Source organism: Leucopleurus acutus (assembly GCF_964270905.1).
Source record: "Leucopleurus acutus genome assembly, chromosome: 16".
Lineage (NCBI taxonomy): Eukaryota > Metazoa > Chordata > Mammalia > Artiodactyla > Delphinidae > Leucopleurus > Leucopleurus acutus.
The window spans coordinates 34,910,168-35,174,610 of record NC_139158.1 but is presented as its reverse complement, the minus strand read 5'-3'; the positions used below and the strand labels follow the sequence as shown (position 1 = coordinate 35,174,610).

General features: G+C 51.2%; 11 protein-coding genes across 23 annotated transcripts; 5 read left to right on the top strand and 6 right to left on the bottom strand.

The window, feature by feature from the left end:
* Nucleotides 1-2,312: 2,312 nt before the first annotated feature.
* On the top strand, nt 2,313-29,683 carry HMOX2 (heme oxygenase 2). Of its 5 annotated transcripts, none has more exons than XM_082856721.1 (6): nt 2,313-2,370; nt 24,653-24,779; nt 26,672-26,789; nt 27,157-27,648; nt 28,584-28,710; nt 28,800-29,682. In XM_082856721.1, exons 2-6 carry the CDS (start codon nt 24,694-24,696, stop codon nt 28,925-28,927), a joined length of 951 nt encoding a protein of 316 aa, XP_082712847.1. In that variant the 5' UTR covers nt 2,313-2,370; nt 24,653-24,693; the 3' UTR covers nt 28,928-29,682. The 5 variants fall into 5 exon arrangements, with proteins under 5 accessions (XP_082712847.1, XP_082712848.1, XP_082712845.1 ...); XM_082856722.1 differs by having other exon boundaries at nt 2,315-2,387; XM_082856719.1 differs by lacking the exon at nt 2,313-2,370 and adding an exon at nt 13,067-13,268.
* A 158-nt stretch (nt 29,684-29,841) lies between these two features.
* Nucleotides 29,842-54,018, bottom strand: CDIP1 (cell death inducing p53 target 1). Of its 3 annotated transcripts, XM_082856951.1 has the most exons (6): nt 53,530-53,610; nt 33,855-33,938; nt 33,175-33,280; nt 32,885-33,040; nt 31,876-32,149; nt 29,842-31,754 (listed from the first exon to the last, which is right to left on the bottom strand). In XM_082856951.1, the coding sequence occupies exons 3-6, from the start codon at nt 33,257-33,259 to the stop codon at nt 31,643-31,645; spliced, it is 627 nt and encodes a 208-aa protein (XP_082713077.1). In that variant the 5' UTR covers nt 33,260-33,280; nt 33,855-33,938; nt 53,530-53,610; the 3' UTR covers nt 29,842-31,642. The 3 variants fall into 3 exon arrangements, with proteins under 3 accessions (XP_082713077.1, XP_082713076.1, XP_082713075.1); XM_082856950.1 differs by lacking the exons at nt 33,855-33,938; nt 53,530-53,610 and adding an exon at nt 53,870-54,018; XM_082856949.1 differs by lacking the exon at nt 33,855-33,938 and having other exon boundaries at nt 53,530-53,591.
* Nucleotides 54,019-70,016: 15,998 nt separating this feature from the next.
* Nucleotides 70,017-107,572, top strand: LOC309973483 (uncharacterized protein C16orf96; the record flags this gene model as incomplete). Its single annotated transcript, XM_082857775.1, is given in 21 exon segments — nt 70,017-70,433; nt 80,706-80,810; nt 82,213-82,293; nt 82,504-82,590; nt 82,715-82,844; nt 82,847-82,879; nt 82,882-83,216; nt 83,220-83,868; nt 86,217-86,302; nt 86,666-86,776; nt 90,806-90,880; nt 91,895-92,059; nt 97,025-97,143; nt 97,853-97,915; nt 100,223-100,316; nt 100,318-100,323; nt 101,440-101,613; nt 101,717-101,819; nt 106,451-106,535; nt 107,375-107,403; nt 107,406-107,572. Coding segments are annotated over 21 exon segments (3,114 nt in total).
* A 7,598-nt stretch (nt 107,573-115,170) lies between these two features.
* On the bottom strand, nt 115,171-120,165 carry UBALD1 (UBA like domain containing 1). Its single transcript, XM_082856244.1, has 3 exons — nt 119,986-120,165; nt 116,506-116,568; nt 115,171-116,182 (listed from the first exon to the last, which is right to left on the bottom strand). Exons 1-3 carry the CDS (start codon nt 120,103-120,105, stop codon nt 115,829-115,831), a joined length of 537 nt encoding a protein of 178 aa, XP_082712370.1. The 5' UTR covers nt 120,106-120,165; the 3' UTR covers nt 115,171-115,828.
* Nucleotides 120,166-125,960: 5,795 nt separating this feature from the next.
* MGRN1 (mahogunin ring finger 1) lies at nt 125,961-176,755 on the top strand. 3 transcript variants are annotated; one of them, XM_082858272.1, is made up of 18 exons: nt 125,961-126,168; nt 145,978-146,096; nt 147,687-147,775; nt 148,438-148,584; nt 149,654-149,771; nt 157,383-157,449; nt 158,132-158,181; nt 159,849-159,896; nt 161,143-161,211; nt 162,524-162,683; nt 166,229-166,338; nt 168,701-168,766; nt 170,167-170,393; nt 170,955-171,054; nt 171,365-171,410; nt 172,781-172,879; nt 174,999-175,043; nt 176,532-176,645. In XM_082858272.1, the coding sequence occupies exons 1-17, from the start codon at nt 126,081-126,083 to the stop codon at nt 175,037-175,039; spliced, it is 1,644 nt and encodes a 547-aa protein (XP_082714398.1). In that variant the 5' UTR covers nt 125,961-126,080; the 3' UTR covers nt 175,040-175,043; nt 176,532-176,645. The 3 variants fall into 3 exon arrangements, with proteins under 3 accessions (XP_082714398.1, XP_082714396.1, XP_082714397.1); XM_082858270.1 differs by lacking the exon at nt 174,999-175,043 and having other exon boundaries at nt 176,532-176,755; XM_082858271.1 differs by lacking the exons at nt 168,701-168,766; nt 174,999-175,043 and having other exon boundaries at nt 176,532-176,755.
* A 4,067-nt stretch (nt 176,756-180,822) lies between these two features.
* On the top strand, nt 180,823-183,699 carry NUDT16L1 (nudix hydrolase 16 like 1). Of its 2 annotated transcripts, none has more exons than XM_082857012.1 (4): nt 180,823-181,002; nt 181,083-181,343; nt 182,084-182,306; nt 183,239-183,699. In XM_082857012.1, the coding sequence occupies exons 1-3, from the start codon at nt 180,850-180,852 to the stop codon at nt 182,303-182,305; spliced, it is 636 nt and encodes a 211-aa protein (XP_082713138.1). In that variant the 5' UTR covers nt 180,823-180,849; the 3' UTR covers nt 182,306; nt 183,239-183,699. The 2 variants fall into 2 exon arrangements, with proteins under 2 accessions (XP_082713138.1, XP_082713137.1); XM_082857011.1 differs by having other exon boundaries at nt 180,841-181,002; nt 183,244-183,699.
* Nucleotides 183,700-183,759: 60 nt separating this feature from the next.
* Nucleotides 183,760-214,152, bottom strand: ANKS3 (ankyrin repeat and sterile alpha motif domain containing 3). Of its 4 annotated transcripts, none has more exons than XM_082857008.1 (17): nt 213,981-214,152; nt 208,546-208,756; nt 206,176-206,374; nt 205,860-205,981; nt 204,571-204,652; nt 195,442-195,577; nt 191,676-191,834; nt 189,733-189,948; nt 189,190-189,299; nt 188,747-188,914; nt 186,480-186,604; nt 185,875-186,016; nt 185,335-185,507; nt 184,939-185,024; nt 184,395-184,478; nt 184,199-184,289; nt 183,760-184,124 (listed from the first exon to the last, which is right to left on the bottom strand). In XM_082857008.1, the coding sequence occupies exons 2-16, from the start codon at nt 208,713-208,715 to the stop codon at nt 184,210-184,212; spliced, it is 2,052 nt and encodes a 683-aa protein (XP_082713134.1). In that variant the 5' UTR covers nt 208,716-208,756; nt 213,981-214,152; the 3' UTR covers nt 183,760-184,124; nt 184,199-184,209. The 4 variants fall into 4 exon arrangements, with proteins under 4 accessions (XP_082713134.1, XP_082713135.1, XP_082713133.1 ...); XM_082857009.1 differs by having other exon boundaries at nt 189,811-189,948; XM_082857007.1 differs by having other exon boundaries at nt 184,199-184,478; nt 189,811-189,948.
* Nucleotides 214,153-216,109: 1,957 nt separating this feature from the next.
* Nucleotides 216,110-224,990, top strand: DNAAF8 (dynein axonemal assembly factor 8; the record flags this gene model as incomplete). Its single annotated transcript, XM_082857208.1, is given in 9 exon segments — nt 216,110-216,217; nt 216,694-216,822; nt 219,213-219,719; nt 221,295-221,409; nt 222,812-222,953; nt 223,210-223,338; nt 223,790-223,909; nt 224,707-224,842; nt 224,844-224,990. Coding segments are annotated over 9 exon segments (1,533 nt in total).
* A 2,869-nt stretch (nt 224,991-227,859) lies between these two features.
* On the bottom strand, nt 227,860-236,119 carry ZNF500 (zinc finger protein 500). Its single transcript, XM_082856343.1, has 7 exons — nt 236,061-236,119; nt 234,884-235,381; nt 233,095-233,278; nt 232,820-232,887; nt 231,717-231,828; nt 229,715-229,831; nt 227,860-228,692 (listed from the first exon to the last, which is right to left on the bottom strand). The coding sequence occupies exons 2-7, from the start codon at nt 235,283-235,285 to the stop codon at nt 228,067-228,069; spliced, it is 1,509 nt and encodes a 502-aa protein (XP_082712469.1). The 5' UTR covers nt 235,286-235,381; nt 236,061-236,119; the 3' UTR covers nt 227,860-228,066.
* Nucleotides 236,120-240,001: 3,882 nt separating this feature from the next.
* LOC309973139 (dynein light chain Tctex-type 1-like) lies at nt 240,002-240,354 on the bottom strand (the record flags this gene model as incomplete). The annotated part of the gene is made up of 2 exons (XM_082857126.1): nt 240,002-240,073; nt 240,151-240,354. The coding sequence occupies 2 exons, from the start codon at nt 240,352-240,354 to the stop codon at nt 240,002-240,004; spliced, it is 276 nt and encodes a 91-aa protein (XP_082713252.1).
* Nucleotides 240,355-249,018: 8,664 nt separating this feature from the next.
* SEPTIN12 (septin 12) lies at nt 249,019-259,156 on the bottom strand (the record flags this gene model as incomplete). Its single annotated transcript, XM_082857774.1, has 9 exons — nt 249,019-249,238; nt 249,322-249,373; nt 250,011-250,107; nt 254,107-254,202; nt 254,299-254,416; nt 254,553-254,690; nt 256,277-256,358; nt 256,437-256,562; nt 258,994-259,156. The coding sequence occupies 9 exons, from the start codon at nt 259,154-259,156 to the stop codon at nt 249,019-249,021; spliced, it is 1,092 nt and encodes a 363-aa protein (XP_082713900.1).
* Between the last annotated feature and the right edge of the window lie 5,287 nt (nt 259,157-264,443).

Genomic DNA, 264,443 nt, shown 5'->3' with positions numbered 1-264,443 from the left:
TCGGCGGTGAAAGCGCAGAGTCTAACCACTGGACGGCCAAGGAATTCCCAGAATTTTTCTTGTCTCAAAATGTGAATTTTTACTTCATCAGTATCATATTGAATATATTTTTCCCCCGAATTTTATTATGAAAATTTGTGAACATTAAAAAAAACTTGAAAGAACTCTATAGTAAGCAGCTATATATTAATACCACTTTCATTCTTTTTTTTTTTGTTTTTGGCCATGCCATGTGGCATGTGGGATCTTAATTCCCCGACCTGGGATGGAAATCGCACCCCCTGCAATGGAAGCATGGAGTCTTTTAAAATTTTTTTAATTATTGTTTTAAATAACAACAATTTATTTAGTTTTTAAAATAAATTTATTTATTTATTTTTGGCTGTGCTGAGTCTTTGTAGCTGCGCGAGGGCTTTCTCTAGTTGCGGTGAGCGGTGGCTACCCTTCCTTGCGGTGTGAGGGCTTCTCATTGCGCTGGCTTCTCTTGTGGAGCACGGGCTCTAAGCCTGAGGGCTTCAGTAGTTGTGGCTCTTGGGCTTAGTTGCTCCGTGTCATGTGGGATCTTCCTGGACCAGGGATCAAACCTGTGTCCTCTGCATTGGCAGGCGGATTCTTAACCATTGGACCACCAAGGAAGTCCAAAGGGCAGAGTCTTAACCACCGGACCTTCAGCGAAATCTCACCACTTTCATTCTTAACATTTTGCTATATTTGCTTTATCAGATATCTATCTAGCCATCAACTAATCTTATTTTTTTATGTTTTTTCTAGTGAGTTGCAGACATCAGTACTCTTTTTTTGTTTGCGGTACGCGGGCCTCTCACTGTTGTGGCCTCTCCCGTTGTGGAGCACAGGCTCCAGACGCGCAGGCTCAGCGGCCATGGCTCACGGGCCCAGCCGCTCCGCGGCATGTGGGATCTTCCCGGACCGGGGCACGAACCCGTGTCCCCTGCATCGGCAGGCGGACTCCCAACCACTGCGCCACCAGGGAAGCCCCATCAGTACTCTTTACCCTTTAACACTTCAGCACACACATTGTTTAGAGTTCAATATTTGTTTTTAAGATTAAATTTACATACTATCAAATGTATTTAAAAAATTTTTATTGGAGTATAGTTGATTTACAATGTTGTTAGTTTCAGGTGTACTGTAAAGTGAATCAGTTACACATATACATATAACCACTCTTTTATTAGATTATTTTCCCATATAGGTCATTACAGAGTATTGAGTAGAGTTCCCAGTGCTATACAGTAGGTCCTTATTAGTTACCTATTTTATATATAATAGTGTGTATACGTCAATCTCAATTTCCCAATTTATCCCCCCCCCCCCCAGCCTTTTCCCTCCTGGTAACGGTAAGTTTGTTTTCTACATCTGTGACTCTCTTTTGTAAATCAGTTCATTTGCACCATTTTTTTTTAAATTCCACATGTAAGAGATATCATATATTTGTCTTTCTCTGTCTGACTTACTTCACTCAGTATGACAATCTCTAGGTTCGAATGTATTTTTGTATTTTCCTACAACTTGCTTTTCCCCCTTCTACTTGATGTCCGCCCTTCCTTTTTTTTTTTTTTTTTTTTGCGGAATCCTAGTTCTCCGACCAGGGATGAAAGCGGCCGAGTCCTAACTACTGGACCGCCAGGGAATTCCCTGCCCTTCCTTTTTATTCGGCACAGCTCTGTTGAATAGATGTGCCCCTGTCAACCCCAACCCCATCGTCTTTTGATAGACGTTAAGGTTGTTTCAAGGTTTTCACCGAAATGCTGTTGCAATGACCTTCCTTGTTTGTGTCTCTTGGGGTTCTTGTGTTTCTCTAGAACAGCTACCCAAAAGTGGAAGTACTGGATCAAAGAGAATGCCTATTCTGAATTTTAACAGATATTTTGCCAAACTGTCCCCCCTTTCCCAATAACTCCCGCAAATACCGCTCATTCCCCACACCTTTGCCAGTACCGGACAATACCAGTCTTTTAATCTGCAGCCAGTCGCGTGGTTAAGGAAATGACGGGAAACCAGTGTGGCTGAAACAGAAGGGACAGGTGGAGCCCAGTGTTAGATGAGCCTGAAGCAGATGTGACAAAGGGCAAGAAAAGCGCCTAGCCCCGAGACGTCCTCATAAACACCCCCTCTAATGAATGGATCATTCAGTCGCAAGCACTTTCGACTTCCGCAGCCGACCAGCGTTCTGGGATTGCAGCCTCTTGCCCGCCGCAGGGGTGTGTCCTCCGCAGGCCCCGCCTCCGCTGCGTGCGCACGTCGGGCCGCCTGCTTGGCTGCGGCGGCTGCGGCGGGCGCGGCGCTGAGCTAGACGCTGAGTGACGCGCGGACTCGGCGCTGACGGGCAGCAGACCTGACCCGCGGCCGGTGAGTGTGCGCGGCCGGTGAGTGTCCGCGCCCTGCCGCCCCTCCCTCGGGGCTCCTCCGCGGGCCTGGCCCGCCCGGGCCCTCGGGAGCTGGGCTCGGTCGGCCATGGCCCACTGCGCCCCAGCGCCCGCTTGAGGGAGCCGTGGCGGGCCAGGGGCGGGGGGCGGCCCGGAGGGGGCGAACGCGGCGAGCGGGGTGGGGGCCGAGCGGGGGGACCCCGCTTCCTAGACGGCGTTTCAGAGGCCCGGGGAGGCCTAAGCCGCGAGTTCGCGTAGTTGTGCCCCGGGGGAGGTGACCCCCTGGTCGCTGCGGGCGGACTTGGCGTTCCCGCGGGGCCTGCAGCCTCTGGCCGCCCAGCCCGCACGTCTGTCCACCTTGGGCCGGCGAGGACCCAGACCTGGCCCGGCGGCGGAGAGCCGTGCCTGGGCTGTTGGCGTGGGCCGGGGCTCTGCCCTTCCTGCTCTTGACTCACCTCGGTCCGTAGGGCCCTTTGAGTCACTGTCTTGACTGACGGAGTGACCCGCGGCCGCCAGATTGCGCGGGACCAACGTCAGGGGCAACCGGTTAGTCTGGCAGGGAGTCCTTGTCACCTTATAAGCGCAGTGCCCTAGGTGTATTAATTGTCTCGTAAAAGCTGCCAGGACCGCCTTGCACAGTCTTTGCACAAGGCCTGTGTCATGTCATTTAAATGACTTCTGATGAACTGGTTGTTGTGGTCTGTGGCTGTTCATCCTATTGTCTTGTATTCATGGCTCTGTGAACCACACAAGGTGGAGCATGATTGAAAAAATATAAACATCCTATGGCGCTCTACAGTTCAGGAAGCCCTCTCACTCTCAGCCCCTAACAAAACCCTGTGAGTTGATAGTTTTCCCACAGGTGAAATGGGTTTTAATGATGAATCTTGAGTTAAGAGATTTAACCTGCATCCCACAATCAAGAAGATGGCACAGATGGCCTTGTACCTGGTGGTCTGCTCCCAGATCCCATGCTCTTTCCTAAACAGAGCCATGGAGGTTGGAAATGAATTATGTTATTTAAACTAGACATTTTTCCCTCTCCCCCTAAACTGCCCTCCCAAGCAGAAGGAAACAGGGAGCTTACTGGTTTTATGTATTTGAATTTCTGTTAGGCATTAACCAGGTGTTTTGATTAAAATTTTAACTGTCATATTAAAATTTTTAGGTTTTCTTTTGCGAGGAGGAGGATAAGGAATATAAATGAGTAAATCTGTGCTTTTAAAAAAATTATTATTTTATATTTATTTATTTATTGGCTGCTTTGGGTCTTCGTTGCTGTGCGCGGGCTTTCTCTAGTTGCGGCGATCGGGGGCTACTCTTTGTTGTGGTGCATGGGCTTCTCATTGCAGTGGCTTCTCTTGTTGTGGAGCACGGTCTCTAGGTGTGCAGGCTTCAGTAGTTGTGGCTCGCGCACTCTAGAGTGCAGGCTCAGTAGTTGTGGCGCCCGGGCTCAGTTGCTCCGCGGCATGTGGGATCTTCCTGGGCCACGGCTCGAACCGGGGTCCCCTGCATTGGCAGGCGGATTCTTAACCACTGCACCACCAGGGAAGTCCCTAAATCTGTGCTTTATTCATTATGTTTTTTTCAAGAAACATCACAAGACAAGACATCACAAGCTTACCAAGAGCTAACAGTTCAGTTGGGCATTTCAAGTTTACTTGGTGAAATTGGGAAGTTTTCAAATACAGTACCTAAGCCAAAATACTCTTGGGGGTATGGGAATTCCAGGGAGCTTGGAAACACACTGAGTGACCTTGTCAGACTGGCTATGTGAAGAGGAAAAATCTGTGATTCCCCCATTGTCTGACTTGATTTCCTTTTTTCCTTTGCCTGAGCCAATGAGATGATATGCTGTGAGTCACCAGAGTCAGGAGTATGAGCTACTCCAGAAATGACAATGCCAAGGAGAAGGTGAATTACAGAAAGTAAAGTATTCATTGCCTTTGGCTTACCGTTCCTTGAGTCTGTTGAAAAGCAAAATAGCTGGGACCTTTGGGCTACCTTGGTTTTTTGGTTTCTTTTTAAAAGCTGACTCTCTTCATAGGATAGTTGGGCTCTGTTCATAGGATAGTTGGGCTCTGTATCAGGTTTGCACCAAAAACTGAAATATTACTCCTCTAGGAGGAAGATATTTTTGAAAATTGGAATTGTATATTTCAGTGTAAAATTCAGAATTTAGTTTGTAACTCCTTGGAGAGAAAGATTTGAACAATACATTACCTCCTTGTATATTATTGACCATAGTTAACTAAAAAGTGATAAATAGACATTTAATGCAGTCTCTTTTTCTGATACTAGTTAATGGGAGAATTAAGAGATCTGGGTCACATTTCCTTTTGTGTTGAACACAGTGAAGGTTTTTTGCTTTTTAACTTAATTTATTATATCTGTTAGGTTTGTTTGTGTAAAAGTATAGGACAAAAGCTCTGCCTTTTATTATTTATTTATTTATTTTTTTAAGAAGATGTCGGGGTAGGATCTTATTAATTTAATTTATTTTTGCTGTGTTGGGTCTTCGTTTCTGTGCGAGGGCTTTCTCTCGTTGTGGCAAGTGGGGGCCCCTCTTCATCGCGGTGCACAGGCCTCTCACTATCACGGCCTCTCTTGTTGCAGAGCACAGGCTCCAGATGCGCAGGCTCAGTAGCTGTGGCTCACGGGCCTAGCTGCTCCACGGCATGTGGGATCCTCCCAGACCAGGGCTTGAACCTGTGTCCCCTGCATTAGCAGGCAGATTCTCAACCACTGCACCACCAGGGAAGCCCCTCTTCCTTTTATTGTAATCTGAATAATCTCTCAGGGTATTTTTTCCCTGCTGAGAAGCAGTGCCATTACTGATTAATTCTTGCCAGCAATGAGAGAGAGTGGAGGGGGCATATCTTTAATTGGAACAGTTAATATAACTGCTTATACTGGGGTCTTCCTGTTTTTTATATGGAAGTTATTTCACTCTGGTGACCACTCGGGTGCTCTGTGATAGTTCACTCCAAGGTTTACTTTCCCCTGTTGACTTCATTTATTTACCATAAGATGTCTCCCATTATATTACACATTGTAAAGCCAGCTAATGAAGGCATCTGGCTTTAAATTCTTTTAAACTTTCTAATAAATCTGACACACAGTACTGAAATACAGCAGCCCATAACTGATGGTCTGGTCTAACAGTGTTACATATGTTTACAGGATATGCAGTTACATTTATTCATAAATCCTTTCTGTATGACCAGTGTCTTTCCATTAAGAATAACAATGGTTTTGTAGTTCACTATAGATAATTTAGAGGTGCGTAGCTATTATAAAGGGAATATGTTTACAATCAGCCCATCAGAGGACTGCATCTAAATTGCGATTGTGGCTGACTGCAGTGGAGCCAGGAACTCTTTCTGGGTCGTCATATCAACCACATCTATAGTCAGACCTTACAAGGTAATATTCTAAACCTTAACTAGGCATTTCAAAACAGCAGTTAAATTCATGAGGCTCTTCTCAGTGAGCAGGTTTTAATGTTGCTTTGATGTAATTTTAAAAGGCTTTTAGCAAACGTGCATTTCCCTATGTGATACATTTCTTTTAAGCAAATATTTTAATAGTAATCCAAGGGCTGTTTAGTCTGCTTTTGGAGTAGAAATTGCATCAGATTGCGTGTCTTCTTGCTGTTCAATGATGTGATGTTGAGGAGGGTTCTTTTTTCAAATGTATGCTTAAGTATCTCTCTCTCTGAAAGTCTACATATACACTAACTTTTTGTTTGCACTTCAAAATGATTGGATTAAGTACAAAATTGAGCTGATTAATCAATTTGTAACCATTATTTTCACAAACAGCTATTCAACACTAGACAATGTTGTTTTACATGTGTGTATATATATCCAAATAATACATACTAATTTATATTAGAAAGAGTGAAAAATAAACGGTTTGTTTCTCCCCAAAAAGGAAGCTGTGGTATATTTTTGATCATGAGAAAAACATTAGCCCCTTGAGCTGCAGTTTCTGTGTCTGAAAAATGAGATTAATTCTTGATGAGCCTTCAAGTCTTGAGTGCCTTGAATGCTGCTTTTCAATCTAAGACAGGGGTTTCCAAACTTTTCTGTTTCACTAAGTTTGGGGTTGGGCCTGGGAACCTGTGTTTTTAAAGTTTCCCATGTGATTCTTGTTTGGGGCCTCCTTGTCTAAAGCCCAGGCTGGATGGAAGAGGGAATAGATTGGTAGGAAGGCAGAGAAGTAAGCGACAGGATACATGAGGAAGGAGACAGCAGAGAGGACAGGAAGGGCGGATTGCTGCACACAGTGACTGTGGTCAGCTTTTCTGCCAGAGGCCCAGCAAGTGGATATTCTTTTCTCTCTACTTAGGGGAAAAATTAATTTTTGTCACACGAATAGATTTGTTTCCTTCCCAGGAATATCATAAGCCTAATTATTGTCATAGTTCTCAGTAACTTTAAAAGGGCTTTGTGGAAGAATGGCATAAAGAGACAGGTGTCTAGCACCCCACCAGCCTGACTTTTTCTCAGTACTCCCAGCTTCTTGCCTTTCTCCCAGTGAGCTCTCTCAGTCTTGGAAGCCTCAAGTTTCGCTGTCTTGTATTATATTCAATCCCGCAGTTACCTTAGGGCTATGGGAAGGTGCTAGCATGATTAAAAACAATTTGCCATCATGCTTTTAGCTAATCTAGTTGGCTGACCTGCCTCCTCAGTCACTGGGGTGATCATATTTATTATGCCAAACAGTGGGACCCATAGTCTGAGCATACAGGTATACTGAAGGAGTTGGTGAGACAGGATATTTGAGTCAGAACTGTCCTGGAAAATCTGGAACATAAGGCTCCATCTTTAGCACTGTTGTCTGTACTGCACAATTAGCATTTATACTATAATACACCTGTTACGTCATTTATCTTTCTATTTCTCTCTGTCTCTTTCTCATTTGAAAGCTGCTTGAGGTCCTGAACATCTTAGGCCTCTTTGTAGTCGTAGAGCCCATGAGCATTATAAGTGTTTGTTGATGATAAGATGGCATGTCACATGCCTTCCTTAGTACTGGATCTGCTATTCTCTCTGGCAAGACCACTAGGAGCTGCTGCAGAGGAGATGTTGTCACCTGGAACTATTTCCAGGGCAATTTGGAGGAGGGCAGGCAGATGAAGGGGAACAATCGGTGAGCAAAACTGAGTGTGGGTGGGAGTGGGGGCTAGGTAGTAGTGTTTGAAGGCAGATGAGAAAAGCAGACGTAATGAAGTGGCATTAAACCTTTACTCCCTTGATTTTCTACAGGAAGGCAAGGGGAGAGTCACGCCTCCTCTTTGCTTAGTAGTAGCAGGTATCCCACTAATTAGAAAACAACTTTTAAAACACTCTATTCTGGGACGTCCTTGGCAGTCCAGTGGTTAAGACTTCGCCTTCCAATGCAGGGGGTGTGGGTTCGATCCCTGGTTGGGGAGTTAAGATCCCACATGCCTCGGGGCCAAAAAACCAAAATATTCAAAAACAAAAACAGAAACACTCTATTCCTCTGCCACACTTGGGTTTTTGTCAGCCTCAGCAAAATTTCTAAGTGTCTGTGCTCAGTGTCATGTTTGTCTTGCTTTGTAATACTTTTTGTGTTTGCAAAAAGTCTTACCGGCAGACCCAGAAGGAACAAAGTGGGGTGACTGGCTGCTCTAGGTTATGCTTTCTTCCCTTTGCATGTGGCTTTTCCGGGACTTATGCCCAGATTTTAAAGTCAACACATTCAAGTGCAAATGCCTACAGGTAGAAGGACAAAGAAGCTAACTATCTGCCCATTTGGCACACATGTCTTGCCTCTATGGTGTGCAGACTATTGGCACTGAGGGGATGTACAAAAACAACAGCAAATCCAGCAATCCTTGTTCACAGGGGGTTGGCAGTCACCTTGAGGAGGTGCAAAACAGTAAATTCACTTTGTATGGTTTATGATTGTTGTTTTGACACTCAATATTCTGCGAGGTCAGGGAAGTATGGAGCTGAGAAGTGGAAAAGATGATAATTTGAATGAAACCCACTGGGTTAGGTAAAAGACAGAGTAGGAAGAGAAAAGAAGGAAGGAGGGGAAACCCCTCTTTAATGAATAGGCATTAAGGGGTTTTACTAAAAACATATTACCCACAAAAGGAATGTCTCTCATAAAGTAACTCATCTAGAATAGGGATTCTTAACCTGAATTCTCGGTCCACAGGTGAACTTTAGGGGCCTGTGGTTGCTCTGGAATGGCATAGGTAGCATTTTTTAAATATATAATTGTTCTGGAGAGAGAGTTTGAAGTCTTCATCTGATTTTCAAAGGGATATGCAACTTCAAAAGGCTAATGATTATTATATTCTGACAAATACCCTTGCTACCCATCTTCAGAAGTGCACATCTGTGAATTTGTATATTCAGATGAGGAGGTATTTCCATGGAAGATTAGAGACAGAAACCGTAGGATTCCTTTGTAAACAAGAAGCCTTCTACCAAATATCAAGTGTCATGGGACATACTTGAGTGTTCATGCAAAGGGCAGCATGTTCCCACGTACACAGTGGTCTAATCTGGTTCCCAGGAGTCGGGTAGCTAAAGTGCCTTTACCTGACTGGTGTGAGTAAGGCTCCAGGTCTGCCCTCAGGGACCTTATAGTCAAGTGCAGCCAATAGAGTGTGTACCTGTCTGTGATACAGAGCTAGAGCCAAGCAGGAGTGTTGGGGAGAGGGTGAGTTGGCACAGAAATCACATGCTTTTTGGAAGGTCAGGATGTTTTTCAGAAACTACTAGACTGTTGGAAACAAGGTATGAAAGAGTGGAGGGAGCCCTGGGCAGGTCTGTGAACAGTGCCTAATTCAAGACCAGCTTCCCTCTGCTGCTTTGGACATGCAGACCTAAAAGACTGTCCTAGAGCTGCCGTCACTTAGCACACACGGCGAGAATGGAAACCGTCTGTTTCAGAGTGAGTGCCCTAGCTGCCCCAGACCACAGCCAGCAAAGCATGCTGAGCTCAGGGCTCCTGAGGGCGGAGGAGGAGCTGAGCTCCTGCCTCCCACCCACCCTGACTGCTTTAACTGTGGATGCTCCACTGTACTTGCTCCATGTATTAGCCTTCCGTGTAGGGTTTGGTTTGAGAAAAGGGGTGAGCATACCTCTCAAAGCCCTGGAGCACATGATTCTCTTCCTTTCTTGACATTTGCCCTCCCCATCGTGTCTACCTTTTTTACCCCTAGTTATTCATTCATTATTGCCTAATCAGGTCCTTAGTCAGCAGTAGATGTTCTGGGCTATTTGAGTTTCCTCTCGATAATGATTAGTGGTGACAATGATGTTTGACCAGTTCTGGAGACCTCTTGGGAATTACAGGCACCCATTTCATGTATCTTTTTTTTTTTTTTTAATTTGTTTATTTTACTTTTGGCTGTGTTGGGTCTTTGTTGCTGTGCGCAGGCTTTCTCTAGTTGCGGCGAGCGGGAGCTACTCTTCGTTGCAGTGCATGGGCTTCTCATTGCGGTGGCCTCTCTTCTTGCGGAGCATGGCCCTAGGCACATGGGCTTCAGTAGTTGTGGCACGTGGGCTCAGTAGTTGTGGCGCACGGGCTTAGTCGCTCGCGGCATGTGGGATCCTCCCGGACCAGGGCCCGAACCCGTGTCCCCTGCATCAGCAGGCGGACTCCCAACCTCTGCGCCACCAGGGAAGCCCTCATGTATCTTTAATTTATGTATTTTGTGCAGGCTGCCTCATGGAACAGGAAGTTATTCGTTTTACAGTGGCAAAATGCTGTTTTTTTAATTTTATTTTATTTTTGGTAAATTGCGATCACTGTAGCATTTTGCTTTTCCCCCTTGCAATAATAACCTAATGCCTTGGTGTATTTCCTCCAAAATGTGCTTAAAGACAGGATATGGGCATGTTAAAAGAAGGTTGACACCTTCCCTAGACTAACGAACATGAAGAGAATTCTGCTGTGAAATCCCTTCTCTAAAGCCAACTGGGGGAAAATAAAGGGTTTTCACAGAGGTGGACAGCAGGAAGGGTCAGTGGTTTGTGCATGCATGGAGTGGAGGAGTGCTGGTAAGCGTTTGTTACCTGGACTGTTAAAATTTTGCCTATCCATTTCCTTTTCTTTTTTTTTTTTTTTTGGCCGCGCTGCGCAGCATGTGGGATCTTAGTTTCCTGACCAGGAATCGAACCTGCATCCCCTGCAGTGGAAGTGCAGAGTCTTAACCACTGGACCACCAGCGAAGTCCCACCTATCCATTTCTTTAAAAAAAAAAAAAAAAAAGGTAAGGCAGTATTCTGCTCTTAATCAGGCTTTCAAAGTCCTTAAAATCTAAAAGGTGTGTGGTCAATAGCTGTATCTGTAGAATGTCAGGAAGCCAGTTTAAAACCAATGCAGTGCAACATTTCTCTTTCAGTGAGCTATTTGAGCACAGAGCATCATGTGCTTGGTCCCCCTACAAGGTCTGTGTCACTCCCCACCCTCCATCAGTAGCAATTTCTGCAGTAAAAATACTGCTCAAAGATGCTTACTCACTAGCCAGGCATTTTTCTTATTTCTGGGATTCACTGTTAAATGTTCTCTTTGTCATCTGCTCTTTGAGAATACCTTGATTTTGAGAATACCTTACATTCTGGAAATTGTCTATTCACTCAGCAAACCCTGATTAGGTAGGTACCCTGTGTTGGGCTGTAGGAGACAAAGATAAATGAGCCATAATCCGGAAAAAAGACATGTGTACAAATAAATACTGTAACAGAATACAAGTGCTATAATAGATCATGAAAGGCTTACTTAGGTAGCCCTTAATGTAACATCATGCCTCCAATATCATCCAGCTCATTGTTATCTAGACCTTATTTTTAGAAGCAGTACAACTCCATTTTCAGAGGAATAGGGGAGCTGCTCTGTCTGAAATGGGTGGGGGAAGCCCACAGTCTTTCCTGCTCTGCCTCCTGTTAAATACCATCTTCCCTGCAGCTCACTGAGAAGTGCCTCTTATTTTATAAATGAGGATGTTGGAGTTCAGGGCAGTCGTGTAATACAGCTAGCTAGCGCAGACCTGGTAGTAGAGCTTAGTTCTCATCCTTAGCCTACTTGTCAGTCAGACACCAGACTGATAAACAATAATTAGATTTTCTCCCAGTTTTATGTTCTATTCCTCCAAGAAGTCAGTGAGCACATTTCTGTCAGGGCTTCACCTCTGCCTGGCTTTGTTACTGAGCCTACTTTAAAGGTTTTGCCTCCTAGCAATCTAAATACAAATCAGTCCTATTCCCGGGAAGGTACTGTGACCCTTTTCATTGTCATCTGTGGGCAGTGCCAAGTTGCCCCACCTACAGCCTCTTCTGTTTTCTGGTGGAAATTCAGTTTCCTCAGAAATCTCTGTAAAGGATATTTGATGAAGGTGTGATGGATGGTGTGAAGCTTAGCCTGAAAACAAAGCTCTTCTTGTCTCTGTAAACTGATGAAGGGATGAGAGGTTCGAGCGGGGTTTTTCAGCCTTGGTGCTGTTGACGTTTTGGGCTGGATAATTGTTGTTGTTATTGGGGTGTGTGTGTGTGTGTGTGTGTGTGTGTGTATGCACACTTGTGCTTTCTGTAGGATGTTGAGCAGCATCAGACCGACCTCAGACCCACTAGATACCAGTAGCACAGCCCATCCTCCAGTTGTGACAACCAAACATGTCTCCAGGCATGGCCAAATGTCCCTTGAGGGATAAAACGGCCCCCATCTGAGAACTGCTGGGTTAGGGATTGATCGGCAAGAGACCTAAATGGAAATCAGAATTTTCAAGTACATTTTTCATTTACCTAAACTTTTATTTACAGCGATGAGCTGCTCTAAAGAAACAAAACAGTAACATGTCCCGTCCCCGATCCTGACCCTCTGTGGCATGGAGGGGCTTCACCTAACTCATGTTCAGAGCCTCCTTAAAAGAATTTGAACTCTGGTGATCATCTTCCTTTAGGTCCTTTGCAAATTTTATTTTGCTAGAAATTCCAAGGTTTTTCTGTTCCTTTCTTGGTATCTAGTGTTATCAGAATGAAAACAGAGGTTCTTCACAGTGAGCATTCAGCTCAGTCTGTGATCCCAGTATAGATTTGATGCTACCTGTAGGGCCTTTCATAGAGACAGGGGTTTTTCCATTTCTTAACTAAAAGTATACAGGAACATTTGTAAGATGTTTTTAACTAAAAGTAAACTTAAACTAAAAGTATACAGGAACATTTGTTAACTTTAAGTGACACTTTCTTTAGTTTATTAATCAGCATCATACTATATGGCAGTTTTATAAGTAAATTATCTCATTTTTATACCTACGTTGCAGAGTTGTTATTACTATCCTTACAGATGAAGAAACTGAGACTCAGAGAGGTACCTGGTCGAGGGCCACCCAGCAGGTGTGCAGCAGAACCAGGGTTTTCTCTCTGTCCTGCCTGACTAGAGCCTGTGCCTTGACCACAGCCCTGTGCTGCCTCTCAGCCTGTGTGTGGCAGTGGATTCTCTCTTGGCTGGGCTTAGTTCAGGTCAGGTTTGTTGGGCGCTTACCATAGGCCAGCTCTAGAGATCATCATGCAATTCAGTCATTGCCTCAACTCCTTTGGTGTCCTGTCAGCACATTAGCATTGTGCTGTGCAGATAGGACTTCTGTGCGTATGGCTGCTGTTAGATTTGTTGAGCCCATCTTCCAGAAACTTTGAGGTGGAGGGATTCGGTCTGCATGTCATAGGATGTATACCGAAATACAAATACTTATATTTGTATCTAAGTTAATAGTCACATTTATACAGATGCTGAGCTACTGCTGGTGACTACTGCATGGGGAGGCTGTGTCCTGGGCATTTCGTCCTGGTGAGGAAACTAATGCACATGGCTGTGGAAATTTCATGGATAGACCAGGTAGAGTAATGTGTGATGATCTGTTATCTCTTACCTTGGATCTGAGAAGGCTTCAATGAAGACCTAGAGTATCTAGAAAAAGAGTTTGAGGGCATTTTGCTAAGTAATCACTGTGCCACCTTGATTTTTCTGCCTTTCAAGTATGGTTTTGAGGGGTGTTGCAAGTAAATTGTTACTAACAGTGAAATTTTTGAATATTTTGTCTTTCAAAAAATAAGTTTTATTGAGTTAAAGATTATCCTTATAAGTCAGCTCTCATTCTGAGATGCTTTTTAGAGTGGAAGAGAGGGCTGCTGTTACAACTAACTGCTGATAACTTCACATCACCTACAGTATATTTTTTCTACCCTCTAGCTCCTGGCTACTCCTAGGGGACATTTTCATCCATGTACAAATAGGCCAGATATACTGAGGGAGGAAAACAGTTGCGCACCCCCATTCCTAGGAGCTGCTGCCTCATTTATTAATACAGGGAACCAGAGAGTTGAGTGGCAGCAGGCTGCCTACTCTGTGCTCCTGACTGCTCCTCCAGTGGAGGCAGGGCCTGCTGGGAACGCTGGGAAAGCCGAGCCTCTTACTCTAAGAAAGTCTGGTAGCTATTGCTGCTGGTCCCCTGCCACCATAGACACAAGCCTGTGAGGACAGGGCCAGCCTCTTGGAGTTGCCAGTTCTTGGTCAGGGCTTGTTTCCTTGCCGCCACTTCACCCACCCCTTCCCCTGCTGCCAGAATCTAGGCAGTCGTGAAAAAGCCTGAGAATGACACCTAACTCTGTAGGGCTGTGGAAATATGTCAAGATCCCAAACAGGTCCAAAGTGAGACAGAGGAGCCACCTCATTAGATTATTAGATTGACCAGTGCCTTGGCCTGTGGAGTTGCTAATCTTATAAGAAGTTTATGTTGATGTACTTCCTATCCATCACACTACTGTTTCAAAGGCAGATGTATTTTCAGTAGACAGAAAGGACTGAATAGGTCTTAGACACTTAACACATGGAGGACACGCTTTCAGATTCTTAAAACCAGGTCTTCTGTTTCTCTGTAGTTACTATGGTAATAGGTACTATAGAAATGTGCAGACTCTATTGTGACTTCCTCTTGGTGTTGGGATGCCCCAGAGCCTCTGGCTTCATCGTCCACCAAGACCTGGCAGATCTGGCTGCTTCCTTCCAGGCACTGAGTGGTGGCGGGGGTCGGGGGATGGAGTCCCAATCCTCCCCCTTGGGACCAACCATCTCCAGCCTTGGCCTGCCGTGTTAGTCAACAAAAGTAGGGCTCGCCAGGGGACAACCTTCTCGGGTTGCCCTGTATTCTGAGTGAGCCAAGATGAGAGTTGTGGGGATGGGCAGCAGCAGCTTCTGAATCTTCAAATGGGAGCCTGAGCATTTACTTCTCAGAAATCATAGGACTGAGCTCACTTTTCATACTAAAAAAACAAATCGCACTCAGTGGTTTAGCAAACCCCTCCACTGTTAGCGTAAATGCAGTGTAATATAACCTCAGTTTCCATGTTGCTAGTAGTCTGTCATGACACCCTACTAATTTCACGTTCATGTACCACTGAGGGTTAGCTGGGGACACAGGAGGAATCACCTTGCATTCAGAAGGACTCAGGTTTGGTCCCAGCTCGACTGTTTACTCTGAGTGACCTTGGCCATATTACTTAATTCTCTTGATCTTAGTTCCTTCATAGTCATGGGATTCTGCTCGAAAGTGACTTAGTCTGGTGTGTCCACATCTGTTAGACTTTAGTCTGGTGCTCTTCCTCTGCACCACGCTCTCTTGGGTGAACTTGAGGGCCTTTGGTCCCTGCAAGGATGCTGCTTAGGTTCTGTTGATCCTGTTTGTACAGAGGAAATTACCTGGGAGCCCATAGCACTTCTAGGTTTTCCAAAATGGAAATTCAGCAGAAGCATCCTAATCATCCACTCTCTCCCTCAACTCCCAAATGCTATTTGTAGTCATCATTTATGAGAGAAGCTGAAGTCACAGGTGACAGTTGTTACACCTGAGTGAAAGGAAATGTGGCTGATCACTTAACCCACAGGACACGTGCTTTCAAGATTGTTACAAAGTTGGAATGATTTTTGTTTGATGGAGATGACCCACCAGCATTTACTCTGTTACAACCAGCCCTGTAGATGTCTGGTGCCTAGGCTTTGTTCTTATAAAATCCCAACCTAACCATTTTAGAATTCAGTCAGTACTTCAGCCCCTATCCCTCCAGGTCCTTCTCATGGGACTAAAGAGTCTTGTCTTCTCAGCCCTGAGACCCAGTGGCACTCAGGGAACAAGGGCAGGTCTTGTATTTATTTCATTTGTAGTAGGAAGTGGCGTCTTTGGTGCCAGCAGCAGTAGATTTCTGGCCTCTTCTCTGCTCTTTTCAGTGTTTCAGGTTTCGTCCCAGTGTTTGCTTTTGAATTCTTGCTCAGCTGTATTAGAATGTGCTACAGATGAGCCCACCCCTCCATAGTGAAAAAAGCCTGCCAGAGTAGTCTTGGACTTCCTGAATCACGCCAGTTTTTGAGGTTACTAAGAGACTAGTGCCCTTAGTTGCTTTCTGGTTGCTTGTTGCCCAAATGTGCAGGTGTGTGTTGAGTAAATCTGATGCAAGAGCTTTGTGTCCCTGGACTCCCCACTTTTCCAGGAATCCTTGTTTGAACTTGCTCTTTGTCAAGAGGTTAATAGTCATCCATTCATTCAATGAACTGTGGGATTGAATTCACCCAGTGATCAGAATGAAATGGGTGAAGCTTGTGTGTAAGATTTCCTGAGGTGTGGCAGCACCAGAGTCCAGAGACCTCAGGTCGTTTATTCTAGAAACTCAGAAGGTATTGATCTAGGTGATGTGGTTTCCTCAGGGTTTTGGGAGGCCCCTCTTATCACTGCTTCGTAGGGTAAGAGCTGAGTCAACCCTGTGCACCGCTTCCAACATCCAACTTAGCCAGCATCAAGCAGCATCTGCAGTGTGGATTTTCTAGCTTCAGTGGTCACAGGTCTCACCTCAGAAAGAGCAGGAATTCCCATTTCCTGACACTGTCAGAGGATGAGGGCTGAGTCAGAAGTCCTCAGGTGTGACCTGCCCAGAATTATCTATGGATTCACCAAATTTCACATTCTTCCTCAGTGTTTCAGAATCACCCAGCTGCCCGTTTTCGCCAACAACTTTCTCAAGAGAGCATTTGAGCAGCGTTAAGTTTCATGAAGCACTTGTGCACACATTAGCTCATTTAGTCCTCACAGCACACTCGAGAATGTGGAGCAAAGAGAGTTTTGTTACCCAGTTTTATGGATGATGACACTCAGCCTTCAGAAGGTTATGACTTACCTATAGCCATGGAGCTACTAAGCATTGGAACTCCAACCCAGATCTTTCTAACTCTAAAGACCATACCCTTTGTGCAGGGCCCAGCTACCTTTCCATTCCCGAAGGTGAGCTGGGTCTAGAGCAATAATCAACAGTAAGTGGGAGCCCAAAAGTGGCCCCTGTAAACTGACAGGTCCACTGAGCTCCCCCCTCCCCTGCATCATTCCAGCCCTCCCTGAGGTCTGGGAGCAGTGCAGGGACAGTCAAGGCTGTTTGCTACGGAAAACAGGTTGCACCTCCTCTTCATATCCATATGCCAGCTGGGGTGCAAAACTGGCCCTTGGTGCAGGGTTTACACTTATAAATACTGGATTTTAAACAGTGCTGAGGAGAGCAAGTTTATTTCCACGTTGCATCTGGGAACAGGGCTTCTTCCCCCTGTTGAGAATTTCCTGGTGTCCTAGCACGGTCTGAAAAAAGCTCACCAGGAGTGTCTTCTAGGGTAGACCAGCTAGTAAACAGTTCTGAGTTCATTCTCAATTTTTTTTTTTTTTTTGTGGTACGCGGGCCTCTCACTGTTGTGGCCTCTCCCGTTGTGGAGCATAGGCTCCAGACGCGTAGGCTCAGCGGCCATGGCTCACGGGCCCAGCCACTCCACAGCATGTGGGATCTTCCCAGACCGGGGCACGAACCCGTGTCCCCTGCATCGGCAGGCAGACTCTCAACCACTGCGCCACCAGGGAAGCCCCATTCTCAATTTTTTTTGTAACATTAACATTTGTTATAAAGTGGTTTCATGGTCATTATCCTGTTTGATCCTAGTAATAGTCTTTTGTTGAATGCTGGGCAGGTATTCATTGCATTTTACAGGTGAAAAATGGAGAAAGCTGGAGAGATTTGGAAGCTCTGAAGAGATGCACCTTCCTGCCCCCTGGCTTCCTCTCTCCTTCTCCCTCTCCCTCCACAGTAGCCCTAGCATTGTTTGTTCCCCAGATCATACATAGGGTTAGAAGGAGGATGTTAGAATTTACTCGTTTTGTGTAGACAGATATTCAGAAAAGAACTTGCATGATGGGTAAACAACCCATTTCTTTCTTTTTTTTTTTTTAACATCTTTATTGGAAAAAATATGGAATGCTTCACAAATTTGCATGTCATCCTTACGCAGGGGCCATGCTAATCTTCTCTGTATCGTTCCAATTTTAGTATATGTGCTGCCGAAGCAAGCACAACAACCCATTTCTTTATCTGCTGAGGCTTGCCTGATAGGAGTATGTGGCACCATTAAGAATTGACTTGGCCTGATTATGGAATTGTTCAACAGAAACAGGTATTCTCACTTAAAGGTGAAAAGGGGATGTAGAGAAGGAACAAATCCTATAGTCCAGGAAAGGGGGTGTCTTGGACTCTTGTATTCTGTGTTTATCATCTGAAAACATTTATGGAGCACATATTGTACATGGTTTCTGTGACAGGTGATGCATCGTTTTTAACTATGACCCTCCTGAATGTCACAATATGTGGGTGGGGTGAGATCATAGACAAAGATGTATACAGTTGAAAGGTATTAGTTCAGCCAGAAGAGTGGAAAACACACAAACACATCTCCATGGGCTGTAGGAAGAAGGCTGTACCAATGACCAGAGGCACCTTGGGACAGAAGAAACCAGAGGCCTCATTACCAGCAGTACTGGCTAAGAAAAGGAGTCAGAGCCTGCTGAGGCGCCTGCCCTCACAGGCCCGCGGGTGAGGAGCAGCCTTGCTGGGCAAGGGGAGAGAGGATGTGGGACTGGGCCTGTGTGGTGCTGTCAGAGGGACCCAGGGAGTCAGTGTCCACCTCTGATGTGGGGAGAGCAGCCCGGGGCAGGGACTATGGGGGAGACCCTGGGCTGCTGGAGCCCTGGGAGAGGACTCTGGGGGAGCAGCAGAAAAAACAACACTGGCTCCTAAACGAAAGCAACAGCCCAGCTGGGCCCTGTGAGGTGAGAATGGCCTTGGCCAGCTCAGAGGCATGGGAATTATAAACAAGTCATTAGTTAGAAAAAAACCAGACCACCAGAAAGAGGGGTGGAGGTAGAGAGGAGGGAAGGAGGGAGGGAAGGAGTCAGATTTGAAGAAAAATAAAACCAGATTTCATACCATTTAATTCAGAGAGGTAGTACCCAACTAAATTTTTTATTATTTTACTTGGTATTTTAGAATTTAATCCATATTTTATTGTCACCCCTCACCCGCCCCCTTCATTTAGCTAGCTTTGTCAGTAGGCATTTCATTCATGCATCGGCAACAATTACAGCTCAGGTTGGAGACTCCTCAGGGTGCTGTGCTGTACATGATTTGGAACATGGTATTGGACTCTGAGAAACTCAGAGTATGAGGGAGTCTTGATCTGTCTTGTAGGATGCTTATAGTTTAATGGGGTGGGAAACAGGCTGATGGCACTTGTGGAAGATGAAGAATAATCATCTCTTATAAATGTGACGCCACTTCTAGACCGGAGTGAACTCTGAGCCGCCAACAGCCTTATAGGAGGCAGGCAGGGACTTCTGGTGCCCAGTAGGAAGCCATTCGGTAGGGAGGGAGCAGCCACTCACCCTCCGTCTGGCTGCTTCCTCCTCTGTGTATGTGGGAAAACAGCACTAGCTCATGTTGTGGGCATCCCATGAGTTGCGGTAGCTGATAGCTGGTCACTGTCAATTCCAGTCAGGCAGGAGAACTGTTCTCATTTCAGGGAGCTGGTTGCCTGCCTTTCCTCCCCCTTCCCCGCTCCTTCCTCTCTAGTTCTGGCCAAGCTCAGCAACCTGCCCCCTTCCCTCACTTGTGGTTTTCCAGGGCAAAGAAGAAGAATGGGAATGAAAAAAAGAATTGTTACGGATGAAGTCTCCACTGTGCCTTTTGCGATCACCAGGTGGGGAAGGAGTGGTGATTGTGTTTCCGTCTGGCAGCCGTGTCCCAGGCTGACTGACCTGAGATTTGCTGATGTGAGTCTCTATGGAGGAGGATTTAATGTCTTTGAACATGACTGTTTTTTCAGAAGCCCTAGAGTCTTGATTGAGCCTGTCATTTACCAGGGCAGAGGCTTTGAAATGAGTGTTGTGGATCTGCTGGGCCAGGTCCACAGGAGGGAACATTGGTGATCGGGACGTTGTTGCCGCTTCTCTCAGATCAGGTGTGGGAGTGGGAGTGAAAACCAGTAGTGATTGGGTGAACAGCTAGGAGTACAGGAATTATGGAGTTATGGAAGTAGATTTTACAAACAGAAAGTCACAGTTTTCTGGAAGTAGAAGAGAGAGGGCAGATCGACCTTTCTAGAATTAGTAAGAGCAAAGTAAAGGGCCCAGGGGACTTCCTGGTGACCACTTGGTACAGTACAGGGTCTTAGCTGGTTTCCTTGGTCCAATTGCTCTCTCTCTCCCTCCTCCCATGCCTTTCCTTCCCCCCTTTCAAGAGAATTGAGCCACTTTATATGAAAGAAGGAGCCAGTTAGCTAAAAAGTCCAACAAATAACAAGTATTCATAGTTTTCCAAATTCCCTTCCTGTCACCATCAGTATACTTAGTTGTAGATAGTCGTAGTCAGTGTTTGGGGGCCTTTATTTAACAAAGAAGTTTATGTAGACTTCTTTATGCAGGGGTAGAGGCCGTCAACTTGTTGCTGTGGTGCCAGGATTCCATTGTTTACTGTTGTTTGAGTAGCCCTGCCCTGTATTGTTAGACTGTGTGACTTTTTTCAAATGTCATAGTATGGCTACTTATCATTTTGATTACTATTAATACTTCTTGAAGTGTATTTCCCACAGTGGAATATTTTGGGATCTTTCTGTTTTTGTGTTTTTGTTGGGGGGGTTGGGGCAGCTTCTTGTTGATAATAAGAGGTTGAAGTCTAGAAAGGTTCCACATTTATGATTTGGCCTCTGATTTTCTAGGGATTACAGTGGTTCCTACAAAGAAAAAAGGATTTGAGTGTAGAAGTCAGCCTGACCAAGTTTGGCCATGTAGCTTTTCAGAGAATGAAGTGATTTCTGTTTCTGACGTGCAAGGTGGCTCCTGAATGCTGCACCCCAGGCCACTCCCTTGAGGAACAGTGGCCAGGCCTCAGGAATGGACACAGCCCTCTTCCTGGCACCGAGCCTGTGTGGGTTGAATGTACTAACTGAGCCTTGCTGAGAATGTTCTCCTTCCTTGCCAGATGGAGTTTTTAGCCTGTGTAAAAACTCCAGGACTCAGTATTCTTGCCACTGGGATGGAATAAGCTGGTATCTGTCCTTGTTTCAAAGCAAAATCCTTAAACCGTGTTTTGAGTTTAGAACCTGTTGAAGTAGTGGACCGCAGAGTGCGCTTTGCTGGCCACAGATGCCTGCTGTTGGCGGCACGCATTACACCCACCTTCATTCCTTTGGATTTGTTGTTCAACATGTGTTTATGGAGAGCCTGTTATTTTGGGGGCCCTGGAGCTACAGCAGTGAAGCAGACAGCTGTGGCCATGCCCCTGGGGGCAGAGTCGGGCCTCCTGAGAGCTGGGAGGAAGGAATTAGGGGCTGTTGGGCAGGACCAGGTTGAAGAGGGTGGGCGGAGGGTGTGCCTGAGGGAGGACTGGCACAAATAAAGTGCTGCTGAGAAAAAAAAAGCCAAGACGGGCACTGGAGGAAAACTGGCTTTGCCTTCCTCTGTGTTTTTAAGAGAAGCAGAAGCCTTGTTGCTCAAGTGACTACACCTCCCAGAATGTGCAGTTATCAAGTAAAACAGTTAATGGTCAGATTTAATCGCTCATACAATCACTGCTGTGCAGCATGATGATCAGGTGGAGGAATTTACCTAAGTTACTGCAGTTGGTAACCTAGGCAACCAAATGGCATTTGTTCTTGTCTTTGCCTGATTTTAGTTTTTTCCTGTAAGCAGCATGCGGGCTGCAGTCCTCAGGTGCCTGGGGCGTGTCCTCAGTGTGGCCGTGCACCTGCCTAGAGCCTCTGGGGCCTTTTACTGCAGCTCCCTCCTGTGGGAAGCCTAGAACTCTCATCTCAGCACCCTCTTCTCTCTGCAGTCTGAGTGCCGAGCAGCTGGGGACAAATTGTGGCTCTCAGGGTCCCTAAGGGAGTGGAGCTCAGATGTTCTTTCTTAAAAGTCTGGGGAATTCCCGGGTGGTCCAGTGGTTAGGACGCCACACTTTCACTGCTGAGGGCCCGGGTTCCATCCCTGGTAAGGGAACTAAGATACCATAAGATCCCGCAGGCCGCGCGGTGTGGCCAAAAAAGAAGTCTGTAAAATTGGGTCAGTATGAACAAGCTGGGGGAAGCTATGTGGGGCTTATTCCACAGCTGGCAGAGTCTACCTCGACCCCTCAGAAAGAGGACACATAGCTGGGTAGCCTTTCACCATCTCTGTGGACTGTCCAGTTTCTAGCTTTGTTCATACTGTTGCTTGATCTAGAGGCACTTCCTCTCCCCCACCCCAGATCCCGTCTGTTGTTGATGGTCTGCACCATACTGTCACCAACACTTTGATAGAGAAGAGTGTATCTAATTTGGAGTCAAAAGAAGGTCCCATTTTCTATATTTTGCTGTTTCTTTTTTTTCTTTTTTTTTTTTTTTTGCGGTACGTGGGCCTCTCACCGCCGCGCCCCCTCCTGTTGCGGAGCACAGGCTCCAGACGTGCAGGCCCAGTGGCCATGGCCCACGGACCCAGCTGCTACGAGGCATGTGGGATCCTCCCGGACCAGGGCACGATCCTGTGTCCCCTGCATCGGCAAGCAGACTTAACCACTGCGCCACCAGGGAAGCCCTATTTTGCTGTTTCTTTTCTCTCTTCTTTTCAGCTTTATTGAGTTATAATTGACAAAATTGTAATTGTTTAAAGTGTGCAATGTGATGATTTGGTATATGCATACATTGTGAAAGGATCCCCACAATTAAGTTAACACATCCATCACCTCACATATTTACCTTTTTTAAAAAAATAAATTTATTTATTTTATTTATTTTTGGCTGTGTTAGGTGTTCGTTGCTGCGCGCGGGCTTTCTCTAGTTGTGGTGAGCGGGGGCTACTCTTCGTTGCGGTGCGCGGGCTTCTCATTGTGGTGGCTTCTCTTGTTGCAGAGCACGGGCTCTAGGCGCACGGGCTTCAGTAGTTGTGGCCTGCAGCCTCAGTAGCTGTGGCTTGCAGGCTCTAGAGTGCAGGCTCAGTACGTGTGGCGCGTGGGCTTAGCTGCTTCGTGGCATGTGGGATCTTCCCAGACCAGGGCTCGAACCAATGTCCCCTGCATTGGCAGGCAGATGCTTAACCACTGTGCCACCAGGGAAGCCCCTACCTTTTTTTTTTAAGTGAGAACACTGAAGATCTATTCTCTTAGCAAATTTCAGTTACGCAGTACACTATTATCAGCTATAGTCACCATGCTATTCATTAGCTTCTCAGACCTTATTCAAACTGAAAATTTGTACCCTTTTACCAGGCATTACCCATTGCCCCCACTCCGAGGCAGCCCCCATTCCACTGTGTTCTATGAACTGAACCTTTTTTTTTAAAGATTGTGCATGGAAATGGTACCATGCTTTGTCTGGCTTATTTAACTTTCTGCTATTTTCTAAGTGTTCTTGGGCAAGTACAAACCATTATATCTAATATTTACTGAGTGCTTACCAAATGGCAGGCACTATGCTTCCGTATTTTCACTTAATCCTTCCTGTCATTAATCCGATTGTATAAATACTAAATCTAAAGGTGAGAGAAGGTTCAGAAAGATCCTGCTGAGCAAAACCATGCCTTATAATATCCCCAAAGATAACAAAGAAGATGTTATCTAGAGAAAACTCAGGATATTTAGCAAAATACTAACTGGTTGTATCTGTGGGCTGAGATAGAGGTTGTTTTTTACTCTTTATACCTTTCAGGGACCTTTATGCCTTCTTTATACCTTTCAAAGACCATTTCTTGTACTTCTTTGTTCTGCTTGAACAAAGAAGTACCTATTTCTGGGTAGAGCTCAGTAATGCTCAGTAAGTAGATGCTGCTTGAGGTAGAAAGTTAAGGTCTCTTCTTTTCTTGGCTTGATTTGGCCTGAGTTGGTAGCCCTGGTCTTGCGTTACTTTGTTAGTTGTTGGTGCAGCTGTGCTGCTGTTCATCTGGAAAGTTCCCAGATGGGCTCCCACCCCTTTGCACTGCCGGGGTGGAGGGTGAGCTTGTTGTGTTCTGGGACCGTATCTCCCTGGCTGAGGAAGGCTCAGCCGTGGCAGCAAGCAGCAGGCACCGATTGGCTAACTTGTTATTTCCATCAGCCGGGTAGAGTCTGGAGTGGGCTGGGGACAGTTTGCTTGCGTGGTGACTCAGTGTAGCTGATGCAGGTTTTCAGGGGCCTTTCAAGCAGCTCTGCTTTAAAGCAGAGCTGCTCTGAATGGCCTGGCTTGACGTTCCACTTTGTGTGCTTCTCTGCACAAGGCCACCTGCCTTTAACAGGTAGGCTGGACTGGCTTAGATGAGCTTGCTGCCGCACTGAGAGCTGCTGCACTGCTCTTTTTTTTAAAATGATGTTTTCTTTGTTATTTTATGTTTTGGATAACTTTTAATTTTGCTATAATTTCAGAAATACAGAAAAGTTGTAAGAATAGTACATAGAACTCTTGTGTACGTTTTATCCAGATTTACCATCAGCATTTTGCCTCATGTGCTTTACTTGTGTGTGCTCCCCCCTCCATGTACGTGCCTGTACACACACACACACACGCACACGCGCGCTCTTTTTCTCTGTCTCTGAACCATTTGACAATAAGTTGCAGGTAGTATGCCCCGTTACTTTTGAATACCTCAGTATGTGTTTCCTAAAACAAGGACGTTCTCTTAACTAACCACAGTGCAATTATAAAAAACAGCAAGTTCAGCATCAGTACAATACTGTCACCACTGTCCATGTTTTGTCCATATGCAGATATAGTCCCAGTAACGGCAAAGCTTTATTTTTAACAAAAACATTCCTGAGGCACGTGGGTGACTCTTTGCTTATGTTGCTCAGGGGAGAGCAGAGCCAGCAGGTGTTTGGGGGACGTGATTGTCGTGGGCGCCGCATCACCTACTCCTCATGTCTCTGCAGGACCAGAGTAGTGAGAGCAGCAAGAACCACACCCGGCAACGATGTCAGCGGAACTGGAGACCTCAGAGGGGGTGGATGAGCCAGAGAAAAAGAGCTCTGGGGCCCCAGAAAAAGAAAACCACACCAGGTGAGCGATGGGGGCTGGCCATCTTGAGTCAGGTGGGCCCAGGGCCTGCCATGCCCAGCACACCTGGCTTTAGGTGCTGGAGGCACCAGGTGTGGTCAGAGTCATGCTGCTGTGGTTCCCAGACGCCAGGCTGGCACTGAAGAGACAGCATATGGCACCCTGGGCTGCTCAGCGCTCTGCCCGCTCTTTCTCACCGTCACCTCCATCATACGAGGAGGCAGGACGGGCACTGCTAGGAATGCTGAATAGTGGAACTTGATGATATTCCTGGTCCTTTTTTCTTCTTAAAATTCTAAGCGTTTTGTCATCTGGGGTGAGAAAGGGTAATCAGAGGCAAAGCTGGCACCTTTTCCAGTGTCTCCCACCCCCTCGAATGTGGGAGCAACTCTAACTTCAGGGCTTTCCTTACTGGGGAGGACCAGTTCACTCAAAGCCTCTAGTTACCTGGGCCTGTTCTTCACTGTTCTTAGCCTGTCCTTGTAGCCCTGTCATTGGCAAAGTTCTTTTTTTTTTTTTTCTGAATATTTATTTTTTATCAAAGTATGGTCGATGTATAATATTATATAAGTTACAGGTGTACAGTATAGTGATTCACAATTTTTAAAGGTTATACTCCATTTATAGTTATTACAAAATATTGGCTATATTTCCTGAGTTGTACAATACATCCTTGTAGCTTATTTTATACATAGTAGTTTGTACCTCTTAGTCCCCCACCCTTATATTGCCCTCCCCCTTTCAATCTCCCCACTGGTAACCACTAGCTTGTTCTCTATATCTGTGAGTCTTCTTTTTTGTTATATTCACTAGTTTGTTGTATTTTTTAGATTCCACATGTAAGTGGAATTTAGTATTTGTCTTTCTCTGATTTCACATAGCATAATGCCCTCCAAGTCCATCCATGTTGCTACAAAAGGCGTTATTTCATTATTTTTTGTGGCTAAGTAATATTCCATTCCATATATGTGTATGCATGTATGTATTTTTATATATATATATATATATATCACATATTCTTTTTTTTTAAAATTGGAGTATAGTTGCTTTGCAATGTTGTGTTTCTGCTGTACAGCAAAGTGAATCAGTTATACATATATCCACTCATTTTTAGATTTACTTCCCATTTAGGTCACCACAGAGCAGTGAGTAGAGTTCCAGCAAAGTTCTTTTTTTATATCTTGAAATAATTGCTAATAATAAACTATTGTCAGCACATGAGTGATATGAGCCAGTCTCCTAAAGAAGCCAACAGAGGCTGGGCTTCGAGAGGTCAGGTTTTTCTCGCTCTAGTAGATGATTGTGTGGACGCACGTGAGCCCCTACTCGGTGCGTTCTCCACTTTGTCTGGTACTGGCTACTGGCATCTGTCAGCACCACTCCATCCTGCATAATTTTGTTAAGCAGCACAAACCTAGGTCCTGGCTCTAACCTCCCCGGCCTTGATCTCATTTGCATCCTCCTACTCCTGGACCCAGCCACATGTAATCCTGAAGACACTGTGGGTCCAAGGTGGGAGGAAAGCAGCAGGGCCACCCCAGGAGATGCATGGTCAGTCCTTCTCAGTGGTGTGGATTCCAGGAGAGACATTCCCAAAGGTTGTCTGTTCCCTGAAGCCAGCACACGCTGTGGTGTGTTTGTTCGGGCACTAGGGGGCCACAGAAGCAAAGCGTCATTCATTTGGGTGGTTCAGAGAGACACGGATACTGTGGAGGAGTAGGTCACAGTCATCCAGAGTATCTCCCAAGTCCTTGGAGCAGACTCACGTCTGCCTGCCCTGTGCTTCTTGGTAAGAGGCTGGAATCAAGTTTCTGAGCAGCCTCTGCCTCTAGCTCAGCAAGTGGTCAGCCTAGAGCTGGAAAGGGCTAATACACACATGCATGCTCTCTCCATAGGATGGCGGACCTCTCCGAGCTCCTGAAGGAAGGGACCAAGGAAGCGCATGACCGGGCAGAAAACACCCAGTTTGTCAAGGACTTCTTGAAAGGCAACATCAGGAAGGAGCTGTTTAAGGTTTGTGCCCTAGGTCATGGACTGGGTCGGGCTGGGGGCCTTAGTCCCATGAGGAAGCCCCCCTGGAGAGCCTTTCTCCATACTACATGCTTTCTCAGCGAGGCTGTGGTTTCATGTCTTAAGTGGAATAACATAGTGATGTAAAGGAAATGATCCATGTTCCAAAGAATTCACAGTGTCATTCCTTTAAGAAACAAAAGCTTCCTGCACATGTGAAATAATTCACTGTATAAAAGTAGGCCTTTGGGGAATGGAGGGGGGTGCTACTCGAGCTTTTGTCTACAGCTGCTCAGAAGTGTGGGCAGTGGGCTCGGGAGTTGCTGGCCAAGGTCTCCCTTTCCCATGGTCTCCCCATCGCCCTCGGCAGCTGGCCACCACTGCACTGTACTTCACATACTCGGCACTTGAGGAAGAGATGGACCGGAACAAGGACCACCCGGCCTTTGCCCCCTTGTACTTCCCCTCGGAGCTGCACCGGAAGGCGGCGCTGATCAAGGACATGGAGTATTTCTATGGTGAGGACTGGGAGGAGCAGGTGCAGTGCTCCGAGGCCACCCGAAAGTACGTGGAGCGGATCCACTGCGTGGGGCAGAATGAACCAGAGCTGCTGGTGGCCCACGCCTACACCCGCTACATGGGGGACCTCTCAGGGGGCCAGGTGCTGAAGAAGGTGGCCCAGCGGGCCCTGAAACTCCCCAGCACAGGGGAAGGGACCCAGTTCTACCTGTTTGAGAATGTGGACAATGCACAGCAGTTCAAGCAGTTCTACCGGGCCAGGATGAACGCCCTGGACCTGAACCTGAAGACCAAAGAGAAGATTGTGGAGGAGGCCAACAAGGCCTTCGAGTACAACATGCAGGTACTGCCAGGGGTCAGGCGGGAAAGGGCCTCTGACCGCGGGGGGCCGCTGTGGGTCTGCCTGAATGGACATCAGTGCACTAGGACAGAGGGGCTGCCCAAATGGGCATCAGTGCACTAGGACAGGAGCTACAGCCTGCCCGAGAGAAAGTCAAGGGACCAAACAGGCCAGAAAGCACGAACCCAGTCATAGCTCTGCCTTGTTTGATAGCCTGTGTGTTGTGTTTTGGGAAGGCGAGTCCCCAGCACATTGAGGGGTTGGGAAGGAGAGAGCCATCTCCCTCCCTCTCACCCCAGGATCCTGGTCTTAAGGAATGGGTTTCCCCCTTTTTAGCAAGGATTGCTATGAGAAGCCCTACTTGATAAGTTCAGGGAGAGAACCAAGGAGAGTGAGAATGACTCAGTTTACAAGTAGCTGTTAGATGGGCCCAAGTCTGGGGAGGCTGATTCTGTGTCCAGAGCCCAGGCCCAGCCCTCAGCACCAGAAAGTTGCCACGGGAGGTGGTGAAGCGCCAACCTGACCACAGGCCTGGCAGCCCTCTAGTCTGATCTCAGCAGGCCTCTGAGGGCCACTTAGGCTAGATCAGCCCTGTCAGGGCCTCATTCTCCCATGTTCCTCCTTTTCTGTTGTTTCTTGCTAAAAATACCCAGTGGCTGGAAGTAGGGAAGTACCAGTGCTCACACAGTGTCTTGGGGCAGCGCTTCTGCTTTCTCCTATCTGTCTCCTGGTAGTTTCAGTTGTGGGCTGTCAGTCTGGGCAGCACAGGCGCGGCCACACCTCCCAGAGCTCGGCGGTGGGGCATGGACTGGGGCTGCTGCTCTGCACTCCTGAGCAAGCCTCGCCTGCTCCAGCTCCGTGTCCGGGGGAGAGAGATTTTTCTTTGAAAACAGAGGATACACAGTCCAGTGATGGCTGTCGATCCTCTGCACCTGCAGATATTCAGTGAACTGGACCAGGCTGGCTCCTTGCTGGCCAAAGAGACCCTGGAGGACGGGCTCCCTGTGCACGATGGGAAAGGAGATGTGCGGAAATGCCCCTACTACGCTGCTAAACAAGACAAAGGTAGGTCTCGTGTGTCCTGAGCTCCCCCCAGGGTGGTTGTGTCCGTGTCCCCCGCTGATGCCATGTCCCTTGTTGGTGCTGCCGTGCAGGTGCCCTGGAGGGCAGCAGCTGCCCCTTCCGAACAGTCCTAGCTGTACTGAGCAAGCCCAGCCTCCAGTTCATCCTGGCCGCCAGCGTGGCCCTGGCTGCCGGCCTCTTGGCCTGGTACTACATGTGAAGGACCCACCACCCATGCTGGCGCCCTCCTCCTGACCACTGGCCTGCCCTTACCTCCACCCACGACCAAACTACCACCTCAGGTGACTTTTTTTTAATGCTGGGCTTGAGAAAACAAGCAACCAATAAAAGTCAGATGCTAAAGCCTTTGCCTGTCAGCATCCCATCTGTGGGCCAAATGCTGACCTGGGTGCAGGCCCACCCTCCCTGCAGCCCCCAGGCCACGGCAGCAGGAGCAGCCAGTGCAGCTCAGCGGGCCAGCCTGGGCCGCTGGAACCAGCTCTGCTGCTGGGGCACCCACACCTCTGACCCCAAGGCTCTTTCCCTCTGCTCTTCCTCGTCATGTTGGCATTTAGGTGGGTATCTTTCCCCTGTTGGGAGTGGAGTAGCTAGCAAGTTCAGGCTCCCACAGCCCTGGGGTCAGGGGGGCTCCCTAGATGTGGCTGCTCTTCTGCAGGACCTCTCCTGGGAGCAGGGGCCAGGAAGGGGGCAGAAGCCAGGCTTGCACCCTGCCTCAGAGGCCCTGGGAGCTCTGTCCTGGGTAGCCAGTCCTCATGCCTCTCAAGCAGAAACCTGAGTGGGGTCTGTTTGCCCATGGCCTGTCTTCTCTGACCTGTGGACATGCTACTGCACTCAATAAAATGGACTCTGACAGCTGCCTCGCTCCTTCCTGGTGTGATGTCATCCTTCTCGATGGCCCCTGGCAGCCCCTCATGTGCTCCCAATACTGCTGGTCCCGTTCCAGCAGCGCACCTCTCCAGGGCAGAGTCCCTGTGACCATCTCACAAAGACCCTTAAAGTCCATGTGGTCCCGTGGTTTTCTAATTCTCAGAGTGCTCTGGAGTTTTCCTACTTTTTGAGTTTTTTTTTAATAACTAAGATAAAAGAGCAATAGAAATGAAGTATTTATTTTAATAGGAATTTATTACCGGTTTTATATATTGAGGATCTGTGAAAGTTTTACTCAGAAAAGGGTTCAACGGTGGGGACACTTTTTTCAATAACTGACCGAGCCCACTTGCCTTCACAAGTCAGATGAGGGGCAGGGGCAGAGCCAGCCAGAACCTGTGGGCCCAGCTGCCTGCCCACCCCCAGTAGCCTCAACCCCAGTGGCTCTGTCTTGCTTAAGGGAGTGAGCGTACCTCCCTGCAGGGTGGGATGACCCTGAGCTCTAGCTGGGGGTCTCCAGCTTGCAGACCCTGTGGGTGGATGCATGGTGTGGAGGTGGGTTACATGTTATCAGTAAGGCGGCCTGACAGTCATGAAGCCAACTTCCTGGTACAGTCACAGCTGGAATCCTAGGGCTCATCCACACTGGGCTCTGGCGGGTTTAATTAGGGACTGAGATAGCAGTGTTGTTCCTGGATAGTCGGTTTGGCATAAGCACCGACACCCTGAGGACTCAACCCCCCACCCTCTTTCCCTCGCAAAAGGAAGCCAGGCAAGAGAGCAGAGGCCTCGGGCAGGGGAGTGAAAGGGCCGATTTAATGAGAAACTATAAACTGAGACCAGCCACGATGCACAGTGACAGGAGGCCATGCAGTGGCAGTGCGAGACCAGGAGAGGGGCGGCAGCAGGATACAGTGGTCCACGTGAGCAAGTTCACAGACAAACCATTCAGGAAATAGACAGTGTGGGCTCAGGCCCAGGGCAGGGCTGGTGTCCACCAGGGCACTTGTGCCACTTGTGGCTGCTCCTTTCTCGTCCCCAGCCTGTCCCCCATCCAGTGCTGCAGCTGCTCCTGCTGCAGTGCCCGCTGTTGGAGCGAGCACAGTGACAGGTGACAGCAAGCCAGCCAGGGCAAAGGGCGCAGCGCTTACTGGGAAGAGGATCCGTGGAGAGTGCACTGCAGATCTGAGTGTGCCTGCAAGGAGGCCCCTCCTCTCTGTCACCTCTAGTCCCAGCTGGGACACACCCCACAGAGGTTGTGCCCACATGCAGCAAGGACATGGTATACACTGATGGGCTAGGCTCCTGGGCATTCCTTCTGGCCCTAGCAAAGACCAGGGTTCACAGAGGTGTGGCTGGAAAGGGAGCTGGGCAGGGGCCAGAGGAGAGTCCCTTCTTGGCAAGCTAGGGCCCAATCTCTTACCCCATGGCCTGCAGGTGTGCCAATGTCCACATTATCCCAGGTGGCATCTGGGCACTGTTAAGAGTTCCTGAGTTCTGAGGGCCAGAGTCATTCCTTCTGACCATCATACCTGCCTCTAGCACTCCAAAAACAAACTCAGGCCTGCCTGGGTCCATCCCCCACTCTCAGCCCAGCAGATCAGAAATGACTGTGGCTACAGGCTAGGCCCCAGTGCAGGCCCCAGGTCTAGGGAACCAGCCACTGCTCTGGCTGCTTTTGGTCCCAGGAAGACCCAGGACCGAACCTGTACCTGGTTCAGAAATGCAGGAAGAGACCCCAGCAGGGAGACCATGTGAGATCATTCCCTGCTTATCTTTCTGATCACAAACACCAAGCAAACCAGCAGCACACAAGCTCAGTGCCATCCCCCTGCCACTTGCTGACCCTTGGCCTAAAATCCAACAGAATTTTTGCCAAAAGAGTCAGATGCTCAGGGAAGGGCAAGGTGAAGAGGAGAAGACTTCCAGGGGACGGACTGGTGGAACAGCTTCCACCCCCAAGTGGGAGCATGGAAGCGAGCCACTGAGCGCGGGGAGCAAAGCACAGGGGGCCAGACTGACAGTGGGGGGTCCAGTCCCGGCTCCGTTAGCAGAGGCGCTTGTACGTGTAGATGTAGGCTTTGCAGCTGGGGCACGTGTGCGTCACATCCTTGAAGTCGTTGATGAGGCAGGGGATCAAGCAGCAGCCCAGGTCACACCTGAATCGGAGATGGGGAGAGACAGGGAGGCCTGAAGAAAAGGCACCAAGGGCTGGGGCCTACTCCAGCGTGGTGGTGGGTGGGCTCAGCCTCCCCACCCAGCAAGCGCTATACCACCTACCCCATGAAGCAGCAGAAGAAGCCCAGCACGAAGTTCATCAGGCCAATCTCGTAGGAGATCTTGGTGGTGATGGCCTGCTGGCAGTGGGGACACACCGTCTGCACGGGCGCACCCTCAAAGATCTCTCCCTGCAGCACTGTCACTGTAGTGGCAGCCCCTGAAGGGACCAGGACCGTGGCCGTATGGCCCCCAGGGCCAGGGTAAGGCCCTGGCGGGTAGGGCCCTGGTGGGTAGTAGCCCATGGGTGGATGGGGGCCTGGAGGAGGGTAGAAACCTGGAATGACACAGAAGATGGAGCAAAGACAGATCACTGCCTTGCCACCTGCCCCATGTGAGAGGTGAGCACAAAGCCCTGAGGCCCCCAGCACCCAAGGACATAGGGTGAAGCCTTGGGGACCAGGCCCTGGGCCAAAGTAACCATCGACATTCTCCCAACCTTTCCTGCTCCCTGTCCCATGGGGACCAAGACAGAGAAGCTACTTGGCCCAGCCAGATACGGCAGAGAGCTGGGAACAAGGTCTAACCTCTTCTCAATCTTAGCTTGATGCGTTGGCTCCCTTGCCTCTGACACACAGGGGACTGAGCTGTGCTCAAGGACCTTGACCACAGGAGGGAAAGCCTTGTCTCTCATCAGCCTCTCCTCCCCACCAGCATCAGGTCTTGTACTGTGGTGCCAGGGGCCAGCCCACCTGACCAGGGCCCGATTCTCCAGCCTGTGTAGTCTCTGAAGAGCTGCTGGGTGAGCAGGATCCCAGGCCTCCACCATGGACTCAGGTTCCTGGCAGCACCTCCAGGAGCCAGCCCTCCCCTGGCAGGGCCCGGGACACCTCTGGCCCACAGAACCTGCACCATGTTCTAGGGCACCTTCCCATGTCCACCGTCCAGACCCACGATCAGCCCCCCACCCTTAAACACCCACACAGACAGACTACCCGCCCGCAGCAAAGGCTGGCTTGCAACCCAGGTGACATGCTGAGTGCTGGGCTAAGCGGATTCCTTTCCAGCTTACCTGGAGGCATGTAGGTGCTGTCTGCATTCACATGTGGGGGGATGAAGCTAGGCTGGGGCATTGGGTGACCTGGCGGCTCATAGGGTGGGGGGCCAATGTCTGCAGGGGGCAGTGACATGCCCGGTGGGGGCTGCATCACAGCTGGGGAGGTGCGGCCTGGACAGAGAGTGACACAGAGAGACAGGGAGAGGAAGCTCAGACGGCTCCAGCCATCGGCGGAGGGCTGCTCCAGGCACCAGCTCCTAGCAGCTGGAAAGGGCAGGAGACAGCAATGAAGCGCTGAACCCTACCTGGGGTGGGTGGAGCTCCACTTTTCTCCTCCAGAAGGGGGGCTGTGGGGCCCCCAGGGTAAGGAGGGGGCGGCTCATTCGACATCTTTGCTGCTTCTCCTGGACCCTGGAGGACAAACTGAGATGCAAAGTATGCTCCCAGCCCGCCCCCCTCAGCCCCCCACTGCCAGTCAGGCACTGGTCTGTGATGAGGGGCTGCAGCACAAGGTGTGTGGTCATCCTCAGAGCCGCCCCTGCTGAGCCCAAGCACACAGGGCCTCCTGTGGCTCCTGCAGGTGTCCCCTGCCCCGGGGCTCAGCTCACCTTTCACTCCCCTCCCCATAAATCTCCACACTTGTGATGGGCTGGGACCAATTCCTTCGAGAGAGCAGACTGGGCTCCCTGTAGGCCCTGGAGATGCCCCACCATTGCTTAGGTAACCCAGCCCAGAGCCACCATCCTCCAACCTCCAGAAACTAGCAGCTTCAGGGGTCACCCACACTTCCTTTGTGAAAGCCAGACAGTGGGGTGGCCCTGGGAAGGGGACAGAACCCAGCAGCTTGGGAACCTAATCTAGGGCTTCTCACAGGGCAGTCTGGTCACTGGTCCTCTCCTCCCCTCCAACTTAGGGAGCACCAGGCTGGCCTCCACGCCAGGGCACTGTGGCCTGCTTGTGGGAGGGGGTCTGGGAGAGTTTTTACCTCCAATCCCAGGTACTCAGAGGAGATAGGCAGGTGAGGCTCCTTCTACTGCCAGCCTGGGCAGACACACAGGGTTCTGGGGAGCTGTTTCAGGGGGAGAACAGGTAGCGCCCTCAGCAGCGGCTGCCCTGGGCACCTGGCCCCACGCAGCCACACTCCCTCGGCACTGTATGTCTGGTGTCTCCCTCGCTGCCCAGCTCAGCGCCGTCCTGTGTCCCTACCCACTCCTCAGCCCCCCCTTCCCTTCCCCACGGCTGCTGTCTCCTCAGGGCCACAGCCAGTCCTCTGTCCACTCCCCACCAGGCCCAGAGCAGCCCCCTCATGTCCACATGCCCTGTGGGAAGGAATCAGAACCAAGGGCTTCTCCCCACAGCAGCAGCGCTGTTTTGGTCGGAGAGTGAATGGGGCAAGAAGGAAGGAGGTAGTGTTGGTCATTTCCTTCACAAAGTCCACTGAGCACCTGCTGCCGGGTACTGGGGGAGAAGCAGGGGAAGCAGGCCATCCTCCCGCCCGAGTCTGCATTCTGTGTCCTTTAGTAAGACACTTCCTTCACTCTATTCAGCAGCATAAAAGGCTAAAAATTAGTAGCATTTTAAAGTGAGACTCATTTTTTTAAACTGATATACTATGAACTAGAAAAAAAAAACAGTATAAAAAATATATACAGTGAAAGCAAGTCTCCTAGTATAGCTCCCTCCTAGAGCCCATCAGTGTTAAATTCAGAACGATGTGGGGATGGAGGGCCCCAAACAATCCTGCCAGGGGAGAGGGAGCCTGGAGTCAGTAAGTTTAAATATTAAATTTAACACATTAGTGGCAGGGCCAGAGGAACTGAGTCCAAGCAACAAAAGTGAAAAAAGATACAACTGATTTCATCAAAATTTAAAACTTGTGCTTCTAAGGATACCATCAAGAAAGTGGGAAGACAACCCACACAGTGGAGGAAAATTTTTACAAATAATATATCTTTTCAGGGACCTGTACCATTTAGAATATATAAAGAACTCTTCTAATTCATTAACAAAAAAGATAACCCAATTTTTTTAAATGGGCAAAAGGATCTGAACATACATTTCTCCAAAGATAAACAAATGCCCAATAAGCACATGAAAAGAACCTGAACATTGTTAGCCAAAAGGAAAATGCAAATCCAAACTACAAGGTACCATTTCCTACCCACCAGGATGGCTAAAATGAAAAGGACAATAACAAGTATCATGTAGAGAAACTGGAACCCCCCACATTGCTGGTGTAGCCGCTCTGGAAAACAGTCTGGCAGTTCTTCAAAAGGTTAAAATAGAGTTACCACATGACCCAGCAATTCTGCTCCTAGGTATATACCCAAAAGAATTGAAAACTCATGTCCATACAAAAACTAGTAGAAGAATGTTCATAGCAGAATTATTCATAACAGCTAAAAAGTGTAAACAACTCAAATGTCCATCAACTGACAAATGGATAAACAAACTGGATATAAATATATATATATTTCCATACAGTAGAATATTAATTCAGCCATGAAAAGAGATGAAGTACTGACACAGCTACAACCTGGATGACCCTTGAAAACATTATGCTCAGTGAAAGAAGCCAGACATAAAGGACCACATATTATATGATTCCGTACATAAAATGTCTGGAACAGGTAAATCCATAGGGGCAGAAAGCAGATTCGTGGTTTCCAGGGGTTTGGGGGGCTGGCCATAGAAGCAATTACGGAGTTCCTTTAGGGATGATGAAAATATTGTAAAACTGTAATGATGGTTGCACAATTCTGTGAATATACTAAAAACCACTGAATTGCATACAATTATTTAAAATATTTTAATTTTTTGGCCACGCCCTGCGGCATGCGGAATCTTAGCTCCCTGACCAGGGATTGAACCTGTGCCCCCTGCATTGGAAGCACGAAGTCTTAACCACTGGACCACCAGGGAAGTCCCCGAATTGCACACTTTAAATGGGGAAATCGTATGGTATGTGGATTATTCTATGTCAATAAAACCTATTAAACTGAAAGAAAACAAAATTGCCCAACCTTATCACCCTAATGCAGCCAGTCTCTGCATGTCCCTGCCAGTCTGTATGTATAGGCACCTATATTTTTATATAGTTGCCATTGTGACAAAGTTTTAAATCCTTTTAACATGTGTCACATGTTTTTACTCCGTCTTGCAAGACTCCATGACCATAGATTTTAATATTTCCAAAAATGGGCCCATCACTGTTTACATGACCAATCCCTATTAAAGCATTTAGAATGCTCCTTATTTCATAAAAAACTGGAACACCTTTGGCTAATGCTCTTTCCCTTTCTTGGATTATTTCCTTGGGCTAAACCTGTCAGAAGTGAGATTATTAGGTCAAAGGGTATGGACATTTTATGCCTTCTGTGAAGGATGATGCTGATTTACAGTGCAAACTCTGAATACTACTGTTATTATGATTTGTAATGTTAAGATGACACTTGGTTATGTTTACTTCTTTGATCACTAAGAGGGAGGACATCTTCCCAAATGCTTATCAATTATATGCCAGCTCTTGTGAGTTGCTGCTTATAATTATCCTTTGAAGACATGGAGGCCAAGGAAAGACAGGACCTGTCTGAGGTCCCATGGCTTATTAGAGGCTGAGCCAAGCCTAGGACCCTGGTGTGACTCTTCCACCCCCACCTGCAGGTGACTCCTCATAGCACAGGGTCAAGAACAGTAAACAGCAGAGCCTCTAGAGGACGTCACAGAAGGTCCCTGTCCAGGGGCACTGGCTGTGCATGCTGGGCCTGAGGTCCCTTGCCCAGGCCACTGCCAGTGGCCACAGCCACCCCGATGGGAGAAAAAGGCAGCTTTCCTTAAGGGGCTTGACTCGAGTCTACAGAAAACTCTAATATGCTGAGTCTGTTAGAACCTGGGCAGGCACCTGCTGCAAACTGCCATGCTCCGCCCATCAGGGATGCCTGTGGGGGTGGCTTACCAGGAAACTGGCGGGTCCTGGGTCGCTAAGCAGGCCGGGAAGAGCTGCACTGTGCTTGGCAAGGCACTTGAGCACCTTTGGGTTTAAAAGGCAGGAACTAGCCCCTCCATGTCTGGGGAGCAGGCACACACACACACTTCAGAGGATGCAGGCGTGGCCTGCCTTGTCACCAAAATCTCTGGATCTAATTCCATCATCTCCTAGAGCGCAAGAATTCACTCTGGAATCCCACCATCATAATGATGGCATAAGCCCTGCACACAGGGCAGAGGCCTCCCCTGGTGTCCAGCAGAACCTAGAGCAGGCACTGCTGCAGGACACTCATTACACTCCAGGCCCTGACCACACCACGGCCCAGCTGCTCCTGTCTCCTCCCCTCCCCTCCACACCCACACCCACGATGCAGCTGCCTTCCTGAACTGTGGCAGAGACTGGGGGGCAGGCCCCTCCAATACGAAAGAGAGGTTTCTGAAAAATGGCTCATGAAGATTTCAGGAATTCAAACCCCAGTTCCCCTAGTGCTTCCCAATATAAAATCAAATGTGTGTGTTCCCACAAAACTGCATTGTCCAAGGTGTAATCAAAAACCTCAAGAATGCAATAATCTTAAAAAAAAAAAAAGGCACATGTCCAAAAGAACAGTTTTCCAATAAAAACGCACACTGCTCAAGTTAAGCTACAAGTGCAAGCGTGGAATCTGATATCACAGCCCCGGCAACTTCACTGTTGGGCAGGTGCTGGAGCGTCCGTTAAAAGAGGCTCAGGAAGGGCAGCAAGTTCCCAACAGAGGAGAGGGAGGCCCATGGTCCTGGGAGCTTGATGAAGCCAACGTGCAGCCCCTGAACCCCGAGACAGGCCTCTCAGCCTCCTGTTTAGATATTGTAGCTACAGACTGTGAAGAAACAGAGTTGTCTGAAAGCCGTCACGAGTCTATCATAAACCAAACAGGAGCTCCCAGGGGGGCCAGAGGACGTTACACAGCACACCCCTTTATGCCCTCTGGACTTGGTGGATGCAGAGGTATTACCCAGTCATAGTACTGATAAAATACAGATTCTCTGAGAAGAGAGCTAGAGATCCAGCTGACTGCTTAACAGCTGGTCAGCCAAGGCGCTGACCCCAGCAGCACGTGGGTGTAAGGTGCAGAGCAGGGCACCCAAGACCTGGGAGCTGACTCTACTCTGCCACAAGCTTCATGGATTTCCTATTTAAGGAGCCTTAAATTCCTGCTTACCTGATTTCTGGCAGTTTTGGGGATGCTGGGGAATTTCCACTTCACCCTGGATGAAAGCGAAGTGCCGCTGCCCCAGCCCTGACGGCTCCTACTTTAGAAGCCACCAGCCTTGGGAGACAGAGCACTTTCGAAAAGCTGAAGTCTGGGCTGGAACTAAGCAGGAGCTGGAAATGTGTGCACGGCAGAGGCTGGATTCCTAGGGCACCTGTCACGGGGCCCCGAAGATGGAACTGACAAAGGAGATCAGTGTCCCCTCCACTGCATTTTCAGGTTGAGGCCTAGCCTGAAAGGAATGTCCTGACTATGGCCACAGGGCAGGGAGGCAGCGTGGGGCGCATGGCTGGCAAGCTGAGAAGGCGCTGTTGGGACTCTGATCCACGCCGTGAGCCCACAGCTTCCTCAGGAGCCGAGGACGGACCAAGGGACAAGGGGGTGTCCAGAAGCTCTGGCACCATCATCCCCTACATGGGAGAGAGGAGAGGGAGGGCCTGCCTGCACCCTGTTCCACCAGGGGATGGAATGGGGCCACTTAAAAGCCACATCTGGCCTCTGCCCCCACAACCAACACAGCCTAGCACCCCCTGTGCTCTTATGTAGGAGGGAATTATTCCGGTCACCCTAAAGTGAGATGAAGCCTGTCTCCACGTCTGTCTGTCTGTCTTTGGACCCACTCCCTGCTGCAATCTCATCTCACCTTCTCCAGAGCAGCAGGCACTGGGCCTCTGGGGTAGGACACAGGGCCGGGCACTTTCTGCAAAGCCAGGTCTCCCCATGTCCCCTAGTGGAGTTAAAAGCACAAGACCTCCCGGTCCTGGGAAACGGCTCTGGTGTTCTGCTCTGCTCCCAGCTACTCACTGTGCCCTGTGGAGAGCGCTGCTGTTGATCCAGGGCCAGAGCCTGGCCAACTGGCAGCAGCCTGAGGTGGCCCAGGTGGCTCCCCGGGGGAGCTGGGAGGGCCTGGGCCCGGGCCAGCAGGATACACCCCTCACTGGCTCAGCCGCTGCTGCAAACTCCATTCTGCAGTCAGTCTAAGCTGTCCTGCACACCACCATGGGGGTGCCAACCCTGTCCCCGGTCCCCCCACCCCAGACAGTCTCTGCTGAGGAAACATACCCACACTGCCTTCTGGAGGAGGACTGGGAGGGCAGTGTGGAGCTGAGACGCATCTGTACATGAGTGCAGGTTCCTGGAGGACTGAGGACAGATGTGGGGGACGAGACAGAGATGAAGGGAGAGGACGCACCCAGAAGGAGGACTTTCTGACATCAGTTTTCCCCCAGGGTCTGCTAGAGCAGCGGTTCTCAAACTTTTTGGTCTCACAACCCCTTTACACTCAATTATTGAGGACTCCAAAAAGATTGTGTGAGTTATATATATCAATACTTACCTTACTAGAAATAAAAAATAAGGAATTGTTAAAAGTATTTATTCATTAAAAAGATTAACTTATTACATGTTAACATAAATAAAATTTTAAAATAACTGCTTTCCAAAACAAATTTAATAAGAAGATGGACATTGTTTTACATTTTTGCAAACCCTTTAAAAGTCTGGCTTATCGTTAAAAAGTCTACAAATAACAAATGCTAGAGAGGATGTGGAGAAAAGGGAGCCCTCTTACACTGCTGGTGGGAATGTAAACTGGTGCAGCCACTATGGAAAATAATATGGAGGTTCCTCAAAAAACAAAAAATAGAGCTGCCATATGATCCAGCAATTCCATTCCTGGGTATGTATCTGGACAAAACTATAATTCAAAACAATACATGCACGCCTATGTTCATAGCACTATTCACAACAGCCAAGACATGGAAACAACCTAAATGTCCATCAGCAGATGAATGGATAAAGAAGATGTGGTACATATACACAATGGAATATTACTCAGCCATAAAAAAGAATGAGGGACTTCCCTGGTGGCGCAGTGGTTAAGAACCTGCCTGCCAATGCAGGGTACACAGGTTCGAGCCCTGGTCCGGGAAGATCGCACATGCCACGGAGCAACTAAGCCCGCGTGCCACAACTACTGAGCCTGCACTCTAGAGCCTGCAAGCCACAACTACTGAGCCCACGTGCCACACTACTGAAGCCTGCACACCTAGAGCTTGTGCTCTGCAAGAAGAGAAGCCACCACAATGAGAAGCCCGTGCACCGCAATGAAGAGTAGTCCCCACTCGCCACAACTAGAGAAAGCCTGTGCACAGCAATGAAGTCCCAATGCAGCCAAAAATAAATAAAATTTTTTAAAAAATGAAATAATGCCATTTGCAGCAACATGGAGGGACCTAGAGATTATCATACTAAGTCAAATAGAAAGACAAACACTATATGATATCAATTATATGTGGAACCTAAAATATGACACAAATGAACTTTCCTATGAAACACAGACTCATAGACATAGAGAACACTTGTGGTTGCCAAGCAGGGTGGGGGCGGGGGTGGGGAGGGAAGGACTGAGAGTTTGGGATTAGCAGATGCAAACTATTATATAAAGGATGGATCAACAACAAGGTCCTGCTGTATGGCATGGGGAACTATATTCAATATCCTGTCATAAACCATAATAGAAAAGAATATGAAAAAGAATTAATATATATGTATAACTGAAACTGTTGTATAGCACAAATTAACACAACATTGTAAATCAACTATACTTCAATAAAATAAAAAAGTCTGGCTTAAGAGAAGGCAGCTGGATGCTCATATCTTCTTCTCCATCCAATCTGTTGTGATGTTTTGGTTAAAGTATGAGAAAATCCAGCCTCCCACAGTAAGTAGCTGGAAAAGGGAAAGGTATCTGAATAGTCTTCTCAGCTAATTGTGGATATTCTTCAACACTACACCCAAACCTGACAGGTGGTAGTAGCTTCTTAAAGGTTAGTTGCAATATGGAATCTGAATCTTTAACAACAAATTTTTCCTATTATATTGAAAATCATTGGGCTACCTTGTATTTGGAATGGATCTTTTACACATGCCCTGTTTTATAACAGCATGCATGGGTCATTTGGAAAATAATGGTCCACGATTATGATATGAGCCCTGATTATGTAGATATAGCAATGTTAACACATCTCATTATAAGATATGCCTCCCTCCAAAAAATCACATTGTTACTATCACCACCAACCCCATCAGAAAAGTCTTTAACTACTGGGAAGCTGTCAACCTCGCGGTGGCAGATACAAGTTTTCCAAAGTTCTGACATTTTCTCTTGAAAGCTCGAATTTTATCATTGGAAACAGTAACAAATTTATCATTGGCAACTTATACAAAAATAAAAGGTCAGTTGTTTTCCTTGAATTAGCAGGCTCACTTTGTTCATTTTCAAGAAAATGTCTGCTAAATCCCTAAGTCTGAATAACCATAGTCTGTGTGTCAGTTGTTGTTTTAAATAAATATGGAGCTCCATGAAAACGCGAGTTCAGCTCACAGCTCAAACAGCTGCACACATGCTTCCCCTTGAGGTCTCCAGCATGCTTCACGTGCGTCCTTTCATCACAACACAAAACATTAAAAAAATGTGTACTCAAGGGTCCAGATAATAAACTCAATAATTTTTACTGCTTTTTCTTAAATGAAACTGGCGTGAACACAACCACAACAATGACTAGCACAGCTGGGTGCCACGCCTCGAGCAGAGCTAAGTCCTGCTACTGTTGCACCGCCAATGCTAATGCCAATACAATGAAAAAGGCAATATAACCAATAACGTCTTGGTGTCCTTATAAACATAGTTCTGACCTTCAGCCCCTGGAAGGTCTCAGGAAGCCTCCAGGAGACTGCACGTCACCTTTTGAGAGCTGCCGGGCTAGAGGAACCCCCACGCCGGTAAGAGGGTACCTGCAGGCAGAGCAGGGTCAGGGCCAGAGGGACCAAGAGTCCCAGGACCGAGAGTGGACTGCGCCGGTGAGTCTCTGAGCTGGCTGTTTGTCACACTGAGGCCCCACCCCAGGAACATGCTTGCTGCAACGTGCAAGGCTTTAAGGAGGCATCAGACTAGTTCAGACTCAGCTCCACCACTTTCCAGCTGTGTGACCTCACTGAGCCTCAGTTTCTTGTTTGTAAATGGGGATAATCATGCCTACCTCTCAGGGTTGGAGCTAGTTTTATAATAAACAGCATAATAAGCAAAACACCCAGAGCAGTAGCTTGAGACCGAGCACACAAGAACACTGAATAAATGCACCTGCTATTGTGGTCAATTATTGTGAACAACTTCCAATGGGAAGGAAAACAAAACAGGCACTGATGCCTCTGCTATGGCAGCTTGTGCTCCCACAGGAGCGGGGATCCTGGTGTGCATTCCCCCAGGATCCCGGGGTACTTGTAATCAAGCCCAGCCTGAGCGGCTCAGCCCAGAAGAGGTCACTGCGGCATGGCCAAGTGGCGGCCAACTGCTCTGTGAGCCCCTAAGACAAGTTCTGGAAAGGAAGAGATACCAGCAATCATTCTAAAGGGCCATCGCTCCTTCCAGGCGACTGCCCTGGAGCTCCATGGGCTACAATGCCCCGGGAAGGGCACTCTGCCCAGACCCTGGCATCCACCCGAGACCCTAGTGGCAGCAACTGCAGGGCCGAGTTTCCCACAGCCGGGCTGGCCTGCCCACTGCCTCCGCCAGAGGAACTCACCCCCCACCCTCCGGCAGCCATTGCACCAGGATGCCAGCTGGCCTCAGAGGGGCTCCTCTGTCCCCAGGAGGCAGGTTCCAGGCGTCTGGCCAGAGGGGGCTTTGGGCTTTGCTGGGGAAACTGAAAGGCAGCTTTCCGCCTTGCCCACAGCCTTGCATCTGCTGAACCAAGGAGGCGCCCACTGCTCCGCGAAGGGTGGAGGCCCGGGGTGAAAGCCAAGTGCCCTGGGGGGGTCCCCTAGGGCCCACCCAGAGGATGGTGGAAGGGGAGCACACTCAGCCTCTGCTGAGCAAGGGGGCCTGGCCCACATCGTCCACACCCCGCCTGCCCACTGTAGAGGCTGCGTGGACCATGAAGGACCAGGTAGCATGAGGCGTCCCTGTGGCTGGGGGCTTATTCACCAGGGATGGCCACTGACTCCCTGGGCGACGCCACGTACCGTCCTGTTTTCCCAAGTTCCCAGGGGTGGGCTTAAGGACAGTCTGTTTGGTGGCCACTTAACAGAGGCCCTTGGAGGGGGACGGCACTTCCTCTGGGAATAACCAACCGTCTGTTGGTGCTGATCATTGTGTAGCACCTACTTTGCGCTGGGCACAGGCTGGGAAGTGTCAGGGAGTGAGCGGCTCGGTCCCTGCCTTCCAGAAGCTCACAACTGAGTGGGGGAGACAGGAGTCAAACACACACCAGAAACACCAAACCTAAGTACACAGTGAAACCAGTGGTGTACAAGAAAGTACGGAAAGATCAGACCCGTTCCGGGGGTCAGGGAGCAACTCTCCAAGTAAGCCGGGGGGAGGAGGTGGGGTCAATGAGACTAGCAGGCAAAGGAGAGGACAGGACAGTGGCAGGACAGTGAGTCACAAGGCCTCAGGAAGGAGGCTGCGCCCGGTGTGGGTGGCCAGACAGCAGCCTGGAGCCATCGAGCCTCAGGACTGTTTCAGAGGTACGAGGCGCAGGGGCTGCCCTGCAGCGCACAGACCTCAGATCCCCACAGAGGACCTGGGCCAGTAGGCAGGATAAGGACCTCAGGCCACGCAGCCCACAGCAGCACCCCGGCCCTTCTCCTCTGAGCAGCCACCCCCCACCCCATGCACCACCCCCTCAACTCAGCCTTCAGGAACAAAGACACTGACTTCCTTTCTAGACTGGCAGTAAAATTTGAAGAGCGCCACCGATGGATTGTATGACCCTATATAATCTCTCCACGCCTCAGTTTCCCCACCTGACCACAGAACTCCATTTTTATTCAGGGCAGCAGTATCTTTGCTAAGATGTTCTCAGCCCTTCTTACAGTCATGTGACCATGTGGCTAAGTTCTGGCGAATGAGTCACAGTAGAGTGACATATGTTCTTGTTGGAAGGTGCTAAAAGGGAGCCACCTCGTCAGGGAGATGGAGCCCATGTCCTCAGGCCCTCCTCCTGCCTGCTGCCAGGAAGACGGATGTGACAGCCCTAGCAGCCATGCTTGACCACGAGGTGACCTTGGGAATGGAAGCCATGCTAAGGACAACTGAAGGTGCCCAGGCCCTGGATGACCATGGGGATACCATTCCAGCACTGAATGGACCACTTCTCTCACCTATCTTGTAGTGAGAGAGAAACAAACTAACTTGTTTTCCCTGGGGTTACTGTGAGTTTCCTAGTAAATGCAGCCAGACCTCAATATCAAAGACAAACAGAGAAGCTAGTTTTCCAGTAATTCTCAAATCTAAGGTAGCCAGAATCTACTTGTGATTGGTAAATTTCCAGTTAGTTATTAAGAAGAAAGGAAAACAAGTATCATTAAAAATAAATAGTGCTCCTTGGGCCTGAAGGTATGTAAACAAGTGGTCCATCATTGAAAAGCTCCCATTAGGACTTCCCCATGCCTTGGCTTCCTCTAGCTCACAATGCCTTGCGGAGCAGGCCCATAGGAGGCCAAGTTCAGCCCTGGCAGACTGGAAATCCTGAACTCAGCCCCTTTTCCATTGTCCTTAAAGATGCAGGCAGGACAAGAGAGACAATCCCTCCCTCAGATAGCATCACTGGTGGCTGCAAACCATTTATTTTAACGCTCGAACCTGGGTGTATCTGATGCCTTGGGAATTCTAAACACTTCAAAACAAGCTAAAGACATGGAAAGGACCAGAAAGTAGATCTGGTTCTCCCATCTGGCTGCTCTCCTCCCACCCAGCCCTACACTCTTCTCCCTGATGAGTATCATGGCTCAACAGAGCTGATACATCAGCCTAAGCCAATGGCCCCAAATACCACAGCCTACGCCCTTCCCCAGGGAGGCTTGAGTCCTGATGTCACAGGCCAAGCAGGAAGGGCAGACTCCTCACCTGCTGGCACCCAGGCACTAGGTCCCACCCATCTGGCCACCTAATGTTCCAGAGTCTCAGTTTTCTCATCTGTGAAATGGCAGCAGCCGTCCTTGACCCACCGAGTTGTGATGAGGCGTAAATGAGGTCATGGATGAAGAGCACGCAGCTCAGAGCCTGTCACATAGTGTTCAATAAGCACAAATCATGGTTTGCATAAATACAAATAGCTGTATTTATGGAGACGCAAGCAGAGTGTGGGAAAAGGAAGTATACAATAAAACAGAAAAGAGAATACATTGGTTGCTCTTAATCAGAAGCAAAATCAAAAGGCAGACAGGACTCAAAGAATGGTTCTAAGCTAAAAAGTAGTAAGGCTTCTAGGAACTGTGATGATGATGACAATCATAAATGCACAATTTACATCATGCTGAATTCTGGTCAGAGCCGTGGCAAACCACTCTGACTCCCCGTGACAGAGGCAAGGGCACCTGGGCCACAGCAGAGTGGGTTCATGCAACTTTTCTGGAGGACAATCTCACTCCTGTACATTCTTTTTAACACATTAATTCCATTTCGAGGCATTTGTCCTAGAAATAAACGAACACATGAGCAAAGGTTCACATGTAAAAATGTTTCTGTATATCAACGTTTTGATGTTCAACCAAAGGGACTAGTTACCCATCTGGTTAACCTATACCATGTAACTATATTCACTCCCTCAAAATGATGTGGATCTACCTTTATTGACATAGGAAGATGGACTTGATAGAGCACCACGTAGCATGTACAGTGCGATCCCTTCTCAGAGAGACGTGTGTATTTACATGTAGATTACACACCAAATGTTAAGGGTGGTTTTTTCTGGATAGAGAGATTTTGGATGATTTGTTTACACACACACACATACACACACACACATATAGAGAAACTTTTTATTTCTGTGTAGTTTCTAGTTTTTATAGGGTAGGCAGCTCCTTTGGTTGGTTCCTTCCTCAAAATGCTCACTATAAGTGTGTTATATTTATGTATATTCCTCCTCAGTCCAGAAAAGGTGTCTCTGACCATAATCTAGTTCTGTCTGTAGGTAAAGAAATGCTCCAAGGAGCAAACCCAAGGACTGGGCTGTTCCCCTCTCATGAGTTGGAGTGGTCTTTGCTTCAGTTTTGTAGGAATTTGGTAACACAAGTCAGTTCTCTATACCAAGTCACTTCCCAGTGCTCCAGTAAAACTGAGGGTCTAGACCTGTGAAGCTGGGACATAAACGCCATCCAAGGTAGTTCTAGCCTCAGAGACCCTGCCTGGAGAGCCAGCAGGAAGTCACCTGGCAGAGGAGGCAGGTGAGAAAATCCCAACAGACACATGACAGAACTGAGACTGACAGCATCACAGGGCTTGACCGAGGTCACTAGCTGGAGCTGGCGCTGGGAACACAGGTCTCCTCCTGCCCTCTGAGCTGCCTCCCAGGCAGGACCAAGCTCAGGAGCTTGGATTCTGCATGTTTTACCGTTGACACAGAAGAAGGAAGTACAGACAGGAGGGGGATGAGGAGCAAAGGGCAGAAAACAGATGCAGCTGCAACCACGAGTGGATAAACAAGTCATCTGCACCTGCTGGACAGGCAGGGCTTGGTAACCAGAAGGCTGACTAATTTTAGAAATGCAATGAATCTAAAGAACCATCCCTTAGGCAATCAAAGTGGAACCCTGAAAAGAAAAAGTCCTTAACTCTGCCTTTGTTGAGCTGACACAAAATGGAAGGCAGCTATGCTCACCACTACACCACCTACGCGAGCTGACACAAATGGACAGTCTTTGGATCGACTCTACTTTAACTGGTTATCTGAGATCAAGATACACCATCTTGATCCAGGAAAAAGCTCTAGGGCCTTAAGTGCAGCCAAGCCACGTGGCCACTACAAGGTCCCCATTCAGCTGTAAGAGTCTTAGTTTGGACACAAAGGCCTGCTGGCCTTGCTGGCCCAGGAGAGGAACTCAGCCTGCAGCTGAGCCTTGCCCAAGTCCCCCCATTCCGTTGGGGGTGGGGGAACCGCTATGCTCCCAAGAGAATGGCTTTGCCTTTCTGCCCTCATGAACTCCGAGTCCCGTAGGTACTGCTCATTTTCCGTGAGCACAAGGAGGGAGCGCCTCTGCATCATTTAAGTCCCTCCTGTTGCAGGCAGTGTCTCAATTCTTTTACACTAAGCACTGCTGGGTGAAGAACAGCAGCTGCAGTCAGTCCAGCGTGGCACGCTTCTAGAGGTCACTTGGATGGAATCAGTGAAAAGAAAGAAGCCCAAAGCCAGCAGACACCTAGCAGACCAGTAATTATTCCTGGGGTAGGCCCTCACAATTGCAATGCTTAGATGTGCCGTAAACACCCTGTGAAGGGGCACACGGTAAGAAGCTGCGTACAGAACTGACGAAAAAACCCAAGAACACACAACGGTACAGGGATACTCTCCAGCGGAAACGCCCCTACGTGTAGCAAGGGGCACTCACACGACTGGCACTGACAATCCAGAGGAGCTAGCGTCCAGGACAAGGACACGATGTCCACAAAGGTGAAGGGGAAGAGCCGGAAAAGTGCCCTGGGAAACCTGAGTGGGGAACAAATCTAATCAGCATGTGAAATTACACTCCATGAAACAGTATATGGAAGTTGAACTAAATTCATATCACTCTAAATGGACATCTGACCCAAAGAGCTGGCTTGTGCCATTTGGGACAGAATTATTTTGGATCTTCTCTTTGAGGAAATGAGAGCTCACGCTGTATCTGGGGTTGCCTTATTTTCAGCCATGTGTGTATTTCTCTTTGTTTCGTACATCTAGAGGCCACCTTTCAGGCCACAAGTGTCTCTAGTGATCACCAAGTCCAAGGTCTCAGCTGACATACGTTTGGTCTTCAGACATTACTAAGCTCCCATGAAGGCAGGCCTGGGCACGGTGCTGCATTTAACAGTGGGCAAGATGGCCGCGCCTGCCCTCCGGCTGCTCCCTGACGGGGAGCCTGGCCCAGCTGCTCAGACAAGAGTCGAGTCTCAAACCAGTGCTCCTTCCCACTGCAGCTGGCTCAGCCCCATCTCTTATCTCACACATTTTCCAAAATGTTTCTCAAAATTTTGCTTAAGCAGAATCTTGAACACCCAACAAAGTGCTTCACACAGTGGAATTCCATTGTGTGAGCATACATGGATTTCACTGCACCCAGGACAAAAGGAGAAACAAGTGAAGTGAGCTGACCAGTCCCTCCCTTTCTCCTGGAACAGAAGGAGGGCTCCTGCATGCCTCCCCTGGTGCCACCCAAGGCCTCCACAGGGCACCAGGACCGGAGGCCTCTGCCCTGCTGGCTGACTGCAGTCCTGACCACTGCACATTCACTAGGGAATTCAACTCTACGCAGATCTGTGTTCCCCACTCCAGGGAGGATGGAGCACACACAGACCACGGGCCCTACACCTCAAGGCTTTACCAGCCAGTAGAGAGATGGGACAGCTGAAGGGCAGACACATACATGATTTTATTCAACACACAAACAGCCAGCACGCATCTAGGCCCTGAAGATGGGGGAAACAGTTTTCATGTCACAATCCAGTGGGAGAGGGGCTGTAAAACACAGAAACTAGTCAAATACATTGTATGTCAGCTAGTGAGGCGTACCATGGAGGAAGGAGGAGCAGGGAAGCGAGGGCTTCTCTGAGTGGGGAACCTTCAGGCAAAAATAGGACGGAGGTGAGGCGAGAGCCACGAGCCATGTACACGGCTGGGGAAAGGCCCTGGGGAAGTGCAGTTCCGCGCAGAGGCCTGGAGCATGTCCACACGCCCGTGGCTGGGCAGGCAGCTGGGCAGAGTTGGGGCAGGAGTGAGATGGAGGGCTTCCCGTGCTGTGCCTGGGCACTAACGTGGGTCCCCAAGAGTCCTGAACCCTACAGTGCTTGGCCCCCACCTCCGGCGGGCACAGGTTCTTTTTGGCCAGTGTGACTGGGACCACAGAGAAATGGGCCCCCGTGTGGCCCCCATACTCCCCAGGCAAAGCAGGTAGACAGGTGACCCGAGCTCACCTAAGCTTGCCTCCATGGGGACAGAAACCGAGGCCTGCCCCGAGTGCCAGAGCTGAGAAGTGGTCACGTGAGCAACACAGAATTCCTCTAGCTCTGGGATTAGCCAATTTTATTCAGCAGAGCCATCACTACCCAAGTTTGTTTGCTTATTCTTTCTTTCAAGTGACTACCTGTTCGAAAAGACTTGATTCCTGACTCTTTACTTCAGCCAACATTTCATAGGCCCTCTATAGAGGCCACTCACCTCCCTGGTCCCTGCCCTCAGGCAGCTGCAGATCCAGCTGGAAAGCCAGCTCACACTTGAAAAAATTTTGCAAAAGATACTCAGCAAAACCCAAATGAGAATATGTGACAGCAGGTGCTCCAGGTGAGAGAGGGGGCGGTCTGTGGGTGGGGGCCCTGGGAAGGCTTCAGGGACCAGGTGGGCCCTAGGTAGGCCCTGCAAGGAGGTGGGCAGGGGTTCCAGGACTGGAGCAAGAGTCACTAGGAGAAAGGGGGAAAGAACTGTGGTCAAAGGCCCAGCCTCCCCAGGCAGACTGGCAGCTCCCAGAGGGCAGGGGTGGTGTTTGGGGCCAGTCTCTCCACAGCCCCAGGCAGTACATCAAATATCAGCTGACCAGTTGGATGATAACACAGCCTGGCTGATACTCCCTGGCAGGAGCTCTGTCCCCCAGCCCACAGGCCCTGCTTCAGTTAGCAGTACCCCTGTCCCCAAGATGGACGTCTGAGAGATGTTCCAGAATTGTCTCTGCCCCTTAAAACCTGACCTGTCAGCAAGCCTTGCGAATGCCATGGTTCACAAAGCTCTCAGAACTCATCTACTGGTCAAGGTTCAAGGTCAAGGTTTACTGGTCAAGGTTCAAGGGGAAAAGTCTGGACTTGGCCGTGTGTTCCAGATCTCTCTACCCAAGAGTGTAACTCGCCCTTTCCCAAACAAACCAAATCCCGCCCCAACCAAAGAACCTTTCCACCGACCCTTCCTTCAGCCTCCAAACCCTCTTTCCAGAAGATGGAGCCTCTCCTGTAATTCCCTGTGGTGGGGATCCTCTGTCCCTCACTCTTGTCACCCCACTAGAGAACACTGGGACTCTCCCCCTCATTTTCCTGGGACCCAGCTCAGTCCCTGGCACAGGTGTGTTGAATAAGCAGGTCGGTGAGGGAAGGCTTCCCATGCTGTCCCTAACCCGCAGCCACTGGCCCAGAGCACAGCCTCAGCCGAGCAGCAGTGTGCGGGCTTCCCGATGAGAGTGCCAAAAATCCAGACAAGAAGAGAAACCCTTTCTTGAGTCACTGTCGAGTCCAGGGAGCAGTTTGCACAAGGGGGCCGGGGGAGCCCCCATTTCCCTTCAACCCTGCTGTCTCAGGAGAGCTGGGTTTGGGGCTCTGCTCTGCCATTATTTGGCAACCCTGGACACGTCATTTGGTATTCTGGCTGCTTCCTCAGCCGTGAGACTCAGAGGTGCCTGAGCTGCATCTGCAGAGCTGACACTGCATGCAATGACAAAACACAGGTGAGAGTTCTGTCCGGTGGGAACAAAGCACATACAAAAGGCACACACTGCAGACAAAACTTCATTCCCTGCTGTTTCCCCAACTTGTAAGACTATTGCTCTTAATGTTAATTAGAACTGTGACAACCGTTTCACGTCTTCCTGAAGTAATAACAGGTTAGAATTCTCCTCAAGCTCCACCCAGGGAGACCCTTCCGCCATTCCCTACCTACTTCCACCTTTCCTGGCCTCTGTTTCTCCTTGAAGGAAAAGCACAGACACTGAAACAGATCTGAGTTTAGACTGAATCAACACTTATTGAACACATTATGTATCCAGCACCTTCACAATTTTTACTGGACACCTCCTCGTGGTAAGAATTGATGGTCTGGATCACCCAGCGGACAGACCACGCAGGAGCTCACAGCACCCACAGATCAGGAGTACCAAAAAGGTGATGAGAAATGTTTTCTAGAAAAATGATCAAACATTACCAAAAACACATCACAACTGCTTTCATGGAAAGAATCAGAACATCATTGGCCTTCCTTACCCTGCACTGCATGGTTTCGTGCTGTCTTCCGTCTAATATTAGGGGCCCCTAATCTTCTCAGTGCTTACAGCAGAGACAGACCTTCATCTGGGTGTTGCTCCTCACCTACCACAGATGCAGCAATTGAGGGTCTGGAAGGGCAAATGACTTGTCACACAGCTTGGAAGCGACAAAAAGGCCTCTAGCGTGGTCTGCAGGGCCCTCTCAGGGCGAGAGGATCTGCCTGCCACAGGTCCCAGGCCAGGTGCCCCCTGTCCCCTGCAGCACTAAGTTGCATTGCAGCCTCTACCACCTCCAGGGGAGATGTGTCTGGGAGAGTCCTGACTATGCAGAGAAGAGAGAACGAAGACCTTTGTGGGATCCTAGAAACTGGCACATTTCCATTCTGTGCACTCCACTTCCAAGTCCCTTTGTGGGGCACAATAAGCCTCATGCCACCACTGCCAGCCTGGCTCTCCTCCTCTCTCCTCCCCACTAAGGGCCAAGCTCCCACTGCATGCTGCTTTCTCACTGGCACAACTGCCTTCCTCCTTGTAAGGGTAGAGACATCAATATAAGATGCCATGACTTTAACTGCCACACTTCCCTGACTGTGTCCTATATGAGTACAAATACGTTCGTGCCCTTTGAATAGTGTTTCTTAAAGTGGAGACGAATTTTCACAGGACCTGTCTCTTCGCTCCCTTTCAGACCACTGAAGAGGGTCAGGGTTGGTATCTCTGGCTATGGAATAAAGTACCTGGGCCCAAGGGACTCAGAGCTTGTTCACTGGGCTACGAAGCCCTGTGCCCCTAGGGCTTTAGAAAACACACCAAACCAGCAGATTCAAACCGGGAAAGCTTACAGTGTAAAGAGGAGGAATGGCTTGCAAGCTGACGATTTACATCAGTCCCTGCCAACGCAATATGTGGGGCGACCTGGCCATCGGGACACATCCCATCAGTTCCCCCTCAAAACAATTTTGTTCCCTGAAGTATCATTCTATGTCACACAGTCCATGTTTTTGCTCTTAGGGTGATTCTAGAACCATGGCCTGCTGTTTTCAAATCTTTGCAAGAGCACATATAAAGCTCTTTCTTGGTTCCAGAGGCCCATCCTATAGAAAAACCTCCAAAGTCCTCAGCTCCTCAGGGATGAGAGACAGAGAGAATGACTCTCAAATATGCAGTCAGTTAAAAAACAAGAATTCTAAGACTAATTAATAATATGCATGTTTAACTATTTAGGGGGGGATAGACCGATATCTGCAACTTACTCTGACACACATAAAAACAAAATAATCAGATGGACTGCTGGATGGTTAGATTTGTGATAAAGTACAATAAAATGTTGGACTTTCCAGGTGGCATTCACTGTAGAATTTCTTCAACTTTCCTGTACGTTTGAAACTTTTCATAATTAAACGTTTGGCAGAGGGCAAGGCAGAGCTGGCGTGCCTCTCCCCACCAGACTCTTAGATCAGCCCTGAGGGAAGAAACAAAGCACGGAGGAGCAAGGTCACACTTGCTAGGCACTGTCCTGCCCAGCAGCCCACAGGACACACACGAAACTGGTATAAACGCTATGCTCAAGGTCTTCCATCCTCCTCACACTAAGACCAAGGTTCTCAACCCCAAATGAGCCCGAGAATTATCTGTGGAACTTATTAAGTAAACTCCTGGGGCACATCTCATAACTGCTACATCTGAACCTCTGGGGGTGGGTCCCCGGAATCGGCCCTTTTAACGAGGGCCCCGATGTCTCTGATGCAGAGGATCTTAGGCCCATACTGGAGAAACTTATAGCCTCTTGCTCCTTATCTGACACCTGTTGAAAGGCCTCCTGGGAACATTTAGAGGAAAGCAAAAACACGCATACCCTTAAATAAGTCAAGTGCCCAAACCCGGGCTCGCATTACGCCGTGAGTTCAACTACACCAAAGTCCTCGATGGTATGAGGTTGGGCCCAAAGATAGGCCAGGTCACTGCCTCCACCCCCGGCACCGGCGTGTGCGGTCGAGAGCGGGCGCAGAGATTTACAGATGTAGGCAAACCAGGGCGGGCGGGGGAGGGAGAGCCGCGCGGGGCCCGCCTGGCCTGCCAAGGTCACCACGGAGCTCAGCAGAAGCTTCTTTGTCGCCGGGACCCTCCTCCCGACCCCCCCCCTCCTTGAGGAAACAGCCCCTGCGGAAAACCGGGGATGGTACTTCCCCAACCTTCCCTGCAGAGGATGTGGGAGGCGTGATAGCGGGATCCGAGAAGCGGACCGTTAGCCCTCGGGGCACCGAGCACGCCGCCTGCCGAAGCCTGGCTAAGCTGTCACCGCAGCCCCGCGGGTGGCCGGCCAACCCAGCGACGGTACGACGTCAAAACCCCAAGGCTGCTCTGGATCGCATCAGCATCCTGGGAGGAGGCGACCGGCCCGCTGCGCCGCCCCCGTGGTCCCTTTACCTCGAGAAGCCAGCAGCCCAAGGCCGAGCGAACGCCGAGACAGCCCGGGTCCAAGCGCTCGGAGGACAAGACCCTCAGCCCCGCGGGGCTTTGCGCGCACACCACCCCCCCGTCCGCCCAAACGCCTCTGGGAGATGTAGTCCGTCCGGGTGCCCGAAACGCGCTCCGCGGGCCAGCGGGACCACAGTGCCCGGCGTGCACCGCGCGGGCGCCGCAGGCGGGGGCAGGGAGGGGACTGCGCGGTACGAGGTCTTACCAGTCCCCGCACTGGCCGCGAGTACCCAGCCCTGCTCCCAGGAGTCTCCGCGGGAAGCCGTCTAGAAGGGTCGAGGCGACTCACCGTCGCCGCGGCGGCCGCGGCGGCCGCAGCAGCAAGAACAGCCGCCTCCGCAGCTCGCAGTCGCGCGTCTGTCAGAAGGAGGCGGGTAGACTTTGGAGCAGGGCCGAGGCCCGTGGCGTCACAGCGAGGGGTGGAACCATGCGGTCAGAGGAGGGGCCATGAGGTCAGTGCAGGGGCGGGGCCTCGAGGCGGCACGTGACTAGCCCTGGTGACTTCACCAGAGCAGGAGCCCTTCGGCCCACGCGAGGCACGTGACAGGGCGTGGGGTCTTTGTCAGGTGAGGGAGCAATCAAGGGAGGCCCTGCTAGGTCTCCCTCCCGGCTCGCCAGACCCCGGGTATCCACCAGAGCTAGGCGCACCTTTCTTCCTTTCAGGCGCATTTGTTCGTTTATTCCACAAATATCTATTGGGTTTAGGCGCTGGACATTATGTGGGCATGACCAGGTGGAAAGATTTTAGTTGCCTGATGTGGCGGTTCCAAGCAGAGCTTAAATGAGACAACACTCCGCCTTTTCCTTTCAGCTCTCATACTGTTAACAAGTGTTAGTGGGCATTTTTAATGCCATGTTTTTTGCAGTTTTTTTCCTTTGGTTGGTTTTGCTGTTTAAAATGGCCCCCAAGCATGGTGTTGAAGCGCTGTCCAGTCTTCAGTGAGCATGAGAAAGCTGTGATGTGCCTTACACAGAAAGTACCTGTATTAGATCAACTGTGCCTGTGTGAGTTATAGTGCCCTTGGCCTTGAGTTCAATGTTACTGAACCAATAATATATATTAAATAAGTTGTTTTTAAACAGAAACACTCAAATATGGTTATGTATTAATTAGTTGATACAAATGTTATGACCAGTGGCTGGCAGGAACCTTACCCTGCATTTCCCCTGGAGCAGTTCACTGTTCACTATTTCAGTGTTTGCAGTGACTTTTTTTAAAAAATAATTTTTATTTTATTTTTTCTTAATCAGCCTAGTAAGGGATTTAGTTATAGTTTATTGTTAACCTTTAAGCCTTTGGTCATTTTTTAATTTATCCAAATGATATTCCTCCTTTCCTTTTTTTTTTTTTTTTAGGCCACAACGTGTGGCTCGCAGGATCTTAGTTTCCCGACCAAGGATTGAACCCAGGCCACCACAGTGAAAGCGCTGAATCCTAACCACTGGACCGCCATGGGCCTCTCACTGTTGTGGCCTTTCCCGTTGCGGAGCACAGGCTCTGGACGCGCAGGCTCAGCGGCCATGGCTCACGGGCCCAGCCGCTCCGCGGCATGTGGGATCTTCCCGGACCGGGGCACAAACCCGCGTACCCTGCATCGGCAGGCGGACTCTCAACCGCTGCGCCACCAGGGAAGCCGACAACTTTTTTTTTTTAATTGAAGTGTACTTGATTTATAATCTTGTGTTTGTTTCTGGTGTACGACAAAGTGATTTAGTTATACATATATATTTATTCTTTTTCACATTCTTTCCCATTATGGTTTATTACAAGATATTGAATATAGTTCCCTGTGCTATAGAACCTTGTTATCTGTTTTATTCTATATATATAGTAGTTTTTATATGCTAATCCCAAGCTCCTAATTTATCCTCCCCACTCCTTTACCCTTTAGTAACCATGAGTCTGTGAGTTATCTATGTCTGTAAGTCTGTTTCTGTTTTGTAAGTTCATTTGTGTCATATTTTATTTTTTAACTATTTATTTATTTATTTTTGGCCGTGCCATGCGGCTTGCAGGATCTTAGTTCCCTGGCCAGTGATTGAAACCACGCCCTTGGCAGTGAAAGCACGGAGTCCTAACCCCTGGACCGCCAGGGAGTTCCCGATTTATGTCATAATTTAGATTCCACATATAAGTGATATCATCTATTTGTTTTTCTCTTTCTGACTTACTTCACTTACTATGACAATCTCTAGGTCCATCCATGTTGCTGCAAATGGCAATATTTCATTCTTTTTTATGGCTGAGAAGTTGCAGCGACTTTATAGAACATATATACCACTAATAATGAGACTCAACTGCGTATGATTCGATTTTATGCGGTGCAGGGGCTTCTCACTGCGATGGCTTCTCTTGTTGTGGAGCACAGCCCCCAGGCGTGCGGGCTTCAGCAGTTGTGGCTCGCGGGCTCTAGAGCACAGGCAAAGTAGTTGTGGCACACGGGCTTAGTCGCTCCGTGACATGTGGGATCTTCCTGGACCAGAGCTTGAACCCGTGTCCCATGTATTAGCAGGCGGACTCCCAACCACTGCACCAGCAGGGCAGTCTCTCGATTGACCTTTTTTTTTTTTTTTTTTTTTTTTGCGGTACGCGGGCCTCTCACTGTTGTGGCCTCTCCCGTTGCAGAGCACAGGCTCCGGATGTGCAGGCTCAGTGGCCATGGCTCACGGGCCCAGCCGCTCCGCGGCATGTGGGATCTTCCCAGACCGGAGCACGAACCCATGTCCCCTGCATCGGTAGGCGGACTCTCAACCACTGTGCCACCAGGGAAGCCCTCGATTGACATTTTAAAGAATCATTCTGATTGCTGTGTAGAACGTGGTTTAGACCAAGAGAAGCAATTAGGAAGCTGGGAAACCAGTACACATGCAGTTTTTAAAGTTTCTACTAATCATATTAAAAAAGTAAAAAGAAACAGGTGAGATTAATTTGTACTAATTAACCCAATATATGCAAAATATTATTGTTTCAATATTTAATCAGTATAAAAAATTATCAATGAGATATTTTACATTCTTATTTTTCCCACACCAAGTCTTCAAAATCCAGTGTGTATTTTATACTTACAGCACATCTCAGTTTGGTTCAGCTACATCTCATGGGCTCAAGAGCCACATGTGTCTTGTAGCTATTATATGAGACAGTGCAGATATTGAACATTTATCCATTTACTCATTCAACCAAGCAAGATCTTGTTGTAGGCCTGGAAGTATACAGAATGTAATAAAGCCCAATCTCTGTTCTTGAAGTGCACACTCCAGCTAGGGAGACTAATGTAACAGCTTGTGTTGAAGACCGCAAGACAAAGTGCTTTGAGAGGTCAGGGAGGGAGCACCCAGATAGGGAAAGCTTCAGAGAGGAGATAGACATTGAAATTGGGACTTGAAGGATGTGTAGGAGATCCCCAGGTGGAAGAAGTAGGGAAGGGCACTCCTATCAGTGAGAACTGCTTATGCGAAGTCCCAGAGAAATGATGCCGAGCATCTCTGGGGAAATGCAAGCAGTTCTTTATGGCTGGAGTGTAGGGAATGAAATGTGAGGGTGGTGGGTAAGGAAACAAGAGGGTCTTATAGACCAATATATGGAATGTAGAACTTACCCTGTTAAGTAGTAATGGGGAATGGTGAGAATTTTAAGCTAAGTGATGTGATCAGATGTGTGCTTTAGACAGATCATTCTGGCAACGGGGAAGGGGTGGAAACCGGAGACAGGAAGACCCATTAGGAAGGGAAAGGACCCTAGGATGGATGGAGAAGAAAGCCCCGTGGAGACTGAGAAGGGTCAGAGAGGAGGGAGGGCAAAGGGTGGTCCAGAGTGTTCTGTGCAGTAGAAAAGAACAGGCAAACCGTACTATGCCAGAGGCTGGTGGGGATTTGCTGACCCTCCAGAGTCCATGAAATGGCAGAGGGATTGAGCACCAGTGAGAACCTACAATTTAGTAAGATGGAACTGGGTTCAAGTCTTGGACTATACCACTGTGTGGCCTTATTCAAAGTACTAAGTTTTTCTTTCTTTATTTTTGGCTGTGTTGGGTCTTCGTTGCTGTGCGCGGGCTTTCTCTAGTTGCGGCAAGCGGGGGCTACTCTTCGTTGCAGTGCACGGGCTTCTTATTGCGGTGGCTTCTTTTGTTGCGGAGCATGGACCCTAGGGTGCGCGGGCTTCAGTAGTTGTGGCACACAGGCTCAGTAGTTGTGGCTTACAGGCTCTGGAGCGCAGGCTCAGTTGTGGTGCACAGGCTTAGTTGCTCCACGGCATGTGGGATCTTCCCGGACCAGGGCTTGAACCTGTGTCCTCTGCATTAGCAGGGGGATTCTTAACCACTGCGCCACCAGGGAAGTCCTCAAAGTACTAAGTTTTTCTAACCACAAAATGAGATTAAATATAAAACCAGCTTTGGGAATTCCCTGGCAGTCCAGTGGTTAGGACTTGGCGCTTTCACTGCTGTGGCCCAGGTTCAATCCCTTGTCGGGGAACTAAGATGCTGCAAGCCGTGTGGCATGGCCAAAAAAAAAAAAGACCAGCTTCAGGGGGCTGTTGTGAGGATGGATTGGCTTACTGCAGTTAGGTCACTTTACACGGATCTTGGCAGTTACTGACACTCGATACAAATAGTAGCTGTTACTATTTGCTATCCTTTCAATGCCCTGGGCCTCAGTTCCCTCACTTAACAAAAATGGAATTGCCATCTACCACTTGCTGTTAAAGGAATCAAGGAATAAATGAGATGATTGAGTTGTATTTGCACTTAAAACTAAGGGTAGGACTTCCCTGGTAGTCCAGTGATTAAGAATCCGCCTTCCAATGCAGGGGACACGGGTTCGATCCCTGGTTGGGGAACTAAGATCCCACATGCTGCGGGACAACTAAACCTGTGCGCCACATCTACTGAGCCCGTGTGCCACAACTAGAAAGCCCCCATGCCACAACTAGAGAGAAGCCCTCGTGCTGCAACGAAAAGATCCCGCATGCCACAACTAAGACCCGACGCAGCCAAAAATAAATAAATATTTTAAAAAATAAATAAAAACAGAGGCAAATGTTCATCAAAAGATGAAACATGGGGTCACTAGCAATTCTACTCCTAAGAATACACCCAAGAGAAATGAAAACATATGTCCACACGGAAACACATACACTAATGTCCACAGCATTTGTTCATATTCATAGCATGAATGTTCACATTCACTATAGCCAAGAGAGTGGAAACAACCCATCAACTAATAAGTAGATCAACAGAATGTGTGCTGTTCATACAATGCATTATTATTCGGCCATAAAAAGGACTGAAATTCAGACTACAACATGGATAAACCTTGAAAACATCATGCGAGTTGAAAGAAGTCAATCACACAGGACCCAATATATGCAAAATATTATTGCATAATATCACGTATTTTATGATTCCGTTGATGTAAAATGTTCGGAATAGGCAGATCTGTAGAGACAGAAAGATTAGCAATTGCCTAGGGCTGGGAGAGTTCAGGGGAAGTGGAGGTGACTGCTAATGGGTACAGGTTTTATCTTGGGGGGTGATAAGAACGTTCTAAAATTGTTTGTCATGATGGTTGCGCAACTCTGTGGGTGTACTGAAAGCCATTGAATTGTACACTTAAATGGGTGAATGTGAATTATACCTTAAAGCAGTTACCAGACAGAGAGAGAGAGAGAGAGAAAGACACTACCCAAAGCAACTCAGAAGAATTCAGACACATAATGAAGCAACAAAATAAAGGCAAGCCCCCACCCGCTCTGTGCAGAGAGAGAGATGTTTTCTGTGTTATTTACTATAGAATCCATAGGGGCGTATGTGAGACCAGGAGCCCATGACCAGCCATCCCAGGAGGTGGCAGGAGTCATTGGCCATCCTGCAGGATAACTGCTTGTCTCACCTTTTCCTGGGGAGCATTCACTTTCTGCAGACACCTCCATCCTCATGAACACACACCCACGGCTCCTTCCGTGTCACCTGCCTTCTCCTCTGCCCACCGACCTGTATGGCAAAGCCAGCCGCCCTTTATTTTCAGTGCAGATTTGACCCTAACTGGGCCAGCTGGAGCACCTCAGGCCCAGCACGCCTTTGGTGACGGGTGCCTTTGGGCCCCTGCCATTAGATCATCCTCCTGCCACTGGATGAACACATGTTGGCCTTCAATGGGGCTGGCCCACTGGATTCCCAACAACTTTCATCCAACCGTTTGCCTCCCAGGTTGTGCAGAAAATGGCCCAGAGTGGGAAAAGTCAGAACTCCTCCATCCTCTCTAAACCAGTGCCATCTGCTGGCAAAACGATGGCGCACATGTGGAGGTGGCCTCCCCGCTGGCCTTTCCTTCCTGACTTGGAGCCTGCATTACAGAACATGGGGGCCGGGGTAATATTCAGCCTTCTTTGTTTAGTTCTGTCAGGCCAGAGCTAAAATTGGGCCTGATTCTTACATTGAGACCCAAAGGAAAAGTGCATGTCTTAAGTGCTGAGCTTGATGCATTTGCATGAACCTCACTCGTTAATGCACCAGGTCAAGACACAGAGTGAGACCTCCTCTCCCCAGCAACCTCCTCTGTGCCCCCTTCCACTCACTGTCCCCCCACGAGGAAGCCACTAGCCCGACTTCTACGAATAGATTTGTTTTGCCTGTTTTTGTATCTTCTATTACAAGCTGGAGCCAGTTGGAGCCAGTTGGAGCATAACGTGTATAGCTCTGTAATGCAACACTCCAGGTAACTAAAGGGTTCTGCCCATTGGAGCAGAGCCTGAGCCCCTCTGGGTGCCGCTCTCCTCCCACAGTCCTCTGTGTCCTCCTTAACCCCCTTCCACCCACCAGGCTGATGCGTTACTGGCTTGAAAGCCTCAAACACAGCCTTGTGATCATTTTGGGAGGTGCAGCTAACATCACTGAGCACTTGCTTTGTGCCAGGTGCCATGCTAAGCTCTTTACACTCACCCCTCTCTGCATTCCCACAAGGAGCCTGTGTGCATTTACCTGAAGCTGAGCAGAGAAGTAATGTGCTAGGAGTTGCAGAGCCAGCGGCCGGCAGACCCAGCTCCTGTGACCCTGGACTGATTCCTCACCACCCACACTGCTCTCCAGAGGCGGCGCTAGCCAGCACGAACGAGGTGAGAGAGGAAGCTGTCAGACTCAGGCCCTCACGTTGCACAGGACAGGAGGGGAGCCTGCCACCCCTGCAGAATCCACATGATTGGATGATTGATTTGTTTGAATTGTTGCAGATTCTCAGACCTTTGACACAGAAAAGAGCAGCTACAGCATGATGCATTTTCACAAACCGAACACTCTGTTATACCCACCTCCCAGCAACCTGCCTCACGCTCCCTTCCAAGCATGAGGTCACCCCGGGGTCACCACGCTCCTGACGTCTAGCAACAAAGATTAGTTTTCTCCCTTTTTGTAATTTTTACAGAAATGGAATCATATAGTATGAGTTCTTTTGTATATGACTTCTTTGGCTCAATCTTACACCTACGAAAGTCATCCAGGGACTTCCCTAGCTGTCCAGTGGTTAAGGCTCTGCGCTCCCAATGCAGGGGGCATGGGTTCGATCCCTGGTCAGGGAACTAAGATCCCACATGTTGCGTGGCACAGCCTAAAAAATAAAAAAAAAAATTTTAATTTTAAAAAAGAAAGGAATCCACATTGTTGTATATAGTTGTCAGTGTTCATTCTCATTGTCATGTGATAGTCCATTTTGTGAACAGACCACAGTTTGTCTGTTTTGCTGTTCATGGGCATCTGGGTAATTCCCAGGTAGGAATTTTTAGCTCTTCTGATATTGCTGTCACAGACTTTCTGGTGTATGGCATGAGCATATTTCTGTCAGGTGCCCTCCAAGGGGTGGAGTGGCTGGGTCACAGGGTGCTCCTGTGTTCAGCTTTGTAGACCGTGCCACAAAGTTTCCCAATGTGCTTCTGCCAACTCACACTCCACCAGAGCATATGAGAGTTCTGTAGTCGCATCCTTGCCAACACTTGGTATTACCAAACCTTCAAATCTAAATGCTGAATGATTCTAAATGGAAACATGAACGATTTCAATGTTAACATTTCTCTATCATTAATATGGCCCATGAGAGTTAACAACTCCTTTGCACCTGTCATCCAGTTTAGCAAACATTTACTGAGTCCTTCCTATGTGCTGGGCTGTGTGTTCTGGGGACAGAGACACAGAGAAGGAGGAGAAAGGTCTCTGTCAAAGGAACCCCAGGAACTCCCTCTCTTCAGGTCTCAGCTCAGATGTCACCTCTGCAAACAGGCCTCCCTGAGCACCTACCCCCATTATCTCATTGCCTGCTTCACTTTCTTCATAGCACATACATCATCTGTTACCTTATTTATCTGTTTACTTATTGCTGTCTTCATGAGGGCAGGAATCTTGTCTTTTTGGTGTTCTCCAGCCCTGGGAATAGTTTCTGGCACATAGTTGACTTTCAGTAAATATTATTTATTGAAAGAAATGATTGAATGAATGATTGAATAAGTGATTGGCAGGATGAGAGCTGAGATCTTAGATTCAAGTCCTGGCCCTGCCACTTATTAGCTATGTGTGACCTTTAGTAAATTAAGTTTTCTGATCCTCTTTTCCTCATCTATAAAACAGAAGTGCTTTGAACTGGCAGAAGAAAGAACTAGTGAGCTTGAAGCTAGATCGATAGAGATTTGTATCTATACAATCTGAAAAATAGAAAATAAAATGAAAATTGAACAAAGCCTCAGAGAAATGTGCACCAACATACATGTAATGGAAGTATCAGAAGGAGAGGAGAGAGAGAAAGGAACAGGAAAGATAGTCAAAGAAATAATGCCTGAAAACTTCCTAAATATACTTTAAAAAAAAAAAACATTAGGGACTTCCCTGGTGGCGCAGTGGTTAAGAATCCACCTGCCAGTGCAGGGGATACATGTTTGAGCCCTGGTCCGGGAAGATCCCACATGCTGCGGAGCAACTAAGCCTGTGTGCCACAACTACTGAGCCTGCGTGCTACAACTACTGAAGTCCACGCACCTAGAGCCCGTGCTCCACAACGAAAGAAGCCACCGTAATGAGAAGCCTGTGCACCGCAACGAAGAGTAGCCCGCGCTCGCTGCAACTAGGGAAAGCCCATGCACAGCAACAAAGACCCAATGCAGCTAAAAACAAAATAATAAATAAAAAAAAGAAAAAAGAGGTGAGAAGGTATCCAGCCATGCACCCTGTAGACCACGTCAAGTGCTTTGGTCTTTGTACTAAGCACGGGGCTGCAGGGCTGGCCGTGGACAAGGAGGGAAGTAGATGGAATTTGGAGATATTTAGGAAGAAAAGTCAGTAGGGACTGATGAAGGTTGTGATGTGGATGATTGCTGGGAGTAAGGCATCTAGAAGATCCCTGGGCATCTCTCACGAGTCCCTGGAAATCTGTGGTCTGAGGTCTTTTTAAGGGAGCTGGACAGTGCCTTGTCCGGGTCCCAGTACAAATGTAAACTTATATTTTATCCCTCCCCCTGGGGAAATGTGGGCCCTGCAGCTCCTACTCCCACCTGGACACGCTCTCCTGAGAGGTGGGCATCAAGGAACCCAACAAGTGCAGGCTCTAATTGGCTGTAGCCTCCCCAGAACACCCAGCTGCCCCTTACCACTTGTAAGGGTTCTGTTTGCATTTTCCTTTCGTTTAGCCAGCCTCACAAATGAGCATTTCGGACTGGTTGGAGGTTCTTGGGTGCAAGCAACAGAACCTGACTCAGGTTACCTGAGCAGAAAAAGACTTGATTGGAAGGTCACAGTAGCTCACAGAATTATGTTCCTGGCTGGGAAACCCAGCTTGGATGGGAACCAGGAATCTGGGCCTGGCCAAGATGCCACCCCAGACAGCCTGGCAGGGAAGCTTAGTGCGCCATTACCCAGTGATCTAGTCACTGGACCTTCAACTGCACTGCTCTCATCCTGAAAATTCCCTTCCCTTTCCATCTGCCTTTCATCCTAGTGAGATAAGGATGGGATGAGAAAGCTGAGGCTCAGGGAGGTAAGTAGCCTCCCTAAGATCAGGTATCTTGCCCAACATGGTAAGAAGGGGCTGAGTCACTGCAATTCCACAGACCATCCCAGACTAATGCTTACCCCACAGCCCCACAGCTTCCTGTGGGTTAGTCCAGAGCTGATTTGTATTGAAACAGGTTCTTAAAAATATCGGTCTCGAAATTCAGAACCAGGGACAGCAGTTGCCTTGTTGAATTTTCACATCTAACTACAAACGAGTCCTTGGTGGGGAGGGTGGGATCTTCAGCTTCTTGTTCTTTTTTTTTTTTTTTTTTGGCCATACCGCGTGGCTTGCGGGATCTTCTCAGTTCTCCATCCAGGAATTGAACCTGGGCCATGGCAGTGACAGCCCAAATCCTAACCATTAGCCCACCAAGGAACTCCCAGACCTTCAGCTTCTGAGGAGTGGACAGGTCGCCTGCACCTGCTGTGAGATCCCTCACCTCTACCCCCACCCTGGATGAGCAGAAAGTCCAGATACTGGGCAGCCAGAAAGTGCAGACATTCACCACAAGCTCTAATCCTCCACCAGCTGCCTGAGCCTTCCACCTCTCAGTTCTTCCCAGAGCAAGAGAGGAAAGGTTGCCTGGTTATCATTCTTAGCTACTTATCCAGCGAGAAAAATGGTTTGTCTGGGTGAAGCAGAAGAATGGCACTTTACAGAACTGATTTAATCGTTGACCTCAATTTATTTGGGAGGAAAAAAAATGCTACTGCTTGTTTCCAATCATGTTAATTGGCTTCTGGCTCTGACCAGCCATTCAAAGAAGTTCCCAGTGACAAGTTTGTCCTGAAATTGTCTGAATTAGGGTTCTGCCATCAGAACTGGGTGGTGCCAGCTCACAGCTGCTCTCTGCCGACCTAGGGGCAGGGTCCCTCCCCAGCAACAGCAGGCCCTCCAGGAAGCTGGGAAAACCCTGTGAGGTGACCTCTTCCATACAAGCAGCCAGCTCTTTGGGTCTTTCATTTTTATAACATACATTTTATTTTAAGACCTAAAGTGACACAATTAAAATTTTTTTTGAAGTATAGTTGATTTACAAAGTATAGTTGATTTACAATGTTGTGTTAATTTCTGCTGTACAGCAAAGTGTTCAGTTATACATATATATATAAGTGTTATATATATATATATACATATATATATGTATATATATATACATACATATATATATACATATATACATATATATATGTATACATATATATACATATATATACATATATACATATATACATATATATATATACATACATATATATATATGTATATATATATGTATATATATATGTATATATGTATATATATATGTATATATATATATGTATATATGTATATATGTATATGTATATATGTATATATGTGTATATATATATATATGTATATATGTATATATGTATATATGTATATATGTATATGTATATATATACATATATATACATATATATATAAGTGTTCAGTTATACATATATATATATATATATATATTCTTTTTCACATTCTTTTGCATTATGGATAATCACAGGATATTGAATATAGTTCCCTGTGCTATATATCCTATATATAATAGTTTGCATCTGCTAATCCAAAACTCCCAGTCCTTCCCTCCCCCACCCCCCCTTGGCAACCACGAGTTTGTTCTCTATATCTGTGAGTCTGTTTCTGTTTTGTAGATAAGTTAATTTGTGTCATATTTTACATTCCACATATAAGTGATATCATATAGTATTTGTCTTTCTCTTTCTGACTTATTTCACCTAGTATGATAGTCTCTAGGTCCATCCACGTTGATGCAAATGGCATTATTTCATTCGTATTCCATTGTATATGTAGACTACATCTTCTTTACCCATTCCTCTGTCGATGGACATGTAGGTTGTTTCCATGTCTTGGCTATTGTAAATAGTGCTACTGTGAACACAGGGGTCCATGTATCTTTTCGAATTAGAGTTTTGTCTGGATGTATGCCTAGGAGTGGGATTGCTGGATCATATGGCAACTCTTTTTTTAGTTTTTTGAGGAACCTCCATGCTGGTTTCCATAGTGGCTACACCAATGTACATTCCCACCAGCAGTGTAGGAGAGTTCTCTTTTCTCCACACCCTCTCCAGCATTTATTATTTGTAGACTTTTTGATGATAGCCATTCTGACTGGTGTGAGGTGGTACCTCACTGTAGTTTTGATTTGCATTTCTCTAATAATTAGCAATGTTGAGCATCTTTTCATGTGCCTATTGGCCGTCTGTGTGTTTTCTTTGGAGAAATATCTATTTAGGTCTTCTGCCCATTTTTTGATGGGGTTGTTTGTTTTATGTTCTTGAGTTGTAGGAACTGTTTGTATATTTTGTATAAGCCCTTGTCGGTTGCATCATTTGCAAATATTTTCTCCCAGTCCATAGGCTGTCTTTTTGTTTTGTTTATGGTTTCCTTTGCTTTGTAAAAGCTTGTAAGTTTGATTAGGTTCCATTTGTTTATTTTTCTTATTTCTATTGCCTTGGGAGACTGACCTAAGAAAACATTGCTACAGTTTATGCCAGAGAGCGTTTTGCCTACATTCTCTTCTAGGAGTTTTATGGTGAACGACACAATTTTTAAAGTTTATGGATCCTTTCAAGTCTAACACATTGACTTTTTTTTGCATTTTCATCATCAGTGTTTTGATTTAGCAGCATCAAATCACCTGTAACATACACGGCTTTCCCAGGTCTTGCCATTCTGCAATGTGAAATGAGCAAATGCATGTGTGTACACGATGCAGGCTGGTGGGACCAGGACCAGGTTAGCTGGTACAGTGCTTGGGGAGACCACTGGGTGTGAATCCCAGGGGCTATCTTTGGAGTATATGTTGGAGGCTAGCTACTCCAATAAGTCTACTAATGCCCATCCCCCACTCTCATTTTTCCCTCTTTTATTGTATTTTTATAGATTTAGTTATTTATTTGTTTGTTTATGGCTGCATTGGGTCTTTGTTGTTGGTGCAAGCAGGCTTTCTCTAGTTGCGGTGCTAGCAGGCTCCTAGCAGGCTTTCTCTAGTTGCGGTGAGCGGGGGCTACTCTTCGTTGTGGTGTGTGGGTTTCTCATTGCGGTGGCTTCTCTTGTTGCAGAGCTCGGGCTCTAGGCGCGTGGGCTTCAGTAGTTGTGGCGCGTGGGCTCAGTAGTTGTGGCTCACGGGCTCTAGAGCACAGGCTCAGTAGTTGTGGCGCACAGGCTTAGGTGCTCCGCGGCATGTGGGATCTTCCCGGACCAGGGCTCGAACCCATGTCCCCTGCGTTTGCAGGCGGATTCTCAACCACTGCGCCACCAGGGAAGTCCCTTTTTTTTTTAATTAAAAAAAAATATTTATTTGGCTGTGCTGTGCATCTTGTGGGATCTTAGTTCTCCGACCAGGGATTAAACCCAGGCCATATTAGTGAAAGTGCCAAGTCCTAACCACTGGACCACCAGGGAATTCCCTGCCCTGTTTTATTATGTTTATAACTCTTTTCACTACCTGAAGTTATTTCTTTGTTGTAAAATAAGTGTCCATCTCCCCCACTAACCTGTACGCTCTGTGAGATCGGAGACCTCCTCAGGCCTCACTGAGGTCTCCTCCATGATTAAGAGCAGCATCTGGCACACAGTAGGTGCTCAATAAATATTGGTTGAAGGAGAGAATGAAGAATCAGTGTCAGGTCCAGTGCCGGGTTCTGGGAAGTATATCAGCATCTCTGTGGTGGGCTTGCAGCCCTTATCTTGAAGGTCTGAGACCAGATTGGGCTCTGTGAGGTGAGTTTCTTTGAGATTGCAGGAGCTGCCAGCACCGACTGTGACGTTTCCCTAAATGCTGGTGTCCTAGCCTCAGAGTAAGCTGGGGCCTAGTAACACTCCACTGCCCACCAGGACTCCTACAGTGGAGACTTCCCCAGACACAGGAATGGTTTCATATGCCAGGCATCCCCCCCAAAATGACAAAGAGCCACTTTGTCATTACACCAGCTTGCCCAGCCTGGCCCCCAGTGACTGAGAATTGCTTCAGATTCTGTCTCTCACATTTCTTTGTAAGGCCTGTGGGGCGTGTAGTCTGGCCCTATGCTCTCCCCTCCAGCCTTGCTGCTACACTAAGCAGCCCATTTCACTCACCCCGCCTTACCTTCCCTCACCCACCTGGGCAGGTCTTGCTTCTGGTTCCGTAATAATACAGCGCCACAGTCCCCAGTCTGCTGGTCGGAAGTCCAAAAAGCTCCAACCACTGAAGGTTTTCTCTAAGGTCTTGTCCTTCCAGCCGAGACCACCAGGAACCCAGCTGTAGTTGAGCAAAGTTGGCCTCATGGACTTGTTGCCATAAGGGAGAACATACAGCGTGCCTGTTCTGATCACCTCCTGCTCACCCCTTGGTAGGAAGGGACCCCACCCTCAATAGTACCACACCTGGCACTGGACAGGTGAGATCCACGCATATACTCACAGCTGGGGGAAGAGGACACCGAGGGCCACCTGGTGGAAGCCTCTAGAATCAGGACAGAAGACAGAGTTCTTGGAGTTAGGAAGCAGAGGGAACCAGCAAGGGCTGTGGGTGCAGTCTTTGTAGTAGTGGGGGGTGGGGGTCTCCCCTGGTTCCCACAGGAGGATATGATGGGCTTGCTTGAATAATTTCACAGGCTGGCAGGGAACCGAAGCCCCTCAGGATGAGGACGGGGTAGAGTGCAGCTGGTCTGGCTGGTGGGGGAACTAGCAGGGTGGGGGGCCTTCCCTGCTGGGTGGGGGGCACCTCTGACAAGAGCAGGGGAAACCAAGGGGGCCTATGAGACCCAAAGATGTCAAGGCAGCAGTTGAAATTTTAGTCTATGGGGAGTTCCCTGGTGGTCTAGTGGTTAGAATTCGGTGCTTTCACTGCCAGGGCCTGGGTTTAGTCCCTGGTCAGGGAACTGAGATCCAGTAAGCCACACAGTGCACCAAAAGAAAAAGAAAAAGGAAATTTTAGTCTAACAACACAGTGGGGATCCCAGGGACATCTCACAAGAGGGTTAAGGTAGAAGGACTTGTTCTGGGATTTGGCCCTTGTCCGGCGATGCGGGGAGCATTCTGGGTTGGCGCTGTCAGGAAGCAGGGGTAGTTCTATGGTATTTTAACCAGTCTTACCTCAAAGGCCGGAGGAATGAAGCAAAGCTAACGGTCTAGCTGGTCAAGAAGCAGCAGTCACTCGGCTCAGCCAGGACAGGGACCACATGGTCATATTTGTAGTTTGGATGACGTTCTGTTCTTGTCTGAGTTCAGACATGACTGTTACCAGCCTTGTTTGGTCTTGAGCCCATCACAGGCAGAGCGGCCCTGTCGGTTGGGGCTTCTGGGAAGTCACCTTCACTGAAGTGGACCAAGGCCCCCCCAGCTGGGCCAGTTTCCCGTCCACACTGCCTCTCTCCTCCCCCGTGCCCCTTCTGGCTGAGGGCAGACGAGGTCAGCCCTCAGGCCGCTCATCTCGATACCCAGAACTCTGCCCTTGACAAAGCATGCAGGTCAGGAGGTTTGTAGCTGGACTGTGTGTGATTAGACCTCCCACTTTTGTGCATGTGAGCTGTCCAGCCCTCTCATGGGGCAGTCGCTGCACTTAAGGCTCTGGACAGCAGACATCAGCCACCACAACACAGGCAGATGTCAGAAACAAAACTGGCTGTTGGTTGTGGTACCAGATCCTGAAGACAGAGACCTCGACTGCCAAACCCAGGCCCTGAAAACCGCCCCAGAGTTGGGCTCATCTTTCCCTAGAGACCCCATTGACTTTTTTTTGGAGGCCGGTCATGAGCTGTGTACTTGACCCCATTGACTTCTTTTTGGAGACCAGTTATGAGCTGTGTACTTTACCCGTGGTATTTATGTGGTATTTACACTGATGCTGCAAGAAGTGTCTGTTCCAATACAAATTCCTGTTGGTTAGACAAGGAGAAATTCAGGGCTTTGGGATCCGCTAGCAAATTTACATCCGCCCGGTTCATTGGGCTTCCATTATGGGAAGCTGGGGTTTCCTAACTCCGAGAACTCTGTCTTCTGTCCCGATTCTGGAGGCTTCCAAGGAGCGAGCTGCCTTTCCATCACGCCCCCTGCACGCTTCTTGGAAGGGGTCATTGGTCTTACAAAACTGAAGGGCTTGAATTAAAAGGCGGCCTGTTGGTCTGTTGGAACATTCCTCAACAATTAACTGGGCAGTTGCTCTGCCTACCCCAGGCTCTCAGAAGCCCACGTTCTCTGGTGTCCTAGCAACCGGAAACTCATCTGAGCTCCAGCCGGGACAGAGGCCATTTTCTACCTGACCACTGTGACTTGCAGGCTCCCCGGGCCCCTGAGGACCTGTCCGTACAGCTTTCGCGTCCACTGAAAGCCACCGTTTGTCCCCATGGACTCCCAGATGGCCAGCCCAGCCTGCCCCTAACCCCGGCAGAATGAGCTTCTCGCTCACGTTCTCGGAGCTGGTCAACATTGCCATCCCACAGTGCAGGGTGGTGAACTTCAAGGCCCTGCACCTCCTACTCCAGGGTATCCTGGAGCACATCCACATGGCTGACCTTGAGAAGGTCCTCTCGGCGGATGAGGACTTCCTCCACACCTCGCCAGCCATGTTCATGCCCCGGGAAGGAGACTCCCAGCCCATCCTTAACCCCATGAAGAGGCTCGGCAACGTCTTCGACCACCTGGTGAGCCATGTGGACAAGATGGAGAGCCAGCTGGCCGTGCTGCAGGAACTGCCCTCCACCTCCCAGCTGCTGGAGGGCAGCCAGGGCACTGGCCAGCCCGCCCAGGACTTATGGAACCTGATAAAGCTCCGGATAGTGGAGGGCAACGAGGAAGCCATGGCCAAGGTAAGCCGCCTGGACTCCAGAAGCTGCCGTCCCCCTTGGCTCTCCTGCCAGGCTGTTCACCCCTACCTGGTGCCCCTGATAAAGGGCCCTGCCCTTAACCAGGAGAGGAATTCGGCTTTGGACTCAGGCAGAACCGAAGCTCCGAGTTTCCATCCTTCATCAGTGTAGAGGAAAGAAGGCCATACACTGTGTGAAATGTCCAGAGTGGGCACATTCGTAGAGACAGAAAGCAGATGGGTGGTTGCCAGGGGCTGGAGGGAGAGGAAATGGGGAAGGACTGCTTAGTGGTTACAGGGTTTCCTTTTGGGGTGGTGATGAGGTTTTAGAACTAAATAGAGCACAACACTATGAAAGCAGTAAATGCTACTGAACTATACACTTTCAAATGGTATTTTTTTTTTTTTGCTGTACGTGGGCCTCTCACTGTTGTGGCCTCTCCCGTTGTGGAGCACAGGCTCCGGACGCGCAGGCTCAGCGGCCATGGCTCACGGGCCTAGCCGCTCCACGGCATGTGGGATCTTCCCAGACCGGGGCACGAACCTGTGTCCCCTGCATCAACAGACGGACTCTCAACCACTGCACCACCAAGGAAGCCCTCAAATGGTATGTTATGTGAATCTCACCTCAATGAAAAAAAGATAATTGAGGACCTGTAGGTGAGGAAACTGACACTCAGAAAATAGAACTACCATATGACCCAGCAATACTACTGGGCATATACCCTGAGAAAACCATAATTCAAAAAGGCACATGCACACCAATGTTCACTGCAGCACTATTTACAATAGCCAGGATGTGGAAGCAACCTAAATGTCCATCGACAGGTGAATGGATAAAGAAGATGTTGTACATATATACAAAGGAATATTACTCATCCATAAAAAGGAACGAAATTGGGTCATTTGTAGAGATGTGGATGGACCTAGACTCTGTCATACAGAGTGAAGTAAGAAAGAGAAAAATATCACATCTTACATATATGCGGAATCTAGAAAAATGGTACAGACAAACTTATTTGCAGGGCAGGAATAGAGACGCAGATGTAGAGAACGGACATGTGGACATGGGGGGGAAGGGGAGTGTGGGACGAAGTGGGAGATTAGGATTGACATAAGTACACTACCATGTGTAAAATAGGTAGCTAGTGGGAACCTGCTGTATAGCACAGGGAGCTCAGCTCAGTGCTCTGTGATGACCTAGATGGGTGGGATGGGGGGGGAGGTCCAAGAGGGAGGGGATATATGTATACATATAGCTGATTTACTTTATTGTACAGCAGAAACTAACACAACATTGTAAAGCAAATATACTCCAATTTAAAAAAAATAAAAGAAAAGAAATATCATTGATTTGCTGCGGGTGCAGCAGCCAGTGACAGGGGAACAGGGATGAGCCGAGGCCTTCTGATTCAGGACCCACCTTGGAACCCTTGCTCCCCTGCCTCCCCACCCAGCACACAGTTATCCATCAGGAGCTGTAGCCTTGGGGAAGAGTTGGATTTTGAAGAATAAATACCCCAGCCTCTCTCTCCTCCCTTTCTCCCATTGGCCAAATAAGAGGGCCAGAAGTCAGAGCGCCAGGGGTGTGGAGAGCGCAGTGCCTGTGGGTCAGCCTCTGAGAGCACTGAGTAGGGGCAGAGGATGGATGTGCGGGGGCAACAGAGAACATCCATCACACGGAGGAGTCATTCCAGGATGTCTTAGGTTAACACTCCTCTTATTTAAATTGAGGTGCGAGTCACATAACAAAGTGAACAGCTGGGTGGCATTTGGTACATTGATAGTTAGTGCAAGCACCACCTCTATCCCCTTCTAAACCATTTCCATGGCTCGAAAAGGAAACCCTGTGTCCTCGTCACTGCCCACTCCTCCTCCCTCCACCCCAGCAATGCTAATCTGCTTTCTGGCTCTAAAGATTTACCAATTCTGGGCATTTCATATAAATAGAATCATACAATATATGGCTTTTTGTGTCTGGCTTCTCCCACTGAGCGTCATGTTTCCCAGGTTCATCCACATTGCAGCCTGTGTCTGTGCTTCACTCCCTTTTATGGCTGAATAGTATTCTATTGTAGGGACAGACCACATTGGGTTTAACCATTCACCTGTTGCTGGGCATTTGGCTTGAGACTCTTTTTTTTGGCCTCATCGTGCAGCTTGCAGGATTGTAGTTCCCAAACCAGGGATTGAACCCAGGCTCCCTGCAGTGAAAGCACCCAGTCTTAACCACTGGACCACTAGGGAATTCCTGGGTTGAGACTCTTTTTAAACAAAAGCAGTGTATTATTTGAAGGACGCTGGGGCTTCTCATTGGCACCAAGGAAGAAGTGGGTGGACAGGCCTCAAAGGGAGGAAGTGTTCGTAGATCTCCTGCATCTTAAAAACAGCCCTTAACTTGTCTCAGCTTCCAGCTGCCAGTCTCCGGGTCTTCTGGTTATAATTTTTGGGTAAGAGAATGAGATGGCACACCTGGGGTCAGGTGTCCACTCCTGGCCAGGCAGGCAGGGTCGTGCCTAAGAATTAGAGCTCCTGGGGGCCCATTCCCACTGCCTGGACTGGCAGGCACCCCAAAGCTATCAATACACAGGGACCACCAGGTTTTACGTCCAACCTGGGGGCTGAAGAAGGTGGGAGCCCTGGTGCAGGTGTTTGTAGAGGTGACAGAAACAGACAATGCAAGATCCCTTCCTAGAACTCAGAGACTCTATAGGCCATGAGAAGCACAGAGCAGAGTCCACCAGCCTGACTTTCCTGGGCCTTGTGCCTCTTCTCCTCACTGTCCCCTTCACCCTCACTCCTCCACTGGCTCCCTCCCCAGGGGAATGATCTTGAGAACAAGCGCTCACTGCATGCCAGGTGAGCTGGATGCTCCATCTGTTCACTCCTTTAATCTTCTTAACGACTCTAAGAGGAAAGTGCTGTCATTATCCCGTGCTTACAGATGAGGAAATGGAGGCACAGAGAGGTTAAGTAACCCACTCGAGGTCACAGAGTTAGAAAATGGGGAGCCAGTGCCAACTTGAGCCGAGTGGGTAGTTGGAAGGCATAGGATTGTGGGTGCTGAGATGCCACTTAACCCCCTGGAAGGGGTGAGGGATGGCCACGGCCTCCTCCTCTCAGGATTGTTACAACAATTAAAACCAAACAAGATAAAGCATGGGAACTGCTTAGCACAGAGCTGGACGTCCGTTCTGGCTGAGATGGGCTGATGCAGGCGAGAGGCAAAGCGACACGGTGTGAGCCATAAATCTTCGTGCTCAGTGGAAGCAGCCGGGCACAGAGAACCACATTGCATGATTCTGTTCATAGACAATGCCCAGAATAGGAAAGTCGGTAGCAACAGAAAATGTCAGTTGCCGGGGGCTGGGAGTTGAGTGCTGGTGGGTATGGGTTTTTTTCTGGGGCGATGAAAATGTTCTGGAACTAGATAGTGGTGACGGCTGCACAAACGTGTGAATGTACCAACTGCCACCGAATTGTTCACTTTAGTATTGTTATGTGTGTTTTACCACACGCACAAAAAGCAGAGATCATCTAACTATATGCTGTCTCCAAGAGACACACTGATTCAAAGACAAATAGGTTGGAAGTTAAAGGATAGAAAAAGATATTCCACACAAGCAGTAGCCAGAAGAGAGCTGGAGTTACTGTACTAACATCAGAACAGGATAGACTTTAAGACAAGAAGTGTTACTAGAGACACAGAAGGCTGCAGGGGTGGCTGAGGGCAGGTTACAGGGACCTCAAAGCTGGAGAGGTGGACCCGATGTCTGAGGTGCCAGCCCCTCCGGAGCAGCCTGCTCCCGGCCTGCCTTGATGGATGAAGTCTCCTAGAATGCACGAGGACCCAGAGTGGCCCAGCCAGCTCACACAGGGGGCTGGTGGACAGGTTCGGAACTGGTCATGCCGCCCTCAGAGGACTGTTTGTGCACCTAGGAATGTCCCCACCACCGTTAGAGAATGTCGCCAAGTCCCAGTCTGGCTGAGGTTGCCAGGGTTACCACGCTGACCCATTGTCGGGGTTGCCATGGTAGCTGGTTCTAGGGCGGTACAAGCTGCTTAGCTAAGAATCTACAACCCACTCCCACTGTCCCCCCAACTCCGGCCCACGTCAGCCAGGCTGGCAGACCAAATGCCACCCTTCATGGGGAAAGACAAGCCTCCCAGCCCCAGCACCTACCCCAGATGGGGTGAATGGTGCCCTGGAAACTAGGGCAGGCACCAAGGGGGCTTCTGGAGAGGTTTGGGAGGACCCACAGGTGCAGCACAAGGGGTGGTGCTCTTGGTCAGCACACCGCTGGATTTGGGGACTCGGGTAGGGCAGCAGGTCCTCACTAAGCAAGCTTAGATTGCAGTTTCTAACCCTCAGCATGACTGACGTTTGGGGCCGGATAATTCTTTGTGGTGGAGACTGTCCTGTGCACTGAGGGATGCTGAGCAGCATCCTTGGCCTCTACCCACTAGATGCCAGGAACACCCCATAGTCATGACAACCAGAAATGTCTCCAGACTTGCCAAATGCCCACTGGGGGCCAAATCGCCCCATTGAGAACTGCTTAGAAAACCTGGGCTCCCTGCTTTCTGTGCAACCTCCAGGGGGGCACCCACCCAGGCTCCCGGCGCCAGGGAGCATTTCCAGAATTGCAGGTTCCCAGGCCCTGCCTGCATCTCCCAGGCAGCCCTGGACAGGAGTTTTAGAAAGCTGCTCAGAAGCCCCTGGCTGTCTCTTCGAGGCCTCGGTTATCTCAGGTTATCTCATCTGTTATGATAACCCCTGCTGGCGTCACAGGGGAAAATCAGGGGCCGTGTCCACTGTCTGTTATTAAGATTGTTCTGGCTAACCCCGTTTCCATAAGTAAACTTGTGTGTCCCACTAGGGGATTGTAACAACCTGTTGCTGCATTTTTTTTGAAATTTCAAAACTCCCTCCCCATTTTACTCCCCCAACCAAAATCTCCTGCTGTGTATCCCACAATTAAAATGATTTTAAATTTAAATTGGTTTTTGAGAATTCCAAAGCAAAGCTTAAGGGCACGGAAGACCCTTTGGGGTTTTAGAGAATCAAGGTAAAAGTCATTGCAGTAATAGTAATGAACTTCCTGCGTTGGCAGTGTTCTTCCCAGGGTGCCGGGAAGAGCTATTGCATTCCTCCTTCCCTGGGAAGGAAGTGATGTTAGCATTCCCATTTCCCAAGTTCTGGCTCTGAGGCCTTGTAGACCAGTCTAGCTGATTGTTCAAGGGGATGTTTGTCTTGGACCCCCTTATCAGCCCTTGAAAGCTTCTGGAAGCACTTGGACCCCAGGTCGAACCTACATTCTTGAAGCCATCTTCAGACAGAGAGAAAGAGACAGAAAGACAGAGGGAGAATGAATGTCTGGACATTCTGCTTCCAAGAAGGGCAGCTTTCTAGAATTCGCTTCCCTGAACTTGGCTCCATCCCAACCCTGATTGTGGCCTGAGGGGCCAAGTGGGATCTTCCTGGCTGTTCTCCCACCAACACAGTCCAGAGTTCGGGGCGTGACTCCCCTGGTGAGAAGCAGGCTAGATCTGCTGTGGGAAACCTTTAACTGCATGTCCTAGGAGACCCACGAGAAAAGCGTCTTCCTCCTCTCCTGTGCAGCCCCTACCCATGGAGCAGCCCACCAGGCCATCGTTTCTGGGTTTGCCCTGTAGTTACCCATGGGAGAGGGGTATGATTCCTGCTCAGGTGATTTGGTCCCCTGGTTACACCCAGAGATATAAGGGGAGGGGGAAGCATCCCTGCATACGTGGGGGATCTGGACCTTGTAGATTTCTCTGAAAAGCATTTTTCTATCTACAGCAGATAAGGCCTTGGAAAACTGGTCTCTTAATATTATTATCACTCCTAGAAAAATTAACAGTAACTTGTGAATACCATCCAATAGACAGTGTTGCAGTTTCCCCCAGTTAAAACAAAAATGCTATTGTTTAAAGCTTTATTGAGATATATTCCACATACCAGGAAGTTCATCCATTTAAAGTATACTGGGGGCTTCCCTGGTGGCACAGTGGTTAAGAATCCACCTCCCAATGCAGGGGACGCAGGTTCGATCCCTGATCGGGGAACTAAGATCCCACATGCCACAGGGCAACTAAGCTTGCATGCCGCAACTACTGAGCTTGTGCATCTCAACGAGAGAGCCCACATGCCGCAAACTACAGAGCCCATGCGCCCTGGAGCCTGCAGGCCACAACTACAGAGCCCGTGCACCCTGGAGCCTGGGCTCCACAACTAGAAAGAGAAAATCCATATGCCACAACTAGGGAGAAGCCCGCGCACCACAGTGAAGAGCCCACGCTGCAATGAAAGATCCCGTGTGCCTCAATGGGATCCCTGGACCACCAGGGAAGTCCCTTACCGTAATGTCTTCAGGCTTATCTGTAGCATGTATCAGTACTTTATTTTTTGGCCACATAATATTCCATTGTATGGGTAGACCAGATTTTGTTTATCAGTTGATGGGTATTTGGGTTGTTTCCACCTTTTGGCTATTAGGAATAATGCCACTACGAACATTGCTGTACAAGATTTTCTGTGAACATAGGCTTTCATTTCTATATACCTAAAGGTGGAATTGCTGGACCACATTGTAACTCTGTGTTTCAGTCTTGGGGAACTGTCAGCCTGTTTTCCAAAGAGGTGCACCATTTTATATTCCTGCCAGCAGTGTATAAGGATTCCAATTTCTCCACATCCTCACCAACACTTCTTATTTTCTGTCTTTTTGATGATAACCATCCTAGCATATCTCACTGTGGTTTTGATTTTTATTTTCCTGGTGACTAATGATGTTGAGCACCTTTTCTTGTGCTTATTGCCCATTTGTATATCATCTTTGGAGAAATGTCTGTTCAGATCTTTGCCCATTTTTAAAACTATTTATTTATTTATTTTGGCCACGCTGGGTCTTAGTTGTGGCATGCAGGATCTTCCTTGAGGCACACAGGATCTTTTAGTTGTGACATGTGGACTCTTTAGTTGCGGCATGCGAACTCTTAGTTGTGGCATGCATGCAGGATCTAGTTCCCTGGCCAGGGATCGAACCCAGGCCCCCTGCATTGGGAGTGTGGAGTCTTATCCACTGGACCCCCAGGGAAGTCCTTGCTCATTTTTAATTGGATTATTTTTCTTATATGTAGCTGGATTCAGTTTGGTAGTATTTTGTTGAGGATTTTTGCATCCATATTCTAGTTTTCCTGTGATATCTTTGATTTTTATCAGGGCAATATTGGCCTCATAGAATGAGTTAGGAATTCTTCTGGTTTTTGGAAAAGTTTGTTAAGAATTGGTATTAATTGTCCCTTAAATTTTTGATAAAAGTCATTGGTGAAGCCATCTGGGCTTGGGCCTTTTTTCACGTGTTGTTTTTGTTTTTGTTTTGCTAATTCAGTCATTTTACTTGTTTTAGGTCTATTCAGATTATTTTGTCTTGAGTCAGTCTTGGCAGTTTATGTCTTTCTAGGAATTTGTCCATTTCATCCACCTTATCTGATTTGTTGGCATACAACTGTTCATAGTATTCCTTTATAATTCTTTTTATTTCTGTAGGGTCAATAGCAATGTTCCCTCTTCGATTTCTCATTCTAGTAATTTGAGTCTTCTCTTTTTTTCTTGGTCAATCCAGCTAAAGGTTTGCTAATTTTGTTGATCTTTTCAAAGAACCAGCTTTTAGTTTCATTGATTTCCTCTATTATTTTTCTGTTCTTTATTTCAGTGGTCCCTAACCTTTTTGGCACCAGGGACTGGTTTCGTGGAAGACAATTTTTCCACGAACCAGGGGGTGGGGTGGTTTCAGGATGATTCAAGAGCATTATATTTATCGTGCACTTTATTTCTATTATTATTACATTGTAGTATATAATTAAATAACTGTACAACTCACCATAATGCTGACAGGAGGTGGAGCTCAGGTGGTAATGTGAGCAATGGGGAGCGGCTATAAATACATATGAAGCTTGCTTGCTTGCCCGCTGCTCACCTCCTGCTGTCCGTGGACCAGGGGTTGGGGACCCCTGCTCTATTTCATTAGTTTCCACTCTAATCTTTATTGTTTCAGTTTTTCTACCTTCTTTAGTTTTATTTTGATCTGTCTTTTCCAGTGTCTTCAGGTAGAAGATTAGGCTATTGATTTGAGATCTTTCTTCTTTATTAATATTGTCACTTCCAGCTAAAATTTCTCTCTAAGCACTGCTTTAGCTGCATCCTGTAAGTTTTGGTGTGTTTGTGTTTTCATTTTAATTCATCTCAAAGTGTTTCTAATTTCCTTTGCAATTTCTTCTTTGACCCATTGGTTATTTAGGAGAATGTTGTTTAATTTCCATATATTTGTGAACTTCCAAAAGTTTCTTCTGTTATTGATTTTTTTTAAATAAATTTTATTTATTTATTTTTGGCTGCATTGGGTCTTCATTGCTGCGTGTGGGCTTTCTCTAGTTGCGGTGAGCAGGGGCTACTCTTCATTGCCATGCGTGGGCTTCTCATTGCAGTGGCTTCTCTTGTTGCAGAGCACGGGCTCTAGGAGCCCAGGCTTCAGTAGTTGTGGCTCGCAGGCTCTAGAGCACAGGCTCAGTAGTTGTGGCACACGGGCTTAGTTGCTCAGCGGCATGTGGGATCTTCCCACATGCCGCTGAGCAAGGATTTCAGTCCTTTTTAAATTTTTTTTTTTTGAGGATTTTTTTTTAAATTAATTAATTTATTTTTGGCTGTGTTGGGTCTTCATTTCTGTGCAAGGGCTTTCTCTAGTTGTGGCAAGCGGAGGCCACTCTTCATCGCGGTGCACGGGCCTCTCACTATCGTGGCCTCCCTTGTTGCGGAGCACAGGCTCCAGACGCGCAGGCTCAGTAGTTGTGGCTCACGGGCCTAGTTGCTCCGTGGCATGTGGGATCTTCCCAGACCAGGGCTCGAACCTGTGTCCCCTGCATTGGCAGGCGGACTCTCAACCACTGCGCCACCAGGGAAGCCCAGTCCTTTTTAAATTTATTGAGTCTTGTCTTATGGCCTAACATATGGTCTATCCGGTAGAATGTTCTATTGGGTTGGCCAAGAAATTTGTTCAGTTTTTCCGTAACATCTTATGGAAAAACCCGAACGAACTTCTTGGCCAACCCAATATGTATATTCTGCCATTGTTGAGTGGAGTGTTCTATAGATGTCTGTTATATCCATTTGGTTTATAGTGATCTTCATATCTTCTGTTTCCTTGATGATCTTCTATCTAGTTGTTTTATCCATTATTGAAAATCGGGTATTGAAGTCTTCAACTATTTCTCCTTTCAGTTATTTCAGTTTTTGCTTCATTTAGTTTTGGGACTTCATTGCTAGGTGCATGTTTGTTTATAATTATCATATCTTCCTGATGGATTGACCCTCTTATCATTATAAATGTACCTCTGTGTTTTAGTAACAATTTTTATCTTAAAGTCTATTTTGTCTGATATTAGTGTAGCCACTCTGCTTCTCTGTTGGTTACTGCTTGCATAGTATATCTTTTTCTATCCTTTTGTTTTCATCCTATTTGTATCTTTTAATCTAATATGTGTCTCCTATAGACAGCATGAGGTTGGATCATGTTTTCTTATCTATTCTGCCAATCTCTGCCTTTTAACTGAAATTTCAGCCATTTACATTTAATGTAATTACAGGTAAGAAGGACTTCTGCCATTTCACTATTTGTTATTTTTGTTACCTGAATGCCTAACTATGCACTAGACCCTTTATATAAATTATCACAGTTTTTTCATACCCATTTAGTTACTGAGGAGTCTAAAATCTAGGAAGATGCAGTAACAGCCCCAGTCATTGTTGGAGCTGAGCTATGAGACCAACATTGCACCCATCAGCTCTTGCCTTGAAGTTTCTTCCCTGCTCCTCTGGCTTCCCCCTTACCCTCCAAGGGCCAATCTGCACATGCGGCCAGAATTACCCTTTAAAAATATAAATCCAATAAATTCCTTGTTGATCTTCCAGTGGCTCCTACCAAAGGGCATGAGATGCTTCATGATGAGTGACTCCTGCTTACTGAACACATTCAAACCGAGGGTTGCCTCCTTCCCACTTAGGCCACCTGAGAGCTCAGAGCAGGATTCACTTCAGTGTCATTTTCTGGCCTCTGAATATGTTCCAGCCTAGGCCTTGGAAGAGCCCAAAAGACTTCTTGAACCATGGCCATCACCAGAGAGCTTCCACACTTTACTTGCCTTTTCCCCCAGCTGCACCTAACTTCACACTTTCCTTTCCTTTCTCCCTCTTCAGTCCATGAAGACCCTGCAGGATTTGCTCACCGACATTTATGCACTCAAGGTCACTGTTGAAACCCTCAGGAAGGATGTGGCCATGCTGAAGGACATGTTTGACAAGGTAGACCCTCCCCAGCATCCTTCATACTGGCCATGCTGCTTGGACATCTGGTGGTTGGGGTAACAGGGTAAATCCAAGAAGCCTGTTCTTAGTCAAAGAACACAGCTATGGGGGCAGGAGAAGGGGTCTGACATGGCTGAGCCACTTGGTCCATCCCACTGAACTCTCTGCAGTTTACACAATGATCCTCACCCTGCTGTGTTAAGACATCATTTGTAAGTGACAGAAACCTAGTTCATCCTGGCTTAGGCAAAAGAAGAGAATTTATTGTCTCATTTACTAAAAAGTCAGGAATGCTTTCAGTTACAGCCAGATCAAGATGTTCATACCACATACCAGGGTGCTCAACATCTCTCCCTCAGTGATGCTTTCCTCTGGGTTGGCTTCATTCTCACGCAGGTACTCCCCAAGTCCTGGTAACTCCAGGCTTATAATAGTCCATCAACTTATCAGAAAGAGAATACTTATTCCTTGTCTAGAAAACTTTGTTCACACTGAAAAGTGGAGTAAACCTAGCATAGGCATACATTCTAGCTCCCTCTGTAGCCACAAGAATATCAACCCAGACATGTTCTAACTCCTTACTGTGATGGGAAAGGATATGGAATCCCTGAAGTGTAAGGTCACAGCTGGTGAGTCAGAGCTGGGCTCCAAAGCCAGGCCTTAACACCCCAGGCTGGTGTTATGGCTGAGGTTTTACAACTTGTCCCCAAATAACATGATTTACTGTATCATCCCTAATACACAGGTCAGTGTACGTATTTGATCATGATGGCAACTGTGAGAACTTCAGTCTTGGGCTGTGTAGCTCCCATCTGAGCAGAAAGGGCACTGCCAGGAAACTGTCATGAAACACTAAAACAGACAGTTGGCCAAATCTGTTCGGGAAACAATGCCTTCTCAGCTTACCTCTTGGAGATTCTTAAGGTACTTTGGCCCATTAAAGGCTCTGAGAAGTCCTTCAGTATAGAAACCCATTGAATGTTTTTTGGGGTTTTTTTTTACAGTACGCGGGCCTCTCACTGTTGTGGCCTCTCCCGTTGCGGAGCACAGGCTCCGGACGCGGAGGCTCAGTGGCCATGGCTCACGGGCCCAGCCTCTCCGTGGCATGTGGGATCTTCCTGGACCGGGGCACGAACCCGCATCCGCTGCATCAGCAGGCGGACTCTCAACCACTGCACCACCAGGGAAGCCCTGAATGTTTTTTAAGCCTAGCATTTCCCAAACTTATTTGCCCAGGGAACCCTTTCCCACTCAGTGGGAAACAGTTATTTTGGAATCTGTTCTTCCTTCTCCATCTCTTAGTTACCTAGAGCTAAGGCTTTGCATTTGAGCTGGGGGAGAAGCAGGGCTGGGACCAGAACCTGTACCCACTGGCTCATAGGCTCGGCTCATTTGACAGATGCATCTGGAAAGAATAGATGCTTTCTCTGAAGATTTGAAAGGGCAGAACTGGAAGATGAGTGCACTGCAGTTGGAAGTGGTGAGGGTCTGGGGCCCATCCTACCACGCCAGACCCCCGCCCTCCAGGCCCAGGGGTGCTGGGGGCAAGGAGGGGTAGGAGGAGAACACAATCTGGAAAGGCCCATTTATTTGCAAGTGTGGAGGGCAGCATGGAGGAGGGAGCCACTGAGCGTACCACACCCTCTGGGTTCATGACCCTTATTCCCAATCTCCTTCCCACCCCCCCCAGATTTCTCTCCAGAACAAGATAACTACCATGCCCAAAACTGAGGACATGGTGCTCTGGAGCAGCCTCCATGAGGCCATGTTCACCCCGGTAAGTGAAGGAGGAAGCGGAGAGGCAGCATCTGAGCATCGGGGAAGGCGGAGTGAGGAGTGGGCAGGGTGATCGCTGAGCTGGTCTGGAGCAGCCCTGGCCAGCCCAGCCCCCTCTTCCGCAGGGAACTGCTCCACAACTGCTGGATGATTCCAAGCGGTGGCAGATTGCGGAACATGTTGCAGAGATCGACCTTCCTCAGACGGCTGAGTACCACGAAGAAGTTAGCCACGGCCAGGTCATGGAGGCCATCCAGCGCCCCAGTTCCTGGAGACCATCTGGCATTACCAAGTCCAGGGCAGCTACAGGAGGAGGAGTCTGCCCAAGCAGCTCTGCTTCCCAGGGCCCAGGGGCCGGACCAGGCCCAAGTACTCGAACCTGGGCGTGCACCTGGACCTGGGCCTGCATTTGGACCTGGGCCTGCCCCTGGACTGAGGCCTGCCCCAGGTCCTCAGCCCACACAATCAGGATCCTGGCCTGTACCACCACGAGGCTGGCCTCCTCCCAGAGGCTTGCCCGGGACTAGCTTGGGCTGTTTCCAGCCTGGCCTAGGCCCGTCGGGCTCCCTGTCTGCCCAGCTCCGGGGCTCTAGGACCCTACCCCCAGCCACGGAACTAGGCTCAGCTTAGCCTCATTTACTGCAGTCATGGTCTCGCCAGGGAGACACATCCAAGCTCTCAGCTCTCTCAGAAAAGGAGGAGAAATATTCCTCCGTGGAAGTGGGAGTCCCTCAGGATGGAGCCCCAAGGGCTGAGGCCTCCACGGAAGTACTCCCTAAGGGATCCCCGTCTGCGGTTCAGCAGATAAAATCCAATGCTGCCATTGCAGCTGCTGCCGCAGCCACCTTCACAGCTGCAGCGACATCGGCAGCCCAGGCAGCTAAAGCGGCTGCCAGGCTGGTCAAGGACACCCCGGCCACCAAATTGGCCACCATAGCAACAGCCGTGGCCGCATCCGGGCCCTTAGGGGTCCTTGCAGACATCCTGGGCACAGGGACCTCCCGTGGGGCCTTCACCGAGGACGGCGAGATGGAAGACTTGCAAGAGGTGGACTGTGAGGACGTCCTCTCTCCTTCATTCTCTTCTGCCCGTGTCCCTCCCAACATGGCCCTGTCGCAGGCCATGCTGGCTGCCAAACAGGCCATGACCCCTGAAGACAAGAAGAAGGCCGTCAGGTGTTCCATGAGCCACATAGCCCAGATGCCCATTAGACATGACTCCCTGAAAGAAGAGTTTTCCCAGCTGTCATCCAACCTGCATCAGCGTATGACTTATCTAGGTAGGCCCGGCCTGGCTTCTGGAAGGGTAACAAGGGCTCAGGCCCTCCCTGTGGCCTTTGAAAAGCACCTCCCCTCCTTCATTTAGCTGCCCCAACAAAATGTGCATTCAACCATTAGCCATTCATTCCTTTGGCTTAAGCATTAGCCTCTTACTAGTCTATTATTTTACAATGAATGTACAGTGAGGTCTTATCTTAGGGAAGAAGGGTGGTTAGGGTCTAAAGTTGGTGCTCAAGAAGGAAAATCAAGTCAAAATTACTCTTGGAAATTCCCTTTCAATAGCCCATAAAATAGTACTGCTGTACAGTATTTTGATAAGTCCAGATCAACCAGAGTGTCTAATAGCACTGAATAGACCCCAGATGAAGTGGTCAATTTGGGATTAGGAACAACAGCTGGGCAAACATATGTTTTCTTAAAGACTACAGTCAGGCTTCCCTGGTGGTGCAGTGGTTGAGAGTCCGCCTGCCGATGCAGGGGACATGGGTTCATGCCCCGGTCCGGGAAGATCCCACATGCCGTGGAGTGGCTGGGCCTGTGAGCCATGGCTGCTGAGCCTGCGCATCCAGAGCCTGTGCTCCGCGACGGGAGAGGCCACAACAGTCAGAAGCCCGCATACCGCAAAAAAAAAAAAAAAGACCACAGTCATGTTCTAGGTGGCAGTAGTACCAATAGACTTATGATCCCAGTTCATGCCCATGATGGGCATATGTTCACTGTGGGGAGTGGAGAGGAGAATGGCCTACCCTAGTGGTTCTCAACCTTAAGCTCACCTCAGCATCCCTGGGGCGCTTGGTAAGGCACAGGCTGCTGGGCCCAGCCCCAGATCTGACCTGTTGGTATGAGTGGGGCCCTAGAATTTCTCTTTCTAACCCATTCTGGGGGATGCTGCTTATGCTGCTGTTGGCTCAGGGAACCCACTTTCAGATCCACTGTCCTCCCCTCTTTGAATCATTATCTTGCTTTTTCGCTCTCTGCCAGGTGTAATAGTTGAATTAGCCTAAGTCAAATCCATACATGGTGCCACCCCTGATGGGCAGTGCCATTCCACAGATCTTGAAAAAGAACTTCGAGCAGCTAAAAAGAACCACATCGATCTCTGTGAATTCTGGGGCACAGCTTAGGTCATGATAGTCATGAATTTAAATATAAAACATAATGCCATAATAGCCCAAACTCTACTTCTGACTAGTTGCCATTTTTGTTAAGAAAACTAAAAATAGGTTGTGAATGTGTCTTGGCTACAGTGTTTCCTACCCTCCTAGCTGTGTCATGTACATCACTTTTTGGCCTCTCATCCAAAACTGGATATAGGGCACTTTTTTTTTTCACCCCTCTCCTTTTATGTTAAATCCCCCTTTGCATCTTGTTATGAGATAATACATTTCATAAACTCTCACAATTAAATACTCCATAGTTTTTCTCAGGACCATTTCTGGGAGGGCAATAAATTCCAGAGAGGTTTCCCTAATAGGATAACCACGAGGCTGTCAAACATCTGAAATGGGGCAAGTTCAAGTTCCCATATGGTCCAAGCACAAAGTGCACACCAGATATTGAGGGCTTAATACGAAAACAAGAATGTGAAATATCTTGTTAATCATTTTGTTGATCACATATTAAAATGATGCTTTTTTTTTTTTTTTTGGCTGCGCAGCTTGTGGGATCTTAGTTCCCTGACCAGGGATTGAACCCGGGCCCTCGTCAGTGAAAACGTGGAGTCCCAACCACTGGACTGCCAGGGAATTCCCAAAATGATGCTATTTTGGATTATATTGGGTTATGGACTTCCCTGGCGGTCCAGTGGTTGACTCCAAGCTCCCGATGCAGGGGGCACGGGTTCAGTCCCTGGTTGGGGAACTAAGATACTGCATGCCCCACAGTGTGGCCCCCCCCAAAACCCACATGGATTATATTGGGTTAAACAAAATATTTTCTTAAAATTTATTTCACCTGGGACTTCCCTGGTGGTCCAGTGGTTAAGACTTCACCTTCCAATGCAGGGGGTGTGGGTTTGATCCCTGATCAGGGAGCTAAGCTCCCACCTGCCTCGGGGTCAAAAAACCAAAACATAAAACAGAGGCTATATTGTAACAAATTCAATAAAGACTTTAAAAATGGTCCACATCAAAAAAAATCTTTAAAAAAATTAATTTCACCTGCTTATTTTTAGATTTTTTTTTAAAATTTTCACTAGAAAATTTTAGATGATCTCAAAGGTCCCCAAGCTCACAGCATCTCTCTGTTGGAAAGCACTGCCTTAAATATAACAGAAGCAGGTGGAACTCTAGATGAAGCATCTTCCCCCATCCCTGCCCCCAACAGCCACCCCCTCCTTTGCTTTCAGCTAATATGGGAGCCTCTTCCAAGCTTGGGACAACGGCGGACGTATTGCAAGAAAAGATTGGCAGCCTCCAGAAATCCAGGATGAGGGTCAGTGTCCCGGGCAGAAAAGGCATTTGAGAAGACGATGGCTTGAGGTGATGGCAGACTCCATGGCCAGAGCCAGGTGGAGGCCCTGCCCTTCTGGATGCAGCGTTTGTCCTGGAGCTGAAAGGAGCCCTGGGGAGGGAGTGGGGCTCAGAAGGGAGGTGCAGCCCCACGGAGGCAGGTCTTTCCCGGCTGGTGCAAGGCTCCCAGTGGTGGGCGGCCACATGGTTCCCTCTGACAAGTGTCTAAAGTGGCAGTTGGCTGGCAGGCTGGGGACGCCCTGGTCTGGTACTCTCTTGAAGTCCCTTCCCAGCCGTGGCGACCTCAGAAGCAGAGGCCTCTTGTGTCTATGTCTCCCCCTTGTAGGAGGAGGAACTTGAGAGAATTTGGGGCCACCAGATAGAGATGATAAAGGACCACCACCTCGTGCTGGACAGGGCAGTGGACAAGCTCCAGATTCGCCTGGATGAGTTTAAGGTTCGGAGGTCCGGAAGGGCCCAGAGGAGGGAGGATTCCTCATTGGCACATTCAGATTCTCCCCAAAGATTTCACAGACACCCTGAAGGCAGGGGAACCAGGGACACTTTCCTGGCATTTTACTGTGTGTAAGTTATACTTCCATGAAAAGCAAACAAATCCCGCCACCTGCACCCCCAACACATAAACAAGAGGGCCTGAACAGGATCTGTCTCGTTCACCGCTTGGGTCACCCACGCCAGAAGGGTGCCTGGCACAAAGTGAAGGCTCAGAATGTGCTGAATGAATCGATGAGTGGATAAGAGGATTTCTTGGGCCAGCTGTTCATGTTCATAACCTTTCCCCTAAACTGGCTTGTTCCCGAGTTCTCACACCATGGGGCCTGTCCGGAACAGCAGAGTCTGACATGAGAAATGTGAGGACGATGCAGAGCACCTCCCAGGGGTCATTCAACCAGACACCTTCTCCCTTGGGCTCACTGAGCTGGCCTGATGACCCTGCCCTGATGACCTCGGGACCAGTCCCATCTGTGCCTTGTCCCAGAGGCATCCCAGACCCTTGGGGAAAGGATCAAAGTTATTCCCGGTGGGAGGAGATGACCCCAGGGTATAAAGAGACAAAATCCCAAACAGATCCACCTGAGGTGATTTCCATAGAGGGCTTCTGATTCCAAGTCAGGGGGCTGTTGGTGGGATGCACTAGGGTGTGGGGAGCGAAAGACGAGGGCACAGCTCCCCCTCCCAAGGCAGTCACACAGAGTGACCAGGCTAGCGTGCACAAGGCAACTTGGACGGGAGAGGAGTTCATTGAAGGTGAGCCGATGCCCAGCCCAAGTGGGGAAAGAAGGGAGTGCCTGGGCCGTGTGTGGGCTCCCAATACACGGTTTCAGGCCCAGACTTTTGTGAGCATCAGGATCAGGAACTCCATAGTCTCCTGCCAACTCTGCGCCCTCATTTAGCCACTGCTTTTCAGAGAGACTGGGATGCCATGTCCTAGGGACCTATTGGTGTCCTTCCTGGTTGGAGACTGGGGCCAGTTCTTTCAGCACTTCTGATGTGCGTCCAGCACCATGTCCTGCCCTGCTCGGGGTGGCGGGGGTGGGTGTAGGATCTGCCTCCAAGGAGCTGTCACTCGTCACTCGTTGAGAGAAAGTCAAGAGGAGTTTGGCCAAACAGACCAAATGGATCAAGTCAGCCTTTGTCCAGACTTCCTTCCTGCCCGTTGTGCCAGCAAGAACTAATTGCTTATAAAAGTGAACCCTGGAAGGATCAGGAGCTGGGCTTTGTACCCAGCACGCTTCATTAAATAGTTCTTAAATGAACATGGGCTGCAAGAGATCAGCAGCCTCATGGAGCCCTTCCAGTAGAGGAAGGATGGAGGGCAGACACCTCTGCCCTGGTTCTGTCGCAACATCAGGACTAGAGAGGAAACACCGCTGTTACTGTGTTACCTGGATGCCTGGGAGAAAATGTTCTGGACCTAACAGGTGGCACGAGAAATCCCCATTCATTCCCTGAGTCATTCAGCCAACGTCATTGAGCCTTCACTGTGTGCCAGGTGCCCTTCCAGGGCCCAGCAATACAGCAGTCAACAAGATGGACAGCGCCAAAGCCCTTACGTGTTTTTTGCGGGGGAGCGGTAGTATCTGTTTGCTTTCAATGAAAGTATGCTTTACGCACAGTAAGATGCCCAGGCCTGAAGTGTAAGAGCTAGATTAATTTTTGCCTCTTGGTACACCCATGTCAGCACCACCCAATCAAGATGGACATGTTTCCATCACCTTAGAGTGCTCCTCTTGGAGTGTTTCCCACTAAGAACCCAGCAGGAAAATAAGTGAGGATAGAACTCTTTCTTACTGACCCAAATAATGTGAAAACATTATTTGCCCTTTGCAAGTGGACAGGTGTCTTTTATAAGCCAGAGGCTGCATTCCAAAGCCATTCTTGGAAGAAACTATTATATCCAAGGCTCTGGCTTGGTGCAGGAGGGGACAGATAAGACAGCTGATGTGTATCAAATGCCAACTCTCCTAGGAAAGTGCCATTTCTAGTCCCCTCAGCATCTTTGGGACAGGAGTGGTATTAATGCCACTTGAACTAGGAGGAAACAGATTCAGGCAGAGTAACCAGCCAGTTGGGAGGCAGCCTGCTATTGTGGTTGGATAGGCCTGGGTTTCAATCCCGATTCTGCCATTTAGTGGGTGTACCAGTTTCCTGCGGCTGCTGTAACAGATGACCACAAACTGGATGGCTTAAAACAAGACATGTACTCGTTCACAGTTCTGGAGGCTAAAAGCCCCAAATCAGGGTGCTGGCAGGGCCTTGCTCTGTCTGAAGCCTCTAGGGGAGGATCCGTCCTGGCCTCTCCCAGCTTCTGGTGGCTCCAGGTGTTCCTTGGCTTATAGACGCATCACTCCAATCTCTGCCTCCGTTGTCACGTGGCCTTCTTCTCTGTGTGTATATCTGTGTCTTCACGTGGCCTCCTTATCCATGTGGGCTGCCCTAATCCAGTATGACCTCATCTTAACTAATTGCATCTGCAAAGATCTATTTCCAAATAAGACCATGTCCACAGGTTCTGGGCCGGCATGAATTCTGGGGAGGACATTAGTCAACCCAGTACGCAGGTTACTGTGGCAGTGGAAGTTAGAGGCTCCCGGCTCCTCTTTATTTCTAGATTTTAACTAGGAAGAGCCAAGTGGGGATCTAAGTGTTAATGTTGGGCCTGATGACTCCAAAAGGTCAGCTCCCTGCTAATGTGGTGTTGGAGGAAGCAGCCTGACACGAGGCTGAAGCAGGATCTCCCTTCCATTACCTCTGCCGTCCATCCTAGACCTTGAGACCCATCTGGGGCAAGGTGGATGTGAAGGAGCTTTGCATTAATTAGAATTAGGTTCATCTTGGGACCTCCGTGGTGGTCCAGTGGGTAAAGACTCCACGCTCCCAATGCAGGGGAACTGGGTTCGATCCCTGGTCAGGGAACTAGATCCTGTATGCATGCTGCAACTAAGAAGTCCACATGCCGCAACTGAGACCCTGTGCAGCCAAAATAAATAAATAACTATTTTTAAAAAAAAGAATTAGGTTCATCTTTGAATAACATAAAACTCCCAAATAACTGACTTAAGGCATAAGTGTATCTCTCTTTTACATTCAAGAAACTCAGAGCTGGTATTGAACTCCATGGTGTGTCACTTCCATTCACAAGGTCACCACATGGTCCAAGACAGCTGCTGGCACTCCAGTCATTAACTCTGCTTCCAAGCCAGCAGTGAAGAGGACACTGACCCACTTCCATTTACACCTCAGTGGTCACATCAAGCTATATGGGAGGCTGCGAAATATAGTCATGATTCTGGTCTGCCAGATGCCAGCTAAAAGTTGGGGGTTCTGTTTCTGAGGGTAAAAGGGAGACCAGATATGTAGGGAGAAGTAGAAGCCTGCTGCCAGCTTTGGAGGAGGAGTGACCCTACCCTCTGGGGACATGGCCCATTGGATGTGAGGCTCTTCCCAAGCAGGTTAGCTGGCTGCTGCTGTCATAGGGAGGGCCCAATAAGTGGAGAGAGGGCAGAATTAATGCAGGGAGTTGTTTTTTCATGGAGTCATGGGGATGGGAAATAAGGTTTTCCCCTGACCCTGGGGCACAGCATGTGTGGCATATAAGTGCTTGGTGGATGAATTGACTCTCATTCTCACGGGGATCCCATTACAGATCAGAAGAGATGCACTTGTCTTAAACATCTAGGGACCCAAAGCATCAGCGTTTGTTTATGCTTTCCTTCCTCAGGTCTTCCTTCCTTTCCTGTGTAGCCACCTGTAGTTCTGTGAGGCCACCTCCAAGGGGACTTCTTGTGCCAAGTCCCACGTTCCTTCCCTTCTGATCTGGGCACCTGGAGCCCAAGCCTTCCAATGTGCCACCCGCCTGCTGTCCACCTGGCCCCATTGTCCCTTCCTAGGGTGGACGTGGGAGGTAGAGGCTATCCTCAGGACTTCCGAGGATAGCTGACATGCCCTCTGCTTCTGTTCTTATGTTGTCCATTCTCAGATTAAAAACCTAGAAATGTACAAGGCAGACAAAAGTGCGATGCAGCAGGAGCTGAAAGAGGTGAGTGAGCAGAGATTCCTCTCCCTACCCCCTCCCCTATCCTGAGCCCAGCTTTTCCAGGATGATGGAATCATCCAGCCAAGACAAAGGCAGGCAGACTTCTGGAGTCTCCTTCCACCTTTATCATGTAGAAAGTTTGGGGGAAGTTCTCAAAAGTTGTTCCATCAAGTCCTATTTTCAGTTAACTCAGGATTAGTGACAATTTTTTAAAATTGAAGTATAGTCGATTTACAATGTTATGTTAATTACTGTTGTACAGCAGAGTGATTCAGTTATACATATACATATACATTCTTTTTTTAACATTGTTTTCCATTATAGTTTATCATAGGATATTGAATATAGTTCTCTGTGCTATATAGTAGGACCTTCTTGTTTATCCATCCTATATATAATAGTTATAACCCATTCCATCCGTCCCCCAACCCCCTCCCCCTTCGCAACCACTAGTCTGTTCTCTATGTCCATGATTCTGTTTCTGTTTCATATATAGGTTCATTTGTGTCATATTTTAGATTCCACATATAAGTTATATCATATGGTATTTGTCTTTCTCTTTCTGACTTCACTTAGTATGATAATCTCTAGTTGCGTCCATGTTGCTGCAAATGGCATTATTTTGTTCTTTTTAATGCTGAGTAATATTCCATTGTATGTATGTACCACATCTTCTTTATCCATTCGTCTGTTGATGGACATTTAGGTTGTTTCCATGTCTTGGCTATTGTGAGTAGTGCTGCTATGAACATAGAGTGCATGTATCTTTTTGAATTAGAGTTTGTGACAATTTATGTGAATTTAAAAACCATGCCCCAACTTCTCCATCACAGAAAACCTTTGCTTCAATCTAATGGTTGTGTTTGAGCCAACAGAGACCCCAAGGTTGAATTTAAGCCAAGGCTGGGTATCTAGGGTCCCAAACTAGAAAAACTGACCAAAGTGGTCTGATCTCCCCCAGCCTTTTCCTGCTCCCACCCCAGCAGCCCTGCCTTCCTGAGTCCCATCTCTCTCTAGAAAGCCGACAGGCGCTCCCTGGCAGGCAAGGGAAGCCGGGCTGACCTGGACGCAGTGGCGATGGAGCTGAATGAGACGATTCAGGGCATGCTCTTCAGGGTTATGGCCAATGAGGATGACTGGAAGAAGACTGTGGAGCAGCTGGACAAAGACCTATGCACCAAGGTGAGGACCCCTGTATTAGTCACCACCTTCTGCATAACAAACTACCCTGAAATTTAGTCCCTTAAGACAGCAAACGTTCAGAGTTTCTGAGGGTTAAGAATTTGGGAACAGCTTAGCTGAGTAGCTCAGGGTCTCCCACGAGGCTGTAGTCAGGATGTCATCCAGGGCTGCTGTCATATGAAGGCTTGACTGGAGCTGGAAGAGCTGCTTCCAAGATGGCGCCCTCACATGGCTTTGGGCAAGACTCCTCACTTCCTTATCACACGGATCCTCCTTAGGGCTGCTTGACTGGCCTTACAACATGGCAGCCAGTGGGCCACCCAGAGCACATGGTCCAAGAGAACAAGACAGAAGCTGCAACATCTTTGATGACTTAGCCACAGAAGTCACACTCCATCATTTCTGTAGTATCCTGTTGGTTACACAGGTCAGCCCTGTTCAGTGCGAGAGGGGACCATATGGGGGTGTGAATACCAAGAGTTATAGTTGTGAAGCATCTTGGAGGCTGACCACCATAACGCAAGCAAAGGGACATGGCGGGTAGAGGGGGTGTCCTGCTGGTCATTTGTTTATTCATCATTTAATGATCACCTGTGTTGAGCCAGATCCTGGCGAAATGTTGATAAGAAGTCATAGCCTTAATGTGTACCATCCAATAGAGAGACAGGAACAGTCAGGCCAGCCATTTCAGCGTTGTGTGGTTCCTGCAGCTGGGGTGGCTGGTGAGGACAAAAGAGCTTGGGTTTAGAATCAGGCAGCTCTGGGTCCGAGTTGCAGCCCCACCATGATTGGCAGTATGCCTTGAGTTACAGAACCTCTCCGAGCCTCAGTTTTCTCATCTGTAAAATGAGGATTTATTCACTCATCATCCACCTATTGGGTACCTCTGATGCTGGTTAGCGAGGATATGACGATAAGCAAAACAGATATGGAACACACTTGTCATAGAAATCATACAAATCAATGCAGGATTACAGCCGGGGTAACTCAGTTATCTACAGAACAACTGACCTGTTTTTCTTCCATGATTCAATGGCAGGGTGAAAAAAAGTAGGACAGAGACTGTTCTAGATTAAGAGAGTCTCAAGGGGCACAACAACCAAATGCAACACACGAGGAGACTTACTTTGTTTCCTGGTTGCTCCAACTCTGAAAATGGGCTGGGAATTAGATCAACGTCAAGAATGACTGCTCATTATGTTAGATGGGATAATGGTATTGCAGGCATGTAAGAAAATTAACTAAAATATTTGAGTGAAATGTTATGATTTCTGTAACTTTTTAAAAAAACACTCCATCAATTCCCTGGCGGTCCAGTGGTTAGGAGTCTGTGCTTCCACTGCAGGGGGCATGGGTTCGATCCCTGGTTGGGGAACTAAGATCCCACAAGCTGCATGGCATGGAAAAAAAAAAAGAAAAGAAACAAAGAAAAAAAGGCAAATGTAGCAACATGTTAATAATGATTAAATCTACATGGTGGGTATATCAGGGTTCATGATTCTAGTCTTTTCTCCTCTCTATGTGTCTGAATTTTTTTCCTGATTGAAAGCTTTTTTGTTGTTTGTTGGTTGAAGTGATCCTATCCTCATTGCTCTTCTTTTCTTTGTGTATTTTAATTGTGGTAAAATTCACACGACATAAAATTAACCATTAACTATTATAAAGTGACTAATTCTGTGGCATTTGTTACATTCACAGTGTTGTGTGGGCACCATTTCTATCTAGTTCCAGAGCATTTCCATCCCCCCAAAGGAAACCCCAGGTCCATCAAGCAGTCACTCCTTACTCCCCCCTCCCCCAGCCCCTGGCAACCACTAATCTACTCTCTGTCTCTGGATTACCCTATTTTGGACATTTCATTTAAGTGAATCACAGTATGTGACCTTTTGTGTCTGGCTTCTTGCACTCAGCATCATGTTTTCAAGGTTTATTCATGTTGTAACATGAACCAGAACTTCTTTTCTTTTCTTTTCTTTTTTTAATTTTTTTGGCCACACTGCATGGCGTGTGGGATCTTAGTTCTCCAGTCAGGGATTGAACCTGTGCCCCCTGCATTGGAAGGCAGAGTCTTAACCACTGGACCACCAGGGAAGTCCCAGAACTTCATTTCTTTCTAGGCTGAATAATATTCCGTCAAATGGATAGACCACATTTTGTTTGTTTGTTCTCTGTTGATGGACACTTGGGTTATTTCCACCTTTTGAATAATGCTGCTATGAGCATTCACATACAAATTTCTGTTTGAACACCTGTTTTCAGCTACTTTGGGTAGATACCCAGGAGTGGAATTGCTGGGTCGTATGGTAATTCTGTGTTTAAGTTTTTGTGGGGATGATATATAGTGATGTCTGCAATTAACTCTCAAATGGCTCAGAAAAGAACAAAAACACACATACATATGTATAGAAAAAGAAAACATGACAAAATGTTAAAAATTGGTGAATTTCAGTGGCTATAGGAGTGTCCTTTGGACTATTCTTGCAACTTTTCTGTAGGTTTAAAAGTTTTTGAGGGGGGGCTTCCCTGGTGGCGCAGTAGTTAAGAATCCACCTGCCAATGCAGGGGACACGGGTTTGATCCCTGGTCCAGGAAGATCCCATGTGCTGCGGAGCAACTAAGCCCGTGTGCCACAACTACTAAGCCTGCGCTCTAGAGCCCGCGAGCCACAGCTACGGAAGCCTGCGTGGCTAGAGCCCGTGCTCCACAACAAGAGAAGCCACCGCAATGAGAAGCCCGCGCACCGCACCGAAGGGTAGCCCCCGCTTGCCACAACTAGAGAAAGCCCGTGCGCAGCAACGAAGACCCAATGCAGCCAAAAATAGATAAATAAAATAAATTAATTTAAAAAAAAGTTTTTGAGGGACTTCCCTGGTGGTCCACTGGTTAAGAATCCGCCTTCCAATGCAGGGGACGCGGGTTCAATCCCTGGTCTGGGAACTAAGGTCCCACATGCCGCGGGGCAACTAAACCTGTGTGCCACAAATACTGAGCCTGCATGCCACAACTAGAGAGCTCACGTGCCGCAGCTACAGAGCCCGTGTGCTCTGGAGCCCATATGCCACAACTACAGAGAAGTCCGCATGCCACAACAAAGAGCCTGTGCCCTGCAACGAAAGATCCCTCATGCTGCAACTAAGACCCAACGCAGCCAAAAATAAATAATTTTTTTAAGTTTCTGAGTTTTTTTAAGTTTAGAATGTTGGGGAGAAGAATCTTCTTGGTATGCCATGCACTTCCTGTAGTGTTTGATTAGCAGGTAAGTCGATGCTGGCAGGTGGTCCCTTCCGGAGTGAAGATTCGTCAGGGCCCAGCGGTGCTAGCCCAGCTGATACCACCAGTGTAAACGTATATTCTCCCCTTATAAGCAGCAAGTAATTTGGGGGTAACTCTCTGTCACTCTGGGAATGGCCATTGCCTCGTTGGCCATTCTCCTGGTATTGATAGTTTCCTCCTAAGTTGAGGATTGTTGCCTGAACCCATTATTTCATTAAGGGTTACAAAATGGTGATTTTTCTAATCCTAGCATTGCTTCTATATCAGCTAGAAATCTGTAAAGAAGAGCTTTCCCTCATCAACTTAAGCTGATAACCCTGAAATAGGGTTCTTTCAGGAAAGACAGATAATGGTGAATTATTTCCTTTAATTACCAGTTTTCAGGGTAAAATATTGGTGCGGTAGCCACCTCCGATACATGGCGGCAAATGAGGGTTTCTATTTTTTTTCTTTTTTGTGGGTGTCACTATGAATCATGAGTTTTTAAATATTCACTTTGTTCAATCAGTTAAGTTACTGTTTTGTCGCTCACATGGTCTCATCTCAGGCTTGCAAGCTGGCCCCTGAGCCCCTTGACGTGACCCTCTGTCTTGGATAGCTGTCCTGCTTTCTTATGACAAGATGTTCCAGGCTCATCTTCTACATTCCCTTCCTCAGACCTGAATCAGCCATTTCTCTGTGGAGTCTTGGTGCCTTTAGGGGGAATGATGTTTAGGGACCAAAATCTGGGCACTGGAAGGAACACTTTAAAAATTCAAAATTCCCGCCATGGAAAAGAGTCTGGCAGTTTCTTAAAAGTTAGGCATAGAGTCGCCATACAATCCAGCACTCCCACTCCTAGGTAGATACCCAAGAGAAATGAAAACAGCCCACAAAAAAAACTTGCACACCAATGTTCACAGCAGCATTTTCCACAATAGCTAAAAGGTGGAAACAACCCAAATGTCCATCAACAGATGAACGGATAAACACAATGTGGTATATACATATAATGAACATTATTCAGCCATAAAAAGGAATGAAGTACAGCTACACACTACAACATGGATGAACCTTGAAAACATGATGCTGAGTGAAAGAACCCAGACACAAAAGGACACAGATTGTGTGGTTCCATTTATCTGGAGTGTCCAGAATAGGCAAATCCATAGAGACAGAAAGTAGATTAGTGGTTGCCTACGCCTGGGGGTTTGGGATGAAAAGAAAGGTGACTGCTAAGGGGTATGAGATTTCTTTTGCAATGATGAAAACATTTTAAAACTTATTGTGGTGATAGTTGCACAGCTCTGTGAATGTACTAAAAGCCATTGAATATACACTTCACATTAATTAAATAGGTGTTGAATGCGTGAAGGTCAGGTGTCTTGGAGCCATCAGGAGAATGTTTCTCGGGCCTGCACTCAGAATAGCAGTGGGGTTGGTTTGTCTTTTGGAGGCAGTAACTGACGGTGTTTCCTTGCCTTGGCTGCCGGGAAGCTCACTTTGCAGCTCCCCTCCAGGAAAAGCATGCATTACGGGTCTGAGCCTTAACCCAAGCATTGTCATTTTCCCTTTCCTTCACCACTTCACTTTTCTTGATTAATCTTGTTACACTCTACATAACTTTGCAAGTTGCTGCAAATCCTTTTCTGGAGCAAGGCAGAGTGTGAATTAATTGACTAAAGTCTCTTTTCTTCCTTTGGCTGTTCACAGCTGGTTCCCAGTGATTTGGACGATCTGAAGAAAGACATGGATGAGGTCTGGAAAGTAGTCAGGAAGCTGCTGATTGAAGGCTTCTGGTTTGACCCCAACAGTGCTGCTGGCTTTAGGAAGTGAGCCTCTCCCAGATAGGGGTGCAGCTCCCAGAGGCTAGGAGTCTCTCTTTCCAGAGAGGAAACAAGAGGGGTATCCCAGTGGATTCTGAACTCTGGGAGGAAGGATTTCAGACCTGTGGACCCAGAGAGAGGGGGCGGGGCTTCCCAGCTGCTGGGTTGGGCGATGGGGCTGTGAGCACCCAGGGGCTCAGAGGTGGGCAGGCCTGCCCTTGAGTGCAGAGGGGGCTCCAGGTGCTCATGTGAAGAAACCTAGGCTCAGAGAGGGAAGGGGCTGCCCAGAGGGAGCCTGGGCAGATCTGGGACTAGAGCCAGGCCCCCACCCGCTCCAGACAGAGCCCCAGGCAGAGGGACTTGATGTTCCTGGGGGTGCTCCTATCCTCAGATCACCCCTCATGCTCCCAAATGTCCACTGTGAAGAGTAGCTTTCCCTGGTTTTAAAGACCTCCTTTGTGTTTGGGGCAAGGAGAGAAACTAAACACACTTTTACGCCTGCTGCTGCCCCAAGTGGCCGCACATGGGGGTCAGCAGGGGCCAGTAGAGCTGAGCTGAGCGCAGGGGCTGGGCCAGTGGGAGTAGGATGTGGGGGAAGCCCTGGCCCTGAGGCACAGATGGACCTGCAGCTTCCGCTGCAAGCACTGCCTGGGACAGGTGTGGCCTCGTAGGGCCTGGTTTGGCGCAGCAGCTGACGGAGCTGGGTGTCTTCCAGGAAACTGTTTGAGCGGGTGAAATCTATCTCCGGCCACCGGCCCGTGAACATGATGACCTGCCCGTGAGTACCGCCGGGGATCATCTGTGACGTGTACATCCGTGTACACCGTTCTATACACATCATTTCATTAGCCTCCGACCTGGGCAAGGTGCTAGCATCCCTCCCTTCACCAGCCCTGTCTGGTGCCCGCTGTGTCCAGGGGCAGGGTCAACTCCAAAAGGAAAAGGATGAAAGGAAACTCTGGGGAAAAGCTGAACTTTGTGGGACTTCCTTGCACATATTTTTATAGTCTAATACTTTTGTTTATTTATCAAGGTGAAATTCACTTATAAAATCAACCATTTTAAAGTGAACAGTTCAGTGGGATTTAGTGCACATTCACCTCTAATTCAAAAATATTTCCATCTCCCCCAGGAAATCCTGACCCGTCAGCACTTACTCCCATTCCCCTCCCCCAGCCCCTGACAACCACCAGTCTACTCACTCTCTCTACGGATCGGCCTGTTCTAGACGTTTTGTATAAATGGAATCATACAGTATGTGGCCTTGTGTGTCTGGCTTCTTTCACTGAGCATGATGTTTTCAAGGTTCATTTGCATTGTAGCCTGTGTCAGTGATTCATTCCATTTTATGGCTGAATAATATCCCACTGTGTGGACACACCCTAGGATCTTGTAGTGCCCATGGCCTCTGCGCTGCTAGGCTGTTCCTGGTGACCCGTGAAGCTCACCACCCCACACCTGGCCATGTTGGGAGATACAGCCAGAATTTTTCTTTCAAAATCGCAGCATTATTTATAATATTTTTATTGAAGTGTAGTTGATTTACAATGTTGTGTTAGTTTCAGGTGTACAGCAAAGTGATTCAGATATATATATATATATATATATATATATATATATATATATATATATATATATACACACACACACACACACACACACACACACACACACACCTTTTTCAGATTATTTTCCCTTATAGGTTATTACAAGTTATTGAGTAGAGTTCCCTGTGCTATACAGTAGGTCCTTGTTGGTTATCTGTTTTATATATAGTGGTGTGTATATGTTAATCCCAAACTCCTAATTTATCCCTGCCTGCCCCATATTTTTTTTTTCAAAAAAAGAGGAAAGGAAACAACCTGAAGTGGTGAGTGAGTCACGGTACGTTCACATCAGCCAGTAAGGCAAGTTGTAGAGGAAGGCCTTACGTAGAACCTTCTGAGATGTGGGGGGGTATGTTCCATAGCTGTGCTGTCCAGTGAAGTAGCCACTGGCCACATTTGACTGTGGAGCACTTGAAAGATGGCTAATGAGATAGAGAAACTGAATTTTAAATTTTATTTAAATTTAGTTAATATGGGGAATTCCCTGGTGGTCCATTGGTTAGTACTCTGTGCTTCCACTGCAGGGGTCACGGGTTCTATTCCTGGTTGGGGAACTAAGATCCCACATGCCACACGGTGTGGCCAAAAATAAATAAATTAATTAATTAAAATTAAAATTTAAAATAAATTTAGTTAATTTAAATAGCCACATGTGGCCAGTGGCTGCCATATTGGATGGCACAGTCACAAAAGAATGTTTAATGACCTGGAAAAACGTTTGCAGTAACTTAAATGAGAAAAACAAGTAGGATGTGTGTTATGATCCTATTTTTGTTAAAAAAAAACATAAATATGGAAAAATACTGGGAGGACACATATCAAAATATTTGATTACAGTGGTTACAGTGATTTCTTTGTGTTTTTCTATACTTTCTAAAATGCTGACAATATGCATGACTTTAAATTTTTATTGAGGCTTAACATGCATACAGTAAAGTATGTAAACGTTTGTTTTACAACTTGATGGGTTTTAACATGTGTACACACCTTGGTAACCACCACTCAGATCAAGAAGTAGAACAGTTCCAGCTCCTCAGAAGGCTGATGTTTTTACTATTTTTATTTCTTGTACTGAGGTCAGATACACATAATATAAATTAACCATTTTAAAGTTAACAGTTCAGGGGCATTTAGTACATTGACAATATTGTGCCGCCACCACCTCGGACAATCTACTGCCAGAACCTTTCCACCCACCGGAAGGAAACCCCGTGCCCATAAGCAATCATTCCCCATCCCCCTCCACCCACCCCTGCCAACCTCCAACCTGCATCCCACTTCTAGGACTCACCTGTTCGGGGGTTTTCCTTTTATTATCAGAACAGCTGTTCTTTATGATTTATGAAGAGGGTGGTGGCCCCATGCTGTGGATCTTTCTAGAGGGAAGGCAGTGTTTGAGGGCGAGCTTCCTGGAAGAGGTGGAAGCTGGGCCCTCTGCTGGCCACGTGCGCCTCCCACTTAGCTCTTGTCCTCCACAGGCAACTCATCACCATCCACAGTGCCCGCCTGCTGTCGCGGCTGCGGCCGGCCAGCGCCAACAGCTACGAGTACCTGCAGCGGCAACAGGTGAGGTGAGCAGGTGGGGGTCCAGGCGCCAACAGAGACGCAAACTCCAGTTCCAAGATGCAAAGGCTGCCTGGGGCACTGTAGCCGTCTGCAGGGTAGCCGTCCTGGGTGGTGGGGCTGCAGACGGGCACGTGAGGTGCTCATGGGGAGAGGAACGGACAGGTTATTGGGCATCTGTCATGGGCCAAGAACTGTTAAGGGAGGGAGCTCACACCCCCCATTTAAAGCTCACACCCCCCTGTGAGCTAGGGTTGATGGGCCTGCTTCCCGCTGGAAGAAGTGACTCATGACCCTGGGTCCTCTGTGGGGCTTGCTGCGGCCGGGCAGGCACTGTGCCAACCTCTGTGACAGACCTGACCTCGTTGAATCCTTACACATTATCTCTGAGGTCATTCTGCTATCATCCCATTTCACAGTTGAAACCGAGGCTCAAAGAGCTTGAGCAACCCACCTGAGGTCTCACAGCTAGTGAGTGGCGGGCTCTGGCACCTAAACCTGCAGGTTTCCTCTGCCCACGGCTAGCTCCCTGGGCCCCAGCCCTGCCCCTCATCCCCTGACACCCCACAGCTTCATGGGTGCTTCTGGCTCCCAGGCCCCCAGGCCCGAGGGTATGTCTGGCCAGGTGGGGAGCGATGGCTGAATAGCAGCCACAGCCACATGAAGGGGAGGGACATGGGGGCCTGTGCCCGGTGCCCCCACCCTCACTCGCCTGACTCCTTCTTGGGATGAGAGGTTAAGAGGGACTTCCCTGGCGGTCCAGTGGTTAAGACTCTGCGCTTCCACTGCAGGGGGCGCCGGTTTGATCCCTGGTCAGGAAACTAAGATCCCACATGCCGCTCAGCGTGGCCAAAAAAAAAAAAAAGAGGTTAAGAGCCTGCATTTGGCAAGCCAGACCAGGGCTCCAGGTCTGGGAGAACATGGGTCTCAATTGCCCTCTGCCCCGACGGTGCCTGTCTGTATCCACACACCAGGCCCCAGGCCTGCCCGGCTGCATTACCCAAGCTGAAGCTGGAAGAAATTCCAGTCTTCCCTCGCTACTGGCCAGGCCCTCGGACCCAACCTGAGGCTCCTCTGGGGCGGAGGGGTCTCCAAGTGGCTGCTGACCCCCCTGCCCTGCCCCGGGGAACAGCAGCAGCTGCAGAAGCTCCAGAACCTTGCAGCCCTGGAGGGGAGCCTGGACTCGCTGGGCTCCCAGCAGGACTGGGGTGATGGCCCCGGAAATGATGCCAACCTTGATTTCAAATCATGTAACTTGTCGACAATCTACCCTTACAGGAACCCTGAGTTGTTGGACTATGATTCCATGAGTCAGGCTGCAGCCCCTGGCGGTGGGCAACCCTGGGGTAAGCCAGGCCCTGCTGCCTCTGTGAACACTCCCTTACCCGGGGCCCCGGGCTGCCCAACAGGCCGAGGTGGACATCCTGGGAGTGGACGGGATCCTGTACAAGGGCCGAATGAACAGCAAGGACAGGGCGCGGCCTCTGACCGACACAGAGAAGGAGCTAGCAGGTGAGGAGCATCAGGCCTTCCTGGGCACCCCTGACCCATGCCCTGCCTTTGCTGGGCATTGTGAGGCCCAGTGTGATGCAGGTGGGGCCCAGAGCCGGCAACATCCGAGACTGGGGGTTCCTCACACAGCCACTCGCAAACATGGGATCCTGCTGTATGCCAGTTACTGTACTGGGACAGCTTGTGACAAGGGATGCTGGGGAGGGATACTGGATGGCCTCCCCAAAGAAGAATGCTGGGTGGTGATGGGAGAGTTGTGACAAGGGACACTGGTTCAAGGAGGGGGTCCTAGACTGCTGTCCTGAGGCCTCTGAAAAGGGAATAAGGCTTAGCTGGATAAAGGGATCAGGTGGGAGGAGAGTGATCTGGGGGAAGGGAATAGCAGTGCAAAGGCCCTGTGGTGGGTGGAAGGCAGGCACACTTAGGAACTCGGGAAGGTGAGTCTACCTGGAGTGGGAAGATCGGGCTGGGGTTGAGCATGATGAGGAGGACGCCAGGACAGACTGGAGGCCTGTGTCCTAATTGTCACGGGTTGGGGAGGGTTGGGCCAGAGGGAGACATGGAATGAATTGCTCTGGTTACTGCAGTGTCGAGGCCCTGGCTCCAGCTGGCTCCAACCAGGGACCCTGGGACTCAGCTCCTGCACTGGGCCAGCAATACCTTCTCTGCCTGCCCCTTTGAGGTTACCCTGCTCTGGGAAGAGGGGTTCCACACACTGCCCTACTGGGGCTGGTCCAGGAGCCACAAAGTGGTCAGCGGGTTAAATTCCGCCCATGGTGTCCCTCCTCACCCCACTTTGCCTCCATTGACTTGAGAACAACCACCAGACCCCTAAGCAAAGGAAAGGGTACTCTTTTCCTGGGTGTGCTGGACAGAGAGGACAGCACCCTGCTTTAGTGTCCCGGGGCTGCAACAAATGACCGCAAATTGGGCGGCTTAAGACAATAGAAATTAACTCTCACAGTACAGGAGGCCAGAAATCCAAAATCAAGGTGTTGGCAGGGCCGTGCTCCCTCTGAAGGCCCTAGTGGAGGATCCTTTCTGCCTCTTCCAGCTTCTGGGAGCTCCAGGCATTTCTGGGTTTGTGGCTGCATCACCCCCGTCTCTGCCTCCTTCCTCGTGTGGCTTCTCCCTGTGTCTTCTTCTCTTCTGTCTCTTAACTCAGATGCCCTCATCTGAAGATCCTTCACTTAATTACATCTGCAGAGACCTTTTCTTTAAACAAGGTCACATTCACAGGTTCCAGGGGGACACATCTTTTGGGCAGCTGCCATTCAACCCGCTACAGGCCCCTGCCCTGGTCCAGGGAGCAGGTCACCATCTTGAACCCTGCATTCCCCCTGGGGCACAGATGTGACCCTTACAGTGTTAATGGCTCCACCTGGACGATGCCCCCGGACGCAGATGCTGTCGAGAAGAAACTCAGGCTGGGCCCCTGGGATCACCAGGCAGGATAACAGCAATGGTGGCCAATATTTAATGAGCTCAACTTCTTGCCAGGTCCTGCACTGCCTCCTCTCACCCTGCACCAGCTGGTGAGGCATTACACAAATGAGCAGGTGAGGGTCTCTTGCCAGGAGCCCACCCTTGGTGGAGGGGTCAGGGTCATCTACAGACCCGCCCTTCATCTCCAGTCATCCATCGGATGGCGTCCCCACCCAGCTCCCCAGGGCTTTCATCAAGAGCGAGGGGCTCTTCTCCCCAGGGCTTGTTTGTTCTCCAGACCCATGCAGCAAAGCAGGAGTGGATCAGGATGCCTCAATTGCTTTATCCTGCTTGGGGGCCACAAAGTCTAACTAGAAATTGGAATCAATTCGAAACCCACCTGTGGCTGGATCTTTTGACCAGTTTGTCTTATTGCACATTTTTTACTCAAAAGAAAATTCTAATCCAAAACACACTCAATATCTAAACCTAAACTAGCTGATGTGAGCCCCCCTCCCAGGTCCAGCCTGATCCCAGATGCATCCATCCATCCTTTGCCCACAGGGCCATCAAGGGCCGTCCAGCCAGCCTGTGCTCTCCTGATGCCTGCACAGTGGTCAGGATCTCAGGCCGGGCAGAGGAACCCTTGAGCCCTAGTAAGCAGTGCCCCCAGCATGAGGCTGGACTTCCAGAGAGGTCTCAGTGGAAGGGGGGCTAAGTACAGGCAGGGCTCAGGTAGGCAGAGACAGCAGGGGAGCAGATGGAGGGGGAGATGCCTCACCAGCCTCACCATCCTTACCAGCATTGAGTGAATGCTCTCAAACCTGCTCCTGACCAGGCCCCTCCCCCACTCAGAACCCGGCAGGGTGAGTGTCCTATGGCTGCTGTAACATTACCACAAACAGGGGCTTAAAACTATCCAAGTTTGTTTTATCTTAGTTCTGGAGATTAAGTCAGAAGTGAATCTTACAGGGCTAAGATCGAGGTGTCTGCAGGGCTGGTTCCTTCTGAGGCTCAAGGGGAGACTCCGTGTCCTTCCAGAGGCCTCCCACATTCCTTGGCTCGTGGCCCCTTCTGCCATCTTCAAAGTGCATCTCTCTGACCTCAGTGTCTGTCCTCACATCTCCTTCTCTGACTCTGACCCTCTGGCCTCCCCTCATAAGAATCGTGCAATTACATTGGACCCATCCAGTTAATCCAAGATCATTTCCCCATCTCAAGATCCTTAACTTGATAACATTTACAAAGCCCCCTCTGCTGTGTAAGGTGACATAGTCACAGGTTCTGGGGATTAGGACAGGGATGTCTTGGGGTGCATTGTCCCCAGAGTCCGATCTCCTTGGCTGGTCTGCAGGGCCCCTTGGCCACTCCCCGCCCCAGCCTCGTCTGCTCCCTGCCTCCAGCCTCCCAGAACTGCTTGCTTGGGCTTCCCTGGTGGCGCAGTGGTTGAGAGTCCGCCTGCCGATGCAGGGGACACGGGTTCGTGCTCCGGTCCGGGAGGATCCCACATGCCGCGGAGCGGCTGGGCCCGTGAGCCATGGCCGCTGAGCCTGCGCGTCCGGAGCCTGTGCTCCGCAACGGGAGAGGCCACAGCAGTGAGAGGCCCGCGTACCACAAAAACAAAAAACAAAACAAAACTGCTTGCTTGCTCTCTCAACGATCCAGGCTGTGAGCCCCTGCATGTGTCATGTGCTCTGCCTGGAATCTCTGGGGAACCTTTCTCATCTGCCAGGGCTCAAATGTCCCCTCCCGTCGGGAACCTCCCAGCTGCTTGGCTTTTGGCTCTTGCAGAGGTGGGAAAGCCGTGGAGGAGATCATGGGAGAAGCAGATATTGGGGTCAGGTGGCAAGTTCCGGTTTGGGCCTCTGCATCCAAGGTGTCTGTGGGCCTTCAAGGAGAGTGCAGGCTCAGAGCTGGGTTCCCAGGCCTCAATGGGTCTTGGTTCTGTATCTGTATCCCAGGCTCATGTGCTTCACCTTGGAGGGAAGCAGTATGACAGTCTCACTGGTTGGCTGGTTGGCAGGTCCTACCTCTGGCGCGGGTTCAATCCCTGGTCGGGGAACTAAGATCCCACAAGCCGTGCAGTGTGGCCAAAAAAAAAAAAGATGAAACATGGAAATAAGGGAGAGAATGACTGGGGCCGGGAGGTTGTCCCTGTGGAGCATGTGGTCTGAAGGACTCTCTGAAAATGAAGGTCAGGAGACAGCCAGGGAAGGACACAGTCGTCCAAGCAGAAGGAACCGTCAGGGTCCTGCATGGGAAGGAGCTTCGTGCCCCTGTAATTCGTCCCAGGTGGGAGGCCTGGCCCATCCCCTCCAGACTTGGTGCCCTGCTCAGCCGTCTGCGACCCCCCAACACCACCACCACCCCCATCCTTCCTGCATATTCGCTCTCATGGCCTCTTTTCCCTGCACGTTCCCACCTCGTACAGCGGTCTCTGGTCCGGATGGCCGGTCATGGTGACTCTTGGCTGGACGGGGAGAGGGGGACGCCTTGGGTTCAAAAGTGAAGGATGGAGCCAGACTCCAAAGGCCACATATTGTGTGACCACCCCCCCCCGCCATGATGTGTCCAGAACAGGCAAATTACGGAGACAGAAAACAGATTAGCGGTTGCTGGGTGCTCGGGGGAGGGGTGAATGGGGGTGTGTGTGACTGCCTCATGGGTACAGGTTTCTTTTGGGCATGATGAAGTATTCTGGAACCAGATGGAGACGGCAGTTGCAAAGCCTTGTGAATACACTTAATGCCACTGAATTGTTCACTTTGAATGGTTAATTTTATGTGAAGTTTACCTCAGAAAAATGTGCATGCACAGAAGATGAAGGCCAGGAAGGTGGGGTGGGGCACTGTGGTGGCCTGGTCCTGGTAGGAACAGCTGAAGAACTGTCAGGCTGGCCAGCACGTCACCTGTATCTTTTCATGCTAAAATAATGTCTCTCTCCTCCTTGGCCTTGAGTTACTTTCAAAAAGCCTTTTTCTGACATCTCAGCTTTTAGAAGCGCTAGACTTACGAAGGTGGGGAGGGAGGAAGGGTCTTCCTTGCATGACTGGGTGGGGATTGGGTATGTGAAGAGGCGGCAGCGGGTAGTGGGGCGGGGGGCAGCAGGGCAGGTCCCACCAGAGCGAAAGGGCCTCCAGGGTGGGGCAGAGCCCTGGAAGCACCCCCCACCAGCTCCTGTCTCTTCCCCTTTCTTTTCCACCAAGCTGTTAAGGTTCCGCATCCCCCAGCTCGAAGCCCATATGAGGGTGCGCGCCCGAGTGCCTTATTCGGTGCCATCTACCCCTGTGAGTACCTGCCCCCCAACTCCCTGGCCCAGCTGGGATTCTTGCAGGGTCTCTGGGCCCCCCAGTCCCAGCCTGGGGCTCTCCTACCCCACCTCATCCATATCTCACCTGCCCTGCCCAGACCTGGGCCAGAGAAGATCCCTCGAGTGGCCCCCACCTGGCACCCAGCACCCTGGCCAGGGCCTCCAGCCATCCTGGGCTCCACCTTTACCCTTCAGCCAGGTTTCCTGGCCCAGAAGCCATCCCTGGGGTCCAAGCCAGGTGTCTGTACCCTGGGGTCCAGCCGGCTGCAGAGCTGGGATGAGGGAGCCTGTTCATTCCCTCGGGCCTCTCTGCTGAGGGCCCGTGAGCCAAGTTGGGGGCAACTGAGCTCATGACTCCTCTGGTCACATCACCACGTACCAGGCATCTGAGAGCACTTTACAGCATACAAAGCACTTCCTCCCTTCTCATCTCACCCAGTCCTTATCCCGTTAACCAGGATGCTGAGGTGAGCACAGCTAGCCCATTTTAAAGTGGGGGAGCTGAGGCGCACGACCGTGAACTGGGGAATGCAAGAGCTGGGCCAAAGTCCATATCCTGGACTCCAAGTCCTGTGTCCTCTCGGCTGCCCTGCTCCACTTCTGTGTCCACCTCTGGTTTCATTTATCTTGGGCCGCCCCCCAAACCCAGGAAGTGTCAGGTGCCTGGACTGGGTGAGCAGAGGTGGAGCACTTCCAGTCTTGGGGCTTCTCTTCTCCTTAGTGGAGAAGATGACCCCATCGGGCCAGCCTCTCTCCAGAATATTCCTGGGACACATCATGGGTCTCACCTGCCCCCCAGCAGCCTGCCCCCCCAAACCAGCATGGGCTCAGCCACCTCAGGCCCCCAGCCGACATGCCAGCTCAGCCTCCGTCTCTGCCTCCCCTGCCACTGCTGCCACAGCTGATGCCATCCCTGCAGGATCCCCAGCCGGCCCCAGGGCCTGCCGGGCACCCAAGGCCTCTGCGCCTTGAGTCCCAAGCCGGCATGCAATCCACCAAGGAGCCCACCAAGCTGTGAGCCTGCAGTGCCAGCGTCGCCCCCTCCCCCGAGCAGGTGGAGACCCTGCCCTGAGCCTAGTCTGGGGAAGGTGCAGGGGCCCTGGACTTAGGGGAGGGTCTCCGTAAGGAGCTCATTTTGATCCAGTAGCTGTTTTAACTGTCATATAAATACCTGTAATACAATCCTTCTCATGCTATGTTTCATGGAGAACACAGCTTTCTAGATTGAATTTCCCACTAAACCAATTTAATTCCTTGACCAATTTTCAGTACAACACAAAGTGGTTTTAAAAACAATCACTTTCCTTTTTATTTTGCTGAAATGATTTTATCAGAATCAGTTCCAATTACAGCTAACGCCACTGTCCATTTTCTTTGGGGACCATTATTTCTACCAGGACCAATTTTCTCATGGGAACCAAATTTTATTGCGTGCATGGTTTTTTATTGTCTGTTGATTGTTCCCACCAGTAATTAGTTATGAGTTGGATATTTAAAGAACCTGATTGTTTGTATTTACTTCTGGCTAATCCATGAGGCACTTGGAGCAATGGCCCTGGAATCCTCCAGGACCGCTCTGTCCTGTTTGGCATCTTTCTGCCTCTTTGGTTCCCGCGCTCACTGCCTATGCACTTGATGGAGGGGGCGGGGGTGTCAAAGCGTCCTGATTTGGGGTTCAGAGCCCGGCCTGCTCACGCCTGCCTGGCGGGTCCTGCAGCCTGGCGTGGTTTCTGCCCCTTGGACGGTTTACTGGTCCCTCCTCCGTTTCGCGTTTTCTCCCTTTCCACCCCCTAGGTTGTCCAGTTGCGCCCTCTACCCTTTCTGTGCTTCTGATACTTGTATCACATTCCACAAAAAGACTAAAAAAAAAAAATTTCCCTCTGAATAGTTTTGGGGCATGGCTCCCCCAAACATCCACCAGAGGCTCCTGGAGCGAGTCAGGGAGTGGGGTGGGCAAGCTGCCCGGGGGTCCGCCTGGGGGAGCCAGGGTGCTGGCATGGAGGAGGGTTCTCTGGACGGGCGGCCAAAGGAGTCCTGGATGCTGCGTGCCTGCCCCTCCCCACCAGTTGTCCCCCAGCCCTGCCTCCCCCTCCCCCTGCTCCTCACCTGCAACCACTCCTGACTTCTCTTTTCTTTCTCCAAGGACTGTGTCCAAATGAGGCCGAGCTCTTCCTGACCCAGGTGACCTACACCGCCTTGGGGGATACTGGCCAGTGCATCCCTGGCCCCACCCCCATATCACAGATGAGTGTTTTTGTCAGCTTCTCCCCAGAATAAAATCTTTCACTTTTCTGATTGTGGATAAGGGTGACTGGCCCCATGCCCTCTGCGAGGGGAGGCCTTGCCAGTCCCACATGGGTGGGTGGACCTGCCAGTCCTTCCTCGGGCCATCAGCCCAGGGTCAGCCTCCCAGAACCACTGTCCAGAACCACCATGGCTGAGTCTCAGCAGAGAATCACAACAAACCGCCCCTACCCCGTCACGTTGGTCGCCCCGTGGCAAAGCGCCCCGTGTGGCCCTGGTCCTGTGTGGTGGGCAGATCACGGGCCTGTGGGAGGGGCAGTGGTGTGACTTGCCCAGGGTCACACAGTGAGGCCTTAGCTCTCCGGCCACCTGCCCAGAAGGCTGTACTTCTTGGGTGGGTGCTGTACACAGGTATGAGGGGTCCAACTTTCAGGAAAAGGAGGTGTGGCCTGGGCTCGAGCAGATGGAGAGGTGGGGGCTCTTAGGGACACGCCCATGCCAGGTGTGGTCAGGCTTGTCTCCTGCACTGCAGCCTTGACATGTGTGGAACCACAGGCATCCAAGCCCTGCTCTTTCAGCCCCTCGTAGCTGCCTTCCCAGCCCATTTCTCAGATTTACCAATGGAATCAGTGCTTGAGTGGGTTCCTGCAGCCCAGGGAGCGAGGAGCAAGACCCAGGTAGGTCACTGTGTAACCATTTTCATACTGACAGGCCTACTGGGTGCTTTGAAAGGTGGGGAGCCATGAACCCAACTGCAGCCAGCCAGGAGCCATCTTGAAGATGATAGTTCTATCTCCTGTGGGGGTTGGTAGGGAAGCCAACCTTTGACCTGATCCCAGGTGGGAGGTGCAGGCAGGATCTTTGCCAAGGACAAGGCTCGCCTATTCTAGCCCCACCCCTGGGGGTGGGACCTGCAGGTCTTGGCAGCTGGGAGGGAGGTACTGCACCTACTCCTGGGGCTGCTGCTCAGAAGGGTGGCCCACCCCATCCCAGCAGGGGAAGGTGCTTGGGGAGCAGACAGAACTGGGGATGGGGTCAGTATAGTGGGAATTTTTGGAGGCCCTGGGTCCAGCTTCCTCTTCTGCAGGGGGGACCACAGCTCCTGGCCTGGGACACAGTGGCAGGGCCAAGCTGGACAAGGAGTAGGGTGACCAACCATCCTGGTCTGCCTGGGAGTGAAGGGGATCCCTGGAACTTTCAGTTTGAAGACCAAGAAGGAATTCCCTGATGGTCCAGTGGATAGGACTCCGGGCGTTCACTGCCAAGGGCCCAGGTTCGATCCCTGGTTGGGGAACTAAGATCCCACAAACCATGTGGTGCAGCCAAAACAAAACAAACAAAAGACTGAGATGAATCAGTCATGTGGAGAGGGAAGCATGTGGGCTGGCCTGGTATGAGGGGCACGAATGAGATGCCTGCTGCCGAGCAGAGGGTCCTGCCTCGAGGTGCAGCGTGGTGATTGCTCTGCACCCCCAAACCCAGCCCCATAACCTACCGATGCAAGTAAAAGGGTCACTGAACATTTTCTTTCTTTCAAAGACCACAAACTCATTAACCCTAAGGTATAAACAACAGCAAACATGTCCCAAACAAGATGATCTGCCTTGGTAAAAGGCACCACCAGTACCCAAAAGCAGGCCACCAGGAGGCACTGGAGGGAGGACATTCTGTGCAGGGACTTCTTAGGGACACACAGGTCCCCCTGGCACCACCGTCTTGGCTGGCTTGACCCCTGACTTTCCACAGATTTGGGAGCTCTAGGCAGAGACCCTCCACACACACACACACACACACACACACACACACAACCTCCAGAGAGGGGCTTCTCTTCTCTCTCCCCTTTCTTCCTCTTGCTCATGGCTTCCCCAGGATCCATAGAAAATGAGATCCCCAGTATTTACACCTCATATTCCCCAGATGAGAAACGGCCCCAGAAAGCAGAGCAGGACTCTGCCAACAGGCTCCCAGCACCTCGTGCTGCGCCACTGACAGGCCTCCAGAAAGTGGGCCCTCCCCTCCCCTCCCACGGCGGGGGCTGGAGTCAAAACCCTCATCTGTCCTCAGATGAGTCCTGCTATAAAAAGCCCCTCAGAGACCTCCAGGGCCACAACAGCCCTGCCCGCCACTGGGCTGGGGGGCCAGTCTCCAGAGCGGTGTGGTTTTCTGCAGCGGCCACAATGTGTTCCCAGAGAGCCCTGGGGGCTCTCAGCGGCCCTGGGAGAATCCACCTTCATCCAAGGGAATCTCAGAACAAGCCCTTCTCTTTAAAGCTCTGAAGGAGGAGCCCTGCCTGCCCACAGAAAGCATTTCAGAGCCTCCATTCACCACCCACACACACCCAGGTCCCCACCCCCCACCCTGCCACGCCACAGAGCAGGACATTTACTTCCACAGATGCTCCTGATGAAGAGCAAATCCCCTTCAGAGATTCCAGCAGATGCAAGACAGATGCTGGACACGCACATGTCCATGGTGGGCAGAGGAGTGGCTGGCTGGCCAGGGACATGCTGAGCTATGTCCCCACCGTGGTGGTCAGCTTCAACCATTTGTGGCCTTAAGGGAACTTGGTCCAGATATTACAAATTTTCCAAGGTAAGCCAGAAGTGAGGCTTTTCTTGTAAACTCTCCTGATTTTTTTTTTAATTTTTTTTATTTAACTCTCCTGATTTTAAAGTGCTGGCCGACAAATCAAGCCCAACAGCACGTATCAGAGGCCTGTGAATCTGCAAACCCCTAAGACAGCCACGCCCTGATCATTTAACATCAGACCTGAAGGGCTCACCCACCGCTTGTCACCTGGGGAGGCCGGGCCTCCATTCCACATGCTGCCATGTACCCTCTTCAGAAATGAGAGCTCCAATCACATTCTTTCCAGCAACCTCATGGATGCAAATGGTGTTTTCACAATGGAATCTTGGAAAGAGAGCGATCTGGAGCTCAAGTCTAGTGGTGACGAAGCCCAGAGGCTGGACTTTTGAGGTGACAAGGCTGGTCTCTGTGTGCTGCTGAGGCAGCTCCTAGGAGGTGCCCGAGGTGGACAGCTGAGGTTGGCTGTAAATGTGAGTCTCTTCTGTTCCTACATCAGCAGCTTTGCTTTTTAGCCAGTTTACACTTGAACGTGTAGTAGGTGGTTACTGACTCCTTCAGTTTTGCTTCTGAGACTCAAGGTTTGGGGAAATTGAAGTTCCTGGTTCTGTGCTGCCCTTGAGTTCTGGGTCACGTGACATCTATGTTGTCCCATCTCTAGCTCCCCTTGAGTGAGTTTTCCTGACCCCTTTGCTTGCCTGAGAGATGCTCAGAGGCTCACACCTGGCAGGGCCTCAGCATTGCTGGAAAGCTCCAGCCCTGCCCTCTGCCCCCTCCTGCTCCAGTTTCTGCTGTGCCTGGGGCCCTTGTTAGAAATCAGATTCCTAACCAGTTTGCAGGGCAGAAATAGAGACACAGATGTAGACAACAAACATATGGACACCTAGGGGAGAAAGTGGTGGTGGTGGGATGAATTGGGATATTGGGATTGACATATACACACTAATATGTATAAAACAGATAACTAATAAGAACCTGCTATATAAAAAATAAAATAAAATTCAAAAACAGAATTAAAAAAAACAAAACTGCTTTAAAAAATAAAGTCCATTAAAAAAATTTTTAAAAAGAGAGAAATCAGATTCCTGGGCCCTCCTCCAGAACAGTTGCCTCAAGGACCCAAGGGACCCTTGTGCTCTGCATGCTGGAGGGTCACGAGTCTGGTGGCTCCCAGCTGCCACGAGGGGCTTGTGTTGCATCAGAATCACCCGGGAACCATTCTACTTTTAATAACAGCTATGACACATAAGTGTCATGCCATACAGTTTTTTATAAATTTATTTATTTTATTTATTTTTGACTGTGTTGGGTCTTTGTTGCTGCATGCGGGCTTTCTCTAATTGTGGTGAGTGGGGGCTACTCTTCGTTGCAGCGCGCAGGCTTCTCGTTGCGGTGGTTTCTCTCGTTGTGGAGCATAGGCTCTAGGTGCGCGGGCTTCAGTAGTTGCGGCACACAGGCTCAGTAGTTGTGGCTCACGGGCTCTAGAGTACAGGCTCAGTAGTTGTGGCGCACGGGCTTAGTTGCTCTACGGCATGTGGGATCTTCCCAGACCAGGGATCGAACCCGTGTCCCCTGCATTGGCAGGTAGATTCTCAACCACTGCACCACCAGAGAAGCCCCCATACAGTTTTTAAAGTATACGATTGAGTGGTTTTTAGTACATTCACAAGTCGATCACTGATATCCTGGGGAATGTTTAAAACTGTACTGTCAGGGCCTCCCCAGGGATTCTGATGCCGTGGGGCCTGGGAGCTCCCTGGAGGCCATGCTGTGCAGCCAGCTACGGAACCACAGGCAGCGTGGGATCTCTCCACTGGGGTGACTTTGCTTCCAGGGGATGTTTCACTGTGCCTATAGACATTTTTGGTTGTCACAACTGGGGGCTGCTCCTGGCATCTACTCATGGGAAGGGGCCAGGGATACTGCTCAACATCTCACAGCATACAGGATGCGCCCATGGCAGAGAAGGACCCAGCCTCCGATGTCTAGAGTGCCCACGCTAGAAGAGCTGGATCTACAGGAACCTCAAGTCCCTGCCAGCCCTAATGAGACCACCAGGGACCTCCAGGCCCAGCCCGTGGGGGCCTCCAGAAACAGAACTAGGCTTGGTCAGGTTGGGACATTCTCACCCTTGAATGTCCACTGGGCACGTGAGGATCCTGTCAGAAGCAGATTCTGTTTCAGTAGATCTGGGCTGGGGGCTGAGGTCCTGCATCTCTAACAAGTTCCCAGGTTATGCCGCTGGTCTGGGAACCACACTTTGAGTAGCAAGGGTGTGGATCACTTACAGGCCACCCAGGGGCCCACCTGGGGGTAGCCTGAGTGCACATTCTGGACTGTACACTGTCTTGTGTGGCTCCAACGCATACGGCCACCTCAGTAATCTGCGCACTGGGGAGCTCAGGCACACTGTTACAGATAACCCCCATGTCACAGATAACCCAGAAATACTTACTTGCCTCTACAAACCATTTTTCCTACACTTGGAGGGAGATGTGGCAGCTCCCTGAGAATTGTCTTCCATCCAAAAGGATGAAAGTAAAGAGTCCTAGGGCAGCCTCCCCCTTCTCATCCTGCCCCATCCCGCAATTCCCTCACCACAGGCACCCCAGACAGAGCTGCACCCCCTCTGAAGGCCATTAGAAGGGTGGGCTTCAAGGTGAGGACACACTTCCAGAACATAAGCAACAGCTAGAGCAGGGGCGCCGCGGTCAGTCTTCAGTGATAAGCGGGGACAGACAGTGGTCCGCAGAGCCTGTCCAGGCTCCAACAGGGCAGAGGTGAGGCTAAGTGGCAGCACGGCATCCCTGGGGAGCGAGAGCAGGACTGTTGATGGCAGGCGCTGAGACACCTGTCAAGCAGGAGACCTTCCAAAATAGAACTCCCCAACCCAGATGCCGTCCACAGAGGGCTGAGTGCTGGCAGGCTCTCCCGGATTAGGGAGTAAGGTCTGTCAGTGAAGAGCTGCAGAGGCCCCCGCCTCCTTCCTTCCCCACGTTCCAGCTCGTCACGAAGGGGTACAAGGCCAAGGCTACCTTCTCCCAAAGCCGCCCCAGGGATGCCCTCCACTGGTACAGGCTGCCCAGGACAGAGTGGGGCGCCCTGGCTTCTCCCTTGGAGCAAGAACAGGTGCCTGCCCCAGCCTGGCTTGATAGCAGCCGGGGATCCACTGTTGCCCGAGTGGTTCGTCTCCTTAGCAACCAAAGGTTTGAGCTGCGGGTTAGACTCTGCTCAGCCTTGTCCGGTCCCTGCTGCTAGCCCCCACGGGCTCTGCAGCCAAGCCTGCTATCTTACTACAGGTGCTGTGTCCTGTGCCTCCCCAAGGGAGGGCCCTGCCCACACAGCATATTTGCTGGAGGTTGGGCTGAGGGTCCAGCCTGCAGCCAGTCACTGGGGCCCTAAGCCAGGAAGAAAAGTCCTCTGTGAAACCCTGGCAGACCGGAAGGCAGCTGTTAGCCCTGGAGGTCGGGATCTGTCCAGTCGGACAGGGGGAAGGGTGAGCAGATGGGGGCAGGGGTTCTGGGAACACAGGGCAGGAACTAACTTCATGGGAAAAGCCTGGGGTGGGCAGGAAGATTCCAGAGCATGTTGTGGTTGAAAAGACAGCAACAGACAGGAGCGGTGTGGAGCCAGGCGGGACTGGGGGGTGGGCCCCTGCTCTGGGCTCCGTTGGCTCCCTCCCCCTCCACACAGGGCCAGCTGGCAGCAAAGCTTAGGATACGAGGCAAGACCACAGAGCCTGGTGGTGGTTTGGAACTCTTTCTTCTCCTTTGTTAAAAGGGGGAAAGGAACTGGGGATGGGGTACCCCCGGGCTCTGGGGAGGCATGCAGGCAGCCCCAGCAGGCAGGCGCTGGGGGATGGGTGGGAAGAGTCCTGGAGTTTCCCACAATCCTTTTCTCTGCAGGGAACAGCAAGGCTGACTGCCCAGGGGGCAGGGGAGAGGGGCAGGGCCCTGGGGAGAGGGATGGCGGACAAGGGGAGAGGGGGCTCACTCTAACATGCAAAGTCCAGCTGCCCCATAAACTAGGTTGCTTCTCGAAGAGCGACATACATATAAATACACAGACACAGCGACACGCACACATGCGGAGAAGGCTCTGCATTCCCGAGGGTGGGGATCTAGGCCCACCAGCCCCAGGGAGCTCCGCAGCCCCCTGGGGTGGGGTGGGGCAGGTGAGTCCTCGGGGGAAGGCTGCTTGTTCTCTGAGGTTCTGTCCACCAGCACCCAGACGACTCTGAACCAAATCCATGAAAGCTGGGTGCCGCAGGCCCGCGCTGCTGGGTACGCATGCGGGCAGCCTGCGTACTGGCACAAGGGTCCGGTCTCTCCCCCCCAGGGCTCTGGGGAATGGGGGTGCAGACAGAGGGTGAAGGGGGCCCGCAGAGACGTCCTCTCCCCCGCCCCACGGGGTTCTGGCCTCCGGGAGGGGGGAGGGGCCTCCCTTATCTCTCGGCCTCCATGGCAGGGTGGGCTCTGGGTTCTGAGGCGGCCTGTTGGGGGACCAGGGGCGGCCAGTCTGACACCGGGGAAGGGGGTGCCGGAGTCCACAGGGGCGGCTGCTGCGGCTGGTGGTGCTGTGCCCCCCCTGGGGGCGAGGCCGCAGCCGGCCAGCTGGGTGCCGCGAAGCTGCCGGTGGCGGCGAGTGGGAAGTGCGGCGGGGGCGACGTGGCCGTGGCGGCCATCGGGCTGCCGCTGCCTCCGCTGTGGAAGCTCTCGGAGGCCTTGAGACGGGAGAACATGGTGAGGGCATCGGGGAAGTTGGGGGGCGTGGCGGGGGTGTTGGCTGGAGTGCACATCTGTGGGGGAAGAGGAACAGAGAGGGAGGGGTGAGCACCCCCTTTCTGGAAGGGCCCCGGGCTCCCACGAGGAGACACATGCCCCTTCCCTGGAGGCACCCCACCCTGCAGGTGGTCCACCAGCCAGGAGCTCACAGAGGAAAGGTGTGGTGTCCGAGATGGGCTAGCCCACTGTGCCTGCTGCCAGGCTCCCAGGAGTCCCATCCCAGCGGCTCTTCCATGGCCAAGAGCCACTGCACCTTCCTTGGCCCTGGGTGGCTTCCCCCTGCCCTGAACTGGGACAGCCCCGCAGGGCTGCCCCTGGGGCTGCAGGGGACACTTACCATCTGGTGGTGATGGTGGCTGTAGGGGATGTTGGTCTCTTGGAAAAAGGCGCTGAGGGCCGTCTGCGGGAAGAAAGGCCCACGCTTACCCTCAGGACCCCTGTGGCCCTGGCCTGGCAAGTTGAGGCAGCATGCCTGTCATCCCTCGACCCTCACCGCAGCCCAAAGAGGCACTGTGGACCTCTGGGCAGGTCTGGTGGGTGGGGAGGACCCTCATGACACTGCCTGCCACCTGGCTGCCAAGTGCTTCCAGCTCACCTGACATGGGGGCCTGTCTCATGGGGAAAGGCCTCCGGCAGATTCTAGCCCTACTGCCACCAACTCCATGGATGGCAAGTCCCTACTCCTCCCTGAGCCTCAGTTTCCTTGTCTATGAGCCAGAGGACGGCAAAGGCACCCAGATGTTGAGTGTGTAACCCACCTGCTCCTCTCCTAGGCTGGCCAAGGGACTCTGCCCTGGTTCTCGGTTTCTCCGTCTGCACCACAGGGTGATGGGACTAGGTGGCTTGCAGGTTCCCCTCCCTAGCCGCAGTGACCTCCGGAGATCCACGGTCCAGCTGGGAGAGCCGGAATTAAGTAGGATGGTCTGGGGTTTGCACCCCTGTCCAGTTACCTGAGCCTTCCTTGGAATGTTCTCAAGGTGGTGGAGCAGGAGGAAGGCTGAAGTGGGGTATGCACCCAGGACTGTGAGAAGTGGGTGGGAAAGGGGGTGGCAGCTGGCCTGGGTCAGACAAGCTCCTCTAGTGACCCCGGGGGGCTGGGAGGAGGGGCCCCAGGGTGGCCTCCGCTGGCATTGGTGTGTCCTGGTTCGACCCCTGCAGGAGAGGCATCCAGGAAAATAAAGGAACCAGCTGCTCTTGCGAAAGTGCTGGGTGAGGGAGCCCGTCAAGTGTGTGAAGGGTCTGCAGGCAGCTCTGCCCTCCATGGCTCCCCCCTCGGGCTCACCACCCCACAGCCCAGCGCTGTCAGCCCCTCCCCCACTCCCAACACACCCAGAAACCCAGCCTGGCTTCTAGGGCTTACCCTAGGGGTTTTATTATTAAATTCAAGTGAATTACTCTGGGAATTTCCTGCTGGAGATGCCCTACCCCAGTGTCCCCAAACATGGGTGTGGGAGCTGGGGGGAGGGCCTTGATCTCTAAGCACCTCCTTGTGACACACACCCCCAGGAGCCCCAAGGGACCCACCAAACCATTCCTCCCCCAACGGCAATTCTGAAGGCCATTGCTGTGTGTGAGGATTCCAGGGAGAAACGGCTGCCCTTTTCCTGCCTTCCTAAAGCACCCCCAACCTTAAAGCACACAGGTCCCCCTCCAGCAGCCTTCTGTCCCCATTAACACCTGAATCACAGAGAGTATGACCCAAAAACAAGGCCTCCTGCTGCGCCAGCCCTCAGTCCAAGTGTGCAGCCAGCCAGGGAGGAGGGCACAGAGGAGTGTTTACCACAAGGAACCCCACTCACTCCCAGCAAGACCTAAGGATTGGATGTTCACAATCCATTTTTACCTTAAGCAGACCTCCCTACTATCCGCTCCCCATTTTACACATGGTGAAACTGAGATTCAGGGAGCCTGGCGCACAGGGCTCCTACCCTGGGGGCCACCAGAGCTCCCCAGTCTGCAAGCTGCTCCTGCCCCTCCTGAGATCAGAGTTTTTCCCCAGGCATTTCCATTTTCAAAGTTACATTTTCAAGTCCGGTGACCAAGCGACACCAACCAGTGCTGCCTGAGTGACTGCCAGGCTGGTGCCAGGCTCTGTGGGCTGGGCTGAGAGTGCGAACAGGCAGAGCCGCTTCCCACCGGACACCTGCCTGCCCAGCCCCAGGCAGACCGGACACCTACCTGCCTGCCCAGCCCCAGGCAGACGGGGGAGCCGTGTATGCAGATGTGGGACTCAAGCAAACTGCCATGAATGTGGTTTTGCAAGTTTTGCCACATCCAGCTCTTGAGACAAACGGGCTGATTGGGGAGCTTCCTGCACGGTGGGGCTGCCGGGGTTGGCCATTCACTCCTTAGAGGTCAACTCACATGCCCCAGGTACAGCTGAGGAAACTGAGGCCAGAGAGTGGGACCTGCTCAGAGAGCCAGAGCAGCCTCCCATCTTGTGATGTGAGGACCACCGCAGGGTTAGCAGTCCCCCTGACATCTCTGGTAGGAAAGTGAGCAAGGATTCCCCTGGGTGGACAGGCCACTGCCTCCCCAGACTGTCCCAACCTTCGGGCAGCAATTCTGATCCCCATCCCACCCCCAGGAAGCTGAATTCCAGAGTACCCTGGCTCCCTGTCCCTCCTACGGCCCAAATACCTTCCCTGAGCTTGCTCCCCATCTAGAAACCAGGCTCTGAAGCCTGGGGTGGGCACAGACTCTACAGACTGGCTGGGGCTGTGACCTTACACTTGTGAGGGGAAGAGCTCAAGGGGCTCTGGCCTCATCCCTAGAAACCATCCTGGGTTATTTCTGGGGCGGCAGAGTAGGGAAGGCCAGGTGGCCTCTTGGCAGCACAAGCCCTGGGCACTAGTGCCCTATGGGTCGGGGAGGCCTGGGGAGGTGGGGGTCAGGCTGGGGCAGCCCCACCTCCTGTCCAGCTGGCTGAAAGCTAGAAGCTACTGAACCGTGTATATCATGCCATGCACTGTGCAGGTAGATTCGCCGGCCAGCACAGAGGAGAGCACCTGGACACGCCTCTGGAGCAGGGTACACAGATGCACACGTAGCTGTAGTGTGGGGCTCCGACACAACACCTGTACACATGTGTGCGCACGCGAGAGCACCGTCTGCAAAACGGCGACCTGTGGTGTGGGTACACATCCCGCACCCGCGCCCCGGTGGACTGCGTGTTTACACACACGCGCGCACGCGCGCCAACATGTCCACGCGCAGCGTGGCGCGTGCGTAAATACAAATGCACATGTACGTGGACACGCGCCGCCGAGCTGTCCAGCCCACACGCAGATCCTCAGACCCTGAGACCCACCGGGCGGCTCCAACCGCGGGCTCGGGGCTCCCTTATCTTAAACCCGCAGTTCCCAAGGCGGGGGCGGCGTGGGCCCAGCTCGGCCCAGGCCTGGGGCGTCCTCCTTCCGGCCGCCCGCCAGTCTGTCCGTTTGGGCCTCGGCGCCGCCCCGCCCTGGCCGTTACCCGCACAAAAAGGGGGGCCCCCAAAACCGATCGCCCAGGAATTTGGGGGGCGGGGATTCGGGCCCGGGGGAGGCAGACTGCCCCTTCCGCCCACCCCGAGCGGGCGGCGTTTCCGGGGGCCGCGTAGACGCGGCCGCGCCGCGGGCCTGACCCGCACGCCGCGTGTGCGCTCTGCGGCCCAGCCGCCGGGGCGCGCGACCGCCGGGGCTCTGGGCCGAGTGCGCGGGCCCGACCCCGGCCAAGCGCGCCGCGGCACGTGTCCACACCGGCCCGCACATGCTCCACTGCACGCGTAGCCACGCGGGACGGACACCCGCGCCCCGGCCCCAGCCCGGCCGCGCACCTCGAACTGCCAGTGGGCCGCCTGCAGCAGCTGCTTCGCCTGATCGGCTGCGCAGCCGGCCGTCAGCACGAACTGGTTGATCATGACCTGGTGCTTGAGCTCGTCCATGTTCACGGACATGGCGCCTCCGCCGCCTGCCCGCTCCGGCCTCCCGCCGCCGCGCGCTCCTTCGCCTCACGCGTCCACCATTAGCGAGCCGGCTCCGGCTAATACAAATATTTACTGTGCGGCTCTGACTCACCGAGCCTCGCCTCGCTCCGGGCCGCGGGGGGCATGCTGGGAGATGTAGTCCCGCGCCGCTTCCGCCGCGCTCGGCCGGGAGCTGCGGGCCGGCCCGGGGCCGAAGGTGTGTCTGAGCGTTGGGCGCCTACTGTGTGCAGAAGCTGGACGGTCACGTACCCAGGCCCGTGACTGAACTGACGGGGGTCAGGAGACGGGGGCCATAGACACTGTGCATGGGCGCAAACGCAGCCTCAGGGTATTTACCAAGATCCCAGTATCCCGAACCCCAGTGTGATTGGCATCCCTCTGTGTTGAGTAGGCGCACTATTGGGGAGGGGGATGGGCCAAGAATTTTGGCACAAATCAACAGCACTAGGGCCATAAGGCCCCGAAAGCCTGGCACACAGTAGGCGCCTACAGATACTCGTTCAGTGAATGAATTAATCTGCCCTTTAGGGTTCTGCCTAAAGTCACCGCCTCCAGGAAGCCTTCCGAGTCACCCCAACACCCAGGGCACAAGCTCGCGTCGCCCACTTGTGACACGGGTCCCTCCCCGGCCTGGCGCTCCGCCAAGCACACAGTAGACCCGAGGAACGTCAGAGGAAGGGATGGCGACCGAGACAGGTAGGCGAGACCAGCAGTCTCTGGAGCCTCTGCATACTCTCTGCGGGATGCTCGCACTTTCCCACGCAAAATTTCATGCGCTTTGCCGGAAATCTCAGCTTTTAGTAGGCGGACTCTAGGACCGCGGGGCGCCAGTTCCGGGGCGGCCCCGAACTCCCATTCCCAGAATGCCCTGGTTTATTTGCATCGCTCAGTCCTTGTGACGTCAAGTGAATGAGGCCGCGTCTCAGCCAATGGGCTGTCGGGAGGTGTTAGGACCTGGCCATATAAGGTAAACAAAGCTGGCCGCCCAATGAGGCAACAGCGGGGGCGGGCACTGGGTTGGGGCGGGCGGGGCGCGTCACGTGGAGGGCGGGGGCGGGGCTGAGGAGAGCGCTAGGTAGGGTGTTGAGGGTTGTGTTTACAGCTCCGCACGCGTCGCTTCCGGTTGACGTTGCCGCTCGGCAGTGTAGGGGCCGGGCGGATTCGGAGCTGGGGCCGGGGGCTTCGTCACTGCGGCTCAGAATGACCTTATCCCGGTTCCCCGCGCTCCCTGGACACCAGTTTCATTAGTTGAGCAACTCTTTATTGGGCCCTTACTCTGTTCCTGGCTCTGATCTGGCCAGGGATGCAGAGAACAAACTCTAGAAGGGTCGGCTGGTGCGTGGGGTGGGGGCGTGCATCAAAAATCCCAAGAACAGGGACTTCCCTGGTGGCCCAGTGGTTAAGAATCCTCCTGCCAATGCAGGGACACGAGTTCGAACCCTGGTCCGGGAAGATCCCACATGCCACAGAGCAACTAAGCCTGTGTGCCACAACTACTGAAGCCCGTGCACCTAGAGCCTGTGCTTCGCAAGGAGAAGCCACCACAATGAGAAGCCTGCGCACTGCAACGAAGAGTAGCCCCCTCTTGCCACAGCTAGAGAAAGCCCGTGCACAGCAACGAGGACCCAATGCAGCCAAATAAATTAAAAAAAGAAAAATCCCAAGAAGAGATGTAGAATTGCAAGTGTGGAAAGTACCCTCAGGAAGCAGGCACAGGCCTTGGAGATGGTGGGCTAAAGGCCATTGAGGGGGTTTACTACATCTGATCCGTTGTGTGCATTAGGATCACTGTGGCTGAGCAGTGTGGAGACCAGATGGTGGCAGAGAGGACCAGTCCGGGTCAGGTGATGTTCTAGGTTTGTCTGGTTCCAGGGGAGTCCGTCCCTGCCCAGGGATTTGTTGCAGAATTAGATTGAATGGAGGGAACTGTCCCACCCTGGGGGGAGGAGGAGGACCTGCAGGGCTCTGGGAGGAGCCCTTCCTGGGTCCCTCAACCCTTCCAGGGGATTCTGGCTTTGACTGGTAAGAGGAGGAGGATGGAAGATGGTGGACAGGACCTGAAGGCTCCCAAGGTTATGGGGGCTCCGGGGAGGCTGGGGCATCGGGATAGTTGGGGGAGGGAGGGGAGCCTGGAGCAGTGGGACTGCTAAAAGGCCTCTGAGGGCTGGAGATGGGAGCTTGGCCCTTTGGCAGGGAGAGGACTCAGTGTCCCCTTCAGGTGGGTGCCTCAACCCTGGCAGAAGTCACCTTGGGACTTATTTCCCAAGTCCACTCAGGAAATAAGGTTTCAGCCCCTTTCTGCCACATGGGGATCACTCAGGCTGCACCATTTTTTGCAAATCTTGATGGTGCCAGGAGAGTTCTGCTCTTATTAAAAATGGCCCCTCACCTTCACAAAGCATCATAAGTGTGAATTAATGTGGACAAAGTGCTCAGCACAGCACGGGGTGGGCAGTTCTGAATGTCATTACCTCTATCACTATTACTACTGGGACAGCAACAGGGTATGGTGGAAGGTGAGCAGGTTCTGGAGCCAGACAGACCTGGCTGTTAGTCTTGACTCTGCCACTTAATGACTCTGATGTTGGGACAAGGTTCTCTGGCCCTGAGTTTCAGTTCCTTCATTTGTAGAACCCAAGGTAGCAGCTTAGAACTCTCCCAGGACTGCTCTGGGGGATTAATGCCTGTGGTGCTCAGAGCACCATTTTAGCACTCACCTCTTTGCCTCCATCTGGACCACTGTAGGGAACCCAAGCCCCATTTTACAGATAAGGAAACAGAGGCTGGAATCCAAACTTCCTTACACTCTTGACAGTGTTCAGAGCCAGTGGAAAAGAGTAGGCACCTAGTGAGCCAGCAGGGTGTGTTTCTGGCCAAGGAGGGTGGGCACTGTCCTGGCAGGGACCACTGGGGGCTTTTCTTGCTTAGGGAGGCAGGAAGTACCTTCACCCCTTCCCTCACTCTCATCTGGGCACTACTCAGTTACCTGCCTAGACTTGCTCAGCCCAGAAGGAGCTCTTCCAGGCCAGCTGGCTGGCTGGGTGGGGCAGGTGGGGCTAGCAGGAGCAAAGGTCACCCTTCTGGCCCCTATGGCCCCCCAGCCAGCTTGTTTTCCCAGGGGCAGCGGGAAGGAAAAAACAACCTTGTTTTCAGCCAGGATCAGCCTGGCTAGAGAGTGGACTTTGGATTTCTTAGCAGGCTCGGATTGGGCCTGACAGCTGGGGCCAGTAGATGGGGGGGGGAATGGAGGTATAAAAGGAATTTATGGCAATGCCTTCATCTTACCTGAGGTCCAGGGAGGTTGAGGACCTTGGCAAAGTTGGCATAGCCAGTTGATGGTAGGCCCAGGACCCCGGGCTCCTCTCCACCTCCATTCCTTCAATCACTCCACAGATGTGTTTATCAGATATCCACTGGGTGCCTGGCTCTGGGAGCACAAGAATGAATAGGCAGGGATCCTGCCCCCTCAGAAGGCTTGAGAAGTCGACTTGAGGGATTCATACTAGCCATGAAGTATGCCTAGAGTCTTTCTTCATGTTTCAAAGGACCCGATACTGGCTGACTGAGGGGCCTTGAGATCTGGCCACTGCCTCACTCCTGACCTCTGTTCCTGAACTCTCCTGCCTACTTGATTCTAGCCACACTGGCCTTTGAGCTCATTGATCTTACTCAGCTCCTCAGGGCCTTTGCACATGCTGCTCTCGCTGCCTGGAACCTGGGCTGCCTACTCCCTCAGCGTTTGCCTGCTTGGCTCTTACTTGTATTTCAAGTCCTAGCTTAAATGTCACTTCCTCAGAGAAGCCTTCCCTGATTCCCCTATGAATAGTAGGTCTCTCCTAGTATTTCACTGCACCTCAGTCCATTCCCTTATAGCACCCACCACATTTTGTATTTATACACTTGTTCGCCTGTAGTGTCTGTTTCCTCACTAGATGTTTCATATCTGGTGGTTTCACCATTTAATCTCTATTTCCTGGCTCTTTGCCTGTCTCATTGCTTTTCACATTGTAGCTGCATGATAAATATTTGTTGAATAAATAAGTGAACCAGCGAAGATGTTGATAGTAGAACCAGTATCAACTCAAAAAGGGCCTGTCTCCCACTGGGGCATGGATAAGCACAGAAAAATATACCCGAAGTCCAAAGCTCTATTAAGAGGAATGTTTAATTGATCAAACGTCAGCCCATGGAAATGACTGCCCTGGCCCACTATCTGTAGGGAGGACATGCTCTTAGGGTTATTTTTCAGTGGGAACATCTAGGCCCTCAGTACTCTCCTTCCCTCCCCACAAGCAGAGAGACCGATAAATTGAATGCTGTGTTGGTATACCTATTTGTGTATATATGATTCAACAGTGTTATGTGATTCAACAGAAAGAAATTTAAAGTAAGGGAAGAAAGGTCACATGGGGTGGGGATGTCTTCAGGCCCATCTGGGAGCAAGAGACAGGGAATCTGGCACTGGAGCATTCCTGTCTCTGGGGTGGTAGGGGCTGGGGGTGGCAGGGGAGTGTGGCATTAAGAGGAGTGGCCTGGTTCAAATTCCAGCTTTATTACCACTTATCTACTATGCAAGCTGAGTGGGGTACTTCACTTCTCCTGGCCTCTTTCCTCTTCTGTAAATTGGGAATGAAAATAGAACCTACAACAGAGAATTAAAAGAGAGAATATGTGCATAGCCTTCAACACCAATGTCTGGCACATAGTAGGTGCTCAGTAAATGGGGATCTTGGTTGCAGGGCAGAGAGGTTAAATCAGGCTCCAAGACCTGGACTCTCCCTTATAATAACACAAGTCCCTCACTTCTTTTATTACTTTTGGCTTCCCAGGTCCCCTGAAAATAAGAAGGTTGTATTCTGGGTTCTGGTGTCTGGAAAGGTGTAGGACTCACTTTAATGTGGACTGTGGTGAATTTACCATCTGAGACTCTTAGACAGCCTCTGCCCTCCCTAGCTCCTTTCTGGATAGACAGGCTTGTCTTGGGAAGTCACTTTCTTCCTCAGAACTGCTGTTTCTCAAATGAAAAGTAGGTAGAAACAGATCCTCACTTGGCCTTACAGAGTTTTGTGTGAGTCACAAAGCCAAGAAAGTACATTGCAATCTGCGAAGAGGCTTTAACTCTAACCCTGATTCTTGTAAACTTGAGCACCCTTATATGTGGCCCCCTCACTTCTTTATGCCTCAGTTTCCCTATATGTAAAATGGGGAGAGGTCTACTGCCTCCACGGGGGACTTTAAAATTATGTCTTCAAAGAATTATTCTGGACGTGGAGCCAGAGAGATGCCTAGAGTTCCGGAAAAGTTGCTTCCCTTCCCCTGTGTGCACCGCTCCAGGTAATCTTGGGTTCCATCCCAGCTCTTTGCGGGTGGCAGGTAAGGGTCTGCCCTCTGCTGGCCGGGCCAGGAGATTAAACCCAGGGAAGTGGGGAGAACCATGCTCCGGGAGATATTTCAGAGAGGGAGTAAATGGAAGGCGTTGGTTCCTAGCAAGATCTATGTATGAACAGATTATTAAAAGGCTAAAGAGTTACAATGTTAGTCTTGTGCTTGGAATGCAAAGGGAAGGATAGTTTGCAGTGTGGTTGATGGTTCCTCCCCTCTGGACTCAGGTCCATTTGGTTTGTCCCGGACCGTTTGTCAACAACTTCAGCGAGCCCGGGCGAGGAGCTTCCTGGGAAATGTAGTTCCTAGGTGGGTATCCCGCGCCGCCGCCGGGCACCCTCGGCGGCAAGGGGACTTCATTTCCCGAGGTGCCTCGGGCCCGGGGGGCGGAGGGCTGCCGTGGCGTCTGGCCCCGAGCCGAGCCGGGAGTGGGGGCTCGGAGGCCGAGCGCCCGTGGCAGTGGGCTAGCGTCCGTGCGGCCTGGTACCGGCTATGTCCGCGTGAGGACGCCTCCGGCGCCGCCGCCGCCCCCATCCCATACTCGGCCCGGCCCGCCTTGCACCATGGGCTCCATCCTGAGTCGCCGCATCGCGGGCGTGGAGGACATCGACATCCAGGCGAACTCGGCCTATCGCTACCCCCCGAAATCCGGTGAGCGGCCGCCCCGGCCCGGGTCTCGGTCCCGGTTGCGGACAGCGAGGCGCGGGCTGGAGCGCGGGGCGGGCAGGGGGCGGCGGGGCTGGGCGCACGATCCTCCTCGGAGGGTGGGCTGGGGGCTCTGCTCGGCCCGCGGCCCTTCCTGCAGCTTCCCTGCATGGAGCTCCACGCGCCCTCCATCCGGACTCCGGGGCGTGGGTCGGTACGGCGCTGACTGCCTCGTCCCGGCTGGGTGACCTTGGGTCAGTCAGCTCACTCCTGCGCGCCTCAGCTCCCTCGTATGCACACTGGGGTATGCTCAATAGGGATCCCCCAGGGCCGGCGTGAGGTTCCGGGGCGCGACGCTTGGGAGGGCTTAGCACGGTGCCCGATGCTTTGCTTGTGCTTACAAAGTGGTCATTGTCAAAAGGATTGACATCATTCCATCGCCGGTTTTCCCTTTCTTTGGTGGCTTCTTGTGAAGACCCGGCCAGTGGTTCTGGACACTATCCGTCCCGTCTGGACAGAGGCTTAGCTCTCCTGTGACCTGGCGCTTGTGTTTGGTGGGGGGGGGGGGTCTGGGCCCAAGGAGGCATTACTGTCGGTGGAAGAGGAGCTGGGAGGCCGTGCTGGACAACCAGGGAATGGTTGGAGGGGACCTACCAGGTTCTCCAGTCTCCTTTTTTGTGGCTGAAAGACCTGAACCCCAGGGAGGAAGTGACTTTTCCAAGGTCTCAGAGCTGGATGGAAGCTCATCTGGGTACAGGACCATGAGTCAGACTACCAGACCAGTTGTACCCATCCACACTGTTTTTCTGCCTCTGATGAGGAGTGTGGCCTGCCCTGGAACTTTAGTTTGGGTTCCTCATGCTCCATCTCCTCGTCTGGTCACTTGCCTGGAAAGGAGAGAAGAAAGAGAACAGGGCATTTGGACATCATGGAGACTTTCAGACTGGAGCCTCTGATCCTGGCTTCTGAAATATCTGATCCCATCTTGTGGTCTTCTAGGCCTCACAGTTGGCCTGTGGGCATCCCCTGGGCCAGGTTTCCTCTGAGTATGGTCCAGCACCACCTGCTTCCAACAGTGGGGAAGCTTGTTTAACATGCATTTCCCAGGCCCTGCCTCAGACTTGTTGGGGTCTGCTGTGGCCTAGGAACCTGCATTTAAAACCCACTCCTAGGGTGTGTCAGATGTCTACTCAAGTTTGAGAACTGCTTCATGCTCATTTTGGAAGGTGAAAGAAGGCAAGTGTCTGGGACCACCAGAAATAAAGGGAGTGGAGACTAGCACAGTTCGGGGCAGTCAGAGGGGATGCAGTCAGAGCTGGGCAGAGGGCTCTGTTCCCTACTAGGCACGGGAGATATCCACGACTGCTTTTTCCCAGGCATAAGGACAGGGCAGCCCAGCCTGGTATAGAGATCCCCTGGAGGCTGACATCCCCAGATCTGATGGAGCAGTTGTTTGAAGTCATCCTCTTCCATCTCTGATGTTCTTCCAGCCCGTCTTTGGCTGAGTCATCTTAGGCAAGCTGCTTAGCCCCCTGGGTCATGGTTTCCTCATCTGTAAAATGGGCTGATCCTCATACAGTGCTCAGAACAGTGCTTAGCGCCTAAGAGGTCCTTGAAAAATGTTAGCTGCTATAATGGCTCAAAAAATAAATTAAGTGAACAACTTAGACTCTAATAGCAGTTAGCAGTGTCTTGGAAGAGATATCAAAAAGTTTAAGGTGGTACCTCCTGTCGCCTGGAACCAGAGCAAACCTGATGTCCCTTCAGTTGGGCATTTGGACAAAATCACAAATACAAGGCACTTACAGCACTGCTTTTGGATTCTGTTTGGTAGACCTTATTAATCAGTCAGGTCCACTCTGTGGACACCCGAGTCAACCACAATCTATTGGGGCTGGCACCTAGGTGAATACCATGGTCCACCTCGATTTTGCTGTCAGTGATTAGAGTGCTCAGCCTCTCCAGTTCAAAGGCTGTCTTTTCTGCTTCCTGTCCCTCGGGCCACCTTATTCTGGGAGGCAGTCTGGAACCTAAGCAGTACTTGAGTATGTGTTCCCAAGCATGGACTGGGGACGGAAGGGGGGTTGAGATGATTTTAGGGACCATGGACTGTACAATCAATTTATGAGACAGTTGTTATCTTTTCAGGTCTCTGTCAATTTTGTTGATTATATTAGAAAGAATCATTGGGTGCTAGTATTTTTTTAACACCTCTGTAACACTGTCCAATTTTTTTCCAGCTTTACTGAGATATAATTGACATATAACGTTGCGTAAGTTTAAGGTGTACAGTGTAATGATTTGATATGTGTATATATCGGGAAATGATTATCACAATAAGGTTATTTACACATCCATCATCTCATGGTTACTTCTGTGTGTGTGTGTGTGTGTGTGTGTGTGTGTGTGTATGTGAGGACTTTTAAAATCTGTCCAATTTTTTTAAAAATTAATTAATTTATTTAATTTATTTATTTGGCTGCGTTGGGTCTTCGTTGCTGCGCGCGGGCTTTCTCTAGTTGCAGTGAGTGGGGGCTACTCTTCGTTGCAGTGTGCGGGCTTCTCATTGTGGTGGCTTCTCTTGCTGCAGAGCACGGTCTCTAGGCACACAGGCTTTAGTAGTTGTGGCTCGCGGGCTCTAGAGCGCAGGCTCGGTAGTTGTGGCGCACGGGGTCAGTTGCTCCGTGACATGTGGGATCTTCCCAGACCAGGGTTAGAACCTGTGTCCCCTGCATTGGCAGGCGGATTCTTAACCACTGTGCCACCAGGGAAGTCCCTGTCCAATTTTCTTTTACTTTGAAGTTTTCAACATGCCCTGCAACAGTACCTAGCTTGAATTTAACAGCATTTGCTTTGTTTTTAGTGTACTTATTTACTTTACTCATAACAGCTTTATTGAGGTATCAATCGTGTGCCGTACAACTCATCCTTTGTAAACCTATGATCTGGAAAATTTTAGTAAACTTATAGAATTGTGCAACCATCACCACAATCAGTTTTAGACATTTCCATCATCAGAGTTTCCTTGCCTTGTGCCTGTTTGCAGGCAGTCTCTGCTGTCACCCTCACCCCTACCCCATCACTGATCTCCTTTCTGTCGTTAAAATTTGCCCTTTCTGGACATTTCATACAACTGGAATCGTACAGCATGTAGTCTTTTTTTGTGTCTGGCTTCTTTCACTTAGCATTGTTTTTGAGGTTCATCCATGTTGTACTTTACTGTATGGTTATAGTACATTTTGTTTATCTTTTCACCAGTTAACGAATACTTGGGGTGTTTCCACCTTTTGGCTATTATGAATAATGCTGCTGAACGTTTGTTTGGTGTGTTCAGTTCTCTTTAGTATACACCTAGGAGTGGAATTGTTGGGTCATGTGTTTAACTTTTTGAGGAACTGCCAGACTGTTTTCCATAATGGCTGCACCATTTTACATTTATTCCCACCAGCAGTGTGTGTGGGTTCCAAATTCTCAGCATCCTTGTCAATACTTATTATTGCCTACCTTTTTAATTATAGTCATCCTAGTGGGTGTGAAGAGGTATCTCACTGTGGTTTTGATTTGCATTTTCCTGATGATGTTGAACATCTTTTTTTTTTTTTTTTTTTGCGGTACACGGGCCTCTCACTGCTGCTGTGGCCTCTCCCGCTGCGGAGCACAGGCTCCAGACGCGCAGGCCCAGCGGCCGCGGCACGTGGGATCCTCCCGGACCGGGGCACCAGCCCGTGTCCCCTGCATCAGCAGGCGGACTCTCAACCACTGCGTCACCAGGGAAGCCCTTGAGCGTCTTTTCATGTGCTTATTGGCCATTGTATATCGTGTGTGTGTGTGTGTGTGTGTGTGTGTGTGTGTGTGTGTGTGTGTGTGTGTGTGTGTGTGTGTGTGTGTGTTGGGTTGGCTCTTTAAAAGTTGGATTGTCTTCTTTTTGAGTTGTAAGAGTTCTTTATGAATTCTGGATACAGTGATACAGTTCATTTATCAGCTCTGTGATTTGCAAATATTTTCTCACAGTCTGTGGTTTGTCTTTTCATTTTCTTAATGGTGTCTTTTGAGGAGCAAAATTTTAAGTTTTGGTGAAGTTTGATTTATCATTTTTCTTTTCTTTTTTTTTTTGGCCACGCCACATGGCTTGTGGGATCTTAGTTCCCCAACCAGGGATTGAACCCGGGCCCTTGGCGGTGAAAGCACGGAGTCCTAGCCACTGAACCACCAGGGAATTCTTGTCAATTTTTTTGATGGTTAATGTTTTTAGAGTTATATCTAAAAGATCTTTGCCTACCTCAAGGTCACAAAGATTTTCTCCTATTTTTTTTTCTTGAATTTTTATAGTTTTAGCTCATACATTAAGTCTTGTGATCCATTTTGAGTTAATTTTTTAATGTATGGTTTGAGGTAAAGATTTAGGGTTTTGTGTTTTTTTCTGCATATGGATAGTCAGTTATTTCAACATCATTTGATGAAAAGACTATTCTTTTCCCATCACATTGCCTTTTTACCTTCATTAGAGATCAGCTGACCATAAATGTGAGAGTTTATTTCTGCACTCCACTGCCCTGCAGTCCCTTGCCCCGATCACAGGGCTGGCTGGTCCCCAGCCGAGGGTCACGGCAGGCATTAGGACACCTCGGTCAAGTTCTTAAAGAGAAGATTGCAGACGGAAGCCTGGAGCACAGTAGGTCCCCACAGGAGTGCCTGGTCGTTGTTGTTGGCTGCCACGGTTGGTTGTTCCTCCTCCTGCGTTATTATTGTTACTCATGTGTCTTAAAGCCATGTGGGTTGCCCTGCCCTGGTGTTTGAGGGAGGTCATGGTAGGGACAGGTCACCCAAGAGAAGCATCAGGAGGGGCAGTCAGCCACGTGATCCACTAACCCTGGAGGTGGGGGTGAACTATGCCCCAGACCTAAACCTTTTGTATATCAATGCATGTACTTTCAGAGCATTTTTACCTCCTTTATCTCACTGGAACTTTGCCATGTCCTTGTGACACTAGACTTTTGTCCTCTTTGGCAGAGGAACTAGAAATCAGGCTGATTTTGTCTCCTAGCACCTGGGCCTGCACACGGTAGGTGTTTAATAAATGCTTGCGCAGCAGGCCTTGCAGAAAACAACTCCCCTCTCCCTAGTGTACAAGCTGCTCAGACTGGGCTGCATCTTATCCCCTGGGTGTCAGGCGGGGGTCCGGGGACTCCTGGGCCTGCTGCCACGCGATGAGGGGCCTGAGGTGTGTGCCAGGAGACTTTGGTGTGTACTTTTGTGCTGGTGGCAGTCTAGAGACGTCTACTCATGAGTGCTGCCGCCGGTGTTGGGTTTGCCCTTTCTGAAGTGGGGCCTTGCTGACTCTGGATAATTGACGCCTGAAGGAAAGAACCGAGGCAGGTGTTGTAAGACGAAGGAGGACTTTTTGTGTCACCGAGGGCGTCCTCTGTCACTGGGGACATTCCGGGTCCCTGGGCCCCATCACTGTCCCTAGGCAGTGAGCTTGTGCTCCAAGCCCCAGGGTCAGTGGCAGAGGGGTGGGGTGTGGGGAAAGGGCTCCACCTGCACACGGGGGTTTCATGCTCAGAGTCCTGCACCATCATCACCGGCATTGTGCCACCTGTGCCCGTTCACATAGCAGAACTAGTTCTGTGCTTCTGCTCACATGAATTCGGTTTGGATTTTATCATTGTAAGAGCTGTATAAATAAGCTGTATTTTCGGAATTTCAGTTGTTACATTTTAGGTAAAAACAACAACAGCAGAAACAAAAACCCTTTAAGTTGGCCATGGTGGGTGGGCGTCTGAGGACCTGTCTCCCTGAAGGAGAAGCCAGTTGCTTGGGTTTAGAAGCCTGCGGTGGGCACTTGGGCCCTGTGGCCACTGGAGCTGAGGTTTGCTGTGTCGCCTGCCCTCGGGATTTTGAGCACCCGGAGGTCCCTGCATCCTTCGCCCAGCTCCTGGGCTTTGCTGCACTCTCCTGTTGGTCAGTGGAAGAAGCCGGGCTTGTGCTGGTTAGGCTGGCCAGCCGGCTGGCAGGCCTTTCCTCTGGTGCCAGGAGGTCGGTCGTGGTGCGGAGGGCCCAGCTGTCCAGCATCAAAGGGGGGTGTGTGCGCGTGTTTTCATCCTCACAGTTGAGGTGGCCTTCGCTGTGCTGACAACACACCCTTCCACCAGCAGGGTGGGCACAGGCAGAGCTTAGCTCAGCACTGTGAGAGTGAGCCCGCCTCGAGGGGTCTTCTGCCCCCACCCGCCTGTAGAGCCACGGCGGAGCACTGGATTCAGAGTCCAGCGGCCCCATGCCAGTGACTTGCCCTGTGGCCTTGAGCCGGTCGCTTGCTCCCGGGCCCCTTTCAGTCCTGACTCTGAGTCCACGGGAGCTGGCGGGGAGGGACCAAGCCCTGGTCCAGCCGAGCCTGTGTTTTTCAGGGGCCTGGCAGTTTCCTGGGAACGTCCTGCACTTCCTGGATGACCCTGCAGGCAGTAACCACTGCTGCCTGCCTCGCCTCCCAAGTCTGGTGCCGGCGGCCAGACGCTGGCACGGGGCACGTCCAGTGGGCGTTTCCCATGCGTGTTTCCATGTGGTCAGGTACAGCCATCAGGCCTCACGTTTCTGTGTTGTCCTGTAAAACGCAGGGCAGTGATGCCACACATGCCACCCACACAGCGTCGGACTCAGGCTCAGTGAATAACAGTGGACTTGTTCAGTTCTGCCAACTGTCCCTGCGTCTGCCCAGCTCCCCAGAGCTGGGGGAGCCAGGCCCAGCCGCCGCCTGGCCCGCACCCCTGCTGTTTGCAGACAAGCCAGTGGTGTGGAGCAGCATGGGGGGGCCACTCGCTGTCTAGAAATCATGGCCGGCTCTCTCCGAGCTGGGAGGGGAGGTAGAGGCTTGGGAATGACTGACACGGGAACATCTGTCCACCCCTGTGTGTGCAGTGCTTGCAAAGAACCCATTTTCTCATCCTTTCATCCTACTCGGCGTTGGCTTGGTTCTGGGGGCCCGGCACCCGCAGAGCAGGTCTTCGGGGGGGGTCCACTGTTCTGATAACTGCCGCATTCTGTTACCCGGGTCTCCTGCCCCTGTGATAGTCCTGAGTGACCAGATGCCCGCAGTGCTTTAGGGGTGAATCGAAAGAAGGAATTGTATTCAGTTCAGTGCTGTAGAAAACGTGTGGTATATGCACGTATGTACATGTACAGCCAAAGTGTAACATATCGAGGAGACGTACAGGTCAGGAGCTTCCGCTTGATGAACCATCACCAGGTGGGCGGGTTGAAGGAATAGAAGAGTAGCAGCCCCCAAAGGCCCCAGTGCCCCTCCCCAATCTCTGCCCCCTCCTCCCTGGGAGGCCCCCTCTGGACTCCAGTGGAGGTGAGTTTTGCCTGTTTCTGAACTTGGTATAAACAGAAGTGGATGCTCTTGGCTGCACGTTGGGGGATGAGAGGGTGGACGCTGTCAGTGGGGCGGCAGTCGGTTTCCTGTCTCTGCTGCGTGACATCCCAGTGTCTGCTGGCGCTACCGTGTGTTCATCCACGAGCTCACGTGGAGGGCGCTCGGGGAGTTTCCGGTTTGGGCTCTCATGAATGATGCTGGGTGGACACTCTTGTGACTGGCTTTGGTTCCCAGGAGTCTGATTTCTTTGGGTCCATTTTATTTTTTTCACTTTTAAAAGTAATTGTGGTAAATTCCACATAACAATTACCATTTTACCCATTTTAAGTGTGCAGTTCAGAGGCATTAAGTACATTTACACTGCTGTGTAGTCATCTGCACCATCGTCCCCATAAGTCTTCCTCTTGTGAAACTGAAACTCTGTCCCCATTAAACAGTAACTCCCATTGCCCTCTCCCCCAGCCCCTGGCAGCCACCACTTTACTTTCTGTGTCTCGTCTTGACAATCCCAGATACCCATCTCTTTGGGTCTGTTTTCATACCTGGCAGTGGGTCTGGCACCCTCGGGTGCGCGTGTGCGGAGTCCACAGCTTTTACAATGTTGTGGTGGGTTGAGCCCGTTCATGCTTCCATCAGCAGAGCAGACTACTACTCTGTCTGTAGTCTGCAGCCCGTGGTGTTCACCGAGGCCTCGTGTTACAAATGGGGACACTGAGGCTCAGAGAGGTTGGGCTGCGCTGAGTCCCCCAGCCTGAGTGTGGGGAGCAGAGAAGCTATTCTGTGCAATGTGTGAATGCGACCCAGGGGAATCGCTGAGCTGCGTGATTACGGGTGGGCCCCGGGTGTCAGTCTCCTTAGACTGTTTGGGAACAGCCTCTTAGCCCAAGGGGCTGTCTCTCACGTGGCGGAGTGATCTCATGGGCCTGGAGATGCTTCCCCGAGATCGGCCCTCTCTGAGGGCAGTGACATCCTGATTCCCTGTTGTTCAGGCCCAGCTGGGGCTTAGTGGCAGCGGATGTCAGGAAACTGGTAACCTGGAATATCTGTGCTGTGGTAAAATGAGAAGCATTTTTGGCCAGTGGAATCAATGAACTGTTCCCAGACTTCTCACCTTCCCTGCTCCCCTCCACGCAAGTGGGAATGATGGAGGCAGCTGAGCGAAGCCACACCCGGTGCCCAGGTTCCAGGGCCACCTGTGTTTCTTAGAAGGGGGCCCTAGGGTGTCTTTGTCCATATCACGGTTTACCCGGCGGGGGTATCGTGATTTATAATAAGAAATACAAATGTGGTCTTCATCCGTTTCTGGCACAGAACTCCTCAAACCCTTGGAATTTCCTAAGGGATCAGTGATAATGTGAAATGGGTGTCTTTTGATATTCTTAACAGATCCCTTTCAGCCACACCTGAGTTTATACTAATGAGGTGACTTTTGGAAAGCACCTGAGGTTGGGGGCTAGTTGCCGGTGGAGCCAGCTATGAGCTTAAGAGGGCTGGAGATTGAGATGATGGCCAGTGGCCAATGATGTAATCGGTCTTATCTATGTAATGAAGCCTCCAAAAAGACTCAGAGGGGCCAGGTTTGGAGCGCTTCTCAGTTGGTGAACAATGTGGAGGTGCTGGGAGGGTGGCACCCTCGGAGGGCATGGAATTTCCGCAGCCCTTCCCACGTGCCTTGCCCTGTGCATCCCTTCCATCCAGCTGTTCCTGAGTTGTATCCTTTTGTAATAAACTGATAATTTAGCAAATGAACTCTTTTCCTGAGTTCTCTGAGACACTCTAGAAAATTAATTGGACCCGAGAAGGGGGTCCTGGGAACCTTTGATTTGTAGCTGGTGGGTCAGAAGCATAGGTGATCGATCACCTGAACTTGTGATTGGCGTCTGAAGTGGGGTAGGGGTTTGCAGTCATATGGGCTGAGCCCTTATCTTGTGGGATCTGACAGTGTCAACTGTGTCCAGGTACATGGTGTCAGGATTGAACTAAGTTTGTAGGCCACCCGGGCAGTGTCGGCTGAGAATTGGAAAATTGCCTGGTGGGTTGAAAACACTGGCTGGGCTGGCGTCGTTGAGGACGCAGCTCTGGGTCAGCATGGGTTGTCAATGAGGACACCACCTCTCACTGGTAGTGTGGCTTGAGCAGTTCCTTGACCTCTCTGTTCCTCAGTTTCCATGACTGTCACATAGGAATAAAGGTGTCATTCATCCACCTTCATTGGGCTCCTGCTGTGTCCAGGCCAGGGTAGTGGTTACTGGGCTTGTCGGGATCAACACCATGCAGAGAGTTGGGCAAAGGCCTGCCAGGAGGGCACGGGAGGCCTCCGGGGAGTTGCAAGGCAGGAGCAACCCATTGGGCCAGAGGGGATGGAGAGAGCTCTGGGATCCGGGACAGGGCGGGGAGATGGTGCGGTGAGGTGGGCAGCGCAGAGCAGAATAAGAGTCTGCAGAGTGATGAGCCGGAGCCTAGCCCGTGGGTTGAGCAAGGCATGTTTGCCCTTGAGGATAACATCAGTGTCCCTGGTCCAGAGTGTCTGGAGTGTGAGGCGGGGAGCCTGGGTTACCTGAAACTGCACTGGAAAGGGCACTGGGATCCCATGTTCCTGAGACAGACGGCCCTTGGGCCTCGTGGGGCTTCTGGGGATGTGGGCATTCCATCTCCAAGATGCACAGTCCTGCTCCTGGGTCGAGGAGAGGTGAGGGTCATCTGCGTGGGGGTCCCTCCGTGTTCTGCATGCTGTGGGTGCTGAGCAAAGGCCTCTCTGAGCACATGGAGGTCTGAGCAATGCACGGGGTGAGCCAAGGACAGTTGGGGTGTGAAAGTGTGGGCAGAGGATCAGCCCGCAGAGACCTCGAGGCCAGAGGCACTGCTGTGTAGGAAGGACTTGGAAGGAAGGTGGGCCGCTGCTGAGACTGGAGGTGGGAGGTGAGGGGCTCAGGCCTGTGAACCCCTGAGGAGTCGGGGTGCGGGTGGGAGCTCTGAAGGGGTCCCGGGTTGTGTGCAGACATCTCATTTGCGTTTTAAGGGACCACCTGGAACGGCATCTAGTCTGAGGATGCCCTGCTGCAGGAGCTCTGCCTCTGACGATGGCTCTTCACTCAGCTCTTGGGGGAAACCAGGAGTTGATGAAGCCATGGAGCTGCCCTGTGGCTGTGGTGGTCGTAGTGGTGGCTGTCCCCACAGGGATGCTGGGTGGCACCTGTCCTGCCCAGGTTCTTTCTGTTGTGGGTGTTTCAGAGGTTGGGAGATTTGGGTAAATCAGTCAGGATCACCTCCCAAAGGCCCCACCTCCTAACACCATCACATTGGGGCTTAGGTTTCAGCATGTGAATTTTGGGGGATACGAACATTCACTCTATAGCAGGGTTCCAAACTCTGGTCTCTTGATAAACTCAGGTTTTAATAGAACTCTAGGGCTTCCCTGGTGGCACAGTGGTTGAGAATCCGCCTGCCAATGCAGGGGACACGGGTTCGAGCCCTGGTCCAGGAAGATCCCATATGCCGCAGAGAAACTAAGCCCATGCACCACAACTACTGAGCCCGTGTGCCACAATTACTGAAGCCCATGCACCTAGAGCCCATGCTCTGCAACAAGAGAAGCCACTGCAATGAAAAGCCGGTGCACCGCAATGAAGAGTAGCCCCTGCTCGCCACAACTAGAGAAAAGCCCATGCACAGTAACGAAGACCCAATGCAGCCAAAAATAAAAATAAATAATAAATAAATACATTTATTTTTAAAAAAATAGAACTCTGGGTGCATAGCCAATGTTCTTGGGGAGAACATTGAGGGCATGGTTTACTGTTCCCGCTCTCTCCCCGCCTCCTCGGAGATTCCTGTCTGTTTGGCATGGATCCTGCCTGACCCTTTCTTTCCCCTAGAGTCCATCTGTGCTCTCTATGCTGACCAACGCTTTGCCTTTTGACTCTGATCTCAGGGAGATCTTTGCGTGTCCTGGCACCTGGCTCTTTTAGCAGGGTTAGTTCATTTAAGCAACTAGAATGTTTCCAGTTTTCATTTGTAAATGATGATCATCACACACATGCGCACAGCTAGACATGTAAAAGTGGAACACACAAAGCAGAAAGGAACCCCAGAAGTCTGCTCGGCTCACTCTGTGGCCCGTGAGGAAGGGGCAATACCTCTCTGCCTCCACCTCCACAGGCCGTCACAGAAACAGCCTTGATTTTCCTCATCCTGGAAGATGATGAACATGTGTCTGCCTTACACCTGACTTGTCCTTCCACGCCTGACTTATGTAAAGGAAAACAGCCAGTTGAGGGGACGCTGGGAGCCTCCCAGGAAGGGTACTCTTGGTCTTTGTTTTGGTGGCTGTTCATCTGTTTGTCATCCAGGTCACTGGGACACCCATAAGTAGGGCAGAGTCTGAATCCCACGGGCAGAGAGGAGGTGAGCTGTCTGAGTCCGAGTGTCCCTTGGCTGCGACAGCAGAGAGGGGACAGAGACATGGATTTGTTTTAGCCATAATTAAAAAAAATTAAAGTATAGTTGATGTAACAAATAACAAATGCTGGAGGTGGGTGTGGAGAAATGGGAGCCCTCCTGCACTGTTGCTGGGAATGTAAATTGGTCCAGCTACTATGGAAAGCAGTATGGAGGTTCCTTAAAAAACTAAAAATAGAGATGCCATATGATCCAGTGATCCCACTCCTGGGCATATATCCAGAGAAAACTCTAATTTGAAAAGATACATACACCCCAGTGTTCATAGCAGCACTATTTACAATACCCAAGACATGGAAGCAACCTAAATGTCTATTGACAGATGAATGGATAAAGAAGGTGTGGTACATACATACAATGGAATATTACTCAGCCATAAAAAAGAATGAAGTAATGCCATTTGCAGCAACATGGATGGACCTAGAGATTATCATATTAAGTTGAGGTATAAAAACATACTAATTATCACTAATATGTGGAATCTAAACTATGACACAGATGAACTTATCTATGAAACAGAAGCAGACTCACAGACATAGAAAACAAACTTATGGTTACCAAAGGGGAAATTGGTGGGGGGGATAAATCAGGAATTTGGAATTGGCAAATGCAAGCTAATGTGTATAAAATAGAATAACAACAAGGTCCTACTGTATAACACAGGGAACTATATTCAATATCTTGTAATAAACTATAATGGAAAAGAAAAAAATAAGACGGGTGAAAGCAATATGTGTATTTATAAATATATAGATAGATAGTTGATATACAATGTTATGTTAGTTTTGTACTGTTGATACATAGTGATTTGACACTTGCACACATTATGACAAGTCTCGTAACCATCTGTTCCTGTACAAAGTTATTACAATATTATTGACCGTATTCCTTATGCTGTGCATTACATCACCATGACTTATTTATTTTATAACTGGAGGTTTGTACCTCTTAATCCTCTTCACCTATTTCACTCAGCCCCCTCCCTCTGCCAACCACCTGTTTGTTCTCTATGAGTCTGGTTTTGTTTTGTTTGTTTGGTTTTGTGTTTTAGATTCCACACCTAAGTGAGTTCATGTGGTATTTGTCTTTGTCTGACTCATTTCACTTAGCATAATACCCTCTAGGTCCATTCATGTTGTTGCAAATTGCAAGATTGCATTTTATTTATGGTCCAGTACTATTCCATTATATGTATATCTATCTATCTATCTATCTATATATCACATCTTCTTTATCCATTCATCTATTGACAACACTTAGGTTGCCTCTATACCTTGGCTATTATAAATAATGCCGCAGTGAACATTGGGATGCATGTATCTTTTTGAATTAGTGTTTTTGTTTCCTTTGGGTAAATACCCAGAAGTGGGACGGCTAGATCATATTGCAGTTCTATTTTTAATTTTTTGAGGAACCCACATACTAGCCATAAAGTTTGAGGATGGCTCCTCTGAGGCTCTGGAGTACTGGAGTGGGTTGTGCCAGGTAGCTGGGGCTTCTAGGTCAAAATCAGGACCCGTGTCCTCTGGCAGGCCCTCTGGAAGGATTTCACAATTGAGACGCCCTTCTCACGTGGCTCATTATGTGTGACCGGCAGTGACACCACTGACTGCCGTCCCCTGTCTGTCAAACCGCGCTGTGGCAAAGAGTAGCCCCCGCTTGCCACGACTAAAGAAAGCCTGTGCGCAGCTGCGAAGACCCAGCGCAGCCAAGAATAAATAAATAAATTAATTAATTAATTTAAAAAAAAGACACACGGTAGGCTTGGTGTCGGCAGGTTTGAGCCGTGACTCCATCACTAGCTTGGTGATCTCTGACCTCAGTTTCTCACATGGAAAGTGGGGGCAGGTTCCATCCCCTCTCAATGGGTTCTGTGGGGAACCCAGGCTGGGGCACTGACTCGGGGGCATGGAAGAAGAGCCTGGGGGCTGTGGGGGTGGTTTCTCTTCTCTTCCCATCTCCAGGTCTTCCTTTTTGTTTCTCCCCCTCGGTTGTCTTGTCTTTCTCTTTCCCTCTCTCCTCTTCATAGCCCTGCCTGCTCCTCTTGGTTCCAAAGTGTGCACACACAGATGCACATGCATGCACACAACACATGTACACCGTATACATGTGTACATGACAGATGCATGCACACACAAGCACAACGCATGCATGTGCGCGCGCACACACACACACACACACACACCACACACATTTCGATATACACACACCTATCCACACATATACGTATGCACGATACACCTGTACACACACACAGACACACACCTGGGAGCTGCTGCCATTTCCCTAGGATGCACATTCCTCCTTTAAAAGTTCCTTTCGTTAAAATGTGAGCACTTAGGGCTTCCCTGGTGGTGCTGTGGTTAACAATCCGCCTGCCAATGCAGGGGACACACGTTTGAGCCCTGGTCCAGGAAGATCCCACATGCGCGGAGCAACTAAGCCCGTGCACCACAGCTACTGAGCCTGCACTCTAGAGCCCGCGAGCCACAACTACTGGAGCCTGCGCACCTAGAGCCTGTGCTCCACAGCAAAGAGAAGCCGCTGCAATGAGAAGCCTGCGCACCGCAACAAAGAGTAGCCCCCGTTAACCGCAACTAGAGAAAGCCTGCGTGCAGCAATGAAGACCCAACACAACCAATAAATAAATAAATATTTTAAAAGTGTGAGCATCTAAAAACATACAGGAAAATACAGAGAGGAATATAGGGAATGCCCTCCATTCAGAGTCCACAGTTTACATTTTTCATATTGTGGACTCAGGCATGTCCTCCCCACGTTGGTTTCTTCCTCCTCCAAATGTGGGGTCCCACCATCTGTGCTGTAGGGCTGCGTTGTGATATGTTTTCACGTCCTCCGTGTTTGAGTTGTGTTGGTTCTGCACCTGCTCTGTGCTGATACTCGGAGACCCCGCTCCCTCCTTTACCTGATGTTTGGTTCCATCCTGTCACTGCCACGGTGTGTTGGACCATTTCCTTATCGAGCATGTGAGGTGTTTCCAACTTTTTATGCTTGAAAGTCTTTTATTGGTCCCTATATTGTATGCAACCAAAATATGTACATAAATTGAAATTAGAATCTTAAAAGGGAGAATTTTTCTCCTGGTTTGAGTGGCCATTACAAATAACCAGTTGGTCAAAACATCACAAATATTACAGGTTTTTTTTTTTAATGTTTATTTTTATTTATTTGGCTGCATCAGGTCTCAGTTGTGACACTCGGGATCTTTGTTGTGGCACACGGCCTCTTTTGTTGTGGTGTGCGGGCTCAGTAGTTGCGGCATGTGGCATCTTAGTTCCCTGACCAGGGATGGAACCCGCGTCCCCTGCATTGGAAGGCGGATTCTTAACCACTGGACCGCCAGGGAAGTCCCTACAGTTTTTATAAATAACAAACATAAATAGTAAAAAAAAAAAAAAAGTTGAACATATATCTCTTACGTCAGTGGATAGGCTGCTTTCCCCCCAGTTAATTCATGTAGTCACAGTTGAATAGAACCTGTTGCTGGAATGAGACGGCTCAACAGCACTTCTAGTTCTGTTTTTCATTTTAAGTTAAGAAACTTTGTTCACGTAAATAAAGTAGATGGGAATTAACAGGGGTTTGATTTAGCAATAGCATCTAATTCCAAGTTACTTGCCAAAAAATAGAAAGATCATATAAAGATCTAATACCAAAAAAATTTGTTGATGATTTACCAGCTGACAACTGAAGTGCTTCCAGTTCATAATAACAGCCTTGTTGAGATATAATTCACATGCTACAAACTTCACCCTTTTTTTTTTATTGTGGTATGCGGGCCTTTCACTGTTGTGGCCTCTCCCGTTGCGGAGCACAGGCTCCGGATGCACAGGCTCAGCGGCCATGGTTCACGGGCCCAGCCGCTCCGCGGCATGTGGGATCTTCCCGGACCGGGGCACGAATCTGTGTCCCCTGCATCGGCAGGCGGACTCTCAACCACTGCGCTACCAGGGAAGCCCAAACTTCACCCTTTTAAAATGTACGATCCAGTGGTTTTTCCAGAACACGGTTCCAGTTTTGTGATTCTTATGGTCACTGCTCTAACATCCTTGTCCCATGTCTCCAGTCTTTTTTTTTTTATTTTGGCTGTGTTGGGTCCTCGTTGCTGCGCGTGGGCTTTCTCTAGTAGCGGCGAGTGGGGATACTCTTCGTTTCAGTGCGCGGGCTTCTCATTGTGGTGGCTTCTCTTGTTGCAGAGCACAGGCTCTAAGCACGTGGGCTCAGTAGTTGTGGCTCATGGGCTCTAGAGTGCAGGCTCAGTAGTTGTGGTGCACGGGCTTAGTTGCTCCACGGCAGGTGGGATCTTCCCAGACCAGAGCTCGAACGCGTGTCCCCTGCATTGGCAGGCGGATTCTTAACGACTGCGCCACCAGGGAAATACCCCTCCAGTCTTTTAAAAATAATTTTTCTTGTTTTAAAGCAATACACGTTAGGGAATTCCCTGGTGGTCCAGTGGTTAGGACTCCGCCCTTTCACTGCCAAGAGTGCGTGTTTGATTCCTGGTCCAGGAACTAAGATCCCACAAACCTCGAGGTGTGGCCAAACATGAAAAAAAAAAAAAAACGCAATACACATTAATTTAGAAAAGAAACAGTTAAAGCCTCCCCCAAAAAAACCTAGCCCCCCCAAAAAAAACCCCTCATCCGTTGCCTCTTAATCCGGAGGTTTCCGTTTGTAGCATTTATACCTCTGAAGTTATTAATGCTTAAAACTACACTAAGACGTGCAGGCCTCCTGTGTATCGTCAGGTTGTAGGCAGAGCTGTGGAGGAGAATAAAGCAGGGAAGGGGGCTGGGAGTGGGGGGTCAGCAGGCAGGGTAGGAGGGCGGAAGTTGCAAATTTTAAAAAGAATGATCAGAAGAGGCCTTGTTGAGGAGGACACGTGAGGTCTAAGGATCAAGGCAGACTCTTGGGGAAGAACTTCATAAGCAGAGGAAACAGCAAGTACAGAGACCCTGGGGTCACGGACGGGGTTGGCAGGGTCCGCCGCAAGCCATGGGGAGGAGTCTGGGACTTGTTTTGGTGTGATTAGGGAGGCATCAGAAGGCCCCTCATTATGAGCACTGGGATGTGGGAAACAGCCTTTGGGGCTGTGGAAGTGGGGAGACCGGGGAGTGGATTGCAGGACTCCAGCAGTAGATGGTGGTGGCGTTGAGCAGCGTGGTGGCCACAGAAAAATGTTATTTTCAGGAGCCCAGAGAGGGTCACTCAGACTGGATTTCGAAGCCCATCATGTTAGTTATCTCTTGCTGAGTAACAAATTCAAATTTTAGCCATTTATAACAATAAATGCTTATTATCACGGTTTCTGTGGGTCAGGAATTTGGGAGTGGCTTCGCTGGGTGGTTCTGATTCAGGGTCTCCCTTGAGGTTGCTGTCAGCTGGGCTACAAGGTCTGATTCCCACGTGGTTCCCTCGCAGGGCTGGCAGGTTGGTGCTGGCCAGTGGCTGGAGGCCTCAGTTTGTCACTACATGGACCCCTTCATGGGGCTGTTTGAGTGTCCAGCACGGCAGCCGGCTTCCTCCCCCAGAGCCTTGGAAGTCCCACTCCGTCAATTCCACAGTGTCCTGCTGGTTACACAGGTCAGCCCTGTTCATTCTGAGAAGTCTCCCCAGAGACATGAATACCAGGAGGTGAGAACATGGGGCCTTCTTAGAGGAGAACCTCCTCACCCACTTTCTGCTTGTGGAGCGGAAATTCTGGAGATTTGTTGGACATAATGGGATTGGGCCTTGGGGTCCCCCCAGGGCGAGGTTGGAGCAGGATTTTCCGGGCCAGGGGTCTGTCTATTCCTGGAGGGCTTTGCAAGGATGGCTGGGCCCCAGGCCTAGTTCCGTCTCGCTCGCCTGGAACCTTCCCTCCAGACCAGTGCTGTGCGGCCTCTGGATCCACCTCAGGGCCTGTGAGCAGTGTGGAGGTCCTGGCAGGGCGGGGCCCAGGCAGCCGCTGGGCTTCCTTGCACCCTCTGTCACATGCCACTGCGGCCCTGACTTGTCACAGAGCCTAGTGCATGTGACTTTGCTTGTCGGCTGTGCTGTATGACATTGTCACGGCCTATTGTAGTCCTGGCGGACCAGGTGGCTCTGAGCTGGCTTCCCCCAGAGCTCCCAGCTGACACCCTTCTCAACTGCCCTGTGATTCAGGCTCAAGGTTGGGTGGGCCACAGGCCCACCTGTCCAGAGACAGGTCCAGAGACCGCCTGTGCCCCACCCCAATAGGGCCAGTGTGGGAACAACCACCTTTTTAAAGCCTTTGCACATTAAAATCCACTGATGCTCTCAGTGCGGTAGACGGGACTGAGTGCAAATCCCAGGTGATTTTGGAAGGGCCCAGGCGCTTCCCTGCATCACACTTAGTCTTTTTATTCTGATAAGTGCACCACGAGTGGTTCGTGTTCAGTGAAAAGATCTAACATGGAGCAGAACGTCTGGGCTTTTGTCCATGCCGCACCTGGTCCCGACTGACTTCTCAGCAGCTTTTTGGGTGCGTCCTTTTGACCATTCTCTGTGTACTCACAACTTGCATCATGCACGCCTAAGTGTGCAGTTACCTCTCAAAAGGGGTTCTGGAATGCATCCAACAAATATTCTGTGAGCATCTTTCTGTGTCAGTATCCAGGTCTGTTTGACCCTCTTTAGCAGCTATTATATGGTGTTCCATAAAATCAGGAGTATTGTATTTATTTAACTAGTCACCACTTTATTCTTTTTCTCTCACTGCAGTTGGCTCTGTCTGGTTCCTGGTCCACACGTGGGTTGGGGTTACGCCCTGGCCTGATATGTCCTGGCTATGTTCCCTTCAGTCAAGAGCCACCAGGCTGTACTCCTGGTTCTGGGCCTCCCGGCCTAGACAGCCAAGGCTGTGTCCCGCGTAACTGGGGTTGTGGTTCTCAGGAAGGACACACAGATCCATGCACGGCGCCCACCAAAGCTCAAGGGGCCCAGAATTCCCTCTGGTCCACAAAATTCACAGGGCCCTCTGGTTACCTGGCCTTTCTCTGTGCCAGTGAGAAACGGGGGACAGTGGGCAAGTATCAGATCAGGAAGCTTGGGGGAGGCGGTACTTCTAGTGTTTCCCCAGCAAGGCTGTGAGCTCAGTTCTTTGAAGCTGACCCATGTCCGATGCCTTGTAGCCATCTATGTTTACAAGAAACGTGAATTTAGTGCCTAAGTGTGCCAGGGACATATAGCCTCAGTCTTCATGGAGGGGAGTCAGATAGAAATGAAATAACTCAGGTTCACACAGTTTTAAACTGTGGTCAGCACTGAGGTGAAAAAGTTCTCAGGGCTCGGATTTGGGGTAGGGAGGCTGATTTAGTCTGGGGGTCAGAGAAAGTGTATTCGTTTCCTATGGCCACTGTAACGAAGTGCCACAAACTGGGTGATTTAAAACAACAGAATTTATTCTCACAGTTCTGGAGGCCAGAAGTCCAGAATCTAGGTGTCCACAGGGTTGTTTCCTTCTGAGGCCTCTAGGGGAGGCTCCTTCCCACCTCTCCCTGCTTCTGGAGGCTCGAGGCACTCCTTGATTGTAGCCACGTCACTCCCATCTCTGCTTCTGTTGTCAGACAGCTTTTTTCCCTTTGTGTGTGTCTGTGTCCACATCTCCCTCTTTCTCTTATGGAGACACCAGTCACTGGGTTTAGGGGCCCCCATCCAGTCTGACTCCTGTTAACTGGATTCCATCTGCAAAGTACCTATTTCCATACAAGGTTACAGGTGCCAGGGGTGAGGACTGAGACATGTCCTTGTAGGGGACGCAGTTCAACCTGCTGCAGAAGGAAGTGATATTGGAGCGGGGGTCTGGATGAGTCCAGGAGTGGGGAGGAGAGGCCCCGGGCCAGGTGGAGGGGCCGAGGCCGTGTCTGGAGCTGGCCTTTCTCAGGCTGAGCTTCTTGGCCATGAGATGCTCCCATTGGGCTGTATTGAGCCTCATCGTCTACAGTTGTGTTTCCTTTTTTAACCAGGAAACTACTTTGCCTCCCACTTTTTCATGGGAGGTGAGAAATTCGACACCCCCCACCCTGAAGGTTACCTCTTTGGAGAGAACATGGATCTGAACTTCCTGGGCAATCGCCCAGTCCAGGTGGGTCGTGGTGGGGCTGGGCACGTGGGCAGTGGTGGCAAGACCCCTGGCTGTGAGCAGGCACCGAGTCTCTCCAAACGGGGCGGAGGTGCCATCTGGACGTGGGCATGTGATGTGTGCGTGAGGCCTGTCCCCCCTTCGAGGCTGGATGGCCGAGGGTTGGTCCCTGGGGTACAGAGCAGCTGCTACTGAACCCAGTGCATCCAGACTGTGGGGCTGAGGAAGGCTCTGGATTTCATCCCAGGCCTCTTGGATGGCTGTCTTTAAAAAGAGAAAAGAACATCCACATTCCATAGGGCAGTGGGCAAGAGATGTGATCCAAAGCAGAAACGCAAACAGCCAGGACTCTTTTTTACAAGTTCGCCCTCACTAGTCACCAGAGGAGTGCACTCCACACACTGCTGTCCCTTCGTTCAACGCACATTTGGCACCTGCTGTGTACCTAGGACTCTTCCAGGGGCTGGAAGGACAGACCCTGCCCTGTGTAGTATGTGGGGTGCAGGCAATAAAGAAGGGAATGTTTGATGGATGGAGACTAAAGAGAGAGAGAGGGCTGTGGGGGATTGCTGAGCAGGGGCCTGGGTTTTGCATCTTGAGATAGTGGTCCCCTGCGTGGCCAAGGGCCCAGGCAGGAGGCCCTCTCTCTCATGAGACACTGGACTCTGTCCCCTAAGGCTGCTGAGTCCGGGGCCTGGTGGGGGTGCTGTCCCCTGGACCAGGGGTCTCCAGGCTGTTTTAGCTGTAGAGCAGCTGGTTGACATGAAGTCTTGGTCCTTTAACTGGCCTGGGGCCCAGAGTGCTGGTCCCCCACCCATGGGGCCAGTGGGGCTTCCACGTTGTACTGAGCTCCCCACCCTCCCGAGTTTGTGACAGCAGGAGCAGAACCTGCCTTCCATGTCTTTGCAGCCTTGGCTCAGACCCAGGACCTGGTTCTGCAGGCCACCTGTAGATCTGTTGTCTTGTGTCACTTTCTCCTTGAGACCATCGTAGAGTCACCTGCAGTTGTGAGAAGTGATGGAGAGACCCCGGGTGTCCTTTACCCGGCTTCCCAGTGAAAACATCTGCTAAGACTCAGTGCGTTGTCACCAGCAGGAGACTGACCCCGTGCCCAAGCCTTCCAGACACCACCAGTTTTACAGCACCCGTGTGTGTGTGTGTGTGTGTGTGTGCGCGCGTGCGTGTGCATGCGTGCGTGCCTGTGTGGGCGCAAGTCCCTTCCGAAATCTGTATTGACTATCGTCCTTGTGTGGAGAGTCTGCCTTGTTCAGGGCAGCAGTGAGACGACAGGTCCCACCTCTAGGAACGTGGCCTGAGAGCCCCAACCCTAACCTCTGCCCCGGGGACCCAGCTGAGGGTCCTTCCTGCAACTGGGGACCCAGAATCCTCAGGGCAGTTCCAGTCCCGGCTCTCCCACGTGCCGGCCGTGTCGCCTGTGGTTTCCTTGGATGTGGATGAGGGGAGTGCCGTCCTGTGGTCAGTGCGAGGGCCCAGGATGATCAGGCAGGGTTGTGACCATTGCTCTGATGGAGCCCTGTTTTCCCTCCGCCGCCATGCCCTGGGGGTTACCTGGAATTGCTCTTTCCCTCCTAGTTTCCCTACGTCACCCCTGCCCCCCATGAGCCTGTGAAGACACTGAGGAGCCTGGTGAACATCCGCAAAGACTCCCTCCGGCTCGTGAGGTAACCCTTCCCCCCCGCCCTGTGCCGCGCTGTGGCCCCCCATGGGCCCCCTGGTGCTTGGGAGAGAGTGGCCCCGGGCCCTACTCCCCCTTGTGTAGAATCAGGACTCGATTCTAGAGCTGCCCCTGGGGGGCGGGGGGGAGGGGAGGGGCCCGCAGGTTCTGCCTGTGGAACTCCAGCCTTAAGCCGGGCCTCAGCCTGGCGCCTGTGTCCCAGGGGTGTTGGGCCGGGTCTGGAGACAGTCTTGGTTGTCACAGCTGGGGGCGGGTGAGGGCGGTGCTACTGGCATCTGGCAGGCAAGGACCAGGGATGCCGCTCGGCACCCTACGGCGCTCAGCACACCCCCACTGCCTCGAGCAGTCCAGCCGGCGCGTCAGTGGGCTGAGAAACCGCCTCAAACCCGGAAGACTTGAGGGATCGGGGCCATTTCTAAACCCAGAGGACTAGTCTCCCTTTCTGTGAGCAGGAGACAAGGGAAGGAGGACCCTGCGTTGTTGGGCCTTGTTGTCCAAACAGGGAACGGCCTCCACGTTCCTAGGAAGGTGGGATGCAGCCAGGCAGCTGACTCTGGGGCCCCTGCGGGGGCAGGGGTGCTGTATGGGGTGGGGACACCGTCGCAGGCACAGCCCCTGACCTGCCCTGTTCCTCTGTCTCCCGGGCAGGTACAAGGATGGTGCTGACAGCCCCACTGAGGACGGCGAAAAGCCCCGAGTCCTCTACAGCCTGGAGTTCACCTTCGATGCCGACGCCCGGGTGGCCATCACCATCTACTGCCAGGCAGTGGAGGAGTTCCTGAATGGGACGGCTGCGTGAGTCCCCATGGGGCCTGGCAGGCCCAGTGGTTCTGCTTCTGTCTGTATTGTGTATTTGAACTTTCGGAGCTTTGATTTGAAATAGGGCCCTGCTGGCCCCAAAAGTTTGAAATCTGCAACTTCAGCATGACTGTGGCAGGCCTGCCTCCAGGCTGTAAGGCCAGACCCAGGCAGGATGGGCAGAAACGCACCCACTTCCGTCCTGTCGGAGGAAACCCCTCGGAGGCCAGATCTGATCCGGGGGTGGAGTGGTGGCTGAGAGCTCGGTCTGTGAGTCCCTGTTTGTGTAAGAGCAGCCCCTCCCCCAGTGTCAGTCTCAGGCCAGACGTGCCAAGGCCCTCGAGAGTGTCCTTTGTCCTAGAGACTGAGTGAGGCCCCAGGGACAGCAGGTGTGGGGAGGTGGGTGAGGGTCCTGGGTTGGATTCCTATATAGGGAGATGCCAGAGCCTACCGGGATTGAAAATGTGTGTGCTGCTTGACTCAGCCATTCCTTTCCTGGGAATTTATCTTGGGGACATGCTTGCATGTGTGGTTAAGATGTGTGCAGAGGAGAGTCCTGGAAGCTTTGTTTGGAATAGCAAGATGTTGGCGACCGCCTGGTGTCCACCAGTGGGGGCCTGGTTGAATCAATTAGAGTAAAACCGTGGTGGAACCCATGCAGTGTCCCAAGAACACGGCACCTCCATCTGTGATGACTGTGGGACAGCTTCGGGCACACGAGTGGTCGGAGCAGATTGTAGGTGGACTGCTGTTTGAATATTAAAGAAGAAACACCTGCTCATGCAGGCGTGATTATGCCTCAGCTTTCCCAGGAGTGACACACGGGTTGTGGACGGGGCAGAGAAGCAGGTGGCTGGGAGCACGCGTGAGGCCGGGGCTGGGGGTCACTTTGCACTGTGCATTTTTGTACTGTATTCATTCAAAAATGTCAACAAACCATAAAAGCCTAGTGGAAAGGTGTAGCCAAGTCTGGAAAGGTAACAGTAATTGGGCAGGTATGGGCTCTGGGAGAATGGGATGCGGCAGAGAGTTTGTCTCACTGTCCTTTCTCTCTCGGCCCTTTCAGGTACACCCCCAAGAGCCCGGCCCTGCAGTCCGAAACTGTGCACTACAAGCGGGGAGTGAGCCAGCAGTTCTCCCTGCCCTCCTTCAAGATCGATTTCTCGGAGTGGAAGGATGATGAGGTAACAGCTTGGCTGGGCCCCCCTTTCCCCTGGCCCCTCCCCGAGTTCCTTCCCTGGAGCGGGGCAAGCACAGTGGGGCCTGTTCACTCAGATTCCTCACATGGTTGATAAGTGTCAGGAATGGCTGCTGACCAAGGTCTGTGTGCCCAGTCGGGGTACCTGGACTGTGGACTGTGGTCGGTGCAGGCATTGGCTGGACTGGATGATCGTGGCCGGACGGAGCAGCAGCAGTTAGAAGCTCCGTATGGGCTCTGGTATGGTTGTCAGGGCCACGGGGCTGCAGCGTGGCAGGATTCCTCCCACCCAGTGGTTCTGTAGCTAAGGACAGTGATTTACACGACGTGGAGGGTGCTCACTGCAGCTCTGTCTGTAGTAGTAAATTGGAAACAATCTACATGTCCATTACGGAGGTATCGCTTGGTTCACTGACATCATGGGAACCCCCTGTATACATAATGGGGGCACCATAGTCCAGCTCCGTTCTGGGATGTCGTGAGCCTTAAAGTAGCTGACAGAGCTTATGTCTGCTGTACATGCTGATGTGGAAGCACCTCCTGGGCTTGGAGAAGAGCACATTACAGACAAATACCATGTAATCGCACATATGTGGCAGCCACAGATGTGCACAAGACCACTTCTGCAGGTACATGTATGTGTACATAATCCTTGAGGAAAAGCCAGAGAAGGTTCCCCGTCAAGCTTAAGACAGTGGTTATTTCTGCAAAGGAGCTTGGTATAAGGGAGACACACACAAACACACTACATGTGTACAGTGTGAGTATCAGTACTGTGTACACCCCTGAATTATTTTGTTTTTTTAAAAAAACCAGGTTATTAAGTTAGAGTTTATATATCATAAAACTTACCCATTTTAAGTGTTCAATTCAGTGATTTTTAGTAAATCTGTGATCACAGCCATGACCACAGTCCAGTTTGGGGATGTTTCTATCCTCCCAGTAGGATCCCTCATGCCCTTTACAGTTGATCCCTGTTCCTGCCCCAGCCCCTGGCACTAATCTGCTTTCTGTCTCCCTGGATCTACCTGTTCTGGACATTTCATATGGATGGAACTGTACAGTATGTGGCCTTTCATGTCTGGCTTCTTTGACGTAGCTGAATTCTCTAGTTTTTTTTGACAGAGGGTAGTCCCGTCTTATGTTACTGAAATACATGAGTGGGAAGGATTGGAGGTAGCAGGGTATGGTGTGGTGTGGGAATTGCCAGGAAGGTTCTGGATCACGGGTATGTCAGACGGTGAAGGCCACGCCCGGCCGCGTGTGCTTGCTGGTCAGAGCGCTTTGATGTCGAGCAACAGGAGCCCCCTCTGTTTTACCACGTGAGAAGGGCAGGTCTTCTGGAAGCCGGGTGGGGCCCTCAAGGTTAAAGGCCAAGCTGAATAGCAGTCCTGGGGGCCCCCTGCCCACAGCCCCGTGCCGTCAGGATGGTTCCGTCCCCGTGTGCACACATTCCCGGTTCAGATGCCCGGCAGGTGCATCTGGTCCCACCCACCCTCCTGTGAATGGGATGGGGCAGCTCCCCTAGGGCAGAGGGGCTGGGAGGGCAGGTGACTGCGGGGCGGCTGGGCTGAGGCTGCACCTCAGCTTGGTGACCTCTGAAATAACCCAGTCTTGGCATTTTGGCCCTGGAACATCCCCTGTGCGTTTGCAGATGTCCTGTATCACCAACGGTTTGGGTCACTTGTCCTGAGCGCACACCTGACTTGTAAGCCAGTCTTGGGTGCTCCACGAGGGCACCCCCTTTGCTCCCTCAGTGCATCAGGGAACCTGCGTCCTCGGCTTGTCAGCGTGTGGCCTGGTGGGCCTGTCCAGTGTTGTTATCCTGGGACCCCGTCCTCATCTTTGCCTTTTCTGATTATCACTTCAGCTAAGATGTTCTTTTTTTTGGGTGGGTGGAGGGCCACACCACACACCTTGCAGGATCTTAGTTCCCTGACCAGGGATCGAACCTGGGCCCTCGGCAGTGAAAGTGCAGATTCCTAACCCCTGGACCGAAAGAGAATTCCCACTAATATGTTTTTGAAATCAGCTCAGTTTTTCTTACAGGTGTTTTTTACTGTGATAGAATACACACAATATAAACTTACGTCAGTGACAGTGCATTCATAGTGTGTGACCACTGGGCAGTTCCAGGACATTCTCATCACCCACAAGGAAGTCCTGCACCCATTAAGCAGTCACCCCCATTCCTCCCTCTATTACATGTATTTTTATTTATTTTTATTTTTTTTATTTTGAATTTATTTTATTTTTGTCTGCGTTGGGTCTTCTTTGCTGCGCGCGGGCTTTCTCTAGTTATGGCGAGCAGGGGCTACTCTTGGTTACGGTGCACAGGCTTCTCACTGCGGTGGCTTCTCTCGTTGCAGAGCACGGGCTCTAGGCACGCGGGCTTCAGTAGTTGTGGCACACGGGCTCAGTAATTGTGTCTCACAAGCTCTAGAGCGCAGACTCAGTAGTTGTGGCACACAGGCTTAGCTGCTCCGCGGCATGTGGGATCTTCCCGGACCAGGGCTCGAACCCACGTCCCCTGCATTGGCAGGTGGATTCCCAACCACTGCGCCACCAGGGAAGCCCTATTACATGTATTTTTAAATGGAAACTTCATCAGTCGTTACTGTAGCTAGGAAACGGCTAAGATTTGCCATAAATAGAAGGTTCTGGAAGTTAAGCTGTACGGAGAGCAGAAGGATGCTGTTACATCCTGGCATGACGTCCTTGCCAGCTGAGGGCATTGAAGCGGGTGTTGGTAGGTGTTAGAGTTGTGACAGACACTCTGGCACCAAACTCAGGTTTCTCCTTTATACCAGGGTTTCTCAGCCTCGGTGCTGTTGACATTTGGGTCCTGGGTCATTCTCTGGCAGAGACTGTCCTGTGCTCTGTGGGATGTTGAGCAGCCTCCCTGGCCCCTGCCTACCAGGTGTCAGGAATGTCCCTTGCTGCAATTGTGACAGCTGAAGACGTCTCCAGACACAGGCGTCCCTTCAGCTGCAAGCATTGTGCCATCAGAGGCCTGGCCATCCTCCCTTTTTTTTTAGCTGTTTTCCGCAGATTTGCCTATTTAAAGATTATAACAGTAATGTATGCTTATAGTAAAATGTTCTGATTACACAGAATCTGTCAAGCAGAATGTTCCCAGTTCAGTCTCCTTTTCCAGAAGTGACCACTTCTGACCATGTGGGGTGTATTTTCTAGACTTTCTCCTGTATGCATTTGTTTTTTACAAAAATGCAGTCATACTTTACAAATATTATTTTGTAGCTTGTTTTTTTTAAAACAACTTATCGAGACATAATTTGCATACTATACAACTCACCCTTTTATTTATTTTTTTGTTTCTGTTTTAATAAATTTATTTATTTTGTTTATTTATTTTTGGCTGTGTTTGGTATTCGTTGCTGCACGCGGGCTTTCTCTAGTTGTGGTGAGCGGGGGCCACTCTTCGTTGCAGTGAGCGGGCTTCTCATTGCGGTGGCTCCTCTTGTTGCTTTGGGCGCACAGGCTTCAGTAGTTGTGGGACGTGGGCTCAGTAGTTGTGGCTCACAGGCTCTAGAGCACAGGCTCAGTAGTTGTGGCGCATGGGCTTAGCTGCTCCGCGGCATGTGGGATCTTCCCGGACCAGGACTCAAACCCGTGTCCCCTGCATTGGCAGGTGGATTCTTAACCGCCGCACCACCAGGGAAGTCCCCAGCTCACCCTTTTAAAGTGTATAATTCGGTGGTATTTACTATATTCATAGAGTTGTATAGCTGTCACTACTGCCTTACCTCCAGAACTTTTTTGTCATCCCCAAGAGAAACCCTCTACCCACTAGCAATCACTCCTTATTCCTCCCCCAGCCCCTGGCCACTGCCCATCCACTTTCTGTCTCTTTGGATTTGTCTGTTCTGGATATTTCTCATAAACAGAATCAGACACTATGTGACCTTTGGTGCTGGCTTCTTTCACTCAGCATCATGTCTTCAAGGCTTGTCCAGGTTGTAGTATGTATCGGTGCTTTATTCCTTTTTATGGCTGAATAACATTCCACTGGATGGATGGGATCATATTTTGTTTAGCCCTTCATCAGCTGATGGACATGTGGGTTGTCTCCGCCTTTTGGCCGTCATGAATGTTGCTGCTGTGAACATTTGTGTGCAAGTCTTTGTGTGGATGTATGTTTTCATTCCTCTTGGGTGCAGTTTGCTTTTTAATTGAATTTAAATTAATTTAATTGTAAGACTTTTTTAGAGTAGTTTAAGGTTCACAGCAAAATTAAGAGGAAGGTATAGAGGTTTCCCATATGCCCCCTGCCCCACACATGCGTCATTTTCTTTTCTTACTGCACCATGATGTGGAGTCTTTCCAGGTCAACACCTACGGATCTCCTCGTGGCTCGTGGGGCTTCTTTGCAGTTTTCCCACTAGCTCCTCATGGGCTTCCATTTATTTCAGTCAAAGCCACGTCCTCTCCTCCCCCACCCCTTGCCTTTCCCCTATTTCCCAGTGTCCATCTGACCTAGGCCTTGCAAAGACCCTCGTCCACGGCTCCTCTGTGACAGCAGAGCCTGAGGGGAGCCTGGGCGGGACTCCCGCTGCCGTCAGCTGCTGCTCTCTCTCCTGACCTGGCTGCCTTTTTCCCTAAGAAAGCCTCACTCCCTGCATTAAAAATAAGTGTCTCCTGGGACTTCCCTGGTGGTCCAGTGGTTAAGACTCCAAGCTTCCACTGCAGGGGCGCGGGTTCTATCCCTGATCAGGGAACTAAGATCCCGCATGCTGCCTGGCGTGGCCAAAAACTAAAAAGCGTCTCCCTCAGACTCTCTGGGAGGGTGGAAGTCTCTGTCCTCTCCCCGCATGCTTGGCTCTGGGGCGTGACTCATGTGCCAAGCTCTGGGGAGCAGGAGTCTGGGAGGAGGTGGTCCTTGCTCCCTAGGTCCCTGTACTCCCAGGGTTTCCCCCCCACCCCTAGGCCCTGGTGTCTGGGGAGAGCGGGGGTCATGGTGCCCTGTCGTCTCCACCTCTGTCCCTGGCTCAGCACCGCGTCTTCTGTTGGGTTTGCAAGTCTGTTGGACAAATGTCACATGTAGTGTGCTGCCCTGTGGTCTGGGCACTGAATGTTCGTGGGAGGCGCCGGGAAGGCTGCCGCGGCAGAGCCTTCAAAGTGGTGTCTGTGTCAGGACTTCTTTGGTTGCAAGTGACAGAAACACCTCAGTCTGACTTAAGAAAAGAAAATCAGGAACTAATTGGCATAGATTCTAAAAAGGCTGGGTGTCTGCAGGGGCCCATGTCATCAGGAAGGGTATGCTCCTGCTGAGCTGGCCTCGTTCTCTGCTGGCGCCCTGCAGACCAGTGAGAGGTGCGGTCCCCGCCTGCGTCCCAGAGTGCTCAGGTAGACATACCATCCTCTGGCCAGGCCACACAGTACCAGGCTAGGAGAGAAGTTGTTCCCACATTTCCTCAGGGAAAGTCAGGGTGCTGCCACCTGAAAAGTGGGACAACAGTCATTTGCACCTTTGCAGTAGGGTTTGGACAGGGCTGGACAGGAGGCCCCAGGTGGGTCAGGCTTGATAAGAGCAGAGTCTCCAGGACAGAAGTACCAGCGGCATCCAGGAAGCAGTGATGGCCTTTCCCAGGAGCTGGGAGGACACAGGTGGGCGAGGCCTGGAGGCAACCCTGGCTCTGTCACTCTGTCTATGAAGCATCCAGCAAGTTATGCCACCTCTGCGAACCTTGCTTTCCCATCTGTCAGCTGGAAATAGAAACAGTCCCTCCCTCGCAGGTGGCCGCAGGGGTCCATGAAGTCGGGGTGCAGGGTGCTTACTTAGCCAGGCTGTCCATCGTGAACCCGACGGCCAGCGGGGCAGGAGCCCCCGTCACACCTCCCCAGACCAGTGTCTTTTATTCCACCCGTCAGCTGGTGCTGAGGCAGCACTCAGTGTGCAAGAGAGAAAGAAAATGCAAATCACTGGCAGCTCCTCAGAGCAACCAAGTCGCCACGTCAGCGCTGACGACTATATTTCAGCAACAGGCCGGAAGCGCGGGGGTGGCAGGGCCCGCACTGCTCCCCGTCCAGCTCTGTCACCTGAATAGCTCCCCTCCTGGGCCTGATTACAGCCTGGGAAGGGCTGCACCTGCGCATCACACCCACCTCAGCTTCGTCATCGTCGTCATCGTCATCATCGTCATTGTCGTCATCGTCATCATCGTCATCGTCGTCACCGGGGTAACTGCGGGCTGGTCGTTGGCAAGATGGCTCCCTGTTCCCTGGCTCGGTGTAGGGAGGGCAGAAGCAGGCGTGTGGGAGGCCCCTGGCCCCGGGATAGCTGTAGAGGATGTGTGACTCCTGTCTCGGGCGGTCACCCCCCCACCCCGTGGGGCACCCCCGAGCAAGGCAGGAGCGGGGAAAGCGGGTCCCTCCCTCTCCCAGGTCCAAGTTTTGGTGGTGCAGCCCTTCTACCCTGAGGCTGTTTGTCCTGGGTAGGCCTGGACACCTCTCCACGTGTGGATCCGTGCCCTGGAGTCCCTACCCAACGTGGTCCTCCTGGGCCAATTCCCTCCCCGGCTCCCGCTGCCTGGACACAAGCAGCTCCAGGGGCTGGTGCTCACCGCGTGCTCTCTCGGCCGCCTGCTCGGAACTTTTGCGTTAGGACCGGGACCTGATGATCAGGTTGTAGAGCCAGACCCGAACCTGGCAGTGCTGAGTATGCCCTGTCCCAGCACTGGCCCCGGCCCGGCCCTGCCGCCCACCGATGGCCAGGGACCCGCTGGGCACCCTTCCCGTGGTGGGTGTGTTTGGCTGAGCGCCTCTGCCCCGCAGGCTCTGTGTGACCTCCCCACGGTCCCCACTGGGGAGCAGCCGTGGAAGCTGCACCTGAGTGGACACGTGGGGAGGAGCGTGGCCTGCAGCCAGAGGGCAGCGGGGATCCCCGGAGGACTTAAGCAGGAGGAGAAGGAAAAGTGAGAGGAGGTTTCTCCGTGAGCTCGGACAAGCCACGTGGTCTCTCCTTCACGTTGGTTCCGTCTTTGTTGGGGCCGAGCTGGGTGCCTTTCTTCACAAGGTTAGACGCGGGATCTCCGTGGGACCCGGCACTCCCGTGCCTAGGGGTCCACCCAGCAGAGTCCAGCAGAGGCAGCCCCGCTCAACACAGCCGAAGGGGGGCCTGGTGTCTGAGCAGGTGAATGGGTGACAGTGAGGTCTGGCCAGGCGGGGAGTGCTACTCGGCCTTAAGGGGGAGGCGCCTGCAGCGTGATGATTCTGCCTGAGAGACACCAGACACAAAAGACAGATACTGTGTGCATCCATTTCTGTGAATGTCCAGGGGTCGGCCCATCTACAGACGCAGCAGCATGGAGGTTCCAGGGCTGGGCTGGGCTGGGCGGCCCGCTGAGGGCTGGCGAGGACGTTCCAGGAAAGATGGTGCTGACGGTCGCGTGACCGTACGGATGTACTTAATGACACTGAGTTACACTTAGAACACAAATGTGCCCTTTTAATCTGCTTTACCACAAAGAAGAAAAGGGCGCCTGTCTGGCCTCAGCTCTGTCACCTCAACGCCTCCTACTCATCCCACCCACTCCCTCCAGCTCAGTCTGACTGTTGTCACCTCCTTTCTCCGCAGCTGAACTTTGACCTGGACCGGGGCACGTTTCCAGTGGTCATCCAGGCTGTGGTGGATGAGGGGGACGGTGAGTGGCCCTTCCCTTCGGTCTCCCTTCCAGGCGTGCACACTTGGGAAGAGGCCCTCCTCACCCCAGTCAGCCAGGTCCGGGGATCTCAGTCCAGAAACAGCGGACGACGTCGGCTCAGCCTGCTGGGCGGGCTTGGGGCCTAGGGGCTCGGGCACCGAGCGCTCTGTCTCCTGCTGCTGGTGCCGTCCCTGCGCCCCTGTGGCAGAGCCTGGCTCTCGCGGCACTGACAGTGGCAAGACAGGCCTCCAGTGCTGGTGTCCACCCCGCAGTGGAACGATGAAGGCTGCCAGTGCCACGCTGACCCCTCGCCGCCTGCCTCTTCCTGCCAGTCCTGCTGGCCTCTCCTTGCCCCTGCTGTGGGCTGTGGGGTCCCGGGCGAGGGTGCAGACACCGGAGCCCTGCCCGGCCTAGGCTTGTCCCCATGCCGAGTGAGACGGGAGCAGAGCCAACCGTGGGCAGCCGGCAGTGGCTGCTTTGGGGCCGGGTGAGGTGCGCGGGTCGGAGGGAGCTGCAGGCAGAGGAGGGCGAGGCAAGGACAAGACCTCAGTGGGTCCTCAGAGGACCAGGCCCTGCCTGCAGGCTGAGAGCTGGGGACGTGCCAGCTGGAAAGAGGAGGCCTGAGGCAGGGGGCCAGGGGTGGTAGAGGCCGGCTCTGACCACTCTCCTCTCTCCCGGGCAGGTGTGGAAGTGACCGGCCACGCCCACGTGCTCTTGGCCGCCTTTGAGAAGGTAAGTGCCATCTTGCTCCTGATCGTGCAGCCGACTCCTCATTTGTCATCGCATCCTGCACGCAGTAGGTGCCCAGTAAATGCTGGTGGGGTGGACGAGGGTCTGCCACCTGCCTAGTACGGTCCTAGACGTGACATACATACTCTCCTGGGGTCCCCGAGTTGGGGGTGCCCCGCATATAAAGAGACCATTTACATGGAAGGATTCATTTACTACTACCTTTTTAGCATTATGTGTATTTGAACTTAGGTGTTTGCCCTTTTTTCCACCAGACCTGAGTCCCCAGGCCCCTGACTGTCCATGCTTTGTGGCCGTGTTTATGGTGTGTGGTGGGGGTGTTGGCTGGTGGTGAGGACAGTCAGCCCCACCACTTACTCTGCATTAAGGTGTCTCGGGTTCTAGGGATGGTCCTCTCACCGGGGTCCAGACAGTTCCATGCGTCCGTCCATGCAGCGAGCGAGGGCCAAGCTGTGTTGGGACAGGGTCCCTGGTCACCGAGAGTCCTGCCAGCGTAGTGGGGTGTGTCCCCTATTTGAAAAGGCTACGGCTGATCCCCACCTTGTAGTGTTCCTTGACGTTGGTCGGCACTGTGCAGTTGTGTTTTTAGCACCGGCCTGTGGCCCAGATGGACGAGGAGCAAGGACCTCACGAGGAAACCAGTCTCAGACCGCTTGTTCTGGACGTCCTTCCAAGCCCTGGCTTCCTCAGCCCAGGGTGTACCTGTAGCCCCGAAAGCCTTAAGTGCAGAGCCCATCTCCTCCCTGTGATCTGGGTCTTTCCAGATGCCCCAGGGGGTCCGTGGAGCTGGGCCTGAGGCCCCTCTGGCGACGTTGGGTCTGTGCTCTCCCTGGCCTCCTGGGGCCGTGGTGGAGGTGGCCCTCTCCATCTCTGGGCTCACCAGCTGTGCTCCCCAGGCCGGCCTTGTCGGAGGAGATGGTGACTATTTACCATCTGTGTGCTCTGGCAGGGCGATGGGCCGTCACTGGCAGACACTCCATTCTGTGCTTCCAGTGTAGAGTCCAGTGAGAAACTACCTTATTTTTGGAGTGCAGCATGCTAGAAACTTCTGTCAGAACCCATCAGCCTTACAGAAAGTGCCAGGTGCTGGTCTCAGTGGACTCAGAAGGGGTATTTGGTGAGCGAGAGTTCAGATCTGGTACCGTGCTTAACTGTGTGGACTCGGAGCCGTGTGCCTCCCCAGGTACCACCAGACGCATTTGCTCTATCTTGTTCTCACGGCTCTCAGAGCTTTGGGCCTTCCTGGTACGTAAGGCAGTGACATCCTTGTGCTGTCTTCGCGATTCGACCAAGCCCTTTGAGGGCTGGAGCCGTCTGTCTTGGTTCTTGTCATCCAGGTGCTGCTTCTTGCAGCTGGGGAGGCGCCTATCCATTGTCAGAACTTGGCTGATGGTGGTGAACTTGAGTGTTCTTGAGAACGACCCAGGGAGAGTTGGGTTTTGTAGGTCAGGGTGGGACCCAGGAGGCGATATTTTTAGAAGATTTTCTGGGTAGTTTCGAAGCCAGGTCAGAGGACCACAGTTGGAGGATCCCTGGCCTGTCTCTCGAGTCTTTGTGTGGCCCCTTCTTTTTTCAGCCGTAGATGTGGGTTGACCGAGGACGGGCCTTCCGCATGGCCGAGTTAACCTCTCTGTCCTTCTTCCCTGCAGCACGTCGACGGCAGCTTCTCTGTGAAGCCTTTAAAGCAGAAGCAAATCGTAAGTCCATCAGAGGAAATACCGTGAGCCCTTTTGATTTAAAAGACAGGCGCACACATGTGACCCAGTGGTCTCTGTGGATTATTCTCCCCGGGCCACCATGGCCGCTGTGGAAGTAGCTGGTGACACCACTACTGTGGGCCCTGGGCTCTGGGAGTCAGGGTCGGGGTCACTGGGTGTGTCCGCGTGTCCTGCATACCCACCACGTACCTGCATTGACCATCGTAGCCAAACCTTGTCCAGCTTGAACCGAGTGAGTGTTCAGTAAACACTTGCCGAGTGAATGAATGGACAGATGGAGGAAGAAGGGAAGGAAGGGAGGGAGGGATGGAGGAAGGGAGGGAGGAAAGAAGGGAGAAACACTGCAGCCTCCCCTCCTCTTCACAAATTGCTGAAATCACCTCTGTGTTGGGCAAAGACTTAGATTGACTTAATCCATATTTGAGAGAAGGATGGAATATCTTGGAACCAATGGGAGCTATAGACCAGTACAGCCTTTCTTTGGGGTCCGTAATTCCATGGTCTAACACCAGGAAGAATTAGCCCTGGTGGCCTCCGACTTAGGTACGTTCTGTGAGGATTTAGCGGACAGGGTCCCCTGAAATGAGCCTGGAGACTGATTTAACAGCGGCCGTGGTGGGGTCTGTCTCCAAAGCTGTGATTATCAGATTATCCTGTGTGTAGCTGCTCAGGTGTGTCAGCCACAACCCAGGAGTGGTGTTGCTGAGTTTTTTAAAAGAGGGGTTGAGAGAACTCTGGCAGGTGCAACACCTGGAGGGGGCAGGAGGGCAGGAGACCCCAGTGATGGTCTGGGCACTTGTTTCAGGAGAGCTGACCGGCAGGGCCATGGCTCTCAGGAGGAGTATCTGACCCCTAAACTGTGGTCAGCTCGAGGCCTGACTCTGGTCACTCTTGTGGGGCTGGTGTTTTCCTCTGGGGTTGGGCACAGTAAGGTGGGCAGAAGATGTGGTCGCCAGGTCCGGGTAGAGCATGGCTCCACGCCCTCCGGGGCAGGCAGAACCTGGGCCCAGCCCAGTGTCCTTGATACCAGTCGGCTGGGCAGGTGACGGTTCTCCCTGCCTGTCTCCAGTAGTGCCCGCTCCCTGGGGGTGGGGCTAGACAGAATCGCCAACCACACCTGCCCCCAGGACCCGAGCCCGGCACCTGGGAGGGGTTGTCGGGAAAGGTGGGTACAGAGGAGCCACTGAGTTGGGAGCAAGTGCCCAGACACCTCTCTGCTCTCCAGGTGGACCGGGTCAGCTATCTGCTGCAGGAGATCTACGGCATTGAGAACAAGAACAACCAGGAGACGAAGGTGCGTGCTTGTGGCACCACCGGGCCAGGCTGGCCGTGCTCCCCTGTGCTCCTCCCAGCTGCTCGGAGGCAGGCCTGTGGGTGACCTGCTTGGGGCCCCTGTCCTGGCCAGGGCCCTGCAGGTTGGTGGCAGATGAGCCAGTTCCCTGCTGAGCCTTCCCCTGGAGACCCCAGGCCCCCAGACTCCATCATTTTTCCTTAATTTCTAGAGTTAGCAGAGTCTGTGGGACATTGTCCTTTTTCCAGCAAATTCACTGGCTTGTTACCATCACTGGGCAGCTGGCCATCAGGGCAGCATGGGGATGCCGGACCCCCTCCTGCTGCCCCCTTCCCCGGTGCAGCCTTGGCCTTTCCCTTCTCTCATTAGCAGTTGAGCCCGCGCTGCACCCGTGGGCCGGCTCACCTTCCAGTGCCTGTGACAGGAGCCTGGTGGTCCACAGAGCCAAGGTCTGGCACAGCCAGGGAATTAGTCCATGCCTTTGTCATTGTCTTAAGACACAAATGAAACTGCTGCCTTTTTTAAAAAACCTCTGGGGTCTCAGGCTAGCTTCCGTGGTGGCTGGAACTGGCTGGATGCCAAGTGCTCTCTGCCCAGGTCATGTTTCTGCATCAGAGGTCATCTGACTTCTCATAGAGGGCCTGGTAGTTAATGTTGTCGACCTCTATGGCGTCTGTCACTTCTGCTCATCTGTCTAGCACTGCCGGGATCATGCAGAAGCAGCCACAGACATACAGAAACACAGGGGCAAGGCTGTATTCTGGTTAACACTTGGTTTCAGAAGCAGGCAGCAGGCTGGACTTGGCTGATCCCTGTTTAGGCTGTTGCTACCTCTTGATCCAGAAGCTAATTTTGTTTTCCAGAAGGTGCCATTACTTAAGGAAAACATTTCAACAAGTTAGACTTGCCTGATTTATTTTTGGGGGGCCGCACTGCGCAGCTTGTGGGATCTTAGTTCCCCGACCAGGAATGGAGCCCAGACCCCAGCAGAGAAAGCACAGAGTCCTAACCATTGGACTGCCCGGGAACTCCGTTGCCATGTTTTTGTTGTTGCTGTTTTAAGCAAGTAAATGGGCAGCCTTGGCAGACGCGAGTCTTCCCACATTTCCTCTTTGGTTCTGGGGAGTAGGAGACCCAAGATCTCTCGATTTGGGGAGGTGTCTTGGGCTAGGGGGGCGTCCTGCTCTTTGGTGATCTTCCTCTGCCCCTGGGGCTTCCCTTTGCCACCGCAGCCCCCAGGGGAAGTGGGAACAGGAAGGCCCCTGGAATCTGGCCTCGGGAGCCACTGACCCTGGGACCCTCGGTGTACCCACAGCCCTCAGACGAGGAGAACAGCGACAACAGCAACGAGTGTGTGGTGTGCCTGTCAGACCTACGGGACACGCTGATCCTGCCCTGCCGCCACCTGTGCCTCTGCAACTCGTGCGCCGACACGCTGCGCTACCAGGCCAGCAACTGCCCCATCTGCCGGCTGCGTGAGTGGGATGGGCGGGCGGGCGGGCAGGGAGACGGGCACGGTGGCAGACGTGGGCAGGGACATCCGTGGCGATGGGGTGGTGCCGTCTGCCTCCAGGGAAGTCAGATGCAGGGCAAGTATCCAGGAGGGGCTGCAGGGCAGTGTGTGGGGTGAGCTGCACAGAAGTGATCAGCAAGTCAGATCTTTATTTTAAAGAGTATGTGGGAAATATTTTGATAAAAAATTATAATAAAATGAAAAGTGTGGTGGGTGTAAATGATCAAGGAGTTAAATTTGGTTTCCTTGAGCATCTGGACTTTCTCAGTCAAAAGTTGTCACGTTGGGGGAATTCCCTGGAGGTCCAGTGATTAGGACTCTGCGCTTTCACTGCTGAGGGCCCAGGTTCGATCCCTGGTCAGGTAACTGAGATCCCACAAGTGGCGCACACGGCGTTAAAAAAAAGAAAGTTGTCATGTTGGGCCTAATTCTGAACAAAATATTCATCCTCCAATAGAGAGTAAACATTCTCAGGTTGTAGGTCCTGCTGGTGGGTCAGCAGTCCTGGGCCCGGTTCCTGCTGGTCCTGGCAGGGACTGGGTGTGAGCGTCAAGAGCACCCTCCTATGGGAGCTGCAGGACATTTTCTCTGAGGAGATAAACGACAGCTTTTTTTTTTTTAGCATAGACAAAGACTGTCAGATTTACTGTCACTTTCAGAAATAATGTATTGGTCGATTTAAAACTCCAAGTGTGAAAATATCTCTTTATTGCTACATTTACTTCCTAGGTTCATGACTGTTCACTATAAAACTCTCTTTTGTTGAGTAGTCTATGGCTACGTTAAAATTATGCTTCACAGCAATTAATCAATATACATGGCCTTGGGAAACCCTGGGGGAGAAAAAGAAAGTGTGTTTTAAAAATAATAAAGCTTAGGGAGTTCCCTGGTGGCCTAGTGGTTAGGATTCCCGGCTTTCACTGCCGTGGCCCAGGTTCAGTCACTAGTTGGGGAACCAAGATCCCGAAAGCTGCACACCGAGGCAGAAAAAGACAAAAGAACAAAGCTTAGGTTTATCATTTTTCTAATGCAAATTGATCTTTGTAATAAAGTGTTCTTTGCCCTGTGTTTAGCATACTCAAAAACCTAACTTAGATTCAGTGAGTCTCTGTTGGTAACATGTTATTTTACTTTGTTTCTCAGTTTGATTTACTTTAGTTGTTTTTAGTGAATTGCATTCCAGATTAAAGGTATTCCGTTGTTAGTATATACAGTAAGAGGAGATAAAGGGAGGGCATTTTGAAGGCATTTGTTCTAATTAAATCATATTTTCATTTTCAATAATAAGTTAATACTCTTTAATATCTCATGGACTCTTACTTCACAACCAACTTACTTTCACAAAGCAAACTCTTTATGCATTTGAAAACTAGAATATAATTGTGGTTATCTATTTCATCAGCTATATTTGACTGAGTAAAATTCCTTGTATCTGAGAATTACTGTCTTCAGGAAATCATTCTTACTATTTGATTCCAAGAAGGTGTCTTGCTTCCTTTGAGCTTCTGGCTTACTACCGGGAGGAATCTATTCATGTTGTTTCTGTTCTTTTTTTTTTTTTCCCTTTAACCTTATTTTTAAATTTTTTATTTCTTCTAGTTTTATTAAGATATAATTGACATACAGATCTGTATAAGTTTAAGATGTATAGCATAATGATTTTTTTTTTTTTTTTTTGCGGTACGCGGGCCTCTCACTGTTGTGGTCTCTCCCGTTGCGGAGCAACAGGCTCCAGACGCGCAGGCTCAGCGGCCATGGCTCACGGGCGCAGCCGCTCCGCGGCATGTGGGATCCTCCCGGACGGGGGCACGAACCAGTGTCCCCTGCATCGGCAGGCGGACTCTCAACCACTGCGCCACCAGGGAAGCCCAGCATAATGATTTGAGTTACATACATCACAAAATGAATATCACAATAAGTTTAGTGAACATCCATCATCTGATATAAGAAATGATAGAAATTAAAGAAATTAAAAAAAATTTGTGTGTGTGTGATGAGAACTCTTAGGGTTTTCTCCCTTAACAACTTTTATGTATAACACACAGCAGTGTTAATTATAGTTATCATGTTGTACGTTACATCCCTAATACTTATTTATCTTGTAACTTGAAGTTTGTTCCTTTTGATGGCCTTCATCTAATTCCCCCTCCCCCTCCCCACCTCTGGTGACCACAAATCTGATCTCTCTTTCTATGTGTGTGTGTTTGTTTTGAAGTGTAACTGACCTACAACACTGTGTTAGTTCCTGTTATACAACATAATAATTATTTTCTGTACATTTCAAAATGATCATTACAGTAAGTCTAGTTATCGTCTGTTACCATACAAAGATATTGCATAGCTACTGACTATATTTCCCCACATTGTACATTTCATACCTATGACATTTATTTTGCAGCTGGAAGTTTGTACCTCTTCATCTCCCTCACCTATTTCTTCCTCTCCCCACCCACTCTCATCTGGTAGCCAGATGTTTGTTCTCTGTATCTATAACTCTTGTTTCTGTTTTATGTTTGTTCATTTATTTTGTTTTTTAGATTCCACATGTACGTGAAATCATACAGTATTTGTCTTTATCTGACTTACTTCATTTAGCATAATACCTTCTAGGTCCATCCATTCTTTTTTGATGGTGTATATACATATACAATAGTCCATTGTATATACACCACATCTTTATTATCCATTTGTCTATTCATGGGCACTTTGGTTGATTCCATATCTTAGCTATTGTAAATAATGCTGTAGAGAACATAGGGGGTGCATCTATCTTTTTTTTAAAAATAAATTTATTTATTTATTTTTGTATGTGTTGGGTCTTCGTTGCTGCGCGCGGGCTTTTCTCTAGTTGCGGCGAACGGGGACTGCTCTTCATTGTCGTGCTTGGGCTTCTCATTGCGGTGGCTTCTCTTGTTGCGGAGCACGGGCTCTAGGCGTGCGGGCTTCAGTAGTTGTGGCTCACAGGTTCTAGAGTGCAGGCTCAGTAGTTGTGGCGCACGGGCTTAGTTGCTCCGCAGCATGTGGGATCTTCCCGGACCAGGGCTCGAACCCATGTCGCCTGCATCGGCAGACAAATTCTTAACCACTCGCCACCAGGGAAGCCCCTCTGCCCATTTTTTAATTGGGTTGTTTGTTTTGATGTTGAGTTGTATGAGTTCTTTGAATATTTTGGATTTTAACCCTTTATCAGATATATTGTTTGCAAATATCTTCTCCCATTCAGTAGGTGGACTTTTCATTTTGTTGATAGTTTCTTTTGCTGTGCAAAAGCTTTTTAGTGTGATATAGTCTCATTTGTTTATTTTTGCTTTTGTTTCCCTTGCCTGAGGAGACATACCCCTCAAAATTTTACTGAGACTGATGTCAAAAAAAAATACTGCCTTCAACTCAGAAACGTGGCTTGTCCTGGGATTGCTGCGGGGTGGGTGGGTGGTCAGTGTCCCTGAAACTTGGAGGGTCTCAGTGGTGCTGCCCCTTGCCTCACATGACCCTGTCCTTCCGCCACAGCTTTCCGGGCCCTTCTGCAGATCCGGGCAGTGAGGAAGAAGCCAGGAGCCCTGTCCCCCATCTCCTTCAGCCCCGTTTTGGCCCAGAGCATGGACCACGATGAACATTCTGTAAGTGCCTCTTCCTTCCTGCATTGGAGGGTGTGGGGGTGGAGACAGGAGGGGCCTGGAGGAAGCCCCTGCCTACTGTGCAGGGCCCGCCTTCATGTTAGGACAGTGCCTGGCTCCTGGTGGGGCTGGTCAGGTGGGATCCAGTAGGTCAGGAAGCCCTGGAGGTGTGGCCAGGAGGAGGCTGCCCAGGCTCTGCCCTCAGGGTGGTGCCAGGCCAGGACCCAGACTATCTGGCCAGCACCCCTGCCTGCCAGCTCTCTGGGCCTCTGGCTCACCTGCCTGGTCCCGACGGGCAGCTGTGAAGATGCGTGGGTGGTCCAGGCTGGGCCCAGTGAGCTCTGGCTGCTGGATGGCGTTGCTTTTGCCAATAGCAAGAGCCTAAGATGCAGGTGACCCTTCGCTGAGTCTGAAGGGTCGTGGTGTCATCACCTCTGCTCCACCAAGGTGACCTTGAGAGAGAGGTGGGCAGAGACAGAGATGGGGAGGGAGAGACACAGAAATGCAGAGACATGGAGAGACAGATACAGAGAGAGAGAGAGAGAGAGACAGATGGGGATGAGGTTCAGAAGGGAGATGCTGGGAGATGGGCAGACAGGGAGACACAGAAAGAGATGTGGAGAGACACACAGACAGGGTGGGGTTTAGGGGGTCGCTGAGGTGGGCAGGTGGGGGCAGAAGGACCGAGGACGGACAGGGGTAGGCCCGGCTCCCGGCTCCTGGGTCCCAGCTGACTTTGAGCATTGTCAGCCAGTGAACCTATTTTCTGGGCTCTCAATTGAGGTGGTTTGGATCCAGTGATTCTTAGAGGCCCTGCCAGCTCTCTAAAAAGGAAAAAGAGGGCTTCCCCGGTGGTGCAGTGGTTAAGAATCCGCCTGCCAATGCAGGGGCCATGGGTTCAAGCCCTGGTCTGGGAAGATCCCACATGCTGCGGAGCAACTAAGCCCGTGCGCCACAACTACTGAGCCTGCACTCTAGAGCCCGCGAGCCATAATTCCTAAAGCCCGGGCGCCTAGAGCCCATGCTCTGCAACAAGAGAAGCCACCGCCATGAGAAGCCCACGCACCACAACGAAGAGCCCCCGCTCACCACAACTAGAGAAAGCCCACACACAGCAACAAAGACCCAACGCAGCCAAAAACAAATAAATAAATAAATAAATTTATTTTTAAAAAAATTAAAAAGGAAAAGGAAAAAGAGCCAAAGCCCTCTGTATTGGCATACCCACAGAGGGCGCCTGCCCCAGGCCAGCAGGTGTGATGTGTTCAGCCCAGCATTTCTGAAAATTGGGCCAATGTTTAAAAGTCTAGGAATTTTCCTTAAGACTCAGATTTCTGGCTTCTCTTTCAAAATCTGAAGGTGTGGTCTTGCTGCTGGATCAGGAGCAAGGCTGCCCCTCAGGTTGGGGTGCCCATCACCCCACTTCTCCCGGGCCAGCCACACTGTTTAGCCTGTGGGGCCCATAGGCATCAGGGCTTCCGGCTCTGAAACCAGGCCCTCAGCCATTTAACAGTGGACTTGTTTTCAGAACAGCGAGTACTTTCTCCAGCACCATGTTTTTGGTGGAGAGAAAAACAGTACTGAGTTGTTCCTGACCCCGAGAAAGGAGCTTTGCTCTTCCACGGAGGGTGGGCTCAGGTGGTGGGTTTTTATTGTCGCCTCTCCGGGTTTCTGCCCTGGCATCTGAGGGTCAGGCAGGATCCTCCCATGTTTATCCTTCTTGTCCTGAGAGCCGAAGTGCCTCCCACAGTGCAGGGCAGCCTGGGGCTTGGATGGTAAGCTCACACTCCAGAGGGCCACCGCCTTCCTCTCTGGAGGTTACAGTCCCAATTAAGTGGCCCTTGTTCTCTGCCACATTCCCTGCACGAGCAATTTCCACGTAGTACTAGAGTCCAGATTGGGCATTTCCTCCAGTGAGTCTGTTAAGATCGCTGCAGAGTGGGGGTCATCGGGGGCTTTAGCCCCACCTTTGGGAGCTAGACTTGGTGATGAGTCAATGAGGCTGCGCTGGGACCTCCAGGTCCCTTCCCTGTGCCCAGCCAGGCCCGCTTGTGGGGAGCGCTTGGCCACTGTCAACACCTGCCCTGGCCAGGACCTGCTGCTCAGGGTGACCCAGACCATGAGTGGCTGCTGCGGACGGGGATGGGCTCTTCCAGAGCTGCAAGGATGTGCAGGCACAGCCAACCCAGGCCCAAGGCAGAACCCATGCTCGGCCAGGTCCCCACGATTTACATGCACGTAGAGTTTGCGAAGCGCTGGCTCATGGCACACCTGGAGACCAGCAGACCAGGGAGACCCCAGCCAGCCAGCTCCAGCGCCGCATGGGGGGTGGCAGCGGTAAAATCTATGATTTTTATCTTGACAGTGTCCCTTTAAAAAATCAAAGTCGCACCCTGCCTCACTGGCCAGCAAGAAACCTAAAAGGGAAACAGTAAGTGTGTTTGGCCCTGTGGCTACGTCTTTGCCCTGTGCCCTGATTATTGTACCAGTGACAAGAATGGGAAGTCACTTTCACCCCAGGCTAACGTGTTCTGTTCATTTAATCTGTCAAATCCACTCTCCCCAGTCCCGGCGTCCCTGCCCAGGAAGGGAGTTTTGTGGAACAAGCAAAGCTCAAGGTCTGTCGGCAGAAAGCCCCGGGTGCCCCTTCTCGCCAGCTCTGCTTCTGCCCGTGGTCTCCTGATGCCCTGTTTCCCTTTTTTTTCTTGCTGGCAGTGGAATGACGGAGGCGGAACTAAGGCTGCCACTCTTGTTGCAAACGTCCCTCGTGCTTGCTCACCCTGCATCCCTGCTCTGCAGGCCAACACTTGTATTTCTCACGTTTTTCCTGCATCTCAGGGAGCAGACAGCATGTGGCGGCTGGGCCGGGCCTCTGCCTGGGGCCTCCGCTGAGCCCCGGGCCCCTTTGGAAAATGGTAGAGGGTTGGGGTCACTGAGGGTCAGCCTAGACAGAGAGGTTTTCTCCCTGTTTCGAGGGGCAAGGGGTGGCTTGGGACAAATGCAGACACCGTGGTCCCAGGGAACCCAGGAGGTGCTTGCTGAGGACAGAGAGCACCACCTGGCTCCTCTGCCTCCCCCTGGTCCCTAGGGTCACTCTGTCACCTCCCTGAAGGGCAGCTCCCTTCCTTCTCACAGGTCAGCCGGGCAGGCAGGAGTCCCATGCAGAGAGCGTTGCCCTTCACCTTGTTCACGAGAGTGAGGGCAGGCGGCTGCCCAACCCCCCAGCTTGGGAGGCCTAACATCTCCCTTTGCCTTTAACCCTAAAGCAAGACTCAGCCTATTGATTGGATCTACTCCCAGAGAGGGTGAGACTGGTCCTGAGGAGGTGCCTGTTAGGCTCCCCGGAGTCCATATCAGCCCTGCAGTTGCTTGTCCGGCCCAAGGAGGATCTCTAGGCTGGGCCCCCGTGTCGGGCAGGTCCTCCTGGCCTAGGCCACACACTCCCACCGGCTTCTCCCGCCTCTGCCATGGCTTTGCTCCCCTCCTGCCCCTGCCCCTGCCCCCTCCTCTCACTAACACCTCTCTCACTCTCTGCGCCCACCAGGCAGGAGCAGAAAGCCAGGTAGGGGCTGGCCAAGGCCCTCTCTTCCTCCATCCTGGGCACCGAGTGGGCCACTTGGGTGTCCGATGCTGCTCTGGAGTTCTTGGCGCCCCTCTGAGGGAGGGGGATATGAGTCTCTGGAAGGTGGAGTGGACAGGAGATGGTCAGAGAGCAGGTTCTGGGGAGCAGACCATCCCTGGGGCGCCAGGCCGGCGTCTGGGGCTCTGTGGCCATGGGCAGTGGGCAGGGTGCCTGGCCGGCCCGTCCCTCACCTGCTCCTGTCCCTGCAGAGCTCCGACAGCATCCCGCCTGGCTACGAGCCCATCTCCCTGCTCGAGGCGCTCAACGGCCTTCGGGCTGCCTCCCCAGCCATCCCCTCGGCCCCCCTTTATGAAGAGATCACCTATTCAGGCGTCTCAGACGGCCTGTCCCAAGCGAGTTGTCCACTTGCTGGGATCGATCGGATCATGGAAAGCAGCCTCCAGAAGGGCAAGCTGAGGAGCAAATCCCCCGACAGGTGAGACCACCGCCGGCAGCCCCCTGGGGAAGGTGTGCGGGACCCTCCAGGTGCACCTCATCCACCTTGTTTGTGCCCCACGAGCCAGCCCTGGCCTTGCTTGGCGATTACAGGATCATCATCACTGATGTAAGGGACTTTCGAGGGCCACATGCCCAGGGGCTGGGCAAGGGTCAGTCCTGGTCCTTTGGACACTTGGAGGTGCCAGCGAGCAGCCCTGCTGTGTTTAGTCTTTGCTCAGACGTGTGCTGGTTTTCTAGAAAAGTATAAAGAAGGCACAGGTTCTATAAAACTCCCACAGCCCCTGCGCCTTATACGTGTGACAAAACAACTCCAAAGATACAACAGGACACGTGGGTCTCTCCTGCTGTTGCTCAGCCCTCCCCCCAAGCCTATAACATCGCGGTTCCCCTCTCCCCCGCAAACAGCGCCGTGTGCAGGCTGCAGGTGGAGGGCCACCTACTCCCCAGGCCTAGCGCACGTTTGCTGGCCCAGCTGGGGCGTTGGCTTGGGTGGGGTTGGCGTTGCTCATCCTCTGTCCTCCGCCCACTCTGTCCCCAGCACCCTGCGGTCCCCATCGTCCCCCATCCATGAAGAGGATGACTCGGAGGCCCCGCCCCCGCCGAGCGGGGCAGGGGTGGCGCTGAGCAGCTCCCCAGAGGTGAGGCCCCTGCCCGCCCTCCTCAGGCATGCCATTGCCATTTGTCCTTCCATCCCCACGCTCCACCACTCCCTCGCGCTCGCTCGTTGACCTTGGCTGCTGTGACTTCCCCCAGCCTCCGTTTCCTCATCTGTCGGGTGGGTGCTGTTGGGTGGAGTCCAGCGAGGGCCGTAGGAGGAGCTGTGTGTGACACACCCAAAGGCGCCGCCTGTCCTGGACCCGACTCACCCTGTGTCCTCCCCGGCCACCTGCAGCCTGGTGCCCAGCTGTCAGCACCAGGGTCCAGGCATGTTTTTCCTTTGTTTCCTAGAGCTTCATAACGGAAGAGGTTGACGAGACTTCATCACTAAAGCAAGGTGAGCCCTCTCCTCCCTGAGGCCCTGGTGCTCCCTGCCCGGCAGGAAGCGGGGCCTCCAAGTCTCTTCCGGAGGTTCCTCCAAGCTGTGTTAGTTGCCCTCCTGGGACCACACACTTTGGTTCCTACACGGTCTCATGGAGGACAGCCCTGGGCCGCTCCTGGTTTTCCCTCCTTATCCGTCCATTTAGTGGTAGCAGCCCTTTTTCTTCCCGCCTGGATCATTCTGCCCATGGTCGGTGCTCCATGCTCCTGGGCTTGGGCTGTGCCCCCTCCCTCCAGGGCAGGGTCCCACCGGGGTCTCTGGGCCTTGCCCAGGCCTGGGGTAGCCGATGGCCGGTGGGTGCGCAGCTCAGCCAGGCCCCTCCCCGGCGTGTTCCCTGTGTAAGGGGCCTGGTGTCCCTCCTGAGCAGAGGTTTAGCACTTGGCAGCCCCCTGGGGTCCAGTCCCAGCCGCCGCTGCCGGCACTGGCTGTGAGTGGGGAGGTGACAGGAGGTGGGAAGACGCTGTTCCTCTGCAGGCCTGGTCTTTCCTCCCCACGTCAGACAGATGAGGAGACTGAGGCTCAGGGTTGGTGTCGGGGGAGGCCCAAGGCCCTTTAGTTGAGAATGACAGAGCCAGGGGGTAGCCAAAGTATGGTCAAGGCCCCCAGAGCAACCTGCAGCCACCCTGGCACTGTGACCCCCTCCCTGCTGGGTGGCCCCTGGCCAGTGCTGCGCTGGGTGACCCATGTCTGCCTGCAGGCCGCTGGGCAGGGCCTTGGGCCTGGGAATGGTGCCAGGGTTAAGGTGTCCCCCAGGAGCATGGTGTTGTCACTTCCCACCCGGCGTGCAGGGCCAGGTCCCTCTGCCTCTCAGGCCTAAGCTTCCCTACCTTCCATGGCTGTGGCTCCTTCCCACCTGCACATAGCATGTGCCAGGACTGGGGGCCCTCCGGAGGCCCTGTCACAGGATCCAGGTCCCTCTTCTGCCTGAGGGGATGCCCCCACAAGCACAGTGCAGGTCCCGGGCTGAGAACTGATGTGTGAGAGAGAGGACACCCCCCTGTTCCCTGACATGTGAGCTCCCTGCTGCGGGCCTGGGGGTCAGAGGGCTGAGCACCCACCTGCCTGTCCAGGAAGATAGGAGACAGTCAGATCTATTACCATTCCATGTTGTCTTTTAAATGTGGGTATGTGATGTTTTTATAATAAAAACAAAATAAAGCCCCACGCTGGTGGGTAGGAGAAAAGGAAAGAGAAAGAAAATAGACGTCTACCTCTGGGTCCTGGGAGAGCAGAGGGGGAGTCAAGGGTGGGGTCTGGGCCCCAGGGTGGGGTCTGGGGTCCCAGACTCCTGCCTGCCGGTCCCGAACCTGCCCCTTCCTCTGCAGGGAGCCGAGTGCCGTCTATCAAGAACGTCCTGCAGGACGGCAGCCCCGAGCCCTGCAGCCGAGGCCAGCCCAGCACAGCTGCAGACATCTACCTGCCAGGTAACGGCACTCGGCCGGTGGCGCTGGGAGCCTGCCAGGCCTGGGGGAAGCCCACTTCCCCATCCCTGGCTCTGAGTGCACGCTCCTTCCATTGACCCCCAAAGCACGGCCAGGCCCGGATTACACAGTCGCCCTGCAGCCCCTGGTTCTTTGGGGCAGAGCCTGTGCCTGAGGCCCCTTTTCATCCCGGAGCCAGCTCAGCCTCAGGAAGGCAGAAAAGGCTTCTTGTTTAAGTCCAGGCGGGCAAATCTGGTCCCACTGCCACTGCTGTCTTCCTTCATCCCTGGGCTGTGCTGGGTGCCCCAGCAGCCGGGCCTCTGCCCAGGCAGCTGAAGACGGAAACCTCCCCGCTGGCTGCAGGCCTGGCGAGGGCCAACAGGCTCCACCACTGGCCTGGGGCTCACAGTCTCCCTGGGCCCGGGTGAAGCAGCACATCCAGGCCAGGGCAAGGGACACAGGCTGGGGCACTAGGTGCCAGCGAGGCCCAAGGGCAGCAGGAAGGGGTCTTGCGTCTCCTCGCACCCCTTCCCAGGCCCCCACCTAGGGCCCTGTGGCCTTAGCTCTGCTCGCTGCTCCTCTGGGTCAAGATCCTCAGGTTCAAGTCCTGGGCTCCAAAGACGGGACGGGAGTTGGGGTCTCTCAGACGCTTGTGCCCAGGCCTGCTGGGACACCACCTGAGGTTTCCGGAATCAAGATAAAAAACCACGTTGCCCTCAGAGCCTGGCTGCTTCCTCGTGGCTGGGAAGCCCCTTCTCCTCGCCCCTACCTGTCTCGGGAGCCACCACTGCCTGGTCCCCTGGCCTGGGCATTGGGGGAACTGTGATGTGCTTTGGTCTGGAAGGGCCTCTTGTTCCTGGGCTTCTGGACGAGCAGCGGCCTGTGCAGACAGAGGGTGTGGTTAGAGGACAGTGGGTCCCCAGGTGTGAGGAAGGAGGGCACTAGTTGGTTCGTTGACACACACGGGCCTACCCAAAGGAACCCCTGGGTGAAAGCTGTGTCTGGGACCTTAGATTAACACAGGATTCCAGAGGACTTAGTATATCATGAGGATGAAAACCTGGTCGGGGGCTGAGGGGCGGTCAGGAGAGGGACTCAGCTTCCTAGAGCCCTGAGTGAGTCCTGACCCTGCAGGCAGCCCCTGGGTGTGGGTGAGGGCACCCTGAGTGCACGCAGCCTCTGCAGTGCCACCCCTCACTTCCCACACCTCGAGTGCCCCACGGAGTGTCCAGGAGCTCAGGACAGGCCACAGCCGGCTGGCCCAGCCCACGGGTGAGAGCAGGACCTCTGGCTCTCTGGATCCCCCAGCGCATGTCTCGGGCCTTCTTTAGGTCCACACTGGGGGTGGAGGCAGTCGGCTTTGGAGGTGGTAGAGGAGAGGCCACAGAGGCCAAAAAGCTGGCTGTGGGGCCTGACTGGACAGCAGGGTGGGGCTGGTTCTCGATGCCAGAGCAGAGAGGAGGCTGCACGTGGGTGTCCTGTACCCCCTCCTCACAAGCATGGCTGCTTGTACCTGGGGGGCAGGTAGGGGTCCTCGTGGACACACACACCTCTGAGTCGTCCATTCCCACGCCTCTTCCTCTGTTTTCTCCGGGCTTTTTTGCTTAGCAGAGACCCTACACATCTTCCACATCAGTCAGTGTGTGTGTTTAAGAATGCACACACGCAGGGATCTCCATTCTTTTTAACAGCACCGCGTTCTCTGGCTGGCTGGAGCGTGATTCAGTGAATCTTAGTGTATCCCGTAGATAGGAAGAAAGGAGATGGGGGCAAATCCATAAAATGGAGAAATCCTAGATGTCCGGCATCCCAGCAGCCCTGCGGGGTGGGGGCCCTTCCTGGGCTCCATTGCGCCCAGCCTCCAGCCCTGCCCCAGCTACCTGCATCCTTCCCTGGGCTGGGTTCCTCTTCATTAGCACTGGGCCCAGAGCTGTTTCTCAGGTAGCGTTTTCAGCACGTGTCTCTTTTGTGTCAGCACATCGGTTTGTGTGGCATTTATTTCCATCATATCCCACCCCCACCCTGGCACCTTGTCCTAAAGCCAGTGCCTCTGCCCTGGAACGTGCCGGTCCCTCTGAGCGCTTTGCTAACCGAGCTTCCGTCTCTCTCCTCCTCTGCGCAGCCCTGGGGCCCGGCTCCTGCTCCGGTGGTTTAGAGAAGTAAGCTGGTACGTGACGCCTTCGCACGCGGGGCGGGGGCTCTGCGGGCGGCCTTGGCAGGGTGCTGGAGAGAGGGCCCCAGCCACTCTCCCTCTCCTGCTCCCGCTGGGGGTTCCTTCCCATTTTCCGGGCTCCTTCCACAGCCGTGTCTTCTCCGGGGCCCTGGATTCAGAATCCAGAGCGCTCCAAACACCAAAGCAGAGGTGCCCCTGAGAGGTGGTCGTGCGGGGTCTGATGCTGGCTTTTGGAACCAGAGGATTTCCCATCTGGACCAGGCAGCCCAGTCAGGCTCTTGCAGCCTTGAGGGTCCTGGGATCAGTGACTCAGCCCTAGCTGAGACCCTCCCATCGCTGACAACTAGCCTGTTCCCCCACCACCTCTGGAACCTTCCGGAACACCAACATGCCCTGATGTCAGTCTGTGAGGCGGCTGCGTGAAGTGGTCTCCCCACCTAACAGGGAGGTGCCCTCTCCCTGGGCGACCCAAACAGACGTTTTACAGAAGACAGTTCTGCGAGCACCACTGGGAAGGGACGCGCTGGGGCCCCTGCCCCTCCCTCAGGTGACAGCAGCCTCACCAGCAAGTCTGGAGATAGAGAACCTGGCTCCTTCGGTGGCCCAGGGTTTCCAGACGAGTGTGGGTGGGGTCACACCGCGTGCTGTGTCGGCCTTGTGGGACGCAGCCCTCCTCCCGGTCAGCCGTCTTGGACCCAGGCTGCGGGGTCCATCCACCCACTGCCTTCCCCCACAGTCCTTTCTCATCTTCCTTGATGATTCCTTGTGACGAATCTTACTCTCTGCTGAAATAGGACTTGACACCTTTATTCTCATCCGTGGGAGATGTTGAGTGTTGCCACTTAGGTAAAACTTCCGGAAGTAGGAAACGGGTCAGACCCGGCTGCTAGGAATTGTATTTGTCCTGTGTGCTGTGTGGCAGAGCTGGCTTCCCACGTGAAGCCACGGCTCCTAAGAAAACTGTCCCTCACCGAGTCCCCGAAGTCTGTTGCAGGGGGCTTCTGGGTTTGCCATTGAATCCACCCCGGGGCTCCTTGTGCGGATGGGCACGGCCCTGAGAGGTGTGCAGCTCCCCCTGCACCAGCGCCTGGGGGTGGCCTGAGCTAGGGACGGAGCCCCTCACGGCATCCTGGAGGCGCCATGTGGGGATGGCGGGAACAGCCTCCAAGGAGGGCAGGCAGGGGCTCCTGGGGCCGCTCTAGGCACCCCTCCACCGTGACCGAGTTCCAGCCAAATTCAGTGGCCTGTCGGAGCCCAGGAAGCACGGAGCAGGCACAGGCGGGGCACCTGGGAGCTGGCAGCCAAGGTGCCCCATTGCCTTCTGTTCCAGGGCGGGGGCTGGAGTCACCGGGCCCTCTGTGTGCTCTGCCGCAGACACACAGCGGGGCAGCTGGTGGGGACCCAGAGCCTGGTGGGCGAAGGGAGTGGTGAGGCGGGGCAGCTCAGCCGAACGTGACCCTCCTCCCTGTTTCCTGCCTGCAGGATGGTCCACCTCCATGGAGACGCCCCGCAGCCTCCACACCGCCGGGCCCCCCCGGCCTCCACTTGGTGGCCCCAGTCCTGACCCTGGGGCCGCTGAGCTGACCCCACTCTGAGAGCGTGGCCAGGCTGGCAGCATGGAGCCCTCAGCTCCCCAGACTTGGCCGAGGGGCTGCCCGGACTCCATCGTGACCCCTGGCCTCTCCAGTCTGCACGCCCTGTGTGGTCACTGGCTCCGAGGGGCCATGTGACCCTTGATTGAAGAGCACAGTTGACCTTCCTCTCTGACAACCCCCTTTTTCTACGGTCGATGTATTTATAAATGGTACAGGATGAAGGATGGTGGCTTTCTGTCCTGGGCGCTGAGCTCTGGGGTTCCTCCCAGTCGTCCTATGGGCTGATCACCCAGGTGCAGCCTGGATGGGCCTCACCCAACCCCCAAGTCTGTAGGGGGCCCGTCAATGCCCGAGAACTCAACAGAGTGCAGTCTTCACAGGAAACGTCACGGGGGCCTTGTGGGAGGAAAGGAAGTGGGGTCCGAGTGTCAGTCAATGAAGGAAACAGTGCCTGTCCCCTCCCCATGTGCGTGTACCCTTCCCCCCCTACGCGGCCCTGTGGGACCACCTCCCACAGTTTGCCCCCCGCACCCCCCCCCGGGCGGCTAGGCAGTCAGGCCAGGTCTGGGTCTGGCCATTAACAGCGGTTGTGTCCAGGGGCCCTTCTCTGAGCCCCACACCTTCTCGGAGGCAGCCTAGCCCATGTCATCAGACCCTCCGGGTGGGGGGCTCCACTTGGCCGGTGGCGCTGCTGCCCACCCGCCCCGGGAGGGCCTGAGTGGCTTCTCCGCTCCCTCTTCACCATGTAGATGCCACTTAGCGTTTCTCTTTGATTTGTTCTGTCTGGGACTCCTGTGGTGGAACCTGCCAGGGGATGAGGGTCCCATCTGAGGTGACCTCGTCTTTTTTTAAAGATAAACTTTCTGGGTAACAGAAAGGCAGAGGGGACGCTTGGCCTTGGTGCCCCCGGGTGAGAGCTTCCCCAGCAGGACCTTGAGTCCAGTGGGTCGGTCTGTAGCTCCCGGGTGCAGACACTTACTTTCCTTGCAAGCGGGAGAGGGTCCCGCTTCCTGAGGAGCTGCCCTGGGAAGGACGGTTCTGGGGCGGCCGGCTGCACAGCCTGAGGCTCTGTTGAGTGGGGCAGTCGGGTGTGGATGACTCCTTTTCCCTCCGGTTGAGCCTGTGAACAGAGGCCACGCTTGGGGCAGCCTGCCCTGGCCCCTTAGCTCCCTGCCTCCCCTCCCTTCCTACCCACCATGTGTTCATGGGTGCACGCATGCCGATGCACACACACACACGCACACACACACAGGCAGGGCGGCCGTGTCCCTCTCCTCAGCCCTCTCCTCTCACGGCCAGCACCCCGGCCTCTCGCCATCGATATTGTGCCAGTAACTCTGAAGGACAGGGTGCAGACTGGCCTGTCTTGTACTTGCGTGTGCTACCATTTGATGTACTCTGATTGGCTAGTTTTTGTTCGTTTTTACTGTCTATTTATAGTAATAAAATCATGCAGCAATATCCCACCCGCTCCTTCCTCCGTGCACAGCACCTTAGGACTGAGGCTGTTTCTTGGGAGGCAGGACAGCTGAGTAGCTGGTGGCAGCTCTGACGCCCTCACAGCAGTGCAGGTGCCAACTTGTGGCTGCAGCCTCTGTTCCCTCATGTATAAGATGTCCGCGAACTACAACTTCCAGGAGGGCGTGAGGACTGCTGTTATTACTCTTTTGGTCATATCGTGCTGATTGTTGGGTTGGAGCAAAGGAGGGACCCTTGGGACTTGGCTCTGCCTCCTGAGCAGGTGGCAGAGCCCAAAGCCTCCAGGTGTGCAGGTTGCTTCAGCGAGTTGATTCATCCCACCGCCGTGAACTGAGTGCCTGCTCTGCCAGAAGTCAAAATGGGCAAGGCCCCTGGAGCCTGTGTTCTAGTCAGTGAGACACCATGCAAGTAATCCAAGTTTTCCCAGGTCTGGTTACTGTTAGGAAGAGAGTCAGCGGGTCACGAGATGGAGTTGATTTAACCTGTGGCTGGGGAGGGCTTCTCTGAGGAGATATTTCAGCTGAGCCTTGAATGCTGCCAAGGAGCTCTCCGCAGAAGCGCACCCCAGCCAGGCGGCCCAGCAAGTGCAAAGGCCCAGAGGCAGGAGTGGACCAAGTGTGTCCAGCAAGTGGCTGAAGCATCAGAGTTGGGGGTGTGGGGTGCAGACACCTTGTGGGGTAGTTTTAGCCAGAGGCTTCTAAGCAAGGGAGCAACTTTCTCCAGCTGTCATGTGGGGAATGGATTGGAGGGGCAGGTTTGGCTGCCAGGATGCTGGAGCCCAGCCAGGGCCCTCTGCTTGGTCTGTGCTCCCCTGCCCAGCGAGCAGCCTCCCCGTAGGGAAAGGCTGGGGCTGCAGAACACCCACTGCAGCACTGCCTGAACCACCACCCACCAGCAGGGCCCTGGCTCCTCTGTAGACACAGTTCCAAGTAGCCTCCTCTGGTCCCCTCTGACTCAGGCAGCCTGTCCCTGCCCCAAGGAAGGCTTGCCACCCTCAGTTGTGCCTGGGTCTGGCATGGTCCCAGTGTGGTAGAAGGGCGCTCAGTGTCACATGGGTTCTTGCATGGGCTGCACTGGATCTCCCTCCACACTGCCCCCAAACCAACCCACCTCCTTTCTTAATGTCTGCGGCCTGGAGGTGGGGTCCTCCCTGAATTGGCCCTTCCCCTTGATAATCTCTCCCCTTCAGACACGGTTACCTGCCCTGGAATCTGGCTTCCCCTTGCCAGCTGTGGCTGCCCCACCTGAGCCCTGACCCCTGGCAGAGGGCCATGGCAGGGGAGAGCCTCTCTCTTTGGGTCCTTACTCCCCACGTCTGACAGAACACCACCGAGGACCCAACGTGAATGAGTTTCTGGCGAATCCTGCCAACCCTCGCCTGCCCTCTGCCCCTCTCCTTCTCAGCCCCGGTCAGGGCACAGAACTTGCCCTCGGCTGCATGGCTTTCCTGAGGCTGTGCCATGGCACCCATCCTGTGAGCACAGGCTGTGGTGCCTTCCCTCAGCAAATCCATGTCCACTGTGGGAGAAAAATGGAGCTTGGGCCAGCTGGTGGAGCGAGTGGCACCAGAGGATCCAGGGGAGCCCCGCTACTGTCCCTCTGATGGCTGTTTCTGACGCTTCCGAGCCCTAGCAACTTCCTTCTCCAGTACAGACACCTGGTAAGTAACTCGGGCCCCCTTTTGCTGAAGCTTCACGGTTTTCTGTTGTGTACACTGGGTAGGAGGCAGTGGGAATCTTGGGTGGGATCCTGGCTCTCACAAACTGCTGGGTGCCCTCAGGCAAGTCCCATTCATCTAAGCCCCAGGTTCCTCCTCGGAATAAAGTGGGGGAGACCTTATTTCCTCCAACAGTACCTGGCTATGGTGTCTGACAGGCAGGGTACTTGGTGCGCTGGGCTGGGAAGCTCCCTGCCCCGGGATTTAAATCACTTCTGCCCCAGCAGGCTGGGCTTAGGGAGTCCCAGAACTCCTCACCATGCACCCAGTTCAGTGCTGGGTGTGGACTTGTACTGTGAGGGCAGTTGGAGCTTTGCCAGACTCTGCTTTCCTGCTCTTCTAGTCAGGCAGACCAGCAGTGACCTTGGATTCCAGTGCTTAGCCGGCTGCAGAACGATGGGGCTGGCGTGCGTGCAGGGGAGAGTTGTGTCCTCTGATCCCAGGGCTCAGCTGAGCCCCTTGGGGGAAGCAGGAGGCGCCCTCGCGTCCAGAAGCTGGAGCCGGCCAGACCTGGAGCTGGCGGTGGGAAGCCCGCGGGGCGGTGCTCCCAGGCAGGCGCTGGGGGAGGGCCGAGGGCAAAGAGATCGCTGGGGCTTCTCCTGCCCTCTTCGGGGCGGGTAGTCTGAACCCTGACTCCGCAAGCACCGCCCCCACCCCGCAAGCGCCGCGCGCCCGAGGACCCGAAGTCCACGCCCCACTCCTGCGAGCTCGGCTGTCGCGTTGCATCCTGGGCTCTGTGGTTTTCGAGGGCCGTGGGCGGGGCCCGCTCGGGGTGCGCGGCTATTGGGTGACGGCTGGGGCGCCCGCAGCCATTCCCTTTGTGCCCGCCCCTTCCGCCCCGCAACGGAGCGTCGGAGAGCCGTGACGGGCTCTGCCCTGGTGCGCGTCAGCGATTGGCGGAGGGGCGGGGCCCAGGGGCGCGGCTGTCCGCGGATTGCTCGGGCGCGGCGGGGGCGGGCCCGCGCATGCACGTAAGGGCGGTGCACGGGTCGCGGTGGGTAGTGCCAAGATGTCGGCGGCGGCGGTTCCGGAGCTGAAGCAGATCAGCCGGGTGGAGGCGATGCGTCTGGGGCCGGGCTGGAGCCACTCGTGCCATGCCATGCTGTACGCCGCAAACCCCGGGCAACTCTTCGGCCGCATCCCCATGCGCTTCTCGGTGCTGGTGAGGACGCGGGAGGACGCGGGCGGGCGGGTACGGGACGCCACTCGGACCTGCGCCCGTGACCCGGCGCTCCCTTGCAGATGCAGATGCGCTTCGACGGACTGCTGGGCTTCCCCGGGGGCTTCGTGGACCGGCGCTTCTGGTCGCTGGAGGACGGACTGAATCGGGTGCTGGGCCTGGGCCTGGGCTGCCTGCGCCTCACGGAGGCCGACTACTTGAGCTCGCACCTGACCGAGGGCCCGCACCGCGTCGTGGCGCACCTGTACGCGCGGCAGCTGACGCTGGAGCAGCTGCATGCTGTGGAGATCAGCGCGGTGCACTCGCGGGATCACGGCCTGGAGGTGGGGGCCGCTGCTCGGGCCCCGCCCCCCGCCCCGGGGTTTGGCTCTGGCCCCGCGGAAGGCACCGATGGGTAACACGTCCCCCTGAGGGTCCCCTGGACAGTTTGGGAGGGTGTCGCTGTCTCCAGCTTCGGGGTGGGGAGAGGGACCAGGGGTCGGGTAGGGTGGGAGGGGGGCCGGGGCTGGGGCTCCCTCGGGGCTGTGTTCCATCTGCCTTGCTGCCTGCCATTGCCAATCCTGGGAGTGGGGAGTGGGATCGGTGGGAGGATGGGAAGGGGCGGTGCCTGCTCCGGGAGGTGTGAAACTGCAGAGTAAAAAGGGGATCTTGTAGGTCTGGGTTCTTGTGCCGGAATCTCATGGTGTGAGGGATGAAGGCTCTACTTCTGGGTTTTATAGTCTGGAAGACTGGGAGTGGCACTTGGGGTGTTTGGGATTCACCAGGTGAAAGAGGGAGCATGGGGGTGTGGACTGTGGGGCTTCCTGCTAGTGGTTGAGGGCTGGGACTTGAGAGTGGGATGTGCATGGGGATGGCCTTGAAACTTGCTTGGGGAAGAGAGGGGCTGCACCGCACCAAGGGAGCTGGCTGGCTTCTACCTCACCCAACCCTACCTGGGTCTCCCATTATGTCCTTGGCAACCTGGCTGTCCTTCCCGTGGCCTAGCTGCTCACAAGCCCCTCCTGCCAAGGCCATGCCATCCGTGTGGGGGCCTGGTCCCAATCCTGGTCTCCTCTCCATGCAGGTGCTGGGGCTCGTGCGCGTCCCACTGTACACCCAGAAGGACCGAGTCGGTGGCTTTCCCAACTTCCTGAGCAACGCTTTCATCAGCACAGCCAAGTACCAGCTCCTCTTTGCTCTCAAGGTGCTCAACATGATGCCCGAGGAAAAGCTGGCTGAAGCTTTGGCTGCGGCCACAGAAAAGCAGAAGAAGGCCCTAGAGAAGCTGCTCCCATCTTCCTCCTGAGGTTGCTCCTGTGCCTTGTGTCTGTCGCCCTCCCCCTGGCGCTCTGTACCCGTGGGCTGAGGCTGGGCCCTCCAGCCTCATTGTGGGAGTGTGTCTTCTAGCATGTTCTGTGCTTGACCCATTCCGACTGTGTTGGGGAGTGGGCACCTCCTCTTCTCCACTGCCCAGAGCAGTTACTGGGTGGTGGCCTGGGTGCACCCACTCTAAAACGAGCTCTCTGCGTGCGTGTCGTGGGCTGGTGGAGCCCCAGGTGTTTCCTGATGGCCTCAGTGGATAAGTGCACATGCACTTGGACCCTGGAAAAGTTGCTTTGTTCTCGTGGCAGTTTTGTTCTTGTGGAGGCCAACTTTGGGTTGACTCCATCCTGCGTCCTGCCCCGAGCCAGCCCCAGGGTCTGGAGAAACGCCAGCCCAGGATAGGAGATTATGTTGTTAATTTTGGTTGTTAGCTTTATTTGTGGTGAGTTTTCAAAGCAGCTTTACCTGCTCTGTCTTGGGCCCTGTCCCTGCGAACAGTCAGGGCTGTGGGGCCCAGGTGTACAGGGAGCTGCTGGAGAAAGGACAGTAAAGTTGTGCCTCCGCTGTTTTGTGTGTTCTTCAGTCCTGGCTACAGGCCTAGGGGTGGATGCACGAGGGTGTCCCCTTCCCCGCCACCCAGGGACCTGAGGGCAGGGGCCGGGCATAAGAGCGGGGCTCTGGGTACCATTCAGGTGGAGCTGATGCAGGCCTCCCCTCCCAGGTGGGGGTGCCAGCCACCTCCCCGTGTTGACTGTGGCACTGCCAGCCATGGACTCTTCTGGGCCATGGGCCTGGTCTGGTGGTTTCTTCACTGAGACTGACAGTGTGATGCCTCTCCCTGATCCTGGTGGCTCTGGTGGCACCTGGGCTGAGCCCACTGCTGCTTCCTTTGAGAGCCTCCCCTCTCTGTTCCCAGCACAGCCTGCAGGCACCTCCAGGAAGCAGTCTGGCAGCACTGGCCAAGCGTGCACAATGACAGCAGGAGAGCCACCACAGGACAGGAAGGTCACCACTGGCGGTCTCCTATGGCCCTACGTCTGGAAAGACTCCTCAGTGAAGCTCACAGTTTCCACAGCGCTGGCCTGGTAAGGAAAGCAATGCTCCCGGCCCAGCCTGGGTGTCCCATCTTAGAGCCTCGACGAAGTGGCTGGCACATGTGGGCAAGGACACTCTGCTCTGTAAATAAAACACCTGTACTTGCTCCTCTCTTATTTCTGGGGCCTGCTTCGCTCTCCAGGTAGCTTTGTAGAATCATGGGGGTTCTGATGCAAAGGTGGCCCTAGCTACAGACAACAGAGGGATGGGGCAGCAGGGATCACCCAGTTGGTCCTGCCCTGAGCATGGTGCTCTGGGCGAGGGCCCTGGCACAGCTTTCCTCTTACTGTGGTTTATCAGCCAGTACCTCAGGCCGTGGGACCAGAACTGAACCCCTCACCAGCCAATCTTAAACTTTATTTTCCAGCAAATGACATATGCTGCCCAGGCACCCCGCCCCAGTCCTCACCTGTCTGGGCGAACCTCAGTGTGGCGCCTGTGGTGTGTGGGGACACGCTCTCCCCAAGGCCCTGCCTGCTCTGGGCCCCACTCCCGGTCTGGATAACAGACCCTCGTCTTGCCTCAGTGCGGGCCTTGCTGCCCTCGCACCGGCCACAGCCCCGTCCTGTCTGCCAGCTGCTCCTGGGGCCCGATCCTCTGGCCCTGGCCACTGCAGCTGCCCGCTCGCTGGCCTCCTGTCCTCTGGGCACACAGCTTCAGGGTGGATCAGTCACCCCACGTCAGATTCTGAGAAGGGAAAGGGAAGACTGAGGGGGGCGCTCGCTCGGCTGCACAGCTGCCCTGCTCTTGGGGCCGAGGTCCTGGACGAACAGACACTCACCGTCCCCCTGGCTAAGGCTCCCGCCAGTTCTCCTTGCCGTTCAGCACTTGCAGCTTCTCCAGGCTCTGGGTCACTAAGCACAGCACTCGCCCTGAGAACGGGGGCAGACAGTTACTGCTTCGTAGTCTGGAGGGCTCGAGGACACAGGAATGGATGACCTTGAGGGCTGGTGGGCTGTCCGGCCCCCTGGACTCACCCATCTCCCGGACTCGATCCTCCAGGGCTCCCGACAGCTGAGGGAGGCTCAGGGCCTGCAAGGCGGCCTGCCAGCCTTTGGAGTCTGCAGGGCAGAGAGCTGAGTAGGCCTGGGGTCTGTGCTCACGGGCCCTGCCTTTCCATCCTGAGCCACTGCGACCAAGGGACGCCCCCTCCCCTTTGGTGCCATACGTCCCCCTCATTATATCAGAGTGTTCTCCTCCCACTTGTGGAGCAAAGCGCTGACGGCCGGTCAGGGCTCAGCCCCAGGAATGTGTGTGAGGGCCCCTGCCTACTGGGCTATGCCCTGGGGGGGCCCAGCCAGGGGCTGTAGAAGTCACTTGAGGTCTTGGACAGTGGAGGCAGCCATGGCCCAAAGGCCACCTGGAGGGACAGTGAGGACATGGGCTTGGGCACGTGAGAGAATCTGGGGTGGGGTGGTGTCAGTGTGATAACTGCACTGAGACAAGTGGTAAAACCCAGCCTGGGGAGGTGTCCCTGCCCTCTGTCTACCTGTTCTGGGTCCAGGACACTGCTCTCCTTACCAGCTGTGGGGAGGCCTGGGCCCAACATGGCCTCGAGCGGGGATTCATCCTGCTGCACTCGGGCGGACAGCTCAGCTTGACAGGCTCTGCCGGACACGAGAACCAATCGCTGGTGAGGGGAGAGGCCAGGCGATCGCAGACACCCTTCTCCCAGAGTGTGAGGCGGGGCTCTGCCCTGTGCGCCCTGCCAGCCTGTGCCTGTGCAGCCCGGGCAGAGAAAAGACCCACATGGGGCCCCTCTGCTGCCTGGTCTGCCCTGCAAGGAGGGACAGCCAGATGAAACTGGGGTGGCGGTGACTCCAGGAGGCCCTGAAAACAACCCATTCTTGGAAGAATCTGGAGGAAACAGTGACTTGGCCTGGCCCTGGCCCGGGGGCAGCTCGGACACCCACTTACTGCAGCTGGTCCAGGACAAGCGCAGCGTCCCGGGCCAGGGCCCAGGTCTCCTGCAACTGTGCATGGACGTCCTTGCGGGCGCCGTCCTGTTCCAGGAGGCAGCTTTCCACCACGGCCCGCAGCTCCTGTTCCTGTGACACCAGGCCCCGCATGGCCTCCACCTCCTCACAGCGCTGCAGCGGGAGAGGCAGCAGGTGCAGCAGGCTGGTTCGGGGGTGGGGAATGACCACTCGGGCAGGGTTCCCCCACCCCAGGTTCCATCTCCGCCGTCAGACTGCCTCCTCCTCTCCTGGCCTGGGGGGACCTGTCTCCACCTTGGAGCCCCCCCGGCCTGGGCCCCTTCCTGCAAGCCCTGTGGTGTGCGCTGCTGACACCCTTTCTCCCTCCTGTGCCCACCTGTGCGCCCCACTGCATCCAAGCCATGATGCTTCCTGGCCTCCCTGTCCTGTCACCCGCCCTGGCTGTTGCTCTCCGCTGATTCTGGGCATCTGTCTCCACTCTGTGTCCTCTGCACGTCCCCTGCCCCAGCTCTCTACTTACTTTGTGCAGCTGGATGGCAAGCTCCTGCATCTCGGCTTCAAGCCGGTCGGCGTAGGCCAGCTCCAAGGCATCACTGGGGGGGCGGGCGCTGCTGTGCCAGCGGGCGATGGCAGAGGTCATCTTTCTCTTGGGCCCAAACAACCTACAGCAGGGAGTGAGAGGACACGGATCAGCACCTGCTCTATGTGGAGGTTCCGTGGGCCGTCCTTCTACCAAGACTGTCTGCTAGAAAGATCCCAGCTTTGAAGGGGGAGAGTAGCCCCCAGGATCCTGGGACAGAAGACAGAAAGCATCGTAAGGAGTCGTGACCTTCCCACCCTGCCTGGCTGCTGCTTTCACTAGACAGGGAGCTGGGGCTGCTGGGGCTGCTCTCAAAGGTGGACAGTGGAAAATGTCAGGGTGCCCTGAGCATAGCAGTGTCTGCTGGGCCAGCTCGGGGCCTCGGGACCCAGGCTGCCTGCACCTGAGCTGGGAGCAGCTGCAGAAGTGGACAGCTGACAGCAGGGAGAAAGCTGGCCACTGGACAGGAAGGGTCTCCACCCAAATGCTGGGAGCTGCACCTCAGCTGGTTCCTGGGCATCGTAGCCAGAGGCCTTGGGACTCACGTGATGCCGATTTCCTTCAGGTCGCTCTCAGTGAGGGTCAAAAAGATGCGGAGGTCCACGTCCTGCTCCTCGAACACCTGCAGGTATTTGAGGCAGCCAATCTGCTCCAGCAGTGTGGCGAGGTCCTAGAGGGTGAGGAGCCAGGGCAGGTCAGAAGACAGGCAGGCCACGAAGACGTGGGGGCAGGAAAAGGCCTGTGCTGCACACAGAGCTGCCTTTCTCCTGCTGAGCACCTGGCCTGTCCTGAGCTCTGCTGACTCCCAAGTTCGGCAGAGAGCCTGGGCTGCCCCCTGTGTGTCCTCAGGCAGGGCAGGCAGGGCGTCTCTGGACCAGTGTCTTCACTGCAGCAGCAAGCACACCCTGTGGCAGGTCTGCGGCAGCAGCTCCTCTCGGTCTCTGCTGACCCGGGACTCTTCATTTTTCCTTCACTCTGGGGGACAGTCTTTGCTGGACGCCGCACTGTTGGTTAACATGTTGTCCATGTCTTCTGGTCCCTGTGGTTTCTGATGAGAAATACGCTGTTAATTGTCTGGAGATCCCGTTGTACGTGCTGAGTCACTTGTCTCTTGCTCCAAGATTCTTTGTTTAGTGACACTCTGATTGTGATGTGTCCAGGTGTGGCTCTGAATTTAACAAACTTAGAGCTCATTCAGCTTCTTGGATGTGCAGATTCATTTTTTGATCAAATCTGAGAAGATTTGGCTTTTTTTTTTTCCACTGAAAACTTTTTTTTTGGCCTTTTGGATAGAAATGGGAATTTATTTGCCAGGAAGGATGATCCCATGGGACCAGTGCCGGGCCTCCTCTTCGCTAATTCTGTGTTTGGTCACAATGCAGCCTGCCCTGCACTTCTTGCCTGCGATGCTGAAACCTGGCCTCCCCAGCACCACGTAGAGGTCCAGGCTGTAGGTACCAATGCCTGGTAGTTTGATCCCCAGATCGACGTGTTCTTGGATCCCCAAATCAAAATTTCCAGTATCTGAGAGATTATTTTTTCTTAACTTGCATTCTCGCACCTTTAGATGTTTCTCCAGGATTTCTTCTGCCTTGGCCCCACGGACTGTGCAGTGGACAGCAGTCTTTTCATTTCCCGTGATAAGATTTGGCTATTTTAAAACATTTTTTCTACTTTTCCCTCCCTCCTCCCCAGGAACACCATTACGTGCACGCTGTTACACTTGCTGGTGTCTCACAGGTTTCTGTTCATTTTTCCTCATTCTTCTTTATCGGATTGGATAACCTCAAGTGATCTATGTTAAGTCTTCTGGTTCTCTCTTCTGTGTGCTCAAACCTGCTGTTGAGCCCCTCTAGTAAAATTTTCATCTCAGTTATTGTACTTTCAGTTCCAGAATTTCTATTTGGTTCATTTTTATTTCTATCACTTTATTGATATTCTGTATTTAGACATGGTTTCCTTTAGCTCTTGGAACATATTTTATTCCTTTCTTTGTTTCTGTTTTACAAACCCTGTGTCGAGGGCTGACTTTCAGGAGATGGCAGTGACGGAGCTGCTCTGCTACGTAGGAAACCCCGACCCAGAAGCAGGTAGCTTCGCCCCACCGGCTCCTCTGCCAAGCACATACACCAAATCTTGGAACATATTTAAAGAAGCTGATTTAAAGGCTCCAATCGGCATGTGTTTAAGGTATGGAGAGGTCAGCTGCTCACCGAGCCTGGGAACACAGGCGCTGGAGAAAGCTCGCCAGAGGGGCTGCGAGGAGAAACCAGCAAAATCACAGGCTTTTAGTGAAGAGCAGAGCTGTGACTTTAATAAATGGCAAATGCTGACCTCTCTTCCACCTCTGTACCACTTATGCCCGCAGAGGGTGGGAGAACACACTAGGCAGTGGCGCCGCTGTTGTACCTGTAATCCTGGACAAACTGCCCAATCAGAGCAGCCACGATGAGAAAGGCAGCAATTAAGTTCTCATTAAGTCCCGACTAAGTGCCACTTTGCCTCTGCTTCCCATGCAGCTTGTCACTGTCACCTGAAAGCAGTTCTGTGATGCTGGTCCTGTGTTTCTCCTCCCCAGGCTCAGGGAGGCTGAGCTGAGCATGGAAACCAGGGGGACAGACGGATCCCTCCATGGAAAGGAATGAACAGAAGCCCGGCAACTGGCTCCTCTCACCATTAGGAATCCTCTCAGCCCGGGTAGCTTTCTAGGTCGTGTGGAGAAAACCACCCCACTCTTTTCTCTCAACAGTGCCAGCCCCATGGGAAGTACAAATAACTGCCTCACAAATCACAAGAAGCCCCACGGTCTTACCTGGGGTCCTGAGTAGGGGGACCTGTCAGTCTGGGGGATCAATCTTGGGGCACAGGAAGTCCCGGTGCCAGGAGGCCACTGGCTGTCGCTGCTGCTGTAACGATTCTTGGTCTTCACGTAGCTTTTAGTTTGTTTGCGAACCGAGCTTTTCCGCGCATGATCCGAATCCTGTGGTGAGAGGTGTGTGTTTAAAGCAACTGCGGGGGCTGGCAGCTGACATGCTGCATCCAAGCTCTGCTCCCTGCCCCACCGCCAGTGTATGCGGCTTCCTCTGCACGCTCCCCTCACGGTAGGGAAGGTCTGAAACTTCCCATAACTCCCCCGCCTGCCAGAGGCCTCCCCGGTGGCGGCCCCCGTGGCACTGCATGGACACGCTCACCTCAAGTGAACTGCTAGGCAGCCCCCACGACGCCGGGGGAGGGGGAGGAGGGGGGGAGGGTCACCTCGTTGCTCTCCAGGGAGGCCTCGCTGCTGAGTTCCGGGGCCCGGGCCAGGCCCTCACTGCTGCTGCTGCTCCGCGCGGCCCCGAGGTGGGCACAGAAGGCGTGCTCTTCTGACAATGGCGAAGACGAGGACGCCTGACCACAGGCCTCGCCCATGGCGACTCCCCAGAGCCCTGTCCCCGAGCGGCTTCAGCCACAGCGCTCCCCGGCCCCTCCAATCGTTCACTGTTTGCTTCTGCTTCACGCCGACTGCCAGGCCAGGCCCTTCCTCTCTAGGCTCGGCAGGGTTTGTCTGCTCTGTTCACCGATAAATGCAAGCATCTAGCCAGTGCTTGGCACACAGGACACTCGGTAAACAGCTGTGGAATGGACGATGCACATAACATACGAAGACATTTCCTAAGGACTTACCAGTCAAGAGACTAAGCCTGTCTGTCTGGACTGACTCCCAGATCCTGCTCAGAGACCCTGGGTGAGAAGTCTCCTCACCTGTCCCCACGCCAGATTATGACTCTCCTCACAACAGCCAGAACCTTCTCTAACCTTCACCCTCTCCTCTGCCGGATGGACCCATCACAGGGCCACGGCCCAGCTGGACTGGTGGCGGGGGGGTGTGCGTACCCCGGCTGCTGCTGCTGCTGCTCTCCACATCCCGCTCATTGATGGGGGAGGTGACGTCCCTGTAGCAGAGGCCCCCCTCTTCCAGGGGGTTCTCATCGCTGCTGTTGAAGGTGACGTAGCCCCGTGGAGGCACCTGTTCTGTGGACAGAATGGGGCATGTAAATCCACACGCATGCATAAGGAAGGATGAGTTCTTCCTTCCACACACAACCACCACCTCAGAGGGATCTCGGCGAGGGGAGCCCCAGGACAGCATTCTCTACTCGCCACGGTAACCTGGACAGAGCTGTGCCGTCCGCAAATGAGGAAACAGGCTCCAAGGGGTTAGTGACCGGCTTGTGCCCAGCAGCGGGTGCACGTGGAGCCAGGCCTGGCAGTGGCGGCCTCTCTATCACGCCACGCTGTTGCTTTGCCAAGAGGACAAAGTAGGAGACAGTAAGCTGTATTTACAAATTCCTGAGCCAAAGGAAAACTATACTACAAGGTGTTCCCGCAGCTGGAAACATCTACTCTCATACACACACCGGCCTGCATGGCCCCTGCGACTTTCCAGCACAGGGGCCAGTCAACCCCAGTCAAGAAGATCCAGCTGAAGAGGCCCTGGCTAAACATTAACGGCAGCGACAGTGAATTATATAACCTCTGAATGTCTGCCTGCGAGAAAACAAGAAGAGGCGGAACACAAACCAGTGTTTAATTCCACCTTTGCCCCTGCCTCTGCCCCACAGAAAGTACGTGTATTTGCATGAAAGAGCCTGGCTGGTGGGACCACAGGTAACTTATTTTCTTCTTTATACCTTTCTGAAGTTAGAGATTTTTTACATCAGCACATGCTATTTATCATTCAAAAATGTTTTTTAACTTTTGGCAAAGAGCATATATGCACTTACAGAAAATTAAACTTTCACACAGTGTAAGAAGAAAAACAGAATCTCCTGAAAGGCCGGAGCTGAGAGGCTGGTGAACACTCCTTCCTATGCCCCGGCCACAGCTCAGGCAGGACAGGTGGCCTGGGCTTCTCCAAAGGAACAGACTCTGCTACTCATCCCAGAGCCCCGAGCTCCCAGCTGCCAGACCAGATGCCCGTGTCCTCACCTTCAGCACCAGCTCACCAGTCAGCCCCCTGGATGCTGGGAGGAGGCAGGCCTGGTTACCAACCAGTGCCAGGACCCCTTCCAAGGGTCTGAGAAGGGAATCAAGTCCTCACATGGTCTCCTGGCTGGGAGGGGGTTCTGAGGGCTGCTCGCTAGACCAGCGGCCTGGCCACTGATGGGTGAGACCCACACTGGAGTCTGGTCACTCAGGCCAGCACGAGAGACAGCGTCAAGCCCAAGCCCCAAGCACTCAGCGCCTGTGCTCCCCAAAAGCACTGCACTCAACACTCAGGAGCTGACGGTCTGACAAAAACTCAGGCCATCTGGAAACTCAGGGTCTAGGGTTCTGGCCTACCAGGTGTCTGGTGGGCAGTTCTCAAATCCACACCCTGAGAAAAGAGTGCGAGGGCAGAGTCCTCCCCAGGGGATGCGGCAGAGACAGGAAGGGGACTCAACGGTCACGTTCTCCCTGCTGGGCTGACCCACCCACGTGAGGAATGGATCCAAGCTCAGTTATCTCTCTCCTACAGGAGAGAATGTTCTATTTGTAGTTTTAACCAACAGAAAGGAAACTCAAAGGACGAACCAAAACCCAAGAGCGAGACACTGACTAATGTGTCTCCATCCCTGTGATGGATTCTGAGTCCTTGAGCTGCTGCTCCCACCCGGCAGCCCAGGCGGCCCCCACGTCAGGAGCCTGAGAGTTGCTCGTTCTCTCAGACAGAATCCTAGACTATGGTATCGAAGCCACCGGGATCATGGGGCACTAACCATAGCAAGGCTGCTGTATCCTGCCTCCGAGTCCAATAGCTGTGAGCCTGGCCAAGGCTCGCGGCCCCTCGTGGATGCTGAGGCCCTTCTTCCGACAGGGCCTCTGTCTCTGAGGGACAGGGCAGGATTCATCTGAAGAGCTCAGATCTTCGTATTTTTCTGTGGGTCAAACACCAAAATTTAGACAGTATGTTCAGTGATGGACTAATTTACTAATCCTTATAATGAACTGAAATAAAAATCATCATAATTGCTTTTTTCCTTTTCCTAAATTAAGAAAAGTGTTCCCAGGATGTCACCTGTAAGAAATGCCACAATGGGCGGGTCCACTGCTCAGATGGGCCACAGGGACATGGGGCAGGGGGCGGGGGGGGAGGAGTAAAGCTGCTAAGTATGGTGAGCAGATCCAACTCATCCCTCTCGCTGAGTTTCCAGAATTTTTTACAACATGAAAGTATGTTAACAGTTAGAAATACATTCTGTTCTAAGCTGAGGTGACAAGTAAGATCCATCTCTTCATAAACATATGGCAGCGGCAGTCACAACTTCTTAAGCCATTTTATATTCTCAACCTGAACAATCTCTTAGGAAACAAGTGCCACATGACAGCTCTGTGTGCTGTTTTATGACCCGTCTGAGCTGAAGAGCTCAGTGTGCCCACAGCTGTCAGCATTTTATAGCTTTTCATTGTTTTCCATATTTCATTACACCTAGAAGACAAAATTCAGGGGTTTATTTGTAGAAGGCACCCATTGGGTAAGATCTCACTTTGGAGTTGGTGAACTGGGGTGGAGACATGCAGAGAAGCCCCTCATTACCACTGTATCCCCTGTGTGATGGTGTCTGTTACAAAGCAGTCCTGAGGCCAAGAAGGGAGAGGCTCACTCAGACATGAACTGAAGGCGCAGCCCAGCCACTGCCCAAAAGCAAGAGAGTCACTGGCCCAGTTTCCAAGCCCAGGCCAGTGACGCCAAGTGGACCCCTCCCTCACACTCCAGGATCCATGCCGCCAGGAGGAGACTGGGGTCTATCCAAGCAGAAGCTGAAGGAGTCATAAAAAATAACTGTTCAGGCAGGGGAACCAAGGAAAAGGTGGCTCCACAAATCTGAACCTCCTGACGTGGCCCCTTGATCCCGTACAGTTGGCAGAACAGACAGAACCACACGAACCCCACACCCCAACATGGCCCAGGTGGCAGGGAGCCCCACAGACGCCAGCATCCCTGATGCCCGGGAGGAGGCGAGCACCCGCTCCAGCAGAGACTCAGAACTCACCCCAAGAATCTGCACAGAGACTAGTGGGTCTAGGAAACACACCACACAGAAGAGAGACGTGGGTAAAGACCAGGCACAGATGGTTTCACAGGGAATCCTTCAAAGACCACATGGGGGGCTTCCCTGGTGGTCCAGTGGTAAAGAATCCGCCTTCCAATGCAGGGGATGCGGGTTCGATCCCTGGTCAGGGAACTAAGATCCCATGTGCTGCTGGGCAGCTAAGCCCATGCGCCTCAACTACTGAACCCGCACTTGCGTGCTGCAAACTACAGAGCCTATACGCCCTGGAGCCCACGTACCCCAACTAGAGAGAAGCCCGTGTGTTGCAATGACAGATCCCACGTGACGCAACTAAGGCCCGACGCACCCCCACCAAAAAAAAAAAAAAAAAAGACCACATGGGACCAATGCTACATAAATTGTTCTAGAGCACAGAAAAGAAGGGAAACTTTCCAGTTCTTTTTATGAAGTATAATATTGAGACCTATAACTGATAAAGATAGACAAAAGAAAATCACAGACCAACATCACTTATGAATATCCATACAAAATTAATCAACATTAGCAAACAGAATCTAGAACCACATTAAGAAAAGAGTACACCAAGTGGGATTTATGCCAAGAATGTAAAGTTGGTTCATTATTAAGAAATTCATTAACATAATATACTGTGTTAATAGATCTAAGGAGAAAATTCACAATCATCTCCATAGATGTTGAAAACACCTTTGACAAAATTCAGCACTTATCCTATAAAAACATTCAAGAATACAGGAAATGACAAATACTTTCTTAACATGATAACATATATGCAGACTTTACTCTGCAAGCCAGCATCTTACTTTTTTAAAACAAAACATTTATTTTTTATTCTTTATTTTCATTTATATTTTTTATTTTTTGGCCGCACCACATAGCACACGGATTCTTAGTTCCCCAAACAGGAATCGAACCCGCGCCCCCTGCAGTAGAAGTGTGGAGTCTTAACCACTGGACTGCCAGGGAAGTCCCAAGCCAGCATCATACTTAACGTGGCATTTCTGCTAAGATCAGGGCCAAAGTGAATGCCCATTACCTCACCTCATTCAACGGGGAACTAGAGGGATTAGTGAGTGCGATGAAAGCAAAGAAATCTGAGGTACAAAAATCAGGAAAAAAGTAGTAAATCTGTCTCTATTTGCAGGTTTTATGGCAGTGTACCTGGAAAACCCTAGAGAACAGATAAATAAAACGAATTCAGACAATGAAAGAATTCAATAAGGCAGGAGGCGGTAGAACTGTGGACAGACAGCAGTCGCCTTCCTCTGCACAGACAACAAGCCGTCCAAGGCTATGATGGCAGCATTAAGAGGGATAATGCGTTTACAACAGCAATGACAAAAATCAGACCCTCAGGAATAAACTTCAGGTATATGCAAAATGTATTTGAGGAAAAATTTAAAACCCTCTTGCAAGACACGGAAGTACACTTGAACAAAAGGACGTCCCTTGGTCCTAGGGCGACTCAACAACACAGCAGTTCATTTGTACATTTGCCACAGTCACAAAAATATCAGCACGCTGTTTTTAAGGAGCTAGACAAGTTGATGCTCAAGTTCACACAGAAAAGCAAGTGCCAGGAAACACTGGAGAAGGAAAGCCACGAGGAGGGCCGGCCCCACCAGGTGGCAAAACATGTCAGAGAAAGCCTCTGTCATTTACACAGTGTGGGTCTGTGTGTGCAGAGTCCAGTGGAACAGAACAGGCAGTCCAGAAACAGACCTGAATGCAAACAGAAATTCAGAATATACGGTAAAGATCACTAGGTCAAAAATAGACTTCTAAACACATGATGCTAGGACAACGGGGCAGCTGTTTGGAAAAAACCATCCGTGAAAATACATTGTGAATGGATCAGAGATCTACATGGAGAAATGAAACCATACACATACTAGAGGAAAACATGGGCAATTTGTTGTACAACCAGGGCATAGGGCAAGATTTTCTGTGACTTAGAACCCAGAGGCAATAAACGGATGAATTTGACTACATAAAATTTAAACATCTGGGGCTTCCCTGGTGGTGCAGTGGTTGAGAGTCTGCCTGCCGATGCAGGGGACACGGGTTCGTGCCCCAGTCCGGGAAGATCTCACATGCCGCGGAGCGGCTGGGCCTGTGAGCCATGGTCGCTAAGCCTGCGCATCTGGAGCCTGTGCTCCGCAACGGGAGAGGCCACAACAGTGAGAGGCCCGCGTACCGCAAAAAAAAAAAAAAAAAAAAAAAGAATTAAAACATCTGCATGGCAACAAACAGCACAAGCAAAGTCAAGAAACAAAAACCAGAGTGATCCCCTCTGTGAGCTGCCCTCCTCCTCCCTGTCCTTCCCATCCTCAGCCTGGCAGTCCCACCCTACATTCTACACCCTCTCCCCTCAGCCCGGGTCCTGGCCAGGCTCCAGGAGCCAAAGGGGAGGAGGGGACGCCAGCAGAGGCCTGGCCGCAGATGCAGGTACCTGGGCTCCGGTAGAGGCTCTTAGGCAGAGAAGGTGAGTGAGCGTCTATCAGCCCCACAATCTTCATGTGTCCATACTGCTTGGCCAGCATCCGGGCTGTGGCTCCACTGTGGTCTCTTGTGTCCACTTTGACTCCCTGTGAAAGTTTGTGAAAGAAGAGTTAGGAACCTCGCCCACAAAGCAGCCTCGCTTCGGGGCTGCAGACCCTGGAGGAGAGGGAGGGCGCGGGCATCTTCCTGACAAGCCTTCCTGCGAGAAAGTGGGGAAGGCAATCTATCTATCTATCTATCATCTATCTATCTATCTATGGCTGCGTTGGGTCATCGTTGCTGCACAGGCTTTCTTTTTAGTTGCAGCAAGTGGGGGCTACTCTTTGTTGCGGTGCGCAGGCCTCTCATTAAGGTGGCTTCTCTTGCTGTGGAGCATGGGCCCTAGGTGCACAGGCTTCAGTAGTTGTGGCACATGGGCTCAGTAGTTGTGGCTCATGGGCTCTAGAGCGCCGGCTCAGTAGTTGTGGTGCACGGGGCTAGTTGCTCCGCAGCATGTGGGATCTTCCCAGACCCAGGCTCGAACCCATCTCCCCTGCATTGGTAGGCAGATTCTTAACCACTGCACCACCAGGGCAGCCCCGGGAAGGCGCTTCTTAGTGACAAGAGTCGGAGGCACCTGGCTGGCTCTGACGCTGCAGACACACACTGAATGGGGAGCATGTGTCCCACTCACTGCACCTCTCTTCACACAGAGAAAACTGGAGACAACAGATTCACTGGAGGGCCAGCCTTTAAAAACCATAATCAGATTGGGAGCACCACCCTTCTGAAACAGAATTCGGTAACTTTTACCCAAAGCCCTAAAAAGTACTTATCGTCTTCAACACAACAGTTCCACTTCCACACCACATATCTACAATAACAAAAACCCAGAGACAACTTAAGTGCTCAGGGGGGTGGAGAGTCAGCTATGTTACTGCCATAAGTGCTGGCATTTACAAATAACAAAATTATAACCAAGATTTAAAAAGGACCACGATACAAAACTGTATATATACATTACAACTGCGACAAAACAAAAAAGTATACAGAAAGTAATACTGGAAGGAGATATGCCCAAACTGTTAGTATTATTTTTAAGCAGTAAGATAATGGGGATTTTTCACATCTTCCTAATCTTCTATATTTTCTAAATTTACTACTATGAGCACGTTTACTTTTTTTTTTTTTTTTGCGGTAGGCGGGCCTCTCACTGTTGGGGCCTCTCCCGTTGTGGAGCACAGGCTCCGGACATGCAGGCTCAGCGGCCATGGCTCACGGGCCTAGCCGCTCCGTGGCATGTGGGATCTTCCCAGACCGGGGCACGAACCCGTGTCCCCTGCATCGGCAGGCGGACTCTCAACCACTGCGCCACCAGAGAAGCCCAGCATGTTTACTTTTGAAAACTGGAAAAGCCCAATAAGCGTTCCATTTTGAAAGCTTCAACCATGCAGCCTCGTAGTTGATGGTGGGACTATAAGCCCATGCTCTGGAGGGCAAATCAGCAAGAGAGAGTTGAAACCTGAAAAGTGTGCATGCCCTATGACCCAGAAATTCCACTTCTGGGAATTTAACCTCAGGAAATAATGAAGGATATACACTCACATTTAGGATCTTCCCTGAAGCATTTAGCATAGTGAGAACTGAAAAGAACTAGTTCACTAGGGGATTAGTGAAATAAGTGAGAACACATAAAATGGAACACCACCCACCCACTTACGTGACGGGGCCAAGTATACGTACAAACCCAGGCAGGTGTGCACAAGACATCGTTAAGAAAAAAAAGCATATTACAAAACATTCTGTATAATGGAATTCCACTTTGACTTAAAATATTTATCCATAAAAAACTAGGATACTTGAGAATTCCCTCGCAGTCCAGTGATTAAGACTCGGGCTTTCAGTGCCGTGGACCTGGGTTCGATCCCTGGTTGAGGAACTAAGATCCCATAAGCTGCACGGTGCGGAAAAAAAAAAACAAAAAAAAAACTAAGACACTCAACAATATGTTAATGTGTGCTATCTCTGGGTGATGGTATTATGAGTGATTTTTGCTTTCGGTTTGCTTAAATATACTTTCTAATTCTTTTATAGCAAGTATATATCGCTTGTATAGTAAATATTTACATATGTACTTTTTTTACCCTATTTTAGAAAACTATGATCAACTGACAGTCTTGATTGAGCCCAGTACAGAAGGTGATTATCACACTTCCCTCTGGTAGGAAAAAAACCACATTTGTACAAGAGCCTAATTGAGCTTTACTTTCTATAATCCCCAACTTTCCAGAGCTCTGGTTAGAAATCAGCAATGAAACCTTCAGCCTTAAAAGATCATTTCAGGGGAATGGCAGGAGGGAAAATTGGATGAAGGTGGCCAAAAGGCACAACATCCTGGGGGGAGGGGCAAAATAGGGGTAGGGGATTAAGAGGTACAAACTATTACGTAAAAATAAATAAGCTACAAGGATATATTGTACAAACAGGGAATATAACCAATATTTTATAACTATAAATGGATATAACTTTTTAGTTTTTTTTGGCTACACATCGCAGCTTGCGGGATATTAGTTCTCTGACCAGGGATTGAAGTGGGGTCCCCGGCAGTGGAAGGACGGAGTCCTAACTACTGGACTGCCAGGGAAGTCCCTAAATGCAGTATAACCTTAAAAAATTGTGAATCACTATGTTGTATACCTGTAACATATAATATTGTACACCAACTACATCTCAATGAAAAATTTTAAAAAGGCACAAACTTCCAGTTGTAAGTAGAAACTAGGGATGTAATGTACAACATTATGACCACGGTTAACACTGCTATGTGTTATATAGGAAAGTTGTTAAGAGAGTAAATCCAAAGAGTTATCATCACAAGGAGACATATGTATATAGATATTTGTATCTATATGAGATCATGGATATAAACTAAACTTATTGTGGTAAGCATTTCATGATATACAGAGATCAAATAATTATGCTGTACACCTTAAACAGTGATGTATATCAATTATATCTCAATAAAGCTGAAAAAAAGATAATTTCTAGTTTCAGTTTGATAGAAGGACCCAAAGGTTTCAACCAGAAAAACAATACCATCTTTACTGAAGGATTTTTTCTTTTTTTTGGCTACGCTATGGGGTTTGTAGGATCTTCTTAGTTCCTCGACCAGGGATCGAACCCGCACCCCCTGCATTGGAAGCATGGAGTCTTAACCACTAGACTGCCAGGGAAGTCCCTGAAGGATTTTAACTAATATCTTTTTTTTTTTTTTTGCAGTACGCGGGCCTCTCACTGTTGTGGCCTCTCCCGTTGCGGAGCACAGGCTCCAGATGCGCAGGCTTAGCGACCATGGCTCACAGGCCCAGCCGCTCCGCAGCATGTGAGATCTTCCCGGACTGGGGCACGAACCCGTGTCCCCTACATCAGCAGGCGGACTCTCTACCACTGCGCCACCAGGGAAGCCCCACTAATATCTGTTTTTAAGCCTGGAAGACTTCAACTTCAGATTATACTAAAGGGAAAAAAGAGTAGTAACACTATTCCTTAGTGAGGAAGAAAACAGAACTGACAACAAGAAGGCTCCAAAGGAGAGGGAAGAAAATATTAGAATTTCCATCAATTTATTTATCCTTTAATTTTTTTTGTTTTTCTATTTTATAATGTACATAATATGTAACTAGAGAAGAACATGATGGAAGTTCATTTTAACTGACAGGAAGGTGGGATCACAAAGGTGAGAGGCCGTGAACCAGTGTGATGGCGGGGGGGCACTCCCCATGTGGAGGCCATGGCACCCTCAGCTCCCTCCTAGGAGAGGCGCAGCCCACCCTACATGGTCCTACCGGAAGGAGGGACATAGGGTACAAGGGAAGTGGCTGCAGCCCCTTCCTCCCCTGGCAAAGAGCACGGGGTGCCCGGCCTCCAAGTGTGGAGCCTGACTAAGGTCAGGGGACTAGGTGGGCTCACCCATGACTGAGCAGGAGGAAATTTGCAGGGAATGAGGAGCATCCACACAGGGCCAGCCAGATGGCCACCCTAGCAAAGGAATGACCTGGCCCATCAGCCAAAAAGCAACCACCAGAACTGACCAGCCCCTTCCACTCCTGATTAGTGCACTGGGGGAGGCTCACTGTTGATTTCCTGAGTTTGATAACTGTATGTGATAATGAAAGAGAAAATTCTTGTTTTAGGAAAAACATACTAAAGTATTTAGGAGGGGGACTTCCCTGGTGGCAAAGTGGTTAAGAATCCACCTGCCCATGCAGGGGACATGGGTTAGATCCCTGGTCCCAGGAAGATCCCACATGCCGTGGAGCAGCTAAGCCCGTGTGCCACAACTACTGAGTCTGTGCTCTAGAGCATGCGAGCCACAACTACTGAGCCCACGTGCCACAACTACTGAAGCCTGGGTGCCTAGAGCCCATGCTCCGCAACAAGAGACGCCACCACAATGAGAAGCCCCACTTGCCACAACTAGAGAAAATCCGTGTGCAGCAACAAAGACCCAATGCAGCCAAAAAATGAAGAAAAAGAAAAAAAAGAAAATGGTTTAAAAAAAAAAAAAAGTATTTAGGAGGAAAAGGGCATTATGTCAGCAACTTACTTTCAAATGGTTCCAAAAAAGATAATAGGTATATAGACTGATAAAGAAAATGAAGTGAAATGCTAACATTTGGGGAATTCAGTGAAGGTATGCAAATTCTCTGTACTATTTTATAACATTTCTTTAAGTCTGAAATTGTTTCAAAGTTTAAAATTTAGAAAATTTTCCAAAATAAATCCAATACAATTTGTTTTCCCTACATACGAGTCGCCGACATACAATCTCAGACCCAGCCGGAGAGTAAAGGCACCAAGTGAGGGTGTAATCTGCACAGCACATAAATGATCAAAAGTCTGATTCTCTAACACGTTTTCCTTTTAAAAAATTATAACAGTAACTGTCCCTTATGGTCTCCACTTCTACCTTATTTAAGATCAGGCTCTAAGCTCAGAGGCAGAAGTTATGCTTTTCACAGCCAGGGCTCCCTGTCCCGCATCAATGCCTGTCCCTTTGCTACGTCTTAAGGAGGCCTAGTTCGTGTGAGTGGAACTACCTTCAAAGAATAATTATGTTCAGAAAAGGAAGCGCAGATGGCAAATAGATATATGAAAAGATGCTCAACCTCACGAGAAATCAGGGAAAGGCAAAAATCAACAGGAGACCACTCAGCTGATAGCAGGTACCAAGGGTTTTGAGGGGACAGGAGACACAAGCTATGAAACGCTGTCAGAGGTGTGCAAACTGGGACACCTACGGGGGGAAGCAAGGTACACTCTCTAGTGAAGATGCACCCAGCCTACACACCCAAAATTCTGCTTTGAAGAACATATCCTGATCTCCTAAAGAAATCCCTTCACATGTGCGCAAGAGGACAGGTAGAAAATGCTAACTGCAGCACTGATAGGAATAGCAAGATGGACATGACTTAGGGGTCCACTGACAAGGGAATGGAAAATATACTGTATTCATACATTCAATAAATACAGAGCTGATAAAATGAGTGAACCCCGTCTACATGTACCACACTGTGTTAAATGACACAGTCATTATATAAATATATAACATATAAATAAATATATTATTTATATAAATCTTTAAAATATATAAAATAAGTCTACATGCTGCTTAAGGACACACAGCATGTGATGAGAGTATAAAGTCAGGGACAGGAAAGGTACAGACCAACATCTGGATAGTGGTTACCTCTGGATTCATGTGGATTAGTTGTATTAATATTATCTCTGTACTACTTTGAATGTTTAAACTACTTCATAATTTTTTTTATAAATTTATTATTTTTATTTATTTATTTTTGGTTGTGTTGGTCTTCGTTGCTGCACGTGGGCTTTCTCTAGTTGCGGCGATCAGGGGCTACTCTTCATTGCAGTGCGCGGGCTTCTCATTGCAGTGGCTTCTCTCATTGTGGAGCAGGGGTTCTAGGCACGTGGGCTTCAGTAGTTGCAGCACGTGGGCTCAGTAGTTGTAGCTCATGGGCTCTAGAGCACAGGCTCAGTAGTTGTGGCGCACGGGCTTAGTTGCTCCGTGGCATGTGGGATCTTCCCAGACCAGGGATTGAACCCTTGTCTGCTGCATTGGCAGGCAGATTCTCAACCACTGCGCCACCAGGGAAACCCCAACTTCATAATTTAAGAGTCATAATGCTTATTGCTGTAGACACCGTTCAAGTTGGTACAACTTGCTCTTTGGATAGCTATTTGGCAACATCCACGTTATGGCTACATCCAAAACTTCTTAGGCTACATCCAAAACTTAGGCTACATCCAAAACTTCTACCTTTAGTACCGAACTGTAGAGACATCCAAAACTTAGGCTACATCCAAAACTTCTACCTTTAGTACCGAACTGTAGAGATGTGGTCGCACAAGTGTGTGGAGAAGTATGTGTGCAGATATCCCGCACAGCACTGTGCATGATGGCAAATACAACTTGATTCTATCTGCAGACCACTGTTAGAGAAACTGATTCATCCCTACAAGGGAGTGCTATGCTGCCATACAAGAGAGAAAAGAGCTTTATATCTACTGATATAGAACAATCCAGGATAGACAAGTTTAAAAAAAAAAAACACAGGATTTCCCTGATGGCACAGTGGTTAAGAATCCACCTGCCAATGCAGGGGACGCAGGTTCACTCCCTGGTCAGGGAACTAAGATCCCACATGCCACGGGGCAACTAAGCCCACGTGCCGCAACTACTAGCCTGTGAGCCACAACTACTGAGCCTGTGTGCCACAACTAGAGAGCCCTCACACCACAGCTACTGAGCCCATGAACTCTGGAGCCCATGCGCCACAACTAGAGAGAAGCCCACGTGCCACAACTAAGACCCAACACAGCCATAAATAAATAAATAAATATGACAATTCATAAAAGAAATACAAATGGTCAATAAATATGTTTTAAAATGTTCACTCTCACTAATAAGTACAAACCAAAACAAGATGCCACTTTTCTCCTACCAAACTGGCAAAACTTTACGATGGTAACATCTAGGGCTGGTGAGGATGTGAGAAAATGGGCATCGTCATGTATTACTGGTGGGAAGGACAAGAGAGACATCTGTTTAGTGGGAATTTGTTAGAACTTACTAAATATTTCCCCCGTTGAACTTTTTAAACAACTTTATTAAGATATAATTCTTCTACCATGCAATTCATCCACTTACAGTTTACACTTCAATAGTGGACAACCACCACCACAATTTCAGAACATTTTCATCACCCTGAAAAGAAATCCTGTACCTCCTCCCAGCCCTAGGCAACCACTAATCTACTGGTCTCCACAGATACGCTTATTCTGAACATTTCATACAAAAGGAATAATACAATATTCAGCCTTTGTATCTGGCTTCTCTCACCTAGCATATTTTCAAAGTCTATTCAGGTTGTAGCACGGGGAAGTACTTCACTCCTTCTTATGGCCAATTAATATTCCATTGTATGCATGTAACAATTTTATTTATCCACTTATGGACATTTGGGTTCTTTTCACCATTTGACTATTACAAACAATACTGTTATGGACATTTATGTACAGGATTTTGCCTGGACCTGTTTTCAGTTCTCTTGGGTATATACCTAGGAGTGGTATATATCCAAGTGCTGGGTCATATGGTAACTCTATGCTTAACTGTTTGAGGAACTACCAGAATGTTTTCCAAAGAGGCTGCATCATTTTTCATTTACAGCAGTGTATGAGGGTTCCAATTTCTCCACGTCATTACCATCTCTTGTTATTGTCTTTTTTTTATTTATATTATTATTTTCCTGGTTGTTTTGATTTGCCATTTTCCCTGATGACTAATGGTGTCAAGCATTTTTCCATGTGCTTATTGGCCATTTGTGTATCTTCTTTAGAGATGTATCTTTTCAGGTCCTTTGTCCATCTTTTTATTGTCTTTTAATTTAACTGCCCTGTTTTTTTTCTTAAATTAATTAATTTATTTATTTTTGGCTGCTTTGGGTCTTCATTGCCACGTATCGGCTTTCTCTAGTTGCAAAGAGTGGGGGCTACTCTTCGTTGCGGTGCACATGCTTCTCACCACGGTGGCTTCTCTTGTTGCAGAGCACGGGCTCTAGGCACGTGGGTTTCAGTAGTTGTGGCACGTGCACTCAGTAATTGTGGCTCGCAGGCTCTAGAGCGCAGGCTCAGTAGTTGTGGTGCACGGGTTTAGTTGCTCCATGGCATGTGGGACCTTCCCAGACCAGGGCTCAAACCAGTGTCCCCTGCGTTGGCAGGCAGATTCTTATTAACCACTGCACCATCAGGGAAGCCCTAATTGCCTTTTTATTAGGACCTATTAAGTTCAAAATGTGAGCACCAGCAATCCCTCTTGTAGAAATACAGCATACAGAAATAACTGCATGCGTGCTAAAGCTGTGTGTGCCAAGATATTCCCTGGAGCACTGCTTACAATTGCAAAATGTTAGAAACCTAAATTTCTACTAATAAGGAACTGACTGAACTAACTATGGCATGGATACTGCATGGAATACCATACAAAGGTAAGATGTCTATGGCATATTATTTTTTAGAAGCTGCAGATCAAATACACAGTAGAATCCCACTTTGTTCAAAACAAAAAGCCATGTGTTCGCAGGTGTCTACAGACATACTTTCTCAGCAGAGGAAAATCCTGGGTCTCTTTAACAACCAACTGGGCATCTTGTGGGGGAACAGGGGGCGGGTGGAAAAGGTAGGAAGATCTTTGCCTCCTTATTCTATATAAATTTTTTAAGTGATGGGATGATGAGTGCTATTTACTGTTTTAAAATTTTTTCCATACTTTTCAAATAATACTATTTTTAAAATTATTACAGGAATAGGTGTCTATAGTTGCTTACCACTGTACCCCTAATGCCTAAGCACCACTCAGCACTTGGCATCAACAGATACTCAATGAAAATGTGTTGAATAAACAGATGAAGAGCAGTTATTTCTGTGTAGGAGAAAGTTCTGTTACAGTTTATTCCTCAGTGATATGATGCCTCACTTGCTGTGACTAAATTATAAGCTAATAAACAGGGTCACTTACATGATTCAGAAAATACTGCACGATTATTTCATGGCCAGCGGCAGCCGCTTCCATCAAAGGAGTGAATCCATATACGGGCTCCCTGCAAGATCGAGACTGCAGTCAGATGATGAGCAGAGGAAGCTCTGGGGGGCAGAAGCTTGCCTGCTGCAGACAAAACCTCAGTGACGCAAAGTCACCCATCCCTAAGCCTAGAGGGCTCCCTGAACGGGGAGAGATGAGAAAGTGACTATCAACACATCAGTCCCGTGGTTTCTACCCCAGGTCTAGTCTTTTGTTCCTAAGACAATCTGTTTCCCATCTTCACTCCTTCTTAGCTGTTTCCCCCCCTGCTATGGCCTGAATCTCTACTTAATCACAGCAAAAAGTAGCTGTCGCCCTTCACTGCTCACAGACAGCTAGCACCTCCTCTCCACCTATCCAGATATCCTACATTTTGAGATCAACATCCTCTAGGAACCCTTCCAGGAGCTCCAGGACTAACCATCTCCTGCCCTCACTACACCTAATGCTTGCTTACGGCTAACTCAGTGCCCTCTTCAGAGTGCCACCCCCACCAAGCCCTCACTGGTTTCACCTGGGCTAGAAGACAGGAAGCAAGCTAACCACTGGTTTTCATCCGTTCGAAGACACACACTTTTCACATTTTAGCATCGCTGAAGTCAGAATGTCAGTAAATGAAATGCATTTTAATTAGGAGCATTTTTTTTCTTTCTTAATGGCCTGTAAACCTACAGTGTGTTACAACGGCTGATACCAGCCAGGGTGTGCAGTGTCAGGTGAATGCTGGGTTGAAAGAGGATTATCATGGTGACATGCTTTAGACAACAACCCTACTTCCAGCTTATATTTAAAACTCATGACTGTTTTCAAAGTATTACCTCACCTGATACATACAGAAGGCAAGAAAGCTAAAGGGATTTAGCATTTAATGCATGTCAATTCAGTGCCACACACTATGTTAGGCACCTGTTAAATGACAGAACATGTAATTCTTCTAACAGTTCTATGACATGGGCATTGCCATCCTGTTTTCAGATAAAGGAAATAAGGCACAGAGAACTTAAAATGTTGCACACAATGCCACCTGACAGATGCATGAGAAAGCTAGGACGATCCCCATGCCTCCACGCCTCGGCAGGACTGTCCCCTCCGTCCCTTTGTCTTGAGCCTGTCAAACCAAGGCAGGGGCTCCCTGCACCCCAGCCTCTAGCTGCCTCGCCAGTTGCCCTACTCAGAGTCAGACATGACCACCTCCCTCCTGCGGCCACTTAAGACCTCGTAATCACCTCACATTGGCGTTCGCTCCACTGTCCAAAAGGAACTTGACCATCTGCTGGTGCCCAGCACTGGTGCAATGGAAGAGGGCAGTCCAGCCTTGAATGTCCTTCATTTCTAGCTCAGCACCTTGCTTCAAGAAAACACAGAATGCTCATTAAGGCCGCGTCTCCTCTGCGCAGGGTGGGCGCCCTCCAAGCCATCACGCTGAAAGAATCGAAGTGATTACCCGAGCACACGCACGCTACAGGGGCCTGCAGTGGTTCACGTCTCTGCAGAGCGGCCGGGGGCCCCTCAGGTTTCTGGCCTGAGGCCCTCGTAGCTCACCTGGAGGAGGAAATAGGCGATGCTCTCGTTGCCACAGCTGGAAGCCAGCATCAGCGGAGTCTGCCCTTCCGGGGTCGGCACATTCACACTCACCCCCGCCTCGAGCAGCAGGTGCACGATGGTATCGTGTCCAATGTAGGAGGCATACATCAGCGGGGTCCAGCCACCACCATTCTTCTTATTCAAATCTAACTCTCTCCTAAACAAACGCAAGACATGCTAGACACGCCAGCCATCTCATAGGTGGGTTTTACCAAAGCCGGTGGCCAGGCCAGGCCAAGAGAAAGAGCAGGAAGTGCTGACAGGAAGCAGAGTCATATGCCACCCTGGACATCACTGGCGGGGAGGGGGGGGAGTGACTACACTTGCCGGACAACTGCCTTTGCAAACTCCCTCAAGTTTGCCTCCCTCCTCTGATTTTTCATTCTCATCTGCACCCTCCTCCTACCCTAAGGCCAGCAATTCTCTTTTTTGCTACCACCAGCTACATAGATGGTTCTCAACCACGGGAGATTTTGCCCCCAGGGGACAGTTGCCAAAGTCTGGAGACATTTTTGGTTGTCACAACTGGAGAGGGAAAAGCTACTGGCATCCAGTGGCCAGGGATGCTGCTCAACATCTTACAGTGCACAGGACGCCCCTCACAACAAAGAATGAGCTGGCCCAGGTTGTCAGTAGTGCCGAGGCCGAGAAACGCTGACCTGGAGCCTTGACTACCTCCCGCCAACAGACCAGTCTGCTAGTCCAGAACTTAGGGGAGAGGAAAGAGGAGGGGACTCAGACAGTGGACAATTTCTCCTTTGTCGTCCCACCCTACAGAAACATTCCTGGAAAAATCTGTGACCAAAGAATCCTGTCTTTCTCACTGATTTTCATTACAATTCTGGAAAAGCGTTTCCCACAGGAAAAACAATACAGGCTTCCCAACCCAGAGTTTGGGGTCGGGGGATGGAAGTAAGACCCACTTCCAGGAGCATCCTGCCTGTTTCACGCCCCCAGTCTTTCCTCCTCCACAATCCTTGCCTCCAGGGGAGGTACCAAGTGACAGTCGACCCACGCAGTTCGTGCCTCTCCTAGATACACACACTAAGCTACACCAGACAATTAGTTTCCATTCACCAGCACGTTTTACTGACCCTGGCTTTGGACCCAGGCAGCCATTTCCCAGGTCCTGATCCCAGGAATGCAGGGGTAGCCACTAGCCGGGAGAGCCACCTGGAGACCAGCCCATTCTCACCACACGCCGTCCCACATGGACAGGGAGGCGCCCCCACCACCACCCCTTAGCAGAGCGGCCCTGGGGCTCTGGCAACCCCCTTCAGCCGAATCCTCCCTTCTGACCCCTCCAAATCCCCCTCGGGTCCCCAGTGTGTTTACTGTGCACCAGCCTCCATCTCAGCAGGTGTCACAACCCCAATCAGAACACAAACACTTCCTAGAGCTGTTCTGGACTGTTCATTTTAACAGCACACCCGAAGGCTTAAAGGCTGTGAATGTTAAAGGAGCAGAACTACAGGTGGGGTCGTGGTGACCCTGTCGGGGGATGTGCTGCCTGCACACCTGCCCGGTACAGAAGTACCAACTGGCCAGATGCTCATAAGTGATGGCTACGACCTGGGAGCCAGAAACGGGGCTTCCACGAGGCTCTGCTGTAACTCCCCAAGCTGGAACTGGAAAAGGCCCAGGTAGGTATGGACATAGGTTGTTTCTCTAAGTTATCAATGAGATGATAACAGTGAGCACAAAGTATGGCGGACAAAGTGGGAAGAGATGAGAAGATGGATCCCTTTCTAAAAATTACACTGAGTATCAAACCGTACTTCAAACAAGAAGGCGCTAATAAGCAGTGCTGTTTAGGGGGACCTAATATGCACATAAGATCAGTGAAAACGGCATGTGGGCAGTGAGTAAGGTGCAATCCTCCAGGTGGGGATAACCCCACCTCCTCCTCTATGGCAGAAGCTAAAGGGGAGAGGGCGGCAGGAGGGATTAAAATGAAGCTTCTGGGGAAAGAAGGCCATAGGGCATTGCTTTCAATCTTTATTTTTGTTTTGTTTGAGCATTTCTGCAATTAGTGAAAACCATAAAATTACTCTGGTTAAAGTAAGCCTGAAATGAACAATTTCTAAGCCTATGAAAAAAGTTTAAGCTGCCTTTTTCTTCCTCAGAATCAAAACTGCCTTCCTTATCGGCGTCCAGCATAAATCATCCCTGACAACAGCCCAAGAGAAGCAGCAGTTGATCCACCCAAGGATTAAATGTCTACAGCTGTGGGCAAGGCCCCCGCTAGCTCCCTGATGGCTCCACCTGAGAGCTGAACCATGGAGCTCAAAAATCCAAGAGGAAGGAACATTTTCCAAGATCTCTTACCGCTGCACACATTCCTTCACCACTTCATACTGGCCAATGGAAGCAGCTGTGTGAAGATCCAAGGGGACGGCTAGCTCCTCCCGGCTGACCTGCGCACCCAGCCCATGCCACATGGACAAGCTGCGGTTCAGCAGCTCCGGCTCACTGGCTTCATCGCTGAGCTCCGACATCGCTATGGAGGGAGGCACTGAGGTCGTTAGGTCCTTCCTTCCTGGTAGCGACACAGAGTGAAACGGCATGGTCACACTCCTGCCCACAGCAGGCGGCTAAGTCACTGCCCTGACAGACTGCTGCCCAATGTACCCAACTCCGGGGACTGACCAGACAACTTCCTTTCAATAAATATCGTATGTGGGAATTCCCTGGTGGTCCAGTGGTTAAGTTTCCACGCTCCCAATGCAGGGGGCCTGGGTTCGATCCCTGGTCAGAGATCTAAGATCCCACAAGCCCTGCAGTGCAGCCAAAAAGAAAAAAAAATTGTATGGTTCGGGCAGCTCCATCATGCTAGTACTGGTGAGCCTGTCACTAGACAGAAAAAGAGGAGCACATATTGTGTCATAAACTGTGGCATATATTTTCCTTTATGACCCCCAGGCCCCACATTCTAGAAAGGGAACTCAAGGAGCCTGACAACCTCTTGGATGGGAAGCAGAGAAATGGTAATTAGGTCAGTGGACCAAATCAACTCTCAGATGTGGTGAAAAAGAACTCTGGGGCTTCCCAGGTGGCGCAGTGGTTGAGAGTCCACCTGCCAATGTGGGGGACACAGGCTCGATCCCTGGTCTGGGAGAATCCCGCATGCCGCGGAGCAACTGAGCCCGTGAACCTGCGCTCTGGAGCCCGTGGGGCACAACTGCTGGGCCTGTGTGCCACAGCTGCTGAGGCCCATGTGCCTGGAGCCCGTGCTCCGCAGCAGGAAGGGGGGGCTCCGCCACGGTGGGAGACCCGTACACTGCGGCAGGGAGTGGGCCCCGCTCACCGCAGCTAGGAGGGGCCCGCATGCAGCGGGGAAGACCCAACGCAGCCAAAAATAAATACATAAAATTAAAAAAAATAAAGAGCCCTGGACTTGGAATTAGATCAAAATTTAGCTCTGCTACTTAGCATCTCCAACCCCTAGTTCCTTACTGTTTAATGGGGACATGATATTTCCAAGGACTGCGGTTAAAAACACATGGCAGAATGGACAAACAGTGGCACGTCCACACAGTGGAACACTACTCAGCCATAAGCAGAAGAAATAAACAGGTGATACACACAACACATGAACGAATGTCAAACGCATTATGCCAAGTGTGAGCCAGACTCAAAACGCTGCCTACTGTATGATTCCATTTACAGGACTTTCTAGAAAAGATAAAACTAAAGGGGGGACTTCCCTGGCGGTCCAGTGGTTAGGACTCCATGCTTCCAATGCAGGGGGCGCGGGTTCGATCCCTGGTAGGGGAACTAAGATCCCACATGCCATGAGGTGTGGTCAAAATAAGTAAATAAATAAACAATACAAGTGCATGAGTTAAAAAAATTTTTTTTAATAAAAAAAGGATAAAACTAAAGGAGGATAGATCAGTGGTAATAAGGGTTAGGAGTGGGGGTCCCACAAAGGGACTGCAAGAGGGAATTTGGGGACGACAGACTTGTTCTGTTTTTTGGGTTTTTTTTTTTTTTGCAGTACGCGGGCCTCTCACTGTCGTGGCCTCTCCCGTTGTGGAGCACAGGCTCTGGACGCGCAGACCCAGCGGCCATGGCCCATGGGCCCAGCCGCTCCGCAGCACGTGGGATCTTCCCGGACTGGGGCACGAACCCGTGTCCCCTGCATCGGCAGGCGGACTCTCAACCACTGCGCCACCAGGGAAGCCCCTGTTCTGTGTCTTGATTGATGGACATATGACTCTATACATTTATCAAAACTCATAAACCTGAACACCAAAATGAGTAAATTTACTGTATATAAATTTTAAAAACAAATTTTGAAACAAACGGAAAGAAAGCCCCAACACAGAAACCAGGATGTGACCAGTGCTAACTGACTAGGAATCTACCTATGTATCCCTTGAATGTGGGAGAGACTAGGGGGAATGGGATAGACTGGTTAATTTGTTGGGTGACACTTTCCCCAAGATGGGACAACAGCAGGATGAAGAGCCCTTCATTCTAGGAATCCTAACCCATCAAGCCCAAGTCATCAGCTTCCTAGTAGAACCCTTAGTTCTGGAGTGACAATTGTCTCCTGTTCTACTCTGGGGGGAAAGAACAAAGACCAAGGTGTAGAAAAGCAAGAGAAGGAGAAAACAAAGAAAACCACTTCATGTTCAGATGGCCTAAAGGTACCACAGCGGTTCACAGATGCCATTAGCACATCCACCTCTACTAACAAATGCTTCCAAGCATGAGATACAGCCAAGATGGCCAAACAACAAACAAGCCACCAATCTGGGGGACAAAGAATCTGTCGGCCCCTGGCCAGAGTAAGTGTAACAAAGTTCAGGGCAAAGCCCTGCTTCCTGGAACCACCTGTCCACACTGGCAGGGCCTGAGAACAATCAGCTCTCTCAATTTTCAGGTGGGAACCCCCAAGCTGAACAGTCCAGGCCACAGAGCCTGGATAAGAATTCAAATAAGCTGACTGTCAGTTTAGCACTCCTTTCAATACACCCCTCAAGCCTTCTTTGGGTGTGTTTCTTCTACTCCAAATGCCTCTTCCAGGGTGGGACCCATGTTCTCTCTCCTTTTATTGGAGGCTCACCTGTCTGACACCTTCCAGAACGCTGAGCGGCAATCAGAATCAGACCCCCACTCCAGAAGCCCATGGAGGGAGAACTCGGATGCCAAGAGACCATAAAGCTATTGGGTTGGCCAAAATGTTCGTTTGGTTTTTTTCCATAAGATGGCTCTAGTAGCACTTAGTTGTCTTTAACTTCATTTGAAACAATTTTGTTAGACTGTATTGTGACAGCTGCCATATCAGCGTGCATTTAAAAAAAACTTTTTTTTTTTTTTTTTGTGGTACGCGGGCCTCTCACTGTTGTGGCCTCTCCCATTGAGGAGCACAGGCTCTGGACGCGCAGGCTCAGCGGCCATGGCTCACGGGCCTAGCCGCTCCGCGGCATGTGGGATCTTCCCAGACCGGGGCACGAACTCGTGTTCCCTGCATCGGCAGGCAGACTCGCAACCACTGCGCCACCAGGGAAGCCCTTTAAAAAAAACTTTATCAGGCTTCCCTGGTGGTGCAGTGGTTGAGAGCCCGCCTGCCGATGCAGGGGACACGGGTTCGTGCCCTAGTGCGGGAGGATCCCACATGCCACGGAGCGGCTGGGCCCGTGAGCCATGGCCGCTGAGCCTGCGCGTCCAGAGCCTGTGCTCCGCAATGGAAGAGGCCACAGCGGTGAGAGGCCCGCGTACCGCAAAAAAAAAAAAAAAAAAAACACAAAACTTATCAAAATAGGTGAATTTTTGTGTAGCCATTTTAACAATGAAGATGGAAGACAAAAAAGCAACATTTTCAGCATGCTTTATTATTTCAAGAAAGGTAAAAACACAACTGAAACGTTGCAGTGTATGGAAAAGGTGCTGTGACTGATCGAACGTGTCAAAAATGGTTTGAGAAGTTCCGTGCTGGAGATTTCTCACTGGATGATGCTCCAAGGTCAGGTAGACCAGTTGAAGTTGATGGTGATCAAATCGAGACATTAACTGAGAATCATCAACATTATACCACGTGGGAGATAGCCGACATACTCAAAATATCCAAATCAAGCACTGAAAATCATTTGCACCAGCTTGGTTATGTTAATTGCTTTGATGTTCCACGTAAGTTAAGCGAATAAAACCTTCTTGACTGTATTTCCACACGTGATTCTCTACTTAAACATAACTAAAACGTTCCATTTTTAAAACAAATTGTGGGGACTTCCCTGGTGGTCCAGTGGTTGAGAATCTGCCTTCCAATGCAGGAGATGCAGGTTCCATCCGTGATCGGGGAACTAAGATCCCACATGCCGCACAGGGCAACGAAGCCCGTGCACCACAACTGAAGAGCCCACATGATGCAACTACAGAGCCCACGTGCCACAGTGAAAGATCCCACACGCCGCAACTAAGACCTGATGCAGCCAAAAATAAATAAACATTTTTACAAAATAAAAAAAATAAAATAAAACAAATTGTGACAGGCGATGAAAACTGGACACTGTACAATAATGTGGAATGGAAGAGATCGTGGGGCAAGCGAAATGAACCACCACCAACCACACCAAAGGCTGATATTCATCCAAAGAAGGTGATGTTGTGTATATGGTGGGATTGGAAGGGAGTCCTCTATTTGAGCTCCTTCTGGAAAACCAAACGATTAATTCCTACATGCTCTGCTCCCAATTAGACCAACTAAAAGCAGCACTCTATGAAAAGCGTCTAGAATCAGTCAACAGAAAACGCATAGTCTTCTATCAGGATACCACATGACCATGTGTTTCTTTGATGACCAGGCAAAAACTGTTACAGCTTGGCTAGGAAATTCTGATTCATCCACCATATTCACCAGACATCGCATCTTCAGATCTCTATTTATTTCAGTCTTTACAAAATTCTCATACTGGGAAAAAAATTTCAATTCCCTGTAAGACTAAAAGGCATCTGGAACAGTTCTTTGCTCAAAAGATTAAAAGTTTTGGGAAGATGGAATTATGAAGCTACCTGAAAAATGGCAGAAAGTAGTAGAACGAAACACTGAATACGTTGTTCAATAAAGTTCTTGGTGAAAATGAAAAATGTGTCTTTTACTTTTACTTAAAACCCGAAAGAACGTTTTGGCCAACCCAATACTATTACTTCCTTTATCACCCTGCCGCATGCCAGATGCTCTACGATGATGGGGTACTCCTTACGAACAAAATTGTATTCACACATACATCACGTATACTTGTAGAAAATCTTCTGCATATCGCTTCCAGGATTTATTTCCAGGAAGTAGCACTAGGAACGCAACCCTTTGATTTTCCTTTTACCTTTGTGTTCTGTCCATTCTGTAAAATGCGAAGTATTCGTTACTTTTAAAGCAAAACAAAAAACAAACAAAAAAATTAACAACAATAACAAAAAAATGACGTTGCTGCTGACCGTGGCGTCCACAGGGAGGAGGTCTGTGAAAGCCGGAGGGCACCGCGTCCCGCACCGGGTCGTGGGCCTTCCGCTGGCCCCGGGTATCCCAACCTCATTCTCAGGCCCTGGGGAGGGTAACCTAGGGAACTACCCAAGCACTGACACCTCCTCCCAGTAACCCTACACCGCACGTGGCTTTATCATCCCCGCTCCCCAGCGGCAAAGCGGATGCTCGGAGTCATAAACTCAAGCGGCGAACCAGCGGCACTGCTCTGACGCCCCCGAGAGTGCGCAGCAGGTGAGGACACCAGGCGGGGCAGGGCCGCCGCGGAGCCTACCTGCGCTGGACCTCGGGCCGCGGGCAGCCCTGGGGCTGCCGCTGCCGCTGCCGCCGCCGCAGCCGCCGCCGCCGCCGCAGCCGTCTACCCCTGCCCACTTTCCGCCGCGCTCCCTCAGCTGCGCCCGTCCGGGGTCCCTCCACGCCGGCCGCCGCCACAGCGCGCGGACCCAGCGGCCCCGCTCCCGCCCCGGAAGTGGTTGCGAGAGGCGCGGAGCACGCCGGGACGCTCGCGGGTCCCCCGGGCGCTGTGGAATTCGTCCGTCCCGCACCCGGACCTCCCGGTCAGCCCGCCCAGCTCGCTGTGTGACGTCGGCGGCATCCAATGAGCAGGGGGATTTCGCCCTACCGCGCCCCTCCGCTGGCCAGGGAAACCAATCGAGTTTCAGGAGAGACAGGACGCTCCAAGTCCCGAAAGAAGAGCGGGGGGTGGGAAGGAGTTGGCAGTGCCGTAGTATAATACTCTGCTGAGCGGGGATTCCGAAGGCAGCGACAGCCTCAGTAATTACGCCGCGGCCCAAAGGGGAGAACAGGACCGGAGGGACGCGCTGGAGCCTGTTTATATCCCTGTCTGGACCGCGCCAGGCGGGGAGGCTGAGGCCGAGGTGAACGGCCTCGGGCTTGCCGCAGCTGCGGAGATAAATGTTGGGAGTTGGACGGGGTGGGGGCTAGGGAAACGAGTTGGGGATCGGTGGGAGGACGCACGATGGGTTTCCTGTTTCCGACCTTTAGAATTTAAAAGCCTGACCCAGGAGGACTTTGGCGTCTAGTTGTCATAACAACCGGCTGACCGGCGGCAGGAAGGGGTGGGGGTCGGAGCTTTGGGCGGGGCTAACGGGCTGCAGCCAAGAAACGGACGTGGAGGCAGTCAGGATTCGGAGGGAGCTGCTGTTTCGTGCAGCGTTTAGCGTAAACCTCGTCTGCTGGGTGAGCCAAGCTCCTCAACTTGGCGTTCAGGACCCTTCACGGTCTTGTCCGTTTGCACCGTATATTCCAGCAACTGAAAACTTCTTCCCACACATGCTGGGCACTTTTCACTCTGAGCTCTTACGTGCTCTTCCCGCAGCCTGTAATGCCTTTTCCTCCCCTATTGCCTTGTCCTCCTGGAGAACTTAGAGTCTCTGGTAGTCCCCTTCACCTGGGTGATTCTGTTGCCCTCTGACCTGACCTGCAGCCGGAGAACATCCCGTGACGTATATACCAGATATGTCCCCACTCTGCTGTTCCCAGGTCAGGTGCACCAAGCTCCTGCCCCACTCCTGTGAGCACAGAAGTAAGAAGCCCCCACTCACCTGCTGCTTTCCTGATGGGAACCAGGGCTGGGGCAGGAGTGTTCTTTTCCCATTTTATGGTTGCAGAGGGCTCTCAGGCTGCAAGTACTCTCCAGACACTGGCTCTGAAGTACCATCACCCCACATTTCTAAGCCCCCTTGACCCCTGAGGGACTGGGCCTTCTGTTAGACTCTGGGACGTGTTGCCTAAGTGCCTGGGTATAAGGGGTTAATTTGAGTGTCAACTCCAAAAAAAGTGTCCGCGGGACTCCAAAATGTCTCTAGTCTGTTCCTTTGTAAGGGGGCAGTAAAGAGTAGTGGGGCTTGAAATCCCCTCTGACTTTGATACAAATTCTGTCTTTGTCTTTACTAATGATATAATCTCAGCCTATAAAATGTAGATAATAATAGTGTCTGTTGTATGGGATATACATAGTTTACAAATATCTGTATGTCATATACATGTATCATTCTGTATATCATCCATATACCTACACATCAAGTACATATATCATTATATATCAATACATATATCTATATATTATCATAAAATATCACTATGTACATACATCTGCAGGCTCCATACTGCACTACACACACATACACACTTGCACCCACACACACACACACACACACAATGCAGGGCACAGTGCCTGGCCCTCAGTAACAGGAACCTGCAGACTAGAAGGAAGAAGGGGTGGGTGGTCTCCCAATCTGTTTTCATCCCCCAAGGCAAGGGATGGTATATGCTTTGAAAAGGCAGCCCCCTGAGCTCTTGACCCTTTGCTCCTGGACCCTCTCACCTCACTCCATGTCCTCCGCAAGGTTCCTTGGATGAGGGCACACCAAGAAGCATCCCATGGCATCCCATGACAAAGATGTGGGGCCCTTACTGCCCAATCCCTGGGACGCCATCCTTGAGGCCGTCAAGGAGCAGCTCCCATCTCTGGACTCAGATTCCTCCTCGGTAAGCAAGCACCTTCTTCCTACATCTTCCTAGGCCCCCAATGCCCTTTCTTCCCGTGACAAACATGATGCCGACCAAGGACCGCTTTGGAGCTTATCAGCTCAATGTCATGTAAGTGAAGCACCAAGGTTCCCTGTTGCAGGGTACGGGGAGGCCCAGACTCTGCTCTTTCAGCTGTCACCTCACTGCTCTGTTCATTTAGTGCCAGGCACTAAGTGAGCAGCTGCTGTACGCAAAGTCTTAGGGGTGGCAGGTACGTGCAGAACTGGGAGCCCTGGATCTCACCTTCACCAGGTGGTGCTGCCAAGCCCATTTCCAAGTCAGCGGCAGGAACCAGCCATGGCGAGTCCCTTCGGAAGAGAACTGGTCTGCCCAGACAGCTGGAGAGCAGCAGGGCAGGGAGGGTGGGTGGAAGCTGAGGTGCACCTGGCCCTGCCTGCTGCCATATAATCCAGAGAACTCTCATTTGTCCACAGTCAAACTGCGAGGAAGAGGAGCTGTTCATCTTCCAGCGAAATCAAACCGCCCTGATTCCAGACTTGTCAGAAGAACTGGCCGAAGACCCTGACGGGGCCTGGGTCACTTCCTCTGGGTCTCCTCCTGAGGTCTGTGGAATGCAGGATCCAGGGATCCATGAAGCCAGGACCCTTTAAGCACAATAGGGTGTGGGTGTGTGTCTGGGTGTCCATGGCCCTCGCTGGACTCTAACAGCAATGTGGGTCTAAAGAGGTTAAAGCCCCTGGTATAGCATCTCTGCACACCCAGGCCTTTCTCCAGGTATAACCCAAGGAGTTCAGACACCAAATATCTAATGGCCTTGTGCACATCATGCTCCCAGGAGCCCAGAACACTTAGAGCTGGGGGTGGGGATGAGATTTTTTATCTGATTTTGCTCCCTGCTCTTCCCTTTGACCCCTCACCACACACACACACACACACACACACATGCACGTGTGCACACATGCACACACACACCTCCCAGCTGTCCTATTTCCACCTGAGCTCTCTGACCATTGTCACAATTTGTTGTCATAAATGCCTCCTTTAACCCAGCTGGCTTCAGCACTATCTGGCTTCTCACAAAATCCTGCCCTCCCTAAACATTTGTTGATTGAATAAGGGCAACAGTGGGGATTCAGAGGTAAGAGGTGCCCCTCGCTGGGAAGGTAAGATGAATACAGAAAACAATTAGCAAATGCCACAGAACGCTCAGAATTAAGTATTGTAGTTGCGGTCATTGCCAAATGTCAGAGGGAATTTTCCATCCTCTTGTCTCCCCATTTCCCAGGGTCCCAGGTAAGACCAAGAACTCTTAAATCTAAAGTTAATGGCTTGATGCTTAGTTAAAGCAGTGGAAGGAGATTTTATTCGGTAACTACTGACAGCAGGGGAAAGAGCTGAGCTCCGTCTGATTTGTGCAGAGGTGACGGGTGTTTCAAAGGAAGACTGAGGGAGGGGGTGAGGAGGGCTCAGTGGAGTCAGAAAAGTGAAAAGTCACAAAGAGCCGGTCAGTGAAGCTGCAATTAGGCCAGGTGTGTCTGCTGCCTGGCAGGTGTGGGAGGCAGGAGCCTATCCTCCCACAGAGAAGGGAGGCAGAGGCCCTGTCCTTCCTGATGAGTATATTTCAAGGGAACAGCTCTCAGGTCAGTGACAGATGCTTCTGGGTTGTAAGAGACACATATTCACAATTATAAGACCTTTTTAGTAAGTGCTCTAAGAAAGGGAGGTCAGGGGCCTATCATCAGGTGTTGGCTAGAACAAATAATAAATTCTCCTGGCAGCATGGAGCTTTCTCAGGCAGGCATTTTAATGGGGCGCTGGGGTAATCCTAGGGGCACAGGCTTACGCTACCAGAAGCTATGCTGGAGTTTGGTATTTGGACGGAGTGGGTACATGCCAAGACTCTGCAGTTCTGAGTGCAAGCACTGACACAGGGTCATCTTACAGAGCCAGGGCGTGTCCCCTCCCAGCACCATGACAGAAATCACCCACACCCTCAGCCATGCCTAGAAATATATCTGAAATAACCTCAAACAGGAGAATTGCCAGGGCTGCCAAGTCCCCTGATTAGTTCAATTGGAACCATGTCCATGTCACTTTATTTTGTGTTTTCTTCATTTCTACAATTACCTCGGCAACTCTTCTGGACAATTATTTTTTAACCTGGGATGGGAAAGTCTGTACCAACTCACAGGGGTTGAGGCCGTGGGCTCACTCTGGAGACAAAGGGCCTGGGTCTCATCTTGTCCACCTCTAACTGCTGTGTGCCTGTTCGCAATGGCCAAAAGGGGGGAACAACCTGAGTATCCATCAACAGACAGAATGGATAAACACAATGAGGACCATCCATACAACAGAATATTATTCATCCATGAAAAGGAATGCAGTTCTAACACATGCCGCAACATGGGTGAACCTTGGAAACACTAAGCTAAATGGAAGGACACAAGAGACAAATATTGTGTGATTCCACGCCTATGAAATATCTTGAACAGGCAAACCCATAGAGACAAGAAGTAGATGAGCATTTACCAGGGGCTGGGGGAGGGGAGGTACAAAGTTTCTGTTCAGGGTGATGAAAAAGATTTGTAAATAGACAGTGGTGATGGCTGCACCACATTATGAATATACTCAATGCCACTGAACTGTACATTTAAAAATGGTTCACATGGGGCTTCCGTGGTGGCGCAGTGGTTGAGAGTCCGCCTACCGATGCAGGGGACACGGGTTCGTGCCCCGGTCCGGGAGGATCCCACATGCCGCGAAGCGTGAGCCATGGCCGCTGAGCCTGCGCGTCCAGGGCCTGTGCTCCGCAACGGGAGAGGCCACGACAGTGAGAGGCCCGCGTACCGCAAAACAAACAAACAAACAAACAAACAAAAATAAAAATGGTTCACATGGCAGATTTTATGTTCTATACACATCTTACTGCACACAAAAACTCCCCCAGGTATGTTTTGAGGCTGCTAACCGAGGACGCTTGTTTCCCCTGTAGCCAGCTGTAGTGCCTGTGGAATCCGCCGGGGAACCCAGGGGAGAGTGGAACGCTGGGCCCCAGGCCCAGGAGTCAGTCTCTCTGGAAGGAAGGGCCCCTGGCAGGCCTTTGCAGAGCGGTGATGAGAGCAGCTCTCTTCTCAGGATACCTGTGGAGACCCCCACGTGGCAGGATGACGATGGGGACACAGCCTTCAACACCAGTACATCACAGAGTCCTTGCCAGGGGCCACAGGGAGAGGCCACTCTCTCCTCTCAGGAAGCAGGCCTGCAGACAGAGCCCCCAGGCGCTGCCTCATGGGCCCAGGAGGGCTCAGACTCTGCAAACCGCAGAGCCCTCCGGAGGGAGAGAAGGAAGATGATCGAGAAAGACATACTTCACAAAGTCACCTGGGATGCCCAGGACCCAGCCTGCCAAGACCTGAGTGGAGTGAAGGAGATGCCCTGTGATGCTGCGGAAACGCTGCCAGAGGGGCCCCAGCGGGGACCGCCCTTGCTCTCCCTCCAGGTAGGCGTCCCCCTAGCCCAGCCTTCCCCAGGGCGATGGTCCTCCCCAGGCCAACTCGAGGGCTGGCCCACTATGCCTGTGTTAGTCTCTTTGGGCCGCAGTAACAAAAATCCCATAGACTGGGGGTCTTAAACAACAGAAATTCATTTTTCACAGTCTGGAGGCTGGAAGTCCAAGGTCAAGGCTCCATCACATTTGGTGTCTGGTGAGAGCATGCTTCCTGGTTCATTTGTAAGGGGTGAGGGAGCTCTCTGGGGTCTCCTTTTTAAGGCCACTAATCCCATTCATGAGAGTTCCACCTTCATGACCTAATCACCTCCAAATACCATCACATTGGGGTTAGGATTTCAACACATGAATTTGGAGGGACAAAGAGATTCAGTCTATAGCAACAACCTTAGGCCCATGGCACCAGGCCCATCATCAGGCAGGCAGTCCTACCTATCTGACAGACCATCCTCAGAGTTAAAGTGAACAAGGAAGAGCAAGGAGACGCCAGCCTTCTTTAAACAAAGAGAAAAGAATACTAATCCCAAGCATGATCATGAAGATATATGAGATAGGTAACAGATTTGACAAAGTGTAATCTCACATCAGGCCTTTGTTCTCATACAAATGGTGAGCCCCTGTATTTAGCTCATTAACAAGGGAACCAGCAGGATGACAAAGCCGGTTCAAAGAAATTATGAGAAACTGGGATTTTGTACATGGTGGGGTGGGGAGGGGGGAGGGAACGCAGAGATTAAATTGCTACATTAAGTACAATAAGTCAGCACTTACAGGGCAACAGAACTGGTACCTTTGGGGTTAGCTGCTCCAATGGACGGAAAAGAAAACCGTCACACTTCTCAGTTTTACGAAGTTGTCAAACAGGTGAGCCCTGGTCAACTGTGCACACCAGCCCTCCCCTAGAAAGATGGGCTCCTTAGAAGATGCTCCCGCATGACACTGAAACATCACAAAACTCTTTTTTGCCTTATTTGACAAATTTTCTTAACAACTTAGAGAAAACTGGCATCAAGGTGAACATGGAGGTCACTTTCACCAATTCTATCCTATCAATTCCATTCTTTCCTTGAACCCCTTTATCTTCATTCCCCTATGGGGCTACAAGGAGCTGCAAGGCCATACACAAGATACAATAATTCCTGATTAACGTCCTCCCCCCTCATCACACCACCGCCTCCACACCCCTCTTCCAAGCCCTCCAGTCCTAGCACCTGCCTGGAACAATCTGTTTCTTAAAAGAGCAAAACGTTTTAACCTCCCAACATTCTAAACCTGCATGAACCTAAAAAGTTTTAATACGACACTGAGTTTCCTCCAAGTCAGACAACGTCTTTGTGCCAGAAATAAAACTATTGCGTAGGAAGGTAGGTGGCCTCACCAGCCTTCACGGAGGAAGTTCATTCTGCAACCCACACGGGGTGGGTGAGCGAGCTGCCTCATCTCAGCCCTGGTTTCTGCCCAAGACATCCCAGAACTGCCTGTGTGGGTCACGGCAGCTGTGAAATCTGGCGCTCCTGTTCCTGGGACCCCAGAGCAGCCTCATAATCACCACTTTACTTATTTCAGCAACTTGAAGAGTGGGATTTGGATCAAGTCCTTCAGAGTCTGACAGGGCAAGAAGAACTGGGAGATGGCGCTTCTGGAGCCGCGTGGTGGGCAGCAGACCGCCTCCAGGGCCAAGGTCTGACCTTGAACGCCGGGGCCCAAGTGCATACCCACAAGTGGCTCCTTCCAGGGCCTCCCAATAAAATAGGGCAATGGGCTGGGCACAGTCAGCCCAGCAGCTCGCCACATCTGCTGCGCCTCTCTGCTGCTCAGCCCTCGCCGTCCTGCACACCCAGGATGCAAGACTTTATCCACCCATCCATTCACTCACTGACACTCATTCATTCATCCATTACATATGTGACTGCCTGCTATGTTCCTGGGGTGGACCAAGCCTTGGGGATACGAGAGGAAGCCCTTCAGACAGGGTCCCTGCCTTTTCTTCCCCCCCACCTCCTCAGGCCTGCGTCTCTTTCTTTCTGGGAGCAAAGTAATCCTGCATTTGGTACCCCTTCAGCCCGCTTCTAAACAGAATCCTGTTTCCACCGCCTCCATGTTTACCAAACAAAGCCAGGGATGATTCCTTCATTGCACTTGTGGCCTCACTCTGGGCAGTTTCATAAAAAAGTTCCCTGTCCCCTCCTGGCCACTCTGGCCCACAAAGGTGAGTGGAGGCAGGTCTGAGGCAAAGGTGCTGCGGGGGTTCTGGCCTCCCGTTCCAGAGCAAAGGCTCCTTTGTGGCCAAGAGCCCCTGGTGCTATTTTAAAAAGGGCTTTGTTTGGAATTTAACCCCTTAGAGCAGGATATGGAGAAACTCACTCTCCTACAAGTTGGGGCAGGGCTGGGGGGCTGTAGTTGGTGCCCCCTTTTGGCGGGCAATGTGGCAGAATCTGTTCTCCATTTAAAGGCACATAAGCCTTTGATTAAGCTATTCACTCCACTTCTAAAGGCTGTCCTAAACACACCCTCACAGATGTTCATTGCAACATTGTTCATACTTGTGAAAAACTGGAAGCAAACCACATTCAACATTCAGTAGGAGTCTAGCTAATCAGTCAACCAGAGAATTCTCTGCAGCTCAACAAATGGAATCTGTCTATCTATCTATCTATCTATTCATTTCTCTCAACACAGAAAAATGTAAAATATATTCAGTAAAAAAAAAAATCTATAGAGGATGATCCCACTGCTTCTTAAAAAAAAAAAGAAAAGCAAATACGCAGAACTGTTATTGATGGTTCCCTCTGACAAGTGGGACCGGAGTGAGAACGTGGACTACACTGTTAACAGGACGTCACCCCTGCTTCCTGGGCTCACACACAGCTCCCTGCTCAAGAAGACAGTGCCCCTCGCCCTGCTGAGCTGGAGGGGGCGACACAAAAGCTGTGAGTGGCAGAGGGTGGGCTGGGCCTCCGCTGGCCCCCAGCACTTCTCCGAGCACAAGCCCAGGCATGTCCACACGAGGGGTCCTGAGGCTCAGGGTGCTGTGAGCCAAAGGGGGCTGCATCCCCACTAAGCTGCCTCCCCCCTCCCCACAGACCATGCCAAGCCAAGCACCCAGGACAGGCTCATGGAACAACTCACTCTCCTATGTGCCATGCAGTCCAGAGCCTTTTCCTCTGCCTGGAGGGTGCCTTCTGACATGCCCCAGGACATCAAGCCGCAGGAGGCCGGAAGCAGGTGGGACCACGCATGGCCCCTGTCCTCTCTAGAATTGGCTTCTCTCAGCATTTATTGGGCCTTGATTTATGGGTGGGGCACTTGATGTGTATTTCTCTTTTATCTCAAGAATATGATCAGGTAGGTGCTACCATTACCCCCACTTTACAAACAGGGAAACTGAGGCTCAGAGAGGTTGCCTTGCCCAGGACATAAGTGGCAGAGCACACAGTGGTCACCGGGAAGTGACTCAGCCGCCCGGCTCCTCTCACCCCAGATGCGCTTCCAGGGAGCTGGGCTTCCAGGCGCTGGCCATGGACACGCAGCTAAGGAGCCCAGCAGGGCCTCCCACCGTCTTCATTGACCTGCGGCCGACAAAGCCATCAGACCATGGGCCCTCGGAAAGGTACAGGGAGCAGTGACAGCCCTGCCGCAAACCTGCTCCTTCAGGTTGCCATGTTGGCCTCAGGAGGAAGGGGGACTTGGACAGGCGGGTCCTGGGGGCACTGCTCACTTGAGAAGTGCTTTTGGCCAAGAACTGAGCCTGGCCCACAGTCCCACTGGGTCCCAGCAGCAGGCTCTCCCGGCAGGTTGGGAGGAAGCTGGGGCCAAGGGTTATCTTTTCCTGGCGGAGTCCTAAGCAGACTTAGCCTAGGCTGGGGTACCTGGCCCTGGCTGCTTCCTCCACCACTTGCAGTGGCCCTTTGGTTTCGGCTGGCTGGGCTTTGGCCAGCCTGCCCATCCTCCTGCCCTGGGTCACCAGGGAGACGCGGGTGCTCCAAGTCCCTGGTGGGAACCATGCCTGGCTGGAGTGGGCTGGTTATGTCCAGAGGAACCCACCTTTCCTCTCCCCGCAGCTGCAGCTCCAGCTCCAGCTCCAGCTCCCACTCCAGCTGCAGCTCCAGCTCCTCTGACAGCGAGGAGGGGGAAGAGGAGACAGCAGCTCAGCGAGACCAGCAGGGCCCAGCCAGGCTACGGTAACCACAGGGGGGCTCCCACCGCCTGAGATGGTCACCTTGGCCTCAGCAGCAAGCCCCTGCCCGCATGTTAACATCGGTGCTTTCAGCTGTCTGGCACCCACAGGGCTAGCACAGGAGGGTGTGAGCGGGTCTGGGAGGCGGGCAGGGTAGCCCAGCAATGTCTGGCCTGGCCTGTTCTCCAGACATCCCCAAGGATGCTTAGCTTGGTCTTGAGAAGGGATTACGTTTTCTTTCTGAAAAATTGCCCCCCTCAACTTGATTTGCTCCCTACTAGTGATGGCAATAAAAGTGAAGAGAAAGTGAAGGGATGGAATAAAGTGATGGCTGTCAGCCAGAAATGAAAGGCTTGAGTCAATTAAGTGAAATGTCAAATTCAGGGAAGGTTCATGTCTCTGACATGTGGAGGCCACCCCGTGGTTGTGGGGTGAATTTGCATTATATGCTCTGGCAGTCTCCATCGTTTTTAGAATTACAGAGCCTGAAGATCCTATCCTTTGGGAACGTCAGAGTCTAACACAGCTTTTCCCCAATGTGGCGTGTAGCTAGGCATTATAGGATTAAAGAGGGAAAACAAACTTGGGTTGAGAAGTGTCCCACAGGTTTCCTCCCAGAAGCCTTTAACATGCTGACACGGCGAGGGCTGGAAGGCCGCAATCCTGACTTTTTAGTGTCTTGAGAACCAGGCACACGCCCCGGAAGCACTCCGGTTTTCCTCTGTGTCCTGTTTCGGTGGCAAAGTATTGGGAGGTTAGCTGCACTGGGTGCTGATGGCGGCTGCTTCTCTTGTGTCACAGGGACTGCACGGGGAAGAGTCGGCTCCTCCAACAGCTCCGGGCATTTCGGAAGGCATCGGCTCAGCCCAAGCTGCCAGCTGGCAAGGGTCCCAGAAGCCAGAAGGCTCAGGCCCCTGGAGATACGGCTGGATCCAGCCCCGGGGGGGAAGCAACATGTAACACTCTGGGATGAGAGACAGAGTGCCCAGGCCAGACCCCCAGGAGGAAGTCCCAGGGCCCTGGGGGACCCTCTTGGGCCAGGGACAGCCAGGGAGGCCCTGGTGCCTCCTCTGGGCCAATTGTAGATGCCTCCAGTAACGGATCTGAAAAGGTGAATAATCTGAGGTGAATAAATGGATAATCTGACTTTCCATCAACACCCGAGGCCCTGGTGGTCCCTTCGCTCTCCCGTCTCCATCAGAATGTGCCTTTGCAGCACAGGGACCCTCCAACTGAGGATCTGCTGCCAGCCCTCTGCTAGAATTCAGTCAGAACATCTTCATGCACTGAGAGCAAAGATGCCAGTGCAAACTTGTAGGCGTAGCATGACAAATCAAACGGCCCCAAATCCTCTGAAAATGGACCAGAAGGAAACACCGTGAAGACAACGGTTTTGTTCTGATAGTGGGACCACAAGGCTTTTTCACCTTTTACCATTTCTGCGTTTTTTTCTCTTTAATGTGCATCTATTATTATTATTTCTTTTTAACTCCAAAACTTAAAACTCCTGTGGAGAATTTCAGGATTGAAAAGGTCTTGAAAAATTTAGCTTCATTTTCTGAGTCCTGGATGTTTGCTCTTTTGCGTTCCTAAATTCACAAACCACCACACACACACGGACAAAATGAACTTTTTGATCCAGAGGGGCAGATTGAAATTTGCTTTTTTTTCCCTTCAACCAAGACACAAAGGCGTAGTACGTATATGTTTTAGGGTGCTTCCAAAGTAAAGGTGGATGGACTTTTAAATACAGATAGAATGTGAATGTGCTAACACCTGAAACTGTCTCCGTGGACAACCAGCAAGAGCTGTGGGCCGCAGGTGGCTCTGCCGTCTACTTTCCTAGAAGTATCCCCCCGACCTCCCAACCCCGGCCCCGATTTTCAGAGTCCTTCCACAACTTGTTCTCAGCCCAGCTGCTCCCAACAGGCTGAAGCCCTGATCTGCAGCACCTCTGTTCTCTCTCCAACTTGTGTCCAAGGTCTCAAAAGTCTCAGCGCCCCTCTGCTCTGTCTGCCAATGGGAAGAACAGAGCAATCACCTCAGGTTCCCCAGGCCATGGGATCAGGCAGCCCAGCAGGGTCCTTGGCATTTGGGAACATGTTCCAGCATTTAGCTGGGGTCACCGCCGGCTGCTATGCCCTGAGGATGGGCAAGGGCCTCTTCCCATCCAACCCCGCACCAGGTAAGACAGGCCCTGCCCAGCCTCAGCCAGCCACATGCAGCCAGGATCAGGGCCACAGACTCTACTTGATCTGGCCACAGGGGCCTTACCAGCAGCCCCCATTCCCCACAACGGACATTTGCATTACAGGCCAGATGTGAGGCAGTCACAGGAGGCCCAGGGGAGGCCTCTCTCCAGCAGGGACTGTGGCCAGACTACCATCACCTGGGGCCCCCGGATCCTCTCCCCCCGCACAGGCCGCCCACCCTCCACTCTAGGGTGCACACAGCATGGTCAGGACTCAGCCGCTGGGCAGGCAGTCTGAACGTGGCACACAGCCTCCACTGCAGCCACTAGCCCTCAAGAACAAAGGCTATTTTAAAAATTCCATTTCCCCCACTCTCTACCCCTTTTAATGGCAGTAAGTTCACTCAGAATGTTTCCCCAACAGTGACAGAAAATAAACTTAGTTCCAAGTTCAACTCTGCGAATTACTGTCTATCAAGGAAAGCCAGGAGGATGAGGCGTTGGGAGCTCGGACCTGGGTTGAAAGCTGGTCCTGCCACCTGGACAAGGTGCTTCAAGCTCTCGGGTCTCAGTTTCCATCTAGAGCAGTAGAATCATGAAGACCTGTTACAGGACTGTGAGAGAATGTCAGGGAACAGGCATTGGATGGGCCCAGCTCACAGGTGGCAGAAGGCAGCCACCTCCAGCACCAGCCTGGATGTGAGAAGTGAGCCTATAAGGGGCAGGCGGGTGGTTGGTGACACTGGCCTGGCTGGATAGTACGTGTCCCACAAGGTTAAAAACCATCCCTAAACTGGGCGGCCCCATTCTCCAGAGAATACACAGGACAGAGCACAGGGGCCAGACGGACTGACGTCGTTTATTAAGGGAACAAAGAGCAGGTCACACACCCCGGAACCTGGGTTGTGTGGAAAGGTAAAAATACGTCTAGCAATTGAATGGAACATTCTGGAACCCAGTGGTTTCAGAGCTGCCCCACAACTTTACTAATGACTAAAGCAAACAAGGCCTCTTACTGCTCCCCTCAGCCACTATGAGACCATGGATGTGAACAGATCAGAGAGGCACATCCACCTCAGAAATTCAAAGTGGGGTAACCAAGGCCGGCCTGCATCCTGGGACACGGCCACTTGGGCCGGAACAAAGGCAACCCTGGCACTCTACCCTGGGGACTTCCTGATGGGCTGGGGGAGGCTGAAAGATGGGATCTCGGGGAAGCGTTCCCGCACCAGCCATCCATCCTACAGAACAGCCGTGGCTCTGCGAAGGTGACCCACCACCACTGTGATACTGGAAACCACCCCCCACCCCCCCGCAACAGGCTACATTTTGAAAGTGCAGCAAGGTTCGGGGGAAAGGCAGGAGACCAAGCCCAGATAAGGCTGGGGTACGTAAAGCTGCAAGAGACCATAGCCATTGAGGCTTCCCCCAAAGTGGGCAGAAAAGTGTCCCCCCAAATTCATATCCAGAATCTCAAAAGGTGACCTTACTTGGAAACAAGGTCTCTGCAGATGTAATCAGTTAAATCCAATGACTGCGTCCTTACAAGAGGAGACAACATATGGAGACACACACAGAAGAGGCTGTGCGGAGGTGGAGGCAGAGTGATGTGGCCACAAGCCCAGGTGCGCCAAGGACAGCTGGCAGCACCAGGAGCGCCCTGGGACAGATCCTCCATCAGAGCTGCAGGAAGGAGGCAGCCCTGCAGACACCTTGATTTTAGACTCTGGCCTTCTGAACTGTGAGAGAATTCCTGCTGCTGTAAGCGGCCCAGCTGTGGTCCTCAGTGTGGCTGCCCCAGACCCTAATACACCGGCAGGGCCCAGCTTCTTCCCTCAGCCTGGGCCCCCCAAATGTCCCACCACGTGTCCTCGTGCTGGGGCCTACGGGAGCAAACGGAGTCTGAAGATGCCTGAAGACCAGAGTTTCTGGCTCAGGGACAGAAACGACTCTGGCAGCTTCCTGAATCATCAGGCTCGGGCCCCTGGGGCGTCCTGGAGCCTCTGGGGTCTGTGAAGTGGCTGCTCCCCGCCATGTGTGCGCTGGTGCTTGCGGAGGTCGGTTCCCCGGCGGAAGCCCCTGCCACAGGCTGGGCAGGTGTGGGGCTTCTCGCCTGTGTGCGTCCTGCGGTGCGCGCTGAAGTGTGAGCTGTTGTTGAAGCGCTTCCCGCACTCGGTGCAGGCGTAGGGCCGCTCCCCGGTGTGTGTCCTGCGGTGGATGACCAGGCTGGAGCTCTGGCTGAAGCACTTCCCGCACTGGGTGCAGGCGTAGGGCTTCTCGCCTGTGTGCACCCGCTGGTGCGTGCTGCAGTTGGAGCGGTCGCCGAAGCGCTTCCCGCATACCTGGCACTGGTAGGGTCGCTCCCCAGTGTGCGTGCGCTGGTGCTTGGTCAAGTGGGACGTCTTACTAAAGGCCTTGCCGCACTCGGGGCACGTGTGCGGCTTCCGGACCCCAAGGGGCCGCCCTCTGTCTGGAGGCCGCTGGGGTCTGGTCAGGCCAGGCCCCTGACCCAGACCCGGGAGCGCTTGGCCCCACCGTGTTCTCACCGACGCGTCCGCCCTGGCATACTCTCCATCCTCAAACTGCCTCCCAAGCTCTGAGACAGAGAAAGCACAGTCGCTGAGGGCTCCACGGGGAGGGGGAGAGGAAGAAGGGGAGGCAGGGTGGGGCGGCCCTTGACGCAGGAAGTGCCTTCAAATTCCCCTTCCACACCCTCCACAGGATGCCTCATTCAGAGCCTGATTCTGGGAACTAGAAACATGGCCAGACCCACAAGGCCGTGAGGTGGTACTGTGACAGTCCCATTTACACATGAGGACGCTGAGGCCCACTGACCTGACGGGGGAAGGACAGGCCCTCCCAGTGCTGGGAACTGTCCCTGCCGAGATGCTGTCCACCCCACACCCCCATGCAGCCCCCTCCTGCCTCCACACTGGCTTGTCCAGGAAGCCAAGCATGGGCTCGAGATCACATCCACCTCATCTGTACAACTGAGACAGGATGGAACCACCTCCCTGGCCTTCGCCAGGAGTTTTTACAAAGGAATTGATTCTGGCAGTTCCTCCAACGGTCACACAGACTGACCATGTGACTGAGCAATTCCACCCCAGGTGTAGGCCCAAGAGAGAGTGCCGCTGGCTAGTGACACTCAGGGCGTCCTGAGGACCCTGTGCCCAGCCCCTCGTGTGGCCCTCAGGACCAGCTTCCCTATGGTGTCTGCGTGCAGTGCCATGTCCCAGCTCAAGGTGGTAGGACTCTCTTGCTGCTTGAGCCCCAAACCTTTCTTAAAGCCACCTGTCTCCCCTTGCCTTTCCTTCAGGGTGGGTGAACCTGCCTTTGTAAATGAAGTTTCATGGCCACGCCCATGTCTTTTCATACTGTCTGTGGCTGCTTTTGTGGCTGCTTTTGTGCCAGGAGAGAAGAGCTGAGGCATCACCAGGGAGACCATACAGCCCATAAAACCTGAACTATTTACTATCTGGCCCTTTTCAAAAAAAATCTACCAACCCTTGCTCTAAGCCCTTGAGCTTGAACTCCACAAACACAGTCGCCGAGGTCTAAGCCCAGGAGAGGGGAGAATCTCATCTGGGACATCCGTCTCCTCCCAGACCCCCTCACCTGAGCCAGCACTGCCAGAGACTTCCCTCAGCCCCGAGGCTGCACAAGCTGGGTCCCGCAGGCCTTGCCCTGGCCCATCCTGGGCAGTCAGACAGGACCCAGGAGCGGGGAGTCCTGCTGATGGGGAAAGAGAAGAGAGGATGTGAGTGTGGCCGGGACAGAACACAAGACTGCAACAACCTCCTCCTCGTGAGAGCAAAGGGCATCAGGAGAACCTGTGGGAAAAACTCCATGCCTCAACAGAGGTGGGAGGCGCTCTACTTCTGTGCAGACTGCTTCCTCAGAGAGAGAGGAAGTGAGGAAAAACAGGGCCCAAGGCTCTCCCCAGCTCTGGGAGGGAAACCAGATGCCCCGAGGAGTCAGAATTTCATCACAACAGAGATGAAGTAGCCAAGAGTTACAACACACAGCAGGACAGAGCACAGAGCAGTGGGACAGCAACAGTGCACACAGCAAGCCAGTATTCGTGGCAATAGAAAGATTTCATCTTCATTTGTTCTACAGACACTTAGTTTGGAATAAATGAAGATGTAAAAGAAAGTATGTGATCATTAATTTTCTGTGCCAACCTGGCCAGGCTACAGTGTTGTTGTTTGGTTAAATACCAGTCTTTTTTTTTTTTGGCTGCACTGGGTCTTCACCGCTGTGAGCGGGCTTTCTCTAGTTGCGGAGAGCAGGGGCTACGCTTCGTTGTGGTGCATGGGCTTCTCACTGCAGTGACTTCTCTTGTTGCAGAGCACGGGCTCTAGAACGCAGGCTCAGTAGTTGTGGCACACGGGCTTAATTGCTCCGCGGCATGTGGGATCTTCCCAGACCAGGGCTCAAACCTGTGTCTCCTGCATTGGCAGGCAGATTCTTAACCACTGCACCACCAGGGAAGCCCTCAATCAATTTTTTACCTTTATTTTTTGACCATGCTGCACGGCTTGTGGGATCTTAGATTCCTGACCAGTGATTGAACCCACACCCTCAGCAGTGAAAGCATACAGTCCTAACCATAGGACCACCAGGAAATTAATTCCCTAAATACCAGTCTAGATGTTGCTGTGGAGGTTATTTTGTAGATGTAATTAACATCTACAATCAGGTGACTGTAAGGAGAGCAGATTACCCTCCACACTGGGGGGTGGACCCCACCAAATCAGTTGAAGGCCTTAAGAGAAAACTTGAGGTTTCCTGAAGAAGGAATTCTGCCTCGAGAAGGCAGCCTAGAAATCCTGCCTGGTTTCCAGCCAACTGGCTTGCTGTATGGATTTCAGACTTGCTAGCCCCCACAATCGTGAGAGCCAATTCCTTAAAATAAATATCTCTGTACACACACATCCTAAGGGTTCTTTTCCTCTGGAGAACCCCAACTGATACAAAGCAGGATCTCAACTCCTTTAAAAAACATTTCAGGGAGTGAACACGTGTCAAAAGTGGTAGGACGAGCTGAGAAGGGCCAGTGTGGGGTGGTGAGGAGAGGCGTAGATAGGCAGGGCCCTGCCAAGAGCAGCTCTGTCCATGGGGGCCAAGACGGCACAAAGGCTGCACTGACACTGGACAACCGTGTGGGTAAAGGAGCGAAAGAAGGAACTCAGGACAGCTCTGGGCATCTGCCTGGGACGTGGGCAAGCAGCCACACTGCCCCCGCTGCAGATGGGCCACTGATGGGACACTAGCAACCTTGGCAGTGCAGGGCTGCCCAGCACTAGGACTCACCAGGGAATGCCCCCAGCACACTAAAGCAACCCTTGGGCACAAGGCCCACAAGTTCCTATTTTTAATATGTTGCCCGGTGATTCCTCTGGCCACTAAAGTTTGAGACCTGCTGGAGTGGCTCCTGTAGGCGGGGGGAGCCAGGGAAGGTGCTGAGCAGGGAGGTGGCCTGGGCCTCGGGTCCTGGAGGCCAGCACATACCACAGCCAGCCTGAGGGAAGCAGCCACCCTCCCTGACACTCACCCACGTCAGAGACACAACCCGGTGTCTGACAGACAACGGCCAGGGTCTCCCTGCACATACCCTCATCCTCCTGCAGCCTGCCGCAGCTGTGGTCCTGCTGAGCCAGGTCCAAGCACCCCCACTCCTCCTGGGACAGGTACACGGCCACGTCCTCCAAGGTCACCGGCACCTGCTGGAACACAGCTCACTCAGAGCCTGGTGGGCTCACCCGTCCCCTCCACTTGTGGGATGAAGGCAGGTCCTGCTTACCTCCCCTACTTCCTCCCCTCCCCAACCTTTCCCTTTCCATATGTTGTTATCCACTCCTTCCTTCCAAGCTTGGCTCAGACACAGCTGGATCCTGCTCTTTGGGAGGACACCGTCACCACCAAGCTCTGCCCCAACTGCTGCAGGGCCAGAGACTGTGTGGACAGATGTGCTGTGTGGAACAGCTGGATCTGAGATCTCAGCCACTGGGGCCCACGTTCCTTGAGGACATGAGTTAGCATGCCCTGCCTCAGCTCAAGCCAGCCCCAGGAGCCAAATAGGGTGACCTGGAGACTTCAGGATGCCTCTAGGCCAGTGGTTCCCAAATCTAGCACCAGACTGACCTGGGAGCACGATTAACACCCAAGAAAACAATATCCAGAAAAGGCAAATCCAGAGAGACAGAAAGACTGGTGACTGCCAGGGGGCTGAGGGAGGGGGAGGGGGGAGTGACTGCTAATGGGTGTGGGGTATTTTGGGGAGGTGATGAAAACGTTCTAAAATTGATTTGATTATGGTGATGACTGCACAACTCTGTAAATATATTAAACACTGTATACTTTAAATGGGAGAATTGTATGGTAAGTGCATTATACCTTAATAAAGCTGCAATTGAAACAAACAAGCAAAGGAGACTCTGCTTCCAGGCCAGGGCTGGGGGAAAAATCTATTTTTACCCAGATGCCAGAAGATTTTAACATACAGCTGGCTTTGAAGTGACTGCCCTAACTCACCATTGAGACTCCAGGATCCTCCAGGACACACCTAACACTCAGGTGGCATCTGAGAACAGGTAGGACTTCCCAGGAGGTGAAGATCCGCCTTGGAAACCCACAGACCTGACCTCGCAAGAGAAGTGTCCCCGTAACAAGGGCACGGGACACACGGGGATGCTGCAGATCAGGAATGCCACTCACCTGGGACCAGGCTGAAAGGAAGGATGTGGCCAGTGCCGCCGTCTCCTGACACTGGGAGGCCGCTGGGCCTGGGGAAAGAGCAGAGAGTCACCCACCCGTGCACATGGCAGTGAAGGCTGGACAGGTCCAGCTGCTCCCCATCAACACTCACCCGGCCGGGAGCCTGCCCACCCCACAGACAAACAGGCCTGACCCCTGCCACACTCCTTTCCTTTCCCTTCCCTTCCCTTCCCCAGTGCAGGGCGTCTCTTTCCACAAGAGGGACAGCTACTCACCCGTCTTTGGCCAGAGCTGGGGGCCTCTTTTTGGTCTGTGGCTCAGCTGGGCTGGGGGCTGCTGGCTGGAGTGCTGAGGCCCTTCCTCCAGAGACAGCTCTCCTGGCTGGGCCTCCACCTGGCATTTTAAGAACCACTCCCCTGTCCCGTGGGCCAGTGCGTCATCAGGGACTACCTCCGGATCCTGCATACAGATGGAGATCTGCCCACTAGCTCCCAGAAGGTCGGGAGGAAACCCACAGGGTTCCCCATGCCTCCTGTCTCGGGCACCCCGGCCACCCTGTTCCCAGGCTCTGTCTTACCACTGGGCCACCTCGTCGTGTCTGATGGCCTCTGCGACCCTCCAAGCACCTCCCTCCAGCCAGACCCCAGGGAAAAGGCACGTGACCCAGGAAGAGGTCAGGCTCCCAACCTGGGGAAAGGGAGGCCTGCTCCACTCTTGAGACTCTATGGTCTCTCCCCATCACACTGTGTTGCTGTCACCGTCACACTGTCACCCTTCCTTCCTTAGTGCTCCTGAAAAACCTGGGCCAGAAGGGCCCCAAATCAGGTCTCATTTCGGAAGCCTGAGTTACTGCACGTGCTACATTTTTTGAAATCATCTACAGACCCTCTGGAATTATCTATTTCCTAATTCCAGTGAAGGTGAATCAGATAAACTTAGTCTCAGAGTTTACTGACATCTGTAACAGTACTAGGGACAAGATACATCTCCAGGGAACTGAAACCAGCACCAGGGACCCTGTCTCAGGCTCAAAATTCCACACCTCTGAGAGGAGACAGTCCCTGGAGGTTACAGGGTGCCCAGTGACAGAGCAAAGCCATGACGGGAACCCCAAACGCCAAGGCTGGCAGGGCCGAGAAGGGCTCCTGGGTTCTTGTTGGCCACCACGAAGGCAGGATGTGCTTAATGCACTCAACTCACCTTATGGTCAAGTTTTTTGGGTTTTTGAGATTTTTTGGGGGGCGGGGGGAGTTGGGGGGTCTATCCTGCCGGATGCAAAAGAACAGCACTGTGTGGCCAATGACACTGCCACAGGGAGAAAGGTGACCTGCAGAATTTGCCAAATATCTAATCAGGAGGAATTAATCTGACCCAAGCAGGAGAAATCTGTAAGAGACTTCACACTCCCCAGATCTGGTTAGAAGGAATTGAGTTGGTCTAGGGTGGCACTCTCTGTAGAATGAATGAAGTGTCCCATATCTGCACTGTCCTTGTCCAGGGAGTAGCCACTGGCCACGTGTGATGACTGAGCCTTTGGAATGTGGTCAGTGTGACTTAAAAACTACATTTTAAATTTTATTTAATTTTAATTAAAACAAACACACATGGCTAGTAGCTACTGTATTGAATGGCGCAGCCCCAGAGAGTTTGAGAAACACCTGGGGGCTCTAACCAGGGCACCCACCAGCACCTGGTCTTTCTTCCCAGTGTTCCTCCTTCTTTGGGGATCTCTTCAACTCCCAAGGTCCTGCCTTTGAAGGTCTCCAGCCTCTCTCCCATTAAAACCTGTGTCTGGCCTACGTTGGGATGGCGTTAACAAACCAATCCACATAGCTTAGAAAGGGCTGGTGGGGCTATAATGGTTAATCAAGGGGTGGACACACGTCGGCCAATGTTGAGAAACACTCTGCAGTTGCCTTCTTCAATTCAGTGTCTGGCCAGCACCAGGTACTCCCAATGACCAAGGCTGGCCACGGCTCCAGAGCCCAAGGAAATCTACAAACACAGACCTCAGCAGCAGGGCCCCGTTTTCTCACCTCAGGGCTAAAATGCCCCCCACCTCACCCGCTGCCTTTGTCTCCTGGGCTCCCGCTGCAGCCCTTCCACGAGGACTACGGCCTCCTCACCGCTCTCTGGCTGCTGCTCCCGCACCCGGGCCTGGATCTCCCCTGGAAGCACCGTCAGGAACTGCTCCAGCACCAGCAGCTCCAGGATCTGCTCCTTGGTGCGCAGCTCAGGGCGCAGCCAGCGGCAGCAGAGCTCCCAGAGGCGGCTCAGGGCCTCCCGAGGTCCGGCCACCTCCTGGTAGCAGAAAAGACGGAAGAGCTGGCGGAAGGTCTCAGGGCTAGGGTCTTCAATCTCCAGGGAGCGCTCCTCTTCCCAGCAGCAGTCCTCTTCCACCTTCACGATCAGGATCTCATCCTGCTCCAGGGGTGGCGGGTGCTGGAAGCCGGGAGAGGTCGCCATTGCTCCTGGTGAGCCTTGTTCCTTCTCTGGCCTGGAGCTCACACCTGTCTCTCTCTACACCTCTGGCCAGACACTGGGGAAGATGTTTTCAGGGCTCTGTGGAGAGACAATAAAGTCATGTAGGGTGCAGCACTGGGGCTGGATAAGCGTCTGCAACCCATAAGCCCCTGCCCTGTCCCCAAGGCCAACTTGCCCTCACTGGCAGAAAGCAGAAAGAAACGGTTAAAGTAAATCAAACTGCCTTTGCTACTAACCCTCTAATTCCCAGGAGAAGTACTTAATCTCTGGGCCTCAGTTCCTCATGTGAAAGAAAAAATGGTGATACCACCTACACTCAGGTTGCTGAGAGAACAAAACGGGACGTTTGAAAATAGTTTATTTTAGCACAAAGCCTGGAACGCGGTCACAGTTCTACAAACGCTGAGTTTTCAATATTACAGTTGGCCATTTTTGGATGAGGTCCGTTTGGAAATATGATGAGAACCAGAGCCCCCTCTGCCCAGGAGGAGGCAGATTCTGTCCCAATCTGACCCCTGATTTCGGGCTTCGGGAGCCTGAAGCCCATCCGCGGGCCCCACCGAATGGATGGTCACCAAGGCCTCTCCAACTCCAGGGTCTTGGGAGGGTCAGGACTCCCCGGCTGGGCTGCTTTCCCGTCTCGTCCGCTCAGCTGGAGGGAGAGCGGTGACCGAGGCCGGGCACAAACTAGGCTCCGGCGGGCGAGGGCCGCGGACAGAAGCTCGAGCTGGGACCCTGCGCCCGCGCCCGCACTTACCGGCAGCGCTGAGACCCGTGGGGGGGCTCGAGGCAGGCCCGGAGCAGCGGGCTGGGACGGGAGCGGGAGAGCGGGAGAGCGGGCGTGGAAGGCTCGGCGGGCCAGAAGCGAGGACCAAAACCCTTAGCAGGCAGACCCGGGACAGTCGGCGACGACCACTGGCTGAGCCGGCGTCGAGCTAGAGGACGAGGCCTTGTGGGCGTCCCACGGGAAGCATTGTGGGTAATGTAGTCCTCGCACCTTTGGCCGGCTGTGGAGAGCGAGAATGGGTCTGGGTGGGCGGGTCCACGGGAGCCATTGTGGGTAACTACTCACATTGTGGGTCCTCTTACCACTGGTTGAACCGACTGTCAGGCATAGAAACGAGCTACGTAGCGAGTCCGCGAGATGCACTGTGGGTAACGTAGTCATCCCCTGGCTGAGCCGCGGCCTCGGGTAGATGGGTCCTGGGAGGCGTTGCGGGAGGGTGTTCCTCCAACTTCAGTGCGCATGCGCGAGGCTCCGCAGTTTCTGGGCCATTCTCCCTGCTTCTCTTCCATCCACCCTGCCAGGCCTGAGGAGCTCCACAGTGGCGGGGACCCTGGAAATTTACTTTTTTACATACATAGTACTGTGTATATGCCAGGCTCTGTTCTAAGCGATTTGCAATTATTGAATCAGTTCATCTTTGAAACAAAGGAAGTACTATTATCCCTATTTTATAGGTGAGGAAACCGAGGTGCAGAGAGGTTCAGTGACCTGCCCAAGGTCACAAACACTCAGTAAGTGCAGAACTGGGGTGAGGGTGGAACCCAGGTGTCTGTCTTGGTCCAGCTCCTTAATTTTAGAGACTGGAAAATGAAGACTCACAAAGTTCTTGCTGGGTACATCTTCGTTATCAATTGCTTATTTCTTCATTTGTTAATTTGATCAACAAATATGTATTTATTGGGCTCGGCTTTGTGCCAAGCAGGCACGATGAGCAGGAGGTGAACTGGACAGTCAGTCCTTGGTGTCCCTGTGGAGCCTGGGGGAGGGAGGTGTAGGCAGGTAGGGAGGTCTGAGCAGGAAGAGGATCATGGTGAGAGCTGTGTGCCTAGCAGTGAGAGCTCCATAAACATCATCACTGACTAACAACCAGACAACCCTTGAGTTTTTCAGCTTTGGCATCCTCAGGTCTAGCACCTCAATCAACCCTCCCACCGGCTTCTTTCTTTCCTTCCATTTCTGCTCTCCATTCTCTCTCGTGTTCCACTTTTCCCCCTATATCCAATATCCAGTTTTTCTTGTGAGCACACAGGCAGAACAAGAAACTGGGCTGCTCACCACTGATTTCTGGAGACACACACACACACACACACACACACCCCCGGTGGAAGGCAGGACCTTTTAAAGGGAAGACGCCAGATTTCAGGACAGCCTTGTGGTGGGGCTTGAGGAAAGGCAGGACCACATATGCCTCATTTTCGCCTTATAATCTTGGGCTGCTGTGCAATGCTGTGAAATCTCTCCTTGGAACCTGTGTTTTGGGTCCATTATTAAATTTTAGACAGACAAGAGGATACATCAGTTAACGGGTCAGGAGAGCCGGGATCTTAGAGGGAACAAAGGTGCAGAGCCATTCAGAGCACTGGCACTCAAGCCAAACACAAGAAGCCTGCCATTCCATCAGCCTCAGGAGGAGGGCGTGGAAAGGGGTAATTTGAAGAAGTCACAGATGGGTGTGTAGTGGGGGAGGAAGAAGACAGATAGACAAAAGTGGAAGAGGGAAAAGGAGGAAAACAGAAGAGACACTCTTGGCTCCATCTGGAGGGGCAGCATTTTCAAAGCTGCCGCACAACTTCCTGTTTCTGTCTGCCTCCTGGTTAGCGGTGGGGCCCTGGCCTTGCATCTCTTATCATCTCCTCGGGGCCAGATATACACAAGTTAGCAAGTCCATGAAGTGACCTGACTAACCTAGGCCTGACTAACGTAGTCCTGGCCCTCTCCTCTCTGGGCTTTTCAGTGAGTAGAGCCAACAGAGATTTAAAGGTTAAACTTCTACTTTGCCCAGGATTTCTTTCTTAATCCTATCTTGAGGGGGACACACATTCAGTCCATAACCAGCATACGCCAGGATGAATTTGGGCCTACCCTGATGTACACCCAAACCAGTGCTTCATATCCACCACTTACTAACTGGGTAAACCTTACCTTTGCCTCGTCTGTAAAATGGGGATTGTCATAGCTCCAACTTCTGAGAGCTGCAGACAGGCTTCGATGACGTTATGTTTGTAAAGGACCTATGATGATGTCTAGCACGTAACAGATGCTCCATAAACATCAGCTCATGACCTGTAACCACACTGGGATGAAGTCTGCAGGCCTCAAGATTTGTGGATCTTGGATGCCTGGGCCCGTGGAGTTCCTGTAAGAGGTCCACAACTCATTCAGGCGCCAAGCATTCTTTACAGTATGAATTAAAAGTATTTACAGTTATATCTATCTATCTATCTATAATCACATGCCACTGTTTATTCTTATAAATGTAGCTTGTTTTCATAGCGTTTATAGAGTTTACAAAAGTTTGAGTTAAAATGGCAGCCTTACACTCACAGAAGCTGGCAAACAACTGAGAGGCACACATAGATCCTCCTCTGAAGACAGAGGGGAAGATGATCTCCAGGCTGATGGTACATAATCCATAATCACTACTGGGTGTTGGTTCAGCTCACAGTTACTCTTCTACTTAATTATGGCTGGGAGGAGATGGTCTACCATCAAGCACTTTACAAGTGTGGGTCATGGTTGGTAGCAATTTCCCAAAGTCCAAATGACTGAGAACCAACAATTCAGTACAAGTCAAACAGTTTAGCTAATTCGACTAAATTATCTAGAAGAGTCATCAGTGAGCTACAAGTTTTCAAAACCTGATATGTAATGGGTGTTTTTCACACTTTTTCTAAGGCATTTGCGAGCTAACAATAAAAGCTAATGTTTTTTAAGTACTTCCTAAGTCCACGGTGCTTGTGTTTTTACTGTGCTACTTAAATCCTCACAATGACTATTGTGTAGATATCATTATTATGCATGTTTTAGATGAATAAACTGAGGCTCACAGAGGGGCAGAGCCCTGCCCAAGGCCACACAGTTAGGAAAGTAGAAGAGCCAAGACAGACTTGGGCAAGTATGCCCCAGAGCCTGCTGCTCAGACCACTCCCCTAAAGGCAAACTTGAATGCCAGCCAGGTAATCAGAGCTCTGTCTTGGAGTAAATATCCAAACTGTATCTCAGAAGACTCTGGTCCTGTCCCAAGATTCTCCTTTGAGGTGACCAACCAGGGCCCCTCTGGTTTTCTCGGCACAATAGGCAGATCTGCTTGGCATATAGTAGATGCTCAGTAAATATTTGCTGAACGACTGAATAAATAATGGGGTGTAATTTGTTCTTCAGACACTGAACCCTGCTGCCCAACCTTATCACAAATTTGATTCCGACAATAATATAAATGGGGGTTAATAGTACCTATTTCCCAGAGGATACTTACTACAATTAAATGACACAGCACATTAAGATACTTTGCTCTAGGGTGAAACATAGGAGCACTCAGTAAACAGTAGTTGTTTTGTTTTGTTTTGTTTTGTTTTTTATGGAAAATTAGTGTATTTGAATCATCTCAGAGAGTAGAGAAAGTTTCACACTAGCAGATTTCAGCTTTTAGCACCTTTGAAAAGAAACATTCAAAGTTAAGACAAGTGGCAGGACAGGCTCCTGACTACCTTCAGTGATGATTCCTCTGACTTAGGGTGTGCAGGTCATAGAACAGTGTGGTTATTTGGTTTTCTTCTCTACATTTTGAGAGCGTCACAAAAACACACTTAAAGAGAATGAGATAGGTGATCACTGACTAGATGGCTGGTGGTTAGAAGATGGAAGAGAAATGTTGGGACAAAAGGAGAAAGATCACAGGCTGGACGAGGCGGTCAAATAGAAAGCCCAAAGGTGCTGACAATACAGTACATGGTCTTGTTCTCCCATCGCACAGTGCAGCTCCCATCAGTAGAGCTCTCCAGAAGCAGGAACTTGCCGTGTGCAATCCTGCTCCGTTCTTCTGCATGATTACACAGGTCACAATGTATTTAAATGGTTTCCCCAGCTTGGTGAGTTGGCTTAAGCTTTGCTCCACTACGTTTGTGGTCCACTGATTCACTTTGCTGTGCTGATAGGCGTTGCCACCGATGGCACTTTCTATGAAGTGAGCAACATTTCCTTTTACAATGTTGCTCACTTCATCAACAACAAAAGCAGTCTCCTCAGTAGCCTGGTAGTCTTCCATCTTTCCTTCGGCGCCTCGCCTCTGCCTCCCTCTGTTATTATTTTCATCAACAGAAAGGATGAAGGGTAAGAGGGCTTGCTGTGCAATACTGTGAAATCTCTCCTTGTAGTCTGCTTGTATTTTGGTTCCATTATTAAATTTTAGACAAGAGGATACATCAATTAACAGGGAGGCAGGAGACAGCCATTGTTTACACCTCAAACCACCCAGCATTTGAAACTTTATCTGTCTTTTCCCTGCAGCCAGCAAGTTAAATGAGAAGTAGATGGGTAGGATTTCCCTGGTGGCACAGTGGTTAAGAATCCGCCTGCCAGTGCAGGGGACACAGGTTCAATTCCCTGGTCCTGGAAGATCCCATATGCCTCAGAGCAACTAAGCCCTTGTGCCACAACTACTGAGCCCACGTGCTGCAACTACTGAAGCCCATGCACCTAGAGCCCATGCTCCACAACAAGAGAAGCCACCACAATGAGAAGCCTGCGCACCGCAATGAAGAGTAGCCCCTGCTTGCCACAACTAGAGAAAGCCCACGTACAGCAACGAAGACCCAACGCAGCCAAAAAATAAATCTTTAAAAAAAAAAAAGAAGCAGATGGGTAAGAACAGGTGTGCAAAACATGATGATTCCTTTGAGGGAGAGTTGCCTGTAGGATGAAGGCATCACAGAGAAAGCCTGGAGTGTGGAGGAAGAAGGGGAATCAAGGCCCACCAGGCATGCTCAGAAATCCTTTCCCGTGGGGATGACGTATGCTAAACTCCCCTGCTCACGGTCGGCCCAGATGTGGCTCAGAATAGGGTGAAGATTCACACCCTTCTCTTGGAAAAAGCACATAGTGTCATAGTCTGCTCAGGCTGCTGTAAAAGAACATCACAAACTGGGCACTTATCCAACAGACATTTATTTTTCATGCTTCTGGAGGCAGGAAGTCCAAGATCAAGGTGCCAGCAGATTCGGTTCCTGGTGAAGACTGTCTTCCTGGCTCATAGATGGTGCCTTCTCTGTCCTCACTTGGTGGAAAGAGACAGTGATGCCTTTCTTCCTTTAATCTTAGTTACCTCCTATAGACCCTGTCTCCAGATATAGTCACGTTGGGGGTTAGGGCTTCAACATGAGTTCTGCGGGGACACAGTTCAGTCCATAGCACACAGCCAGACCCACAAACACCACCAGTCCCTGGAACGGCAAAAGATTCCCCTCAGACCACCACCCACTCTAGACTCTGAGGGCAAAAGATTCTCCTCAGACCACCACCCACACCTGCTCAAACACCCACAAGGGCCGGGAGGGAAGGCAAGACTGGGCTTTCGACACAGATGTGCATTTGTGCACCAAACATTCTGGAATATTCTTGTTTTCCGCAAAGACATGGGCTCTCTCCCATTTTTCTTAAAACACATGTCCCTCTTGCTCTTTCTTCTCTATTACCATGTGTGAGAGTGATGTAAATGTGGGGAATTTCTCTCTACAAGAGACACAACAGTGCCGTCGTGACAGGTGGAGCAGGTGCAAGGCCTCAGTGTCAAGGCCATGGGAAGCAGTGGGATACGCAGGCCCCACAGTGCCTGCCAATCTGATCACTCCCCAGAAGCCAGATATCTGGATGTTTAAGTGAAAATTCCCAGTTTTGAATGTAGACTCAAACTGGGTTTAAATCTTGTGTGACATAAACCAAACCCACCGACACGTTTCTGGGCTGTGTCTGGCACAAACAAGGATGTACAGGCAGACCTCGTTTTATTGCACTTCACTTTATTGAGCTTTGCAGATATTGCATTTTTTACACATTGAAGGTTTGTGGCCACCCTGCATTGTCAGATGATAGTTAGCATATTTTAGCAATAAAGTTTTTGTTTTTGTTTTTGTTTTTGTTTTGCGGTACACGGGCCTCTCACTGCTGTGGCCTCTCCCGTTGCGGAGCACAAGCTCCGGACGCGCAGGCTCAGCGGCCACGGCTCACGGGCCCAGCCGCTCCGCGGCATGTGGGATTTTCCCGGACCGGGGCACGAACCCGTGTCCCCTGCATCGGCAGGCGGACTCTCAACCACTGCGCCACCAGGGAAGCCCCAAAGGCTTTCTTAAAAGGGGAGGACGCCAGAGCTAAGAGAAGAGAAATAGAGGTAAAATGTCCAGCTTCCTCCAAGAAATCTGCTGTGGGCTGAAGCCAACCACACAGAGGAGAGCCAGCCTGTGAGAGACAGAGACAGACACACAGAGAGAGGCACAGCTGAGGAATGGGCTTCTTTCACCACTTATAAAGAAAAAAATTATTCATGGCACTTGTTAGGGACCACTGAGGTTACTGAGTCCAAGTTTGTACTGCTTGTTGAACAACAGGCCAATAAATCAAGAGACGAGTTGTTGGGGCAAGGAACAGCGACTTTATTCAGAAAGCTGGCAGACTGAGAAGATGGTGGACTCGGGTCCCAAAGAACCATCTTGCCTGAGTTAGAATTCAGACTTCTTTTTATATTAAAAGGAGAGGGAGTAAAGTCAAAATTTCCTGGTTCTGGCTAGCCTCCGGAGGCATGTGTTAATTTCTTTCAGTCATTCACAGGTGGGTCTGGTGAGGAATGTTTCCTGTGAGCTAAACAAAGGTATTTTAGCTTAATGCTAATTACCTGGGAGGCAGGATTCCTAGAGATGGGCCATTATGGATAATTTAAGCTTATAGGTGTCATCCCTTTAGTGATTAACCTGTAATAGAATATAAAGGTTCTTGCCTGTTATACTGCAGTGGGATTTTGCAGTGGAGACAGATCAGGTTCAACTCTGAATACAACAAGGAAAGATGGGAACTTATAGCCAAGGTGCAGGGCTCGGGGGAGGCATTGGAAAATTAACAAAAGGAAGCATCAGGGTAAGAGGGGTTTCTTGCTTTAGGAAGGCCAGGGTGATCAGACATCAATCACCTGGGGAATGCGGGAGGATAAGGAACCCAATTGGGGTGGGGGCAGGTGGTTCTGGCTAAACTGGCTACAAGTGAACAATGCAGAGATGAACATGGAAGCCCAAAAGTCAGGGCCTAGTTGAGAAGAGTGTTCAAAGGAGCCTGAATAGCGTCTGGTCGAGAAAAGAATCTTTGCCACCACTTCCAGGGTAAGCCGGCTCCCTATCCCTGACAGAGAAGAGTGCTCTGGAGAAGCAGGAAGTGCCCTTTGGGGGTTCCAAAGGCAGAAGTTGTCCACAATAAGACTGCAAAAGAGAGGCCAAGTGCCTTTGCCTACCCTCTGCCTGGGAGATAAAGGCCTCCCATGTCAAGGCCTAGTCCTCCCTCCTCAAAACCCCGACAACTTCTAACCCCAGTTCCTTGTCCTGCCTTCTTCTTCCTGATCAATAATGGCCATCAATTTCTGATCACCAGACAATACGCATGCGCAATCCGTTTGTTCTTAATTTAGTAAGGCCAGAGGTACTGTATCTTTACAGGTTAAAAAAAAAAAAACCCTGAATCTCTGAGAGTTTTAGGTATTGAACCCACGGGGGGGTCATATGACTAGGAAGTGACAGCAATGGGATTGGAACACAATTTTTTTAAAAAATACATTTATTTATTTTTGGCTGCTTTGGGTCTTTGCTGCTGCGCGCGGGCTTTCTCTAGTTACGGCGAGCAGCGGCTACTCTTCGGTGCAGTGCGTGGGCTTCTCATTGCAGTGGCTTCTCTTACTGCGGAGCTCGGGCTCCAGGCACTCGGGCTTCAGTACTCGTAGCTCCCGGGCTCTAGAGCGCAGGCTCAGTAGTTGTGCCGCACGGGCTTAATCGCTCCGCGGCACGTGGGATCTTCCCGGACCAGGGACCAAACCCGTGTCCCCTGCAATGGCAGGCGGATTCTTAACCACTGCGCCATCAGAGAAGTCCCTGGAACACAAATTCTTGATTCCAGAACTACAGCTCCTAAGTCCCAGGTTAATCCACTCTAGCCAGTAATAATATCGCACACATCCAAGGCCTGATTCAGTCGGCTACACTTGACTCTCTCCCTGTCCTTTTGGTTGAACTCGCTCTGTAGTGCGCCCGGTGACGCCACAGCGAAAACAGGCCGGGAAGGGGAGGCAGCCCATATTCGAGTCCCGCCTCTGCCCCAAAGACTGCGGCCGCACGCAAGTCACCTCCCTTCCCGGAGTTTCAACCTCCGCGCCTGGGAAGGAGCCCCAGCGCACCGAAATCAGCGCACAACCAAGGACAGCGTCCGCCGCGCAGCAACCGAGACCAAGCACGGACCGACCGCCACGATCTCGCACGTCTTTCCCAAAGCCTCGCGCGAGGACTGTGCCCGCCGGAAGCGGAAGTCGCGGGCGCCGGAATGGGGAGCGGCCGGACTACTTTTCCAGAGTGTTGCGCGCCGCGCCTGACTGGCAGATACCCAGGGGACCCCTTGGGGCGGGGCGGGGTCACGTTACCTTGAGGGTCTCTCCTGGAGGTGGCCTTCCGAGGGGCTGAGGAGAAGCCTCTGGCCGCGACTTTGTCGTTGCCGAGGCCACGGGCCAGTCCCTTGCGTGCTCTTAGCCTCAGTTTCCACATGTGTGAATGGGGGACGTTAAGTCGTTCAAAATCCTTTCATCCGTTCATACATATATTTTTTAAAGCCACGTATGAGCGATCACATCTGCCAGCTCTGCTAGGTGCTGGGGTTTCGGCGGCGGTGGTGAACAAGTACATTCTTTCATGGAACTTACATTCTGCAAAGAGAGGCATACAGCGGACAAATAATTGCACAAATAATTGTTTAGTCACCTCTTTGGTGAATGCTGCCAAACGGATAGAGAAGAGAGGACCTGTCTCTCTTAGGATGGATGTGACAATTGAGCAGAGGAAGGAAGGTATCTTAGAGTTAGCCTGAGGAATGGGGTAAGAGGGGTCCACACAGAAGGGACCGCAGGTGTGAAGGTCCTGAGGCCCAAGAGATCGGGGTGCATTTGCGGGACAGAAAGGAGACCATTGTGGCCCCGGTGCAGGGGGCCAAGCTTGGGAGATGAGGCTGGAGAGGTGAGACCAAGCAGGAGGACCTGGGCGGCCTCCTCCAATCCTCCTGTGAGGATTGAGGATTATATCCTAAGAGCAAGGGGAAACCAATAGAGTTTGGGGTTTTAAGCAGGATGGTGTCCTGACAGGAGAGGAAGCTTTGTGGAGTACAGATCTAGAGAGGAGCAGTGAGAGCAGCTGGAAGCTCCTGGGGCCCGAAGTTGAGGTAATACTAGTGATGGTGGTAGTCATAGAAGCAGGGATCTGACCCAGATTCCTAAAGCAGAAGCCACAGGGCCCTGGGGCTGATTCGGTTGGGGTGAAGGAGGGAGAAGGTAAGTATAACAGTTTAGTAAAATGAGGATAGTAACACCTGGGATAGGCGCTGTTGTGATTTAAATAGGCAATAGAATGCCTGACACATAAAGGCTTAATATATGCTAATTTTGTAAATAATAAAGACTTCCTCTCTGTTCAGAGCAGTGTTCTTTGTAATGATAAAACCTAAAAACAATTTCAATGTCGATCAACAGAATGATGGAGGGATAAATCTCACAGAGATTGTTTTTTAATATTTATTTGTGTGTGGTGGGTCTCAGTTGCGGCACACGGGATCTTTGTTGCCGCATGCAAGATCTTCGTTGCAGCATGCGGGATCTTTAGTGTAGGCATGCGGGCTTTTAGTTGCGGCATGCGGGATCTAGTTCCCTGACCAGGGATTGAACCTGGGTCCCCTGAATTGGGAGCATAGAGTCTTAACCACTGGACTATCAGTGAAGTCCCTTAATGTGCTTTCCCCCACCCCCATTTATTTATTTACTTTCGGCTGCATTAAGTCTTCGTTGCTGCGTGCAGGCTTTCTCTAGTTGCGACGACTGGGGGCTACTCTTCGTTGAGGTGCGCGGGCTTCTCATTGTGGTGGCTTCTCTTGCTGTGGAGCACGGGCTCTAGGCGCACGGGCTTCAGTAGTTGTGGCACACGGGCTTAGTTGCTCCGCGGCATGTGGGATCTTCCCGGACCAGGGCTGGAACCCATGTCCACTGCACTGGCAGGTGGATTCTTCAGCACTGTGCCACCAGGGAAGCCCCTAATGTGCATTTTTAACAGCAGCGGCAACAACAACAAAATAGCCATTATTGGGAATTTGCATTCTTGAAATATTGAAACCTAGCAAATATTCTCATAAATAATTTTAAATAACTGCAGTACTGATTTTTAAGCAGGCATTATTAGTTGTATACTGTTCCTATTTTAATTTTTTAAAATTTCTCTTCACCATCTAAGATTTTTATACTTGCAGTATAACATGGCTACGGTAACGTGCACAAATCTGAAGGGTATGGCTCAAAGAATCTTACAAAGCTGTACACCTGTGTAACCTCGCCCAGATCAAAATATAGGTCATTTTCAATTCTTTGAAGGCTCCCTCATGCCCCTCCCCAGCGGCACTCCCAGCCCTTGCCCAAAAGCACAAATCTTATTTCCATCACCTTTAATTGATTTTTCCTGTTCTTGAACTCTGTAAAAGGGCATCCACAGGGTGCATTCTCTTTGCTTGCTGGCTTCTTTCACTCTCCATTAGGTCTGTGAAACTCACCCATGCTGTTGTGTTTATCAGTAGTAGGTTCATTTTTATTGCCCAGGAGTGGTCCATTGTGTGACTCTGCCATAGCTTATCCACTCTCCTGCCTGTAAGGCCAACTGGCCCGAGGCAGGGGAACACAATCAGATTCACAAGTTGCATCAGAACGAAATTCTCCGGACCACCCAGTTCCAGAAACTGCCCTGGCGACAATCCGGACCACCCAGTTCCAGAAACTGACCTGGGGACTTTGAACCCAGCCCAGCCTTCCCGCCTTTCGAGGGGCGGGACCAACCGTCCCCCAGGATACCCGAAAAGACCACCAAATAAGGAATACCCTGCGCCCTCCCAGATTCACCACACCCCTTTCCCTTCTTCCCCTATAAAATCTTGCCCAACCCTCGCCCCGGTGCGACTTCTCTGGCCCCTTTCTCTCCGACCAGTGAACCTCGCCCGGGAGCGCTCCCTAATAAAGCTCACTTGAAGCTTTCCTCTGTTTCGCGGTGCCGTTTGTTAAGATCCGACCTTACACTGCCACCCAACATTTGCAGTTTCCGGTTTTAGGCTATCATAAATTAAGCTGCTATGAACATTCTCGTCCGTGAAATCGGGGGAATATCTTATTATACCAGGTACATGGGAATTCATTTTGTGATTCCCCATTTAAAAAAATGCCCACTATTGTTAATACGATGACTGTATCATTATGACATGAACCTGATTAGTGCACCACATAAAAGAAACCACCGCCCCTCGCCATGCCTACAAAACGGAACAAAACAATCAGTAAAATGGCTCCTTATGGGACCTGGGCATCTGTGAACAGGCTTGTCTTCACACACCCCGAAGTAGGAGGTTGGTGATGCTGTCTCTGTTTTCCAAAGGAGGAAGTTCTGGGATTCTGGGATGTCAGGTGACTTGTCTAAAGTCCTGCAGTTAAAAAGCGGCAGAGCTGGAGTTGTAATCCGTGCTTGCTGGGCCTGGGGAATCCCCAGACGTGTCAGCTGAGGCCTTCACCCTCACCCAGCTGACCCAGGTCAGGAAATGCAGAAGAAATCTGTGCACAGCCGTTACTGGGTACACAACTGAGTCTGTGCCAAGCATGGGCTGCAGCATCACTGTGGGCGTGAAAAGAGCTTCCGAAACTGGAGGTAAAGTCATCAGCAGAGAGCAGGACCAATTGTCCCTGGAATACCCACCCCCCGAGAAAAAGATTGCCCCAGTGACCAGGAGTGTGCAGGCCAGCAGCTGGGATACCACTGCTGCTCCCCATGGTCACTTAATGCTCACTCCTGCCTGCGCCCTAGGGGAGCTTGGGTGTACCGTGTGGGCTTCCATGAAGTCCATTTCCTTTCGAGGGTTCCAGAGAGTCCTGGGAAGTGCTCACACACCCTGTGGGCACAGCCTCTGCCCTGTACCCGTGGTCTCTGCTGTTCCTGTCATCTCTGAGAGCTGTTTCTCCAGGGGTGGCAGGCACATTCCATGAATCACTCCGTTTTGTCCACACAACAACACTGTGGGAGTGATAGTATCAGCCCAGTTTTACAGATGAGGACACTGAGGCCCACAAGAGTAAGTGACTCGCCCAAGGTCACATCGCACAAGGTCAATGGCAGGGCGGGGATTTTCACATCAGCTTCGCCAGACTCCAAAGTTGGAATTGTTTTCTCACCATTCTGGTCTGCCAGGGTGGGGCAAAAGGGAAGGCAGGAGTGAGGGGCACAGAGTTTGGGGAAGATGGCAAAGATGAGTTTTTAAGTGTTTACGACACCCCGTGCAGGAGGGAGGCTTTGGGACAGACGTCAGAGCCTGATATGGACAGCAGAGCATGATTTGGAACTTGACTCTGGTTCTGGGGCAGAAGGGGCTGGTCGTCCAAGGCAGGCCCTCCCAGGTCTTCAAGACTCCTGAGGACCTGAGAGTCTCACACTATTTTAGAAAGAACAATACTTTTATTTGAGGATAGCTCAAAGAAGTCATTTACAAAACACCTTTTGTTTTCAAAGCACAGCTTTTCATAAAAAGCAATGTCCACCCTTTAATACATGCTCTAGTACACAGGTGTGTGTCAGGGGGCTGCCCAGGACTTGGGGAGCCCCGCAGGCCCGGGATGTGCCGGTGCTCAGCATTCCTCATCTGAGTTATCCTTGGCCCATCCGCCGACCTTTGGGGGGCCGGGGTTGGCCTGGGGGCCAGCGGGGGCAGGGACAGAGGCCGGGGCTGGGGCCAGGTTCACCCAGCCGGGCCCTCGGGGCAGCACATGGCTTTCATTCAGTCTGAAGATGCGGTAGTTCTCATAGTGGACGTTGTGTGTGATGTCCTTCAGGTCTTGGAGGTGGGAGCTGGGAGATAGGTGGTAGGTCAGCAGGACTTCCAGGGCATCCTCCAGGGCCCCCGCAGCCCCCCGGGCTCCCCACATGCTCACCGGATGAGCAGGTCTCTCAGGAGGGGGAACTCACAGTGAGCCATGTTCTCCACTACAAGATACGGCACCAAACCCCTGAGTGCAGGCTCTGTTCCACGCCCCGCCCTCGGCCAGCACCGAGTAAGCACCTGCTGTATGCTGCACACCCCCTGCCACTGCCAGCCCTTCCCCACGTCTCCCTGTGTTAGCCCACCTCCCGTTTGTTAGTTCATTCATTCATTCACGGCTGTGTCCCAGCCCCTGGTACAGGTGGCTCCTATAAACAGCTGTTGAATCAGCAGGGCCTTCCTCTGCTCCCTCAGGTACCCCCTCCCATCCCACATTTCCTTCACTGTGCTTTTCCCACCTGTCCTTGTCTGGTCAGCTCTGTGGCACATAGTAGGCCCACAATCAATTCTAGTGAATGAATAGGGTGCCTCCTGGGTGCCAGGTATCACGCAAAGCAGAGGCTCTGCCCCCTCCAACCACCCTATGAGGTTGATGTTACAATGATACCCATTTGACTGTGAGGAAACTGAGGCCCAGGGTGTCGGGGAACTTGCCCGGGGCTTCTGAGCTGCACAAAGGAACTTGATCCCAGGTCTGTCTGTTTCCTGTGCTGGGCTCTGTGGTGGGTGTAAGGATGCCAAAGGCAACAGGGCTTTTCAACATGTTCTCCCCTGAGCCCTCGCCAGGGCCCCTGCACTGACCTTCAATGATGCCCCACTTCGTCTTCCGGCCCAGGACACACCTCCCATTCACAATGTGCTCTTGGTCAGCCCCGACCACAGCGAAGGGGATCCGTTCCTGCAGGGAAGGGACAAGATCGGAGGGTTGGCCCCACCCAGGAAGTGGAGAGAGAAGACACTGAGATAGGAACCTGCAGGATGCTGTCCTTTGTGGGGAGAGAAAGTCATAGAAGGAGCACAGATATCTGAAGTCAGAAGACACAAAGTCTAATCAGTGTGCCTCAGTTTCCTCATCTGTAAAATGGGAGTCATGACAATACTGATGCAGGGCTCTGTGAATGTTTGGGAAGCATAATCTTGGGCTTAGCATAATGAAGGGGTTAGCAGAACAAGTCTTGGAAACCAAGTGTTACTCAGAGCTACATTAGTGATATACTACTGCTCATGCCCAATTTCTTACCACCTTCAACCATTATCATGAGGCTTAAGAGATAATTTTGTACTATAATTCGAAAAGATACATGCACTTCTTAGTTCATAGCAGCACTATTTACAATAGCCAAGACATGGAAATAACCTAAATGTCCATTGACAGCTGAATGGATAAAGAAGATATGGCATATATATACACACACACACACACACACACACACACACACACACACACACACACACACAATGGAATATTACACAGCCATAAAAAAGAATGAAATAATGCCTCTTGCAGCAACATGGATGAACCTAGAGATTATCATACTAGTTGAAGTAAATCAGAAAGAGAAAGACAGGGACTTCCCTGGTGGCGCAGTGGTTAAGAATCCGCCTGCCAATGCAGAGGACATGGGTTCAAGCCCTGGTCCAGGAAGAACCCACATGCCACAGAGCAACTAAGCCTGTGCGCCACAACTGCTGAGCCTGTGCTCTTAGCCCGTGAGCCACAACCACCGAGCCTGTGTGCCACAACTACTTAAGCCTGTGTGCCTAGAGCCCGTGCTCCCCAACAAGAGAAGCCACCGCAATGAGAAGCACGTGCACCGCAACCAAGAGTAGCCCCCGCTCGCGGCAAGTAGAGAAAGCCCGCACACAGCAATGGAGACCCAATGCAGCCAAAAATAAATAAATTTATTAAAAAATGAAAGAGAAAGACAAATACTATATGATATCACTTATATGTGGGAATCTAAAATATGATACAAATGAACCTATCTACAAAACAGAAACAGATTCACAGACACAGAGAACAGATTTGTGGTTGCCAAGGGGGTGGGGTGGGGGAGGGATGGACTGGGAGTTTGGGATTAGCAGATACAAACTGCTATATAGAGACTGGATAAAAAACAAGGTCCTACTGTATAGCACAGGGAGCTGTATTCAAAATCCTGTAATAAACCATAATGGAAAAGAATATGAAAAGGAATACATATATATATATTTATAAACATGTATATATAAATATATATATACATATACATTATATATATAAAACTGAATCACTTTGCTGTATACCAGAAACTAACACAACATTGTAAATCAACTATACTTCAATAAAAGAAATTTAAAGAGAGAGAGAGGACTTCCCTGGCCGTCCAGTGGTTAAGACTCCGCCCTTCCACTACAGGGGACATGGGTTCGATCCCTGGTTGGGGAAGATCCCACAGGCTGTGGGGCGCGGCCAAAAAATTAAAAAGAAAAAAAAAAAGAAAGAGAGAATTTTGTAAACCGGGTTTGGCAACCTATGGTTCCTGGGCCAAACCACGCAAGTTCGTTGGCATACCGCCCCTGCCATTCATTTACTCTTGTCTATGTTGCTTTCATTCTACTACAGCAGAGTTGAGTAATTGCAACAAAGTCTAAAATACTTACCATAGTCTGGCCCTTCACAAGAAAAGTTTGCTGAGCCCTGTTGTAAATTCTGGTTGTTTACTTATTCGTGGCAGGAAGTGGAGATTAAACAGGCAAGTGCTGCATGTAGGTTTGTTTTTCTAAGAATTAGGTTGTGATGGGGAATAAATTGATGCTAATAATAACTGTCTCTTGCACACTTATTATGCATCAGCCCATATTTGACCCTCAATAGATGTTATATATCTGGATGATTTATTGAGAGGTTAATTTGAATACATTCTCCTTTATTTCCCCCAGCACTGTTCCAGCTGTGAGCAGGCTGCTGTCTTTGCTGGCCTCAGGACAGAAAGCAGAAGGTCAAGGCTCTTTGAACCTTTCACAGGAAATACTGTTCATTGCTCCAATGGGGAGCGGAAAGAGGGAATGTGTGGAGAAACTGGATGCCAGACAAGAAGCAGGGCTTCCATGTACAGATGTGCAGTTTGTGCACTGCACAAAGGTAACTTACCATGAGGCTGTGTAGGGCTGAAATCCCATGCAGGCTCCCTTCTGTGAAGGAAGCTACTGCCTTTTTCTTTTTCTTTTTTTTTTTTTTTTGCGGTATGCGGGCCTCTCACTGTTGTGGCCTCTCCCGTTGTGGAGCGCAGGCTTAGCAGCCATGGCTCACGGGCCCAGCCGCTTCACGGCATGTGGGATCTTCCCGGACCGGGGCACAAACCCGTGTCCTCTGCATCAGCAGGGGGACTCTCAACCACTGTGCCACCAGGGAAGCCCCTACTGCCTTTTTCTAATTCAAGCTAAAGTGCTGTGTAGGTTAGCAGGGTCCCTAGGGGAGGGAGTGGAGGCCAGGTATCTATGGATGAAGAATCCCAGGCCTCACCCAGGTGCTTTGCAGGATCCAGACAGACTGACATTGAATGTACCACAAGGACAGGAAGATGGGGGCTTGGAGGTGAAATTCAGTTGATTCAGAGAAAATGAAGATGTGAGCTATTTCCTTTCTTTCTCCCCCTCCCCCTTTCTTTCTTTCTTTCTCCCTTCCTCCCTCCCTCCCTTCCTCCCTCCCTCCCCCCCTCCCTCTCTCCCTCCCTTCCTTCCTTCCTTCCTCTCTCTCTCTTTCTTCAACTTTACTGAGTATAATTTACATACCACAAAATTTGCCCTTTTAGAGGTACAGTTCAGTAGTTTCCAGTATTCTCACAAGTTGTGCAACCATCACCAAAATCTAACTCCAGCGCACTTTCATCACCCCAAAATGAAAGCCCGTACCCTTCAGCAGTCACTCCCCATTTTCCCCTAAACCTCCCGGCCCCTGGCAACCACAAGTCTATTTTCTATCTCTATAGATTTGCCTATTCTGGACATTTCATGTAATGGAGTCATATAATATTTGGCCTTTTGTGTCTGGCTCCTTTCACTTAGCATCACATTTTCAAGGTTTATCCACATTGGGTTAGGGTTAGGGTAGGATCTATCAGAACTTTATTCCTTTTTATGGCTAAGTAATATTCCCTTGTATGGATAGACCACATTTGTTTATCCATTCACAAGTTAATGGACATTTGGAATGTTTCCACTTTTTGGCTATTACAAATAATTCTACTATGAACATTTGTGTATGAGTTTTTATGTCAACATAGGTTTTCATTTCTTTGGGGAGTGGAATTGTTGGGTCATATAGTAACTTAGTGTTCAACCTTGAAGAATTGCCAGACTGTTTTCCAAAATTGCTACACCATTTGATACTTCCACAAGAAGTGTGTGAAAGTTCCAATTTCTCCACATCCTTACTAACACTTGTCATTGTGTGTCATTTTGATACTAACTACCCTAGTGGGTGTAAGGTGGTATCTTATTGTGGTTTTGATTCGCATTTCCCTCATGACTGATGATGTGGAACAATTTTTCATATGCTTAGTGGCCATTGGTATAAATTCTTTGGGGAAATGTCTATTCAAATCCTTTGCCCATTTTTAACTTGGGGTACTTGTCTTTTATTGTTGATTTGTAAGAGTTCTTTATATATTCAGGATACAAGTCCCTTATCAGATATATCATTTGCAAACATTTTCTCCCATTCTGGGGGTTGTTGATATGACCTATTTCTTGCTCACCTTGAGTTTATGGATGAGTGGAGATTCATACCTGCTAGAAATATATGAACTTTCCCCAAGTTGCAGAGAGAGACGAATCTTCAGATGGAAAGGATGAGTAGGAAGCACATCACCCAGCCTTGGTCCCACCAGCCTCCCCACCTCCCATGGCCTCCTACCCGGATCTTGCTATTGAGGATCTTGTCATTGATGTCCTCATCGAAGCACTGCTGTGGATACACCTCTATGCCGTGAGTCTTCAGGTTTTCCTGGATCTGGGGACCACACACAGATGACCTCAGCCCACCTGTGCATTCTCCCCCACTCCACACCCCCACTGACCCCAGACTTGTCCCAGGTGCCCAGATTACCCTGTGCCTGAAGGCCTCTCGCTCCTCAATGGTCAGGCTGTCGGCCCGGGCGATCACAGGCACCACGTTCACAGTCCGGCAGAGCCGCCGCAGGAACTCAATGTCCAGGGGCCGCAGCCTGCTCAGGCGGGGCAGCGATGGCCGTGAGCATACGATGAGTGGGTGCCAGCCCGCAGCCCACCCCGGGGGTTCCTCCTCCTCTTCTTCTCCTCCCCACGCAGGTGGCCCTCTGCCCACTGGCTCAGCCACCTCACCAGTGCCCGGTGGGTGGCACGAAGTACACGCAGCAGTGCACTCGGGTGTCGGGGATGTGTCGCTGCCGGGTAATGAGGATCTCCTCCTGCAGGTAGTGCTCGTACTGCTCATTGATGTAGCCCAGGATGGGGTCCCAGCTGGGGTGGGAGATGGCTCAGCCTCAGAACCTCACCAGGAGCCCCCCTCAACCTACGTCCTCTGAGTGCTCTCCCCTTAGGATGACCAATCGCCCCGTTTGCCTGGGACACAGGAATTTCAGTCCCACACAACCTGAGGCCCTTGATCACCCAAGTACCAACCCCCGACACCCCTGCATCTTCAGAGAGACCCCTGCTTCCTCTTCCTCAGCTTCCTCTTCCGTAAAATGGGGACAGTAAGAGAGCACCTACTTTGTAGGGGAGGAGTGAGCATTAAAGGAGAGAAATTGCCGCAGCCTGGTTCAAACCACCAGGGACTCTCTCCCAATTGTTGCCAGGGTCCCTTCCCCCCACAGGGCTATTGTCAACACAGCGGCCAAAAAGATCCTTTTTCTGCTCAGCCTCCAGTGGTCAAAGAAAAGCCAAAGTCCTTATGTTGCCCTACAAGTCCCTACCCCATCCCACTGCTGAGCTCTGCCTCCCCTCCCACCCCACCCCCACTTCAAGGCTTTTGCACCTGCCACCCTCTGCCTTGATCACTCTGCTTAAAACTGCACTCCCCCACCAACTACAGCTCCATCCCCCTTTCACTCCCAGAAAGTGTCCTGTGTCGATGATAAAGAGTTCAGGTTCACCCTCCACAAAACTGATTAATTTTGTTCACTGTTTGCCTCCCCACACCCATGACAATATACATTTCATGCAGACAAAGATGTTCATCAGTTCTGTTCATTGCTGTATCCCTGTGTGTAGAACAGAGCTTGCACATACTAAGTGCTCGGTGAGGTGCTGTGTGCAGGGCTGGCTTCATGGGAGTGTGGATGGAGCCGGCACCCAGGGCTCTGAACCAAGAAGGGCCCACGCAGGGCTGAATGCTCTGCGGGTGTGGTCTTACAATTCTCAGTAATTTTTTTTTTTTTTTGCGGTACGCGGGCCTCTCACTGTTGTGGCCTCTCCCATTGCGGAGCACAGGCTCCGGACGCGCAGGCTCAGCAGCCATGGCTCACGGGCCTAGCCACTCCGCGTCATGTGGGATCTTCCCGGACCGGGGCACGAACCCATGTTCCCTGCATCGGCAGGCGGACTCTCAACCACTGTGCCACCAGGGAAGCCCCTTAGTAATTTTTGAATAAAGGCCCCCACAAGTTGTGCAGCCAGTCCCGATTGTGTGTGTGTGTGTGTGTGTGTTTGTGTTTCATCTCCTTGAGAGCCTAGAACAACTCTGCAAAGGGGATGTCGTCACCCCCAAGTTACGAAGAAGGAAGAGGAGGCTCAGAGAGCTTGCGTGGCCAGGCCCAGGTTATACAGCTGGGAAGTGGTCAATCCCAGGGGTCCTGACTCTGGAGTGTGGGCTTCTATCCCCCTGCCATACCATAGCCTCTATTGAGTGCTTCCAGGCAGCAAGCTAAGACCTTTACATATTTGACTCCTTTGATCTTGGGGGGAGAGTTGCACACACCCACTGTACAGACGAATAAACTGAGCCTCAGAGATGCTACAGCCAGGTTGCTCCAGGCCTGGAGCCAGAGGGGCAGGGGCAGGGGCAGCCAGGGCTCTGCCCTTCCCACCTCCCCGCCAGGACCCACCACTTGTCGTTGTTGATCTGGTCCCCGAAGCCGGGTGTGTCAGTCACTGTCAGCTTAAGCTTCACGCCGCTCTCCTCGATGACTGTAGGGGGAGAGCAGAGGGGCTGGGAGTGGGCCTGGGTGGGTGGGGTGGGGGTGGGGTGAGGGGGTGCTCACTCACCGTGGGTCACAGACTGCAGCTGCAGCGTCTGGGGTGTGGGCACCCCCAGGCCCGGCATGGTGGACTTCCACATCTTGGACTTGAAGAGTGTGTTCACCATGGTGGACTTGCCCAGCCCGCTCTGTCCTGTGAGTAATCACACGGCAGCAACAACTGTGGATGCGTTAGGCATGTTTCTGAAATTCTTAAATAAATGGTTTTAGAAAGTAAACTGTTTTCTAAGTATAATAAATACAGAAAAGCACGTATTATCATAAGTCTCCAGTTCAATGCCTTCCCCCATTTTTTACTGAGGTAAAATTCATATAATAAAAAATTAACATTAACCATTGAAAGTGTACAATTCAGTGGCATTGGGTACATGCACAGTGTTGTGCAACCACTACCCCTATCTAGCTCCAAAACATTTTCATCACCCCAGCAAGAAACTCTATATCCATTAGGCACTCAGTCCCCATTCCCCCTCCCCCCAACCCCTGGCAACCACTAATCTGCTTTCTATCTATGGATTTGCCTATTCTGGACATTTCTTTTTTCTTTTTGGCAGCGGCACTTGGCTTATGGGATCTTAGTTCCCCAGCCAGGGATGGAACCCGGGCCCTAGGCAGTGAAAGTGCCAAGTCCTAACTACTGGACCTCTGGGAAATTCCCTGGACATTTCATATAAATGGAATCTTGCAATAACTGTCCTTTTGTATCTGGCTGCTCCCACTCAGCATAATGCTTTCAAGGGTCAGTCACACTGTTGCATGTGCTAGAACTTCATACTTTTTCATGGCTAAATAATATTCCATCAGATGGATAGACCACACTGTGTTTATCCATTCATCTGTTGATGAGCAGGTCAATGCATTTTTACAAATTAAACCACCCATGTATGCAGCACCAGATAAAGAGACAGAACACACAGCTCCGCCCAAGACCACTCCTGCCTCCTCGCAGTAACTGTTAACACAGCTCCAGGGACAGCCACTCTCCTGACATCATCGGTAGGGAGCAGCGCTGCCCGCCCTCTACTTGGGGAATCACACAGCACGTGCTCTTTCATGTCTGGCTTCTTTTAGTGAGATTCCCCTATGCTGCCTGAGCTTGTAGATGGTCCATTCTCCCTGCTGTGCAGGCTTCTCAAACTCCGCCGACCACGCCCTGCAGTAGTAAACATCCTACATCACAGGGCAGGACACACTTTTGGGTCTAAAACTGAAACTGGGACTTCCCTGGTGGTGCAGTGGTTAAGAATCCGCCTGCCAATGCAGGCAACATGGTTTCGAGCCCTGATCTGGGAAGATCCCACCTGCCGCAGAGCAACTAAGCCAGTGCGCCATAACTACTGAGCCTGCGCTCTAGAGCCCGCGAGCCACAACAACTGAAGCCCATGTGCCTAGAGTCCATGCTCCACAACAAAGAGAAGCCACCGCAATGAGAAGCCTGCGCACCTTAGTGAAGAGTAGCCCCTGCTCACCGCAACCAGAGAGAAAGCCCACATGCAGCAATGAGGACCCAATGTGGCCAAAAATAAATAAATTTTAAAAAATTAAAAAAGAACTGAAATTGTCCTTTGGGCTCTGCTATCCAATATGGGAGCCACACCTGGCTATTGCCACTGGCAGTATGGCCATACACCAATCTGAACTGAGATGTGCTGTTGGTGTAAAAGAATAAACCATATTTTGCAGACTTGTTATGACAAAAACAACATAAATGATCTCATGAATAATGTTTTATATGGATTACATGTCGAGATGATAGTATTTTTGGAATGTATTGGTTTAAGTAAAAAAGACGATTAAAAGTAAGTTGTCCTGTTTCTCTTTACTTTTCTAAAGGAAGCTACTAGGGAATTTAAAATTATGTATGTGGCTCCTATGACATTTCTTTTCTTTTTTTTTTTGGCCACGCTACGTGGCATGTGGGATCCTAGTTCCCTGACCAGGGATTGAACTCGGGCCTCTAGAAGTGGAAGTGCAGAGTCTTAACCACTGGACTGCCAGGGAAGTCCCCTTCTATGACATTTCTGTGGGGTACCCCCACCTTAGAATAATGCCCTTAGTTGGTGCTACACACTCTGACATTTTATGTTCCATTATATCCAGTTTATTTTGTGAGAAGCGTAGTTTTTGACCTACAACATTAATTTTGCATATATAAAAATGCAATTCCAGATAAAACTGACCCACGGGGAACTTCCTAGATGCCAGGCACTGTGCTAAGCCAGATGAGGAAACTGAGGCAGCGAGGGGTCAAAGGCCCTGTCCCAAGTCACACACTGGGGGTTGCTAAGGCCTGGGACCAGGATGAGTCTGGTGTTCCCTACTTCCTGCCACACATGGCCTCCCCTTTTATTGCTTTGTTTGCGTTTGGTTGGGGCTTCACGGTGATTTTTGTCTTTTCACAATTCAGTGTTTCCCAGATTTCCACCTACAACACTCTTGTGAGGTACGACTATCAGGCCCACTTTACAGATGGGGAGGCTGAGGCTCCGAGAGGCGATAGGTCCAGGCCCACAGGGTGGCGTCCATTGGTCTGTCCTCCTGTGAGCCCGAGGCCCCTCACTCACCAACGACCATGATGTTGAACTCAAACCCCATCTTCATGGCCTTGATCTTCAGTTGGTCCAGCACAGCCTCGATGCCCACGTAACCAAGCATCTCGCTGGGTAGGGTCCTCGGGCTGGAGGCCCGTGACGAGCTGCGGGAGGGGGACTGCCTCAGGGGGTCCATGGGGCTGAGGAACAACGATGCCTGTCATCCGGGTGGGGTAGGGAGAAGGGAGTCGCTGGGGCTCCAGAGGGGGACCACCCGGGTTCTCATTTCTGAACCCTGACTCTTGAGATCTGCTCCCAGGCACTCCCATATTTCATGCCCCCTCACCTATGCATCCCCCAAGTCCCCACTGCCCACGGGGTTTGTCGAGGGGTGCCTGGGGGAGCTGCCTCTCAGGGGAGACTGAACCCGCTTTCTGATATGCACCAGCCCCAGGGATCTGTCTCTCCCCACTCAGACTCTCCCGCAGTAGAGTGTGGTCGGCCTGGCAAAACTCAGGGGCTGGACCCATGGGGGACAGAGAGGGAGAGAAGCAGCCTCATGTGGCACCTGGTGGCCTTGGATCCCTGTGGGAGCCTTGGGGGGCTGCCCTGTCCTGGCAGACCCTGGTTATGTGCTGAGGGGGAGGGGAGAGGGTGACAGTTAACTGAAGAACCTGAGCTCCACCCCCTTCTTGTGACCCTACCTGGGGGCTCCTCTGCAACAGGGGGCTGAGAACAGGGACAGGTAAGCTACTCCACCAGGCCCTTTCGGGTCACTGCCCTATAACCCTCACAATGACCCCGGCCTAGATCTATAGACAGGAACCCCCTGCCCCCGCCCCGGGGAAGCACCTTTGCCCAAGGTCACTTAGCTGGTTAAGCGGCAGCTCTGGGCAGCAGCCAGTCCCTCTGCTTCCAAGTTCATGCCCCTTAACCACTCTGTTGGGGAAGCAAACCTGTGACCCATGGCCAGAAAGTACAACATCCATGTGTTTTCTTCGGTCTGTCCATTGTTGGCATCGTAGTGTTTTAAACTGCCAATATAGCCAGAGTTTTGTCGTGCAGAAGACTGTTTTAGGAGCCCTAGGATGTTAACTTGTTAATAATCATCAGAGCCCTGTGAAGTAAGTGCAGCTACTACCCCTCAGTTTACAGATCAGAGAGTCCAGTGAGTGAAAGTGGTTCAAGGTCACACAGTGAGGAAGTGGCAGGGCTGGGATCTGTGTCTACATGCTCACCCTCTGCAGCCTCTTTTCTTGTTCACACAAACCTCTAGATTTCTGGTGTATCTCAGAGATTATAAGCCTTGGCAACTCTGGGTCCAGCCTACAGCTGACACAAGCTGCCCTCTTTTCTTTTTCTTAAATTTATTTTTTGGCCACGTCACACAGCTTGCAGGATCTTAGTTTGCTGACCAGGGATTGAACCCCGGGCCCTGGCAGTGAAAGCGCCAAGTCCTAACCACTGGACCACCCGGGAACTCCCTAGCTGCCCCCTTTAGATGGGCTACGTGCTCTCCAGTTTGCCATAGTCCTCACCCCTCCCTAATGTCTCCCTAATAAGATGTTTCCTATACCAAGTTCATCTCAGTTATTTCGTTCTCACCTGTTTCCTGGCACCTGAGTTTGCAAGCCCTAAGCAATCCTCTGTTTCAGATGTTGGCAAATGCTTTCTGTAAAAGGCCAGATAGTATAGATTTTAAGTTTTGCTAATCATAAGATCTCTGTTGCAACTACTCTTCGGTTCTGCCGTCGCACTGGGAAAGCAACCAAAAGTAGATGGACGGGAGTGGCTGCGTATCAGACTATTTACAAAAGCAGGTGGTGGTTTGCCGCCCCCACTCTGCCCACCAGGACTCAGCAACTCTGCCCGATCTGCTCAGCTCAACTGTCCTGAGCCCCAGCAGCCTCTGTCCCTCCCTGCCCATGCCCTTCTGCTCCCCCACTTTCTACACATCTGAAGACAGAGGCTTAAACTTCACTTTCCAGGCTTGGAGGCCAGGAGTGGGGCTGGGCAGGACCCTGGGCAGAGACTGCCCTGAACGTGTGCCATTCCTGCTGGAGAACTCTCTCAAGCTACGCCACAGCTCTTGAGGGACATGGCAAGGCTGGCCTCCTCATCAACGCAGATGAGAACGTTCTGTGCAGATGACCAAACAGCGCTGCTGACAAGGAGACGCACCTTGCACAAGAGGAGATTCCGTCTCTGGGAATGTCTCCTAAGGAAATAAGCCTCTATGCCCAGAAAACACTTTCTCCAGGAGAGGTGTCACGTGTGAGTGATGTAGGATCTGGAAACCTGGGGGGAAGATGCCCACAGGAACTGTGGACTGGAGGATCAGGTCTGCAGAAAGCAGGACCATTCAAGGTGCTCTTGGCCATGTGGACTGGGGAAAGCCAAGGGTAAAGTGAGCAGAGTGTGGATGGCAGGTGAACCCAATGTATCCAAAGAATCAAGACTGGAGGGAATCGTACCCACAGGTTGGGTGAGAGTAATACACAACCATTTAGTGCATTCATTGTGCCAAGGGAGTGTTTACATCAATTATTCCATTCAATCCTCAGCAGCCTGAGAAGGGGGAATACTCTCCATACACCCACTTTACAGATGAGGAAACTGAGGCAGAGAGGGGTCAGGGGGTGGGCCTTCGGTCACACACGGGTGGATGTTAAGGGCTGGGAGCAAGATCCAAGTCCGAGGTCTGACTGGCCTGAAATGCATCCTGCCATGGCCTCTATCCCATCATTGCTCTGCTTAGGTCCAAGGGGCTCTATGGGTGCTTTCTGTCTTTTAATGACTTGGAATATCCCAGATTTTCTTTAATGAGAATAAACAAGAAATGAGGCACCTGGGCATCTGGACAGGAAGACTGAGGGTCAGTGGGGAGAGGAGAGGACTGGCTCCTGCCCACTCGGCCAGGCCAAGGGGTGGGCAGGGGCCACAGTTGTTAAACCATCCCCCCTCCCCGCTTTTCATTTTTCAATTGAGGTAAAATTCACAGAACATGAAAATTAACTGCTAGCCATTTTAACGTGAACAGATCAGTGGCATTTAGTATTGATATATTCACAATGTTGCAAATCTGCCACTGCTACCTAGTTCCAAGACATGTTCATCACCCCTAAAGGAAATTCCATTACCACTAAGCACCCTATCCCCATCCCCCTGCCCCTGGCAAACACTACTTTCTGTCTCTATCGATTTGACTATTCTGGACATTTCATATAAACGGAGTCACATACTATGTGGCCTTTTGTCCTTCTTTCACTCAGCATCATGTTTTCAAGGTTCATCCACTTTGTAGCATGTGTTAGTGCTTTGTTCCTTTTCATGGCTGAATAATATTCCACCACATGGAGAGACCATAATGTGTTTATTCATTCACCAGTTTGTGGATATTTTGGGGTGTTTTCACTTTTTGGCTATTATGAAAACTGCTGCTGTGAACATTTGTGTACAAGTTTCGGCGTGGACATGATTTAATCTCTTGGGTATATATATCTAGGATTGGAATCGTTGGGTCTTATAATAAGACTATGCGTAACTTTTCAAGGGACCGTTTTCCCCAGTGGCTGCGTCTCTACCCCCTTTTGCAATAGAAGTCATTTCAAAGTTACCCTCCCTGGGCAACAGGAATCTGAGATCTCAGAACAGGAATGGAGGGGATGGAGGGTGTAAGATGGGGATCCCAGCACAGGAGACTGTATTACATGGTGGTCAAGGGCTCTGGGATCTGACGGCTGGGTTCCAGTTCAGACTTCTCTGCTCACTAGGTGTGGTTGGAAGAATCATGGTGCCCAAAGAGTTCCCATCCGAAACCCTGGGAACCTGTGAATATGTTACCTTATGTGGCAAAAGGGACTTTGCAGATGTGATTAAGGATTCTGATGGGGAGATTATCCTGTGGGCCAGTGTAATCACTGGGGTCCTTATAAGAGGGAGGCAGGAAGAGCAGAGCCAGAGAAGGTGTGAGGATGGAAGCAGAAGTGGAAGTGATGGGGGTGGGGCATGAACGAAGGAATGTGGGTGGGTGGCCTCTAGAAGCTGGAAAAGCAGAGGAACTGGGACTTCCCTGGTGGCACAGTGGTTAAGAATCTGCCTGCCACATACATACAATGGAATATTACTCAGCCATAAAAAGAAATGAAATTGAGTTATTTGTAGTGAGATGGACGGACAGAGAACCTGTCATACAAAATGAAGTACGTCAGAAAGAGAAAAACAAATACTGTATGCTAACATATATATGGAATCTAAAAAAAAAAAGGTTCTGAAGAACCTAGGGGCAGGACAGGAGTAAAGACGCAGACATAGAGTAGACTTAAGGACATGGGTAGGGAGAAGGGTAAGCTAGGACAAAGTGAGAGAGTAGCACTGACATATATACACTACCAAATGTAAGAGATAGCTAGTGGGAAGCAGCCACATAGCACAGGGAGATCAGCTCGGTGCTTTGTTACCATCTAGAGGGGTGGGATAGGGAGGGTGGGAGGGAGACCCAAGAGGGAGGGGATATGGGGATGTAAGTATACGTGTGGCTGATTCACTTTGTTGCACAGCAGAGACTAGCACAACAATGTAAAGCAATTATACTCCAATAAAGATGTTAAAAAAAAAAAGAATCTGCCTGCCAATGCAGGGGACACAGGTTCGATCCCTGGTCCGGGAAGATCTCACTTACCGTGGAGCAACTAAGCCCGTGCGCCACAACTACTGAGCCCGTGCTCTAGAGCCCGCAAGCCACGACTGCTAAGCCCGAGTGCCACAACTACTGAAGCCAGCGTGCCTAGAGCCCGTGTTCCACAACAAGAGAAGCCACCACAATGAGAAGCCCACGTACCGCAACGAACAGTAGCCCCCGCTTGCTGCAACTGGAGAAAGCCTGCGCGCAGCAGCGAAAACCCAACGCAGCCAAAAATAAATAAATTAAATAAATTAAAAGAAAAAAAAAGAAAGCTGAGGAATTGATTCTCCCCTAGGACTTTCAGGAGGAACACAGCCCTGCCCACTCATTTTAGACTCTGACCTTCAGAACTGTAAGATAATAAACTTGAATTGTTTTAAGCCACTAAGTTTATGGTAGTATGTTATAGCAAGAACAGGAAATGAATACATGTGTGACCTGAGCTAGTTGCTGAACTTCTCAAGGCCTCAGTTTTCACATCTGTAAAACAGGAATAGCAATAATACCCACTTTAGGATTTCCATGAGGAATACATTAGGTACACGCATCCTTCAGGGATATTGTGGGTCCAGTTCCAGACCACCACAATAAAGCGAATATTGCAAAAAAGCGAGTCACACAGCTTTCCCAGTGCATGTAAAGTTGTTTACACTATATTGTAGTCTATGAAGTGGGCAATAGCATTGTGTCTAAAAAAGACAACGTACGTACCTTGACTAAAAATTAGTTTGCTAAAAAATGCCAAAATAATTACAATGATAACATCAAAAATCACCCCTCACAGATTGCCGTAACAGAT

Bases quoted from the DNA above. Each gene is read 5' to 3' on its own strand.
- CDIP1 (XM_082856950.1), bottom strand. From the start codon at position 33,259: ATGTCGAATGAGCCGCCCCCTCCTTACCCTGGGGGCCCCACAGCCCCC. The intron at 33,041-33,174 runs GTAGGGTTCAGC...CTCTCTGTCCAG, and splicing joins TGGAGCTCCACCCACCCCAG to GCCGCACCTCCCCAGCTGTG. The intron at 32,150-32,884 runs GTAAGCTGGAAA...GTGTCATTCCAG, and splicing joins CAGCACCTACATGCCTCCAG to GTTTCTACCCTCCTCCAGGC.
- UBALD1 (XM_082856244.1), bottom strand. From the start codon at position 120,105: ATGTCCGTGAACATGGACGAGCTCAAGCACCAGGTCATGATCAACCAG. The intron at 116,569-119,985 runs GTGCGCGGCCGG...TTCTTCCCGCAG, and splicing joins CGGCCCACTGGCAGTTCGAG to ACGGCCCTCAGCGCCTTTTT. The intron at 116,183-116,505 runs GTAAGTGTCCCC...CTTCCCCCACAG, and splicing joins GCCACCATCACCACCAGATG to ATGTGCACTCCAGCCAACAC.
- MGRN1 (XM_082858270.1), top strand. From the start codon at position 126,081: ATGGGCTCCATCCTGAGTCGCCGCATCGCGGGCGTGGAGGACATCGAC. The intron at 161,212-162,523 runs GTGCGTGCTTGT...GTGTACCCACAG, and splicing joins AGAACAACCAGGAGACGAAG to CCCTCAGACGAGGAGAACAG. The intron at 172,880-176,531 runs GTAACGGCACTC...TCCTGCCTGCAG, and splicing joins TGCAGACATCTACCTGCCAG to GATGGTCCACCTCCATGGAG.
- ANKS3 (XM_082857007.1), bottom strand. From the start codon at position 208,715: ATGTCGGAGCTCAGCGATGAAGCCAGTGAGCCGGAGCTGCTGAACCGC. The intron at 195,578-204,570 runs GTAAGTGACCCT...AAACTTTCACAG, and splicing joins TGCAGTATTTTCTGAATCAT to GGAGTCAAAGTGGACACAAG. The intron at 188,915-189,189 runs GTGACCCTCCCC...CTCTCACCACAG, and splicing joins CCTCCCTGGAGAGCAACGAG to GATTCGGATCATGCGCGGAA.
- ZNF500 (XM_082856343.1), bottom strand. From the start codon at position 235,285: ATGGCGACCTCTCCCGGCTTCCAGCACCCGCCACCCCTGGAGCAGGAT. The intron at 233,279-234,883 runs GTGAGGTGGGGG...ATCTGTATGCAG, and splicing joins CCAGGAGACAAAGGCAGCGG to GATCCGGAGGTAGTCCCTGA. The intron at 231,829-232,819 runs GTGAGTGGCATT...GCTGTGTTCCAG, and splicing joins TCCTTTCAGCCTGGTCCCAG to CAGGTGCCGGTGACCTTGGA.
- HMOX2 (XM_082856723.1), top strand. From the start codon at position 24,694: ATGTCAGCGGAACTGGAGACCTCAGAGGGGGTGGATGAGCCAGAGAAA. The intron at 24,780-26,671 runs GTGAGCGATGGG...CTCTCTCCATAG, and splicing joins GAAAAAGAAAACCACACCAG to GATGGCGGACCTCTCCGAGC. The intron at 28,711-28,799 runs GTAGGTCTCGTG...GCTGCCGTGCAG, and splicing joins CGCTGCTAAACAAGACAAAG to GTGCCCTGGAGGGCAGCAGC.
- NUDT16L1 (XM_082857012.1), top strand. From the start codon at position 180,850: ATGTCGGCGGCGGCGGTTCCGGAGCTGAAGCAGATCAGCCGGGTGGAG. The intron at 181,003-181,082 runs GTGAGGACGCGG...GCTCCCTTGCAG, and splicing joins CCATGCGCTTCTCGGTGCTG to ATGCAGATGCGCTTCGACGG. The intron at 181,344-182,083 runs GTGGGGGCCGCT...CTCTCCATGCAG, and splicing joins CGCGGGATCACGGCCTGGAG to GTGCTGGGGCTCGTGCGCGT.